The sequence below is a fragment of the Rhamphochromis longiceps genome, linkage group LG15, assembly GCF_057381845.1.
Source record: "Rhamphochromis longiceps isolate RC_006_pf linkage group LG15, R_longiceps_female_GT1.1, whole genome shotgun sequence".
In the NCBI taxonomy this organism is placed as follows: Eukaryota; Metazoa; Chordata; class Actinopteri; order Cichliformes; family Cichlidae; genus Rhamphochromis; species Rhamphochromis longiceps.
The window spans coordinates 18,077,861-18,340,285 of NC_140571.1; the positions used below are offsets into that span (position 1 = coordinate 18,077,861).

The window sequence follows — 262,425 nt, forward strand, 5'->3', positions numbered from 1 at the left end:
AACTTAAAGAAGTCCAGACGCTTTTCTTTGCAAGCTCCTTTGACTACGATGACCTGGATGACTGAGAACCTTCACAGACATATGTACATGTATTTGTATTTGTAATGACACAATACAACTTGTAACTGCTAGCATTTACCCCAGAACTGCCATCTTCTGAATTTCTGCAGCACTTGCCCTTGCCCTCATCTGTGTGGTCTGCGAAGGACCTGGATCGATTGATCCAATAACCTCGCCAGCCTCCCCGCCGTCCTGTCATCACTCATGCTCGCACCACACCAATAGAATCTTGTCTCCTGCTCTGGGCCGATCTCTTCTCTGCCAATGGGAGACTGGCGTGATCGTCCAGGCCACATAAGGATGTGAATGTTTCATGAGTAATGTTATGGTGTGTGGTGTGGGTGGGACAACTTTTTTCCTCCTCGTTCCCATGGGTAGCCCCAGCTGGTGCTAATGGGACCTTCCTTTGTCAGAAAAGCCAGATCAGCTTACAGTTTCGTAGGAGTGATGGTGTTATAGCGGGAGAAGGGAAGTCAGCTGATTATGTTTACGGCTATATTAATATATAGATGACTGTATCATTTTAGGAAGGGTTTGGCTGGTCTTAGGATAATTACATCCTGTAAAAGAGATCTGGTGGACATGAGTAACCGATATCAGAATGTGGTGTTTAATTTCTGCAGAAATACTGTCTGCAGTTCTTGCTGCTTTTATGACTCAGCATTTATTGCTTTGTGCTCTAAACAAACAATTTGTTTGAGCATGGCCGTGCTCCTCCTGCTCTGTATGAGGTCCTTTAAGGGGGGCTATCATGCTTTCTATCTCCATATTTTTACCCTTGGACTCTAGTGGAGTATCTCTGGATAATTCACAGTTCAAAATAATCCATATTTAATTTATACAGTTAGGGCTTGGTACAGTTTATTCTCTGTATGAAATAAGTTGTTTTCTCTGGTCACGTGTAACATATGCATGCACCATCAAGCTAGATCACACTTTATTAAGTACACCTTGCAAATCTAGGCTTGGACCACAATATGGTTTGAGCAATGTCTTTATACGTGATGGCATGAAGGTGCTGAAAACATTCCTTAGAGATTTTGGCTCATATTAACATGATAGCATCACACAGTTTCTGCGTATTTGTCAGCTGCACATTCGTGATGTGAATCTCTCGTTCCACTACACCCCAAAGATGCTCTATTAGATTGAGATCTGGTGGCTGTGGAAGCCTTCACCAATCTGAAAGTGACTGCAGTTCGAGTACAATGAACCTAAACTGGTCCAAGAAACCAGTTTGAGACTATTTTAACTTTGTGACCTTATCCTGATGGAAGGAGCCATCAGAAGATTGGTAGACTGTGATCCCAAAATTAAAGAACGTGGTCAGCAACATTACCAAGATGGGCTGTAACATTAAACAATGCTCAATATCCTCCAGTCCATTAAACCACCCCCACAACCAAGCTGAACTGTTTATAAGGCAGGATAGATCCATGCTCACATGCTATTTATGCCAACTTCTGACCCTACCATCCGAGTGTCACTGTCAATGTCATTATGGTGAGCCCATGTGAATTTTGGCCTTAATTTCCTATTCTTAGCTGATATGAGTGACAACTAGTGTGGTTCTTTGCTGCTGTAGCCAATCCACTTCAAGGTTGGCTGTGTTGTGCTTTTCTGCATGTGTTTGTATGTATGTCTCAACAAGGCATTTTCTCCCAGAGAACTGTCTCTCACTGGATATGTTCTCTTTTTGGAACAAACTAGAGATGGTTTTGTGGGAAAATCTTTGCAGTTTCTGAAATACTCAGATCAGCCCTTCTGGTGAAAACAGCTACGCCATGTTCAAAGTCATCTTTCTTCTCCATTCTGTCCAGTGTATATATGACAGAAAACACAATTTGGTTTAGAAGAACTTGACTAGCCTTCTCAGAGGCCTAACCAAGACCCCATCCAAAAGCTGGGAAGCTGTCATTGAGCTAAAGATTTATTAATTCTCTTCGTCTTTGGACAGTGATTGAGAACAAATCCGTGCAACTAGGTTCCAATATCTTGTGGAAAATCCGAAGCTTAAAGAGTGGAGGTTATTATTAAAGCATGCATATGTTGTGTAGCTCTTACTGTTATGCTTTTTTCACGTGTTATATTGACGGAATCTTGGATTGACTCAAAGTCATAAGAGTCCCAGCTAAGAACTGGGAGATCAGTGACGGCATCACACATGCTGTAAAAAATTTAGCCATGTGGCATTTGTCACTCCACTTACATGCACTTACTTGTAGCTTTGTTCTAGCTGGGAAAAGGTTAGGTTAACAGGAAACTAATATTCTGATTAAGTCTGTTATGTATATAGTCCAGCATTCTGAATCACAAATTTGCCATTAGAGAGCTTTTACAATATGCTCTGTAAAACGTTATTTGCTTGACCTACATTTAATCTGTTTCTGCTTTTAATGCCAACATCAATTTTTTAAGTCTAATCTGGAAGCATACCAATATTTATTTATTGCTGTTGCTTGGTACAAGGAAGTAGGAGTGTGATGCCAAGTTGCTTTTGTGACTGTCGGCATCAATTCCCCCCACATACCCCAGACTGCATCAGGAAACTGACACCAGATTCCAAAAGTAGCTCTCCACAACAGCCAAGGACATTTCAGTGCTGCATTTGTAAACACGTAGTACTACTACAGACAGCTCAAAATGGCTGAAAGGATTCACAAGGGACATAAATAGCTAAATATTAAAGGTCACGACTGCTTTTCTTCATTAATTCAGAGGAGGTTGTACACTTTTATAGACACATACTCCCTCTGCACACACAGGCAGACTAAGTCTGAGATGGTATTTTTTTCTGTTTGCTCTGCTCGCTGTAGCTGCTCTGTACATCTGTTGACGTGGGTCTTTGGGACCATCTGACTGTAGAGGCAGCTGGGTGACAGGATTTAAGGCTAAGCCCCTCGTCCCTTTAAACACACATACACACATAAGGTCTACTCACACATACACACGCTGAACGTGGCCCTTATTGGACATCAAGCTGGCGCGTGCTGGTGGACAGCGGGGCTGCAGCTGGCACTGTGGGTTGTTTAAGGCAGGGAAACAAGCAACAGTGTACTGACTGAGTCTGTGTATGTGTGCTGGGGGAGTGGTGTGTTTACTGGCACTGCAGGTCTCTTTTGGCGCTGCAGAAACCCCGACACGTACCCTCTGCACCAGAAGGCGGGGAGGGCACAGTCTTGGCAGAGAGGAGGAGATGGCTGGGGCTGCAGGAGTGCAACAGAGATCCATAACAGCTTTTCTGGGACAGCTGTTCGATGTGTGTGTGTGTGTGTGTGTGTGTGTGTGTGTGTGTGTGTGTGTGTGTGTGTGTGTGTGTGTGTGTGTGTGTGTGTGAATGCCATGCATCTAAATAAACAAAGATTAAGATGAAAATTAAATGATTTGTGGCTAAACCTAGCATTTACACTGAGACAAATAGATAATGCAACATAGACAGAGGTTTAATCACTGAAATTTAAACTGATTCTTAATTATAACTATTTCTAATATTGATCAGTCTGATGATCATTATTTCAAATTCATAAATATATAAAATTTTCACATTAAAGGTAACAGGAAACAGGATTTTATGGAGTAATTTGTTTTTGTTTTGTTTTTAAGCAGTGATAATAAAAATTTCTCAATTTTGATTGATTCAAATTCTATTTATTGACTAATAGTTTTAGCTCTAAACAACACTGAGAGGTAGATTAGCTGCCTATCCTCAAAAACAATGTTAGTTGTCCTCTGGGGATTGTGTGCGTACATAGATATTTAAATGTAAATCATTCTTCTTCACAACCATGGAAGCAATTCAAAACAAACATGCTGGATTTTGCGGGGTCAAAGGAAAGGTCAAGAGGCCAAAAGAGGATAAACAAACTGTGAATTTTAATCTACTTCCCTACCACAGTCAGCAGCCACTCTTGTACATGCATGCTCATGCAGTAGCTTGATGCCAGTGCATGCACAGCACTTGTTGGTCAAATTGATACCTCTGGTTTAAACGTGTTCTTTAGCAACTGGTGGTGAAAAACAAAGTGCATACATTACATGATTATGAAGATGGAAACACTTATGGTCAGGGCTGTGCTTTTTTGAGATTTTGCAATATTTGCCTCCACATATTCCATGCGTGTCTGTTTGTACATGCTCAAATGACAGTGTGCAGTGTAACCTTACACTCTGCGCAGTGATACGCAAGGTCAATTTGCCCCTCTCCCAGCCCAAGAGACACCAGGGAGTGTAAAACACCCTCAGGAGCTACTCATAAGCAAATTGCAATAATGTAAAGTGCAACGAAACTCAAAGGTAACTGGCATAACACACAGTGAAGCACTATAGGGATGTTTTTACTGTTGTGGTCACAAGTTTACCTACACTCATCATGGGCAGAATTGTCACGATAACTTTTAGTGGCTCTGCACTGATACAAGTTTGAATTTATTTAGGATTTTCTCCAATTCAGTCAAAAGTATACATGTAGGCTACAATTTAAACTTACCAGAAATGGAAGGAAATTTGTTTTTGGTCGATTGTTTATGTTATTCATTTATATAAAATGTATTTGTGGGCTGAGTATATGGCATCGGGGTCTGATCTAGTTCAGTCAAATGTGGTATACTTGACACCAACTGACCACTGTAGCAGGGTCCTTGCTCACAGGTGCTGCACTAATCAGGCACCTGCTTGTCCTTACCTGGGCTACTAGAATCTCAAAACAACATCCAATAGCAAGCTAAGCTTTTGGGCAACGGCAGAAAAGATTTGGCAAGTTTTTAATGGGCACAGCCCACATACTAAACTTGGCTGTTTTCCTTTAGAGATGTAGCACTATTTAAGGAGAAATAAACAGGCTTTCCAGTCATATAAGAATAACTGCCAAGAAGGATTTTACAACAAAGAAATAATCAATCAAACACAAATTTCCTTACTTTTTGCTAGGTTTTAAAACCATTTGATGAATAACTAACTGAAGTGATGCGATTATGCAGTATTTAGCACGGTTGCCTAACAGCATCAAGGTTCTGGGTTTGAACTAATCTGTGTAGAGGTTTTTACACTAGAAGTATTTGCTTGTCTGCCTTCACACGCATATGAACTTGAGTGAAATCCCATTCTTAATCCATGGCTTTAATATGATGTCGGCCCACCCTTTTCAGCTACAAGAGCTTCAACTCCTCTGTGAAGGCTTTCTGTGGGGTTTCGCAGTGCATTTGTGAGGTTAGACACTAGGAGAAGGCTTGGCTCACAGTCTCCACTCTAGTCCATCCCAGTAGTGTCCTCTCGGGGTGAGGTCAGAACTCTGTTCAGGTCAGTCAAGTTCTTCTACACCAAACTCCCTCATCCATGTCTTTATGTACCTTTCTTTTTGCACTGGAGGGCAGTCATATTGGGCCATAGACAAACTGTTCCCATGAAACTAGGACCATGAAATGATCCAAAATGTCTTGGTATGATGACAAAAGAAAAAAGAAGTGATTTCTCACTTCAAAGAATACGTCTCCACTGCTCTGGAGTCTAGTGGTGAAGGGCTTTTCATCGATGCATCCAACGCTTTGCATTGTGCATTGTGTGATGTATGGCATGGATGCAGCTGCTTGGCCATGGAAACCCATTCCATGAACCTCTCTACGCACTGCTGATCTGAAGGCTAAATTAAGTTTGGAGGTCTATCGGGATTGACACTGCAGAAGGTTGGCAACCTCTGTGCACTATGTGCCCCATATCCACTAGAGCTGGGCGATATGAGATTTTTTCATATCACGATATGTTTTTTTCATTTCAGGCGATAACGATATCTATCACGATATAAGCCAAATAACTATATTTGTAAGATTTAAATGTGCCGTTGCTCACAAGTAAAATGTGAAATAATCAGCAGCTTGTTTTGATTTAAATATTTATTTCCCATAATAAGTTCAACAGGGTAGATGTACTTAAGGAACATGAGACTTTTTCAGATAAATAAAGGCAAATATTGCAAACTACACAAAAGGCAGCCGCTAAAGCGTTTAAGTTTCAAAATAGAACAAATGAAACAGACTAAATTGTCAATTCCACTTAGAAAGAAAATATTAATTCTAAAAATAAATCTTAGTTTGTTTTACAGAAGAACAGACAAAACTGACTAACTTTTGTCAATATCAAATAAACTGAGAACTAAAAGGAAATTCTCAATCTCTCCTTGTTGTATAGCTGAGCTTTTCAAACAGTTTTAACAGTTACTTTAGTCTGACAAAAGCCGAATAACGAATTAGCGCTTCCAGTCAGAGACTGAGGCTACGTCCACACGTATACGGGTATTTTTGAAAACGGAGATTTTCCGTTTTCGTTTTGAAAAATAATCCCGTCCACACATAAAGGCAGAAATGAAGGAAAACGCTGCTATGAACATGCCAAAGCAGCAGGTGGCGCTAGATTCCTAACCGTGCAGAAATGTTGGCCAATCAGAAGTCTAGAAGCCTCGGTGGGAAAAAGTAAACAAAGCTGGGGCATAGAAGCAGAACCGAGTCGTATGTGTGGAGGGACAGTAACTGTGTGTATATGTAAGCATTTAAACACTGCAGAGAGTAGAATTAACAGTAACAGTATTGTAGAAATTCATTTCACCGAAACAATAACGTGGCGCACAGTGTGACGCATGCACCAGTTTATTGTATTTCCAGACTTGCTTTCGGCACAATTTACAGTGCACGCTACTCTGTTTTTTGTCAGACTTGAAATAGCCGAAATACCTTCACACTACGGAACTTCTATGGCTCTTCTGTTCGACAATCTCTCCGGCGTTGGAACCATTATCTGTTTTCTCTTCGGTCACGCTCGGTTGATTTTTCTAGTCGGCACGCTTCCCAAACAAACACACGGCTTGGCACTTGTGCTGTACGTAACAAGTCACGCGACATGACGCTGGGGCTGTGATTGGTTCGGCTCTGCGCTACTTAATTTGGATTGGCTGACCTTTTTTGGGGGGGGGGGACAAGAGCGGAGAGGTCTATCGCGATAGCTTAATTTCTCTATCGAGTAAAAGTTATATCGCGATACATATCGTTATCGTTCTATCGCCCAGCTCTAATATCCACTGATTTTTAATAGTTGCTGTCATTCCCAGTTGTTTCCACTATGTTACAATACCACTAACAGTTGACAGTGGAAGCAAAATAAATTCACAACTGGACAACTGGATACACGAGAGGCATCCTATCATGGCTCTTGAGAGCGACCAATTCTTTCACAATTGTTTGTAGAAGCAGTCTGCATGCCAAGTGTATTGATTTTATACAACTGTGGCTATCAAAATGATTGGAACACCTGAATGCTATGATTTGCATAGGTGAGTGAATACTTTTGCCAAAATAGTATGTGTTCTCCCTGTGTGTGAATGGGTCCTCAATGGGTAATCCAGTTTCCTCCCACAACCTCAAGAATTACATGTTAGGTTAGTCAGTGATTGAGTGTGTGTGTTGTGTGTGTAATTATTTTTCATGCGGTATTGGTCTTGTGAATCATACAACCTCATTTTACAATGCTGTTCTATTTTATCTTGTAACTTCAACACAAAATTGACCAAATTATCTGCCAACAATTTCATTCACAAGATTGCCCTCAAGTAAATAAATCTAGAAATAACTGTTCAAGGCCAACCTAGGCAATGTTAGCTCAATTGAAATGAAATATTTCCCCATTCCTTTACAACCTTAGCATTAAAACACTGATTTCACTTTACATAGTAATTTTGTAATTTTATAATACTACATAATTTATCGTAGATATATATCTCTACAGAACATAAACTTATACTTTGGAATTCTAGTACACTTTTTTCACATGCTTTAAGTGTGATGTTGAGCAAAAGAGTTTTATTTGTGGTGGATTTGAACCTTAATATTACCTGCTGATATTGCTGTAACATATACACTCTTCATTAGCTAACTTTAGCTAGTAGCCTAATAGTACCCGTAGCTTGCAGCTAGAACAGCTTGTAGTGATGGGATTTCCGGCTCTTTTTAGAGATCCGGCTCTTTCGGTTCAGCTCACTAAAAAGAGCCGGCTCTTTCGGCTCCGAACCGGCTCTTCAGGTTGTTTTGTTGCTTTAATTAATTTATTATTAACAATAATATAAAATTATGCACAAAAGGAATTACTAACGTAAAAACAAGTGGTTTTATTTATATATGTTTATATATAAATATATGCGGTGGCCCCTAGAGACAAAACACGTAAACTCCAAAACACATTTCTAGCATGAACTGAACTTCCAAAGCAGAGCTACTAGATCACTTAAATTACACAATTGAAAGCATGTGTGTATTGTTTGTGTATTTATACACAGGCACTCATATATATATTCAAATAATTTTAAAAAAAGTTCATTTACCTGTTATTACCACACACCAAATCCGGTCATTGGTACTTGCTGGCTTGTGTAGCCACAAGATAACAAAGGCTCAACACTGCGCCCAGCATCCTGGAGCACTTCTGTTGTTCTTTTGTACGTGTTTTGAGTTTTTATGTGCTTCTGAGTTTTTATATGCTTCTGAGTTTTTACGTGCTTCGGAGTTTGTACGTGTTTTTACGTGTTTTGGAGTTTGTACGTGTTTTTACGTGTTTTGGAGTTTGTACATGCTTCAGAGTTCGTACGTGATTTGAAGTTTGTATGTGCTTTGTCTCTAGGGGCCACCGTAAATATACTTTTATTTATTCACTCCACATAAAATGTAATAAATAAATCATCTAATACAAAAATCAACTATTCACATTTCAAGTTTTAACTATTTACATTTTCAGCTTTTTCCTTTCACAAATTTAAAGTGAAAAGAACACAAAACACTGCAAACCACAACACAATTAAATATAAATTATAATATGAAAACTAAAAGAACATGCATATTCTCTGTCATATGGACCTGCATGAATAAACTTTCTCAATCCTTTATCATCTGCAACCGAAAATAGTTGTGGATGATTACTATACCTTTCTAATGTTGTTGTCCCTGCCTCTCTTTCTCTCTCTCTGGCTCTGTTCCTGTGCTACTGAGTGTAACTACCGCCCCTCCCCCCTCTGCCCAGCGTAAAGCACAAGGCTCGCGTGCAGAGTGAAGCGGAAAAAAAGTGCGAGAGAGAGGCTGAGAGAAAGAAAAAAAAAAAAAAAAACCACGTGACGGCTCGCGATAAGGAGCCGGCTCGCGTCGTTCACGTCAAAGAGCCGGCTCTAAGAGCCATTTCGTTCGCGAACGACCCATCACTAACAGCTTGGAGCTTGCTGTTAAATATTTATGACTCATTTTAAAGTAAACTATTCTGCCAAAGATTACTTCAGACTTTGTGTTGAAATGTCAGCCACCAGAGCTTTATATCACTGGCTGTAAGTATAAGCTGCTTGTCCTAACGTGCATATTACAAGTTGAGATTTCACTGTTGAGAAGTTCACTCCTGTTTCTTGGCTCAGTTCATGTAAGCTAACACTGACTATTCCTCTGCTTTAGTCTTGGTTTCTACCTGTGGGCAGTAATTCAATGACTTATTACCTTTAGGGGTTTATTTTATATGTTATTTTATTATTCTTTCATGGTGCTGATTTATGTTCCTCATAAAATATGAACTGTGAACATAATTAGACATAAGAGGATTTTTTATGCTCTTCAAATTACACTGCATTACTACCATTCTGCACCAGCTTATGTCATCTACAGTATTATGCAAATATCTTGAGCGACCCCTCATTTCTTTAACTTTTGCTAGGAAAACTGGAAATAGGTACAGAGATTTATTGAAACGTAAAAACACACACGAAAATACAGTATAAATACTTTGTATATTTCTAATAGGCTTGAAAGTCAGTATTTGGTTTGACCACTTTTTCTATTTTTATTTTATTGGTTAGCATTCAATTCTCTCAATGAATAAAGAAGAAAGATTTACCACAAAGGAAGAAAGTAAGGCTAATCAAAAAGGTACTGGCTGAAGCACATGCTTATTATGCCAACTTTTATCCATCAGCACAGCTTGAACTCTCTTAGGAAAGCTTTTTTGTCATTTCTTTAAGCAGTCTTCAGAAATAGTTCTCCAGGCTTCTTGAAGGACATTCAAAGCTCCTCTTTGGATGTTGATTGCCTTTTTTTCATATTCTCTGTCAAGATGATCCCACTCTGCTTCAATAACATTGTAGTCCAGGCTCTGTGGAAGACAATGCATGGTTGATTTACGCTTGAATGATTCATAGGTCAGTGTTAATGTCCCAAAAAACCCTTTGAAAGGCCTACAAGAGTGGGCTATTTCTAATAAAGAATGAGTTAATAAGGGTTTCACTGACATCCATGTGAAGGTAAGTAGGAGTGTTTCTGTTTAGATTTTTGTGATGGAAAAACACATTTTTAAAAAGGAAACGACCCATTGTGAGGCTTTGCTGATCTTTTCATTTTGACACTCCTATATGACTCAGTCTTGACGCAAATGGTTTAGAGTGAATAATGAAATAATGAATGCGTGACTGTGTAATATCACACATTCCATGTTTGGTTTGGGCATGTCATGGAAATATGCTGCCTTGAGCCATGGCAAGTATAGATGAGCCAGACTGTGTGTTTTAGACATAATGCAGGGAGGAAAGTGGCCACCTTAATCATGCTCAGACTAACTTAGTGAGGACCCCTGATTCACATCTCAGTCACAAAACAGGGGGCGTGAAAAAAATGGTTTACAGCTGCAAATTTCTCCACATTGCAATGATATGTTGCACCTCTTAATACGTGAGTAAACAGCTCAGCTGAAGCATGTAGAGGCTTGGTTTTCTGTTAAAGGAATTTTTTGGGTTAAGGTAATATTTCCTACACGCCCTTAAAACTGTCTGACAGTGTACGGTCATTTTCATTGTAAATCATGCCCTGGATATACGTTATCAGCGACGATGTCTACATTGTGGCTGATAACATTGATAGGTGATATTAATCATCCAACACTGAGCCATTCAGGTTTTTTCTTCCTAAGTAGGTGAAAAAAAGGAAAAGAAAGTAAGCATAATTGATCCATGCACAGTACAAGACAGAGAGATGAGTCTTAACTATCTTACTTGACATAAATCAGTGCCCTTTCTTTCCATTTGTGACTATTCTATAAATAAAATGTGTGTTGTGAGTAAATTGAAAAGGAAAATAAGGCCATTTATCTGACAGATAAATTGAGTCATGGAACAGGACATGATCCCAAAGACACAAATATACAGTGACATATTAGGTATGCTTTGATATGAACAGAACACAAAAGCAGGAAAATTGCTTAGGTTAACTGAGAAATTGTCTTGCAGAGCTTGATTATTTTGAATACTCCCAGCACTGTTTGCATTAGAAGAAGCAGGTGGTGCACTTTAGCTAAACAGATGGATATGCATAGTCCTCAGCTTAGCTTTCTAACTAGTTATGAAATGCATTACTGGGAAGTTAATTTAAATGTACATATACTGTATAGCTCCTTAAGGTCTTGTGTCCATCATCTATTCTTGGATGGATCTGTGGTGTCCAAAGGAGGCACTACAAAGTATTATCAGGGTCAATACCCTTTTTGTACCAGCCTTTTCATTGAGGCATTGAGAGCAAATAAAAACGGAAAAAAACTGCTCTGTGCCCAATTCTGGCTGATTTTTATGCTGATTGATTTTATGCTACAGTTACATTTATACAGTTATACAGTTTAAGATTTTCCTCACACACAATTTTAAAAATAACGTGTATGGAACTCAAGCAACTTCCGGCTTTCAAGACTCATTAATGTTGAAACGGGTCTCCTTCATATGTCCTGTGTTTGTGGAAGAGATCCTTTCCACAAGAAAAGAAAATCAATTAATCAGAAACTGAAGTGATCCTTTAATCAATTCTCTCAACTTGACACTTGACAGGTGTGACCTTAGAAAGCTGATTAGAGGTCAACTCCATCAATTCAATTACAAAGAGTAAATGAAAGGATAATTGAAAGTTACCATGCGAGACCTATATAAAAGAAATTGATTGAGTTTAAGCCAGTGATCCCCTTTACTCATTAAAAACCTTTGGAAAGTTCTATAAATTGTATTTGGCTGCAACTATTGTCATTATTTCACTTAGATAAGCATGAATAAACAATAATTGCTCCTTTTCTTTAAATAGGCTGCCCACAGTGAAGGCATATTTAAGTGAGATTGGAAAGAAATACAGCGAGGCTAGTAAAACTCTTAGCTGAGGTTGTATAAGGTCATACTAGGGTTTGTCATTGGCACTGAGCGATAAGAGTACAGCTGCTATTAGCGAGTAGATGGATGTGCAGCTTGGCAATAAGCCAGATGTGACAGCTGACTGAATAAGGAAGGCCTTTTATCCTGTAGAGGAACATGTGCAGATACTGCAACTGCTTCTTTATACACTCGTTTCTCTAGTTGATTTCACATCACTTTTGCTTGTTGTTAGAGTAAAACACATCACACTAGTTTTGATGACCATTTGGTATTCAGAGATGGTGATATTATAAGAGTTCAGGCAAATTCAACCCAGATATTTTCAAGTTCTAATAACTCATTTGAATTTTCCATGTCCACTTTTTGGAGAGCTCAACCAGTTACTATTTTTATTTTTACTTTTCAGTTAATCCGTTTCATTTTTTAAAGGCAGTAATCATGTAAGAAATTTCCACTGTGTTGCTTTTAAATGTCTAAAATGATTGTATTACTCACTGCAGGAAACGGCAAGTGACAAATAAAGACTTCATATTCATTCATTCATTCATTCAAATAATGATTTCAGGTGGAAATGTCAGCTTGTTAGGCTTAAGGTAATGTGAGATAAATCAACAGGGAGTGTTTCGAATACATTATTTGGGTTTTTTTTCTCATACCATTCAATTATAGATCTAAACCTCCCCCTTAATCCAGTTTACTGTAACACAAATTTCTGAAATCCTAAGCAAGCTAAGTGATCAGGCGACCTTTCTATAATTATGATTACCACAGCAAACTTAAGTGAATTATCCAGTCACTCACTGTTCCCCCCATCCTCTCCCATCTGTCTGACCAACTTCCTGTTCCCATCTACTCAGAAAGTCCAGACACTGCAGAAGAAAAAAACGCTTGTTTTATGTGACATTAAAGGCAGCCAGCCTTGTTACAGCTTTGCTGTGCGTGTGCTACCTTGTTTGATAGGGAAATTGGATCTAGACTTGAGAGGAGAGTATAATGCAGTTAAAGGCGTCATGAAAAGCCAGCTGTAACAGGATTTCATCCTCTGTGGACCTTCAACTGACTGCTGCCATGAGGCAAGTCATTAGGAAATATCTGCTTGTGTGCATGTGTGTGTGTGTGTGTGTTTGTGCATCTTTGCTGATACTGTATGTAGGTAGTTATACTTTATTTGGGGCCTCAATTGGTCGATTTGTTGCACATGCACATTTGCTGCATGCCAGAACTAGTGCTACGAAGAAACAGATTCAGCAAAAAGCAGATCCTAAGGCTTATAGGTACAAAGGGAAATACAATTCAGTTGATGCACACTAGTGAGCTCCAACATTAAAGCCAGTGACAAGTGAAGTGAGTAACATTGATTATCCCGTTACCATTGTTACTTACCAAGTGAACATTCAGTCGCAACCATGAGGTTCTGAGCAGATTTGACAAAGACAAATCTAGTAATCTTGATAGATAATGACTGGGTCAGAGTTTCTCTAAAATAGCAGGATCTTGGGTGCCCAAAGTTCATTGATGCCAGTGGTGTTCAGAGCCCTGTACAACTCTATTGTACCCAGGGTATCTCAATTCATTTATCCTAACACTGGCAATCAGGCGGTCACACTAATGGTAAATGGCCTGTATTTGTATAGTACTTTACTAGTCCCTAAGGACCCCAAAGCGCTTTACACGTTCAGTCATCCACCCATTCACCCATTGGTGATGGCAAGCTACATTGTAGCCACAGCTGCCCTGGGGCGCACTGACAGAGGCAAGGCTGCCGGACACTGGCGCCACCGGGCCCTCTGACCACCACCAGTAGGAAAAGGGTGAAGTATCTTGCCCAAGGACACAACGACCGAGACTGTCCGAGCTGGGGCTTGAACCGGCAACCTTCCGATTACAAGATGAACTGTCAACTCTCACGATTGCTAAGCTGGTTATCAGCTCACCAAGTTAACTCAGGGTTTCCTTATCTAGAGGTAGTGTTAGCAGATTCTGACCAGTCACAAACATGGGTAAGTCAGCTGGTAGTAGAGCAACTGATTTTTCAAAGGATGATAAAACAATAGTATTGGAAAGAGGCTACATATATAATACAAACTTAAAACAATACACAACAAATCAATGTTGTGAGAGGGAACTCACACTCAAGGGATGAATGAATGGGTGCATTTTGGTCAGGAAGTTTGAAAAAGTGATACTACATTAATAAAGTTTAAATGCGGGAAGAAAAGCAAATTAACAGATTTATCAAGTCGCAATAATTTCATTAAGACACAGGAGACACAGATGGATTATGAGTGGTCTTCAATTAAACCGATCTTTCAAAGACAGTTTTAGTTTTGATTCTCCAGCTTTGGTGGTGTTTAACAGTCAATTAAAAAAAAAAGTTTTTTATTTAACCAGAAAGTCTCATTAAGATCAAATCTCTTTAACAAGGGAGACCTGCCCAAGGCACCAGCCATACAGACTCAAATTGTCTCAAAGGTTTTACAAATACACCATAAAGTACAAAATCAACAGCATAGTATACAGCATACAAACACCCATAGAACATCATCCGCTTGACTCCTTCATTGTGTTTCTTATATTGCTTTTAACTTCACCAATAGATATAGGTGTGTTTTATCTTAAGTATGTAAATTATTATTCTTGGTTTAAGATGCGTTGTGAGAAAATGCTGTTTTGTTTCTCAGAGGTCTTTTAATTTTAATATTAGACAAAGATAAAACAAGTAAAGAGAAATCGCAGTTTTTAAATTATTTAATTTATCAAGGAAAATGATCTAATCAAATGTACCTAGCCCTTGGTGAAATTTGTAAATGTACAAGAAAACTAAGAAATCAGTAAGCAGACAAACACCTTATTTCGCACTCCCAGAGCACTTTGAGTGCGCTGGGGGATTAGAAAATCATTATTTAAGAATAAATCCATTTCCCATTACCATTTTCACATCACTCTACCCAAGAACAGGAATTGTTTTAGTTGACAGAAACAGATATGAAATCATCGCCTACTTAATTCTCTAGAAAAAGCATCACCATTCCTGGAAGATCCTTTGGGCTTCTGTGTGCAGCACAGCATATACGATTAAAATGTTACAAAGTATAAGTGCCACAGACTGAAAGGCTCTTTCTCCCTTGGTCTTCCTGCAATCTTGCAAAAGGAACAACTAATACATTTTGAGCCCGCAAACAAAGAATGCTAGCAGTCTATAAGAAAAAGTTAATAAATAGTGTGAAGCTAGTTGTTTAGAGCTCTCTATATAAGTATTGAAATTTTGAAATGAAGGGAGTGAAAGATAGGGGTGATGTGAGGTTGCTTGCTTGAACGTGTAAGGAGTCTGGGTCCAGCATTTTGTATTGCCTGAAGCCGTGAAAGACATGATTTATCTAAGCTGGTGAATAGGGCATTACAATAACAGGAGTGCGATGATATCTATGCATGCATATGTTTTTCCAGTTCAGTAATGGAAAATAAACTTTCGAAATGTTCCTCAAGTGAATAAAACGAGAATATGAGATAGATTTTGCATGTGAAGGCCAGAGAAGGATCAAATATTATCCCAGTGAACAGTGGACTTTGCAAAAGGAAACAATCACTTCATTCTTGAACGTATTTCAGGAGGAGCTTTAATCACGGCCTCTTGTTGGAGTTTGAAACAAGGAGAGCCACTTGGAGCTCCACTCACTTATCTGGGATGAACTGTCAACTCTGATGGACAGTCCATACAGCTGATGAGGTTTAAAGACATATACAGCTGAATGTCATCAGCACAGAAATGATAGAAAATGCCAGAAAAGATCAAAAATGCTGGATAAAGAAAGGATGTTAAAGAAAAAGAATAAATGGCCTACAATTGACCCTTGCAGGTTAAAGAAACAGTGTTAGGGGAGAATTTGACAGAAAAAGTCTTTTCAAAAAATAGGTGCAACACCAGCCTATTGCTGAGCCAGAGATAACAGCTAAAACCTTAAGCGTGTTAAGTAAAATATTATGGTTAAGGTCAATGAGGTCAAGCAATATGAGTACAGAAATATACACTGCATCAGTCATCATGATGATGTGGAGGAGTAGCAGCTCTACTCTGAGCCCATGCCTGAGTTCCTCACCCTCTCTCTAAAGGAGAGGCCAGCTAAAGCTAATCTTGTTCTTTCGGTCACTATCCAGAGCTCGTGATTATATTTTATTGTGCTTTCAATTATTTTGTTGTACAGCATTCTGTGACTTTACGTGTGTGAAAAGTGATCTATAAATACACGTTACTTACTTGGGTTTGCAGCACAAGTTGCCATGGTATTGTAACCCAGGAAGAAGTGAGCTGCCATCTTAGTACAACAAAAACAGGATAACTCTGAACTTGGTGTACACATGACTGAAAGTCTTAATGTTGGGTGTGAAAAGCGGCAGAAGGGTCTGTAAAAGGAGAGCCATGCTCACCCCTGCCCACTATTGAAAGAGCCTAATGTGAACGTCAGAACTGAACAATAGGAGAAGGTGGTCTGGTTTCATCCTGGTTTAGTTCTGTTGTGCGTGTGAATTCTCATCCCCAGGTGAATAAGGTGCCCTTTGAAGTTAGTGCCTTGTCACGAGATAAAGGTTGACATTAAGAGGTTGGTGGAGGAGGTTGTTGGCCAAGACACCAGCGATTGTGTTTGCAGGCTTTGCATTTTGTTTTGCTTGGTTTTCATTTGCTGATTCGTCTTGTTTGCACTTGCTTTTTTACTTTTGCTTTTACTTTGCTGCTCACAGCAAATGCATTCCTTGATGGGGTTCACCTCTTCAAGCAGGATGCGCTCTTCCACCCTGCAAAAATGTGTAGAAAAATGCTTTACAGAGAGTTCAAGTTGTTGATCTGACTTTCAAATTCCCCAGATATCAGACGCGATAATCTGTGGAATGTGGTAGAAAAAGAGGTGTGATCCATGGAACCTGCAGTAAAAGGGCAGATGAGATGGAAAAGATATCAGAATTTAGTTGGTAAGTGATACAGATCATATCATATAATGATAGATTGACAGATAAGTAGAGATAAATTTTTCCATTTGTTTTATTCTAGCAGCTGTCACCTAAACATGTTTTGTTGTGCTAAAGGGAGTGTTTTTATGTGCCAAGGTGACTGTACATATTTCGTTCAGTGGAGAACAATTTTAATAGCTTCTTGCCAAGGTCACTGCCTTCGTTGTGCTACACTATGTGTGGAATGAGCGAAGGCCTTTGGTTGCAGTGCCTTCAGCAGACTCCAGAGAGTCGCGTTCATTGTGTGGCAGCCGTGGGGGAACAAAGACATTTCCGCTGGAGGAACTTTGGGTTCCTGTCGATAAGGAGGGCAGTGTTGTGAGCATGGACTGTTTATATGCTTGTGTACAGTGGGGATCTATGTAGCACCACAGACTTGCACTTTCCAGACAACAAGTGGTGACTTTATAAATAGTCAACCTTGAAGAAACATCAAAGTGGGAGGGAGAAAATTCTTCCCGATGATCAAGATTTGTCGCCCCAAAGAGGTTCATGTGTATGCTGGAGTTGGAGTTCAGACAGAAGTGTATTTTAAAACACAGCCTGAAGTTAAATTTGACTTCCAAACCAGCTGAAACTAGCCATTGTTCAGAAATATCAGTGTGGTGTTCCTTCCCCATTTAGTCAGCTGACTTTAGAAAACACGTGTAAAATAGTTCGATGTATGAGGGGGCAACCAGGAGCACTATCGATAACCATAGAAAATGACCTTCTGGATTTGGCCTTTAACCATGTCGTCCATGTCTGTGAGCCAACCCTGACATTGGGTAAAAACTCTAACCCCAGGGTAAGTGATTTGATTCGGTTATTCACAGATCCAGTCTTGCAAGAGTGCATTCCATTTGTATTTCCCCATTAGAAGTTATGCATTCAGCCCTGAGTTAAAGCTTTCTGATGAAAGACAGAACGTTGTCATTCATCCAAACACACTTAGGATTACTCATAAGGTGTTAAAAAAGGTGTGTTATGGAAAGATACCTTTAAACCTGAGGTAATTTGTTGCCCTCCACAGGCAGCTTCCTGCACAGTTTTCAAACCAAAGACCTTCTTCCTTCTTTTAAATTTCTCTCTCAAAAGTCCCATAAATATCTTTATAAATAGCTCTATGTTATTGATTTTTTTTTTAAAGTGTGTTTTAGATCATTAACAATCAATTTGAGGTCTGTATTTATCTTAAAACGAGTTATCTCAGCCTGAGATTTAATCTATTTATTTATGTTTATCCTTGAAATAGTTCCTCTTTATCTGTAATTGACCGGAAAAGCAGAAAAATCATGAATGATTCAGCTACCAGAAGGAGATAAAATGTATAACATGTTTTAGGTGGTTTTAAGAAATCAGACCTGGGAAACCTGAAGTGTCAAATGAAGAGTGAGAAATCCAGTGATTGTGTACATTTTCCTTAAACTATGGAATCATTATTTTTGCTTCCCTGTAGTTTTGTTCATATGTCGATGAAAAAAAAGGCTTTTACCATTTAATAGCTTCCATTTTTTAGTGCATGCATGTGTGTATGCATGACAGCATTATCTCTTGATCCTCATTCTGCTCAGACCACTGTGTTGTTGGAGCTCTGTGTAAGTCTTCTGATGGCATTTACACACACTGTCTCCTTCCTTTCCTGCTTACTTATCAGCAGCTAATTGCCACCAATAATGTCAAGGAGAAAATGTTACATCTGAACTTTTCATTCACTTATCCTGGTGTTGAGCTGCCGGCTTTGATGTCCCATATTCCCACGGTGGGACTTTCCAAACTGCAGAATTCAGGATGGGACTTTTTCATTTACCCTTTGCTATCAGCAGCTTCACAAGCAAAGTACTGGGATGCCTGATAATTGTTTGTTTAGATCAGTGATTAAGGCTTGAATAGCTTTGCTTAACCATCTGGTATACATGTGAAACACTCAAGCGATGTAGTAGGTCTGGGCACACATAAATGCTCTCTTTGATCTCTTAGGAATTATTTGGTGGTCTCTGTATTTTCTATGTTTGACAATGTAGATGTGTTCAGTGACACTTAATGTTTCTCCCGTCAGATTTCTGAGTTTTGCAGCAGTTTTTCTTTATTTATAGTCGTTTTATTGAAGATTAGCAGTCAGTGGTAAATCTAACCAGCTATTGCCAGTAATTAATAACATTTATTAATAACTTTTTAAAATTGACATTTCTGAAAAGTGAAGCCAATGCCATATTTTGCTGGAGTGCTAACCTTATTAGCCATTGCTAGCAAGTTTAATTAGCAAACTGTATTCATTAACTTTGCATGTGCAGTACACCTAAATTCCAAAATAATAAAATATGAGAATTTCACTTACCAAAACTGAATAATTATGTATTGGATGGACCATAATTGCATTAAAAATGCTCCCCTCCAACTACTTTTAGTTACTCCACTTAGCAGCCATGTCCCTAACTGTTAGGGACAACCTAATTAGTTGTCCCTAACAACTAATGTCTTGAGGTTATATTAAACTCCGCAATAATACCCTACAATAATACACGCAGTTATTATGAAGGGAGGAACTACTGAGGCTTTGCATACATGTGACCACTAACCACATGACATTAATTTGTCGGCCATTGTGGACATGCAACAACCATGATAACAATGTGAGGGTGAACAAGGCTCCAGTCTCTCAGGCCACAGAAAAAATATTAGACCTGCTTTTTCTGTGGGAATAAAAATGAAGCAACATGAGTGTGACAGATTCAAAATGTATCCTCAATCTTCTGCTGTAATCCAAATATTAGTAAACCATATTTCGCTTTCTCTATATGAGGTTTTCATTGTAGTTTTTTGTTTGTTCACATATGTATACATATTAGCATAAAGACTTAAGGATGACATAGATATTAGATTTTCCCTTAAAAAAAGTAGAATGAAAGAAAAATGGATAAAGAGTATTTAGCTGCTGTTTTCACTTTGTTACTTGGCTGTTCTAATGGTCCTTGGTCACTGCATTGAAGCTCAATAAGAAGGGTGTGAAGGGAAATGGACAGGACTTCAGTGACACCAGAGCCACATCTGACACCTGATAAGGAGCTCGAGTGCAGCATGGACACCGGCAGGCGTGGAGCCAAAGACACTCCATGGCGGCACATTCATGATGAGCGCTGAGAGTGCTGAGAGGTGAGAGGCATGTGGGGGAAAGACTGTTGATCTTCACAATAGACTTATCAGAGGTTTGTGTCAAACTTGTGTGAACGATTTTGTCATTAAATTCATTCTGTTAAAAATGTAAGATTGATTGACTGCACTAATGTCTCTCTAAATAATGCACTTTAATAAATATTTAACAGTAATCACTGAAGAAAGCTTGGTTAAATATAAATAAACACAAGTAAAATTGCACCAAGCATGTTACTTAGTGCTTAGACTGCGGTTGCATCCTCCGTAAATCCTGCGCTGATGGTTTTACAGTGTTACCAGTACTCCTCCTTCGGTGGTTGTTTTGACCTGTGCTTATTGATTTTCTCCACAGAGAGAGTCAATGCAGAGATGAGCACTACTGCTGCAGCAAAGAGGGTCAGTAAGTTTACCGGCAAAGGAGGGAGGGAAGGATTTCTGCTTCACACAGAGGAGAAATGAAAGTAAAGATAAAACAAGAAGCAAGGGATATCTCCCAGAGGGAGCAGGTTTATTTCAAAACAGTCCCCTGCTATAACTTCTTACAATATATTAGAAGTTTGCTGTTGAATGTGATGAAGAAATGAATGTAATCACATCTGCGAGTTTAAGCATCTTGCTTTGTAATGTTATTTGTAAAATTGTGAAAATGTTGTAGGGGAAGCATCTTGGAATTGTCTTGTTTCGAGGTAAAAAATTCTTACATGCAGTGGGTTATTTTTTGTCATTTAAAGCAAAAAGATCAATGAGGGAAGGCTGAAAAACAGAAGGATTAATCACAGCCAGCATATGACAGTAAGCAGTACTTTTAGCCTGGTTAACCTATTTAACTTGCAAGACTGTGTACAGTAATACACTTGATCAAGTGTGTGAGTAGGCAAGTAAGTAGGTTTTTCTCTCTGAATAGTTTATATATTTAATGGGAATGTCATTTTCTATTGTTTGTTGAGCCTCTGAATACTGATCTATGGATCATTTAGGCATAAAAAAGCACCTAACTTTAGGGATGAACCAACTTAGAGTCAATTAGACACTTTGTTGCAGCCTGTCACAAACACATATGACTTGTTCAGATTTCTTTAGATGATTCTAAAAAAAAATGCAGAGTTTGACAGGCATGAAATAACAGTTTTGCACCAACAAGGTGAGAGCTATTAGACAAAAACTTTGCATGTTGCAGCATTATGTGCAGTGAAATCACACAATGAAACACTGTCATGGATGGATCTCCCTAGAGTCCAGCCCGCAAGATTATTGAAGCAGTGAGGGTTCATTTTAACAGGGAACAGAACAAAAGTCAGTCAACATCTAAAGAAGCCTGGAGAACTATTCCTTAAAGAATTGACAAAAAAGATTCCCTAAGAGACTTCAGGCTGCAGTGAAGAATAAATATTGAATTTCGACCTCATTACAATTGTACAAACTCTGTTTTTCTCTTATATACTGTATTTCCATTTGTTTTTGCACATTCCAATAGACTGCTGCACTTGTTTGCCATTTGAAGGGTGACACAAGACTTTTGTACAGTATATGTTGTTTAAAGGTTTAAAGGTGGAGTAGCTTAACCACACGGTTCTTACTGTAACATAGCACAGTAAAACCATGTGGGAAAATTAGCCTCTACAGCTTAAATACAGTGTAAATATTTGTTTAAGGTGTTGCTACAGGCAAAGTATATATACTGGCTGAAGTGTGCTTAATGTGCAGAGAGAGTGAAGTAGGTATTAGTTTAGCAGTATAAATTTTTCAACTATAGTACACGCACTTTGCGTTTGTTTCCAGTATCCTTACTTATACTGACCTCTACTGTTGGCCTCCAGCTTTTACAGCTTTCACAATTACACATCTGCATTGTGATCCAAAAGAAAGAGCTTCATTACAACTGAATAGAAGCTTCTTTCTTGGGGGTTCAGACTATACGAAAAAAATGTGGGAAGGGTTTAACCAATTAACATCTACCAGGTCAGCGACAAGCAGTGTTTGTATGACTATAGACCAGCTTAATCATTAATATTGTCCCTTTGCTAAAGCACAATGAACTGCCTAATTAATGGAGCGTCCACCATTCTTGGCTGTTACGCTGGTTGACAATAAAAGGCTTTTTGTGGCTCACTAATAAAATCAGTAGCCACAGTGATTTAGTGACACTTTAACACAGTGTAACCGTTATATTCCTGTAATGACCACGGTCACATTAGTGATTCCAGCACCTCCTTAGTAAACTGGTTGTGAGAAACTGGCAGTAACCATGAAATCAGGTGTGGAAGAAGGTTAACTGTTAACCAGAAGCACTGTGAGCCAATCAGCAATAGTTTTAAAATGGTCCCTTCCTTTAGGAACGTGTCTGCTACCTCAAATGTTTTTGTTTCCCTTTTTCATCACAAGTTAAAAAAGAAAAATGGAACAAATTTTTCCTTTTGCTTTCTGTTTCACTTGGTCTATATAAATGGCATCAAAACTATTGCGAAAACAGAATTATGTTCATCTTCATCTTGTTTACTGAGGAGAAGCTAAATTTAATTAGCTTTCCATTAAGTTGTGCACCTGCAGTTTAAGCCTCACAGGGCTGTAAAGTGGACTCAGGCGCACGGAGACGCACACAGCAGGCTGATCTTTGTTCCAAGCAAGTCGTCCCACTGAGTGCAGGTTGTAATCAGAACAGGCAGGTGGTGAAAGCAGCAAATTGGACGGATCAGAGCAGAGGATTTATGCGCTCGCTGGTCAAGGGAAAAATCTGCAGGAGGCAGCTCAGCAGAGGGAAACGAGTTAGTACATTTAGAATATGTGATTATGGACGCTCAGAGTTTGATGTCGTCATGTGCGTCTTTGAAGTTTACACCGCTGGGGTAAAATTATTAGCTGTGGAATAAATTATCTGATTGTGCAGCTCTTTGAATCATTTTTTAAAAGCCAGCTAATTCAATAAGTGAATTTTCATTTTGAATAATACGCCAGCCAAAATGACATATTGTCTTTGAGTTTCTCAGCTGTGAAAATTTACAGCTTTTCTTTTTTTTGTCTTTTTTAAGGGATGTTGGGGGGGGAATGAATACAACAGTTCACATGGTACGTGTTGAGTAATTTCTAGTAATTTTTTTTTGTCTGATAAATTATTCAGTGAGATGTGTAAAAAATAATAATGAACTAATCTAAAATGACAATTCAATACATTCAATAAAAGAACCAATTCATACAGAAATACAGTTAATAGATGCAAAAAGTGTTGGACTGAGGCATCTTGATGCATGCTCAATCATCCAGGTAAGTAAATCACTGAAAACGCTACGTCCAGATGAACAGAATCAAACTTTGGGGATGTTGGACTGAGACATAATTCTTGTCAATGTGTGACTGAAGGAGACACTTTCTGCAAAATAATTTCTCTTTACTTTAGAGGAATTAGAGCCATTTTTGATGGATTTGCAGTTTCATGCCTGGGTTAGGCCTTTTTCTGTTATTTCATGACAAATGAGACAGATAATATCAAAGTGCTTACTATTTTATAGCTTTACACTGTGTGACAATATGAGGCCCAAAGAGATGTCAATGCAAATGAAGGAGGCCATCAGTAGACTAAGAAAACAAAACTCAGAAGGATAGCAGTAATATTTATGGAATGGTGGAATTAGCAGTCTGGTACATTCCCAATAAGAATGAATGTGCTAGCCAGTTCAACAACACCAGAATGCCTAAAAAGATCACAGAAAGCAATGAAATTGCATGATGTCAAAATTATTTCTAACCAAAAAACACTTGAGGAGGGACGGAGGTGCATCACTGTCAGTCTTCAATCAAGAAACACCTTCATGAATGTAAATAAAAGGATTTACAATGACGTGCAAACCTCTGGTAACACCCAGGAACAAGAATGGCACACCGAGCTTGCCAGAAAACACATCTAAAAGAGTCAACATGATTCTGGAAACAAAGTTCTTCTGACAGATGAAATCAAGACTAACTTGTATGGAAATGATGGGAAGAGAATAATATGGAGGAAGAGAGAAATGAGCTGCCAAACTGATCAGACAGCATTTTACGGTGCAAATGGATAATGACCCAAAGCATGCTAAAAAAGCAACCCAGGAGTTTCTCGGGTTTAAAAAATAGGATATAATTCAGTGTCCAAGCCAGTCACTTGACCTCAAACAAATATGTCTGTAATTCCTAAACAGGTTGATTTTATCAACTGTGGTGGTGTACAGGGTCAAAAGTACAAGAAGGGTCTTTGTCAAACAGATAATGGGATAAAAAAAAAAAACAATCAGCAGTCTGCAGAAATTTCTAATCATATGTAAGCACCACAATAAGTTATTAAACTCTTTTGTGTTACTGATTCATAGAGAAAGAAAAATCTTGGCTGAGTATCTTGACAGAATATCTGTGTCAAGTCATGTCAGGCTTTTTTTTATCTAACATGTTTAAAACTGACAGCTGCTGACCAAAGTGCTGAACAGCTAAAAGAATACACTAACACTCATACACAGAGTCATATGTGTGAGATGAATGTTGAGGAAAAATGGAAGGAGAGCAGCAGCAGATGTGAAAAACCAGAGGGGGGAGATTTGGTGGGGTTTACCAGAAAGCTGTCATTTTCATCAGCCTCATTAGTTAATTATAGTGTCAGGAATCCCATTAGAGTTTTTACAGTTCACTGAACTCCTCCCTTTGTATCAACATCTAGTGTGAGCGTGTGTGTCTTGCGAGATAGTATACATAATCCTTTCAAGCAGCTCTTTTTGTTTGGTTTTTCACCTGGTCATTAACTTCCAGCAAGGAGATATTTGAATATTAACTTTTTGGTGAATAAGTGACAGAATAAAAAAAGGCATATTCATCTGTGACTAAAGCCTGCTGAATATCATTCATGTTATTATTAAGAAACTATTTAGTTTACTCTTTCTGCATGCTTTGTTACATTTCAGTGTTTTTTTCAACAATATGTTTATTAATATTTGAGAAATACCAACAACAAAACTGGAAGAAAGCAGTTTTGTAATATATATATAAATTTCTAAAATTATTTTTAAGGTGTTTCTTGCAGTAAATAGGTGTATTAACTCCTTAATGTTTTAGGGGTAAATTAAAAGAAATTGAACTGTGGATAACGGACAGTTACATCTACAACAAGCTCCATAGCCTTTGTAAAAAAGCTTGAAAACTTGAGCCAATGACTCTGTAAAGTGTACTGTTCATTACAGTCTTTTATGCTCTAATAATAAATAATTGAGGTGATCAAAGGATGTCTAAAAACATTAGCAATGCTCCTTTGAACATGGTGTAACACACACAAATGGATCCTTCAAGATCAGTTTAGTCCTTAAAGGCTATGCTTTGCATGTGTGTGAATGTGTCTACAGGGAGTGCAGAATTATTAGGCAAATGAGTATTTTGTCCACATCATCCTCTTCATGCATGTTGTCTTACTCCAAGCTACTACCAATTAATAGAATAGAATAGAATAGAATAGAATAGAATAGAATAGAATTCAACTTTATTGTCATTGCACATGCACAGGTACAGGGCAACGAAATGCAGTTTGCATCCATCCAGAAGTGCTTTAGTGATATAGATATATTACAAATATATATTAGCAATAATATAGATATGTGAGTATATTACAGAAATGGGTCTATTATGGAATGTTATAATGTACACGGTATGAAGTATGTTGTGAATATTCTATAACTATAAGTATGTACAGGCTGTAGTGAGTACAAGCTATGTACAGGATATGAACAGGATATAAATATGAAAAACTATACAGAATATGAAATAAATAACTTTACAGAAATCTGAGATATACAGTTATACAGAAATGGGAACTATGCAAGTTGTAAACAGTTGTAGGGTTAAAAATTATCGTATGTACAGAATGATTATTTACACAGAGCTATACAGTAGTGCAGTTAAGATAAGTGAGATATAATTCTTACAGAGGCTGTATAAAGTGCTAGTGGTTGTGAGTGGTGGTTCAGTCCATGTTATTATTGTGTGTTTGAGGGTACAGTTGTCCACTGTGGGTGTGTGTATGTTCAGTCCATGAGTTTAACGTGGGTCAGATGTCAGGAGGCAGAGTTCAGGAGTCTGACAGCTGTGGGGAAGAAGCTGTTCCGGTACCTGGTGGTCTTAGTCCAGAGGCTCCTGTGGCGCCTCCCAGAGGGCAGGAGGGTGAAGAGTCCATGTGATGGGTGACTGGGGTCTTTGATGATTTTCCCAGCCCTTTTCAGACACTGCTTAGATGTCTTTTATGGCAGGAAGTGGTGCTCCGGTGATGCGCTGGGCAGTTTTCACGACCCTCTGCAACGCCTTCCGGTCCGAGGCAGAGCAGTTCCCGTACCAGACTGTTATACAGTTGGTCAGGATGCTCTCGATGGTGCAGCGATAGAAGTTCACCAGGATGTCTGAGGACAGGTGGTTCTTCCTCAGAGTCCTCAAGAAGAAGAGGCGCTGGTGAGCCTTCTTGACCAGCTTGGAGCAGTTGGTCGTCCAGATGAGATCCTCGGAGATGTGGACTCCCAGGAACTTGAAGCTGCTCACACGCTCCACAGCCGTCCCCTTAATGTAGATGGGTGGATGTGGGTCAGCATTCCTCCTGTAGTCCACGATGAGCTCCTTGGTCTTCTCGGTGTTAAGCAGCAGGTTGTTTGTGTTGCACCACTCAGCCAGACGATCCACCTATTAATCCACCTCCACCTCCAATTAAGCATATTAGGTGATGTGCATCTCTGTAATGAGAAGGGGTGTGGTCTAATGACATCAACACCCTATATCAGGTGTGTATAATTATTAGGCAACGTCCTTTCCTTTGGCAAAATGGGTCAAAAGAAGGACTTGACAGGCTCAGAAAAGTCAAAAATAGTGAGATATCTTGCAGAGGGATGCAGCAGTCTCAAAATTGCAAAGCTTCTGAAGCGTGATCATCGAACAATCAAGCGTTTCATTCAAAATAGTCAACAGGGTCGCAAGAAGCGTGTGGAAAAACCAAGGCGCAAAATAACTGCCCATGAACTGAGAAAAGTCAAGCGTGCAGCTGCCAAGATGCCACTTGCCACCAGTTTGGCCATATTTCAGAGCTGCAACATCACTGGAGTGCCCAAAAGCACAAGGTGTGCAATACTCAGAGACATGGCCAAGGTAAGAAAGGCTGAAAGACGACCACCACTGAACAAGACACACAAGCTGAAACGTCAAGACTGGGCCAAGAAATATCTCAAGACTGGTTTTTCTAAGGTTTTATGGACTGATGAAATGAGAGTGAGTCTTGATGGGCCAGATGGATGGGCCCGTGGCTGGATTGGTAAAGGGCAGAGAGCTCCAGTCCGACTCAGACGCCAGCAAGGTGGAGGTGGAGTACTGGTTTGGGCTGGTATCATCAAAGATGAGCTTGTGGGGCCTTTTCGGGTTGAGGATGGAGTCAAGCTCAACTCCCAGTCCTACTGCCAGTTTCTGGAAGACACCTTCTTCAAGCAGTGGTACAGGAAGAAGTCTGCATCCTTCAAGAAAAACATGATTTTCATGCAGGACAATGCTCCATCACACGCGTCCAAGTACTCCACAGCGTGGCTGGCAAGAAAGGGTATAAAAGAAGAAAAACTAATGACATGGCCACCTTGTTCACCTGATCTGAACCCCATTGAGAACCTGTGGTCCATCATCAAATGTGAGATTTACAAGGAGGGAAAACAGTACACCTCTCTGAACAGTGTCTGGGAGGCTGTGGTTGCTGCTGCACGCAATGTTGATGGTGAACAGATCAAAACACTGACAGAATCCATGGATGTCAGGCTTTTGAGTGTCCTTGCAAAGAAAGGTGGCTATATTGGTCGCTGATTTGTTTTTGTTTTATTTTTGAATGTCAGAAATGTATATTTGTGAATGTGGAGATGTTATATTGGTGTCACTGGTAAAAATAAATAATTGAAATGGGTATATATTTGTTTTTTGTTAAGTTGCCTAATAATTATGCACAGTAATAGTCACCTGCACACACAGATATCCCCCTAAAATAGCTAAAACTAAAAACAAACTAAAAACTACTTCCAAAAACATTCAGCTTTGATTTTAATGAGTTTTTTGGGTTCATTGAGAACATGGTTGTTGTTCAATAATAAAATTATTCCTCAAAAATACAACTTGCCTAATAATTCTGCACTCCCTGTATATCTTCTCTTCAAATCAAGTACATTTAAAGGGCTAGAATAAGCCTGAAAATATTAACAGTAGTTACAGCTTGAAGACATTTCCTGATTTAGCGTACCTCTATAATGATTTTGATTTCACTCAAGGCAGAAACAAGGAAGGAGCTGGATCCATTATGTCAGCGGAAACCAGAGGAGAGGACACAAGATGGGGCAGAGCAAAGGGTGTATCAAACAAAGGTACCAGAAGGCAGAAGGCAAAACCTGTGAGTAAGAAAACACATTACACCCTCCTGTCAAAGGGATAATCTACATTAAAATCAACTTTTCTGGTATGACATTAGCATAGGACTGAAAACTATTCTGCTGATGGACAGAATCTTTAAAATTACTTCAGTTTTCTTGGATGGTACAGCTGGGTATGCCACAGGTTTGGAGTATATAGATATACATATTTACAAATACTAATGTGGAAAAATTTATGTTATTTAACCAGCATTTTATTATAAAATCTTATTGGATAACTCTTAGTGTATGAAACAAAAAATATCCCATGTATCAAACTGAGATGATCCAGACACATTTATTGTTTCTTCAATCACCACAATAGTTTCAGTTTGTGCTAAAATGTCTTAAGAAGCTGCTTTGAATGATAAGTTAGGCTTTTACTGTGTTAAACTTGCATTAGATAAGACAATGTACCACTGAACATAGAAGGGATTACTGCTGAAAATGGGTCTCTGAACACCTCTGTAGATATTCTATTAAAAATCATTCATGATTTGTGATCAGTGTTAATATTAAGCATTTATATGATTATTTTGATAAAATGCTGTGATTCAATCTGAAAGCAAATTTGAGTCTATTCAGAAAACAAGACATTTCTAATTGACCTCAGACTTTTGAGCTGTAGTCTACATTGTAATTATAGTGTATGGTTATTGATTAGAGCAGATGATATGAGACTATCAGCAGAGACTGTTAAAAAGTTATGAGCTGTCTTGATGCAGAGAAAGTGGAGTTTGTCATCCTGGAGCTGCTGCCGAGATTGAATGATGGTCTGCCTCTGTGCTCAAGTTCAGACATAGGCTTTAAGCAACCATGAGCCACTGATAAGTGTGTTAGATTAATAAGCATGTATAAAGTGGACTTGTTAAACAGCTCTGATAGGAGAAAGTCAATGAGCACGCAATAAAGTGGACTTGTTAGGGCCAGTTTATCATCAGCCTCGCTAAAGTTTAACTTCATTTGTATTTAAAGACAGACTTTAAAGAAAATTCTTATTTGAAACTGGTGATAAAATCCAGGTCAGATACAGTTACATACAAACATACAGTACACACTACTGCTCAAAGGTCTGAGGTCAGTTAGAAAAGTCCCTGATTGTAATAGAAAATTGGCTTTAATGTAACATCACATGAAGGTTATCAGTAATGTTTTCACAGCTTTAATCAAATCCTTCATCATCCATAAATTGTGATGGAAAAATGTCTGCAAGTGTGCAGGAGCCCAATTTTAGAGACAATCACTCCTGTGTTATTATGTTAATTGAAGTTTATCAGGTCTGATGACCAATAGATGATATTAGTAGTATAGTATTTTTTTTTTTCAAACTTTAAAACACTGCACTGGTGTATTCCTAATCTGCTGTTTTCTGTGAATGTTAATAAATGGGGCTGTTTAATAACTCATGAAATTGAAGAAACGCCTTGTAAAACACTTGCCTCATCATTTAAACTGTGGTCCAGTGTAAGTGGGTAATCCGACCACTAGAGTGCACTGTTACCCTACTTAAAATCCAGGGTTCTCTCAAGTCGTTCAAATACAGCGCAGAAGGCAAAATGCTGCGGACTAAGCAATTAACCCCATAATTTAAAGGAAGTGAAACAGATTCTTGTTGAAAACTTAAAACAAATGTGTCTTTCAATGACAACATAGAGCTAGAGATTACCCTATTTGGAGACTTTTCAGAAAAATAAACAACATACAGGTGTGTGGTTGAGACAACTCATGTTTACAATGTTTTGTTATAGCGGAAAAATATAGTTTGCATTTGGCGTCCAAGCTCAGGTGGAGCACGTCATCTACTAATCGGAAGGTTGGTGGTTTGGTTACTGGCTGCTGCAGTCTTCAGGCCAAAATAGCCATAGGAAACCCTATTGTTATTGGATGCCTTCATTGGACTGTGATAGAAACACCGAGGCATAGAAAAAAAATTGTTGCAAGTTGTATAAAGGGCTTTGAGTAGAAAAGTGCTATATACATACCAGTCCATTTGTCTTTAATCGACCTCATTTTAAGTTTCATGTTAACTTCGTGCATTTTGTCTGTATATCTCCCTGGAGCCTGCAGATTAACTGCCGTGGCGGAAGGGTTGAAACTGCAGGCAGCGATGCAGGGCAGCAGTGCACGGAGGAGAGTGACTGTAAATGTAAAGTGTGTCCGATGTGGTGCAGCTACATTTGCATGCGATCAATATAAAGTTGTATGTGCATGTGATTAAAAATGAACAAACCATAGAATTGAACTTTAAGGAAAACTGAGGAATATAATGAAATTTAATAGCTGATTCCACAATATTCAGAATGGACTTTTTTGAGAGGACTGGGCATCAGGTCAGTGCCAGCTCTGAGTGATAAACACGCTAACTTGCTGAGAAAAACTCAACATTCATGGCAGGTTTCTTGGCAGTCTTTGACAGACAAGAAGTAAATTCACTCGGGCACACTTCACTTTTAAGAAGTAGTAAAACGTCCTAGTTGGTGGTGGGTGAGTGCACTGGATGGAGCAAAATCATTGGTTTTGTCTGTCTTGGTACATTTCTTTTTTCATGCTGAAGTGCTTTTGAGGTTTTTCATTCTGAGGTTTTTACCGAGCAGGAAGTAGGCGTCTGCATCCAGTCAAGAGGTAGAATAGTTTCTATTCCTCCAGGTGGACTGCTCAACATAAAGATTCTCTACCTTAAAAGTACATTATGTGGTTACAGCCAACTTCCTTGTAAATGTTTCCTTCTTTACACCCCCAGCATACTTAGAGTAACTTTATTATCCACATGCCTTGGCGACCCAGTGGATATAGCTCTGCTTTGGTTTCCATTGCATCTTGATGAACTATCTGGAAGCTGCACACTAACGTTCTGTCTCTGTGTCAGTTCCAGCTTGGTGCCATTTGAGAAATTAAACACTTTTCACTAAATTTGAGAAACTAAAATTATGTAGCTGAAGTTAAATGCTGATTTTGAAAAGCTTATTGCTCCTGCCCTCACTTTTACCTAAAATAGCACAGGATTTCTTGCGGTTTAGGGAGGTGTGCAGATGACAGCACCAGTCTTTTTTTTTTTCTTAACTGAAAATGGGTAGATCTGATTCTAGAGCAGGGACCTTGGATCACTTTCTCACAATCTTTACATATTTTTAAATTTCTAATGTGTAGTTAGTGTATGTTCCTTTTGTGTGTTTTCATTATATTCACATAGAGATATTGTATATAGATACACTAAATATGTATAGAATATATTCTATTTCTGTACATTGTTTTTCCACCGTGACACCAAGTGAAACGACTGCGAGGGCTTGCCCCACCCTATCACGTGACCTATTGGGGATACACGAGGCCCCCTGAGGCCCCCTGAGTGGGTGTTGAAGGGAAGGGTTGTTTACAAACGGACAAATTTAAAGAAATCCACTTACCTTCTTTTTAAAGCTGTTGTAGCTAGCATGACCTGGAACCTTCTGCAGATATTTTGATGATTTAAAATTGGTCACTGGTCATTGTCGAATCTGCAGCTCACAGCTTAGCAGTGATTTAGCTTTTAATTTGTTCAGTTTTGACTCACTGTCACCGCTGCCATTTTAATCTGAATTTCCTATGAGTGCAGTTAAAACGGGAGTTTTTTGATAGAGACCCTCAGCCATAGTGGCACGATGGCACGGTGGTTTGCATCGTTACCTCACAGCAAAAAGGTCTTGAGTTCAATTCAGTCATCAGGCCGGGGTCTTTCTGCGTGGAGTTTGCATGTTCTCCCTGTTTTTGCGTGGGTTCTTTCCAGGTGCTCCAGCTTCCTCTCACACTTCAAAGACATGCAGTTAGTGGGGATAGGTTAATTGGAAACTCTAAATTGCCCATAGTTGTGAATGTGAGTGCGAATGGTTGTCCGTGTCTTTGTGTTAGCCCTGTGACAGACAGGCGACCCGTCCAGGGCTTACCCTGCCTCTAGCCCTAAGACAGCTGGGATAGGCTCCCGCGACCCTGAAAAAAGGATAAGTGGAAGAGAAGGGATATATGGACCCTCAACCATCTGTAGTTATGCTGCTATGGCGTCTCCCCTCTTTTTACTTCCAGTTCATTTTACTAATATCATTAATGTTTGTCTACTCTCTTCTCCTCTTTCTTTTCTCACCACGTGATTACGATGCTGTACTGTTTTTACCTTACAATATAAAATGTCCTAAAATGACTGCTGTGTAAATTAAGTCAGCAGGGATTATTTCACTATAATTAACTCAAAGTCTAATGAAGGTGTAAAGCATGTCTGCACCTTTTTAAATGACAGATGTGTGTCCTATAAGAAGAAGGCTAAAGATTTTATCTATCCTCATCCTCAGAAATCAAGTCCAGATCACTGGCATCTACTTTTTATTGTTTAGGGAGGATAGTGAATATTTCTTGCCTTTGAGTAGAGACAAAATCCTGACATGGTAATTCAAGGTCAGTCTTTAGTCTTGCCAAGAGTCTAAAAGTATCTCACACAATGTTCAGCCTTCCTAGTATAAAGTGCATCATTTTACACTTTGTACTAGTAAAATGATTTCATATAACACAATGTGTTATTGTGTCTGCGTCTAAAGTTGCCGGTCTCCCTTAATCTGTGGAGCAAAACAAGATTACATAAAATCATTTGGAGTCTCAATCTGATCCTGGTTTGCATGATTCATATGCAAAGGGAAACTCACCACATCATTAAATGGCTTTTAACTTTGCTCACAGGGAAACACAATCGCTTGATTTTATGCAATCTTAGGACTGCATAAAATACCTACACGAAATACAAAATACCTTCCTCTCAATCTGATTTGAAGCAAGTAGAGATTGTTGCTTTGAATAAGATGATTTTGGTATTGGATTCTTTTTCATTAGAAATGCAGTAAAGAAAATGGACAAATGTGTTTGCTGATGTACATGGAAGGTAGCCATATTATTACAACTTGCAGTCATAAAAACACAAAAATAACTACAATTTTCGTAATCTTTATTCTTTGAATACAACACCACTTTCCTCGAAATGTAACCTATGGGAATTAAAGCTTAAAAGCATGGTTTTAAGTAATTGTGTGGGCTGTGGGTTCGCTAGCTATTTATTTTTTTAAAACCTGGATGGTTTTAATTGCTTTTCTGAAGAACAGCCTCACTCCCACATCACAACATGTACCGAAAGAGAATGCGAGGCACGGATCTCGCCAGCAATAAATAACCTCTTCAGCCTGTTACAGGAAACCAGCAGCAAAAGAAAAAAAGAACATGAAGCTGACACACACTCGTACGCACACCCACACACTCTGCAACCTTTTCTTTTCTGCCCGTTTTTCCAGTCTTCCTCTGTTATTACTCTCCGTTGTCATTTGTCTTTTTTTTTTGTGTGTGTAATATCACAACGGAAATTTTATCTCCCGAGTCCACTCACACAGCCTGGAACTCGATAGCATCTGTTAACAAAAACCAGTGAACAGCAGCTTTGGTGAAAATGCAGTTATGTGAGGAAGATTTTTGGATGTATCTGTGACAGCTATATAAATGCGTAGTGGTCCATGACAGCACTCAAGTTAAAAAGGAAAATGAGCACTTTCAATGTTGCTTTAATACATTTATTAATATAAAATCCATTTCATTACAGGTCTGAAAACAGCCAGCAGGGGGGACGGACGACTCAAGGCAGGTCCCATTAGGGTTTTGACACACATGTTAAGTTTCTACAGCCAGGAAATAATTTTAAGGCATTCATCAAACTGAGGAGAAAAAGCAGGGGGTGATTTTTGTGCAGAGAAGAAATAATAACCTGCTTTTCCTATTAGTGGGTTTTACTTATTTAATTTCATTTACTCGCTGTTTGGTCAGAAAAAGTAAGAAAACGCAAACATATGTTCAGAGTGTGCAAGTTATTCTTGACTAATGTTGCATCAATTATATTCTGAACCTGGGTAAAATCATTAGGAAGTGCACTTTTTTTAATAACATCACTAAAAAAATTCACTGAGCAGAGACTTCAGATCTTGGTAATACTATATGTTGGAGCTCTTTTTGTCTTCAGACGTGACGTAGTTCTTCATAGCATAGATTCAACAAGGTGCTGGAAACAAGCCTGACAAATTTTTCTTGTGACCGTGGAAGCCACAGTGAACTCATTGTCATGCTCACAAAACCAGTTTGAGGCAAGACGGATTTAATGTTGTTCATGTCAAATTCTGATCCTACCGTTGCAACGAAAATGAAGATGCATTAGACCAGGCGATGTTTTTACGATCTTCTATTGTCCAGTTTTAATGAGATTTGTAGCTTCAGTTGCATTTTCTTAGCTGGTTTCTCTTTTTTTGCACCACTCTACGTAAAACCTGGAGATGACTGCGTGCAGATCAGCAGTTTGTGAAATATTCAAACCAGCCCAACAACAACGTGAAATTGAGTGCATATTAAAAATGTCTTTCCAAGATCTGCTTTTGTAAAGTAATTTGTCCTGTGTGTGTGTGTGTGTGTGTGTGTGTGTGTGTGTGTGTGTGTGTGTGTGTGTGTGTGTGTGTGTGTGTGTGTGTGTGTGTGTGTTTCACTGGAGGCCCTGGTACGGGGTAACAGTGTGTGTGTATGAACATTAACTCTGTTTATTCCTCTCAGAAATAGGCGTCGCTGCCCCAGTCTCCACCTGATTCTCCTCTCCAGCAGTATTTACCTTGGCATCTCCTCCCATACATGAATTGTTAAGCTTTCACTGTGGCAGTTTACAGTACTTATACTGTATATAGTAAAGTGCATTTGTCTTATTTTTGCGTATATTTCTCTTGTTTTGTATATATTTTTCCTGTTTGCTATCTATTCTATTCTATTCTATTCTAACAATCTGAACATGGTATATTATTTTGGCTTATTTGTTACACTATTCTCATAATTCTGTATTTTTCATATTTTTTCCCTACTATATCTCTAATTCACTTTTTCCTCCTGTCCCTTGTGTTCCTTGCTGTAACAAGTGAATTTCCCTAGTGTGAGATTAAACAAATGTGTCCGTGTCTGAAAAAAAAAGGCACATGTGGACATGATCCAGAAACATCGCTGTCTTCTCAAATTCAAATTCAAATTCAAATTTTATTTGTCACACACACACAACCATACACAGTATGACATGGGGGTGAAATGCTTGTAGCTGTACAATGCCCGACCATTAAATGACAGAAGAAAAGTTTTACAATATTTACAATTTACTACAAAAATTTACAAATTAACTTAGGAATTTACAGTAAAGAATGTGCAAATAGCAGAAGAGATTATAAAGATAAGGATTATAAATTATAGGAATTATAGGATTATAGGAAATGTGTGGTGGTGCGTGTGGTGACGTGTGTGAGAGTCCAGTCCTACACCTGGTTCAGGCCCCGAATAGCCATGGGGGAAGAAGCTCCTCTTCATTCTCTCTGTTTTGGCCTTAAGGGAGCGGAAGCGCTTCCCAGACCTCAACAGTGAGAAGAGTCCATTGTTGGGATGGGAGAGGTCCATCATAATCTTCCTAGCTTTGGACTTGCACCGCTTGGTGTAGATGGACAGCAGGTCAGGGAGCTCTGATTGAATGATGCGTTCTGCCGAGCGCACCACCCTTTGCAGATCTCGTCTGTCCTGCTTGGTGCTGTTCCCAAACCAGGTGCAGATGTTTGCCGTCAGGACACTCTCGATGGTGCAGGAGTAGAAGTTCTTGAGCACCTTCAGTGGCAGATGGAAGTCTCTAAGTCTTCTGAGGAAGAAGAGACGCTGACGGGCTTTCTTAACCAGGGTGTTGATGTGACAGGACCATGACAGGTCCTGAGTGATGTGGACACCCAGGTATCGGAAACTGTCCACTCTCTCCACTGGCGTGCCACTGATGATGAGGGGTTTGTAATTCCTCGCCTGCTTTGTAGTGAAGTCCACGATCAGCTCCTTAGTCTTGCTGATGTTTAGGAGGAGGTTATTCTCCTGGCACCAGGTCTCCAGGTTCCTAATCTCCTCCAGGTAGGCCGTCTCGATGTTGTCGGAGATCAGGCCCACAACAGCAGTGTCGTCAGCAAACTTGACAATGGAGGTGGTGTCGGATGTGGCTACACAGTCATAAGTGTACAGTGAGTACAGCAGGGGGCTTAAAACACAGCCCTGAGGCACTCCAGTGCTGAGTGAGATGGAGGGGGAGACTTGTTTTCCTACCCTCACTGATTGGGGTCTGTCTGTGAGGAAGTTGAGGATCCACTGACACAGTGATGAGCTGAGTCCTAGATCCGTCAACTTGGTGAAAAGCTTAGAGGGAATTATTGTGTTGAATGCTGAACTGTAGTCCACGAACAGCATCCTAACATAATTCCCTCTGCCAGTGTCCAGGTGACTCAGGGATGTGTGGAGCAGGTGAGATATGGCATCGTCTGTGGAACGATTAGTCCGGTAAGCAAACTGAAGTGAGTCGATGGTGGGAGGAAGTGAAGAAGTGATGTGATCTCTCATCAGTCTTTCAAAACACTTCATCACAATTGAAGTCAGTGCTACTGGACGGTAGTCATTGTGGCAAGCGGGCTGTTGTTTCTTTGGAACTGTCACGGACCCGGTTCCGGGGACTCGGGGTTCGTGAACAGTGTGGACCTTTATTGTTATTAGTGTATTGGATGTATGTTTGCTGCACTGTGTTCTTGTGTTCAATGCTGGTGTGTGTATGTGTGTGAGGCTGGAGGATGAAGGACAGCCACCTGCAGGCCTGATGGGTGTGGCCCTGCCAGCTGCTGGTCACGCCTAGCTTACCACACACCTGCTTCTGATCAGGATCGTCGGGGGAGCTACTTAACAGAGCGATGGAGCTTCCTCCGGCGCAGGATCGTTGAGTTAGACTCCATGTCAGTGTTTCTAGTGTTGTTAAAGTGTATGCCTGCCGGAGTTGGTGCCATAACGGCTGTGTCTGTGTTTTTCCCCAGGAGGACAGCGGAACACAGGACCGCAAGACACACGGGGTGTGTGAAGACACAGGGGCAGAGAGCACGGGATACCAGCACTTGGGAGAAGACACGTCACGGGAGTCGAGGGAGCACTTTTGGAGATTCAATGTGTGGTGTACAATTACCTCACTGTAAATAAACCCACTGTTCATTCCATTAAGTCCAGCGTTTGGGTCCTATTTCCCCATCTCCCCACGATCTGCCAGCCAGACCGTGACAGAACGATCCTGCCACTATGGACCCAGCGGACTCACCGCGGAAGCGCAGCTCCCGTTTTGACGGGACCCGACTAGTGCTTGGAGGGCCTCCGTGCTGCCGTTCCTCGCTGGCAGCCTACCCGTCGGCCCACTCGTCTGTTTCCTCCCCGCGGACGCCTTGGTCTCGCAGAAAACGCTCCAGCCGGTCCCGGGAGGATTACTACGAGCCTGCCAGCAATCTGCTTACACCTGCACAAGCTTTTTACAAAATGTTAGGAATTATCATCGTGCCACCTGACTCACCCAGCATTTCCACATCACAGCAGGAGCAGCCACTTCAGAATCCGCCCTCGTCACATTCCGCCAGCGACGCTCCCTCTTCAACAGGGAGGCAGCGAACACGCAGCCAGCACTCACAGCTCCAGCAGGAGCCAGGGATTCGGCTCAAACAACCGCCTAGGGTGAGTGACAGAGTCTCCCTTCATTCACCTTTCGTGCCTAGGGATAAACAGACTGTTTCCCCCAAGGCTGTGAATGCCAGCTCCGTGAACCCTAGAGCTCGTGTTTCTCCTGTTTGGGAGGATGACAATGTTAGTTTTGAGAACGAGTTTTTTCCTCCTGGTTCAAGAGACTGTGCTCCTGATGTTCCTTCGGACCCAGGAGTTAGGACCGTTTCGTCTAGAACTGTTTATTCTGGGGCTATGTTTATACAGCCAGCTGCCCAGCCTGTAGCCGTAGCACAGCCGGCTGCCCAGCCTGTAGCCGTAGCACAGCCGGCTGCCCAGCCTGTAGCCGTAGCACAGCCGGCTGCCCAGCCTGTAGCCGTAGCACAGCCGGCTGCCCAGCCTGTAGCCGTAGCACAGCCAGCTGCCCAGCCTGTAGCCGTAGCACAGCCAGTCCAGTCAGCCTCTCGTCTTCATCCTCAGTTGGAGGCTGATATGCCTGCTGGAACTACCCTGCCATTATGTCACCCGCCTGTTGTTTCTACATCGCTGTCCAGTCTACCACGAGTAGCTGCCGCACCATTATCACCTCCGCCCTTTGCAGCTACTTCTCCACCAGCGTCCCATCAGACTGCAGCGACCGCAGAACTCTCGACTTCACCATCCACATCACCCGCTCGACCGTCATCTTCGCCACCTGCAGCTTCCGCATCGCCATCTTCACCTCCGGATCAACGACCATCTATACCCGCGTCACAGCCGGAGGAGCAGCTCAGCGAGCAGGGGCAGCTCTGCGAGCCGGAGGAGCTCAGCATGCCCGAGCAGGAGCTCAGCGAGCAGGAGGAGCCCGCGTCGCCAGAGCCGGAGCAGCTCAGCGAGCCGGAGGAGCTCAGCGAGCCGGAGGAGCTCAGCGAGCCGGAGGAGCCCGCGTCGCCAGCTGTGGAGCTCAGCATGCCCGAGCAGGAGCAGCTCAGCGAGCCGGAGGAGCACTGTGAGCCGGAGGAGCTCAGCGGGCTAATGCTGGAGGAGCTCAGCGAGCTATTGCCGGAGGAGCTCGGCGAGCCGGAGGAGCACTGTGAGCTGGAGCAGCCCAGCGGGCTAATGCTGGAGGAGCTCAGCGAGCTATTGCCGGAGGAGCTCGGCGAGCTATTGCCGGAGGAGCTCGGCGAGCCGGAGGAGCACTGTGAGCCGGAGCAGCCCAGCGGGCTAATGCTGGAGGAGCTCAGCGAGCTATTGCCGGAGGAGCTCGGCGAGCCGGAGGAGCACTGTGAGCCGGAGCAGCCCAGCGAGCTAATGCCGGAGGAGCTCGGCGAGCCGGAGGAGCACTGTGAGCCGGAGCAGCCCAGCGAGCCACCCACTGAGAAGCCCGCACCGCTGCTGGCGGACCTCAACCGGCGTTGCCAGCAGAGGAGCTCAGCGAGCTTGGTGAGCCCGCGCTGCCACCGGAGGAGCTCGGAGGTCCGGAGGGATCCGCTGAGCCAGAGCTGGAGGTCTGCGTGCCGGAGGGGCCGCCACGTCCTGCAGCCCGGCCGCCACGTCCTGCAGCCCGGCCGCCACGTCGGGAATCGTGGGTGGTGCTGAGGCGGGAGCAGCAACGCCGCCGCCACCGGACCCGTGGCCGCCCGCCGGAGCAGCAACGCCGCCGCCACCGGACCCGTGGCCGCCCGCCGGAGCTGCAACGCCGCCACCACCGGATCCGTGGCAGGCCGCCTGAAGCGTTCCGCTTCCATCATGGGGTTGGAGGTAGGCCGCCCGAACTGTTTTCCCACCACTGCCTGACCCGTAGCGGGTTTTGCCTGCTTGCGGTCCACTGGGTCGGCCGCAAGAACTGTTGTTCCCACCATGGCAGTGGTTGGACATTTGAACTGGGGTTTTGGGGCCCTCCGTCCTGGACCCCCCGCCACCCGCCCTGGGTTGGTTGTTCTGTGGTTTTGTTTTGGGGTCGTCGGGAGTCGACCCTTAGAGGGGGGGTACTGTCACGGACCCGGTTCCGGGGACTCGGGGTTCGTGAACAGTGTGGACCTTTATTGTTATTAGTGTATTGGATGTATGTTTGCTGCACTGTGTTCTTGTGTTCAATGCTGGTGTGTGTATGTGTGTGAGGCTGGAGGATGAAGGACAGCCACCTGCAGGCCTGATGGGTGTGGCCCTGCCAGCTGCTGGTCACGCCTAGCTTACCACACACCTGCTTCTGATCAGGATCGTCGGGGGAGCTACTTAACAGAGCGATGGAGCTTCCTCCGGCGCAGGATCGTTGAGTTAGACTCCATGTCAGTGTTTCTAGTGTTGTTAAAGTGTATGCCTGCCGGAGTTGGTGCCATAACGGCTGTGTCTGTGTTTTTCCCCAGGAGGACAGCGGAACACAGGACCGCAAGACACACGGGGTGTGTGAAGACACAGGGGCAGAGAGCACGGGATACCAGCACTTGGGAGAAGACACGTCACGGGAGTCGAGGGAGCACTTTTGGAGATTCAATGTGTGGTGTACAATTACCTCACTGTAAATAAACCCACTGTTCATTCCATTAAGTCCAGCGTTTGGGTCCTATTTCCCCATCTCCCCACGATCTGCCAGCCAGACCGTGACAGGAACAGGGACAATAATGGACCGTTTGAAGCACGTGGGAACCACAGCTTGGGCCAGGGAGAGGTTGAAGATCTCCGTGAACACCGGTGCTAGTTGATCAGCGCAGGCTCTAAGGACCCGGCCAGGGATTGCATCTGGTCCTGCTGCCTTCCTGGTGTTCACCCTCCTGAAGGTGTTCCTCACGGCATGCTCTGTGATGACGAATGCATTTTCTTCACTGGTGCACTCCGAGCGCGCACAGCCGTTTGTTGTTTTAATTGCTGCGGCGTCGAAGCGAGCATAAAACGTGTTCAGCTCATCAGCCAGTGAAGCATCTGCATTCATCATTGAAGAAGCTGGTCGTTTATAGTCCGTTATAGTCCGCAGTCCTTTCCACAGGCTCCTAGAGTCGCACTGTCGTAGCTGTGACTCTAGTTTTTCCCCGTAGCTCCGCTTTGCCTTTCGGACCGCGCTGCGCACGTTGTAGGACGCAGCCTTGTATAGGTCCATATTACCGGAGACGAGCCCTTCATTGTAGGCAGCGGTGCATGATCTCAGAGCGTCGCGGATGTTTTTATCCACCCACGGCTTCTGGTTGGGAAACGTTCGGATGATAGTTCTTTCTGCTGTGTCGTCCGCTAGTTTCCCGATAAATCCCACAACCGCTTCCGTAAACATGTTGATGTCATCAGAGCTGCGCCGAAACATGTCCCAGTCTGCGTCATCCAGTGCGTCCTGCAGCGCGGCCACCGATTGGTCCGTCCAGCGAGCGACCTCCCTCCTGATTGGTGGTTGCTGCTTTAGCCTTTGTTTGTAAGCAGGTATGAGGAAGATGGCGGAATGGTCCGATTTTCCAAATGCCGGCAGGGGCTGAGCCTTGTAACAGTTCTTGAACGGGGTGTAGCAGTGGTCTAATGTCCTCGTGCCCCGGGTGGGGCAGTTGATGTGCTGGTGAAGGTTGTGAAATGTCCGTTTGAGATTCACTCTGTTAAAATCTCCCATAACAATGAGTGCGGCATCTCGGTGAAGTGTTTGTTGATGTGTGAGAGCCTCATGTAGCTCACATAAGGCAGTGTCCGAGTCCGCGTGAGGCGGAATGTAAACAGTGCAGGCAATGACCGCAGTGAATTCCCGAGGGAGATAGAAAGGGCGACACTTAACGATCAAAAGCTCCAGATTGGGCGAGCAAGAGCGTGTGAGTGGGGAGATGTTTGTGCTGTCGAACCATCTGTTGTACACCATCAAACACACTCCACCACCTCTTTTCTTCCCCGACTCCATTGTCCTGTCCATGCGGTAAACCGAAAAGAACCCCGTCGGCTGCACGGCGTGGTCTGGTATTGCTGGGTTCAGCCAAGTCTCGGTGAAGCAGAGGAGGTTGCAGTCCCGAATGTCTCTCTGGAACTTGATTCTGGCTCTGAGGTCATCAAGCTTGTTCTCGATGGATTGAACATTGGCTAGCAGGATACTGGGCATGGGTGCGCGGTGTGCGCGAGCCCGTAGCCTGTTCCTGATGCCGGCTCTTTTACCTCGAGGCCGTCGCTTAGGGTCGCGTCCTTTGTTCTCTCTCAGGATCTCCTTTGGCCAGGTTGGGTCCGGAGTTAAACATGGTGAAATGTTCGTGTACTGCAGACCAATAGAAACCAAAGTGTCTCTACTGTAGCGGATTTGTGTGTTTTGCATGATGCCCATGCAAGATTATCGCAGATATAGCAAAAAGTGACGAAAAACTGCAAAAAGTGGAGAAGTTAGGGCAGAGCATCCAGCACGGCAGCCGACCTCACCGGCGCCATTTTGTACTTCTGAGCTAAAGCTTATTTAGAAGGGACTAGAGAAAGTGGAAAACTATTTTCTGGTGAGACAAATTAAATTTTAAATTCTTTTTGGAAAACATTAATGCCACATTATCTGGATGTGAAAAAGAATCAAGCACCTAAGCATGCAGACTGCTTCTACAAACTTTTGTGAAAGATGTCTCACATTCTCGTTTGAAGGCAAATAAGCAGTGTTGGGACCAGAGATGGGCAGTAACGCGTTACTTAAAGTAATCGGATTACAGTAACGCGTTACTTGTAATGCGTTACTGTAATCCGATTACTCGTTACTTGAAAAAAGTAAAGTAAGGGATTACTATTGCAAAAACGGTAATTAGATTACCTTTACTTTCCCGTAGGAACGCTGCGTTACTGCGTTACTAAAACCGTGATTTTTTGCGAGAATGTCTCATGTAAGCAAGTGCTATGTTCGTGACAACAGCTGTGCGCAGATCAACAGTGGATCATATATCGAGTACGGGAGAGAGTATGAGCGTGCAGCGTTTAAAGCGTGGAAGTACTGACCTTACTTTAAGTTTGATTCCATAAAACGTGACAAATACATTAGCGTCCATTAGCATTGTGCGTGGGAAGAAAACTTCTTTTTACAGTGAAAAAAAAACCCCTAAACTTCCAAGCAAGCTCCGAGTGCGCTACCACGTAATGGGAAATTCACAGAGAAACTGCCGTATCCTTCCACTGACCGCTGCGGCACACCTGCACCAGGGTAAACCTCCGCCTACTCTACTCCTGCTTTACAGGTGAAAATAGAGCAAAAGGACCGCTAGTCTTTGACTTTATTTATTTTCTGCTGTGTTTTACTTGCATCTATTTGAAAGAGTGAGTGTAAACACACACAAAAAAAATTTATGTGCTGGAATGTGCAGAAAATAGGTTTAAATATTAAACAAATTTCTTCCAGTCAGTGAATGTTGCATATAATTTAATTTTTGCTTGATGCATAAAGTTAAAAGATTAAAACTAATAAAACAAGTTTTAAAAAGGGACTTTTCCATTTGATTACATTTTGTATGATGGATTATGTAGAAAAAGTAGAATTGGGCTGAAAGATCTATCGCTTTATCACCTATTCAGGGTGTAAATCGTGTTTTTAAAAAGTAACTAAGTAACTAAGTAATTAATTACTTTTGAAAATAAGTAATCAGTAAAGTAACGGGATTACTTTTGGGGAAGTAATCAGTAATTAGTTACTGATTACTTTTTTCAGGTAACTTGACCAACACTGGTTGGGACTAACGCGTTATTAAGTAACGCGTTACAGTATCTACGTTATTATTGTGGTAACGAGCACGGTAACTAGTTATTATGCCAAAATCAGGAACGCGTTACTCGTTACTGGGATTTAAATAGGCTCGTTATTCGTTACTTCGTGTGGTGGCTATCGCGGAGCTTCCACAGATTCAATAACATTAGCAAGTGGTGGAAGCCAGCAGGTGGGTGAAGGAAAAGAGAGGCAGGAGGAGGAGAGACCCGAAGCGGCCGCCGGTCCGAGTGTCAGGTGAACTGAACTTCAGGTAAGAAGTTATGACCTGCAGTCTGAGTCAGATATAAACCAAGTTTAGGTGGTGTTTATTTTCGTTATGCTGACTTTTTCGTACTGCGTGCTAGCTAGCATGACGGAGTTTCTATACAGCTGGGTGGGTGCTATGAAGTTAATGATGTTGAACTTTATTTTGTTCATACGGTTAATTATTAGAGTTGCCAACCGTCCCGTAAAAAACAGAATCGTCTGGTATTCAGAGAAAATATTACGCGTTTCGTATTGAGGTGAAAAGGAACATTTTGTCCCGGACTTCAGCTACAATGAAAAAGACACAAAGCTGGAGTTATTCTGTGTTTACGCTGCACAGCTGCCTCTTCTTCTCTCATTCTCTCCTCTCCTGTTTCTACTTCAATCATAAAACTGATCAGTGATCAGCTGATCGGCTTCTCTCTCTTGTTTATTTATCGCCCACTTTGCGCCAGAAAGAGGAAACCAGCGGATGTCGCTCTAAACAACAGCAGCACGTTTAAGCTGATGTTAGAATTTATTTAATATTAATTTCTAGTATCAGCTGATGTTTGCTGGAGCCACAGCTGTAAAGCTGCTGGTCATGATGTCGGTTTGGATATGTGGTGAGAGGGAAACATGAAGATGAAACCAGGAGATGTCCTTACTGAATCATCAGAGCTGAACAGGTGATGGAGAAACAGGTTTACCTTTTAGGTCACATGAATGAGTTGAAGGGAAGTTATGAACTGTTTCTGAGAGACAAATAACACCAGGAGCCTTTTTTACGTAGCTGACAGCTGCCAACTGAGTACAATCGAAAGCACCACGACTGCAGTTTTTGTGTTTTTGCGGCGGTCAACGACGGTCCAGGCGTGGGATTTCTCTCATGGAAATGTGCACATTATTTTCTTCCTTTCTATTGGTAGGTGGCACAGTGCACTTGTGGCAAGTGAGCAAGCTAGAAGACTGGCAAACTTGCTGGGTATCCAGTTACGGAAGCAACACATTAACAAGAGAATTCTGAGTAAAACCAAAGTTACTTTCCCTAGTAACTAGTTACTCTGAAAGTAACGAGTAACTTGAAGTAACTGAGTTACTTTTGATAGAAGTAACTAGTAATGTAACTAAGTTACTAATTTAAAGTAACTTACCCAACACTGCATATAAGTGAATAATTTTGACAATATAGTGTATTTCAGCAAGACAATGCTAAACCACATACTGCAGCTACAGTATTACAACTGCATGTGCTGAACTGATCTGCCTCCAGTCCAGGCCTTCCACCAGCTGAAAAACTTATGATGTTTACAGATTGTTCAAAGAAAAGAGGCTGCTACACACTGGTAAACACAGTGACCCTATCCTAACTTTTTCGAGATGTCACTGATTTCAAAGCAGCACTTTTCCTCCTTTAAATGCACCATTGTAAGTAAAATACCAATTTATGAGATCTGGAAATCATTGCATTCTGTTTTTACATTTCATGCAGCGTCACAATTTAATGAGGGGGATTTTGGGTTTGTATATTCAGTGGCTGGTTCACACAGTTGCTTGGCAAGTGAAAGGTCACTCGATTTCAGCTGGAGACTCAGTTCCCTTTGGGGTTGTGACAGGAAAAGTCCCTGGTGTAAAACTCCCAAAAAACATGCAGAATTCCCTTGTAACAAAGGAGTAACGGAAAGTGGCAGTATAGGGATCGATTATTCATGAATTCACTGAAGGAATGAATTATTGTTGTTCTTTTGGCATTTCAAAGAACAGACCACCAGGCTGTATGTTTTATCATCCAGACTTTCCCTCCTTAGTTTCTGTAATGACTTGTGCAGACAGTCCCTTCTTTCAGTCTCCATAATCACCATCATCAATCATCATCAATCTGATGTATTGTGTTGTGCAAATCTTCCTGCAATTAATTCAGCCTCCAGATTACACATTGTAATGCAACAAATATTATTTGGTCATTAAGCACAATAATTCTAATCAAAACAATGTAAAACAATGGTTAAAAAATGTCCTGCTATTTGATTAAGTCAGCTGAATAGACAGCAAACAAGACAGAGAATGTAAATGGAATAAAGCAAAACAGATTTGAAAAAGTGTAGATGTACTTATAAAGATGATTAAAGTTCCCCTGATATATTTGAGGTAAAAAGTGTGATCAGTGTCTCTCAGTGACAAGAACAGTGAGAGAGATCCCGGCTCAAGTTTCAACCAGTAATAACAGACCTTTATTTTAGAAAATTGAAGATATTATAAAATAAATCAACCAATATCCATCCGTGCCTTCTTCAGTGTTGTAAACCCTAAAGGCTATTTTTTGTCATCATTTGGTCATAATCTTTCCTTTTTCTTTTTTGCTGATACCCAGTGTGTGAAGCCAGCTGCCAGAAATGCCCAGCAGTGCACTCAGTGTCACCTCATGTGCCAGGTTGCCACAATAAGAGCAACAACTTCCCACTCTCACTTCTATAAAGCTGCCAGCATGTGATACATGCCCTGTCCCATGGCTTCAGAGGTCAACGTGAACCTCTAACCTTGACAAGACCCTGCCAGCCTGGAGGTCGGGCAGTTTTGATTCCTTGTTTTGGTGTTAAACATCTGGGAATATGTTGATTGACTTTTTTATTTTATGAAGCATTTTATTTATTTATTTTTAAACTCAACATTGAGATGCTGTCAGGCCTTTAATGTTTAGTTTACAGAGAGGTCTTTAATTACATGTAGGGGCATGTGACCCTAGTACATCTTTGGAAGCTGCAGTGTCATGTACAAGCTAGTTTTATAAGTTTATGTAACATCTTAGCCATAAACAGACCCAGGGGCCAGCTGTGAACTAGAGGGCAGATCTTTGGGGTTGTGAGTTTTGAAGGCAGCATAACCCTGTGTGTTCCTCTTACTGATGCATCCATCTCTCCCAGGGCAGAGTGGACTTCTCCTTTCTCTGTGCCAGCTGTTTCCGGACAAAAATGCAATCTTAAAAAACAAAGAAAAAACTGTCCTCCCACCATTATTTTACACATGAACATGCTATTTAAACACAGTCTTAGAACTCACACACAAATATTCATATTATTAATTAAAAGAGAATTTAAAAAAGAATCAGTTTCTCATTTAAAGTAGAAATAACTGCCAGAATCTAATATAGGAATAATACAAATAAGCATGCAAATGTTATATGAACAACTCCTCTTTGACTTTCCCGTTTAAAAGATTTTGATTTTCTCTGTCATCTCATTTAAACAACCCGATGCAAGCAATAGCATAACTAAGCAATAGGCCCAAGGCTGGGCAGCAGCTGTGGTTAAAACAAGTGTTGAATGAATGGTAAATACCAAGTAAACGTCTCTTTTGTTCCACCCAGCCACTCTCACCTCCTACTTCTGCAGATTTTCTGGCTCCGTAAAAACATCACATCATCCAAAGTCCTCGTTACTTGTCGGGAGATAGTAGGACCGATGGTTGAACTACAGTTTGCGTAGTCGACTGCATATTTGTGTAATAAAGACATTCACACAGTTCTGTTAACCTTTAAACTCCAAGTTTAGGCTGAGAAAAAAAGGCATTGTTTTTATTTTTCATATTGTTGCTTCTTTACTGTAAATTAAGCCTATTTGATTAAAAAAAAATCTTATTCATGACCGTTTTGCCTCTTTTTAAAAATTAATTTGAAGGTTTGGTCTCAGGGCTATTCTGGATTGTTGGCACACTTGGAAAAATATGTCTCTGTATTGTTTTTAACTTATTCATCCAAGTAAAATTAAATTTGCATATGCTTACTATGTAAATGGTCATATACATAAATATTAGGGTTGTTTTAATTTTTTTGGTCAATGCAAGGCTTGTAAAAGAACTGAGGGACTTTTTTCTGGAATGTAAATGTTTTATGTTTTGCTTTGTATTTTTTTAACTAGCTTTATGCTTTCAAAGTGGATTTTTTCAGCATTTGTTTTTTTCTTAAAAGACACTCCGTTGACTTGGGAACTAATGCTATATTCTGGTATGGCTCATCCATTGTATTCCTTTGCTTTTGCCTTTGATGTTCTCTTAAAAGTGCTTCCTCAGGATTCGAGGATGCTGGTTGTTATATCTTTATGATACAAAGGGTACTTGCTGCAAGTGGTTAAGGACACTTGACCCCTAGACTTCTTGGATCAGTGAAGTAGCTCATTCAGATTCATGTTTGTCACTTGGGTTGCACATCTGTGTGTCTCGCTTTCTCTCTCACTCCTTCTCTTTGGATTTGCTTGGACATGTATGACTTTATTTCATGGTTTACTTACACAGAACATGTCCACCAGTGGGCAGATTGCTGATAAACTGCACATACAATATTTGTATTCTTAAATAAAATGTAGTTTTCATATAAATTATGTCTCCACAGTTTGTTCTTAGCCGTGAAAAATTCTTATACTCCGTGTCAGGTTTGGAGTTGGTAGCTCTGTATATGGAGATATCTGTGTTCGATGGACAACTGTTTTGGTACTGGAAGCTTTCTGGTTTACTTTTGCAGTCAGACTGTGCTCCAAGTAGAATTGACCCATGATGTTTGAGCAAACTTTCAGCATGTGTAAACAGCCAAAATGGAAGTCCCGAAAAAACTGCCCACTGCGCCCAGAATCTATTCAGTTTACCAACTAATTGATTTCCAGATGAAATAGTCTCAGACCGTGCAGAAAAAAAGTTAGTCATGTGCCTTTAGTGGTAACTGAGGGTTAAAAGCTCAATTTTGAGGGCAAATTGCTCCTTCAGATCCCAATGAACCAAATTACGTCGTCTTGCACAATTTGCACCTTGTAACCCACGGTGCACTCAGATTTGGTCAGACTGTAAAGACTAGTCCATTACCTGGTAATGTCAAATGAGCTTCTGAACCACTGATAGAGTGCACAGCCACAAAATGTAATTACCAAAATTGGATTTTGAGAGGTGCGAAATGGGCGCATCATAATTCTGAATGATTATCCCGGCAGGTGTGGTGGTGGTCGATGACTGAGAAAAGGTTTTATTTTTTTTTAACCTTCAGAGAAAATTGCAAGAGTGATAATGCTCTTTTAGAAACACATACTCTGCCCCTCAGATTTTTGGAAGAGCACGTGCAGATGGAGGAACGAAAAAAGTATTTCAGGTACAAGAACTGCATTTTTATAATCGTAGCAGAGCGCCTTTTTGCTTTTCTTACGTCATTTTTTCTGTATTGCCTGATCACTAGAACTGATGAACTTACTGGAACCATACTATGAAGAGTTTTAGGTACCTTTACACGGCTATCCAACCTTTGCTTTATCTCCATACAGGCATTGTAATGTCATGGACACAGTAGCGGTTTTAGATACGGGCGACACGGGCGGTTGCCCGGGGCGGCATCGTGGTGGGGGGCGGCATCACGGGCCTCGGCAAAAAGAAAATGCTCGTACTCATGCTGCCCCGACGTCAGCCAGCGCATACTGGGAATGGTACAGGCACCGATCGGTTTTCTATCGCCCATTTGCTGGGAGTAAGGGCGCCCTCCATTTGCGAGGTGCGCCTGCTGCTTGCGGAACAGGGAGGAGAGGGCGGGGCAGCGGGGGATTCTCTGGCTGGCTGGAGCAGCATCTAATAATCAACTCGCAAAATAAAACAAAATAAAAACAAACCAACAAAAACGAAAACACCAGACTAGGGCTGCCACGATTAGTCGACTAGTCACGATTACGTCGACTATCAAAATCGTCGACGACTGATTTAACAGTCAACGCGTCGCTTGAAGCTTTGTAAGATCACAAAAGACGCAGGAATAAGTAGTAGGATTTAAGAGTGTAATAACGGACTGAAACAGAAGATGGCAGCACTGCATATACAAGGATGCCAGCTGCCGTTAAACCCCGAAGTAGCTCTGTCCCAGAATTCATAGCGCAGCCCAGCTCAGTTTCCAACAATGGCGACAGCCAGTTAGTTTTAATATTACTCTTATTATTCTTTCTGGGTCACAAAATAAACGTTTAACATATTTTCAGGCGAGAATGTAGCGGTGTAAACCTCAAATATCTGCTCAGTTTATCAGGACACCACATATTTTCAAAAGCGCTCCGACGTTTTCGGCGACGTCTGTTACCCACTAGCTCGATAGCTAGTCGGAGGCTAGGCTCACTAGAGCCGTGAGAACACCGGACTCCCGGCAAATTGTTTTCAAACCCACCACTGTCTTTCGCTACTCAGGTTAAACATATAAGTCACTTAGATAACTTACAAATGTTATTGTTTGGCTTTTTTTTAGTATTTTATTTGTTCCTGAGTAAATCGGTTTGGCTGAGATTAAAGTTACAGTTTTTACACAGCTGAATAAATGTCAAGCAGACAACTGATTATCAGAAGTGTGAGATGCTCGAGAATATACTCCGGTGTCCCGTTATATTTTAGATAGCAAGGAGTTTATTAAACTTTACATCCAATGGATGCATGATCTGATTAGTCGACTAATCGCAAAAATAATCGGTGACTAGTCGACCATCAAAATAATCGTTTGTGGCAGCCCTACACCAGACATTATAATACAGACTTATAATTTGCACCAATGTTTTTTCGAAATTCTGTACACGAAAAGTGAGCGCGAGAGCCCTCGGTGCGCCTGCTCGCTGCTAAAGTCAAAGTAAACTTTGTCATCTCCGCTACATACAGTCCAGTATATAGAGAGACGAGACGACGAGGCTCCAGTTACAGCAGTGCAAGTAAACAAACAATATATATAAGAAGAGTAAGAAAATAAATTACACTTTAGGACTCGGGGTAAAGGGATCAATAACAATTTAAAATTTACAGTTTGATGATTTAAGGGGAGGGGGGCCTGCTTCTTCCAAATAGAGCACATTTCATTTATAATGTTGTAAATCCAAGCCCATTATGTATTCATGATTTGAATCCTGGGTTGTGTGAAATCTCAGAAATGCACCCTAGACAAAGTGAATCTGTGAACTAAGGTGTAGGTGTGTTAGATTAAGTTGTGGCGATCCTCGAGTTGGGGGATTTGTGTTCATACTGGAGTGCAAAATTAAAACCAATGGAAGATGGACAAGAAAAGTTCAAAGCCATCAGGTCCTCAGTTTAGAAAAAAGAGAAAAGAAGAGGAAGAGAAACGAGCAAAAGATACAGGTAAGCAGATGTGTCATTGGATAATGGCAGGTCATCCTGAAACAATCAGAATCAGAATACTTTATTAATCCCTAAGGAAATTATGTGGGTTACAGTTGCTCCAAGAAGAAATGGTAAAAAAAAAAAATAGCAACAGTAACAGACTAAACTCCAAACAATACATTATGTTACAGATTTTAATATTAATTAGTCATTGTCAATTGTTGATTTGTCAGTGAGCCCTGATCTTAACATCTCTGCGTTGGCCCGTCACTGCAAGAAGAGGCAAAAGAAATTGAGACATAAATCCACAGAAGAACTGGCAAGTTCCCTGCGATCCTGGAACAGCCTATTTCCCAAATACCTCGAAAATCTGCACGAAAGTGTACAGAGAGGAACTCGCACTCTTGTGCTGGTAAAACAAAAACTAAGATCTTTTCTGAAAGCCACTTGTGCTTTTGCAGCCATTGCAGGCTACTCTTACATTAACAGAATAAGTGGGATGGTAGATGCAGTAAACTATAGTTGTCTGTTTGTTATTGATATCCTGAGTAACTGGAAGTAAATTGTGGAGTTTGGACAACAAATGATCATTTATAACCTTTACACCAATAGAGCCAACTAATGTACAGTCATCTGAAAAAGAAAACTCTCACCATCCTGTGCCAACTAACTACACCCTTACTACTTTCATATGTAATAGGAGGTTAATTTGTAGCCAGGTGCTGCTAATAAAAAGCTCTCGATTAACTGATCAGCAAGTGCAAACACCTCTATAAAAGCCAAAGTTTGGGCAATTTTTTGGTCTCAACCATTCAGGCCTCAGTTACCATGTTAAATGTTGAAGTTCAGAATAGTTCAACTAGACTGAGGACTGAACAAAAATGGCTTGTTTGGAAGAGTTGCCAGAGAAAGCCTGTTCTTTCTAAAAATAACATGGCGGCATGGCTCATGTTTGCAAAGCTGAATCTGAATATATCACAAGACTTCTGGAGCAATGCCCTTTAGTTAAGTGAGACCAAAGTAGTTATGCTTTGCCATAATTCAAATGCAGCATGTCATTAAAAGCACCTCATGCTAACTGCCACAGACAGTAGCGGAGGGGTGACGATTTGGGCTTGCTTCGTAGCCACCATGAAGTCCTCCACATACCAAATACCTCAAGGTTCCTGATACAAATCAGAAAAGTCATACAGAAAGCAATTACATCAAGTTGTTGCTGCTAATGTTGGTAATAAAAGCTATTAAATCAGCGGGTTAAAAAGACGTTTTCATTGAGTCTGTGCTGTCCTGTGAAAAAAAGTCCTGCAAAACCTATTTATTACAACAATAGCTGCCATTTGAAAACAAATACCAACATTTATTAGGAAAAAGCATTTCTTATACTCCCAGTCGTTATACACAAGATTTGAAAAAAAGCCCAACTACTAAATAATACTTTCTAAAAATATAAAATTGCTCAGGAGGTCAAGAGATATATGAAAAAACAAACCTGAAGGTTAAGAAAAATCCACACAAAGCCAGACAAATATCCTACAACGTGTAATGTTCAGTACACATAAACAAATATTACATTTCTCAATGTAAAATATTATACCTCAGATTTAGTTAATATTCTGTCATTCATTTGACTTCATTTTATGGGAATATTTCTATTGTCTTATCCACTAACGCCAACTAAATCTTTTGCTACTGCATGATTTCTCTTGAAACAATGAATTGTGCACAGCATTGTTTGTTTTCTTTCTTTCACCCCTGGCTGCAGATTCATAAGCAGTTTCCTTTCTGAACTGTCTAATGGTCTAATGAGCTCAGAACTAACTGCACTGAGAGTGCAGGCATCTAACACAGAACTAGCTGAGAAGTGTGTGAGCCCAAATATGCTCTGATAATTCTAGACAACGGGGAGTAGCAATTTTAATACATAAAAATGTTAATTTTACAGTACTCGATACAGTTATAGATCCAGAGGGTAGATTTCTAATTATTAAACTATCAATATTGAACAAAAAACTATGTATTGTTAGTATATATGGTCCAAATGTTGATGAACCCTCATTCTTCCACGGTTTTTTTAGTGCACTCTCTGAACACCTTGATTGCACACTCATTCTTGGCGGTGACCTCAACCTTGGACTAAATGAAGAAATGGATAGGCTCAACACAACAGGAACTCAGCGTAATTGGCAGTCCACAAATATAATCAAACAGTATATGAACGACTTTGGTCTTTGCGATGCATGGCGCTCTCTTCACCCCACCAGTAAGGAATATACTTTTTTCTCGCATGTTCATCACTCTTACTCTCGTCTGGATTATTTTTTGGTCAGCAGCTCACTGCTGTGTGACATTTCAGACACTGAGATTCATCCTATAGCTGTCAGCGATCATGCTCCTGTATCTTTAACACTAATGCACAAGAATAATACTACGCCAAGTAAAAACTGGAGATTTAATATATCACTACTTATAGATGAAGACTTTATTAAATACTTTAAAAAGGAATGGACTTCATATTTAGACTTTAATGACACTCCCGGAATATCTGCTTCTGTTCTATGGGAAGCAGGGAAAGCTGTGATGAGAGGTAAAATAATTTCTTTCTCATCACACAAAAAGAAAGAAGAAAACAAAAATATTTAGGAATTAGAAAAAAACATCAAATCACTAGAAGAAGCCTACGCGTCCCACCAAGATCAGGAAACATTGAACAAAATATGCAAAACAAAACTAGAATTAAATGAAACTATTAATAAAAAAAACACAATTCCTTATACAAAGACTTCGCTTGCAGAATTTTGAACACAGTAACAAATCAGGTCGATTTCTAGCTAACCAGCTAAAAATAAATAAAGAAAAAATAACTATATGTGCTGCTAAAGATTTATCGGGGAACACAATATATGATCCTGGAAGAATAAACAACATTTTTAGGGATTTCTATGAAACTTTATACTCACCACAAATAAACCCATCTAAAAATGAAATTGATCTGTTTCTTGACAACGTAACTCTTCCAAAATTACTAGACAGTCAAGCAATGGAACTGGATTCGCCACTGACGCCAAGTGAACTCCAGGAAGCCCTGATAAGTATGCCCAATAATAAGGCTCCAGGTCCAGACGGCTTCCCTGCAGAATTCTACAAAGAATTCTGGACAATTTTGGCACCAGTATTCCACGGCATGTTGCAGGAAATCGAGGAAAAGGGCAGACTACCACCAAATATGAATTCTGCCAACATTAGTCTCCTGCTAAAACCAGGCAAAGACCCTTTATTTCCCTCAAGCTATCGTCCAATTTCTCTTTTAAATGTAGACATTAAAATAAACTGCAAAGCTCTCTCAAAGAGATTAGAGAAAATGACCCCCCTCTTAATTCATCCTGACCAAACTGGTTTCATAAAAGGTCGGCACTCCTCAACAAACACTCGTAGATTACTTAATTTAATAGACTACTCATACGATAAAAACATCGAAACCATAATATTATCTCTAGATGCAGAAAAAGCATTTGACAGAGTTAATTGGAAATTTTTATTCGCAACTTTACACAAATTTGGTTTTGGAAACTCTTTCATAAACTGGATAAGAATATTATACAATTCCCCAACGGCTCGTATCAGAACAAATGACCAGACATCCTCCAGCTTCTGTCTCCTGAGGGGCACCAGACAGGGATGCCCACTCTCCCCTTCACTTTTTGCAATTTTTATCGAACCTCTAGCAGCAGCATTTAGACAGGCTACAACAATTAAGGGCATAAAATGTAAGAACATAGAACATAAAATCAGTCTCTATGCGGATGATGTGTTGCTTTTTCTGCAAAACACACAAACCAACCTCTCTGAGGTAATTACTTTAATAAACTGGTTTTCAAGAGTTTCAGATTATTCAATTAACTGGCCAAAATCTACAGTTCTCCCCATTAACTGCTCCTTCCATAATTCTTCCTCTGCCCCACTGCAATCCGGAAATATTAAATATTTAGGTATTAATGTCTCTCCTAAGCTTTCAGACTTAACTAAACTAAACCACATCCCACTTCTAAAGAAAGTAGAAGGCGATCTGACTAGATGGAAATCTTTACCCATATCACTCATGGGAAGGGTCGCCACTATAAAAATGATGATCTTGCCAAAAATAAATTACTTATTTTTGATGATCCCTAACAAACCATCACAAGATTGGTTCAGATCTCTGGATTCATATATTTCCAAATTCCTTTGGAAAGATAAACCCCCGCGTATTAGCTTAAAAACGCTACAAAGAACCAAGGATAGAGGAGGATTAGATCTGCCTAATTTTCACCAATACTTCTTAGCCAACAGGCTTCAGTTCATCTCAGAATGGTTAAAACATACCTTCTTAGTTGAGCCCTGGCTAGATGTTGAACAGGCACTATGCAAGGATCTAGAGATTTCAGACCTACCATTTATTAGCTCAAACATCAAAAGACATGAATGCTTTAAAAGTATCAACATCAGCTTTTCTCTAACAGCATGGTGGGAGTTTCTAAAAATAACGGAGTCTTCATTAATCCCATGCAAACGTACACCTATCTGGAATAACCCTGACATATTACAAAACAATAATATGATTAATTTCCCAGAATGGAGTTGTAAAGGAATTAAATACTTAGAACATATATTAGAGGGAACAGAATTTATTCCATTTGACAGACTAGTTGAACAATATGGGATCAACAAGACAAGGTTTTTAGAATATCAACAAATTAAATCCATAGTAAAAAAGAAATTTAACCTCAGTCAAGTTGAATTACAAACACCACTAAGTGCGGCACATTTTCTTACTCTTAAATCCCCCAAATTATTATCTAAAATATACAGAACACTTTCTAAATTAGATGAATCAATATCCCTTCCTACTGCAAAGTGGGAAGCAGATTTATCAGTCAACCTAGACCAAAACTTCTGGTCTCAGATTTGCTTAAAAACTTTTAAATTAATTAAAAATCCCAGTCTGCAATTAATACAATACAAAATACTTCATAGAGTGCACTATACAGGTCATCGGATGTTCAAGATGGGCTTTACATCTTCCAACAACTGCTCACACTGTCAAGGCAATACACCAGACAATTACATCCACGCTCTTTGGTTCTGTCCACCAGTGCAAAAGTTTTGGCGCGAGATATGTGAAGACTTATCAAAGTGTCTGAAATGTAACATTCCAACTTCCCCCTTAGTGTGTCTACTGGGCAGCTTAGATAATGTCACTTCAGAAAAGAATATAGCCCATATGATCTTCACTGCCCTATGCATAGCCAAGAAAACAGTCCTCATGAACTGGAAAAATAAAAATAATCTTAATTCTAACCAATATAGAAATTATCTATTAGATTACATTAGTCTTGACACAGCCTCTGCCACCACATCAGATCAATTGCTCTGGGCTCCTTTTATCAGCTCCATCACCTAGTGGGGGTGGGGGGTCATAGTTTGGTCCCGCCTTCACTGTTGTGATTGGTGAGGGGGTAGGGACAGGCTTAGGGCGTCGGGGGATTCCCCGGAGGCATCTTCCTTGGGGGGCTCAACCCGGGGTAGCGGTCACGTCCGGTTGGGGGCTCTGTTGGCTCTCAGGTGACTGTTTCCTCGCGGCTGCGTGCAGCGGGGCTAGGGGAGGGTCTGTGCTGACGGGCGTGGGTTACTGACCTGGTAGCCTGGCTGCCCCTGGGTGGGTCCGGGATGGGCGTGAGGTTCTGGGGGCGCTCCGTCTCTGGGCTGGGGCCCGGGCCGGGCCTCGGGGGCTTGGGTCCTGGTTGGTGTGTTGCCGGGGTTGTGGGCGGGTGGGTGCATGGGGGCCCGGCCCTGGAGCAGGGTGCCGCCGGTGCGTCGAGCCGCCTGGGGGGCTCTTCAACTGGTGGGGGGGATGGTCACATCTTGCAGGAGCTTTCTTCTCTTCAGGAACTCTCTGCAGGAGGGGGAGATACAGGAGAGGTGGAGGAAGATCTCAGCCTGGGCGTTTACCGTCTTATGTAGTCTGGAAGATGTGTGGATGGTGGGGTGGGTGCAGTTTTCTCTGTGGTGGGGTTGGGTGGACTATCCAGGGCTCTGTGGAGCCGGAGGGCGCTACTGCACTGGGCCCCGGTCTGATGGGCCTGGGCCCCCCTTCCCTGGTGGGTCGCGAAGGGTGGGAGTGCCTACTGGGGTCAGCGGGGGAGCTGGCCCCAGGGAGGGGTTACCTGCCCCTCCCTTCCTTCCCTCCCCATCTCCAGCTGCCTCCCTCTTCCCGCTCCTCCACAACCACCCACACATGCAGGGCCTTGGAGTGGGGGTATGTCACCAGGGTGCAGAGGAGGCTACCCCCCCCCCCCCTGTCCCCTTCTGGCTGCCTCTGCCTCAATTTTATCCCACAACTTAGACATTCACATTATTCACACTCTCATTACACATACATATAGGATCTTGGGGGTGGGCACAATCACGGAGTCCAAATTACCATCAGGGTGTATACCTCACCCCTGACGTCGTTGCCCACCTCTCAATTTTAAATACACTTAGTCATTGAGGGCTAGCAGGAGGGACTATGCGCTTACCTGCTGCTCCTTGGCAGGTAGCTCCATGCCCTCCTGGGTTTTAATTGCACCTTAGAACACATATGCATCAACATTACAATGAGCGGGTGGAGGGAGGTTTGGAGTCTTCTCCCACCCCCATTCTCTGCGGCCTGCTGGAGCGGGAGGGCTAGTAGGAGGAGTTGGCCGTCCGACTGCGGTCTGGGGTGTGGGGCCTCCCTGCTGCTGCGGAGTCGGGGTGGTCTGCCTCTCCCCACCGCAGGGAAAAGGGTAACACCACCTGGGTCTGGGTGCAATTCCCCCCTCCAGGGGCAAGGGTACCTAGACCCGGTTTGTAGAGTACGCTTGGGGAGTGTGATTGTGTGTACAGCGTCTCTTTATGTCTGTCTCCACGTTGGTTGAGTGTGGAGTGAGTGCATATGAGAGTATGAGGGTGGGAATGGATGTTTGTGTCTGTGTGTGCCTGTATGTCTGTGTCTATATGTCAGGTTGGGTATCAGACGCCACCTCTCTGGGGACACCTCAGGCCCTCCAAGGTTTGGAGGCCTATCTCCACCCACCACCACTTCCCCTGCCGGTGGCGGACTCCCTCAGGTGTCGGTGTGTTGGTGGTTCTTTGTGTCTGGGGGTGGGCGTCCGGGTACACACCGGCTCACTTCTTGGCGGCCGCTTGTCGGGGCCTGGGGCCTGGGGCTCGCTCGGGCCCCTTTGGAGGTGGGGTGCCCCCGGCCTCTCGGCCTGGGGCTCGGTCACTCAGGCACAGCTGGGGGCCGGCGGAGCTCACGGGCGCGTCACTGCAACTCCCCCTGACTTCTGCTCCGCGGCTGCTGGGCGAGCCCTCATCTGGGACTCTCCTCAGCTCTTACTGGAACAGTGGCACGGCTGCCCCTCTGTTGGTCTTCCATGGTCTCTTGTGTTCTGGGGGCCTCTGGATGTCTGGAGTTTTGATCTCCTCCATACCCGCTTCACACCCTGGAGGACGGGGCTGTGACCCCCCCACACTCCCTAGCAGATCATTACATGGAGAAACCTTTGGAATGCAAGCATGCTGATCCACACAGGTATGCACACATGGGTATTCACAGACACGGACTAAAGCTTTCTTGGCTGCTGCCTCAAAGCACACTGTGCGCTGTCTATCTTGCGTGCTGCACAATATCGTTTATTATTTAGTAAATATTGATATCTATGACTAGCTAGTTTATTGTGATGGTGCCTTGTTTTCTCTATTATTATGTTACTCTTTGTTGTTTGCTGTCTCCTCTGTTTGTTTTTTTTGTTTGTTTTTTTTTTTTTCTCCATACAGGTGACCCAGGAGTTCTTTTTTTTTTTCTCTCTCTTCCCCCCCCTCCTCACCGTCTCTTCTCCCCTTTGGTTTTCTTTCTTTCTCTCCCCCTCTTTCTCTCATTCATTCCCCCTGTCCTATTTATTAAAAAAAAAAAAAAAAAAAAAAAGACAAAGGATGAACTGAAGCTCTGCCATCACGTAATGTCGCATACTGCTGTTTCTGATGTCATTTAGAAAAAAAACAAACAAAAAACAAACAAAAAAAACAAAAACAAAAACAAAAAACAAATATGCTCTGATGGATAACACATGCACTGACACTAGTCAGTGTTGCAGGGGAACAACACCATAAACAGGCACTTAATGAATGAAGAATTAATGCGTGTCTCCCATTTCTCCTCAGAGCTGACCTAAAGTAGATAACAGCCTCTGGCAGGAATAGTCTCAGTAGATCAGAATGCAGCACAGCTAAAAGACATAAAGACTTTTTTTTTCAGCTGCAACAAATTTAAGCTTTCAGGAACTGAATATAACATGAGAGAAATGTTGGGAATTAACAAGCAATCTGTGAATAATTACATTTAATTAGATCCAGAAAGAATTTAAGGTTGCAATCAGTTACAATATGATCCCAGTATAAATATAAATCTATCTATCTGTGTGTGTATAAAAATAAAAGCATAAAACCCTATACAATATGTTAGCTCTGTGCCTATACTGATAAAAACCCACAAACATATATTTTTTAAGAATCTTAAGATATTTTTTAATTTAGTTTTTGTAGATTTAGTTTTTGGTTTAAGCTCTACTGCATGGTTAAAACTGGATTTAAAACCAGTTACATTCACTTTCACTGGTTGATGGTAAAAACAATAACCACTTAAGGTGTGGTTTATTTTGACGTCTGTGTGTGTTTCCCTGGGCAGTGCCAAGTTTACGCCATAAAATTAAAAACTAAAGGAAATGGGATTTCCTTCATAATAAAAGCATTAAAGTCTTTAAAAATAATATTCTTTATAAAGGTGATCCGGAAAAAATAAAAGTAGCAGCTAATGGCCAGATTGATCAATATACTGTTTTTCTATCATTTTTGCACTCCGTCTATAAAATATGAGACGTGCAAGTATTTTTAAAGTTTTTGCTACTGCTTTATTGTTGAACACTGTTCAAGCAGCACAAAACTGTAAACGTGTCAGTCGTGCAGTGTTAAATACTAGAGTCAATAAAAATGTACATAAATATATAATTCACTGAAGTTAAGAAGGCAAATGTGGGAAAATTAACATTTATTCTTTTTATATGATTGATTCCAAATCTTCAACCTGTATAATTAGTGTGTCTGTATTTATTAGGTTACAAAGAGTCAAATGCGAGACTACCATTCAGCCAGGTGTCTCTTACATTGTCCAGTACAAACGTGTTCTTTGCTTCAGCTTTTATTCAATTGTTACTCGGTCACCCAAATGGCACATTGCTTCAGGGCTGAAAATAAAGTCACTTTCAGTATTTCAGTACTCTTTCTTTTTGTATTGCTCATTCATGGTGGACCTTGAGAACCATTCATATAGCAGTGACACTATTCAAAACCAAATGTTTGGACTCATTATATGCAATGGGAGAATAAAGCAATTAGAGACATACTGCAGTGTAACCGAGTGCACAACAATTCTAACCAAACAAACAGCAAACTTGACATTTCTTTTCATATCAAAAGACATCCAGCAGTTATTAACTACTACTGTGTGAATGTGTGTGTGAATGGGTGGATGACTGGATATGTAAAGCGCTTTGGGGTCCTTAGGGACTAGTAAAAGCGCTATATAAATACAGGCCATTTACCATTTTACCATTTACTACAAATATATAATAAGTCATTTTCCACAGTTTGTTTTTCAGTTTTTACTTCATAGTGGTTATCTCTTTTATTTTGAAGGCGCCAGCCGGAACTTCCGCACCTAACTCGCTGTCGCTTGCAGTCATTTCCCTAAACGCTGCTGGTCGTTAGCCTCTGAGCTGAAAGCCGCGGTTCATATCAGCGCAACAGGGCTGTCTGTGAACTCGGAGCTTGGACTTTAAGCGGTTCGTGACAGCCCTATTTAATACTTGACTTTACACTTTTACCCACGCATGACGCCACGAGGGGACTCGGTGGGGTCGGCCTGAAAACTTTCCCCTGCCATTGGTGTTTCTGAAGGAACAGGTAATACTATTTTTCACGCGTTTACATACGTTTTGAAGCAGAGGACGCTCACAGACTCCCCGCTGTCCCTCAGATTTATTGTTGCGGGGTCAAATATCAATGCAACAAGGCCCGCACCTGTAGTAGAAAGCGCATGAAATACAGATAACATAGATAACAGGTGGTCAGAATAAACTCCAGCAAGAAATCACTACATAGGCTTTTAAGGACTTTAGCTGACCAGTGTATTTTAAAAATAACCATTCATAGATCTTAACTGGATGTAATCGATCTTTGAAAAGCTTCTTTAAAAGTTTAAGGTCGTATGGATATGATTTAACTGCAAGGAGGCTATTAATACGCAAACTATCTTACTAGTTCCTTTATCGTTTAAGGTCTGTTAGCCTTCAGTGTATTCTTGGATCATTAGGGCTGTAGGGTCTCTCGTTTCTGTATTTTGAGTGCACTTTTGTGGAGAATCAGTGTTTTCCATTTCAACAAGTCTAATGTGAACACAAGGCCACTTCAAAAAGCACTTATCACTGTGTAAACAAGAGGCTGCTATCGGCCAGCTGTCTGCTCTGCTAGGGTCAAGCTCACAGGAAGAATTTCCTTTCCTTTGTGCATATCATACAAGATATGTAGTTATTTCCAGGGTCGTCTATTTAAACAGTTAGCTCTGGTGCTAATAGGTCAGTTATACTTATCTGGTCCATGGCACAGCAGGTAAGAAGTGAAGCTTAAGATTGTGTGATCTTATTTTTACAGATGATTTGGTGTCATTTTTCTTCCCTTAAGCTTTTTTAAAATTCATTTATTTTAGCTTTGGTCTGGCAAATATAACAAGCTTTTATCCCTCTTTTAATTTTGACAGCTGAATAGCTTTACTTTGACTCCAGCCTGGGTGAGGAAAATGAGGAAATTTTACTTCAGCACACAATTTCAGATAATATGATAATAAGTGCAGTCATTAGTTGTGGCCCTGACTTGTCTCAAGATGTAGACTATTAAATATTAGCAATTAAATTAATATGAGGCCAGTGTGCACTGACTCGACCTAGAGAGAAGTGGTGTTTTATTATCGACTTTTTGAGTTACAGAAGTTGTTCAGGGGAGGTGATCAGAGCTCTCCTCTCACACTTTGTGAGACTTTTCTTTGAAGAAACAACACTTATTTGCAATGATGATCACTTCTACGGCAGGGATTAACATGCCAGATTTATATAAGTAGAGATCTGTGACCACAGGAACAACTCTAGTCTTGTTTGTCCTTCGATTCTACTTGTTGTTATTCTGTTTCTGTCATGATTGATTGTGCATCCTGTATCACCTGTAGCCATGATTTAAATGTCTCTGAGGTACTCCATGTTCCTTGTGTCTGAATAGAGCTATACAAACAAATGTGACTGTTTTTGCTGTTTAGCATGAGGGAAGCGTTAGTTAAAATTAAGGATGCATCAGTTGTGAATTCCTGGGTGGAATACTGATGTTTAAAACAGCAATTTGATAGATAACTGAAGCAGAACAATACCTTTTTTTCCTGTCTATTTTTCCCTTGAATATTAACGTTTTGTGCCAGGAAAACAAATCAGCATAAACAGAGAAGTACTGACCACTAACACAGGTAGATGACGTCTTATTTGTGGAAATGCTTATTTCAGTCAGTAATGCTATTATCTGCTCATACAATTGTCTTAATGCCTAATAATTAGAGAACAGATTAGTATTTCCTATTTCCATTTCATTACGGACCCTAAAATGCCAATAGGAAATAACAATACAGCTAATACCGACTATTACAGTGCAGTTCCTTCAAATTAGTTGAAGGAAATAACTACAGCCACTCGGGAAATGTATCACTTATTACTTCTATTGGAACAGATCTTCAGGTATATTTCTACTTTTTTGTTGTTGATCTATCTGGAATTGTCAGGCAGGTGAAGTTAGTACTGCTTTTGTCTTGGCTTACACTAAATTCAGAAGTCTCCCTTTGTATCTATTAAATCCATCTTGAATAATTGCTGATTATGTTGTACAAATAAGCCTGGAAGATTCAAATGTATTGCATTCTGGATCAATTTAAAGTGTACAGGGAGACTAAGTAATTGAGTTAATTAATGTTTAACTGAGCAAGTGGTGCAAAGAAGCCTCAAATTATGCATTCTAATTGTTGCCGACTGAAGTGTTTAATTTTCTTCTGAAAGGTATTTGCATATCGTCTGAGACAGAACACTTCCCTGGTGCATTTCAGTGAAATATTTTGCACGTTCTCTGGCACTATCCTACACCAACATCCCCACGTATTTGCCGTGTGCAGTAAGGCAGGACTGTTTTTGCAAAGGCCATTTTTTCCTGATTTTTTAGGAAGGCTGTAAGGTTTTAGGATAAGGGAACGACACGGCCTTGAGATTTTGTTTATTCTGACAAATAATTGGGAACAGATAGTGTTGTTGCTAGTTTAGATTGATTTGACTTTTTTAACGCACGTGTATTTCTATGAGGATTTATAACTATGTAATCTTGAGTCATGTGGGGAAAAAGTACACCTTCTGTGTGTAACTGTAACGTTTTATGTGCAAGAATATAATAAAAATAATCTCGTCCTCAGCAAAAGACGGATAAATCCGTCTCAGCTGTACAACAACACATGACATACTACACAGTGTCTTTTTTTTATGATACAAAAATTAAGCCAGAATACAAGTAGTAAGTAGCAGCCAGATGCACTTGATTCAAATGCCCGGGATTACCTGATCAACAAGCAGGGCAGGCGTAAGCACCTCCTATAAAAGCAAAACTTTTGGCAGTTTGCTGGTCTGGATTTTTCAGGTGTGCATTAGAACAACGCCAAACAGGAAAGACAACAGCCATGAGCCTGAAGAAACAACTGTTGCTGCCCATCAATCTGGAAAGGGTTACTCTAGATGTCAGATAGCATGCTAAATGTCAAAATTCATGACTGAACACGATGAAAAGATTGAACAGGTATGGCCTGCCAGTAAATATTGACAGGAAAAAGCCTCTTACCTTTCTGAATAACAGCACAACTTAGGTTTGCTAAGTTGCATCTGAACAAACCACAATACTTGTAGAGAAAGTGGAGATGTTTTTCGCTATAATTCACTGCACCACGGTTGGAGAAAACGAAACACGGCATGTAACCAGAAAATCCTCGTACCAGTCTCAAGTATGGTATTGGATGGGAGATGATTTGGGCTTGAAAGAAGGTATGCTTTCTTTTCCACATGATGCATAGTCTCTGAGGTTTCTGTCTGTATAATCCACCACACGACATCATTTTTGGTGAGATATCCTTAGCTCTCCTAATGCACTGCAAATGAAAAATATTTATATTCTTTAAATTAATCTTTTATTTATCAAGGCGAAAGAGAGACCTGACCAAGAGGGCCAGCATTCACACTTTAATTGTTTTTGTTGTAAAAATAGAGAAAAGAAGTAGAATAAGTTCCAAACTAGTCAAGATTAGTAGTGCAGCGGTAACCGCTTCCTCGGTCACTCACTATGGGTGCTGTGGAATTATTTGGTTAAGATGCCTTTAGATTAAAACAACATCCATTGCTTAATAAATACTTGCTTCAGTTGGACACAAGTGCTTTTCTCTGACATTTAGAGGACTAAAGCAAACAGCACCCCATCAAATTGGTTTTTAAACCCACAAAGACATGAAAGTGAGGTTTTAGAGATGGCCATAAATCTGCTTCATCATTCAACAAAGATCTTTAAAATTTGAAACCCTTTGTTTTCACGATGCAACAGGTTTTTGTCCTGGCGTCACTGTCACTTTGTAACAGAATTAGCTGGAGATGCAGAAATGGTAATAAGAATCCTTTAGTAAGATTTCCCAACTGCTTGACTTGAAATTTAAAGCCTTATAACCATGTGAGCCGATAGTAGGGGCAGCAAGATGTGCAGGGAGCTTTTCTCCCACAATAAGTTGCCAACTTCTAGAGAGTGTAACAGTGAGGAAGTCTGAAGGCAAGGTCAAAGCTTCAAAGGAAACAAAAACTCTTCCACATCTGCTTTTAGCCAGGATTGGTAATTAAAGAAGAAAAACCTTGCCGCAATCTCTTTTAATGTGACTCATCTGTTTTGGGAGGAACATTCACCATCTACAGACACAAGGTCACAAGAATCACTGTGAGACTAGTTGAAGAAGACAACTAGTCCTCCTTCTCCTGCTCTGTTCTTCTTTAATGCTTTCACCAGCACACATTCCTCAAATTACAGGTAATCAGATGCCGACTCGTTATTGATTTATAGGTTTTTGTGATCCATTGATCTACTTTTAATCATATATCATTCCCCAAGTATTAAGGAGAAACCGATGAGCTGGCAACCAGTGCATTTAAACCTCAGAAATTGGCTCATAGGCTTTGATTTTCAGTCATTCAGGAAAGGAAAGGATTATAAACCCATAGAAGAATCAATTATCTGTCATCAGCTAAGGAGTGGATCATTTATCAAACCAGATATGTTTATAAAAAACCATTCAGTTCGTTGTGTGTCGAGGCTAATTTGGGAGCAAGTGTTTGCCTTAGTTATTGTAAAAATCTCCAAATATACTCAAAGTACATGTGGCACATTTTTGCATTTAGTATAGGGCTGCTCGATTATGGCAAAAATGATAAGCACGATTATTTTCACTGAAATTGAGATCTCGATTATTTGACGATATTTATTTAACCCTTTAAGACCTACTATAGAACCAAGTCCGCCAGAGCTTATATTATTTTTTTACATGTTGTAGTGCCATTTGTGGGAGCATTTCAAGTTGCTATACAACTGTTATAGCCCATATTTTAATAATATGTATGCATTAAGTCCATAGTAACTACATTAATTGCAAAAAAGTGCAATAAACTACAAAAAAATTGAAAATCGTTTTTGGTTTTTTTACATATATTTCTACTTGGAGAAATTTAAGAGGTTTATCCCTCAAAACTTTAAATACAAAAAAGTTGCAAAAAATAGTTTACAACAACAGGAAATTTATTTTGAGTGTCTTCATAGTTTTATTTTGGCGATACAGCAATTTTTATATACTGCAGGAAAAACGAAAAAACAATCCTATGATGCAAATTTGCAAAGAAAACAGCAGGTGCATCAAAATAAAATATTTCCAGCAGTGCAATTTGAGTTCTAAGCATCCCAGAAACTATTCAGAAAAGTCAAACATGACCAGTATAGGCTTTTAAGGCCTACAAGTAAAAAAAACTACATTTCCGCAAAAATGACGTCACTTCCGGTTTCGGCCAGGAAATGGCGGACATGCGATAGTTCGCGCTGACCTCTTTTTCACTGTGGGAAGTGTTACGAACAACTGATCGGATCGGCAAAGCGTGTTTCTGGTTTTGTGTTTTGCTGTTTTGTTCCTGCAAGCGCTTTTTATGCAATTTTTGCAAAGCTATATGTTGAAGGACCTAGGACAAGCTGATGGCATAAGATGTAAGTACAACTCCTCCGGTTTCATATGCAAAACAAATTATTGCGCTAGCTTACACGGTTCAGGTTCTACAGGGATTTAAAAATAGTTACGCAAAACGGAGCGTGCTGCTCTGACCGGCTTTAAAGGGTTAACAATGACTTTAAAAAATAATATAAAATAGTGTGCAACACCACTGAAGTTTTTTTTACCTCTCTTTTCAACCAACGGCAGTCACTCTCCTCTCCAAATAACTTCTGCTTAGCTTTCCGAGCTTCCCTCGGGTCCTCTTAATCAGCGGTCTCCAACCTTTTTTTGCGCCACGGACCGGTTTATGCCCGACAATATTTTCACAGACCGGCCTTTAAGGTGTCGCGGATAAATGAGGGAGGGGCTAATAATCGGCTCAGTCATTTTTAATGATCGTTGAAAGCCCAGATCGTAATCGTGATTAAAATTCGATTAATTGAGCAGCCCTAATTTAGTATTTATGAAAATGCAAATTGGTTTTAAGGCAAATTCACCTTCGAATCCGTTGCAGTAACTGATGTTTTTTGGACACTCAAGGGCAGCGAAAACAAGCTGTGGGAACAACAAATATACTGATATGTTCTGTTAAACAGTTGCTTATTTACACGTTCTCTGCAGAAGGAAAAAGTTTAGCATTTATTTGAGCAACATGATTTTATCTTTTGTCTGTTTTTGTTGTTTAGTTTCGCTTTTGGTCTTTGCTCTATTCATCATACATTGTAATTTATCTGTTTGTTTGGAGCCAACTGAACAGATGCCTCAAAATCCACTCGGAGCAAGTACTGAGCTGAATCACTTGGGATTGCAAAATCTAGTCCTATTAAGTAATCTTCCTGTTTTAAAAAATAGAATAGAATAGAATAGAATAGAATTCAACTTTATTGTCATTGCACATGTCACAGGTACAAGGCAACGAAATGCAGTTTGCATCTATCCAGAAGTGCTTTAGCCACGATATAGATATATTACAATATATATTAGCAATAATATAGATATGTGAGTATATTACAGAAATAGGTCTATTATGGTATGTTATAGTCCTCTCACCACTACTGTTCTCCCTCTACACTAACGACTGCACCTCCAAGAACTCGGCTGTCAAACTCCTAAAGTTTGCAGATGACACCACTGTCATTGGCCTCATTCAAGATGGTGATGAGTCTGCATACCGGCAGGAAGTTGAGCGGCTGGTACTCTGGTGCAGTCAGCACAATCTGGAGCTGAACACTCTTAAGTCTGTAGAGATGACAGTGGACTTCAGGAGACATCCCTCAACTCTGCTCCCCCTCACCATATCAGACAGCCCTGTGTCAACTGTGAAGACCTTCAAGTTCCTGGGTACAACCATCTCCCAGGACCTGAAGTGGGAGACCAACATCAACTCCATCCTCAAAAAGACCCAGCAGAGGATGTACTTCCTGAGACAACTGGGGAAGTACAGTCTTCCACAGGAGCTGCTGATCCAGTTCTACACTGCGGTCATTGAGTCTGTCCTGTGCTCCTCCATCACAGTCTGGTATGGAGCAGCCACTAAACAGGACAGGAGCAGACTGCAGCGGACTGTACGGGCAGCAGAAAGGATCATCGGCACCCCCCTGCCCTCCATCCAGGATCTGTACCTCTCAAGAACCAGGAAACAGGCAGGGAAAATCATCACAGACCCCTCACTCCCTGCACACAGACTTTTTGATCTGCTGCCCTCTGGCAGACGGTACAGAAGCCTGCAGACCAGGACCACCCGACACAGGAACAGTTTCTTTCCCCTCGCCATCTCCCTTCTTAACAGTTGACCTGTCACACTGCTCCCACTGCCAGACTGCAACTGCACCTTATGTACATTTTGTAGTATTCATTCCACCTCATTCATTTCTGTATTTTATGTATATAAGTTTAGATTCGTTATTTATAGTTGGTTTACACAGCTTTGTGTATGTATGTGTAATGTGTGTATATATAGACACGTGTGTGTGTGTGTGTGTGTGTGTGTGTGTGTGTGTGTGTGTGTGTGTGTGTGTGTGTGTGTGATTTACATTGCTGTGCTTGAGAGCCACCATCTACCGGAACCAAATTCCCTGTATGTGTCTGCACATATACTTGGCCAATAAACACGATTCTGATTCTGATTATAGGGCTGGGCTATATCATACCGTTCACGGTAATACCGGTGTAATTTTGGGCAAAGATAGGAAAATGAAATATCGCGATAGAATATGGGTAAAACGCGCATGCGCAGTGCCTATGTTTACATAAGCGCATGGCGGCGACGCAGAATGAGAAGAGCGAAACTGGATCGTTGAATGAAACGGATGAACCAGAACTGGTTTGTAAAAATGCTACAACTTCAGTGGTGTGGAACTGGTTTAGCTTTCGTCCGTCAGATACACAACAAAGCACTATTTCTGGTAGAGCATGCTAGCGGGCCGTCGTTATTACCGTGTTTTTTTGGAAAATACGGCACACTTAAAATCAATCCTTTGATTTTTCTGAAAATCGACAGTGCCCCTTATAATCCTGCGTGCCTTATGTATGAATTCTGGTTGTGTTTACTGACCTCGAAACGATTTTATGTCGTACACGGCGCTCGAAAATCTGTCAAATGTTTTAGTATGACTTTGCTAAGCTATGAACCCGCACCGATTGATGGATTGTCGGAGCATTACGGCTATCGTAGGCAGGAGCCTCGCGGAGTGATACGTACTGTGCTTCAACATAATATTACCGTGTTGTGTGTGTATAACCTCTTTTTAAGTTTTGTGGATGTTATACATGGTTATGCTGAGGATATGTCGGCCAGTTTCCACTGGAAATGCCTTTTGGTTAAACTATCAGCAAGGAATTTGCATTTGCACTGTTACATTTTTATATAACTTTAATGCACATAAAAACAGCTGCTTGTTTAAGTGAAAATACATTGCTGGTTTTTTTGCACAAATAAAGTTGTGGAGTTGTAAAGTATTTTGTCTAGTGTCAATTATATCGTTATCGCAAATTTTTAAATGTATATCGTGATAAATATTTTTGGTCATATCGCCCTGCTCTAGTATGTTATAATGTACACGGTATGAAGTATGTTATGAATATGCTATAACTATAAGTATGTACAGACTATGAACAGGATATAAATATAAAAAACTATACAGAAATATGAGATATGCAGGTTATAAACAGTTGTTGAATTAAAATTTATTGCATTGTACAGAATGATTATTTACACAGAACTATAAAGTAGTGCAGTTAAGATAAGTGAGATATGTGGATAATTTCTACAGAGGCTATATAAAGTGTTAGTGGTTGTGAGTGGTGGTTCAGTCCATGTTGTTATTATTGTGTGTATGAGGGTACAGTTGTCCATTTTGTGTGTGTGTGTGTGTGGGTGTAGGTGGTTGTGGGTGTAGGTGGTTGTGGGTGTGGGTGTGTGTATGTCCAGTCCATGTGTTTAATGTGAGTCAGGTGTCAGGAGGCAGAGTTCAGGAGTCTGACAGCTGTGGGGAAGAAGCTGTTCCAGTACCTGGTGGTCTTAGTCCGGAGGCTCCTGTAGCGCCTCCCAGAGGGCAGGAGGGTGAAGAGTCCATGTGATGGGTGACTGGGGTCTTTGGTGATTTTTCCCAGCCCTTTAAAGACACCGCTTCCTGTAGATGCGTTGGGCAGTTTTCACAACCCTCTGCAACGCCTTCCGGTCCGAGGCAGAGCAGTTCCCGTACCAGACTGTTATACAGTTGGTCAGGATGCTCTCGATGGTGCAGCGATAGAAGTTCACCAGGATGTCTGAGGACAGATGGTTCTTCCTCAGAGTCCTCAAGAAGAAGAGGCACTGGTGAGCCTTCTTGACCAGCTTGGAGCAGTTGGTCGTCCAGATGAGATCCTCGGAGATGTGGACTCCCAGGAACTTGAAGCTGCTCACACGCTCCACAGCCGTCCCCTTAATGTAGATGGGTGGATGTGGGTCAGCATTCCTCCTGTAGTCCACGATGAGCTCCTTGGTCTTCTCGGTGTTAAGCAGCAGGTTGTTTGTGTCGCACCACTCAGCCAGACGATCCACCTCCTCCCTGTACCTCATCGTTGTCGTTGATGAGGCCAATCACCGTGGTGTTGTTGTTGTTGTTGTCCTGGTGTGAGAGGACAGAGTGCAGTGCGATGGAGACTGCATCCTCTGTGCTCCTGTTCTGGCAGTATGCGAATCGGTGGGGGTCCAGAGTGTGTGTGTGGGGGGGGCAGGATTTGAAGTGTTATGTACCTAAAGGCTAAAAGACCCCTGTATTTATAACAAATGTTGGCTTTTCAAACAAGAAAATAAAAAATTCAGATGAACCATTAAACAGGTGCTAAACCATATCAGAGCAAACCAGAGCCATCCCCAGTCGGCTTCTTCCATACCTCATAAAACATCCTCGGACTTTGACTTTGAAATAAAAGAATTTTATCCACTCAGTAAAGTTATGTACTGTGTGAATTTTACCTGCTATTTAGGTCAAAAGAGAAAAAATAGTTGCACATTCACATAAAAAAATGAGGCAGGAAGAACTGAGTGAACAACAGCTCAAACACCGCAGGACTCCAATTTATCGCACGCTGAAAGCTTTAAATTTTGAGCACAACTGTTTCACAAGAGAATAACACACTACTCTGTGCATTATTGTCTGAAACCGAGAACTTTTCCACAGTAAAAATTTCTAATGCTGATGATTATTCAATTAATCAACAGAAACTGGAAACAGTTTTTACGATCCTTTCTTTTAGTGAGTTTTTAAAATCAGAAATCCAGGTTTGAGCTTTATAAATGTGAGGATTTTATGTTTTTTGTACCACATAACTAGGTACATAACCCGTCTTTAGATGTTTTCCCACTTGTTTATAGTCATCAAAATAATAGATTATCTTGAAAATAATTTTAACAAATCAAACCAAAATTGGATGAATCTCTCAACTGCTGGGTGTTTTTCATGTAAATTGTTCATCCTTCAGTGGCCTGTAATGTGTCTACATGTCTTTAGGGCATCATCGGAAAAGTTTGTTTGCAAAACTTCCACAGTAGAGGTCATAACTCTCATGCTTCGTAATAAATCCTTGAGGTCACTGATGAAAATATTATTTTGTGTTTCCCTGCCTTCATTTTTCATTATGTTTTCACAGCTGTAAGAACGGCATTTGCAGGCATGGTTGAATTTCATGTTATAAAAAGGAGAATTCACCTTGGTTTCTTTCAAACTGTCCCAAATAATTAATTGGCACTTATGACAGTTGAAGCTCTGAGTCCATTTACTGCCGTTTCTTTAGCAGTGCTCATTTTACTTGTAGCAGAAGCCTCCAACTACTCCTACGGGTTATCGAGTTTGTTACTCTTCTCTGATATTTACTGAGATTAATTCAGGCGTTTTTCTTGGATAAGTAATGACTTACAGGTGTGGGCTTTATGCCACAAAGGTAGAGACACTGTGTACCAGCGACTGAAGACAGACTCCTGCCATTCAGGAATGATTAACTGCTGGATTTGATTCATCAGATGTGGTAAGAGTAAACCAACGTGTCCTTGGGCTGCACTGTGGTGCGTTACTGTGCACTCGCACTGCATTTATTGATCTTTCAGGTGTTTCTGTCCACAGGGCATCATAAATCACAATTTCTTTTTCCTCTCACCATTTTTGGTAGATACTGCAGGTGTTTTGAAGAAGCAAGTGAAATTGTAGCGTCTACTGATCGTTAGAGCTGACATTTTTATATTTTTTCATCGTTCTGATGGTCACTGTAGTGGCTATATTAATTTCTTAAAGTTCTTTCTTTCTCTTATATGTAATATAACCACACTACTGACGGACAAGCGCCTGTTTTTATGCGTTGTCGTTAGTAACAGCGACGATAACACCTTCGTGTGTGGCTTGTTTATGTTCCACATACACCTTTCACAATAAAGCTCAAGATCCTGTTGAGACTTTTCAAAATAAACTGAATCACGTGAAAGAGCAGATTATTTACAGATGAGAAGTAAAAAATAAACCTTAGACTCAAACGTTAGAACAGGCTTTCCCCGCAGCACGCCGTGTAATAAATACAAAGAAAACGGCGGCCTTTACAACTTGTGTCTATAAATGTATAGTTTCATGCATCGGTTAAAACACTCGACTCCGGGTAAAGGACGCGCAGCTGGAAACACTTCACGCAAGTCGAGCTGCCCGAGATTCACAGAATTTACAGACAATGTTACATTTTTGTGATTTATATCGTTATCGGACGATAGAATTCTTATATCGGGATATGAGATTTTGGTCATATCGCACAGCCCTATAAACCACTACACTGTGCAAAAGTAAGCTTCCGCTGAAGAGTGTGTGGGCTCACTCCTAGAGATGGGGCGAGGGGCTCAGACAGTTAGAAGGGTTCAATTTTGCACCAGTTCCAGTGATTCAGGAATTTCACTAGAATTCCTCCTATGTGCATGCCATGTGCAGTGTTTGGAGAAATCTATACACCCTGTAGCTTCTCTTTGTGGAGTGGGAGTGGTAGGCTTAGCTGGGACTACTGCTCCCACTCTTTTCGTTCTTTTTGATTCTACTTTTTTCCTTTTTTTCTGTAAACTGATTGTACTCAGATATTATCAGGGGAGCTAAGTATGAAGTTTTACCAAAGTTTAAAAGAAGAGATTGTAAATGAAATATATTTATTTCATCTACAATCGCAGGTCATGCCGTGTATTTCAATATATCAACCTGTCCCTTCTTCTTTCTTGTCCAGGTGGAAAGTTCTGCTGCTTTTACTGATGAAAAACCCATGGCAGGACTGAGAAGGAATAGTGAACATCCCTCCTACCCTGTCTTACACTCCTCTCCTGTAAACCTCCATCTTCTGGACTGTTTCACGAGGATATTCAGTTATGCCGAGCAGAAAGCAAAGTAAAATCCATTTCTCAGCTTTGACCATGTGAGCTCTGAGGTAGCTCTCTTAGCTCTGTTGTTTTTTGGCGACTCTTTCCAGTTGCCGGTAATGTAGTAATTCAAGTGATATTAGAAGCGTTTGGTGTCATGATGGCCGCTGCCTCCTCGCCTGAGAAGCTGCTGCAGCTCGAGGAGATCGACTCCAGCCGAGCTGGTAGCTGCATTCTCTCCCCGATCCTCGGCTCCTCTTCTCCTGGTCTGTCCCATGAAACAAGCCAGCCCATCTGTATCCGCTCACCATATACCGACCTCGGCCATGACTTCACCACCATACCTTTTTACAGTCCAACTATCTTCAGCTACGGTGGTCCGAGCATTTCTGAATGCTCCTCTGTCCATCAGTCTCTGAGCGCCTCTTTATTTTACAGCCGTGTGGGGACGCCCATTACGCTGCACTGCCCCCAGGGTCGATCCCAGCAAGGCCAGTCAGCCCAGACTCCGTGGGACAGTGTTATAACAACCAGGTAGGACTGGGCGCAACACCTTGACTACGCTGTGCTCTTTAATCAGTAGTTGGCCAGCTAATGATTATTCAATTAGTACTTAACCTGTTATTTATTGAACAGCTGTTTTTAGTAACCTTTTTCTCCAGTTTTTTCTTTTTCAACTAAAGCTACAGCAAGCTAAAAATAATCATCTGTAATCACATTACTGATTCAGTGATTTATTACTGTGTATTACTTTTAATCAACTGTTTTGCATACTTAATCTACATGTTTTTGTCTTGGGAAGAAATCATGACTCAAAACTGTCTGTTAGCAAGAGTGTGAGGAGGCGCTCCCAGGAGAGCGAGGAGAGCATGGCGTCTTCAGGTGGGAAGGCAGACCTCCACTACTGTGCTGTGTGTCATGACTATGCTTCAGGCTACCACTATGGAGTCTGGTCGTGTGAGGGGTGTAAGGCCTTCTTCAAGAGGAGCATCCAAGGTGAGACAAAACATACATACGGTTCGAACAATTGCTTGAAATCTTTGAAAATACTTGAATTTTAATACACTTTTCAAGGTTTGAAAAGTGCTTGAATTTCAAATGTGGTGCTTAAAAGTGCTTGAAACTGTATTTCATTCACAACAAATAACTGTCTGACCGAATGGTTTTCTTATCAGATAGAGAAATAAAATGAGTCGCAAAGTTGAAAAGCTAATTTTCTCAGTTGGATGCCTGTTTATTTAAGGGAGATGAATATTACATTCTAATTGTACCTAATTACGGAGCCCCGCAGGGGACATGGGAGAAAAAAAAATTAGGGAGAAAAAAAAAATTAAGACGGACTTTTGCGAGATCTCGCAAAACAAACTCGGGATCTCGCAAAACTTTTGCGAGATCTCGCAAAACAAACTCGGGATCTCGCAAAAGTTGAATTCGAACAATAGCGGCAGCTACTTAGTTGTAATATTACTCTTTCTGGGTCACAAAATACACTTTTAAGATATTTTGAGGCGTGAATGTAGTTGTGTAAACGTCAGATACCTGCTCGGTTTACAAGACATCACATATTTGCAAAAGTGCTCCGACGTTTTTGGAGATCTGACACCCACTAGCTCGAAGCTAACGGGAGGTCGAGACCTACTACAGCTGGGAGGAACACCGCTTTCCCGGCACATCGTGCCTCGACCTCCCGGTCGGCTTCGAGCTGGCGGCCTCCGAAGAATGCGGCTAAAACTTTTGCGAGATCCCGAGTTTGTTTTGCGAGATCTCGCAAAAGTCCGTCTTAATTTTATTTTATTTTCTCCCTAATTTTTTTCTCTCCCATGTCCCCTGCGGGGCTCCGTACCTAATGATATCACAGATGATAAATTAAATAAATAGATTTTAAGTAGATGCTTGTGCATTCTGAAAGTTGAACTGAGTATGTCATCTGTTTAAAGCCTCTCCCAGTCAGTGCTGCTCTCCATGCCTGTCTCGTACATGGTGTTATTAGCACAAACACTTTAAAGGTGATAATTCATGACTTTAACAATAATTCAGACAGCAATGTTATTAAACAACTTACAGTTGGTTTTATTGGGAATTAACTTTTAACCTGTTAGGCCCCCAGGGGCTTTCTGCTTGAAAATGAAATGACCAAAATAAATGGAGTATTTCTCTGCAATTACAAAGTCTGTGTAAACAATCTTGGTATGAAAATAAAGCTAACACTTGTGAGACGTCATCAGAGGTGTAAATATTACTGCAGATTGATTGGTAGAGCAGATGTTCATGCACTACTTAAAACTGTGTCACTGTTGCAAAGTCCTGATTGCTTCTCTCAAATCTAAAGATGTGCAACTTTGCTCTTGTTGGTTGGTGTTTCACACCACTTCTGTTTTATTTTGTACTTTATCTAAGTGTCTTTTTTGTGCTTTTCTGCGCTTTTCTTCACCAGTTTCATATTAATGTCGACGTAACTCCTTTGCGCGTACCCATCCAAATGTTATGTTTATGCCTTGCTGACTTATTAGTAAAGAATAAACTAATAAGTCCTCTAGGATATAACCTTACACCCTAGATCTTGGTGGATTTTGGATGCTCCTGTTTTAATAGTTGGTAGCGCTGACACTGAGTCACTACAGCGCACTTTCTGTGCAGTATTAGCAAGTCTGCGCAGAGCTCCACACGCGTAAATGATCTGATGTCCTCCTGCTGACCTTTGTCTGATGGCTTTGACTCATCCCTGCTGGACCTCGTGGCTCAGTTAGTGGATGTTTTGTGGATAGTGGTCACTATAATTCCCATCTTTATATCTATTATATTAGTACTAGTTCTGCTCTTTTATTCCCATGCTTAATAAAGTTGATAATATTCCACGTTTAAGTACAAATTTGTGACATCCACACTGTTCTCACACAGGCCACAAAACAGCTGGACAAAGAGCAGTTTCCCTGACTTTCATGTGTTTTGTGATGGTTTTATCTACCCATCCAAAACATCATTTCCCCAAACAGCCTTCTTTGGCTCATAGCTGTGTCCTACATGGTATAATTGCTCCCATCTCTATTTGGGGGAGACACGCTGGAGCTATTATCACTTCAGTACCAAATCCACACTTTAAGCTTAAATTTCAAAACTTACATTAACTACTGATTTTATCTACTGTTCTGATTTTATCTGTTTTGATTTTATATACTGTTTTGTTTGTTTGTTTGTTTGTTTGTTAATTAGTTAGTTAGTTTATTTGCTTGTTTTAATCAATTTTAAATCATGCTTTTTATTTGTTCTTGTTTCTAATGTCTCTGTAAAGCACTTTGAATCACCTTGTTGTTGAATTGTGCTATACAAATAAACTTGCCTTGCCTTGCCTTGCCTTGCCTTGCCTTGCCTTGCCTACGAAGCTTTTCTGGTTGTCACCTGGAGGATTCTACTGATGCTTATCAGGGAAAACTTTGTGCACTTAAACGTCCAGTTTCCCAGAGCTTTTTATACTCGCTGCCTGACAGATTGCCTAGTCAGAGGCTTGCCTGGAACAAATCCACATTCTGTGGTGTCAAGTCATTAACTTCCCATTATAATCAAAATTTATTTCATAATGATAATTTGAAGCTAAAACTTGTATGTTGTCAATTTAAGCTTTATTTTACAGGTGTTATGACATAATCTTGTATTACACAACACTTTGAGCTTTTGAACAAATATATTCAAAACTAGACCATTTAACCATTGCTATACATTAAGGCAAACCAGTATGCGTATATCATGCTAAACTGAATTTAGATGGTAATTTTGGATCACAGTTGACATTTTTCTGAAAATACCACTGTTCAAACAATATGTCTGCCTATGCAAATTAAGTCTTTGAGCAAAATGGCCAGGGTACGGAGAGAGGACTTGAACTGACCACAAAGGACTGCTTGTCATCAATGATTTTTGCTGGAAGCTGCACAAGCTGGAAATTCTCAGTCTGCCTGTCTGTTGTGCAGGGATGCAACTTTGCATTGTATTTTTCTTCATACAACTCATTTTTCATTTTTTCTATCCAACTTTTTATTTTTGTCTCAATGTCTGTCTCTTTGTGTCTTTTTGTTTTAGGACACAATGACTATATCTGCCCGGCAACCAATCAGTGCACTATTGACAAGAACCGCCGCAAGAGCTGCCAGGCATGTCGCCTTCGCAAATGCTATGAAGTTGGCATGACCAAATGTGGTTAGTATGATTATATGTATACATTGTTTCATATTTCTGAAATATGGCTGGGTGGCTGTAGCTCAGGTGGCAGAGCAGGTCAGCCACTAATCAGAAGGTCGGTGGTTCGATCCCAGGCTGCCTCCTGGCTGCATGCCAAATATCCTTGGGCAAGATACTAACCCCATGTTTGCCTACTGGTGGTGGTCAGAGGGCCACCAGTGGCGCCAGTGTCCGGCAGCCTCGCGTCTGTCAGTGCGCCCCAGGGCAGCTGTGGCTACAACGTAGCTTGCCATTACCAGTGTGTGAATGCGTGTGAGAATGGGTGGATGACTGAATGTAGTGTGAAGCGCTTTGGGGTCCTTAGGGACTGAGTAAAGCGCTATACAAATGCAGGCCATTTACCATTTAGTTCTGATAGAAGTTTTTGCATTTTGTTTTTCTGAATCCAGCCAACAGTAACTTGATGTTCTGATTATTACCTAAATAACTTGGTCATCTGATGATGTTTGGTTTATTTTATCTAAAATTTGAATGATGTGATTACTAATTATACAGTATTGATATTATACATATGCTTGAATATATTTTTCTAATGTTCTTGTTAGGGGTGCAACGATATTCGTATCGATATTGAACCGTTCGATACAGTGCTTTCGGTTCCGTACGCATATGTATCGAACAATACAACATTTGTAATTTATTTTATCAACTTTCCTTCTGACGATGCTGTCTGTGTTGAGCGCTCAGTGAATCTGTGTTCGACTACTCCGCCTGGGCTGCACTGTCGAGCGCAGATCCACTGAGCGCTCAACACAGACAGCATAGTCAGGAGGAAGAGCGCAGGGCAAGCTAGCGAGACAGAAGTTAAGCTCTCCTTGCAAGATGGACCTCCCCCACCCTCATTCAGATCTGGCGTTTGGAATTATTTTGGTTTTCATGTGAGGTATGACCCTGAAGGTAAGCGAGTCATGGACTAAAGTAAAACAGTATGTTGGATGTGCCATGCAATGCTCAATTACATTGGTGTAAACTAGTGTGTTAGCGCAGTTAGCTCGTTAACGTGTTGGCCGTCTAGCCCCATGCACGGGGCGATCGGCGGTAGCTCGTTAACGGAGATTTGCCGTGTTGTGGCGTTAAGGTCATTTCAACGAGATTAACCTGAAAGCACTAGTGGGAACACAACGAATATGACTGCACATTTACGCCGACATCATCCTAGTGCAAAGACAAAAACAACAAGCATGCTACTAACTTTAGCCGAGTCATTTAGACAGCTGTTAGCACATGATTCTCCTTATGCTGCTGAGAATATAGCCCAGAAGAAGCGGATAGTATAGCTTTTATTTTGGAAAGAGACATTTCTCTGTAATAAACTCTCTTTTCCAAAGATGAGTGATTCCTCAATCAGATACAGGGCTTGCAAAATCGCTAGCCCGACGTCCCGGAGCTAGCGATCTTTCCAGTCGGGCTACAAAAATCTCTGCCCTGCCCGTCGGGCTATTGTAGGAAAAATATATGTCAATGCTTTTGCATTCTTTCAGAAATGTAGCTGGGTAATTATGTCATTGGCATCGGTGAGCCACTGTCAATATGTGACATATTGAAATCGCGTTTGAATTTGCGCTTGTTTTTTTGCTTTCACTTTGCAATGACAGCACTGATCTGTGAGTGATGATAATTTGTGCACCAATTCCTCTGACATCGTCTTATTAATCGTTAGCTTACTATGCAAACATGACAAGTGAAATCTCCCGCAGCAAGCTTAAACATGTGAGAGGTTGATCGCGCAGAGAATCGCTGAGCTTATGTGAGTCCGTGTGTAAAAGTAGCAGGATATATATTTTAGTTCTGCTGAGCCAAATAAGACAGGTCGGGGTGAAGAAGTGACAGCCAAAGAAAAGCTTACCACAAAACGGAGAAGTTATGACAAATGAGACTGTAAGGCAAAAAGAAAGTGCAGCTTTATGGTTTCATGGACAAAAGAATTTCTGTGGCTGCAATATGACGAGCTAAATAACCAGGGCTGCACATAAGTGGTCCGCAGGTGCGCATTCGCTGTCAAAATAAAAAACACGTACAAGGGTTAGGGTTAAATTTAAAAACTGTACTTTTGAGTTAAAATATATATTTATAATTTTAATAAATGACAAATTAAAAAGGCATGAACATTTTTTTGTATCGAAAAAATATCGAACCGTGACACCAAAGTATCGAACCGAACCGAACCGTGAATTTTGTGTATCGTTGCACCCCTAGTTCTTGTTTACTTGTAAGATCAGTTAATTTCTATTTTTTCTGTAGAATCGTACAACAACATGACAGAACTATGTTTCATTATAGGCAAGAGCAAGAACAATATATGTTTTAATATTCCATAATGTTTTAGTATTTGTTTGCCTATTAATTCACATTTCATTAAAGAAGTCTTCATTCCTGCATTTGATCTGCTCTTGTAGTGTTTTGGTTAAAACGTGAAGTTTTAATTATGGGTATCACTGCAATGATGCAGGGATATCTGGATAGAAATAAAGTTTAATCCAAATGTTGTTCTTTAATATGGTTCCAGCGCTTTTACTTTAGTTTTTTTTCTACATATGAGAAATGTGATCTGGCTCTAAAAGCCACCACTGGCTCTATTAATCATTTCCACACAAAACAAATCTTTTCAACATCTGTTTGCAGTAAATAGGATTCCCATACTCTAAATTTGGATTTCAGTTTATTCCGACATTTTGTTTTCCAAGTAGGAACTACATGGTGCCAGATCTTGTAGCCTGTTCAGTGATTTCTGTCTGTAACTGATGGACTTGCTACTTGCCATTTTTGCTTTACCCTTCTTAACCCCCCAAAATTGCAATCTTATATAGAAAACAACAGCAAAATTTAACAGATATGGACAGTCTGGAACATGGGTTAAAATTGGCTATAATTTAATGCCTGCCTTGTTACTCACAGGTATTCGAAAGGAGCGTGGAAACTACAGGAATTCGCAGGCAAGGCGGCTAACCCGTCAATCCTCACAGTACATAACAGCTGAACCAAAGGGCATAACTGGACCAGCTGAAGGTTCATTAAATGAGCCGGAAAAACCTGCACTGACCCCAGAGCAGCTAATTGAGCGGATATTGGAGGCGGAGCCGCCAGATATCTACCTCATGAAGGACGCGAAGAGGCCGCTGACCGAAGCAAGCATCATGATGTTGCTCACCAACCTGGCAGATAAAGAGCTGGTTCACATGATTAGCTGGGCCAAGAAGATTCCAGGTGTTTGTTTTTGTGATATTTCAAAAAAAAAATTAGATGAATTTATATAATTAAAAATTTTTTTTTATCTTCTTCAGGTTATTCAGGTCAACAAAAATTCTAAATGAATGTGGAGAATCAGACCTTCCATTTTCATTGGTCAATCAGAAGAAAATGTATGTGCAGTGTCCCCATTCAAATCTAATAAAACAAAACGGGTCCAAAAATAGGGTTCAAATATCACTTTACCAGCAGATTTTCTCCGACTGTGCATGTGCAAAGTTACATAGCAATGTGGCAATACCACTTAATTAATGGTTCGAGCCAGAGTGCTGACACAAATAAGTGTTTCGCCAATAGAGCAATTCATGTCATGAATAAATAAAGTGTAGTATACACTGATGAAGAAAATATACACTTCTTTTTGTAATTTTTAGGCAACATCAATGTGATTGATTGTGAGTCTCCTATTCAACCAAATCCCAAAGATGTTCTGTTGGTTTAAGATCTGGTGACTGAGGAGGCCATATGAGTACAGTGAGGTCATCGTCATGATCAAGAAACCAGTTTGAGCTTTGTGATGGTGTGTTTGCCTGCTGCAAGCAGCCATGAGATGACGTTGTAGTTAGTACATTATAGTTTCAGTTATGAAGGAATATAAATGGTCAGCCACAAGACTTGGGTAGGTGGTGGCATTTAAACAGGGCTCAGTTGGTACTAAGAAGCCCAAACTTGTACCATTACACCAACCTGAACCTTTGATAGAAGGCAGCATGGATCTGTACGTTCTTGTTGTTTACACCAAATTCTGGCTCTAGCATCTAAAGTTTTGACCAGGAAAAGTTTTTCCAGTCTTTTCTTGTCCGTTATCTTGTGTGAACTTTAATCTTGGCCTCGTGTTTTTAGCTGACAAGAGTGGAACACAGTGAGCTGCTGTAGTCCATCTGCTTCAGAGACATATTGCGGATTCAGAGATGCTCTTTTACATATCTTGATTGTAACATGTGTGATTTTAACAGTTGCTGCTGACTTCTTTTCAGATCACAATGTATTTTCTCTCTTTCAGACTATTTAGACTAGACTAGTGTGGCACCAACAACCATGCCATGTTCAATCACGTACATAACCTTTTTTTCCCCATTCTGATTTTTGGTTTGAACTCTCGCATGTTGACTTCTATACTTTCTTAAAAGCACTGAGTTGCTTCCATTTGAAAGCTGATAAGAGTCAATATTTGCACTTGACAAAAGAGCTGGTGAGTATATAGCACAACACACACAGTAACAAAGTTGCCATCATTAATCGTTAGTTCTCATTTACAACATTTTGATTAGTTGAATCTTGTATTAGATGAAAGCTTTTCTATATAACAGCTGTTATTATGTCTAGTTTTCATGTTTGCTTGAGTTGAGAAATGCAATTGGTTTGAGATTATACAAAGAGTCTTTCTACAACATCAGTAAAAATTACTTTAATGATAACAGATCTAGGTATTTTATTCTTCTCGCTGAGCAGTTCACTGTCTCAAGACAGCGAATGATGTGTTTGTGGCTTGGCACAGTCATTTGTGTCTGCTTTATTTAGCGTTTGAGCCTGTAAAACACAGCAGCAGTGATGGAACTGGAGTGTGGCAGTGAGCTGTGAAATAACAATGTATCACAAAGGGTGGATTTCTGTAGCCTTGTTAATGAATTCTGACTGCTTGTGGTGAATTTAACAAATTTAAGCCTGAAAAAGTGAAATAAATCATTATAGCAAAGAACCATTTAATTTCAAGCGTGAATTTCAAAGTGAATTGTCTGAATGCTCATTGTTGTCGTAGCCTGAGTCAGCAGCACAGGCCATACAAGTCTGTGGCACTGAGCAGTTTATTGGGAATGCGTGTTCATATGTATGCATAAATGATCATATTGAACGTGAGAGTAGCAGTACAATAATCTTTGTGTAATTTTGATTCTGACATGATTGTCGGTGCAAGTCGATTTAGTTTACTTGGCGTTTTGCAAAAAGTAATTTAAAGAGTGACAGATCTTGTCAAAGCTCACAGAAAGCTTACGGTAACTTCACACCATCAGAAGACAACTTTCCTTCGCTAGGTGATCACATCGGTGGTCACCCAGTGGGAGGGAACCTCCATCTATCCATCCATTTTCTACCTCTTATCTGAGGCAGGGTCGCAGGGGCAGCAGCCTAAGCAGATGAGCCCTGACCTTCCTCCCTGGCCACCTCCTCCAGCGTTTTCTGGGGGAACACAAAGGCAGCACTCCCAGGCCAGTTGAGAGATCTAATTTCTTCAGCGTATCCCAGGTCCAGGCATGTCCCACTTTCTCCTGGTGGGACATGCCTGGAACGCCTCAACCAGGAGGAACCCAGGAAGTGTCCTTGTCAGATGCCTGAAACACCTCCGCTGGCTCCTTTTGATGTGGAGGAGTAGCAACTCTACTCTGAGCCCCTCCTGGATCGGTAATTAGTGACAAAGGGCAGCCCTGGCAGGCCCTGGCACTGTTTGTCCATCGGGAAAAACTCCAGTGTACAGGCAACAAGCCGAGGGGATACTAAGATACCGACCCCAACCCACCGCCTTTCAGCAAGGGCTACTCCAGACTGAGACACAGTCAAGGCCTGTCTCGGGGACACTGGTTCCTGTTTTTTTGGGTCTTTTTCATTTATCTAACTCTTAGTAAATTGTGAGGTGCCTCGTAATCAGTACTTGTTATTATGTTTTTTAACCTGTTTGCTGAGACGGTGCCGTGTTTTTGTTTTACCTTGTTGGTTCGTTAATCAGTATCAAGTCTCACATTGCTCTTAATGGCACTGCCTGTAAAAAGGTGGTCTTTTTAGGGGTTTTGCTTGTTTTAGGTTTTATTTTATTGTTTTTTATTTATTTATTTATTTTTTGGTTTGGATATTTTTAGGTCAGCATTCTGTTTTTGCATTTACGGACAATGAGATGGAAAAAATTGCTTCCAACCAAGTTGTTTACCTCCTGTTTCTCTTCATGCTGCTGCCTAGTTGCTCATTAGACTCGTTATTCAGGTTTCTGTGATATGCTTCATCTGCTCACAGCTATGTACTTTATGATTACATCCTTTTCTCAGGGTTTGTGGAGCTTAGTCTCGTAGACCAGGTCCATCTGTTGGAGTCCTGCTGGCTGGAGGTGTTGATGATTGGACTGATGTGGAGGTCAGTGGACCATCCAGGAAAACTCATCTTCTGCCCTGACCTCAGCCTGAGCAGGTACCACCTCCTAAACCTTGTTTCACTCGCCTGATTAGAAGCACTTGCTTCTAAAAAGAGTTATTGGTGGTTCCCAGTGTACTTACACACAATATCTTATGATAATACACCAAACCTCTGTATGTTTGTTTCTGTGTCTGTCAACTCCTCCTAGACCATCAGGGCTTGAGCAACCAAATCTGGCTCCTAAAGGTTCTTAGCTACATCGCATATTACGATGGCATCATGTTGCCTGGCAACCACCTAGCAATAGGCTACAACAACCCATTTTTAGCATTTAAGAACCTAAAACACCTATTCTGGGTTTTTTTTTGGTGATCTTTTCTGCCAGCTGAGAGAGATCACTAATGTTACTCTCCTTCCTCTTGTGTAAAGTGCTTCAGAGTTAAAACAGCAGATCATCTTTTACTTCTTGGTGGGAGTTACATCTGTGTTATGTCTGGCTAATTTGTGGAGGTAAAAATCAAGAGTGTGATGCAATTAAATAACATTTTTGTCTTTTTAGAGAAGAAGGAAACTGCGTCCAGGGCTTTGTGGAGATCTTTGACATGCTGATAGCTGCCACAACCAGGGTGAGAGAGCTCAGGCTGCACAGGGAGGAGTACGTCTGCCTCAAGGTCATGATCCTCCTCAACTCCAGTGAGTGAGCATGTTTGTGTGGGCGGACATGAGGTCCACTCTCAGTGTCATGTGCTTAATGTGCATGTGCGTAAGTGAGACTGAGACTGTTTGTTTGTCTCCAGAACATGAACCCACAATGGGGTGTTAGATTGGTATCTCAGCATGTAATCTTGTGAGCCTACACATGGTAAGTATGTCCATAAACCAAATAACTAGCAGTGAAGACTGCTAGTTATTTGAAACTACACAGTGTTCCCTGTGTAGTTTCAAATAACACTGTGTAGTTTCAGTCTGTGCTATGAGGACTCAGAGGTTCTGCTAAAGTAGCTGGAGTAGCAGGTGGTACATAAGTGAAGATGAACACGGTCAAGGCCTCTCTGGTGAGATCATTAATGTTTTCTTTTTAATTGCCTCCACAAGCGAAGTCAGACTTTTGTCTGACTTTGCCGACTACAGAGCTGTTTCACCTTCAGCCCCAGAATATAAAAATCAAATGTTATTAAAAGTTTGTTTTTATTAAATCAGAGCTGACTAAAATGGCCAAGACTACAGAATATGGTTTAGATTCAAGTAAGAGCATTTACTGTCACATAGAAGAAAACCACATGATTCCTTGTGGGACCTAGTCACCCTAAATACATTTAAGATGATCAGATCCCAACAAACTAAATGTGAGGCATGGTGTGTTTTTGTGTAAGAAGTACTCTTAAAGTGTCTTTGAAATGGATCTATCTAGCATTCTTGGACTTGGACACTTAGCAAAAAGCACACTCATGCAATATGAGAATGTAATCAGTGTGAAAGTGTGATTTTTATTTATTTTTATTTGTTTAGGGCACTCAAGCCTCACGTTAGCTGGGATAATGTTAGCCTTTAACCAGCTGCTGTTGTTTAGCTGGCTTGTTGTCAGGATGGATGCATGTCTAATCTGTTGACTGTAAGTAATTGTGACAATATCGGGAATAAAAGAGCATGTTTATGCACGTTTTTGTGTTTTAGCACCCTGACTTTAGTTCAGGAGATGAGGCTTGAGGTGAGTAGGAAGAGGATTAGGTGACAGAGGAGAGAGAGCAGTGATGGAGGAGGAGACATGATAAGAACAAAATGATGAAAAATGTATTTAAATGTTTAGTGTTCACATATAGTTTAAAAAGAACTTTGTGACCTTTAAAATGAACTTATAATGCATGCTATGTATGTGTCCACTCATTCATTTTATTTGTTTTTTTTTGGGGGGGGGTTGGTAGTTGTGCATCCGCACAAGAGCACGCTGCTTTTGGAGCTCAACATTTGTTTTGTAAAAGGAATGAGTAGGTGTTTGCAAACTATATTAAAGGCATTATGTTACGTTGTTATTAAGAAGTTCAACGTCTGGCATAGTTTAAAAGGAAAAAAAGGAGTTTACTTGATTAGTCAGTGGTTTGGGAGAGCAACCAGTTAAACCACCCACCCCACCACTAAGAAACACCTGTGGGTACTGTCGCGTTTTTTGTATGCAGTAAAACTAAGGTGTGTCATCCAGATCTTTGCACTGTACACTCAGAATACACACACACACACACACACACACACACACACACACACACACACACACACACACACACACACACACACACAGAGAAAATGATCAACAAATGCATGGAGTTGAAGATCATACTACTTTATTTAGTTAATTTAAAGCCAGTCCCTTTGACATCTGCTAATTCAATAGCATGAAAGCCCCAGACCAGAGCCCCTGTGTTACTTACTAACTCTCAAACAGTGGAAAACCCCATGGTGATGTTTTGTGAATAATCTTTTTGTAGCAGTGGAAAAAACTAAAACCAAAGTAGCTCAGAATGTTCCAAAAACAGATTTAAAGTTCTGCTGCCAGAGATAAAAAGCAGAGAGATTCTAACCAAGCAAATGTTTAGACGAGATTTTAATGACCCTCAAAATGAAAACTACTCCTTAAAGACGGAGACAGGGCAGTCCAGTGTGTACAGACAAGGCACCATCTGTGAGACACTGTTCTGTACTCTGCAAACTGTATGTTCGATGCTTTGGCAGGATGTTTCTAAATGTTTGAGCATGTCAGCCCTTTTCAAACTGTATTTGCAAGCACAACAAGTGTTTCTTTAGTGTTGAACAAAACACGGGGATTTTTCAGACTTCTGCTACCAGAAAGTTTCACAGTAGGAAAAGGGCTGCAAAATCAAATCAGTTTTTTTTCCCCTGGCTCATAATGCACCTCTGGGCGCAGACTACATGCGTAAGCACCTTTTGATCCGTTTATAGTTGAAGCAAAGAGTCGATGTTACCTTACCAGAAGTCTTTTGCTTCTGTCCTTTGTATTTTATGCCAAAGTAAATAAAAAAAAAAACACTTGAAAAAATATTTGTATTTATAACACCTGGTTACAATCCTTTGACGGAAGGCCAGTGGTTATTTTCGGGGGTGTTAAATCTTTTGTATGCATTTTAAATAAATTGTGGATAAATTCCATTTAGCTGGTTCAGTCTGATGTTACCGGTGGTGTTGCACACGCTGGTTCTCTGGGTCATCTGTCCTTTTCCTGCTGTGACCGAATCAAGATGTCTGCATGAAAAATCCAGTTATGTTTTTGCACAGTTTACAAAGGATAATGCACTTCAAAATGTTTTATTTACTTTAGCTTCCAACATTAAACTCCTATATTGATATCTGTAATATAGTCTTTACTGTGTAGACACACTTAAAGTGTATTTCTTCCCATTTGCTTTCCAGACATGTGCCTCAGTTCCTCAGACGGCAGCGAGGACCAGCAGAGCCGGTCCAAGCTGCTGCGCCTCCTGGACGCTGTGACAGAAGCTCTGGTGTTGGCCATCAGCAAAACCGGTCTCACCTTCCAGCAGCAGTACACCCGCCTGGCTCACCTGCTCATGCTGCTTTCACATATTCGTCATGTCAGGTAACAGGACCCAACATCATGCTATTAAAACCTGGATATTTTTAAAAAAGGGAGACAGATCTGTAAATGAATTTATTTTACAGCTCAGATTTATTCAAAGCCCTGCAGTGTTATGAAACACATTCATCTGACCAGATTGTTCCCATCAAAAGTCATTACGTTAACCTCTCGCCCAACTTTGTTTTCAATGTGCAGTAACAAAGGCATGGACCACCTCCACTGCATGAAAGTGAAGAACATAGTGCCTCTCTACGACCTGTTGCTGGAGATGTTGGATGCCCACATCATGCACAGCTCTCGTCTGCCTCCTCAGCAGGAGGAAGATCAGAGTGAGGCTCCTGCCCGGCTGCACAGCTCTGCAAGCGGACCTTCAAATACCTGGATTCCCAGTAGCGCTAGAGCTGGAGGTGAACCCCAGTAGTCAGATCAGAATTCCGATGCGAAAGAATTTTCACTGCTTTGCACAAAACTAGTTCACGGGAATGATGAGTATCTTCGTAGGAACGAGAGCTGGATTCTCTGATCTGTCACTGGTGAATCTTTGACACGCTGTGCACAGTTTCTGGTGAACTTTCAATATCTTCAAAGTTAACCGCATGGAGCACAGATCACGCTTTCAGGATTCTTTGCTTTTCCACTATATTGGCAAAAGACTAAAGCGAAACAGGAACAAACTGTCAAACCTGGTCACTCAGCTGTACTCAGATATGTGACAGGACCATTAAATCAGTCAGTCGACCAATGAAAACCCATGCAGAAAAACAGATCACAACTGATTTGATCACACCTCCCAATGACAGTATGTCTTTTTAAACTGATTAATCAGAGCCTGTACAGTTTGCTGGAACAAGCAGCTTATGTGTAACTGATTCCCAAAAACAAGCACCTGCAGAAAACTCACACTTTAACTCTGAGTTAAAGAAATCTTATACTGTGAAACTTACAGTGCTCACTGGCGTGTTTTCTTCAACAAATCTCAGTTTGTGTTTCGACTTTGTGTGTGTAGATGTTTTAATGCTTAAGTGGCTTTTCTATACACATGGACTTTAATGTCGAGGCTGCAACAAAAGACTGTTGTTACTGATTATTGCTGATTACTTAATCAGTTTATTGTTGGGTCTATGCACTAAAACACTTATGATTTCCCCACAGACCAGGGCCACGGCTTCATCTGCTAAGTTTTGTCCATCCCACAGTTGCAAATGAAAATTTATTTAGTCGATGAATTTCAAAAATCCATTGATTTTTATTCTTATATTTATTTTGAAGATGGAGATGCATGAATAATAATAAAAATGCTGTTTGTACCCATGTTTAGACAACCCAAGGAATTATGACACATACATAAGATAATACTTTATATCCTCGTGTAAGGGATTCAAATTTCATCAAGACTGCAGTATATCATCACCTTATAACACAAAGATAGTTAAACTTCTGGGATATCAATCTGTCCACTTAAGAAGCATAAGCCATTGTGAACATCATCCACTTGCTTTGGTGCAACCAGTTGCGCTGTCTGTGCAACGATGCAACCCCCCCAACATGAACTGGTTTGGCATGTGGTGGCCTTAGACCACTTCTCTCTCCTTATGCCTCCTTACAGATCTTTCTCTGGTGTGACTTTTTTCACTTGTGTCACTGCTAGTGTTAGACTGCCTGCTGCACAGGCAGTCTAACTCCTCCAGGATGGCACATTCATACTCGCTGTTACAAGAAGGTTTGCCGTGTCTCCAGGAGGATGAATACTAGGAGACGGGCAATTACCCAAGGGGAGCTGGACAGGACAGTAAAAGGGGTATCAATGCAGCAGCTGAACTGATATCGTCTTCTTATTATTGTGAGGAAGAACAGGAGGAGCCCTATAAAATGACCTCCACTGGACTATTCGAGAGCATGTTCCTGGCCAAACTGTCAGATGGTTGATAACGCTCATGCCACCGCCTGCAAAACCATTCCCTTCTTGCAGGGGTTGCCATTTACACCAAAGCAGGTGAAATAGATTGATGATGGATTCTGCTTCCTGACTGAACAGATTGATGTCCCTGAAGTTTACCTGACTATCTCTGATATTGTGATTATTGAGCGTTACCCTCATTTATTTTTTGAGTAGTGTATATGATCATTAAAGGCAGTATTTGCACAAAGCAGTTACTTTGTTAGCATCTCATGTATTTGTTGAATCGCTCACAGAGTTGTTTCATCTGGGTTAAAATTAACGAGAGAACTCCAGCTAAGAAGGTGATTTCTAGCAGAACTTAAGCTAATTGGCAGTGAATGTGGCAACTCTGATTTTCTTCTTTAGCTTAAAAAACAGACATGAAAACAATTCCTCAACTGAATGCTGATTTTTTTTTTGTTTTGTTTTTTTGTTTTTGTTAAATACAGTTATTTGAAAAAGAAAAATATCAAGCTGTGTTGAGCTGGTGCCTTCACTTGCTCTCAATGTCTGTGCTTTATTGTCAAAGATGCCTTACTGTTGCTCTTATGCCAACGTAGCACTTCAAAAAAAATTTCTATTTTTGTAGTTTTGAACTTGCTACAGTTGCTCTTTGTGACATGATGCAGCTTCAACAATCAGGATCACAGCAAGGTTCATCAAACAGAGGCCTCTGGACCCTCTGGACTCTGGTCTTTCTGTACAGCCTGTGCTTTTACTCTCATCAGCCTTTGTCACCAAACTGTTTAAGCACTGCACAGATACTTCTTGTTCAATTCTGGGGAAAATGTTTGATGAATGTATAAATCAGTAAAACAATACGAAAGAGGAGCCTTTGTCTTATTTGTTATTTATCAAACGCCGTGTTTTGCCAGCTTGCAAATGATCAGCAGAAGTAAATGTTAATGACTATTTAATTTTGAACACTATCTTTAGTCTAGACTACAAAATTATTTTTTGATAAAACAGAGATACTATAACTACCGGTAGGTAAATTTTAATTTGGAAATTTTTAAAAAAGTATATATAAAATTCACAAACTCGAGAAAGAAAAGCACCAATTCATTTTCTTTAGCCAAAAATGATTGGTGATTTTGGGGCAAACAAAACGAATCCTATACAAAGGGTAGTGTAAGTCACAGAAAACAGATGCCGGTGCCACTCGGATGGAGCGGGTCATGTGTAGCACAGTGTTCTCTGAACCAAATAAAATCTTTTAAAAGAAGGTCCCTCGAGTAGACTTTCCAGAACTTCCAGTCCTAATCTCTAACTGCGATTAACATTGATGTTATCCCTGAGGGTTTTGTTAGTGCAGCAGAGTACTGTGGGCTTGGCTTGATAAATGAAAACGGGTCCTTTTCAGGGACCCCTCTTTAAATCCAGCATCTGATCAGCACTGCTTGAACACTGGCAGAGGCCTCAGATGTAGGATGTAGAAGTAAGAACATGGCAGAGAATGCGCCCAATGATGAAAATAGCAAATAGAACAAAAATGAGTGAAGTGGCCGTCTAAGATGCTGGGTTTTTTTTTTGGGTTTTTTTTTTAAACAGCCATGTATTACTTCTGCCAAGTATGTTTTCTTTTAGATAGGATTTGCAAGTGTGCACGCGGTTTGAATGAATTCTAATAAAACTTTGACCTCAGCTGATGGCCTGCCTCTGGCTCCTTGTTTGCAGCTTCTCATCCTCATTACAAAAGTACATTTTGTGACATAAACACACATATGCTCACACCTACAGTAGACAACACAACAAGATTGTTAGTTTGTGTATCCATGTTCGTTCATTTGGTTTTTCTTACAGCTTTGGTAGTTGAAGACACTGTTGTGTTCTTCCACTTGTGCTCTGTCCACTCTATTCTTATCTTATTATCCATTTTCTCCTTTTCCTGTACTCTTTCTGCTTGTTAGCTTGGCACTGCCATAGCACACATGCACTGGGAACACAAACAAGAGGAGCCTATAGAGTCTATAGAGATTTTTAGAAAAGCAAATATGTTTGGCACAAAGGTGCATTCAGGTTCTGATTTAGATTGCAAAAAGCTGACAGACAAGATGCTCTTATAAAAAAAAACAAAAAAAAAACTTGTGTAGTTTTTCTGTAGTGTTTCTAGCCAAGGTTTGGCATTTCCCCTGTTTGGTAGCATGGATACCTCAAAAAAATAAAATAAAATAAAGGATAAGCCAGTTTGTTTAAATCAGTCAACATTTACTAGAGGAACAAAAAAATGATTATAAATCCACCTTTCAAGTTATAAATAAGCATTATATTATTGCTTTATGTACATAAACATCATGCTGAATCTACAGTGTTTCAACAGTGCAAGGAGGCGTGGAAATGTCCACTCACAATCTAGTCAAGACAAAATCACATCTAAAAAACTCAGTATACAAGAATGTGTTTTTTCTTTTTTTTTTAAAAAAAGACTTTCAGCTGGCTTTTTATCAAATACATTCAAATTTAATCAGCGCTGTTCTGCAGAGTTCAGTCGAGCAGGCAGGAAAACATTAAATGAAATGTGAAGAGTTCATGAAGTAAATGAAATATAAACATGCAAATCTTAAAAACACAAGAGTTCAGTGTCTGGCTGGATTAAAAAATAAACAAAAAAAACAGTTTAGTCGGTGAAAAATCAAACTGTATGTAAATGATGGCTGTAGCCACCCTATTGCTTACTTTTTCTTGGTGTTTTGAAGTGGAGGATGATGAATCGTCATATGGTAGCCACTTGTCAGTGACACTGCCCTAATCTGTACTTTAGTTGGGCCTTTCTGTACACAATGAGCATCATGTTCTATTAAAAAAGTGAAAACAAAATGAAAACAAATGAAACTCATCAGAAAAGTGTTTACTGAGATCGCCACTCAATAAGACGTAGGGTCGTTTTCTCATGCACTTCTATATAACCTGACTTTTTTTTGCCACCATTAGAAACGATTCAGGTTTAAGGCACTTGTGCACTTGCTTCACTTTTCAGACTGAGTTTGAAAATCCACTGTGGCTTCGTCATCTGTCGAATGAATCATTATTCATAATACGTAGCTTTTCTTTTTTTTAATGCTGTGATTTACGTGTTCTTACCTAATTAATAGGATAATTACTGTACCTCACTAGAAATAGATTCGGTGACTCGTCCCTCATCTGATGATAATCCTTGTGTTGGAGGATGGTCGGTGGTCTCCGAGTGGCAAAAGTGATTGATTTCCTGAATGATGTTAAAACCTGGGGGTTTTTTTTTGGCATGGTGAGTTTTTTCTTGATGGAAAGACAAAAGAGCTGCTGGCAAATCTTTACAGTTTTCAGTCTTCGGGAAACTGAACATGACAGCATGGTGACATACGTTCATCCGTTTCCTTTAGAAAGTTTCTATTATCGCATGAATATTACAATCAAGTGGGCGGTGGGCCGTTGGTGTAATGCAACATGGGGTAGAAGGACCGGGCGAAGTTATTGGTAAGGGTGCAGCTGGAGTCACTTTCCGACATTGGAATCAGGCAGGGCAGGAGCAGGAGGAGCAGCAGCAGGAGCTGAAGAGGGAAGGCGGCACGCAGGGCCCGGTAGAAGAAGGATCGAGGGGGAGACGATTCCCGCTTCTCTCTGCAAAACACATCATATTTAGTGCAAGAAGACATGAAATACAAACAACGTTATCTGCGCTGCTACTTACCTTTGAGTGGAGGAGCCTTTCTTTGAATTTCCAGCCTCCTGAGAAACACTTTGACACTGGGCGGCTGTAGCAGATTCACAGTCCTGAGGTAAATAAATCGTCTACGTTAATATGCTGTAAAAAAAACATTCATGACAGCTCTTGGATGTGCAGAAAGAAAATATTTTGAGCTTTTACCAGACGTTGCCGCAGGTTGCTGAGGTCGCTGTCCACCTGCTTCAGGAGCAGCTTCAGCTTGCTCCCCGTCACGTGGAGTTTCTCCCGGGCCTCGTTGCTCTCCTCTGTGCCGTCTTCAGGCTGGAGCTGAGACCACAGAGTCTGAAGGGAGGCCTGATGAGCCTGCCTGTCCTGCAGCTCCTTTTGCAGAGCCTGCAGACCACAACCAACAAAAATAGTAACTATTTCTAGCATCAAGCTGAATAAATGACTGGATAAAACTTTTTGACTTCACATGCTCAGTGTAAACACAGTGTCAGCAGCAGATCTGTGAGGACAGTACTTTTTTTCAATTTGTTGGGTAACCAAACATGCCTCTCTGCTTACAGTGAGGGTGTTGCTGTGCTGTTGCAGCGCTGTGAGAGTCGTGTCTGGGTGGCCGATGTCCACTGCGTAGCGTCTGCTCTCTGCGTGAGCGAGCCACAGCAGCAAAGAGTGGAGGCTTTCATGAAAGTCCTGTATGGGAAAAAGTTAAAGGTCATTTGTTACAGTGAAGCAGTTCAGCTGAAACCTCAGCTCATGTCATTTTTGACATTTTAATTTCTACTTACATCAACTAGATTTTTTTCCCTTCCAAATTATGGTAGGAAAAAAACATTTTTGCCATCTGCTTTTCAAAAATAGTTTTCCTCTTTAACCTCCTAAGACCCGAACTCTTCCATGGCATGCATTTTTAATTTCTCTTTGATACTTGGGCTGATTGGGGCCCGATGAATGTAAAAACAAAGAATTACCAGATTTTTGTTTACCTCATTTTTGTTTTTAAGAAAAATAAGAGCAGTAGATAGAACAGTAGCAGTATAATGTCCTCGTAAGTGGATATCAGGCCCTTGTAGAGCAAAATTGAGTATTTTGGTCTAAACAACCCAAAATGTGATGTCCACATATGTGGACACCAGGTCCTAGGAGGTTAATACTTTGCACACTGTATGCTTTACATGCACCAACTTCACCAAGACCTCACCAGCCACTATATTAGGTACAACTTATTATTAACGCAAGAATCTAATGAGCCAATCACATGGCAGCAAGACAACCTGCTAAATTTCAAAGAGGGCATCAGAAAGGGGAAGAATGGTGATGTTGCATGGTTGTCGGTGCCAGACAGGCTGGTTTCTTGAGTCTTGAAACCTCAGTCTTGTTGCTGACCATGTTCACTTATTTATGCTTTCAGCAATAACCCAGCATGCCACAAAGCTCAGATTATCTCAGTCTGCTTTTGTGAACATGTCAATGAGTTAACTGTACAAAACTGACCTCATTTATGTCATGATGAATCAGGGCGGTTCTGGAGGCAAAAGAGGGTCCAACCCAGTGCTAACAAGCTGTAACTAATGAAGTGGCCAGTGACTTTATTTGCACCAGCATTTGCATGAAAGTCATTACACAATTATCACTGCATAATTCACAATAACACTTAATACTTAATTAAGATAATACTTAATCTTAATTAAGTATTATTTATTAAAATTGGGAAATAATAATGTTATCAATAAAATTCAAGTTGAAAATAGTTTTGTCACTTTTTTCTTGTCACTTGTCAAAGATTCTGCAACTTCACAAAAATCAGTTACTTGTGAAAGCTTGTTTGAACAGTGAACATTCATCAAAGTGTTAATACTGCTGTTATCCTTAAGTTTAGAAAGGTTTTAAGATGTGAATAAAATATTTTTCAAGTCTTAAAACAAGTCTCGAGTTTTTTTTAATAGTCTGTTGTGGTATTTCCTCTTACCTGGCACTGCATGAGCTTCTTCCTCAGGCTGAGGTCCCACTGCTGGAGGCCAGTACACGCTCTGCTCCAGTCTCTGTTCATACTCGTCAGTCTCTCCTGTGCTTCTGGAGCTTCCTCACTTTGCAGGTTGACTGACAGCATGATAGACTTGTAGTGAGTAAACACTTTCTGCATCTCCTGCAAAAAAAAAAAAAAAAAAGCAATCATCCATTTTTTTATTTTTGCTTTTTTTAATGATCAAAACAAATTCCTCTTTTTTATGTTTAGTATTAAATCTTACCTTTAGTTCTTTAGCTCTGGCCTCCATCTCCTCAATACAGGCTGCTGGGTCAGGCTCCTGAAGGCGGTCCAGCTCCGGGATCACATTTTTTAACCAGGAAGTAATGTTGTCGAGATCACACCTGAGCTGCTGAGGCTCCTCAGAGCTGTCACGCTCACTGCATCTGGACCGTGCCTTGAGCAACTCCCAGCGTTCAATCACACCTAAGAGTACACGAACATCTTTGAATGTAAACATATGCTGAAGATGCTCAAGCTCACAGAAATAAACAGCAGCAAAGGGGCCAGTTAACAGAGGAAACAGAGGCCAAACTTGCATTGCTTTTTTCTGGATGCACGTCTGGGTTTAAAATGCTTTCACTGGCTAAACTGCTGCAATGTTTATAATTGTTTCCTGCCAAAGCTCTGCAGTCTAAGCTAATGTTCGTGCACTGATATTAAAGCACTAAACACCACTCAGTGACTCTTGTCCAACCCCTCCCTCTTTTTTTAAACTACTTTCAAGCATTTCTTCAAGTTAGAGACTTTATAAAAAAGATTGATGTAGCTGAAAAGGAAAGCTGATGTGGAAGTGCAAAAGAAGTACTATTTCTAATAGCCAGTAGGGGGCAACCTATTCAGTTTCAAAATGAAGCAATAGTATTCCGTGAGAAAATGAACCTTCTGCTCACTTGATTTATGCGCTAATGCTTCTGTGTTTGGTTTATGATGTCACTATTTTGGTCTTACTGAAGACAGTACCAAGCTTATTTATAAATTATGGACACCTCTGGATAAAATAGCAGAAGAAGCAGCATACAATACAGGGCATGGCTCTAGTCCAATTGCTTACTGATGCTGCGTCTACACAGAAAGTGATTGACAATGAAGTGATGACTCGACACCACAGAGCATTTAGTGATATTTGGCAACTTCAAGTGACTAGAAGCAGAAAAATACACGGCAAGTATTGAAGCGACAAGAAATGAGACCACAAGATACTGCTGACTCACTTAAGAAATGGTAGTAAACACACTGCTCAAAAAAATTTGAGTAACCCTTTTTAATGAGAAAATAGTATCAAGTCAATTAAACTTCTGTGATACTGATCAGTTTCCGCTGCTTCGGTGTTAATGAAATTACCCTCAGTTGCACTGAAGGGGCAACAATGAGGCAACCTTCAAAAACAGGAGTGGTTTTACAGCTGGAAGCCACTGACATTTTTCCTTCCTCAACTTTTCTGACTGTTTTTTCACTAGTTTTGCACTACTGGTAACATGAAGTGATACCTGGACCCTACACAGGTTACACAGGTAGCTTAACTCCTCCGGGATGGTACAACAATATGTAGTTAGCACAGCCCAGAATGAGCCCTCAGCCATCAAAGAGTGCTAATAATATTATTTAAAAAACAAAAAACAAAAACGCAAACCTGCTTTTGAAAACAGTGTGATGTCACGGTTACTATGGCCTACTATATCCATCATTTACATACAGTTTATAGTTTACCTGATGTTGCTGATTTTTGCAAAGCGTTCAGCATCTTTGAGGCTCACCTGACTGTTTGTCTGAGGCACTCAGTCCCATGAGACCGAACTCCTCCGGCTGCTCCACGTCATCCAGGATCAGCGACACTCTGTTGATGCTCTCTATGCTCCTGCTGCACTCAGACATGAGACTCAGCTGGAAACAAAACAAACACACTTTAAGTTATTACATCTGGAGGAGCACACGGTCTGCATATTTTGTCTCAAATGCATTCCCAAGAGTGAGCTATTATTAGTTTAACTACTAGAGAGAAGTTTTTGAAGCGTACATATCCCGGCTTTAGAGGGGTACTGGTCAGAGTGGGTGTGGCCTCAGTGTGTCCCTCTGTATCAGACTCAGTTTCTCTGTCTCCCAGTGCCTGCCATCTCGGAGAGTCTTGTACAGCCACCGACCTGCTTGATGCTGAGATGCAAAAATAATAAAAAATGAGTCTTTGTCAGTATTTTCCAGTAATGTTACATTTAGATATACTGTATTCTCAATATTATTATAATATTTTTTATTATCTTTTACCTATTTTGACATATTTTTCAGTGTTGGATGTTCACAGTTTTAGATGCTCATTTGCAAATATGCACACACAAAAATGCTCAGGTCTTTCTCAGACTTCTCTTTGGAATAAAAAAAGTGGAAACATGCTATTTTAATGGAACTGCAGAATAAAAAAAAGGGAGCTGGAAATAAGCATTAGGTCTCCTTTTAACTGCAGGACACCAGCTTTCTGCTAAGAAACCATTTGGTCTTAACTTTCCTTTGTGGGAGTTTTTGGATTGATTCACTGTAAGATCTGCATCTGGCATTTACTACTGTCTCTTTAGCTGATGTGTCTGGTGTGATCAAGCAAACATTCGAGGTTCAACTACAGTGAATCAGATGTATTCAGATCTACTAAATTAAGTACATCTGGAACGTAACTCGAGCAAAAACAAACAAATAACCCTGCAAACAACAAATCAAAGATCTGCATGGTGGTGTTTACTCAGTGCTTATTTCACATGTTTGAGCGGTAAAAAGAGGGATTACAGCACAAAGAGCCAAGTAGGCAAGGCCACAACTGGAAAACACCTGCATAGACTGGTAGGAATTGTTATTTATCAAAGGAAATTGATAAATAACAATAATGTTATGGATGACACAGCACAACATTTTCCTACCTCCTAGTGTTACATGCACTGTAAAGTTCTAGAAACTAGTGGAGGACAGTGAGGTGGGCAAATGTGAGTGTGTTGGAGAATTGCAATATAAAAAAAAGACAAAGATAAAAGAGGATGTTGGAAGAGGATGAAAGGATGAAATGAAAGAGGCTGAAATTAACACAACAAAGTTTGGACCGCTGAAAGTAAGATGTAAAAGAGAAAAAGGGAAGACATAAATTCAGATAACGATAAAAAATCTCCTGAAGAAAAAAATAAACCCATTAAAAGTGCAAAAAATATTAAGACCTCAAATAAATCAATCATAAGCAGACCAGGACTTTGAAGTGTAGAGACTTTGGGCATTTATATTACAAATATACAAGAAAAGGACACTCGAGGTGTTTTTTCCTTAAACCAGTAAAGTATCCAAGTGGAAGAGACAGCACAACAAGCATTTGGATGCCAAGTGATACATGAGCAGCAGGAAGCTATTCTCTGGAAATATTTCGGCATGAAGAGCAGAGCGGTGAGTGCTGAAGATGCTCTTGAGCCTACCCAGTGACGAGGCGAGCGGGGCCTCTGAGGCTTCGATAAATTCCTCCAGGGTCTCAGTCAACTCCACCTCTGCGAGGAGAGAGGGGTCAGACTAGAAATCTCTTTAAAACAAGACATCCTTTCTTCCAGAATCCAAACTAAAAACTGAAAAATGAGAGGAAAAGGCTCAAACTTGTCCAAGTCTTTTGGTCTTTTGGATTTCTTTCTTTGTCTGCTTGCCTCCTTTTTTGCAACATTGAACATTGGTCTGCTTTTTAGGGCTCCGATGGATGATGCTGTGGATCGTTTGTCTCCATGCTTATGACTGAGCTGTGGTTTATGAGTCAGTTGTTTTTTGGTAGTGAATAACATTCATTTTCAGCTGGTGTGAAAACTAAACAACCAAACAAAGAAAACTTTACATCTCAGCAACCTGACATTTTTATAATAATACTGATTACTGATTTTTAACTCACAGCCTAAACTACCGAGTTTGAACTGTCAAGGCAGAAATGTACATGTTTATCCTCTCTAATTTATTCAGGACATCTGCAGATTTTCCCTGTTTTTAAAAAATGTGCGCTGGGCTTTCGTCTTTGTCTTCATTGGCAGTTAGTCAAGCAAGTTTCACACAGTGACTCATCACAAAAACGATGCAAGTTAAATGCTGAGTTGCTCTCAGTCTCTAGAACTTGACTTGGCTCTTTGTGATTATGCAGAATGACAGCAGGAGTTACTTGTTAGTTGTATGTTTTGTACCTCTTATTAACTCCCTTTTTAACTTTTATTTTACAGGTCTGGGCTGACCCAGGATGTCTGTCAGCACGACTCTTTGGGGTTAAATTGTTAGAAATAACACTGTTATTTATCTACTACTTATTTATTTTGGTGCTTTGGTATAAATGGGGTTGTCTTTATCTGTGATCAGAGCAGCTGCCTCCCAGTGGCCAATATTGGAGCCTGTGGTGGGCCAGTTCTGCCCCCCGGGCCTTATGTTTGACACCCTTGGAGGCAGACTTTAAAGATACCTGACAGCGCACTGAAGTAAGCTCCCTCTTCCTCGTTCTCTTCCTCTTCCTCATCATCCTCATGTGATGATGACCCTCCTACGTCTACGGTGTGGTCCCACTCCAAAGCCAGTGAATCCGGTGTCTCCCGCCCTGAACGCACCAGGGGTGAGGACAGCAGGAGAGTGGGTGTGGCTGGAAGGCTTCCAAAGCTACGCCCAAGCCATGGTCGGCCAATCAGCTCCAAGCTTGATTCCAGGGAAAAGGTGGTAGAGGGGATCTCTGGTTCTTCTGTGATCTAGGACAGAGAAACCAAGCCAAGTGTGAATGATACATACCTGTCCTTACACTGGTAACACACACCAAGTCCTTGTTAGTTTTAGAACTGCCTCTCACATGTTATGCATAATTTGAAAAAATTGCATAGAATCAAGCAATAAACACGTGTGTATGGATCGGTGCCAAAAACTACGAACATATCTGGAAAATATTCTGCTGGATATTTAAAATAGGTTTAAAAACATGGAACAAAAAACTGCATGCATGTATAAAAGTCATACAAAGGAAAATCTATAAAATGATAAGGGATATTTTTTTATTTATAATATGTTAGACATTTTGTTATATCTGCTTGAATTAGACTGGAATCTGAAAAATGTGTGCGCCTAGGCTTACAGGGGGTTGGCTGAGGCGCTGATGGAAGCGGACCAGTCTCCTGAAAACTTCCTGGCAGTAGGAGTGCAGCTCCTCCAGCTCCTCCTCTATCTTCGCCGCATCCTGCGGTGAGCTCTTCTGGATCAGGCCCTCTCCAAACACAATCAGTCCATCAATGCGCTCAGTGTTCAGGGTGATCTCTTTCTGGAAACTCTGCAGGAAGACGAAGGGATAAATGAGTGGACAGAGATTGAGCCTTTAAACCCAAAGGAACAAAACGCAGCTTCTGATAATATCTGTAAAAGCATTCAACAAATAATTCTTTCCAAAATATTGCCATAGCTAAAGCCAAGACCTTAAGCATCTTAACATGCAATTCTTATAATCACTAGGAGACATGGTTTTGTGTGTGTACAGTACATGAGCTGTGCCTCACATTGAGCTGCCGTATCTTCTGATGGACATCGCTCTCTGAAAAGTGCTCAACGTTGGTGAGCTGCAGATCGAGGTTGGTCAGCCACACCAGCAAACTTTCCCTGGTCCCTTCAAATTCCTCCTTCTGACTGGTGAAATACTGTGAGAGAAGAAAGCAAAGCAGTTCATTACATCCTCTAGTGAAAGCTTGACATTAATGCCAACTTGTCAATTTAAAATAATAAGCCGGAGATTTACAGTAAAATGTGCAACACAAGACAATTTCAGCTTTTATAAAAACAACTGGAAACATTTGACTTTTAAAACGAGGAGAAATCACATGGCGTCAGAATTAAATGTATTTATGACATTTATTAAGAGAAACAGCCCGTTTCATAGATCAACACATTAGCAGGGGGCCTTTTTACAGCTTTACTGATTACACAATTATTATTTCAAACTGTTCTGAACAATGCTGCAACCGAGCAGTCGCGTTACTATAATTTCAGTAAGGACGCACAAACGAATTTGCCTATTAATTAAATGTCAAACAAAGAAAGTAACATTGCCTGCGTGCATCATGTTGTGATTTTGAAATTAGAATAAAACAAAAATACACTCAATGAGTCAGTGGCCTTTATGTGAATCTGACAAACACCAGCTCCATATTAGGACCAAAAATTTAACTAAAACTGAAAATGTACTCTGAAAACTGACTGAAATTAAAATAAATTGAAAAGAAATCTAAAATGAGATTTCAAAAATAAAAGTTTCTGTACCTTGAGCCTGCGGAGGATGGCGGCCACTCTTCGGTGCAGTGTATCCCACCGCCGGTTGCCTTCATGGACCATTGCTTTGAGCTGGCTGGCTCGGTCGGTGCGGTTTTCCCTGGCCAGCCGGCGGTACTGATTGTTGACCAGCTCCAGCTGGGTCAGTCGCTCATGAACCTGCCTTTGGAAACCCTGAAGAAGAGAGAGGAAGCATGGACAATTCAGTGTCTTTATTTCCTCAGTGTGAAGAATTGAAACATCCTCGATTTCTTTATTATATTTTTCTAAGAAAATGAAAAACATTTATCTAAGATTTATTGAAACATGTGCAAACATCAATGGAAATACAATATATAGGGCAAAGACAGAGTTTATATTCTTTTAATGACCTTGAAATTCAATATTTGGGACCACCTTTACTTTTATATAGCCTGAACTATTCTTGCAGTGTCTCAAGGACAATCTATGACTGATAGGGTTCTATTATGTGTTCTATCCAAGTCTACTTTTACTGCATTGGCAGCTCATGCTCACGACGATTTGAACTGATACACTTAAAATTTGGATTCATCACTCCATCAAATGCGTTGCCACGGTTTTTCACTCCAGTTCTTGTGTAATTTGGCATACCTCAGCCTTTTCTCCTTGTCTACCTTCCTTAATAATAGCTTTTTGGTTAAAGACACAATTTAAAATTGGTACTTTGTTTTGCATAAACACAACACTGGTTCATCCCTTGAGTTGCAACGTCCGACTTCAAACTGATAAAGATTACTGATGATCAAACAGAAACAAATCTTCATCAAGCTAACCTCACAACAACTGACCTCAAACTTCTTGAGCTCCTCTTTGGCGACAGCAAAAAGGACATCAGCTGAGTTGGGGTTGGCAGCGGTTCGCTCAGCCATCTTGAGCCAATCCTCAAATCGGGAGTAGTCATTGAGAAACTTACACCAGAGTGTCCACGTCTCCTCAATCCTGCGAGCAGACATCGTGATGGAATATTTGTTTCTGTAATGTTCAGACTCTGCGTACGTCTAAAGCATTAACCTAAAACTTTTAATCAACATGAATTATTATTTAGAAAAGAATCTGTGTCGTGACATCAGTTGAACAGTAACCTAAAGAAGACCCCGTGTTAAAAATCATGAGCTTCAAATCGACATTTGGGTCCAGTTTGTTTAATATTTTGTCATATTTCATTTATTATATTTGTGACAGTACAGAAAATTACAGTAACAGACATAGAAGTTTAAACATCAGTATGTTCTTTAGCTCCTACAGTACCTGAGCTTTCGATTCAGAGCCATAGCACAGATGGTCCTCCAGCGCTGGTCCAGGCTGCGGCTGGTCTCCTGCAAGGAGTCGCTCTCCGCCTCAGTGCCACCAGTAGCATCTTCATCCCGCAGCAACACATCGCACAGACTGAGCACGGATGCTACGCCCTCCGTGTGCTTCTCAATGTCCCTCTGCAGCTCCTGGACAGACATAAGGACAGGTATCACATTGGTCCATACTGTGCTACAAACCTCATTTATTAAACATCAGTCCACAGACAGAGGACAGTGAGGCACTGCATGTGACCACCTCTCCCCAAATTAAACAAAGGACAGATATGAATTATTAATCATAAACAGACAAAGAGTTGCAAGGAGTGAAAAAGAACCTTTAAAACAAACAAAAAAGAGAGAAAAAGGGTTTACAAAAAAAAGGGAAAAAATTAAAAATGTCAAATTGCTTGTTTGACATTAATAATAATAATAATGTCATAAGGTGTTGTGAAGTCCACCTGCTGCTCTGCCAGCCTCCTTTGGATCTCCTGTTCGTGACAGACGCTGTAGGTGATGGGTCTCGACAGCTCGGCCTCGATGCGAGAAAGCCATGAGCGGAGGTTACTCATGTTTTTATCCAACTGCTGGATCGTCACCAGAGTTTCCTTCAGCTTCTTCACCCTGAAAGGACACAACCACATCAATGTAAAAAAAAAAAAAAGATAAAAAATCTCTTTGAACGCCTTCATTTGATATTAACAAATAACAATCTGGGGGTTTCAACCCTTATTAAGGTTTAAAATTAAGTGATGAAACTGCTGAACAATCACCTGAGTTTAAAAAACAAAAACCAATAGAAATAAAATTGAATAAAAAGATGGGAATACAAAAAAGTACAGAAGACCACAGAGAATAGTGAAAGAAAAAAAGGATATGAACGAGAAAATAAGGGTAAAGAAAACTAGTGAATGAGAGAAAGACGGAGAAAAAATGATATATAATACAATAAACCTTACAGTAAACAAACTAATTACAAAATTAAAAAAAAATGTGAATAATTAACCTCCTAGGACCTGGCGTATGTGGACATCACGTTTTGGGTTATTTAGACCAAAATACTCAATTTTGCTCTACAAGGGCCTGATATCCACTTACGAGGACATTATACTGCCACTGTTCTATCAAAATTTTAAACGAATATTCTCACATGTGGCTCTCATTTTTCTTAGAAACAAAAATTAGGTTAAAAAAAAAAAATCTGGTAATTCTTTGTTTTTACATTCATCGGGTCCCAATCAGCCCAAATATCAAAGAGAAATTAAAAATGCATGCCGTGGAAGAGTTCGGGTCTTAGAGGGTTAAAGTAATCAAAGTACTAAACTGATGATTGCTAACCCTTTAAAGCTAAGTGTATCATAGTTATTAAGAGTTTTTGAGACTTCTACATCATCAGGACTATTTTTCCCCAAAAATCTTAAATAAATTGCACAATACATTTTAGGAAATAAAATACATTTAAAAATGCCTGATGTAGCAAATATGATAGAAACTAAAATTCATATATGCACATTTATATTTATTTGTTTATTTATAAATTTCATCAGGAGTTTCAACATTCCCATTGCGAATTTCTAGACTTTTTCTGGCAATTATTTTATAGTCCTGCTTTTCAAGGGTTAAGCATTAACAGTGTAAAGAAGGAAGGAAGCAAAGAAGGAAGGAATGAAGAAGAAAAAGAAGGAGTTCACTAGCCTTCAACCTTCTCAGGTATCCTTACTAGAACTTCTAAAGTAACCATGGCAACTAACACCCGTATGAAAGAACACACCCACACACACACACCCACACACACACACACACACACACACACACACACACACACACACACATAGAGCGCCACAGTGACTGGTGTCATAGCAACGTATGGAACAATAAAAGCTCTCTTCTGAGCATTAAAAGCCTGAAGTGTGCCCCATTTGGGAGTTTGAGTTAATTTACCCATTTGATCCTTCCTCCTCTGCTGACGAGGTCCAGCAGAGCCTGTCAAGGGTGAGAGTGGAGACGCTCTCCACCGAAATAATAAGCACTAAAAAACCAGCTGCAAGTGTGATTGTCTGCCTCAAGAATGTATGAAAGGGTCCCAACAGATAACGGAGAAGTGAGAATGTAAACGAGCGGCATATTTTGAAAACCTAGTTAAGAAAAAGTTGGGATGCTGTGTCAAACCCAAATTGTATTCACAACAGACCGTAGAAAACATCCTAAATATTGAAATAAAACATTTTAACATTTGAGGAGAGAATGTTATGGCAGCAACAGGCCTCAAAAAAGTTGGGAAGTGGCCAACAAAAGGCTGGAAATGTAAGTGGAGCCAAAAAGAAGAAGAAAAAACACCTGGAGGAAAATTTTGTTACTAATTAGTTAAATTGCTGACAGATCAGTAACACGATTAGGTAAAAAAAGAGCAGAGGTTCACTAAAATTATCAGGTTTGCAAATCAATGAATTCATTTTTATTTACATTTTACAAACTGTCTCTTTTTTAAAAAACAGTTTTTTTTAAGTATTTGGAAATACATCAAAGTAGTAGTAGAAATGAAAGTGACCTACAAATGGTTCATAGAAACCCATTGTAGGTGGTTGCTAGATAATATGATGTTGTCATTGGACATGGGTGAGGACCTTCATTAGTACTTCTATGCCAAGTTTGTTTGGTCAATTAATAAAGGAGTAAGAGGAATACATGGATATTATTGGGCCAACCAACGTAACGTTTAAGGCAAATATAAAATAACTTTATATTTTCTCTAGTTTATCTAAAGGTTAATGAATCAGTATGAGCAAGCCCTATAATCAAAATAATATTTTCAATGCTAAAATATAATTAGTCATGTCAAATTTACTGTTTTATTAAAAAGCACATTATTAAATAGACACACTTACTGAATGGATTAAAATGGAAAATTAAAAAGAAAAAGAAAAAACCCAAACTCAAACATTTTCCCAGCTTCAGTCAAAACATTAATGTATATTTTGATCGTTTATATGAGAAACTACTGTGGCTTAATACAGTCAGTATAAATTCTGTTCAGAAACACATTCTTCCACTTTGCAGATGCAACCAACTCGGTCCACTAACCAGTCTCTTTCTCCCATTCACTCCTTCTGCACCTCTGACAGGCTAACAAAGGCCAGCAGCTTCACGCCGAGGCCAAACAAAGAAACAAAACCCGGTCAGAGGCACTCGCTCAGGAAAAGGACACGAAGAGAATGGATAGAGAAAATGAAGCAGAAAGGAGCTGGAGGATAAGAGAGGATGCATGGCTATAAAGTACAGCTGACCACAGGAGGGCTCAAAGTTAGCCAGACACTGACCTCCAAAAGGCATCTACTGTTCTTACAGTACTTGTTTAATCCAGTATGATGTTTTTAGATAATTATTCCCTGAACTAAAGATTTAGCTACAAACACGACTATTTAAATCATGCCTACTAGCTATTGAAAATAAAACATAGATAAGGAGCATGAATGCTCCTCATTCGTGCAGAATTTTCACTTCTACAATTTACATACAGAAGTGTATAAAGAAACCTCATAGTTTCACACTTTATTTCTATTAGAAGCATCTAAATTAATTTAGGCTCCAGGACTTTGCTCGGTTAAGTTCACTAGCACACGTTGGCTGACTGTTCTGGGGTTAAAAAGTGCATGCCATGTTTCTAGCAGAGGCAGACAGTTAAAAAAACAGAGATAGTGTAGTTCATCTATTGGCAGACTACAGGATGGCAGAGAAACTCTTCTCCATCAAGAATTCTTGGCTCCCATCTTGTCTACATGTGGTCAAGCCAGCTTAAATCTGCTCACTGGGTCTTTTGAGAGGGCCTCAATTTGAAAATCAGCAATTAATACATACCGACATATGCCTCCCTCCCACCCACCCACCTTCAATAGTTATCCCAGTGACAGGCTACGGGGTGGGGGTGGGGTGGGGGGGTTCAGAGTGGACATATGCTCCCGTCTGAGGCTAGGCGCAGCCAATTTTTTTCATGATAGAGGTGGAGGGGCTAAACAGCAGTGCAAAAAGAGGAGTCTGTATCTCCTGCTCTTCCACAGGACTGTCCATCTGTTTTTAAGGGGTCAGGGGGGGCAGTAACAGTTTACAAACACAGAGGCTTAACCTCTGCAGTCTGAACATTGGAGGCCATGTATTCCTGACAGCTGCAGAGCATAGCTAACGCAGCAGCAGGTGGATGGATACCCAGAAGAGCTGCTGTTTAATTACAGCCTTTTTGGTCCTTAATTATGCCTTTTACTGCTGAGCAGGTTTGATGTGAAAAGTGCTCGGTGGGGGGATAATGATGTGAATTGCTGGTTCTGTACACAATAAACCTGAATCTTCTATAAACCATTGGCCACATGCACAAATACACACTTCATCTTTTATTCTTACCATAACTTTACCTTTAGTCTTTGAAAGGTGCTTCCTGAATGGGGAGCCACACTGTATATACACAATTTGCTTTCTTAAGTGCCTTTTGCAAAGTGTTTAACTGGCATAAATAAACACTTTTGTTAGCAGGTCACACCATGCAGCTTCTGTGGCGGCTGTGGTTGCTCTCACCTGGCTTCGATTTGGTGGAAGAGGTTGTGCCAGCGCTGGTTGACTTCCTGCAGCGACTCGTGGACCTGTGCCTGCTTGGCCTCGTCGCTGGCTAAGAGCAGCTGCTCTCCCAGCTGTTTCAGGTGGCTTTTATTCTCACTAAACAAGTTAATTTCCTCCATACAGTCCTGTAAGGAAACATGAAACGATGCTGATATATGAACATTATATCCTTTGTGAACATTTAGTCCTTAAAACAGCAAGTAACCTTGGAAAACCTGGAAACTATTCCAGTGGTTCTCAAACCACATCAAAACTCATGATTAACGATACAGGGCAATTAGCCAAATGTTGTCTGTTTTTTCTTCATCAGGAAAAAGTTCACACCTAATCAAGTTTTAGTGCAAAGCCATAAAATGGATGAGTTATAGTCATTCAACCTGCCCATTTCCATTCCCTTAAGCACTGGGTTTTTTACCAGAAAGTATTTTCTTTAGCTACTATCTTAATAAAAAGTACTGACAAGGGGCTCCAATTTTCTCCGGTCATCTACAAGCAAAAAAACACAACCTCTAAAATAACTGAAATCATACTTCATCTTGAGACAGGAAGGACAACTGTTGTGAAAAAACAAAAGGCCTATAGATCATCAATTCTAGGCCACCATCTGTTATAAACACAGCACATGTAGTTCATATATGGACTTAAAATAGAGCTTATATGAATGCCTTAGTTCATGAACTAGTTGTTGGAACACACACTTCCTCAAAGTAATGTCAAAATAATACCCATAAACAATCCCTTTGTTGATTGAGGTGATTATTGTCTGTGAAACTCTAGTGTTGGGCAACGCCTCGTACCTTCTTTAGTTTCTCCACCATTTCTTTGATGCTCAGCTCTCCCCGGTGGCACACTTTGTGCTCCATCTGAGTCAGCCAATCACAGAACTCCTTGTTTTTGTCATTGAAGATGGTCCACGCATTGAGACGATCTGCGATTTCCTGCTTGCGCGATGACACCTAAGAAGAGTCAAAGCAATAAAAGTGGTGTTTAAGCAGTGCTATAAGTTAAAGATTACAAGTGTGAACTACCTATTCTCAGATAATCACCATGCTATGTTTGCACATTGGGTATACTGCTACAATATATAAAGCCCCGCTAAAATAATTCACTCTAATAAATCTTCAGTGCTGGCAGTTACAAAGTGCTATGGTGCAGAGCACATCTACTGGTTCTCTAACTAAAACTTTCCAAGATCTTTTACAATGTTTTGTTACAATTAACAAGCAGATCATGGAGAGAAAAATCATCTATAGTTGTAAACGTGGTACTTTCGTTGGCAAATTTACTGTCGACTTGCAGGAAACAACAAAAAGAGTGGTGACGAACCTCTTTATGACTGTCAGTCCAGTCTGAAACAGGGTTAATTGTTTTGACTCCCCTTGGTATGCATCCAAGAAACAGTCTGACCCAAATATAGTGCACAAAAAAGCATTTGTGTGGTTGAACTTGGTGCAACTGGGTGTATAACTGATGAAATTTGTAGGGCACTTCAAAAGCCCCAAAGCATAAAAATGTGTGATTACATGGTATTAAAGATTAAAACGTGGCAAAAATGTTCTCTTGCTACAGTTAAATAGCATTTCATCAGTAATCAACTGAATTGAGAAAAATCCCCAGGAGAGTCTTGATATTTGATGAAATTAACAAGGTCCATTTACCTAATGACAGCTTAATACCATGAAAACACCCCATTTCATTGCTGCGGGGGGTGATAATCTTTTTGAAGCTAAAGGGCTTAGCATGCCCATGGGGCATGTTACATCAGCCATAGTTTATTGCTCAGTGACACTTTTATTTTAAAATGAGCCCCGCTTTGGTTTTAATGAACTGGCATCGGAATGGAGGAGAATTTAGGGTGCATTGTGAGCCGCGGTCACCCTGTGAGGACTTAGTGCTTCCCTGGAACAATAGATCCAGTCCCTTGAATCCCCCTTAGCCCAGCCGAGCCATCTGCTCATCAGACCCATTCCGGTGGCTTCCCCCACCTACCACCTGTTAACTATGCAGAGGAAACTGCAGTGGCTCAGATCCACGCCCCCCGGCCAAGTCAGGGATGAATACGGATTAAAAATGTTTGGTGTGATCTATCAGCTGAAACTAACAAAAATTCGTTTTAAGACTACTGTCTAGACTTTTCTATATCAAACTAACAAAAACGATTCAGTACAAAAATCACACACACCTAACTGTGAGTGAGTGGTCTTTACTGGAAGAAATCAGATGGCTTTCAGGCAATTACATGATGGTATTGTGCAAAGTTAAGGTTAACTACTTCAGTTTGCATACAGAAAACAAGAGTACTACACACACAATGCATTCCTGGCTGCTGTTGCTATAACCGTGAAACCCAGTAACTCCTGCCAAGACAGGGGCAGGTGGACTATAATTGGGGACTCTATTAGCATGAGCATAAATTAAACCATAATCCCTGACAAAAATGTATAGAGCTTGTCATAACTGTGTGTTTCTCAAGAAAAAGAGTGATTTTGTGCCTAAGCCGAAAGACTTAGTCGCAGGAATTTGAGCCTGTGTGTATACAGCGGAGCTACTTTCTGCAATAATGTAGTTACAGAATTAACCCCCTGTTGTTTTAGACAGCTTCATGTGACTGCTCGTGGTAGCCTGACTTTTTCAAGCTCTCACTTTAAAAAGACTTCTCTTTACTTGGCTGATACGAGCAGAACAAGCTCTGCTGGATACAATCTAAAAACAACCTGTGAGATTCACCAAACTACAGAGGAAATATTAACAAACAAGTCATTTGGCTTGCAGGGAGGCAAATTGCTGAAAAGGAGACAGATGCAGTTTTCCCTCCATGAACCTGCGCATGCTGGCTCTTTTCTCACACAAATGAGTGTAAGTGTCTGTGTGTGTTTGTGTGCGTGTCTCTGTGTGTGGTGTAAGGCTTTGTGCTGCTGGTCACCGCCAAAACACAGCTGGTAGCAACTTTTCCCTCCTTCTCTCCCCAACCTCTCTTTCTCTCTCTTACCTGTTTCATCTGCAGTCCCTAAGACACACAGTCCCCCCGCTCTCTGTTTACATATAAACTTCTCTGTCAGTTCTCACCTTCATACACAGCTCTTCCCACTGACTGTGGAGTTGCTCCAGCTGCTTCTCCAGCAGAGCCGAGTCACTGGCCGTGACATACTGGGACAGGTCCGTCTTCATGTTGGCCAGTTCCTTCAATCCGATGGCCAAATGCTGCAGAGAGAGCTCAGTCTCCTGCATAACACACACAAGCATGCACACTTGAGCACCCGGTCAGATAGCCATGTACAAGTTGTGTGTGAACACGCTTCTCTCTTTTCGCTCTGACCGTCCAGATTAAAAGGATGTGGACGGGACAGGGGGAGGGTAGAAGGGGTAGAAAGGGGGAGGGGAGTGAAAGCATGGGGATATTAAATAAAGGAGGGGTGGGGGTAAACTCAGGGGTTCTCTGGTGGGATGGGGGTAGCTACTGATGAAATTGAAGTGTTCAGAAACTGGCTAGTTTTCAGACCAGTCCAGAAAACTGCAAATGATTTATTGGGATTTAAATGATAGGTTACTGTCATATAGGTGCCAATGGCATACATAGAGAGATGTCAAATTTTCAGTGTCACAGCAATGACAAAACAGTTTCTGTTCTTCTGTTCCTTTTTAGTAAGTATATTATTTCAGTAAATTACACAATGTCCACTGCTGGCAACCCTCAGTACCTGTTTTTCTGCAGCATGTGGATCTGATTCTGAGAATTAATTTGCAGAGAATGAGGTCCTACTCTGTTAAGACAAAGAGTTTTTCAAAGACTGTTTCCGAAGCAGAGAAGGTGACTGTCCTTGGCGAAAGAAGCCGCAGTACTAAAATGTGAAAACCCTATTATCAGGAATGCAAGTGAAACCCTTGATAGTCCTTGATATATTAAAGCACAAATTTAAATGTATTTTCATGCATTAAAATCTAAATTGAATCTAAACAGAGTTAATCTTCTCTGCACTGACAGAACCAAAGGCCATATTTCTACATATTTGATCTTGATACACTTGTAAATTACAGACTGTGTGTTTTCTAGATAATTTAATGCTTTGGAAAAGTAGCAAACATCCACATGTATTATATATGGAGTTGCATTACTGTTGAAACTTTGTGAAGGCTGATTGCAATAAAACTATAATAAAGCTTAAAAGCTCTTTAACTGCTTTGATGAATAGAGGTAGATTTCATTTGCACAACTGAGTACAAAAGGTTCTATTATGTCTGGAAATCATACAGCATAGCAGCTCATTTTATTATCAAAAATTGCCTTCATTTCTTAAACAGTATGTTATGAAATGTATTTTCACTCCACTGTTAGAAAAGTGGAGCTCTGAAATACCCGCAGCAGTTTTCTACAATTTATATCCCTCTACTTTTCATACATTCACAAACACATGAAAACACATCCTTTACAATATTATATTAAATCACCTGGATAAGAGCGGAGTCCTCCGGTCTTTCACACGTCTGTTGTTTCATCTTTAACTCGTGCATTTCAGACACGATGTTGCTGATTCCATCCTGACACCGAGACCACATCTAGACAAGCAGTGTGACACAGAGCGGTCAGAGATCTCTGGAGTGTGCTTGAAAACACATCAATAAAATGCCTCAGAGAAGACAGGGACAGCTTTAACATGTTAAATTATCAGACACCAAATGTGCCTTCCAAAAATAAATTTAATGAACCTCATAAAAGGAAAAAACTCAGAATGTCATCAGTGTTCTTAGTTTTTTAACAGTCAAGCTTTCAGATGCTGTGATAAATCCTGAGTGAAAATTTTTTTTTTAAATGTTACAAAACCATAGCTCTTTGGGTCCTTAAAAATGTAATATATTATTCTGTATGATGTCTGCAGTAGTCAATTCTGTTTTTCTATCAATCTATGTGTGATCTGACCTTTAAAACGCTGTTCAGAGGGATTTCCCTTGTCCGGGTTGGATCCTGTTGAGCTTAAAGGGGTTAACACAACTTTGCCTGACCTCTCTCTGGTCACGAAACCAGTCAGATGTCATAATTAACACAGCTCACCCAACACAAATGTTAGGGTCTGAATATTCTAATAGTCAGAGAGCAAGCACGCTTAGCAGGACTTGACGAAAAATAATGAAAGGGTGTGCTCATGTATCTGTATTTTTAAAGGTATTTTTAAAGGTATTACTTGTAATATAAGATTAGGGTGGTATTTTGTTCGATGTCTGGTCTGTCTAGGTCTTACAGTAAAGCACTGAAGGAATGAAAGGGGCAGACACTGGCAACCAGCTGTCTCTGGATGTGGATCATGGAGAGATTTGAGTCGCTCTTTGATCCCTCTTGGCAGGAGCTCAGTGCCAGGGCAACACACCAGCCTGAGTGTGTGTGCGTGTGTGTATGTATGGGTTGGTTGGGATCAGGTCCTAGATATGGGTCATGCAAAGCAGACACCTCCTACTCCTTTGTTAGTGCACAGACACACTCTTTTTCTTGATTTTCCTGAAGGTGCAGTTTTCTAAATACCCAAAACATATCAGGCAGTGATATAAATGCAGTTTTAAGGTAAAACCTAATATGCTGTCTCTTGATTAAGCTGGAGAGTGGATGGTAAATGTTTATCTTGCCTTTTATATGTGTAGATTTTCTTTCTCACCTACATCTTTCCATGTTATGCAAAATATTTCCTTTGGTGTTGGAGCCTTGATACAACAGTTGAGGCAATACTTGTTCTATTTTAGAGAGCTACAAGTGTATGTTAGGAGTGTGGTAATAAAACGCACTCATTTTTGTTGTTTGTTATTTATTTTTTTAAATTTTACTTCCTGATACTTTCATTTGATCCTTTGGGTTAGGCTTGATTAGTTTAAATCAAATACAGCAGTTCATGCTGTATTAACATGTTGGGTATGATGTGTTGGGTGCCACAATCCAGTATATCAAGCTCAGCCACCAAAGGACACCTTGTGCATAAAACTGGCGAATGTCTTTGACAGAACAGCGAGAAATGATCCAAGTGAATGAGAACGACTTGCTCTGTCAGCGGCTATAAATCTGTGGGTTGGGCCCTCCTGGTGAGGCTATGGAGTAAAACTAAGCTGAATGAATATGATTCATGCAGTGAAAACCAATGGGAAGGAGTTTGCTGTGCTGACCTTTATTTCACCAAAGTTCAACTTATTCTTTATTGTTAATGATTGATAAAAACCTTTCACGCGGGTGGGCTTTTTTTTGTTAAAAGTGACACATGAATCTGTCTCCTGCAGTTCCCTGATGGTAGTGAATTCCCAGGAAATTATGGCAAATTGACCTCTATGTTTTCTGAATTTTCAGCTTTGGGTTTCTTGGGTCTTTCTGAACTGTATAAAGTCTTTTGACTATTAATCAAAACAGTGAGATTCGGATATGGATTTTACTCGTACACTTTTAAATAACTGATGATTCAGATATAGCATAAAAATGCTAAAAATTAAACACAGGCATGTTACCTCAACAGTGGTGTAAAGCATGTCTCTTCTTTCCCTCAGTAGTGATGTGGTTCGTTGCCAGGCTTCATCTATGGCCTGAAACTCTGACTGCAGTCGACTGTAACACTCTGAGTCCTTCATTGTTTCACACAGATGTTTTCCAGCCTTCAGTGTCTGGGTGTACACAGTGGAGTGCTGATCCAGAGACTCTGTGATACACTTTGAAAAAATGTGGGGAGAAATAGTCTTTAGGGTGAAACTTTTGAGTAAAAACATTAAAAACCTAAAACGTTAAGTTAATATAACTGATCTCCCTTTCAAAGCCCTCTTCTCATGCATCTCTGGGACTTCAGCTGCTCTAGATTGAAGTCCCTTTCTGTCCCCTTTTCCTTCGTTCCTCTCTTCCACAGCATGGCTGTCACGTCTGCTGTGACCCCCAACTGGTCACAGAAGACGGCCGCCCCTCCCTGAGCCTAGTTTTGTTGGAGGTTTCTTCCTGTTAAAAGATCATTTTTTTCTTCCCACTGTTGCCAAAGTGCTTGCTTACAGGGGGTCATTTGATTGTTGGGGTTTTCTCTGTATCATTGCAGGGTCTTTACTTTACAATACAAAGCGCCTTGAGGCAACTATATAAAATAACACTGAGGTTAACTGAATTGAATTGTCTCTGTTGATTCTGGTTTTGAACACATAGACAAATGAGCTAAGCCTGGTGAGTACGGCTGGTTCATCAGCAAAGATTGTGTTGGTTTAGGCAAACAACAACAACTTTTGCATGCTGTCACACAATGGTATGGATTGCCATTCAGACATGTCTTTTGCTGATGTACTCCCGCAGCCATAGGAGGAATTTCTAGTGCACAATCTCGTAAAAAATAACAATGAGCGTGCTCCTGGTAACACGCATGCCCTGATTCAGTGTCTGTGGGTTTGAGAACTGTGAAATCTTCATGAACGTAGCAAATCTCCCCACATTTTTATGGGTGGATTACTTAAACTTCATGGTCAGACTTTATATAGAAAAAAACAAAAAAATTTTCTCACTGCATTGTAAAATACATTTTTATACTGACCTGGTAATCATCGACACAGTTCTGCAGCTGATCCACTGCACAGAGAAAGCGTCCAGTTGGGGGCAGCAAAGAGTCAGCGTCCCTCAACAACTTCCACAGATGTTTCAAACCATTCTTGTAGATTCTCCATTGGTGCAGCTGTTCCTTTGTTAAGGTCCGGCTTTGACCAGCCAGAGCCACGGAGCTGAACCAGCCATTCTTTAAACTGACCACTTGTGCCGTGAGCTCAGATCTGTACAAACCAACAAAATACAATTTCAGTTTTTGTGTGTCATTGGGTCCAAAACAATTAGGGCTGGGTATCGTCACTGATTTCTAGAATCGATTCAATTCCGATTCACAAGGTCCCAAATCGATTCGATCCACGATTCGATTTAATTCGATTCGATTCGATTTAAATCTGGGAAATTTTGACAGTCAGAAGTATAATTCAGATCAGAACATTTACATATTTTTGTATCTATAAAAAGGAAGCTGACACTCGCAAGACTTTATCCAAGGTGTGAGCATCACAGCAGATGCCTTTGTGTCAAAGTAGCTGAAGATAAAACACAGAAAAACATGAAGGTGATTTTCCTGGCCTGGGATTTTATAAAAATATTCTGCAGTACATCAAAAACGAAAGAAAACCATTAATTAATGAACATTACCTCTGACGTTACAGCGGTTTTATTAGACACACGGCTAAGCATTTTGCATTTTGAATAATATTAAAAAGTTTAAATTTGTTCAGTATTGAACAGCAGAAATGAGGTTTTCTTTTCGGAAGAATGTAAAAGGGAAAAAAACAGCGGCCGACAGCGCTGTAAGCAACAGTAGACTTGTGCATAACAAGCAAGCGAATAATGAAGAAAGCGAAACTGTTCGAGAGAGAGAGAGAGGGTGGGAGGGAGAGAGGGGGAGGGAGAGAGGGAGAGAGAGAGAGAGAGCTGCGCATCGCAATGGAAGCAAAACAGTAAAAGAGTGAATTCATGACGATGTTTATGTGAAGCGTTTGGATCTTCTTTTGCTGCTGGTTCGGTCAATATTGTTTGGAGAGAGATCAAACTAACAGCTTTAGAATCAGCGCATAAAGGGCGTGAACACAAAGCGCGGACCCGGATCAGCGAGCTGTCGGCTTTCAGCCCCGACTGTGAGAAAGGCGACATCTAACTGATTCTGATCCGCGGGTCGCGCTGTGTGTTTAAGTCTATGTGCAGAATCCCTGTACCTGCTCTCATTTACTGTTTGGTGGTTCTTGAAATTTTGTGAGATGTCACCAGAGATTCTGGCATTTCGGACAAAATAAATTTATATTAAAAAATCGATTCAGGATTTTAATGAATCGATTTTACGTTATCCAAGCCAGAATCGATTTTAATCGATGAATCGATTATAAAAACCCACCCCTAAAAACAATCACCAAAAAGTAAAACCACATAAACAAATAAAATAAAATGGAGGCGATAAAAACTGTGTTACAGTGTGTCCACATACATACACACATAAAAACAAAAAGCATAAAATTTTACAACTAATGCAGCATAAGGACATCTCTGTCACAGCTGATTTATCTGCAATCTATAAATTACCAACTGCAAAATAAGTGGGATCTTAAAAATGTCTTCCAGCTGTGAGCAGCGGTTCCAGCAGCGAGGGAAAATTCCCTCTGGGTTCTTTCAAAATTCTGAAACCGTTCCAAGCTTCTCAAAGAATTCAAAGATGGATTCAAGGACATCGAGGAAAAATACAGCAGTTGTCTGCCATGCACACACACACACAGTAATTTATTTTCAGTCAGTTTAAGACCTCAAAACAACCACCTCTCATTAGTCAAATCACCACCCCCATTTGTCTTTTGCAATGGATCCTTGCAGCTGTATTATTTCCCACACAAATCAAAAGGGTATGCACTCTACAAATATTTTCTTTTATGATTATACTTTGACCATTTAATGTCTCATGTATTTAAAGAAAATTCTACTGATACATTTGTTATTTTATTACACTAGCAACAACAAATAAGCATTTTATGTAAAATAATTATATGCAAAGTATTTACTTCTAAGCCTTTTCTTGACTTATCCATCATTTACCTTTTCTCTCCTGTTTCTTTTTCCATGGATTTGATTGCATCACAGAGAAGATGCTGCAGAAGCTGATGTCCAACAATTATGTCAGCCTGAAGTCTCTGTGGGAGCAGAAAAGAGGGCACAATGTGATTCTTACATCACTCTTTATCTTTTTTTAAATAGACACTGTTTATGATTAAACATTTCAAAAGTGTAATAAAATTGTAATTACATTTCTTGCAGCATTACAGCTTTTCTTCAAAATAACATGAAAATTGCTCCAGTGCTGCAATGCTCTCAGTCTCAGCGATAAATGAAATTACTGGGTCGAGGAGGTCATTAGTTTGGCTTCAAAGTGAATTATCAAATTTTTCAAATAGTTACTTATAGGAGGTATAAAGATGATTATCAACTTTGCTGATTAAAATGAGCTAATAGAGCAGTTTTTACATAGTTTTTATAACTAAAAATGAATAAAACATATTCTACCTGATGGACAATCAGCATCTCTTGAAGGCTTGGATAACTCGGGTTTTTTCTGCACACTGCTTCCTGCTCCAGTTTCTCCTTGATCTGTGTCAATCTTCCACTCTTTTCCTGAAAACTCAGGGAACACTGGCACTCATCCTGCAGTTCTCTAGGAAATAAATGTAACATACATCAACATGCAAAGCTTTCTTTTACTACAGCGCAGAAAAAGAACACTCAGTGCATCCATTGTCTCCAGAAAATGACACAATAAGTTATTCCTCAGAAGAATTTGGCAATAGACAACAACACTACAAAAAACACCCCCACCTTCAGTTATGAGGCTTTATGTATCAGGACACAATAAAAATAATCTGGTCCATTGCAGAAATTAAAATTAAGTAACTATAAGCTCAAATTAATATATAACATATATAACATATATAACATATAACATATATGGCATACACCATATATTACTCATTTAACAAAAATGTAATGAATTGCTGCATTAGTGCTTCCCAACAGACGCGGTGTAATATCTCTTGTTGTTCCTCAGAATCAGAATCTTTTATTGCCATTGTAGCAATCAAACACTGAACAACGAAACTGACGTGCAATTCTTACTTTCACAGTCAAAATAAAAATTAAGTAATTTTAATTTTATTTATTTTTAAAAGTGAGTTAAAATTGATAAAAGATAAAAGAGATTGTATTTAGCTAACCTTTACCCTGATAAGAATTATATTTACTGTGTTATAATATGTAAAACCTAAGAATAGAGGGTACACTTTCTGTTTATGATGATTGAACACTGCTATGTGATACATAAATATCTGAATTTGCCTGAAAAACTGTTAAATGTGCAGACAGCTACACATAGATTACTATCTTTGCTTTCTCGTGAATTGAACTTCCTCACCTGTCTGATGAACGAGTCATGACTTTGACCCACTCCCTGATAAGTACGTGCAGTCTCTCTGACTCCTGTTTGTTAAGATTCACGTGGCCACTCATGTCTCTGATGTCCAGCAATGATGGAAACAGACCACAGAGCTCCTGGAGTACCTGCTGCAAACCCAGGTATATTTGAAACAACTGTAGTTTAAGAGCATTTGTTAATAAAGTGTACAGGGATGTAGACAATAGTGAGTCCGACGAACCTTTACAGAGTCTGTGTTATCTTTGCCGGCCTTTAGTTTCTGCTGTAAGTCCTGCATCTGCTTTTTGAACACCTCCAGTTGGGCGTGAAATAGTTTACGTTGCTCTAAATCCTCCTGCACATTCAAAGAAATGTAACTGAGTATATATAACAGTTTGAGTTTGAGAAAGTGTCCCTCTGCACTCAGTGTGACAATAATAAATTCTCATACGGTGGGAAGCTAGACTGAAAGAAAACTGCACAGGTAAAATATTTCACATAACTTCCCTCACCTCAACACTCCTCTTTTTCTCTGCAATTGCCTTGTTTAGCAACAGGATGCCACGCGACAGCAGTCTGGTTTCTGATCTTATTAAATTTGCAGGTAGTGGTTCTAGCTGGCCAATAAGAGGCTTGGATGCTGCTAAGACATCTCCCATGATGCTTTGCAGCTCTTCAGCAGCACCCTGCAACTTCTGGATAAAAGAACAAAAAACACAAAATTCTGATTTTTCATATTCATATATATCCATGTAGTGTGTTTAATTTTAAGCAGCAGCTTTAACAGAAAAACTTTTTAACCTTTCAAATTGTTTTCATCTAATTTATTTGAGGATTTTTTTTTAAATAAAGCAGAAGATCAGAGCTTCTTTTTCTAACAAAATACACTTTTCTGTGTATTTTGAAGAAGAAAAACCCCAATATTAATAGCACCGCAAAAGCTTTTTGTTAAAAAAAAAAAAGAAAAAGAAAGAATTTCCAAATTAAACACGTAATACTGCATCAGAATTACGCACGAAGAGGGGACATCAGATGTATGAAACCTGAACAGACCACATTGGATATTTCTGCCAGTAAATGCATGCTGCCTGTTCAGTTCCAAGAATAGAGGATCAGTCATTGAGAAAAACATTTAATTAAATTGTGTATGTAATTCGTGTACTCTCTAAACCAATGCCAGGTACAGGATGAGTCAAAGGGGGAATTTGATGGCTCTAAATACTGAGAATGGCAGATATGAAAAATAAGATCTATTAAATCCTAATAAGCTTATTTGCTTGCTCAAGATAACCTTTAATAATCCCAGAAATAGTTTCAATTCAACCACTTAAATTTATTCATGCTTTCAGATATTTGATCTACTCAGTCTTAAGCTACTTTAAAACCTTATGAAACAAATCCAATAACTTGAATTTTTTTATTATTATGATATAAATCACATTGTGGATAACAGTGGGTTTACTGCTAGAACTTCACACACGCATACTGAAGCATTACATAAGCGTATGAGGCAGCTGATTTCTGCTAACAACCTGTTCTGTATAGACAGTCTAGTAACAGCCCTAAACTCACCTTTACTGAGCCATCTATGGCTTGAGTGTTGTGTCCAGCTGAAAGTGATGACCTTGATAGCTCCTCCCACTCATGCTGCAGGTGTTTCTGCTGTGCAGAGCAGCTACAAGAGAGACGAGTGTATTCCTGCCAGACCAAAAGCGTCTCTTCTGTCTTTATGTTTTCCTCCTTTATCTCCTGCACCGTGTTCTGCCACCTGAGAAGGATGCAATGCTTGATTACTTTGCGGCTGTATAGCGCTAACATGCACAAAGTAAGACCATAGTTGCCTGATTTAGTTGACGATGTGTGCAACTGTAACATGTTTAGTTGTTAATTGAAATATTGCTGCGTGCACTGCAACGCAGGCCTCTGACCGTTTTTGTTCTCCTTCCACTTCATCACGTAGTGCCTGTGCCGCTCCATGATGGAGAGACCCTACAAGACTCTGACAGGATTTGTTCACAGCTGCCCAAAGTGCTTCTCCTTTTCCAGCCTCCTCCTGGAGTTGCTGTGGGACATAAAACACATTTCTTTTATATTCCTTCTTACTCTAAACTAAAGCTTAGAGACTGAAAAGCACTGACGGCTTGACATCTGTGAGTGCCTACATCTATTCTAAATCTGTCACAACTAGAATGAGGGGCTTTTAACTTCATACAGCTACAGCTGGTTGGTCAAAAACATTGTTTTTCTAAACTGTTGCTTTAACACTGGCAAATATATAAGGCTTTCAGGAACTGACATGTCAAACTAATTAATATGATAATTGTTAGAATGAAATACAACATGTGATTATTTTTCTTGTAGCTTTGTATGCACACAGTTGGATATAAAGGTTCACCAACAAGGCTTACCAGGAGGAAGTCCACGTATCCCTCTGCCTGCTTCAGCAAGAAGAGAGGAGCTTGTTGATGCTGAAAGGCACAGCGCACCCTGGTGGTGTGCAGAGTCACATCCCTCAGATCTCTGTGGAAACAACTCCACTTTTCCACAACCTGTTGAAGCGCAGGTCTCAGAGCTTTCATCTAGAAAGGCCGCCAGAAACAAGACCATTTATAAAGATAATTTATACTGTAGCTCAGTTCATCTGACATTTGGAATGATTTTTTGAGTACTCCATGCATTCTGTGCAGTTATTGAGCAACTTGTAAGACATATGACTCCACTAAGCACCATGTTTGGCATATGGTGCTGATCAGGGTGAGTTTATCAGAGCTTTGTTTGCTACGTCTGGAAAAAGGGACAGAAAAAAGAATAAACCAAGTGAAAGAGTGGAAGGACATAAAGCCAAAACAATAAACTTGAAAACACTTTGCAGAGGGAAAATGCAAAACTGAGTGATGAGTCACTGTGGGTCTATCATGATAAGTGACCCCTTTGTGTATGGAAGTGTTACTCAAGCATAAAGCAATAACTTTACATGTTGTCCAAGGTGTTTCAGGCCGAAATACTTCTCATCATCTGCTCAGGACAGGATTTACAGCTTATAAAGCTTGTGTTTTAATATGCTGTAATCTAGCACTGAATTATAGTAAGACTGACTTTTACCTCTTGACTAAGATCCCGGCAAGCATGACTGATGCCCTCTGCCTCATTAGAAAAGGCAACATCACATGGGCGCTCCTGTTCCCTTTTATCGTACACATGTGTGGTTTTTAACTCTTGTAGAGCTGCAGCCACTTCCTTCACTCTACCCTCAAGAGCCTGACAAAAAAAAACACATTCTCAGATCAGACCAGAGTGGAGGGGATGATACTCTACAAAAGGCCCTCATCTCTTTGCTCCTGTTACTTTACCTCCCACTCCAGCAGAGCCTTATGAGCCAGAGTTTGGCTGGTGGGCTGTTTCCACTGATTCAGCTGCTTCTTCTGCTGCTCTATCCAGCCGTGGAGACACTGCAAACGCCTCTCCCTTTCTGCACAAGTGCGATGGATCTGCTCAGCGCCACAAATCTGATGAGAGAAAGCCAAACGGTGGATGAATCATGACAAGCAAAAAAGTCATGAAAAGTTATGTCTTTATAGCCGAGTTCGTGTTAAAAAATGTATTTTCTTGTTCCTGTTGCTGTAAAGTAATATAGATTTATGGCCTCTTTGGGGTTCCAGTGCCGATATAAATCACTGATGCAGCACACTATGAACTCACACACATATTTTTTACATAATAGCCTTTTATCAATGTCCAACTTGAAAAATCTGTTTGCATCAATAAAAATATGATAGATGGATAAACATAGAGGTTACAGTTGCATCAGATTAGTAGTAATATGCCTGTTTTATTAGTTGCTGAGATAGAGACCTGACTTTCTAGCTCTCTCTGAAAGTGCAGCCACTGCAGCCTGGAGGCACCGAGTTCCTCTGCGAACGTTGTACGCTCAGAGCGGACTGCCTGGATGTCTGCCATCTGAGGCCTGGGCTGACACAGGAAATGAAGGAGGAGCTGCCCATTGGTCACAGCAGCTTTGAATGCCTAAAAAAACAACATAAAAAATGAATAAAACTACGCAAACCGAACCAAAAACCATGCTAGATTCTCCCCTGCTTGAATAGACCAACAAATCTGATTTAATGTAGATGCCTCTGTTGTGCCACTTTTTTTAACTTACATTTTTCATACCTTTCAGTCTTTGAAGAATTAAATCAGTACTGTTTTAGTGGTTTAAATTATAGTGCTTTTACTGCAGGATGTGATTCATAGATGTCACTGACATAACAGCAGAAAGAATAAGAGCCATATCGAGGAGAGAACAGTGAAATGCACCCTTTCAAGGAAAAAGCAACGTATAAATTTCAGATGCTCGCTTGTTGATTGTCAAACAAATTGATGGATGGGTTGCGTCAATTCAAAGTAAAGACTGGCACTGAAATAACCTTTCAAATATAACCAATTGAAATAGATGCAGAGGAAAAAGTGAAAACAGAGGTGGTTTAAGTACCTGGAAATTCTGCAGGATTTCAGTGACCTGAGCTGCACTGCTGGCCTTGAGGACTTTTTCTTTCTCCTGGTTCATGCAGTTCTTCATCTGTTTGAGCCAGTCCTCCAGATCAGAGAGAAGCTCCATCGATGGCTGTGCTGCCAGGAGACACTAAAAGGGGAAAAGATAATAAAGAAAGCAGGGAGGTTCACTTTACATGACATATATTCCTAACTTTAGTTAGTTTTTTTAGATTACTTCATATGATTTATCTAACAATGTAATTATATTTTTAAACATCTGCTCCATTACTATCTGACCTTTGTGCACATCCGCATTATTAAATCTTTTTTATCTTCTCTGTGATTGCCAAATTTTTAAACATCAGAATGATTATGAAGCCAAATATCTGGTTCCACTCTCTGGTGATAAATGCTCAGGAGAAATTGAATCGTGGCTGTCTTCTAGATTCATGGTCCTCCCTATCCTCACTCACCCTCATATAGATTTCAGCAGGGTTTAAGGTTGCACTCCCCTAACTGGAGAGGAGTTTTCAGTGCCCAATTATTTTTGAAAACCAACAGTACTTCAATAAATTGGAAACTGGGCCACTATAGAAACCACTAGAAAGGGGCTATTCATCTAACATTCATCTAACAGTTAGGGTCTTTTGAAAACATTCTGCACCTGTTGCAGCTGGTCTTGGGTTTTTGACATGTCAGAGGTCAGCTGGTTCCAGCTGTTCTCTAGTTGGGTAAGCTGAGTTCTCAGTCCAGGGCAGTCAGCCTCCCTCAGCTGGAGGAGCTGAGCAGCATCCTTGGATGCCGAGGTCTTCAGTACAGACATACGTTCCACTTCCATGGAGAAATCCTGGGGACATGTTGAGGTTAACTAATATTAGAAAACAAATCAATATTGTCCAGCAGCCAGTTTAGACCCATATGTCCATCCATTACAAATTTGTGTTAATTTATTTGGACTTTTTGTAGGTGGTGTTTGCCCTTTCTAACTAAAGCTGGGGACAGGATTAAATATTATGTCATGTAAGGAAGCAAATTTTTATTAATTTCTTCATGATCATGTCATAGAATGCAATAAAGGGTTAGGGTTATGGTATCTGCTTATATCAACCTCGTATACCAAAGATTGTAGCGTTCTGTAACATTTTACAAATGCATTTTACGAAGTGCTTGAAAAAGACTTAAACCACAGGAACGATGAGGAATCATTTAATTAAAAAGCAAACTAGTAAGAAAAAGACAGATGTTAGGATGTTAGGGGCAGACTGCAGCGATTCTTTAACTAGGCTGTTATTAATCTTCTTTAGGTCAAAGGCTATTTGATGAGAACACAGAAAAGCCTTACCAGCAGCTTGATGAGATTACTTTGAACACACTCCTGACTCAGGTCAGAGAGATTTACCAGACCTGACAAAGTCTTCAGGTGTTTGTTGGCACCAGCCAGCCATTCACTCACCAAGTCAAAGTTGGAGTGGAATCTGTGGGGAGGATGGAAAAGCACATAGCTCAACCAGTGGGGCAGAACATGACTGTACCTTCATACAGAGTGAGGTAAGGACTTGGGCTTGGATCCACAAGTGATAAATAGGGCTTGTAAATGAGTGGGGTTTTTTTTCTGATGTCTGGGCTGTAGAATACATTCAATGAGAATATAAGGAACTTTCTGTACAACAGATTGTCGAATTGTTGCTGTAGGAACTCATATAGTAATTCTTTGCCTATGTCTGTTTTTCATTTGGCACGTTTTGTGTGGTCTGTGCTTCACTTTTTACTGACTAAGAGCCCAGGCAACATTTCTGAGCATAATTTAAAAAAAAAAACCTAACAACATGAATCCACTAAATGTTCTGTTCAGTCTGTGGAAAGAACATAAGTCACTCAGATATGGATTTCAGGATGCTCCTATAAAGTATGCTACAAAGTTATTTGTTTATATATTCCAGATCATTTTTGCAGGTTGCTAGTTAAAGTGCTGTTAATATTCTTATTAAAAATTGCCATGGCAACTTTTGTGAATCCACTGACAAACATTTGACTAACAGTAATTAGTAGGGATGGGTATCGTTTAGGTTTTATCCGATACCGGTGCCAAATCGGTACTTTTGAAACGGTGCCGTTGCTCAAACGGTGCTCAAACCGGTGCTTAAAGGATGGAGAACACAAAATTGGTCCAAAAACCTCTCATGTTCAGCTGGTTTTTTGTAAAAAGATAACAATGTTAGCCTTTTCTGCAGCTATGGGGCATATATGGTATCACTCTTGGCTGGAAGCAGTGCTTAAACAATGGAAAAAACACAAACTTTATCCAAAAACCTCTCATGTTTAACTGTTTTCCACTTTTTCTTTGGTCATTTTAGCCTTTTTGGCCAGGGTGAAGGGAGTATCTGCCATCAAACAAGAGGACAGCCGCATGTAACTACAACGGCGTTTGCTAGTTCACCTTACTGCATTAATGTAATAATGTGGTTAGCCTACTCAACGTAAATTACACACGAACATTAAGCTACTCACGCAGAGAAGAACGGCTGCTGCTGCATCATCATCCTCATCATTTCTGCTACACTGGCAGGGCTAGGGGCCAGGACTCTCCTCTTCGGGGTTTTTGGGGGATATTGCTAACTCCGGGTCAGATAACAGGCAACCCACACACAGTAGATGCGCTCGGTGTGAGGTCTCGCAGCAAGCTATCATACGGCGCATTTCTCGGCTTAAAAAAAAACGCTATGCGTCGCCAGGTGTTTCATCGGATTTGAGGTGTTACCTCCTTTGACAGTATCACAGTATCAGCTTAAAGCACTTGTTGCAGGCTGCTGAGTTTGCATATTTTGCTGTGAAGTACAGCCAGACTTTTGACCGCTTCGCCTTGGGCTATCCTCAGAAACGTAAAATGATTGGCTAGAAGTGTGTCACAGCTCAGGAAAAAAAAGCACCGAAATAAAGCACCGAAATGTGCCATCATAGCACCGGACACCGGTACCCATCCCTAGTAATTAGTGGTTAACTTCACAATCAAATGATGGAACAATGAATCACTGTGGAAAGACCAAAGAAACACACACAATACCTATACTCTAAACATTTCACACAAGGCCATCAGGTTATACCAGGCTTCATTGTACTTTAGCTTACACACAAATCAATAGAAGACTAAAGACAGCTGGTTGTGAGGCACTTTTTCACATAGTAAAACTGAAAGGTTGTGAAAGAACATCTTGTTAGGGAGGTCTAAGTTCTTTTTAACAACCTTTTAAAAAGCTCATGCTGGGTAGAAAGAGACTTTTGGCAGATATTTGAACAAAGAACAAATGAAGAAAAAAAAATCAGCAACATTTTTCATTCTGTGCAGGCAACAGTTTAAACTTTAGCCAGTAGATAATAAAGATCCCAGTGAGCCTGGATCACCTGATTTGGCTGTCCTGGATGTCTCTGCAGCGCTGAATCTCTTTCTCTGTTCGCCTGTAGGCATTCCTCCAACGCAGCTCCAGAGCGCCGACTGTCTGATGGGTTGATGCAGCAAGCAGGGGCTCTGCCTGCAGCACCTTACCCTGATCCAGAATTGCTCCTAAAGTGGCTTTGTTGTCATCCAGCTGGACCAGTGTTTGCTAAGTGGCAAGGAGACTTATCAGTGCTTATGCTTAGAATATCTGGAAACTCGATCTAATGCTCAAAGAGACACTTTAAAAGTCTGACGTGCAAAAATGATACGTGAAAGAGGTAGAGGACAGAAAATCAACAAGTTAATAGCAGATGCAAAAAAAATCATCTCTCATTCTCAGTGCCAATAAAGCAAAATACCACCTAAGCCTTCACTATGGTTGCAGCTCTCTTTATTTCACAGTTCACTCTTTATTACTGTCACTGTTAGCTTCTATTTTCCCATTTTCCCACCAGTATTTTAGCACCATTCGTTCCTTTGTCCTAAATTGACTCAAGTACCTTGGCTCCTCACTCTGTGTCACATACACACATTACTCATTACGATGTGACTGCAGTGAAGAAAAGAGCTCTCACAAATCCTAAAGAAGCTCATTATTCGGTTTCTGTTTAATTTATTGGGGGATGTATTTTCATCACAGTGATTTCAAGTCATGACGCACAGAGGCAGCTGATGGTACAAAACTATCACTTTAGTAATTAGTCTGTGGTGAAATATGCAGTACCAAATGAGATATAAAATCCTAAATAGATTGATGGTTGCTGTCAGCTTTTAGTTTAAATTAATTCTGAGTGTAAACTGGAGAGTCCTGTCCTACTGCTGCCTGTTCATGAAACAATACAACTTGACATAATGTTCAACTAAGATGAGATAAGATAAGATAAGATAAGAAGTACTTTATTTATCCCGAGTGAAATTCTTTTGTCATACACATGCTCAATGCAGCAAGAGAGACAGAGAAGCAGAGGAATACGATATACAATATGTACAAGTATATAGTAATATACAGTAGGATAGTGCAAAATATAATATCAAATAACTGTAACAAGTAACAATATAACTATATCCTGAAAAATAAATAGCTTAGCTATCAGTGCAGGTGATTCTAAAAGTGACATAATATTGTGCAATCTTTTGTACTAACCATCTAACCAACTAACCATCTTTGTAGTTTATTGAGGGGCTTTCTGGAAAATACAGGAGACTAGAGCCCAGGATTCTTATTAAAAGAAGCACTTTCTTCTCTTTCTGTCTTTAAAACATTATAAAAAAGAAACCTTTTATGTTAACGTGAACTGATTTCTGTACGAATAATGAAAATAAACCTATCACACTAAAATGAGAAAACTAGCTCCTAGTGACAAACAAACAGATTAAGCTAAGGAGAAAGAAAAAAAGTAACAAAACAACTCTGACTTAGAGAAGTGAGAACAAATTATGTAAAGTGTGACAGGATGTACCTGGCAGGCATCTAGTCTGTGCTGCACTAACTCCTCCTCATCATCATCTCCCTCAGGCTCCCATCTGCTGATGAAGGCTTCAGACTCATCCAGCACTCTCCCCAATCGACCACAATTATCCTCCCAACGGGTCCATTCCTAGAGCAGAGCCAAATATAAATCCAAACCCCTACTTTGAAATTGAATCTATGAATGCATGTTTTTCCAGGAAAAATGAAACAAAAGTGCACATTTGTGAATGTATAAATTCATATGGCCTTCAGCAAATATGGGCTACAAACCTGAAGTCTCCTTTGAGAAGCCATTTCCTGTTCCAGAGCCTGTTGCTGCAGTGATTTGGCCCTGGCTTCCAGGTGTACCCGTTCATTCTCTTGACACTTGAGTGCTTCTGGCTCATGTTGGGATAGATACTGAACAAAAGCCATCTGGGACCTGAGGACCTGCAGAAGCTTCTATATCACCAAGAGACGAGCAAAGCGATGATCAATTAAATAAATGTGGCAACAAACTGGATGTGATTGAGGTCTAAATACTCGGGTGTCTAATGATTAATTAGTGGAGGTTGTGCTTGCAACATGGGGCTCTTTAAAAACCAGGAGTTTGCTTCATACTCTTGAAGTAATGTACCAAACTTAAATCTGCTCTTTGTCTGTGTTTTGAAGAACTTCCTGAAAGTGAGATACCTTGTGTGTGCAGAGAACAGCTTGAAGTTTGCTGCAGCTGTGAACCTGGCTCATCTTTCTCTCTCTTATGCATTCTTCACCCAGTTCCAGGAGCCGAGTTATCCCCTGAAGCAAGGACCTAGAACTGTGTTGCATCTTGGCCTTTTCCCCTGGACTTTCCCTCAGATGTCTGGCCAGCACACACTGCAGAGATACAGATGAGCAGCAGAATTTAAGAAGAATACCACTAACTTTTAAAATACAGATCCTACATCAGTAGCAACTACTAAGTCAGTGAAATGTAATCAGTTAACTATGGCATCCATATAAACTCAGTAAGCACTAATATGTCTGAATAATTGTCAGCAAACTCATTTGTCTGATATCATAACAACTGCCTGTAATGGATGCTTTTCTGTTATATTACTAGCATTTTAATTAGGCCTTCTCTAGTATTGTAACACTAGTGCTATTAATCATGCACACATACGCAGCAAAGCTGTGCAGCAGTGGTTACCTCCAAACTGGGACCATCCTTTAGATTTGGAAAGCCTTGACTCTGCCCAAGTTCAAACTCGTCCAGAAGACACAGCTGATTGGTGGAGATCTCCTATTGAAAGACACAAATAATATGTTAGCTTAAGTGCTGGAAGAAGTACTGAGGTTCTTCACCAACTCAAAATGACTGCATCACATACTTTACATGCAAACAGCTTGACGCTCGAAGTTTGCTATTACTAATGAATGCTTGGTGTGTAAAATCTAAGCCTGTATGGTGGAAATTAATCAAATTACAAGAATAAAGCACCACAAAATAGAAACTACCTCAGAAACTATATGATGATTATAGTACTTAGAGTAGGAGTGATTTTACTGACATTTAAAAATACTTATACTAATATTCTGAATATTAAGTTACACTGCATAGCTTACTAAAACATGTCAAAGCCCAGCAGTTTTAGTGACACAGTTTCTGCACAACCACAGACATGTAAAACATGTACTATTCACAGAGTCTGTTGTTTCTGAGTGCTACTGTAGAATTTGGGTTTTGCTGCAAGTAAAAATTGCATATTTGATCTAGTCCTGGGAAAGGATGGGAAAGGGGTCGACAGTGAGCTCTAATTTATTTCAAACCTTGCAAGGGTCCTTAAGGCCTGGATCTTCAATAAGCTGATTGTGGGAGGAGGTCAAGACCAGCTGAGCTGTATGAAGACAATCCTGAAGGCAGGTCAAACAGCTGTAAGCATCTGGTTCTTCCTTTGAAAGTTGAGGCCTGGTTTCTGACACTACTTTACTCATCAGTTCAGAGAGGGTCCCCAGCTCAGCTGATATACACTGCACACAAAAACACAAAAAAGGACAAACCGAAAGTAAAAATTCAACCCTGACATTCAATTTTACAGAGAGACAAAAAAAGATATAATAGTAATGGATAGATTCATTGGCCACTGCAACATCTATTCAAATGCTCCGGAAAGCAAATATCAAATCAGTTCACTCTTTATTACTGTCACCATTAGCTTCTATTTTCCCATTTTCCCACCAGTATTTTAGCACCATTCGTTCCTTTATCCCAGATTGACTCAAGTACCTTGGCTCCTCACTCTGTGTCACATACACACATTACTCCATCAGAAATGGGAAGAATGTGGCATGGTTGCGGTGGCAGACAGGCTGATCTAAAAATTTCAGAAACCGCTAATCTACTGGGTTTTTCCCACACAACCATCTTTAGGGTGTTACGAACTTGTATGTCCATGTGTTTGTTTGTGCAGGTGTTGTGTTTTTTCTATGTTAATTAACTGTGCCAGGGCCCTGTTCCGATTGGTGCGTGGATATACTGCCCCGGCGTGAGTGGATCCAGCTGGAGGACCCGCCCATTAAAAGGAGGCTGGAGTGCTACAGCGGGAGAGGTCCTCGCGTTTCTCCTCATCACCCAGCAGTAGTCCTGTGGTAGCCGCTGGCTGCAGTATACGCTTGACAGTTGTGGAAGTGGAGTGGGTAGGGGTGAGCTGCCGTTTCTTTTGATCACCCGTTTTCTCCTGTTTTGAGTTAGTTAAGGAGGTTAGACTCTGTCTTTATTTTTGACTTTGTTTTTGGTAAGGTCAGGGGTGCGGGATTTGTGTAGGTTTGTTTTGTTTATTGTTTTGGCCTTGGCTCACCCTGAAGTGTTGACACTCCCGTTTTGGTTCTCTTTATTCACATTGTAAATAAATCACCTCATATCTAACGGATTTGTTTCGTGTAACTGCTTGGGTCTTGGGGGGGAAGCGAGTGCCTCGCTCATGTTATGGCCTGGCCCTAGACGGGTCGTAACAAGGGTTTAAAGAGAACAGTCAGGAAAAAAAGAAAATATCCAGTGAACAGCAGTTCTGTGGATGAAAATGCCTTGTTGATGCAAGACATCAGAGGAGAATGGCTAGACTGCTTTAATAGATAGGAAAGCAACAGTAGCTCGCATAACCACTTGTTACACACAAAGTATGCAGATTTTGTTGCTGACCATGTCCATCCCTTTATGACTGCAATATACCTATCTATGATGGTAGATACCAGCAGGATAACGTGCCATGCGGCAAAGCTCAAATCATCTCAGACTAGTTTCTTGAACATGACTATGAGTTCGCTGCCCTCAAATGTCACAGTCATTAGCTCTGAATCCATGTGGGATCATACATTGTGGATGTGAAGTACGTGTGTAGCAGCTATGTGAGTAGATATGTGAAGAATAAAGGCAGCTCTGATGGCAAAAGGGAACTAACTGAACAGTCACCTCGTGCTGCAGCAGCCTCAGCTGAGGTTCATCTTCAACCGTGCCACCACAAGTCAACAGAAGGTCAGTCAAAGAATCGAGGCAGAGGAGGACCTGCTGTATAGCCTCGTAAAACTCCTCTTTCACACCTGGATGAGAACCATCAGTGGAGCTCACCTGGGAAAAAGCACAATCATCAGTTTAACTTACCACAGTTTTTTAAAGGTCAGATTCTCTGAATATTTTGGCTCATTCTTCTTAATTTGGTGATGTTTACTATTTACTACTATGCTATTCCTACATCCCAACCTGTTGATACTAATGTATAAACAGAGTTAGTAGATCTTATATTCCGTACCGAGATGAAAAACTGGACAAATTGTGTCTAGCATGTTATCTGATTGGATTTTGACTTGAATGACATGAAAAACTTTAAATATTTTCTATGAAAAGAACTGTCCTTAAAAATGGTGTTTTATGATTATAAAGAAAAAGCTGCCAGGAAATAGCCAGTCAAGCCTTTTGGTAATTGCTTATTTTGTAGCCCTATTTAAAAAAAATCCATCTTTGTGCCTTCATGTGCTTGAAGTACTTTTCAGAAATACATCTGATTATTTCATTGAGCCTCAGTCCTCCATGTTAGTCAGTTATTTGTGAGAGAGCGTACTACCTGTGTATCTAGATCAATATACTTTCAGCAGGAACGCACTTAAAAAGTCTCTTTCTATTATACATACTATTTTTCTTAGCATAGTGATGGCCTCCTGTGTGTGCTGAAGAGCTGCACAAGTAGATCCAATTGACCTCGACGCCTCATCTGGAACCTAAACACAAAGAGAAAACTGAACTTAAGGTTTAACAGCAGGTGAAGGAAAAAGACAGAATGCAACAAGGGTGTAACTGAGCAGGGGCAGGAGTTACATCCCCTGCTTCATCCTTTCATATTCAGTAATATCGGATCCATAATTTTGCTTCCAGTAAAACAAAATCGGGTCTTTTAGCAGCAGAGGGAACGCTCATAATGATATTCTTTTGCTCATTGTGGGTCCTTTTTCATTGTGGAAGACAAGCAGCTTCACAGATATGAAAACAAAATGAGCTTTGGCACGGAGGACAGGATGAAAGGATTGGCGAACCTTGTAACCTGGTTGCTCTGGTAACAGATGTAATGGCTATGTTGGTGACATCCACATTTTAGAAATAATTTTACTTCTATCACCTCACACCTCATGTACATCATGCAGTCTGACTGAATACTACAGATTCAAGCACTGAATGGTTATTTTCCTGTTTTCTTACCTTTTGTCTGTTCTCTGCATCTTCTCTGTTCTGGCTTTGATGGTTCTCCTTAACTTTTTTCAAAGTGGTAATTTTTTCAGTAATCTGGGAATGAAGGTGACTCCACCTTTGGCGCTTGGGGTTAACATTTTCATGTCCAGGCAAACTAGGGACCACAAAAAGTTTATGAGCCTTTGATATGCTGTGTAAAGAGGAGGTCCAAAACTAAAATACTACAACTGGAATTTTTACCTGATCGGCTCAACAGAAAACTGCTGGGATCCTCCCAAAAAACAACTGGTGCTGACTTCAGTTTGCTCCCTCAGTCTATCAAAAACATCCTGTTAAAACAAACAAAAAAGTTATTAATCTGGTAGTTTAAATACTAATTCTGCAAACTTAGTTTGTTTGCCTGTCTATTTGTAAGCAGTCTAGTGTCCACCGTTTTCAAGAGATCCTTTCAAATGTTGTGTGTTGGTCAAGGTCACACCAAATGTAAAAGTAAAAACTTTTTATTATCCACAATTTTTTATAGAAAGTCTCGAAACTTCACAACAATGGATCTTGGGGGACATGAGTTAGCGCCCAATGTCAAAGTTGACTTTGAGTTATTACTCCAAGTAAGATATATATGTATATTTATTGTTAAATTAAATGTCCATGAAACCATTTACTTAGGCTTAAATAACTTTGATCAACATCTCTTTGAATCTTCAGACAATTACCAGATCTGAATTGGGAGCTGTGGACAGCGACAGCTTCTCCTCCTCTATCAGCTCATCTGATGCTCTTCCAGCAGCAAATGGAGTTATCGGTCTTGAAGGAATCAGCCTTGTATCTTCTGCTCCAGCTGCTGCCTGAGGGGTGTTTGTGCGAGGGTCAGCATCAAAGGCTTTGTGTTTCGGTAAATCATGCTGGTGCACAGCAGCAGCTTTAAGCTGGCCTTTTGCTGCAGGGACGGCTGCAGTGTTTAGTGACTGAGCGGTCACAGATTCAGGAGTAAGTGCTACGTCAAAATCAGCTTTAGCGTCAGGTGTTATTATTCCAGCCTCAGCTTGTTTGGCTTCAAAGTTGATATCTAACTCAGGCTTTTCTGCACATTCAGAAGACTGATGAAGCATACCCTCCAGGACCTGAAAGACAAATGAAAGATGATACTAGAAATAACTACAACTTATGGTAGGTATATTAAGATTAGTTTAAAAAAATCTTATGAAAATGTTTATAAAAAAGAGCATATTATTGGAAGAAAAGACAATAAATACTCTTATATATCCAATATGAAACTGATTATTTACCTTCATATGTGACGGTGGCTTATGTTCTCCCATATCCTCCCTTTGCACTTCTGAAAGCTTGAGCGTGTCCTCAGGGTCCTAACATATTGGTTGTATGAATATACAAATGCAAACCAAATCCTTGCACAAACACATATAAATTACTCATGCTATTCTCATCCTGGGTGTGTGTATGAAAGGAAAGGTTTCTGAGGAGCAGCTGCTTCTGACAGCGACAGAGTGGGGTTATCAGCAAACACAATGACCTGCCTCACACAGCTCATTAAGAGCATGCAAAAATCTTCTGGTTTCTTCCACAGCACAGGAAAAAGATAAAGTATTAGTGCTAGAAATTGTGAACAGAATTACATCGAGGGGTCATTCCATGTCAGTTCACCAAATACCTACCACCTGATCATCTCAGATTCACCTGAAAATTTTTCAGGGAAAAGATATACTTTTTAATAGGAATTCTGCAAAATTTCAGGTCCCTGCTGTCATTATTTCTTTTGTCAAAATGAAGCAATTGAAAGAGAGATGGTGGGAGTGTTTTTAGATGTTTTTTAGCATCATCTCTGAGGGTCCATCTTAAAATTCTATTATGTAGAAAACTGCTTGAGCTACATCCTTCAATTTATTCAGGCTAAAAGAATCTGGCAGTATGGCTCGCAGGAGTGGAGCTCAGGTTTATATACTGTAGAAGGATGGATGCCTGAAATCACTATTTAGATGAATGATCTCTGACAACAGATGTGGAGACCTGTGGAAACCACAATTTAATATACAACACATATAATATCCTTTAAAAGAGTCCAAATCAAAGCCAATGTTTTCACTGATACTGATGCATGAATATGAGAAAAGAAACATTAGCATCCACTGTCAGTGTAATATTCCAGTTAATGTTTTTAGAAAGAACATGTTTCTCTTTTGTGACGATGTTCTCTCTCAATATGAGTTTTTGTAATACTCATATTTATGTACACCAGGCAAAGACTGTTTGATGTTTTACCCTGACAGCTGAGCAAGAAAAAAGTATCTGCACTGGGTGCCACTGCAATACATTCACTCACTAGCCAGTTAATTAGACACACCACTCCAACAGCTCTTTAACACAAATATCTAATCAGATAGTCACTTGGCAGAAACTTAATGAATATGAGCATGTAAATGTGATTAAGATGACCTCAAACTAGATATCAGAATATGGGAGAAAGTAGCTACACCCTTAATGATCCATATTCATACAGTCATAGAATCTTATAATTGCTTTAAAAAATTTGGACCAAGCTCAAGTAGTTTTCTTATCTTCATCCCTTGAACTAATTTCTTTTCAGAGAACTAAGTACAGCAAGGATGTGGATGTTATATAAAAAGAAATTAAGAATCATTATGTAATTTTTTTCAGGAAAATCTTTGATGGTCACTAATTTGATGAGATGATATGATGGATTGACCACAAGGAACAAATAAAGAAGGAATAATTAGAGTAGAGGAAGCCCAAGACATTCAGAGTTTCATTCCAAAGGACCTAAAATCCTGTGCATTTTTAGAAAATATTTGCTAAGTCTTACACATTCTGCTGCTGTGGGTGTGTTACTTGAAATTCTGTCAGTGAGCTTAAATAATGAATGTGAAATTGTGGAATGAAACCAAAAAGACAGAGGTACCCAGAGACATGCTCTCATGTGATGTAATTACATCTGATTTACCTCTGGAATACTGCTTGTTAGTGTGTCAGAGGATGACGAGTGACAACTCTCGTCATCCTCATCTTCCTCTTCCTCTGAGTTAGACACCTCAAAAGCCCCCTGCTTTCAGTGATAAGGGTGGATATATGATCAAATTTGTGATTTAAAGGAAAACTGGAAGAAAACACTGCTTTTCTATCGACTCTCATCACTCTTCTTTATCTAACAACAATATCAGTAAATATTGAAGTTAAAGTTTTTATTAGCAGCAGTCACCATTTCATTACTCCTGCACTTTCATTCTATTTTTTGAGTTTTATCTGCAATTTTACAAATATAATTTTCTTTTTGGATAAGGTTAGACCTCTTTAATTTAATCTCAAAACACAGTTATACAGCTTTTTAATACCGTAGTACAATAGTGAAATTCCCCCCTAAAACAAAGATTTTTGGACTTCCTTGAGCCTGATGAACAACTCAGTATAATTATTTTATAGAGCTGTTGTAAGATCTAGCTTTTTTCATTTGAGGGAATTAGCCAAAATAAAGCCTATCTTATCGAAACAGCATTTTGAGACAGTAATCCATGCCTTTGTTACTTCTAGGCTGGATTATTGTAACGCACTTTATTTTGGGGTTAGTGATGCGTCCATTAGGCGCCTGCAGGTTGTGCAAAATGCTGCAGCACGTCTTTTAACTGGAACAAAAAAGTCTGAGCACATTACCCCAATTTTAATTTCACTCCACGGGCTACCTGTACATTTTAGGATTGTTTTTAAAATTCTCTTATTTGCGTTTAAATCTCTCGGAGCTACTACAACCATATACACCTGCCCGTTCCCTTAGGTCCACCAATCAGCAGCTCCTTAAGGTACCGAAAACTAAGTATAAATTTAAAGGTGATCGTGCTTTTGCTGTAGTTGCTCCAAAGTTGTGGAATGATCTACCCTTGCATGTTAGGCAGGCCTCTTCTCTTTCTGAATTTAAAAGTCTTCTTAAAACATATTTAGTCGCTGAAGCCTTTGGCATTGATTAGAGGGGTTGACTCAATTTGTTTTAACATGTTTCAATTTATTTTAGTTGTTAGTTATTTATTTTATTTTAACTTATCTCATTTTAATTTTCTTTACTTATGCTATTAGCATGTACAGCACTTTGTGAACTCTGGTTTTATGTTAAAGTGCTTTATAAATAAAGGTGGTATGGTATTTTTTTCTCACACAGGATTCTAACAGCAAGGTTCATCTAATCCCAGATAATAGAGTGAAGCGAGTGAATGGGGGATAGTCACTGCACTTGAATGATTCACCAGTTCTACCGGGTTTCTGAGCTCAAAGAACACTTTTAAATTTTGGCAATAAGAAGAAATCTTCTACATTGTGATTTGTTTTTCCTCTCCCAAAACAATTTGATCAAAAGCTGCTGAGAACTGCAAGCACAAAATGATTAGAAGAAGGTTTACTTCAATCACGACAGCAAAGAGCAAAGACCACACAAGTGTTATTTGATTTGTTTAGCTGGTTTAGTTATTTAGCTAAATGTTACCTGGACTAGATGTGTGTCCAGCTGTTGCATTTGTCCAGGAGTATGAGAGCCTGTTGTGATTGCAAGAATCGCACTTGTTTCTTCCTCTTCTCTGATCTTGTTCTAGGTTAGTCAAAGAGATGAGAACATTTAAGAAAGAATGGAAGCGGTGACAGAGGCTCATAAAAAAACAAATCCACTGTGTTGAAACAAGGATCCAGTTGGCGACAAGAATGAGTGTTGCTTCATACAGTAGTGCAACATTAAAGTATATCAGCAAAGTAAGGACAGCATCATAAGCACCTTTTGTTGGACCATTTTTTTCTTTTATAGCAGAACAAAATCTTTATTTTTGCCTGTGTGCTAGGATTCAGACATGCTGTACCTCGAGCAGAGAGGCTTGTTGCTGTGTGAGATGTTCCAGCTCCTCGAGTGACTGCAGGAGCAGCCTGGCTTTGGAGTAGACTTGAAGTCCTTCTTCTGCTCTTTGTGGGATGTGAAGCTCTCCTTTGCATTTTTCTAGATCTTCTAACATCCTCTGCATTGAGCACAAATTATCTTGGATCACCTGAAACACGTGTAAACTGTTAGTTTGACATTTTCCCCCATATATATGAGAGAGATAGCAGATAGGTTTAAGCATTCATCTATGCCACTGCCACTTCTTTACATTTACAAACATTTGTAGCTTAAACTGCTTTATATTTCACTGTATACATATTTACATGTTTCTAGTAAAGATTGAAAGAAATGCGCTGCATTTGTTTCTAAACTTCTTATTGAGAAATCTTCTGGTTGTCCTACGTGTTTTTATAACCACAGATCAATTTATACTCCAGTAGGTCTATTTTGTCTTCAAAAATCATCAAAGTGGACAAACTGCTTTTATTAACTGTGCTTCATACAAATGAACCAAGATGGTAAAATCAGACACACCCTTTAAATGAGTTGATCCAGGAACACTGAGCAGTGTAAATACAAGTGTTTTAATTACACCGATGTCATCTTTTATGTTGTATTTCATTCAATTTATTTCCTTGTAAATTGCTCTCAGTGCCATTCAGTTTAGTAATAACAGTAATATTACTATTATTATACCGGTACTACTGCGACCACACTAAACTATTTAAAAAATAAATAAATCACTATCTAATTGCATTGCTGTACCTGTCTGTTGTGCAAATGTTCTGTCAGGGACATATTGGAGTCGTCCATGGAGGATAAAATTGTTCTGATTTTCAGCACATTTTTCTCCACAGTCTTAAGTTCAGCTTCCATGTCCTCCACCACCTGAAATGAAAATTGTCTTAGACATTTAGCTTTGTATGAACACTGTTGTATATGCCCACCATTATAACTAATGTTTATGACACTTTCTGCTGTCTGTACTGTAAATGCTTGCAATCTTCAAAAATCCAGCTACAATGCAAGTACAGAAATTCCACTCAATGTGCCCCAAACTGGAACACTTGATATCGCTAACAACCCAAAAGTCTGAAGTGTTAACATTCTTACTACAACAGCCTGCAAAAGCTGCTCCAGTGGCTCGAGGATGCTGCCTTGCATTTTGAGGACTTGTTGGTCGTTTTGCTCCAGCCTCTCCTCCTGGGCACTGATGTCACACACCGCAGAGATTTCACCCAGCACCAACCTGAAATCCTGCAGGTTCCCCCTGATCATCTCAGAGTCATCCAGGACCAGCTGTAGATCAGAAATTTAAATCTCATTTAAATTTAACAAGAAACATTTGTTAAAGGGAACCCCTTAGGTTTGTTTTTTAGATCAAAATGTTTATTCTTGGACTCTACTCGGGTAGCTTTGCATGAGTCACAGTTCAAAAATGATCTTTATTATCCTAAACTTCACCTTGGTACAGTACCTCAGTTTATCCAATGTCAAAGTCAAATTAAAGTTGTTTCCCACACCTTTAACATAATAAACATAGTAGATTGTATAGTTTTCTGATTTACTTTACTTACTTTACTTTTATTTGATTTTAATATTATGTTGATATTTTATGACTTGTATATGCTGTTTCATTGCCATTGTGAGGCAATTTGTAAAGTTAATTTTGAAATATATAAGAAATATATACTATATTATTATACTATTATAGTACTTATACTACACTATAATATTGTTTGTGACCATGGAATGGCAATGCATTTTAATACAGGCCTAAATACAGAGGTTTACTGGAGGATACAATCTATGGATACATGTAGGAAAAAATGAAACTATAAAGACATGAAGATTACATAAAACAGATATAAACAAAAGAATTAAGTTAGCGTGCTTCTTCACTGACCTGCAGGGACTTTGCATGATTGTGGAGGCTTTTTGCTGTTGTGAATGAGCAGGGAGCACTGAGCCATGACTGGGCCTCACCTAACCAGCGGGTGGCGCTGTGCAGAATATCTTCTAACTCCTGAAGACACTTTGGGATCTAACATAAAAGACGATATATGGAAAATGAAGCATTCAGTCAAATGGAGTGGTAAGCTAAAATAAATTAAGCATATGTAGCCTACAAATGATTTGTATTTAATATATTTATATTGGTGAGCAGCAATAGTAGGGGCACTAGACCTTGCTGAGAAAGGTTGTACGCTGCTCAACCATCTGTGCTGCATCTTGGTAGAGCTGCTGGGGTTGTGTGAGCTGGTCAATAAGAAGCTGGGCTTGATCCGGCTGCTCTTCTGCAAGATCCTGCACCTCGCTCTCCAGGAGCATCAAGCTGCTGTGCCAGGCATCCAGCTCATCCCACACATGCTGAAGAACAAGACGGTAATGTGGATTAGCATTAGTTCTTAGGAATTTGTAGCTGTTTCATTTGGCTTGAATAAAATTGACAAACAGCTTGTGGAGGTCACTCAAAGTGGCTGGAAGTTGAAGAAAATCTGACTTTATCTTAGTCAGCTATACAACTTGTAACTTTTCAAATGAGATCTGAAGTTAAATAGTTACTCAAATTATAGCATACTTTATAAGTAAAGATAATAATGATAATAAGTAAAGAGCTGTGAATTCAAAGTTGAATTTCACAGTAAAAGACTGGTTCATCAGGTTCATTGCAACAACAAAACTCCCAAACGCAAACTAAACAACATGTATGCTGTGCAGTACAGTGAGGTGTGCCTGTAACTTTATATAGGAGAAACCAAAACAGCTACTGCACAAATATATGGCACAACACAGAAGAGGCACTTCAAAAAGACAAGACTCAGCTCTACAACTACACTTAATGGGTAAAGGTCACACTTTCGAGGATCCCAAAGACAGATAGTTTGAAAGAGGAGTAAAGGAACGACTATCACTGAACAGAGATGCAATGCAATCCTTAGATCCCTTCCCAGATGCTTCCCCACCCACTCACAACAGGTCACAAAAAAAGGTAGGGGAAGGTCTCACAGTGGTAATGATCCACATTTTTGTGAGTGAGAGGTGATGCATCTTTATAAATTTAAAGAAGTCTGGTTGGCTTTTTTTCAGACTGCTACTACTGATCTGGATGACTGAGAACCTACAAAAATACTATAAATGAAAGTGAGCGAGATCACTTTCTCTTCTTTCTTTGCCTCTGCACTAATTTGAATAATTTCAGCTGAGAAGCTTTTGCATAATCTCACTGACAGATGGACACACAAACAGTCAGCACTGAAAATACAGAAAGTTTAAAAAGTTGTTAACAAGACATAATTAAACAGTGGGTTTATTTATTTTTCATACGTGGACACACAAGCAAACAGAAAACAAGGAATACACACACCTTCAGGACATTCTGAGCTTCACTGACTGTTGGACTTCTCTGCTCCAGTAATGCTTTCACCTTCTCCATGCCAGAACCCAACTCCAGCACTCTGCTAGCCAGCTTCTTAACGAGGCTGTTCTCTATGAGCTGTGTGACACATACACAAACACATTTGCACCAACGGACTTTAGCTTAAGATCATTTATCTGTCAGTAACAGATCTCAACAGTTTGAAATCAATTTTCTTGTCACCTTCTCTTCTGCTCTCTGCAGAGACATCTGGAGATCCTGTATTTGCTTGCCTATATCCACAGGAACCTCTGTGTATCGGCTCTGCACACTGTCTGTGATGCACTTAAGCTTGGTCTTCTGGGAAGACAACTCCTTTCTAAGCTCCTGTCAGTGTGGAAAGGACAAAAAATACAGGAATCAGACAGAGACTGGGAGTGTGGGTCAGACATTTAATACTCTACTCCCTCTACTCTACTGCACCCCTGATTTTTTACAAATGAGAGGACCTGGACAGAAGAGTACCTAAAAAAAACAGTTTAAATTGTGTAATTTGCAACTTGACTGTTATATAGCTTGAATTTCTCACTATAATGTGAACAACTTCAAATCTAACACTCATAAGAAAGTAATATTTCATCATTTATGAATAATGACAATAATAAAGTTGGACATGTTAAACACTTAAAGATGATTACTTGTTATTACATGCATATAAGAAGCCATATTATTGTTGTTTTTTAATATCTCTCTCTATAAAATCTCAAATACCAAGTTTCAAACATTAAAAGACGAAGCCCACCTGTCTTTCGCTTGGATTCAAACATGCTTCCAGTGCCGGAAGAATGAGAAACACGTGTTTCTGAATCTGTCCCATCTCTTCTTGAACTTGTCGTCTTTCTCTCTCCTCGGCCTGGGCTGCAGCTACAACCAGCAGGTTTCGTTCTTTTAAGCTGTGGGCAAAAAAGTATCTTCTCAGCATACTCGACATAAATAAATAATCACTTTCTAAATGTATATTAAAGAAGTCCCACCTCCTGACATTATCTTGGATCTTCACCAGCTTTTTGCCAATAGGCCCTGGGGAACTTGATAAGCTCAGGGCGTGCTCCAGTCGATGCTCCAGGGAGGCCAGGTCCTGCTGCTCCTGCTCCAAACCTGTCTGAAGGATCTCAGCCAGGGCGAGAAGCTCCTGTGGATCCTCTCCAGTGAAGTTCACAGTGGTGGGGTCTCGAACCTCCGCCTGAAGTCTGGCTAAAAAGCTGCAGCACTGCTCCATCTAAGAAAATCAAATTGAAGCATCAATATCTATGGATCACGTCTCTGTCTTTTTAATCAGAAAACAGTAAAAGTCATTTCACATACTAAGTTCTGGTTAGTGAAAAGCAAAAGTTTCAAAAGAGGTAAAAAATATTAATTCAGTTTTAATTTGCCATTTATTTGTTTTTTTTTTTAATGTACGAAAGGCTTTATTGAGATTTAAACTTACGCTTGCAGTAATGTCTTTCCACTCCTCTCCTCTCTGCTCTATGCGTACCATCAGGAGGCCAACATCACGAAGTAAGGACAACCAGTGCCTCCAGAGGGCACCAACCTCACCATCCTTTCCAACCCCACAACCCTGCATTGGACAAACAGCTCTCAGGTCGTCTATCCTCCCAGCAAGACCGTGAAGATCTTCCATCAGAAGCTTGAAAATGTAATGAAAGTTAAAATTTAAAATCATGAAAGTCAAACAGATAATGAAATATTTTAAGTAGCCAAAGTCAGCTAGACTAGCACTGTCTTTCTTAAAGCATTTTTGCAAGCATGGCTAAACAGTTAACAATTCTATGCTGTCAAAGTGATTAAATGCCAGGTTCAAACAGATACAATACGTAGAGATAATGACATAAAGCTGACTCTAACCTACCTGAGCTCTTCTTTGTTGGGCAACACATTTGTCATATGATGTCACATGTTCTGCAGCACATTCTGAAAGCCTTTCCTCAAACTGTGAAAGATGTTGACAAATGTCTTTGTGGCACTTTTGGTGACTTTGCTGTCTCAATTCACACCTATGAGAACAAGAAATGTGAAGAAAATACATAAGACGCAAAGGTACAGAGATTTACATTTAGAAATTGAGAACAGCCAAGTACCTTTGCAAGGTCTCAAGCCTGAGCTGCGCCTGGGCCTCCAGTATGGCGCTTCCAACCATTAGCTGGCTGAGGATGTTGATGTGGAGCTGCTCGGTCTTTGGGAAGGAAAGGCAGGGTTCACGAGGTACCCGTTCAACAAGGTGGCAAATATGAGCGTGAAAACCTTTTTCAAGAGTTTCTAAAGCCTCTTGGGTCTGTCTTTGTTCCTCAGCACAATCCAAAAACCCTCCAGTAGCTGACAAGAATGTTGCCTCAGCATTGTGTAGGAAGCCTATTGCTCCTTGAGCAGCCCAGTGATAATCTTTCAAGGAATCTCTAGCTTGTGATAGCATGACCTGTTGAACAGATGTTACACAATAAAGAAGAGTTTTTGAAAACACCCAAACATGAACCCAAAATATGAACTATATATGAAATATCTAAATAATTTAAGCTTACCATCTGCGAGTGACATTCTTGCATGACTGAATCTCGAAGTGAATATAGTTCCTTGTAGTTCCTCAGGTCAGTTTTTTCTTTCTGTCCCAGATTTTCCAAAACTCGCATCCCAGACTCCATACTTCGCCAAATGACCCAGTATCGTTGTAGTGCAATATCTATGGCTGTTTCTTCTGGACTGACTGGTTCAGTTCCTTCCAGCTCGACTCTTGTGCTTTCTAAGAGTTCTATATAAGCAGGAAGCTCTGAGTCAAACTGTAAACCTAGCAGGAGCTGAGCTTCTAGGTTTTTGATATCATCTGTGCCAAGAGTCTCCCAAGACTCCAAAGTATCAACTATATGATGAATCCTTTCCCTCTCTAAATGAAGAACAGATGGGTGCAACTCCTGAGCTATAACCTCCAGTTGATCTGTTGCTTCTTGACTTTGTGTTTTGACTAAAGGAATCTCAACGAGGACTGTTTGGCATAGTTTAAACCTCTCATCCACACCGAGTGCTTTGTTTTTGGCATTCTGGATTTGCTCTTTGACAATATCTTTAGATTCCTCCATTTGTGTCTTTAGGTGCAGAAACTTTTCTTGTTCAAAGGCACTTATGCTAAGAGCTTTGAACTGGTCTTCCAGTTCCCCGATAAAACACAGAACAGAGCTTCGCTTGGGCTCCAGGCAATGCTGAAGCTCCTGGATTTGACATTGATGCTCCATTAGCATGTGTTTCCATTGTGCAATCACTGAAAGGGTTTCTTGGGTCAAAGGGATCTTCAGCTGCTCTAGATCAGCAGAAATTTGCTTTAAACTAGCCTGAATGGAAGATAACTCTTCATCTGAAGTAGTGCACTCATGAATCAGCTCCTTTAATTCCCAGCTGGTGGCTTTCTCATGAGCTAGCAATCCATCTAATTCTGTCCAAAGGCCTGAAAGTCTGTTGACAAGATAGCGGCTCTCTGCTGGACTCAACCCTATGGCTATTTTCCTGCAACTTTCTGACATCACTTCCACCAGTTCTAGCTGGCTCTCTATATCCACTGTGGCTAATTCATGACTTTTCAGGTCGTTCTCTAGCTTTTTGAGGTCCACTTTTGAAATATTCTCAATGTGAGCGCAGGGGTTTCTTTTAGCATGCGTTTCTGCTAACCAGGCATCCATGCTAGCAAGCTCGCATAACAGTTTCTCTCTCTGTTTAAGATCTTTTTCCATGGTGTCAAGAACAAGATCCAAACTGTCAGCAATAGCTTCATAAAGGTCTTCTACTGTCCTCAACACTTGGTCACTTTCTTCATTTTCCATATTAGAGGCCAAGTCTTTCATCTCGTCAACTTGTACTCTCATCTTGGACTGTCTAGATAAAATATCAGCCTGAAATTTCCTCATTTCGACAATCTGAATACGAGCCTCCTCTGGGAAAAGAGCTAACTTTTTCCCAATAGAGATATGATTTTCTGCCTGCTTAGCCCATACAATCAAGTCTCGTAGCTGTTTGTTGATCTTAGTTGGAGAACTGTCACCACAGCTAAGTGTGACAGAATCAAGTTTCTTTTTGGTGACCCCGAGCAAGGAAGCCAATTCCTGAAGACTATGCTCGATTTCATCTTTCTCCTTCTGACCTAGAGAAAAATTGTTGAGAGCATCTGACTGGGACTGTAAATGTATGTAAAGCTGGTTATATAGTTTTAGGTCTGTGGTCAGACAAACACATCCCAAGGCACTTTTGCTGTTAAGGTTTTGACAGTCGGATTTCTGGAGAGCTTCGAGTTTGGCTTTTAGCTGTTCGGCTTCTTTCAAAAGAAGGGAGGATTGACGGGTGGAGTTGGAGGCATGCCGCATAGCTCTTTTGATACTTCCTTTTAGAAGCCGCCATTCTTCCTGAACATTTCCAAGCTGACCAAGAAGAGCACCTGAACTTTCAGTGTCACTCAAGTGCACTGACAACTGTCTACTTAAGCGTAGCAAACCTTCCATCATAGCTTTCTTGTGTTCCATTGTTTGCAGGAGCACATGAAGCTTTTCAGCCTGTAGTGCACTGCTTCCCAAAGAGTGTCTAACGAAATCCAGAACAAAAAAACAACAATTAGTTAACAGTATCAAATGCCAAGTGCACAAAATCCAGCTCACAAGTTTACTCACAAGCTTGTTTTTTCCTCCTCAGCGGCTATAACCTCCAGAAAAGCTCTGGTGAGCTTCATCTGCTTGTGGTACTGTTTGACCTGCTCCAGTTGTGCTGCTTTGACCTGCACTGTGGCAGAAGCATCTAGCAGTGCTGCGCTCCATTGGCCTGCAGCACTGTTTAAGGCACTTGGTTCACAAGCCTTAGAGGCACCTGAGTTTTTTAAAGTAGCAACTTGTTCCTGCACAGTGCGCTGGTACTCCTGCAGTACACAGATGAGACATTTATAGATATTTGTGCATTTTTTAATTTTAACAAATCTGCATATTCTTGCAAGAAAGACGTAAATACAACTAGAGTGTATACCTTTGCTTCCTCCAGTTGTTTGGTCATAGCTATGACACTGAGTTGGGCTGGTTGATATCGACATGCGAGAATCTTTTGAACAGTTCGTACCAACTGAATCTGTTGTTCACCAGGAGAAGACTTCAGATACCAGTTTAAATCTATATGTGGTGTTCTCTAAAAAAAAAAGAGCAATACAAGAGTTAGACACAAAAAATATTATGTTACAGAAAGTAATGTAAGTGAAAAAATAATATAAAATAGCTACATTTAAGTAATCCAGAATTGTTTACCACATTATACAGCTGGGAAAAATGGACTGAAGAATTATGTTTAAAAAAACATGTACTGAAAGGACATAGCTGTAATAACAGATAGGGCAGTGAAACCAAGAAAACCAAGAAACTGTGTATATATTGTAAAGACAGCAAATACAAACATTCAATATAAATTATCATAGCGATCTAGTTTAGTCTGGTTGGTTTACACTGTTATAACATTTATAACTTTTACCAGGGATCTTTGTGATTAATTATCATTGTCAATTTATAAACTATTTCAGCTTTCCGTGAACAAACACTCAAACTAGGATGATGGAAGCTAAAAAAAAATCCAACAGCTGTATATTGTGTGCAATTAGACTTCCTAACTACAAACAGGAAATCATTGTATCTCATAGATACTTCCTGTCAGTAGCATCAAGGGAACCCACAGGCATCAATCAAAACACTGCCTTTCTTATCTGCTCACTGTCCCATGCACTTGCTATTTTTAGACACATGCATCTGTACTGAAAATCACACAGAAAAAGTAAAAAATATATAGATGCATGTTATATTTCCATGCTATCTTGCTATGTATTATTTGCTAATGCAGATTTATGAGATTTATGACATAAATATAAACAGTAAAGCTCACTTAACTTTAATTCCCTCAGTCCGAATGTTTTGTTCTGACTTTTACAAGTAACATTTATTAAATGTTCAGCACAGCAAGCCTACAGTAATGCAGTATATTATTATAATTAAAACTGGTTGATACTCACATTTATTATGTTACTTCTTTCCACCACATTCTGGATATCAGAAAAAATATCCTGCATGGTGTGCTTTTCTTTTCCAGAGTTTGCCGGTCCACCTGGTGTCTCTTTAGAACCCAGATCAGCTGGTGAACCCGGGGCCGTCCTCTCAGGCTCCATGCTCTCTGGGATCTGACGCTGAAGACACAGAAGACAGGGGTGGTGTCACATTTTAGCTTTCTTCTTCCCACATGTTTGTCTGTGCATAATGACAGAACTTCCTGTTCTCTCCCTGCTCCACCAGTGCTAAATATTATTACGTTTGACGGTAGCCCGGCGAGTCGGTACAGTTAACACAAGAATGTGCCTGAGAAATAAGCAGTCTGCCCTGGGGGACAAGGGCTCCTTTTATGCTCTCCTGCTAACTTCTTTTAGGAAATAAATGATTTGTTATAGCTTGCCTAGACAAGAAAACAAACACTAAAACAAGGCATGGGATGCTAGGTTACAAACAGGGAGGTGCTTTTTTAAAATATCTTGGACATGACTAAGGTGTATACCACCAGGAGGGTGGAGCTGAACGATGATATGAAAACATCCTGCACGTTTTATGTTTCTAGCACAATACAAAAGATAATTTTTTACACTCAAACACAAGCTTGCCTGAATGGCAAAATGTTATAATAACATTAATGTTCTTCAATGAAATGGTGCACAACCGGCAATGAGTGGTTGTAAATGTTTTGTGTATGACTTTATCAGTCTCTTGCATCATTTCAGAGGAATTCTACTCCACTCTCCTTTACAGCACTGCCTCAATTTCATTGAGGTTTCCATCCATTCATTTCTGCACAGTTCTCTTTAGGTCTTTTTGTTGTAGATTGGCTGCTGTGCTTGGGATCACTGTCCCGTTGCATAGGGCAGTTGTGGCCAAGCTTTAGCTGTTAGGCAGATGGCCTCATATTTGGCTCTAGAATACTTTTATTTACCAAAGATTTCACAGTTGAGTGAAAGAATGCAAGGTGCCCGGGTCCTTTGGCCCAAATCATCAGCCCTCCAATGTTGTGCTTGACAAATGATATGAGTTATTTGACAAATAACTGGTATGTGGTGCTTTGCATTATAGCCAAACATCTTTTGGTCTCATTAATCCAAAGGACATTGTTCCAGAAGTCTTGTGGTTTGTTCACATGCAGCTTTATAAACTTAAACTTTATAAACTCCTGGCATCATTTCCAAACAGGCCATACTTGTTTAGTCGTTTTTCTAATGTTATGTGATGAAATGTAACATGGTAAATAGACTGGTTCTTATGTAGCGCTTTTCTATTCTACCTGAGCACTTTACACAACATGTCTCATTCACACAAGCACTTTTTTCTATGCTTAAGTCTCTGCCTGATATTTAAACTCCAACGAATGCATCAGAGAACAACCTGGATTTAGTGTCTTGCCCTAGGATGTTAGCCATGCAAACTGGAGAAGTCAGGGATTAATCCACCAACTGTTAAGTAAGTATTAAGTATTACATGGTGTGACCTTTGATTGAATTTGCTGGTCCACTCTTGAGAAGTTGTTGCTACAGTTGCTACAGTACATTGTGTTAACACACACCTGAATGCTCCAGATGAGCAAAGTGCCCAAAACTTCTGCTTTTATAGCAGAGGTCACACTTGCTGGTGACCAGTTAATCAAGTGCATCCAATTATAAATAAACAACGTGGCTTTTATTTGTCCTTTTAATTTATGTGAAAACATTACGTGTGTGCTGAGTTTTCACAGAATTGCAGTCCTGTGAAAGTTATGACAAGGTCAGATGGTCAATGTGCTTGTGTAATGATCTGGGAACTTTGTAACTGACTGTTCTATTAAAAATGCTTTAATTATGCCGATAATGAAAACATCGAGTTGTCTTAAAAATATGATTCCAAGCCTGGTGTCAGTTTCATTTACACCTTTTTTCATCCTCTTGTCTGTCGTATCTAATGTCTTATCTTCTTTTGGAGCTGCTGCAAGCAGGGCACAGGCATGCAGCTGATATCACAAGAAAATCCCAAAAATCTTGTGGAGGCTTGCAAATGTGTGTACTTGCATGCTGCATAACTTTAGTTTGTGTAAAACACAGTGACAGCCAGTTTATTCGTTTCACTGTGAATTTCCCATAAAGAAGTTTGAAGGGATTTGAGCAAAATGGTGGCATTTGAATGGAAAGTGTGAAAAGAAAAAATGTATTTAAAGAACACAAATTCCCACTAAATTTAGGACAAACTTTTTTGATAACTTCACAGTTGCAAAATGTCAGAAACACAGCTTCTCTCTCCCACACACATATTCTCTAGCGTTAAGGTAACATAGGGAAATAACAATGGTTGTTAAATGTCAAACAAGCTTCATGTAATTTTAGAAAAAAGGTACAGATGAATCACCTAGAAAGTTTGGGTTATTCATCATCAGGAAGTTCAAATGCAAATTAACACTTTTTATGGAAAGTTCCAGAGACTGTCAGCTTACAGATCACAGCATTAAGCAGCTCTGAATTTATTTACAGGTATTTACAGTCACTGACGCCTTCTAACTGCAAACAGGGGGAGTTCCAGTCTTTCCAGCCACCTGCTGGTTTACCACCTGCTATGCCAGAATTACAGCATCTAACCAAATTACCACTGATGATGATAAGTGAAAAAAAAATTAGAAAAACATAATGGCTTTTAATGCCTGTCTGTTAGAATATATATATATATATATATATATATGTATATATATATATATATATATATATATATATATATATATATATATATATATATATATATATATATATATATATATATATATATATATATATATATGTCGATTGCCTAGCTTCTTAGACATATTAAGTCTGGAAAGAGCAGAACTGTGAGGAAAAATCCAGTCAGTAAAATTTTCAAATGGCACCTACCTGTTCCTGTGTTACTCCCATGTCCTCTAGTGCTGCAGGCAACTTCCCCTCATTTTTGTCTTTTGGAAGCGAAGCAATGTCTCGTTTTACTGGCAATTCTGAAACTTTACATTCTGTGCTTTCAAATTCATTTGCTTCCTCTGTGTTTTCTCCCTTTGGCACCTCCTCATATGCTGCTTCTGTGTTACATACAGTGGTATCAGGTGTCACTTGTTTCTTGCCAGAAGCAAATATATGTGTGCCATTTAAGGCCTCCCCACTTTCCACAGAATCATCCACTGTGCTCTCTGTTTGCTCCCCAGAGTCACAGAAATCTGTTGTCTCCTCTAATTTGACATCTGGAAATGTTGTTTCTGCTGTCTGTGCACCAGCATGCTGACATTCAGCAACAGCGCAACATGATTTAGAGGATTTCGACACCTTGTTAAGCTTTAAACCATGGGTTTTGTGGTTTTCTCTGCATGGTAATTTGGCACTTGAACAGTTTGCTTCTTCCAAAACTGTATTCACTAACACCGAGGGGTTTGATTCAGGACTTGTACAAGAGTTTGGGAAGATAACCTCATCTGATCCAGCACTAATTAATGTGGTAAAGTGCCCTGACTTATTCTGAGGAAATGCTCTGCTGGAAACCTCTGCAGGCCTAGCATTAGAAAACTGTGTTTCCTGTGAATATCCGAGTAAATCAGGGCTGTTGGCTTTTTCACGTTTCTGCGTGTCGAATGGCTGCGGCTCAATGTCTAACACTATGGTAAATACCTTTGCTGGGCTACTTTTGACACATTTAGAGAAATTCTCCTTTTCTTGCACATCGGCGGCTGCCTCACAAGTCTCTGATTGTGCTTCAAATGTGCACTGTTGCAATCCTTTGTCTGATTCCTGACTGTTTGACGTCATAAAGACTTCAGTTTTCATCTCTGGGAATCCTGTACCTGAATATTGTGTGTTTTTTTCATCCGAGAACCTCGCTTCCTGGGAGCATAAACCAGAATTGTCCCTTTGCTGTATGTCCTGTGGGTCCATATCCAATACAACAGTGAACACGACACCATCGTCCTTACAGTGTTTTCCCTGAGCATTTGTATTTGCCTTGAATGTCTCCAATTGTGGTTCTAGATGATTAGACACAGTATGTTCAGAGGCAGTAGTGGGGAAGTTGTCTGGCTTTGTTGGTGGTAATTCTATCAAGGATGTGACACAGTGTGCTGAATCGATTGCTTTAGTGTTGTCTGCACCTACAGCTGAGAATTCTGAGACAGCGGTGAAGGTGGTGTCACTCTGCAATGGTGTGTTTTCTTCCTGAGCTATTAAGCTTTTGTTAAGCGTAGGATGTGAGTCTGGCACTAATGCCCCTCTGTCATTTCCAGAAAGTGCCCTGAGTGCACGATTATCTTTTAACCCAAGATAAGACTTCAAGTGTAATTCTTGTGGTGTTAAGTGGCGAGATTCTAGCTGGGTCTTTAAAACATTGGGAGTTTCTGAACATGTGGCTAAGGCATCATCTTCAGTTTTTACCACGGCTGCTTGTTCTTGTTTTGTGGCATCGGCTTCCACATTTGAACCTCCTGATACTTCTGTATGAAGTTTGGTGCCTTTGGTTTGACTTTTGTTGTCATTCTGATTAGTTTCAGAGTTTTCCTGGCTGTGTGGTGCACAAGAGAAAGGCGAAGCTGTAAGACCCACTGCTGTAGTTTTATCACTTGATGCCAAATGAGGTGCTCCACTTTCATTTCTTAGACTGTCTTGTTCACTTCTGCTTGGCAAATCTTTGTTTTCCAGTTGCACATTGCCATGAACGCGAATGACCTTTGAAATAAACAATATTAAAAACAATAGTAATGTTATGGCCATAAATTCACCAAACTGTACATTTCTATGACAAGGGAGACACTCACCAGGTGTTTAGATTGGGTTTCAAGTGCAGACTGGCTTTCAGTGAGTGCACCTGAAGCATTTTTCTCCAATTCCTGTGCCACATTTGTTCCCAGGCAATTAAGTAGAAAATCTTGCTCTGAGAGTACATTATAAAGTGCTTGTTGAAGCTGCAAACCTTCATCCAGAGCTCCCTGTGACAGCACAGACAGATACACAAGCTAAAAAAAAAGAAGGGTAAAACAGAAACCACGCACTGCAAAAACATCTGGTTTAATCAAGATTCGTATCTTATCTAACTGTAAACTCTTATTGATCCCGATTGTTTTGGTTTGAGGTCACAGTGTGCCTTTTAAGACTGCTTAACCTCACCACGGGAGATCTCACTCACTGTAATTTTGCTTCTGTGTCAACAACAAGCGACAAGTCAAGGTGTTTTTTCCACCTGAATTACTTTTGTATTTCCCAATATGCTTATCCCCTAATCCATATGACAGAAGATGTACTGATCCGGTTCAGTTATAATACACTATCATTTAAGGAGACACTTTACTGATGCTAGAGAAACGAAAGATGACATGAAATATCAATTATGACAGGTGCACTGTAAATACACAGCAGGGAGAATACAGCAGCTTCAATACAGTGGTCAAACAGCCCAACCATGTCCTGTTATATTACAGCTGTAATAAAGTGTCGGTATTGTGGGGAGATATTGCAGGGAGATTTGCTGAGATGGAGAGTGCAGACAAACTGTTCGTTTAGACAAACATAACATTTATACAGAAATATTCAAGTGTTTTTCACATTCTTCACCATGCATGACTCTCTGAATACAAGAGGGTGCATATGTGGCAAAGAAGGCGTGTTAACACATATAGGTTCTATACATATACATTTTTGACCAAGGTGATGGTCAACACTGATGTTAGATGAGAAGCCCTGGCTTGCCGTCTCTGCTCTAATTCATCGCAAACGTGTTCTATCGGGTTGAAGCCATGATTCTGTACAGGCCAGTTCTTCCATGTCAGACTTGCTCATCCATGTCTTTATGGACCATGTAGACATGTTGGAACAGGAAGGGCCCATCCCCAAACTGTTCCTACAAGGTTAGGAGCATTAAATTGCCCAAAATATCTTGGTATTCCTAAGTAGTAAGAGTTCCTTTCATTGGAACTAAGAAGCCGAGCCCAACTTCTGAAAAACAACTCCACACCACAATCCTCCGTCCACCAATCACTCTCTCCATGTCTCCACTGCTCTAGAGCCCAGTTGCGGCATGCTTTACACCACTGCATCTGACCCTTTACATTGTGCTTGGTGATGTAAGGCTGATGTAAGGATGTTCTTGAGCTAATCCAAAGGCCACATGAAGTTTAAAGGTCTTTAGGATTGACCCTGCAGAAAGCTAGCGATCTCTGCGCACTATGCAGCATCTGCTAATTTCGTTCGAGGATATTACGTGTCCTACTACTTTGTGGATGAGTTGCTGTCATTCCCAATCACTTCATCTTTGTTACACCATGAACAGATAACTGGAATATTTAGTATTGTGGAAATTTCAAGACTATACATGTTGCATTCTGTCACAGTACCATGCTGAAATTCACTGAGCTCCTGAGAGCAAACCATTCTTTTACAAATGTTTGTAGAAGCAATCCGCATGCCTTGGTGCTTGATTTTATATACCTTTAGAAGTGAATGGAACACCTGAATTCAATGATTTGGATGGGTGAGTGAATACTTTTGGCTACTCACTCAGGCATTCATTTGCAGATTTTAAAAAACAAAAGGCAGACAACAAAAGGTTTACCTGTGCATATGAACCAAAGCTTACATTTGTTTTGAAACTTTTGTTTATTAATTAATTAATTTATTTATTTATTTATTCCATGTATCAGAAAAAAATACTGAACACGCTGAGCTTTACCTGGCTATGCGTTGATGGTTCAGCTTGTACTCTTTGGCACCACTCTTGCATCTGGTTGGTGAGCTCTCTCACTCTGTTTGCAGTGTTTTCTGCAAAATCCTGCTTCTTTTGCAAAAAAACAGACCTGAGGCTGGAGCGAGACCACAAGCAGTGAATGAGCCGTACAGTATTTAGAACGAGTGCATTTTCAAAATAACCCTCATATTCCCTCACATATTCAGAGGATATGTAAACCCTCATATATCTTCACTGCAACAATACTGATGATGAACTAAGTCATGTTCACCATCAACCCAAGTTACGTTCTGCTTCAAATAGTGCAAGTTTCGCACAAGTCTTTTCTTGTTATCTGTTGGTAGGCCACTTTAATTGTTTTCTTGATACTAAATTAATATTTTCATCTTCATTTTACTTTGAGAGCAGTCTTAAAATCCCCAGAAATTTCTAAAAGTCAAAGTTAACAAATCATTTCTCACAATTAGCACTGCATATTCAGTTGATAAGATGAATAAATACAGGAATGATTAATTATTCCATTTTAGAATGAAGTAAAGCACCTGCCAAGGTCTTCAGAAATGGCACTGACAGTCAAAATGATATCTGCAGGAAGGGCTTCCTGTGTGCTGGTCGACTCTCTGGCCCTCTGCAGGTCTTCAGCTCTTGCTGCCAGCTCTGTCAGGCTGCTATCACAGCTCTGAGAGACACACAAGTCCTTCTGTTTAAATATTGTGAGCTGTCTTTTTCCAATTTTTATTTTTCAGATATATATCAACATTTTGAAGTATATGTTCATGTTACCTGTATCATACACCACTGTTGTTTCAGCTGGCTGATATCAGGCAAAGCTTCATGGGTATTGGAAAGATTGCAGACACCTTCAGCCAGGTCTTTAAGAGCTGTCTGCACATACAAGGCTTCTTTTTTAACTCGCTGAATGCTTTCATCACTGTTCACTTGAAGCTGTGCCAGAGTCTCTCTGATTTTACTCTCTAGTGCCCTCTTGTGGTTTTGAAGGTTGCTGACTTGTTGGGTGAGACTTATTTGGGCCTCAGCTGCTAAACTAACTGTGATGGAGTCCTTGAGAGTTACAAGCTGAAGAAGATCTTTTTCAGTGCCAGTTACTTCTTGTAGCAAAACCTAAAAACAGTGACAAAAAAACCCCAAAAACAGTGACTATAGGAGAAACCCCTGATAGATGATTACATTTTTGCATATCCAACATTTCTTCAGTGTAAATTATTTTTTAATATTGTTAAACAATGATTTTTTTTTAATGTAAGAGCTTGTACACAGCTCATCTGGTCTGTTTACTTAATGCATCTCACCTCCAGAGCTGCTATGTCAGTGTTTGTTCCTGCTGAGTTTTCTTTCTGGCCTTGACAGGCTGATATCCTTTCCTGTAGGGACATCAATTTGTGGCAACAGCGCTGCAGCAAGTGGCCAAATTGTTCCTCGTTACTCGCACCTTCCTCAAGGCGGGAACACACTCCCTGTGGATGATAGAGGTAAAACAAGCCACACTCAGAAGGCTTACACACAAATAGACTGAAACACAACCCATTAACTGACCACACGTCATGCTCCAAAAGTGTTCATATCACATTATGATAAAGTGGATGAAACACAACCTGCTGCTGTATGTATTGTGACTTTAATGCCAGAGTCCTGGCCCAAAGGAAATGAGCAACCCCTGGTAACACTGTCTATCACACAAGGAAAATAAGAAATGAATGAATGATGCTAATGTACATTTAATTTATCCCTATCATGTTATATTATACTACAAGAGCATAGAATTTAAAAAAGAAAAAATAAGTAAACAAATAAAACTCTTTACTCTGAACTCTGAGAAATAAAGTTAGGTCCATAATTCGCTGCACAAAGACAGTTCTTGTAGGTGATTTTTAATCAAACAGCCAAGATTTTATTCAGACTTTCAGCTGTAGCAGCAGACGTAATATCTGAAATACATTCAAAATATTGACTTTCAGTTTTATAGCTTTCTTTTCTTTCATCTTCAAAGAGATGTCAGCACGAGTGAAGGAGGTCATTATTATGCAGAAAAACCAAAATAAACCTATTAGAGAGACAGCAAAAACTGTAGAAGCTGGTAAATTCTTAAAAAGAATGAATGCACTGACCAGCTCAGCCACACCAAAAGTCCTGAAACACCACGTAAGAAAACTCAAGTACATGATGACAGAATTACTGTCAACATCTTCAAATCAAGTCAACAACACAATCAAGAAGAAAGACATATCATTGTCAACCAGTAAAACCTGCCTGCATGAATGGAAATGCAGAGGGTTTACAGCAAAGGGCAAAGGACTGGTTACACTGAAGAACATCAATAGTAGGAAGACCAGATTAGACTTTGCCAGAAATCATCTAAAAGAGACAGAACAGTCCTGAAAACAATTTTTTTTGGACAGATGAATGCAAGATTAAGTTGTACCAGAGTGACACAAAGAGGAAAGTATGGAGGAGAGAAACAGCTCGTGATCTGAAGCATACCACATTATCTCTGGTCTGATGGTGAAGGGGGCGTTATAGCATGGGCTGGCAGTGGAACCAGGGCACTAGTGTTTATTGATGATGTGACTGATGATAGAAGCATTAGGATGGATTGTGAACTGTACATGAGTATACTCTCTGCTCAGATTCAGACAAATGCTGCAAAACTGATCAGACACAGTTTCACAGCGCAAATTGACAATGATCCAAAGCATACAGCAAAAGCAACAAAAGAGTTTCTCAAGGGCAAGGAATTGGATATTCTTCAATGGCCAAGTCAGCCACCAGATAAGACAGAAGGCAGAAAGACCCACAAACAAGCAACAGCTGAGAGTGGCAGCAGTAAACAGGAAGAGCATTTTATTGGAGGAAACAGCATTTGGTGAGTTCTAGACTTCAGGCGCTTCTGTTTGCTTTTCTAATTATTCTTCAGCCTCTAACACATAGAGCACTGTATATAAAATTGGCTGCAAATCCCAAATAATATGATTTTCCCCCCTGAACTTTTGGTTTTAAAGTGGAAACTCATTGATTGTTTTTATGATTTTTTTTTTAATTTAAACTCCACTGCAGTGGCAAAACTACAAACACTGTGACAAAAAATTTATCTTGTGATCTTACCACATCGTTACCACCTAACAATGTGCAAATAGTGTTAGCTCAGAGACATTGTTGAATAGACATCAGTTAACTATTATAAGTGTAATTTTACCTTTAGTTCTGCCATCAGTGCTGACCAGTGGGTGTAAAGCAGATCCCAGGAAGAATCTTTCCAGATGCTGTCTCTGGTTTGCTCAATCAGCTCATTTCTCCTCTTAGACAGGCTGCTAAGCATTAACTGCAAGGATTCAGTTTCCTCCTGCAGTTGAAGGGCAAGACGGCATCCTTGTTTACGCTCAGCTGTGCCAGGACAGGGAAATAAAGTGGGAAGCTGATCTTTTTGGCGCTGCAGCACTTCCACTTTGTGGCAAAGCTCCCTCCTTTGGTCCAGGTAAAAACAAGTGACCTCTGGATCAGCTTTTAGAGCGCTTAAGAACAATAAGAACAAGAGATTAGAACCATTTCTGACTAAAACTGGACCATGAAAATTATTTAGTTAAATCCCAGGATTTATAGCTGTTATTATGTAATGTGTAATAATTTTACTGCTTAGTTTCATTAGATATTAGATTCAGGAAAGGTCCACCTGTTTTAAACGGACTGAGTCTATTATGGTGCTTTTCTACTCTCCCTCAGCACTCGAAGCACTTTATACAACATGCCACATGACCCTTTCACACAAGCACTTTCTTCTATGCTTTTAGGTGCTTTCTAGGTAACATTCATACGCATTTATATTCTAATAGATGCATCAGAGAGCAACTTGGGGTTAGCATCTTTCCCAAGGATATTTGGCATGCAGATTGGAGGATCGAACCACCAACCTTCTGATCAGTAGATGACCCGCTCTACCTCACTCACCTGTAATACGGTTCAACTGACTGCAAAGTCTCCCGCCACTTCTCCTCTGCTCTCTGAACAGTGTCCTGAACTTCCCTCTTCAGGTCATCTTCATTCAACACCCTGTGGCACAGACCATCTCCAGTAACTCTGAGCTCTTCCAGGCGAGCCTCCCCCTCTAACTCGGCACTCAACACTGCCTGCAATGGATTTTGTAGGGTTTACAAGTCAGTATATAACCTTAGTAAAACAAAAAAGCAGTTATAAAAAATCTCCAGGATTCTGCCTGTATGACAGATACTGTCAGCTTTGAGACACACATATAGATTCCAGAAAGTTCCCTGAATCTAACATCAGCTCTGCACAGCAAATGTACACTCCTTAGTTTTGAACAAGTTGGAACAAATGTAGAGAAAAAGAAAGCACCTACATCACGCCCTCATGTGACATTACACACAACTGTAGGCACACCCACGTCACAATCACTTATATGAGAGTAAGAAGATTTGTTGTTCAATATTCCACAAGCAATCAAGCCTTTCTGTCACCTCTCCACACAGGTACTTAGCACATGCATGTATGTATGATACAGAGCATACTTTCTTATAAAATGCGCTAAATAAAATCTGTGATCTAAATGACATAGTGAAACTGAGTATCTTAGTATGTGCAGGCAACATTTTCTTACTTGAGCACAGTGAAGTTTTTGCTCTAATGGAGTCTGAATCCAGGGGCTTTCAGCAAGTGGAGAGTCTACAGCTTGTCTCAGATCACTGATCCATGATTGTGTGGACTTGAATAAAGCCTGAAACACCTCGATTTCCTCCCTCAGAGAGGAATGCGTCTCCTTACAGTCACCTTGTATTTTAATGTGTGAGTTGTTGTATCGTTCCAACAGTTTTTTACTGTTCTCCACCACCGCCAGCTGCTGAAGGTTGCTTCTTTGTAAAGATGACACAAGCTGACTGAGGAGCTCTGTCCTCACCCTGCAGAGAAATCAAAGCTGTAAATGCTAATAATGGGGTCAAATCTAATGTTTCCATGCTAGAGTCAAAGCACACTGAAGTGGTAGATACTACTGTGTGGACTTCTGTGTGTGATATTAAGCTGATAAAAAATAAAAGTGATAGTAGTTCATCAGCATTACATCATTGCATTTTTTAAATTAAAAAATTTACTCCAGCTCGAATATAAAATATATGTAAAACAAGTGCTTTTTATCTACAATATAACAGACCTTTGCGTAATTAAAACACACATGGAGTAAAGAATGAGTCACCTGACAAAACAATACACAGTTTCCAAGATTCCTGACACTTTGGTGAGCATTAGTCAAAATCACAGCACTGAACACTTGCATGTTTTTTTTAGGTTTGTTTGTCTTTAATGTCACTCTGCTATTCTCACGTTTTCACATTTCTGCCTGATATGTAGCACTGGCAGCACTGTCACTTTCCATCCTTCAAAAGTCTAAAGTAAACACATCAGCCTCCATATCTTTATTTGTAATCAGGAACCTCCAACATATTAAAATATGTGTGAATTTAAAATACATTGGAATACTTCAACAATAATATCAATACTGCTCATATGTATTGTTGTAAATAAAAAAATAAAACAGTCAGGTAAATGTTTAAAGCATATTTTCAATTATACTGCAAAGTATACATATACTATATGTTATCAGGCAGTATATACGGGCCATGAACACATACAAGTTGTTGCAAATCTACATTGAGAGTGACACACCTTCAGGAGAAAGGTTTACCTTTGTTGAAGCGCTTCTTCTTCCAGAAGACTTTGATCCTCTTCCTTTGCTGTTTTTTCCTCAGCAGCATGAAGCCACTGCTCCAGATGGTCCCTCTCTATTTGCAGCCTGAAACACACAAACAGCATAAATACGTCCCATGTGCATACCACAAACACATTAATTTGCTCAATGCTCAATGCTATACGTTCAAACGACATTACAGTGAAAAAATGGTTCTGCCACATAATTCATGACTGACTCAGGAAACCAGACGAACCTGTTTTGATGTCTTTCTTCTCTTTGGTTTAAGCACTGTGACTCTGTAAGACTTTTTCTGCTTACAGCTGTTTTACGTACAGAGTAAGAGCAAATTTGACTGGATGGTAAGTTTCAAGGATGACTCTGATGAGCGATTAATTTTTTTTGTTTTGTTTCTAAATCCCCCAAAAGATCGAACCTTAGTAATAATAGGAAAACAAACTGAGGCCAAATGATGATCATTTTATCTTCTGGTCTGAGACGTAGGTCATTGTTGGCATAATAACAGCAATAAAAAACTTCCTCTGGAAATTTTCAGGCACAAGGATTGAAAAGCAGCCAATGTCTAAAGTAAAACTTTGAAAGTCTTGAAAAGTGACTCAAGATTATTGCACAACACTGCACAAGCATGCACTGTTTTCAAAATGTTTGGCACAACAATATTACTCTTAAACAAACTTCCTAATATAATTTATTTCCTGTTTTCTTTATGACAATTCCATCCATCCATTCGCTTCCGCTTATCCTTTTCAGGATCGCGGGGGGCGCTGGAGCCTATCCCAGCTGTCATAGGGCGAGAGGCAGGGTACACCCTGGACAGGTCGCCAGTCTGTTGCAGGGCCAACACACAGGGACAGACAACCATTCGCACATTCACACCTAGTGACAATTTGGATTATCCAATTAACCTATCCCCACAAGCTGCATGTCTTTGGACGGTGGGAGGAAGCCGGAGTACCCAGAGGGAACTCCGGCAAACACGGGGAGAACATGCAAACTTCACACAGAAAGACCCCGGCCTGATGTTGGAATTGAACTCAGGACCTTCTTGCTGTGCGGCAACAGTGCTAACCACCGTGCCACCGTGCTGCCCTATGACAATTCCATGATGACAAATTGTCAAGTCACCAAGCACGTGTTAGACAAAAATTCCTGCCCAGCAGCTCTCTTAAGTTTGCTTACATGCCACATTAATGAGTGGAGGCTTCAATTTCCTTTTCATTGTAGATGCATGTATCTGTACACATTACACAACACAGATGCACCGCAACACTGTTCTGTATGTGATGTCTATTACCTGTCCAGATCACGCATATTCCTCTCAGTCTGTTCTTCTACTTCAGAGAAGAGCTGATGGGTCTTTCTGACTTTTTCCTGTAGCTGGATCCCTTCCACGGATAGACTCTGTAAGCTATCTGGACCTGTAATAGAGGCCAAGACATGCACGTCCTCCAACAAGCTCTCTGCCTGCTCATCCTGGGACTGGAGCTGCTGACACAACTCCTGCAACAGATAAAAGACAATGCTAATTTGATATTATCTTGTATCTATTGGTGTGTTTTATGTGTTTTCATTATTTCATATGTCTTATTTAAGCCCTTACCTTAAGTTTTGCAAGCACGTCTGCAACATCAGGACCACAAAGAGTAAGGAGGGAGTTTTCAATCTTCTGCAGGGAGTTGAAACACTCTTCCATCCTCCCAGTGATTTGCCCTTTAGTAATCACCATCTGCTTGTAAACATCCTCAGCTTCAGAAACGAGCTCCTTCAACTGCTCTATCTTCTTCCTCATCTGGGTTCCTACCACCTTGACAAATCAAAATGAATCAGAACTGATGAGCAAAAAACCCTTTGTAATAGTGAAAATGACTAAACAACTGAAAATGTAATCTAGATTCAAGCAGGAAATAAGTTCACAATTTCAAACAAAACTTGGGACATATTTCATTCAAAGTAGATCATATGAAAACATAGAAAACACATCAAATGTTTAACTCTTTCCTGCCTGGATGCCTACTGGGGGGTAACCCTTGTTTCTCTTTTTGAAACTGAGAGTTTTCTGTCATATTTCAGGCCTGCCTCCGCAGTAAAGAGACTGGGTGTGCATCAGAGATTAGTGAGGGTTACCTCTGTCTATACAACGTTCTAAGGCTACGCTTGGAAAAATCAGGTCTTATTCTAATGGTCATCAAACCACATCTGAAAAAAAGTTGTGACAGGGCCATGTTCACCATTGTGTAGGATCCCCTCTTCTTTAACTTTTCCAACCTTCTTTTGCCCCATCACAACTTATTTTTAGATGTGTTCCTTATTTAAACATTTGATGTGTTTTCTTTGTGTGAAAAAAGATAAGGTGTTGCATTTTGTCTACATTTTACACAGTCAAATATTTCTGGAAGTGAAACAAAAAACCAAAGCTACTGTGTTTGTCTTTATTTCTGTCTAAATAAAGAAAATAACACCAGAGGAACAATGCCTACCTGAAGCTCCGGAGGGGACTCTGCGCTCTGAAGCAGTGTCTGAATCTCAGTGGCTCTACGGTGGAAATGCTGTATACTTTCCTCTTGAAGCACAATCTCATTCTGGTAACAGTGCGAGTGAGGTAAACATCATTATAGTTTAACTTTGAGATCATAACATAACTGAATGATACACAAGAGCTCCGTTTTACCTGTAGTGTCTTGATGTCATCCTCACACTGAAAGGACGGGCACTGAGCAAACACAGCTACTTTATCGCTGGTCCAGCGCTCCACTTCTGACCCCTGCTGAAGGACCCCGTCCCACAGAGTCAAGGCTAGATGTAGGTTTTCAAGGCAGGACTCTGTTCTTTCTGATAACTGCAAATAAGTTAAATATCAGCAAAGTTAACAACCTAGACCTACAATAATATGCATCTTTATCTATCTCATTTAAGATCAGCAACATTCGAAAATAATAGGAAATAATAGGAAATTGGGTGTAGTCAGGTTAATGTATATTATTACAAAAACCTATTATTTCAATTACAATGTCAAATAATCAAGCACAAAGGTTAAACAAGCGCTTTTGTGTTTTGCTGTAGCTTTGCTATTTTTTATCTTGTTAGAAACAGCTGCCCTCTCGTTTCTGAAAAGCGATCATTTTGCACCAGGTTCTGCCTCTTAGTATCCTCTTTTCCCTTAGATTGCTTTTACAGTTACATCCTCACATCACCAGCTCTTCTTGGAGAATGCAACAGATTGAATGTGATATCACTGGAGTTAAAAAATAACTTTCATATCACAAAAAGAATAAGTCAAACCTCCAAAGTTATGGAAAATAAATCTTTTTAAAACAAAACATGCAAAAAAAAAAAGACAAAACTAATTTTTTTTAAAAGACAAAGTTAACAGTGTAAAGTGGATAAGCTTACATCCAGCCAGTGATCCATGACAGCATCAGCTTCGCTCTCAAATGGGATGCATGTGCATTCTGGTATCTGCCGTAGGTGAGTGTGAAGCTGTCTGCAGACACTGCGGACCTCCTCTATACCATCTCCAAGGCTGTTCAGCTCTGCTTTTGTTTCCTGGACCTTTAAAACCACAGACACACAAAAATATGGATTATGCCTAAATGATAAGTTTTCAGCACAAAGAGAAAAGTCAATGCTGTGATATCTTTGTGTTCATTAGTCAAGCTTAACAGTGTGACTTACCTTAGTGTGTAGTCTCTGCAGTTTTTCTTTCCCCATGTAGGAGGTTTTTTCACTCACAGCGCTTTCTGCTCGCTGCAGTGTCGCGCTCAGCTTACCACGAATGCTCTGAAACCTCTTCAGCAGCTCTGTTAGGACACCACACTGCTCCAGTCTGTATGTGACCCATAACACAACACAGAAAAGCTCAGCAGAGTAACACAACTACGAAAGAGCTGCAGAAACAATCAAAGTTACAAACGTTAATAACCACACACTACGCTGGATTTTACTTTTGAGTTACAGCCTTTGTTGCCTCCTCCCAGAGATCCTCCACCTCTCTGTTTTGACTCTCATCAGGGATTTCTGACCGTGACGATGCACCTCGTACGTACTGCACTTCAGAGAGGAGGTCAGCGAGGTGACTTTCCAACTCTGTCAAGGTACGTGTCCTGCAGATAACAAAACAGGATATGGAGAGAAGAAGCTACTGACATTCTGAAAGAATTTAGGAGTTATTATTGTATGGAGCCTCCAGCTACTTATAGAAATAGCAAAAGCTGACCTTTGTATAAAAGTTAGTCAATATTAATCTGCCCATTAGTGTACCATAAAATCTGATATTATTATAACTTAGAGATTATTGGAAACCTTTGGGATGATGCGTTTGTTTTGATGAGTGTTTAGATGTTTTTCTGGTAGTGTGGATCATGTTGGATATTTTTGATACGCCACTTAAATTAAAGAAAATAAAAGTACGTTGTTGTACCAGCTCGGTGTTGTACCTGTGTTGCAGAGCAGGCAGAGTGGGCTCCTGCAGGCTCAGCTCCTCAGCTGCCTTCTTTGTCTCCCTCAGTGTTGCTAACAGGTTTGCTCTCCTCCGAACCAAATTCTCCATTTTTTCTCCGTCTTTCTTAACCTGGGTGGTTCTTCCCATTTGTCTCTGGTCTTTAGTTTCTAGGAGATCTTCTCGAGGTCTCCATGCTTGAGTCTTGTGCTCTTCCTCCACTTGAGTCTCTCCTTCCAGCTTACGCCTTTTGGCCTCCAAACCTGACTCCTCATCTGGCTCACTTGAAGTGGGATCTTCTTGCATGTCCTGTTGCTGTAGGGAAGCATTACCAGACTTTGTCTGACATGTCTCCACAGTTTTAGATTTCTCGTCGTCCTGTATGTTCCGTTTTTCTGGGAGAATTATAGCTTTTGCTCCCCATTTTTCCATCTCCACAACATGTACTGTGATGCATTTCACCACATCCTGACATGTTGCAAGTGCACCATCCATGGTCAGACTAATCCCCACTGCCTTTAAATTACTGTCCACAGAATCAGATTGCTCAGTAGCAGCCTGCAACCTCTGCATTGTTGCATCCAATGAAGGTTTCTCCTGCTCCCAGTCTGCCTCATGTTTCTGCTTGCTCAGGTCTTGGTTTGCCAGCACAGTTTGGATCTCAGTCTTGACTTCTCTCACTGTGGTCAGGAAGCGATCCAGAGCACAAACAGCTGACTGAACTTTCTCCAGTTGCTGTCTGAGCTGCTTGAAATGATGGATGCTACTGTGGAGGCCCCTGCAGAGGGATGAGGCGGATGTGGCTTCTGGCCCCTGACTTTCCTCTTTGGTGCTTTTTTCTGTTAGCATCCTCATTCCAGCCTGCAGCCTGTTGTCCATCTCCTATTCAAGAGACCAGGGATTCAAAATAATATTATACTCTTCATATCATAAGCACTAATTGTTTGAGCACATGGTTTTAAACCTATACCTTTAAATCATGTAATATTGTTGAATCAGCCAAAGTCAGAGAAGAGATATCCACAGGCTGTCCGGTTATCTGGTTAAGTTGTTGTGTGATCAGCGTCTTCTGGTCATCTGCAGACTTCATCAGGTCAGCAATGTTCTCCAGAGATGCCATTCTGACCCAAACACAAAGCAGAAGCAAAACTGAAAAATTTTGCCCTTTGTGAAATAGTCCAAGGAATTTGTGATAGTGGTTGTGGTACTAGGTAGTATAGCCACTGTGTTTGCACTAACTTGCCATTAGGGCTACCTTAACTCATTCACTGCCAGCCATTTTCAAATGGCTGTCAGTGAAACACAACAAGACTTGCACCACATTTTTGTCTCACTGCGCAATCCCTTACGTGCGCAAACCCTGCACCTCCTTGCAGGTCTACTTTTACTGCTGGTGGGCTTCAGTTCAACTTACGTTGACTGCCATTGGCGTCTATAGACGTCAATGGCAGTCAACGTAAGTTTTTCAATTGACGTCTATAGACGTCAATGGCAGTGAATGAGTTAAGAACGTTGTGTCAAACATGCTAATACTGCTGTAAATCTGTTAGCATTTAACAGTCTTTCAACAAGAACGCTGTAAACACTGAACAAACTAAACTAAATGGAGCAACTTATCACTAACTGCATACTTCCACAAACAAACCATATGTCCCACAGACCATATGTCAGTTCATGCAGCCTAGTAGAGTGCATGCACATATAAACACATGCATATAATATCTGTTTTCATGTAGTAGTCGCTTTATATCTCTTTAGCTTCAACATTAACACCCGATTTCTGCATATGCTCTGTGTTGTTACTGTAAAATAAACTTAAAGTAAGTCTTTAAATGGGCAAGAAAGTAGCTACTTTAATTTAAAATTGTCTAATATTTGCAAGGAAAGCACTAACTGTATGAAACGCACATTAAAATTGCTAATTTTTTTATTTAAGAGGGTAGCTGCACCTGGTCTGTAGGCACACTTGTTGTTCTCTCCACTGCTGATTCAGATACCCCTGCTCTCGTTCCACTTCACTCCAACCCTCCTCCCTGGTCATCGGCTGGGCAAACTGGGAAAACTGGGTATACTGGAGCTCAACATCAAACCAAAGTGCTTCTGTCTCTTTTTTCAAGGTCTGTTGAGGTGAAACATGTTTATGAAACAATCACAGCAATAATATTTTAAGCCAAAAGTTAGAGCTTACAAATAAATTCATGCTTAACAATTGTAAAAACATTCTAGTATGTAGAAGACCACAGTTAAGACATAATAATGAACACATATGTAAGAGTAGGACTTTAAAATGAGAATTCTGGTAAAAGTAAGTGCTCAAACTTGCCTGTAGATGCTTCTTTTGGTTCTGCAGGGCAAGGATAGAGACTGGATCTGGGATAAATGACTCCAAAAGTAGCTTGTTCTCCTGAAGCTGAGATTTAAATGCTGAGCAGAGCTTTCTATAACTTGAGAGAGATTTACACATTGTTTCATTACTAAAATTTCTGAGACTGACTGGGAAGTAAATATGATGCAAAATCAGTGACGTCTAGTAAATCTTACTAGCATATTAGTATTTTACAAGCTGTCAGTTCTAAAAACAACACCAATGTGTAATAAAGTGGGATAGTGACGCATACCTCTCCTGCACTTCCTGTTCAGAGGGATGTTCTTTTTGAGATGGAGCAGCTGGCTCTGGGATGATGGTCCACTGTGCTTCCTGCTTGGTCTCCACCGTGTTGCTCCTAACAACTGCCTGCGAGGTGAGAGAGTTGCATAGTAACAGTCCAGTAAAGAAAAGAGGAAAAGATGGAGCAGTGAGCCTATCCAATTACCAAGGATTAGCACTCTGCAGCCGGTGCTTTTCCTTGTCCAGCCAATAAAACTGCTGAATTGGTTTCTGGCTAGGAAGGTTTCTTTAAATGAACAAAGTAAATGACATTTAATAGAGTTATTAATGTTTTACCTCTGTAGTCTGCTGCATTTTTTATGAACTGTCAGATATTCAAATATTAATGTCTGCAAGCTCTTCCAGAATGAAACTGTTCATTTATAGTGCCTACTGTAATTTAGAGCAATTTTGTGACTGTAAAATATAATTTTGTAATCTAGGTTCATAGTCCTGGAGCTGGGATTGGTATACAATAGATTTTCTAATACAGTACTATTAGCTGCATAAACATTTTGTCACTATGAAATATAGCATTATATACAAAGATTCTCTTTCTTGGTGTTTTCAAATTATGAAAAATCATGGAGAAAAGAATACACCAGCTGAGTCTGAGTCATGGTGGCACACTGCTAGCACTGTCCACATTCAAAAACACTGGACACCACATCACAGTTTCTTCTTAGTCAGAGTCTGGACAAAACACAGAATGACTGAAATACCCATCCATCCTTTTTCTCTTGCTGTTCTGGATCATGTTCATGTACTATGGCTTTTTCTCTAATTCTTTGTATAACAGAGTCCCAAATTTGGGAGGTTTGTGGTTGTAAATCGTGTAGAATATTAGAATTAGTTATAAAATCGCAATTTAAAGCTAGCGGCTGATCAAATAAAAGGAGATAGTCATCATTTAAAATACAGTCTTGCTATTGCTATGACAAAAGATATCTGTACACAAAAAGTAGTCATAGATTTGCAGTGTTGTTTCATTCCTGCTGTCTAATCCATAGACCCACCACCAAGTCTGGCCAATTTTCACATCTTTCAGTTCAGATTCCACTCTGATTAGCATCCTAAACAAAACTTTTGAATAAATATTTTAATAACAAATCTAATTTTCTTGCAATTCAACATTTATCTTTGTGTTCCTAGATTTAATTTTTGAATTTAAATATCTTGACTTGATTGCATAAAAAAACAATAACTCCATATTACTAGTTTTATTCTCAGAGCTCACAAAGTACCAAAACATAGAATTGAGAAACTGAAGAAAAACAAAATTGAAGCAGATCAGTGATGTAATCTGAGCATACCTGTGCATGAGTTTGGATTTGCTGACTGCTCTCTGCGTAGTGCAGTAGACGGGCTTTCAGCAGCTGCTCTTTGGCTCGAAGTGAAGGCTTTGGATTTTGTTCTGACCTGCCGTCTCTGTTTTTTGTCAGGTGGACCTCACTCTCTGTTGGGACTTCCTGAACTTTCAGTTTGAGGATATCACCATGAGGCTGCACTGACACAACATGAGAAACGGGCGCGAGGTCTTCATGTGGGCTGTCATCGCTTTGTTTCTGTGGGAGATTGTTGCTCGGCTGTGTGTTGGCCGACACGTCAGTCGCGCTCAGTGGGGCGTCTCCCCCAGGCTGCCGTCCCCTGCTGAGATAAGAAATGTTTATCGGGGGGATGTCAGGGGCAGCCAGTTCGAACCGCTCATTCAAACAGACATCTGATTAAGATTAATAGACCGGAAGGATTACAGAGTGACAATTGTAAATAAGAAACGGTCTTCTTCAAGTAAATCGCTTTGAATTCAAGTCACAATTCTAATAACTTGAAAAATGATTTAAGGGTAAGTTCAAACGCAACAAGATTCTAATCAAGTTCTGTCTAATTTAGGCAAATAGAGTTTTCACAATCTAAATTAGACCTTCTTCCTGCAATTTTAACTTCCTTTTGAGTCTGAGCTTCCTTTGTGAAACCCAGAGGAATTTCATCAGTGTTGCCCGTGTCTAACTTTCAGCAAACTTACAAAGAAAACTACCAAGCCGATAGGCATGAACATTGTTGGAGAAATGGCGCCACTTTCTTTGAAACTGCAAAATAGGGCCTCGCCTTTGTAGTTTTCAAATCAAACAGAGCATCAAACTGAAAATTATTTCTAGATGTAGGAAATAAAAGTCTGACAATAATGATTAAAACAGTTTCCATTAAAGAAAAAGGCAAATCTAACAAAAGGTCACATTGAAGAACATTTCTGATTTCTGTTTCTTTCTTAACGTTAGCGTTTTCAGACCTGTTAGCTGGGACTGCAGCATCCCTTGGTTGTGTTTCCTCTACTTCATCTGACTCGCTCAGCTGGTCTGTAGCGAGGCAGGAGGATTTCTTTGGCGTCAGTGTTTCGCACAGCTCTCTGAGGGATTCAACACGTTCCTCAATAGATGCGGCTCCCTCAGTGACAGCCTGGGAGAAATATGAGCTCCTGAGAAGCTGAAGGCAAATCTTTCTTTCTACAGTAATTTGACCATCTGCCAGGCAGATACAAACACAGCACAGTCCCATGTTAATACTATGTTAGAGACAAGTACCTGCTGCTGCTGCAAAGAATCATCGTCAGTCTGGTCAGTGTGGACAGTGTTAGTATGCGTTTCACACTGCACGACAGAAAATGACTGCTTCCCTTCTCTGATCTTTGACCACAAGATCGGAATAAAAGCAGCCATTTCTCTGCGTGCATCCTGTGCATGACAAAAGCAAGCAGAAAAAATTTTAACCAAAGTTTTTAGGAAAAAAATAGAATATATCAAATTTATCAGATTAATTTGTGAAGACGCTCACACACAAAAAGATTCTTGAAAAGTCCAAAACAAATCCTGTATGACTGGATCGTATTTGACCTATTATTACATGTTATTTTCCACTATATAAAAACATTCACTGTTTTATGCCTATGACCAAAAAGCAAACCAAAAGAATATCACAGAATGACTTCATTATAACTGAGATGTAGTCTGTTTCTTTTAACACTAGAATAAATATAATCCCCTTTTAGGTAGTGATACTGATTATAATGCAAAGTAAGAAAGATCTACATGTGCTTGTGAATGATTTAGGTATTTGGTTCAGGTCTTTACATTAGATTTAACTCTGAATAAAAATGACTGGATCAGTCAGTCAATTACAGACTATGTGTGCAGTTCCTGTCATACCTCCCACTGATTTCTCACTGAGTCAGAGAGGAGCATCAAGTCCTGGAGCTGGGATCCAGAGCAGAAAGCCCCAAAACCTTCCACTGCACAAAGGAACTCTTCGAGCATGGCAGGCTGCAGAATTTTTAAAGCTTTCTGCACAGAAAGACATATAGCTGTAAAGAGATGCACAAACGATACTGGTAGCAACACAAATCAAAATACCAGAGACCTTGAAAGAAAGTGTTTGAATTATGAATATTCAGGCACGTTTCAAGGCCTTGGTGTTTCAGCACTGAAAGCATCTAAATTATATTAAAGCCTCTGTTTTAAACATTTAATAAGCAACAATTGGGTGGATTTCTGCCTTTAAACTCACCTTGAAATGTTGTCAAAGTAATAAGCCGAGAAAATAATAAGCAAATCAGCTGTGTGATCACTAGTAATTCAATTACATTTGTTGATTTGAGTCAAAAAACTGAAGTGACAGTTGAAAACATCTGTTAAAGATAGTGACGGCCTTCTTAATTTGTTCTGTGATGTTTGGTAGCGTACCTGTTTCTTCTTGGCTTCCGACTCTGAAATCTCTTTGCCACCAAATAACTTCATCGCTTGCTGGATGCGTCCCTGCAGACGAAACCGGGCCTTCTCCAGCCTGCTTCTCGCCATTGACTGGGCTTTTGAATGGACTTCCCTGTGGACCATAACTGGTGGTTGTGGAGGTTTACTGCTCTGTATAGAGCTCGGTCCTGTGTTCTTGTGCTTGGTTTGAAATTGGCAAGGTAAACTTCCTCCATATTTAGCGGGAACTGGACTCTCTGAAAACTTTCCCTTAATAGAAGTTTGAGTCGTAGCAGGTAGCGGCTGATCATTTTCACTGAAACTTGAAGCTAGGGGATGTGATTTAGAAAATGACTGTGGCTGGATCAAAAGCTCAGATTCAGCTTCTTTTGCAGATTGAAGAAAATGAGATTGAATATAAGTTACAGGTGGGTAACTGGTGACTATTTTGGGTGTAATAATATCTTTTTCATCATGTAATTTTCCCTGGAGATCTCTTGTCCTTTGTTGAGGAGTGGAAGCTGAAAGCTGATTTGAGTGCTGAGATTGGAGCATGATGTTCCCAATGTTCTCTACATGTTTGCTTCTGGCCACAACTAATAACCCAATCTCAGGCTGTTTCTTTGTCCGAAAGATTGTTTCAATGGCTGGTTGATTCTTAGGAAATTCACCAACTTCCTGCTTATACCCAAGAGAACTAAACATCCCCAGAATGTCCTAAAAAATGCAAAGCATACAAATGAATAAAAGGGACTATTATGGGACTGAAAAAAAGTTATTACATCTATTGTTTTACTTTACCTGGCAGTAGGAGACTGCTTCTGTGACCCTGTCCTTCAGGCTAGAGGTGCTGAGGTGCTGCAGAGGAGAGGTTTTCTGTAGTATTGCAACAAGGCCTTGAAGATCCTGTTCCTCGGTTTTAACCTGGTTTGCCAGCTGGAAGCCTCGAGAGATTAGCCCCTGGAAGTGTTAAAGTGTGTATTGAATTTAACAGTTTCATATATGCTTTATATTTTCCCTCTCTAACAAAACGCCTAATTAGAAACAACATGAAGCTTTGGTTTGCTGACTTTTGCTGTAGGCTCCATTGTAGGGTGTCCTCTGTGACTTTTTTCCTTTAGGTGATTGTAACAGTCCATCGCATCAGTGCTCCAACGATCCAGCTCAGCCAGACCACCTTCCAGCCTGGATGCAGCCTGCTGCAGCTCCCCACAGGCCCCCTCTGCTTCAACAAGCATCTACAGTACAAATAAACAGTCAGACTGTTCTTTGTTTGCTATAATTCAACATAGGAGAACTGGACTCTAGTAAATTTGCACAATGTTTGCCTGTGCGCTGATTTAATATTCTAGGAATATTAAAGAGAATTTCCCTGCATCTCAGTGAGCATCCTACCTGTGGGAGAGTTTTCTGGATCTTTTCAAAGTAGCTTGTTTGAAAGTCGGGAGAAGAGCTAAGAGATGACACGTTCACTTCTGCCATCTTTTTACTCAGTAACTGAAATATTATAAAGTATGAGACAGTAGCTCAAATAACAAAAAGATTTGTTTGTTTATTTATTATTTACTGATCAATTCAGCCTTTTGAAATTTTACTAACCTGTAATTTCTGTCTGATAGCCTTTAGTGGCACTGAGGCCACCTCAAGTGGCTGTCTGAGGAGCAGGCTGGCCTCCTGGGTCATTGAATGCACCATTTGAAGACATGATGCACCACTACAGGGCTCTGATAATACCTCCTAAAAGACAAAATCTTTATGTCTAACACGCTCCTTTATTTTTAATGTCTCCTTATGTCAAATACAAAATAACAAACAGAACTAGACCTGCATAAAAGACATATTGTTAATAGATGAATACTTACAAACATAGCCTTCTTCATGTATTCAGCCCACTGAATGTTGACTTTGCTCAACTGTTCGACCAGACTGAGACTGACTGACGTTTCCGTCACTTCTATGAGATAGTTCCCTGCCTCATTTAATTGAGCTTGACGTGAAGTCCACTCACTAACATCCTACAGTATCCAAGTATTTTAAAAAGCAAAGAAAAACCAGCAACAATGAGGATATTTTGAAATCATTTTTTTAAATGATGATGATAGGAGAAGAAAGGAGATTTTTAAGTTACACAACAGTTACTACAGGACAAACAGGGTAAAGTTACCTGTGTTGCAGCTGGGGACTGAATTCGTTTCTCCTGCGCCAGCCACGCCTGTAGAGAAGCAAGGTTTTTGTTGTACGTCTCCCATGCACACAAAACTCTCTCCATGGTACCCCTAGTAGCAGTCACAGCCTGTTTGACCATTTCAACTTCACTCTCTGCTTCCTTCACCTGACGAGTAACAAGCTGGAAATTTTCGCCTGGGGTGTGAAAAGTGTGTGAAAGTCAAATCTCGTCTTAAAAAAACCCCTAATTACTTGATTACATTTCTATTGAGTTCATGACAATATGATTTTATGTTTACTCCATACTTAGCGCTGCTTTGCTGGTATAAACATTCGCCTTCTCCTTCAGGGTGTGCAGAGCGCTTGTCAGAGTGAAAAGCAGGTCTTGATGCTCAATTGTTTCCTAGAAAACAAATCACAGAAAATAATAATTTTTTGTTTCCTTTTTGTCTTTCAGGAAGAATTTGATCCCAAATGACTCACTGGATATATCCTATTTAAATTGTAAGGGCCTGGCCTTGAAGTAACATGTAATAGAATATATGCCATTCACTGTTAGTCATCATTGGAATTAGTAATAGAAGCTTTTACATATTACTCTCTCAGATATACACTCACATGCCAGTCCTGCAGAAGAACATGTGTGGTCTCCTGAGACCTGTAGGGTGTTTTCCAGGACTGGACCTTGGCACCGATCTGGCTCAGGAGGTCCAGGATGGTGTGACGGGACTCCTGGTATTCCAGCTTGATCCCTCGATACTTGGTTGAGACCCGAATGCTGGTTAAACTGTTTGAAAATTAAGATGCAAACAAACTGCTTTTTTCTTTTCAAACACAAGACTTGGAGATTTGTGCCTTTAAACCTGCATATAGTGATAAAAAAAATCATAATACATTCAATAATTATAGGATTTTAACAATTGGGTCACATACCGTTTTCTTATCTCATCAAACTTTTCAAGGGGGACCACTATGTTCCCCGAGTCGTCCATGTTGTGATAAGTCTCAAGAATATTGACATAATGGCCCATTTCTTTATTTATATTCTGAAAAGTGAAAAAACACAGTAAACAAGATTTTTAAGCTTTAATCTGAATAATGTTGCTCTTCAGAGTTTCAGGACACTGTTATCAAGTTTTGTCACAAGATCACATTTTCTTTCTTTGTATGTAGCTTCAACACAAATGAACCTTTAGGCTATCCTGCTGAGCTCTTGCTTCTTTAGCGGCATCTGAATGGTCTTTCACTTTCCCTGCGTCTTCTGCAAGCCCTGCCTCTGCACGCTGCAGCCATGCAACAACAGAGTCCAGAGGAGGAGGAAGACTCAGGTCCAAGTCTGCTTTACACCTCTGCAGCTGCAGAACGACACACATATACAAACAACTTGATATGAGCAATCTGCTTCACTAAAACGAGCAGTTTTCTATACTGACGACTTTCCGTAAATATTAAAATAATGTGGCGTTATTGTTACGTGACTCTTCACTGTTCCTGTTAATGCTACAGTGTAAAATCACTGACAGTTGTTGTTTGATGGAAAGAGATGCTATACCATGAGTGAGTTCATGTGCGGGGTTATTGACCCCGTGAAGCATAATGTAGTACAGCAAAACTGTTCAATAAAAAGCCCCTTTCTGCTTGGGGTAGAACAGCAGGCTCAACCTCTGTTGTAAAGATTCCTCAGCTCACCACAATATTTTAAAATAATGTCCCCACAAATGTCCCCAACAGCTTAACAAAAAAATACCAAGGTTAAAAACTAAAACCCTGAATGTAACCTTGCTTCTTAGGTTACATGCAAAAATACATTTCCTGACCTCTTCCTCCAGTTGATCCCACGCTGTCCTGAGAAAACACTGCTGCTGACTCAGCTCAGGGCGGCGTCTTAGGGCAGCCAGGAGGGTCATCACTGGTCTCCGTTGCTCAGTGAAAGAGCCAGCGAGGCTCTGAAGCACCTGATAAATCAAACATGATAACTCCTTAACCTTACAACCTACACACACTGAACATGTAATTTAATCCTTAATACTGCATTACCTGATATTTTTCAGCATAACTTGAGTTCTCTGCAGCCTTCCATGTATCTGACAGTTCCTGATAGGCTTGTTCCAGCCAGCATGTCACTTGCTGTGCTCGTTCACTTGGAGAAACCTAAATTTTCATAACCAAAGCTGTCAGTAACGACCATTGCAGTGTTAGAATAAGTTGTCAGGGCCACGCGATCAAGCAGTTCATGCCATTACACGAGACTTAGACAGTTATGAACATTAATAAGTACCATTATTTAATAGAGAAAAGAAAGACTTCCGTAACAAAAGTGACAGAGTGTTAAAGGATTCATTGTGTACCTCGTGTACTGGTGAGACAGCAATTGCTGGAGTAAAGTGTGCAGGCAGAGTCTCAGGTGAGCAAAAGGAGGGCTGGGCCAAAGGAAACAGCTATAGCACCACCACCAGATCAAACCATGAAAAACAGTATTGAAAGGAGGAGGACAGAAAGATGGTTGACCACCCTTACATTCATGAAGGTTCTTGTAGCAGACCAAAAGACAGCAGGATGTGCTGAAAAAATGAGAAATGTGATCTCATCGCTAACCTGGAGGTGGTCATCAGGTGCTGGCATGTCGCTGGAGTATTGCAGAAATTGGGCCACATAGGTCATGATAGACTTTTCATCAGGACTGCTAACATCAACATCTGAGGTGAAAGGCAATGAGAACAATTTGATTCAAAATTCTCCCATTAGTTTGCTTTTGTTTTCTTTTTTGTATAATACTCAAGTTTTCAAGTTTGCCTATTGCAGAATCAAAGCTTAGTTTGGGGGGGGGGGGGTTGTTTTGTTTTTTTTAATCAATCTAAACCTTTTGGAGTCATTCCTGAGAAAAGGTCATCATATTATCCAGAATTACAACAAATATCACTGTGAAATGCCCCCTAACATTTTATCAGACTCACCCTGAGGTTCCAGCAGGCGGGGTATATGCAGCTCTTGCTCAGCAAGGTGAAATGCTTCTTCCAGGTTCTCCTGGTTGCTTCTGGATTGGACCAGTGAGAGATCAACCAACTGAGGCCTGAGAGAAGACAGGATGGCCAGGAAGACCTCTCCACTTCTCCAGCTTGACTTAAAGTCCTTCACATTAACAGAGCAATGAACTCTAGAAAGAGGAAGACAAGGTCCACAACCTTTAGATGACTAACGCATTGATCACTTAGATGGATCGCACTGAGAAGATTAAAAAATGACAAAAAAGAATATTATTAATCATTAAAAACTCAAGATACCAGTGTAAAAAAAATGGTTACAGCATAAACATTGTAAATATTAAAATTTATACAATATAAAGAAAAACCCTCACTTTTTGCATTGGTCCCTGACCCACATGAGCAGGGCCTTCTTGGCAGATACACGGAAACGTCTGTGGAGCGGTGATGTCCGACCTGCGGGGACTGGACTAGCTGGAACAGGGCTGCCGGACCAGGAGTCCAGGCTGGAGAGAGAGTCGAGGGAGGAATGACGCGAGCTAAAGGAGAGCGCACTGGCCAGCTCCTCAATCTAAAACAAACAGAGATGGTAAACATATTGTGCATTAACTGATCAATACCTTCATAAAGTTAAACTTAGAATCAGTGCAAGGATTTTTAAACAACTGTGATAAATCTTAACATGTTTTGTTAAGATGTCCTGCCATTAGTATCTGAGTAATGCTTCATTCCACTGTACTCACGTGACAGTGGAGTATGACGGTCCATACGAGGCCTAGGATGATGGACGGCCGCCCATCTATGATATCTGGGATGTTAATGTTCACCAGTTTGACCTGAAGCACACCGAACAACAGCGGCAAAAGCATTAAACACACTACAGACACACATATATTATATTGTAATGTTTTTCAGTGTGCAAACGTACATTTTTTTTCTTGAGAAATTTTAATGCCGTCTCAATATTGGCCCTCTGCTGGAAAACCCCACGACCTTTTTGTCTTTTCTATAATGACAGTGGCAGACAATTCTCAATATCAGTTATGCCATTTTATCTTCCCAATAGTTGTCTTCACATAAGGAGAAAATTAGAATTTATTCATTTCACTGATGTTAAAACTCACCATCATCTGGCCACTCATCACCTCCAGCAGGTCGAGCAGCTTTGACCCATCTCTGAGATCACAAAATAGGTCTGACACAAATGAGGGCGGGCTTCCCTGTAGCAATGCACAAAATATAGTTTTACTGATTTTATCTGCACAATGTAGCAAAGTAAACAAGCAGGTGTGTTTGTATAAAAGCTATTTCCTGTTTTTAGAACCACAGAAATACGCAGTGAGTTTAAGCTGACAGTGACACCTAAAGTTGAATTACGTATATTATTTTATATAATTTTGCAATTATAATAAAATCTTTGATCTAAACAACTCTTGGTCACACTGGGTGTTAAACTGAATGATAATTATAGAAAAGAGAATTTTTTTAGTGCTTCCATGTGTCAAAGAAGCTGATGAAAATATCATTTCTGACCTTAACTGACATCAAGTGCAGCAGGAAGCACAAAGGTTAATAGAAGTTGTCTTCTTCATTGGGCAATGTCCAAAGTGTGTATGCCACTTTTTATTGCACAGTAACTTGAAAATTTACATGCTACACACAAAATATACAGCACGAACCAAGCTGATCCACATTTTAATGTTTTGAAGCTGCAATGCGTTTATATAAAAGCATTTTCTTGTTCACAGTGGCAAACACTGACCTCTACGTATAAAGGAAGTACCTCGGGTTTGCTAGTTTTGATTTCGGCTTGGAGCACAGTCATGTGGACATGAGCTGCCTCGGTTCATGTTACATGTTGTTCAGCTCTACTGAGCACTATTTATACCCCAGACTGGTGTCAGCAGCTCAAGGTCTCTTTCCCATGAGATCCATGAGTTGCTTCCCTGCTCTCACCAGTGAGTCAGCATGTTACGCTCTCCAGCTAACATGCAGCTAACCTTTCAACCACAGCATGAAGTCATGTTAATCTGTATTGCTGATAAAGCATCTGCAACATTTACTTTTTGACTGTTTATGTCGCATAAAAAAGTGCATTGAGGACAAGCAATGCAATTTGCTGTTTTCTTTGTACATGTATTATGCAGATGGCATGCCTAGAAGTATATATACCATTTTCACCAATTTCCTAACTACTATAGTCTTTAAACATCCATATTCCCAACCAAACTGTTAATAAAGCACCAGGAATTACTTTAAAAGCAAGGATTTGTCAGTTATTTGGCACTACCTCAAGCATAAAATATCTCAAATTTGAATTTACAGCTGCATAGTCTTCCTGCAGTTTGCCATTCCCTTTGCTAAACAAATAAATATAGTTAAATTCATTGTGCACCTTACACAGATATAACACCTTAACATACCTTAGCAAGTTGAGCATTTATCCAGTTGGTGAATGTCCTTTTCTGAATCTGTTCATGCTCCACTGTTAGGGAAATATAGATAGAAATTGTTGATAGAATGTATAGATTTCTTTGATTAGAACAGTACTTAAGTATTAGACACTAAAAAGAGATACTGTTATGCTAAAGAGAAATGAAAACACAGTCAAGCTGGCTGATTTATGCAAAAGCTTCACTCAAACGCAGCAAAAGCCTCAAAAGTGTCTAGTTCTGTTCTTGTCTCTAGGTCTGTGTGAGCCATCAGTTTTAACACCTAATGCACTAAATGCACAATATCAACAAATACATTACGGCGTATTCCCCAAAGCACCATTATTATTATTCCTTTACTGTCCATATCAGGATCATGCTGATGTAACGTCCATAACAAAGCTGTAGTTTATAACTGCAAAGGGACCTTTGTTGTGAGTTACAATCACGAGGAGGTCATAAACTACTCACCGACATCAGAAAAAGAGAAACATTTTTGACCCTCCATTCTTATAATGAATAATTAACAAACCCATGAATAATGATTTTAGGTGTCCACAACATAAAGCTTCTGCCTTGGCCACCGGATAATCCTGGTGTCAAAAGCTTCTTCTTTAAGCTAAAGACATGCTAAATGCTAGGATCTCCCTAACAGATGGGACAGCTTCCAAGTCACAGTCATAGATACTGGGGCATGCGCACACACACACGCAGAGCAAATATACACACAGGAACATTCACAGTAACAACAAATGCCCAGACTGACACATGTACGCACACACAGAGTGAGATATTTTGGATCAAATGATGCTTGATGCGCACAAGAACACATCCTAAACTCCCACTGCCAAACCTTTGCACTTTTTACTGTAAATAACATCAGACTGCTTTCCTACAGTAATCAGAAAATGAAGAAAAGCATGAAATTATCAGGGAGTAGTTGCCTGTTTCCATCTCAAGTCTAACCACAATAAGTTACATAACAGTCAACGAGACCCGAAAGCAAGCTGTTGACAGTAGCCTTAAGGAAATATAATATATTGATATTTTGTCTGACAGAAACAAAAAAGCCCACAGACACTTGTTTTGGACTCGTTTCCTGGTATCAATTTTGACCAAGAATCTGAGCAACTAATGCTTCTGTTTGTTTAAGAGCTTGCCAAAACAGGCCACTCCCGAGCATTTGAAACACTGAACTCCACCCACCTCACCTGGCATTGGCGGCATAAAGGCGTCACCACATTAACGCCTGAAGCCCTCATTGGATTTTTTTCCTTTTTTAAATCCCTGGATTTAGTTGGTTACAGCTCTGGAACTCTAAGGCCTAAATGAACCACCTTGGACTCTACAGAAAGCGAAACTTGCGAGAATTTTAAAATACAGTAATTCCCCTGTATGTAATTTTCTTATCACAAGACAACAGTGAGGTTTTCACTTTCACCAAATCAAAACTTCCTGTTCTCAGTTCATTTTTGAGTAGGCATTAGCTAAATATGCTTTTCCAGGTCAAATCACAGTGATTGAGGCAAATGTTTACAAGTGATTCTGAGTTTAAGGCGTGGGCATATGAGCAGCACTGATTACATCACAACTAATTTGGTATAATATGCGGTTTACACATGTAGAAACTTGAGGTTTCCATTGCACATACATAGGAAATGGGAGAAATCTTGTATCCAGTAGTTAAACTTCGAATCTGAAAACAATACTTGCTTATTTATAGATGTTTTGATCAGATTAATGAATGGAGTCATATTAGTTTTTTCTTCAACTGAGACACAATTACAAAGACTAAGCGATCCTGACGTAGACCCTGATGAAGAGTCTTGTTTTTCAATTGTTGCCAGTCTACTCATAGAATAACTTTAACTACAATTTTACTTGAAAACAGAACTGGTTTCTGCAGTTATACCCCTTGTGGGATCAGCTATCAAGGCCATGCAACCTTTGGTAAATGATGTGTAAGATTTTGGTGATATTTTTAGTATCAATGCTGAGTGACTCTATGATGTACTATTTGCCATGATGCTCACACACTGCTTATATGCGTGTTTTGGTACATAGCTGATATCAAATATTCCTAGATGCAAATAAATGGAGACAAAACAGATAAGAAAAAAAGCATAGTGTTTCTTCCTTTTTAAAATGGGCATGAGTCACATACACATAATTTATTTGGGAAATTAAAACAGAGTCAATAATAATTGGAGTTCTCTTGATAAAAGGTGAAGTTTAATGCAGACTTGATGGTGTGGATCAAATGAAGCCGAGCAGATAGATTGCTTTTATTGAAAGGTTATTTGTCATGAATCTTCAAAGTAAAAGACTAAGACGCAACAAAGTGCCAAACCCTCCTTTTAACTGCAGATTATCTTCTGAACTGGGGTAGTGAAAGTGCTGTGGTCTGCATGTGTTTTATTATACAGCTTAAAAAAAAATACGCCTACACTAGAAAAACGTGAGCACAACATTAAACACTTTCTAAGCACGATTCAGTCTTCGGGCTGGAGTTGTGCTTTTCACACTTTCACTTTCATTACACTACCAGTTCTGTAGTTTAGAACTGGAATGCTAACTTCACAAGTAACTGTGATGGAAAATAAAGTGAAGCAGAATTTTTTTATCTATGCAATTTTGTAATGTTTCTCCAAAATTATTGGTCTTTAATGAGTAGCTGATCTCAGAGAGTTGCTCACCACCACAGTGACTCCCTGCGACAGCACATCACATGTCACAACATTTATGTAAGTGCAAAAATAGCCTGACCTTGGAGAAGCATGTGCACATTGTCGATGTCCAGTGGAATCCCTCCATCGCCTTCTTCTGCTTCACCTGAAGCCATGCAGTCTCCGCAGCAGAGCCCAGAATTGACTTCAGGAAAGTCTAGGAGAAAAATATTAGTAAATCATCTGCTCGGGGGGAAGACCGCAACACTGAGGTTTTTCTTCTAAAACATTTTTCTACTCACTGGTTAGTCATGTTAGGAACACACCTATCCACACCCTTGCTTTTCTGCAGGCAGACAGGCTCAGGCACACACTCTCTGAGCTGAAAAAAGTAAAAACTCTGGCGTCCATAATGAGCTACCAACACACTGCCATAGTGTGGACATACAAAAATAGATGACCTGGTCACAAATCTTTAACATACCTGTAAGCAGGGCTGTAGTCACTGCAGACAGCTACTGCAGGGCATGGCAGTGAAGAACCCAGATGAGAGTTAAGAGTGTACAATAAATCTCCTCAGCTGTGTCCTTTGAATATGGCAAAACAGTGTTGAGTGTCTTCAAATAGGATATGGCCTTTAGTGCTCATAAATGAAACAAGGTGCTTTGCTTGTTGGTGGGAGAGAACAGCAAAGAGTGGAAAGTCCCGCCCTGTCTGGCTGTATAAGCAAATCATTTACGCAGACTCTCAGACAAACCCAGCAGCCTTTGGCTACAAAACAATCAAACACTGTAAAATCGTAAGGTGAGCTTCTTTAGTGTTCAGCTCTATTTATTAAAGCAAATAATTGTATTTCAGGAATCAAAAGTGCTTCTACTTAAATATTTTTTATAGGACAGCTGGGAATCACTAGGAAAGTAGTGTCATTCCAACAGTGAGCAGTGAATAATCCTTCTCATCAGGTTTCATATTGAGTGTAAAACACATGGATGACCGGGAGAAGCACAGTTACAAAATTTCTGACCTGAAAAGAATAATCACCATATCGTGAGCTAAAATGTCTCATTGCTTGTTATTTACTTGTCTCACCTAAAGAGAAGGTAGGAGTTTTGAATGGGAGAACATGATACACAATGCCATTTTTACCCTTGAGAGAGGTGCCAGTGTTTTATTTGTTATTTCACTATGGTGAGCAGTGGAAAGTCTTTGTGCCCCGGCAGCTGCACCCTTACCTCAAATTCCCACCTGTTATGGCTGTGGCAGAAAAAGGTAATGTTTGAAAGCGGAGCAGGCTTTAAGGTTTATCTGCTATTCTTTAGCTAAACGCAGACAAGGTACACTTTGAGAGTTAAAATTTAAAGTTAGGAAGTTAGTCTTCCAGCTCAGTACGCTGACTTTTAACACTTATAAGTTGCTGTCTACTTAAACCCATGGGTTGTCAAGAACTCAAACGCAAAGAAACCGAGCCAACTGTTAGCATTTGATCTTATCTTAAAACATACTTCTGGCTTACCAAGCAATAATCAACTGATTATGAATATTCAATTCAGTTCAATTCCATTCTGTTTTATTTAGACAGCACCAAATCACAACAATAGTCGCCTCAAGGCACTTTATAATGTAAGGTAGACCCTACAATAATACATACAGAGAAACACCCAACAATCATATGATCCCCTATGAGCAAGTACTTTGGCGACAGTGGGAAGGAAAAACTCCCTTTTAACAGGAAGAAACCTGCGGCAGAACCAGGCTCGGGGAGGGGCAGCCATCTGCTGCGACCAGTTGGGCTGAGAGAAGGAAGACAGGATAAAAGGCGTGCTGTGGAAGAAAGCTAGAGATTAATAACAAGTATGATTCAGTGCAGAGAGGTCTAATTACACATAGTGAGTGAGAAAGGTGACTGAAGAGGAAATAGTGAATGCAAGAAATAGTCAATATGAGGCTAGACTTGCAATTGCAATGCAAAAAGTACACTTTGCAGTCCATACCACTTATTTTAAATATTTAGTTACACATTACTGCAGACCTTAAAAAGATAAATCTACTAGAAAAAATATACAATAACATATAGATAAACTATTACTATAGATACTGTATAACTAGATATATATATATTATAGATCTTTTACACGTCACAGTCTACCTGAGTATCAATGCTGACCATGTCCACCCCTTTATGATCACAGTGTACCCATGGCTGCTTTCAGCAGGAAAATGCACCGTGTCACAAAGCTTAGTTTGTCTCAAACTGGTCCCTCCATTCGGTGGCACTACGGAGCAAAAACGTACCGGAAGTACTACGCTGTTGAAAGTAGAAGAAGCTTTCCCCCACGACTTTGACGTTTAGCAGCAGCGCTGTCTTGACCTTCCTTCTGCAGCGTGACAAACTAAAATGTAAGGGTGGATTTCATTTTTATTTAGCAAGGTTACTTTAACGATAACATAACAACACTCAGTGCATCACGATAGGTATTTAAAATAAAGCTGGATGACTAACTGTGGACATGTATGCTGCCTTTCCAGGTGTTTCTTGCTAGCTAGCGTCTTGCTAAGGCTAGTTGGCGTTCTTTGTAGTTCTACAGAAAAGATGCTAATCTGTCCGTCACGGGCCGTTTTATTGAATGAAATAGTTAGCTTCTCGCGCTAAGCTGTTATTTATTTACGTGTAAACTTTCTCTTTTTTCTCGTATTAGCGACATGTATGTATTTATTATTACACGTAACGGGTAACTAAAAGCTTGCTAGCAGGCAGGTCGGTATCAGCAGGGACATTAACCCAACAAGTCAGTTAATCAGTAGTATAATAAAGTTTAGAAAAATGTTTCTTTAACGCATCTTTTCTTTGGTGGCCATAGTCATCAGATAGACCTCCGTGTTGAGGGTCAAGGTGTCACTCTGTGCGAATTAATTTCTGATTAACTGGCTTCTGAGAGTTAGCTATAGTCGAAATTGGTGCTGACTGAATGTTAGTTTAGTGTTCATGCAGCTTCGGGTTAGATATTCAGATTATGCAAGGTGGGTTTTTTTTGTTTGTTTGTTTGTTTGTTTGTTTTTGTTTTTTGAGGATTTTAACAGAGGACCTGTAATTTCATACTTTGCTGCTGCTTCCTCCTTCAGATGGCTGGACGTGCGTTTGCAAGCTGGTGGTCCCTGATGAGCCCTTACTACACTAAGGCATACCAAGAGATGTGGGCTGGTGTTGGCATCATGACATACCTGTACTACAAAGTTTCCTATGGGGGTGAGTTCAAAACTTCATTATTATTATTATTTATAACATTATATTAGATGTCATCTACTAGAAGTGCAGATAAAATATGACATGCAAACTTAAAATGACCCTTTGAACCTGTATTGTAACTGCCTTTTTTTTTTTTTTTAGTAAACAGACTGATTGAAACAACCTGTTAGGCATCAGTCTGCAGTTTCTATGCCAAAATCTTCAAATTAATATTCGCTTTTGTGTGATTTGTGAGGTGCTTTCATACAGTCTCTTAATTGCAATTTGTATTTTACTGCTATGTGAATGCTTTGGTCCTTTATTGAAAAGCTGTTAGTAAAAAATCATTAAAGTATTACTGACAATCTAGATGGGTTGTTTCATTGTATTTGTTAAACAAATCTTTTTGGTTTTCTGTCATCTCAGGCAAGAAGAAGGCTGTGAAGGACAGTAAGTACTAACTTATTTTACCAATACTATAATTCAAGTTCAAGAAATGTGACTTTAAGTGTGGTGACATAAGTTTGTCTGCAGTGCTGGGAGCTATACCAAATCGCCACTGAGCTTTGTAAGCACTATGTGGCATTTATTTTTATTCAGTAATGCTTAACAAGAATATTAAATGTATTGGCTATTTTAATTGCCAGATTATCTTGATATTTCCATCTTAAGACGCATAATACAACATAAAATATACCATGACAGTCTCTAAAAATCTTTGTGACAAAGATGAGTTATGGTAAATGGCCTGTATTTGTATAGCGTATTTGTATAAGGACCCCAAAGCGCTTTACACATCCACACATTCACACACACATTCACACACTGGTGATGGCAAGCTACGTTGTAGCCACAGCCACCCTGGGGCGCACTGACAGAGGCGAGGCTGCTGGACACTGGCGCCACCGGGCCCTCTGACCACCACCAGTAGGCAACGGGTGAAGTGTCTTGCCCAAGGACACAACAACCAAGACTGTCCAAGCCGGGGCTCGAACCGGCAACCTTCCAATTACAAGGCGAACTCACAACTCTTGAGCCACGATCGCCAACCCATTGTTAAATTCATTAAAATGAATATTCCCATTCACAGGCCACCATACATATATTTAAAATGAAGCTGTAAATTAGTTAATCTGGTTAGTTTGTGAAAAGCACACAATGACAGCTTTAACCAAGAACATCTGTACCATAAAGTGGTGCAAAAACGCAGATTCAGACTTACTCAGAATGAGCTGTATATAAGAAAATGGCTTAAAGTTGCTGTTAGTGACCACTGTCATATTTAGAATAGAGGAAATATTTGTGAATGTGTAAATGTAATGAAAAATCTGATTTAGACTTGATCTGAGATTGAGTGGTAGAGCAATGAACATGATCTGTACCACTCTGGAAAAAGTCAAGTTATTCTGTTAGATGGTGCGCTGTTGCATGTGTTTACCTCCAGATGTCACTAGCGGGTTACTTGGACAATCTTGTTATTTCTTGGTGATATTTGTTGCTGCAATATATTGACTGTAATCTCATCTTGCATGGTTGGACAGGACTTACTGACTTTTACTGATTAAACATTTTCCTCTCTTTATTTTTTTTCCCCCAGAGCCCCACCATTGAGCTTTCCACCATGCAGACCAACCCTCCACCTGTTGTGAAATAATACCCCCCAATCCAGAGGCTCAGCTTCATATTAGAATTTTTGTTAATATGGAACAAATAAAGTTGTTTTCCTCAACTTTGGTTAATTTGGCTTTCTCTCTCTCTCTCTCTCTCTCTCTCTCTCTCTCTCTCTCTCTCTCTCTCTCTCTCTTTTCATAAAGCAACAGCACGAGATTTTCTTTTTCCTGTGGTGACCGTAGACACACAAAGACTAACCAAAATAAGATCACAATCAAGAGAAGGGTATATAAATGATCCTTAAGCTCTTCTCTGAACAAAACCATGAGAAGACTTAAGTGTCTGCACTGTTTTTAAATAAAAAGGCCTCTTGATGATTACATTGAGGTCAATACATTCTTAAAAGTATACAAGTGGGACTAGTTTATTCACATTGTTGTTGATGCTTTGTAATACAAATATTGCAAGTCCACCAACTATATTGAGCTTGCATTGCTTTATGGTTAGACTCTAAATTCAAAATGAACTATGAACTGTCACATCCCAATTAAGGTTTTACATTATTTAGTCAGGCTTGTACTGTTTTGGACAGTTGTATCCTTTTGCACTTTAGTGTTTCCTTTTGGAAGGAGGAGGGGAAAAGCTGGGAATAAGTGAGCTATTTATAGCCAGTGAATCGCAGTTTGGGTTTGCATTTTAACTAACTGAATTGGGAATAAGTTGCAGCACTACTATATTTGGCAATGAGTGGGTGTTAAGAGTGGTCAGTCATTCTTGGAAACCAGGAATCTCGGTTTTTGATGTGCTGAGGTCACTTGATAAAGCTAAGAACTTACAATTGTATATCCAGCATTGGTTACATTATTCTTGTGAAGTCCACACTCATCTGTTCAGCTGCACAGTGAATTGTAGCATCATGACTGATGTGTTGACAAAAAATCAATAGGAAATAAATAGGTTTGTGTGTACAGTTATGTTCAGTGAACTGAATGAGTTGACTGGAGTCCTGCCTCGGGCCACAAATTAAGTGCTGTGTGAGGAAGTGTGGCGTCTTTTTGGCTGGTGATGAAATTAATGCATACAGCTGTTTAAAAAAAGTTATGAACGTTATGATCATTTTGGAGGTTTGTGCTGCAGTTAACATACAAGCAAACTCTAGGAGACTATTACAGCAATACTGAAGCCCACAGCCTTGATGATGGCAGTACTTACTGCAGTGCTGCTGAATTAGACTATATTGTTTTAAGACAGATGTGCCCAACGAGATGCCAAGGGAGTGTATATCATTACAGTAAATGACAGGCTGTGGATGAGGTCTATCTGTGGCCAAAGGCTTTTGGGTATTGAAAATGAATCTGCAGCTGACGAAAACCAGACCTAATGCTTGCCAAAGGTCCCTGCTTCTAACATCATGTACCACCTACACGGTTTAACCTCAGCGGACAAAGTGATGTAATAAATAAAGTGGAAAAACACGAGTTACAAACCAGGACAGTCAGAGTGGACATCGGCGCATTTCACCTCCTTTCTGATCATTTTGAGTCCTACTACTAGTTTGACTGGGTTTCGGATTCACTTGTATATGAGGGTGGTGGTGGACAAACAGTGGCTGATAGAGGGGGAGAATGAACGAGAGAGGGCTCGCGCTCCCTCCCTCCCCCTCTCTCCTCTCGAGCGCACCGACTGTGACTCCGCTCCCTCTCTCCTACATTCAAACATGGCGAAACTCTTTGCCATTATACCACCACCGTCACCCTCACCTTTCTCCAGTCCATCGCTGTCATCACCACCAACGCCATCACCATCTTCGCCACCATCGTCACCGTTATCTCCGGTAGCGTGATGACCCGCGAGGATGGAGAAGTTGTCGGCGAGCCTGTCGGAGATCACTTGGAGCCCGTTGGCGCTGCCGCTGGACGCGGTGGTCAGCAAGTTCCGTCTGCCCACTCTGGTCCGCCTGGCCCACGGTAAGAGACATAAACCTGCTTCACTGGGTGATTTTACCTCCGACACGACCATAAGAAACTTTTTACACTTTTTTTGTTGTTGAATTCTTTTGCCAACTGTTGTTAGTTAACGCTGAGGCTCCTTATCACTACAATTATCGTAACCGTGACGCTAGTGAAGAAAAATGATGACGAGTAATGAAGAAAAGGGTGAAAATATAAATAAAGTGTGTTTGTGGGAAGCTTTAGAGTATAACGTTCGGTGGGGTTTAAAACAAGTGTCCAAATTTAATGGAGAACGTGTGAAGTGCTTTAATGGCATCAAGGTCGGCAGAAAAAAATACCTTTTCCGGTTTTAACTTTCAAAATAAATGTTCACATTCGTCAGCGCGTTTAGTAAGAGGGAAAACTTGAAATGCAAAAAACTGTAAGCAGCTAACTTGAGCAAAACCAACAAATCTATGAGCACAACGAATTGAATTACTCTTTAATTTAGGCAGATGTTTTGTATAGATGAGTGCAATAGAGCAGATTAAAATAAATGAATTTAAAAGAAAAACATTGGCTTTTAAATAAAAACAGTATAAATAAAAAAATGTGTTTTACTGGTCTGCTAATATTAAAATGCGATTACAGTAAACTTCTCTAAACTTAAGGCACTACAGATTAGTAGAGGATATATTACATGCTCAACATACGCTTTCATTTACATGTCCAGTATATTATATCTTTGTTACGTTGCTCATGTCTATGTCACAAAAATAAATAAATAAGTACATACATCAATGGTAATACGGGATTAAGAGTTAATAGGTTTTATTGTTGATCCCAGTCGCCAGTGCCAGGTTCTTGCTCTTACTTTGAAACCAATCTGATGGTGTTTCCGTTAATATTTTAGTTCAGACTGGCCACCTTGATACACCCGCTGTACCCGTGCCGCACTAGTTCACTGACACGGGCAAGACGCGTTTTAACGTTAGTGTCAAGTTTTCTATTAATTTCTCATGTTTTTCGTTGCCAGCGTGATCCTTCACGTTCACCTTCACCAGATTCGGTGTCTTTAATTTGGAAACGGGCGACGGGTGTCGTGGCCAAAGTTGTTCCAGTCTCAGCGAGGCCTGGAAAGCAACAAAGTATCTGTTGTGCTGTTGAAGTGCTGCTCAATTCTATTCATATGCAAATGCTGTAATCTGTCGGCGAATGTAGTGAATACTAACGAGAAGCAACTCTGGAGAAGAAAAAACCCCTCCAAGTTTCCCCGCTGCACAAAAGCGCGCACCCGAAGCCGTGTCACAGTCCCGGAAAAATTACGCACCTTACTCCCGGCAGCGCGCCTGAACATCGCATAGAGAGACCTCCCGTAGGTGTTTATTAACTGCACTGTAGTTACCCCACTCGTGATGCCTCCTTTTTTGTATATCCAGCCAGCCCAGATGGTAGTTAATTATTTACAGCAGGGCATGATGACAGCTCCGTTTCAGGGCAGCGTCAACAAACAACTACAGTGTTTATCCATATGGTGTGTGTGTGTGTGTGTGTGTGTGTGTGTGTGTGTGTGTGTGTGTGTGTGTGTGTGTGTGTGTGTTTTCTCCGGCAAGAGTGGGTAAAGATGTAATTGAGTGTGATGGGCTGCAATATGAACGCTGCAGACTGCAAATTAAATAGCCACCCAACTGACTGCATTGAGGCTACACAAGGAAAGTTTTCAACCTGTCTGACTCCCTTAGAATATATCAGAGTGGTTAGTAGTGGAAGTGTTTGTGGGGTTTGTCTCAGAACCTAGAAAAAAATAAATGAGTATAACACTTCTCCTAAATTGAAAGGAAACTTCAAAAAGGCATTTATCACAGACCCTTTCAAAGCTCCCTCCCAACTAAAGAAATACCTAGGTGCAAAAATCAAAGTTTAAAACAAAACAGTGGCCCAAACATTGAGGTTTTGAACAGGGAGAAATGTTAAGATAACAGAGAATTACTACATCCTCAGGCAAGAGCGATATAAGACATACTAACATCACAGTTTAGTACGAAGCATTGAATTGGAATGAGCAAAACTTCCTGAAGAAAGCTAACATTGTTTCAGTAGATAATGTGCTTTATTTCTTCCAAGTATCCTTTTCTGTGTTTATAGTCAGCCATCTATCAACATGATTGTTTGACTCAAAGGCTTGGGAGTAACATTGTGTTGCGTGATTGAATTGTACTGCTGTGCTATCAGCAGAAATCAATGCCACTGTGCTACACAGCTCTTGTGAAAGCCGGACTGCCCTGTTTGTGTGTTTGTGTATGGGGGCTGTGTAATTGTAGGTTGCCAGTTGCATAGCAGGGTCCTGATGAGTAGGTTAGCGGGGGGTGATCCATCACTGATTGTGGTAATTATGTGTGCTTTTTACGAGGGTGTTTTAATGTTTTCCACTGCTGAGTTGCTAAGTGTGACCTTAGAATTGAGAAACCTGAGACTTGCACACTATTTGCCTATTCCTTTCTGAGTGTGTGTTTGTTTGCTGCAGGTGAATGTGTGGAGGGTCTGTCAGAGGACGATGTGGTGCTCTTACACTCCTGCCGTCAGTGGACCACAGTGACGGCCCACAGCTTAGAGGAGGGTCACTATGTAATTGGTCCCAAAATTGACATCCCTCTGCAGTATCAGGGTGAGCATGCATCTGCACATACACTTTGCTTTTATACATCAGCGGGGAGAAAACCTTTGTCCTAAATATATAGATTTTCCCTAAAATGTTCATTTGCTGCAGGAGTAAAAAACAGGTCAAGAATTTCTACAGGATTCTTTTTCTCTGAAAGCATCTACAAACAAAATAGCTGTGGATCAATAAGCTGAAAGTTCAATATGTTATTTTCTTTGTGTTGTTCCTTCAAATCTTATAATACCATTTAATTAAAGTGTTAAGATTTAATTAAGCTTAATATACAGTACTGTGCAAAAGTCTTGAGTCTCGAGTCCTATTTTAACTTTCTTCTCATCTTTTAAAGTTGTCTTGAGCAGTAGTTCTTCAGGCTGTCTGAAGATTTTTCAAAGCTTTTCTTTGGAAATTGGCTGTTTTTCACTCATTGTCAGTCTCTTCCTTGTAGCTGGCTATTTCCTGAGAATTCTTTTGATTGTTAAGCCACTTAACACTGACCTATGAATCATTCAAAGATCAAAAGGCACCTCAACTCCACGAATGGACCAGTGTTGTGTCTACACATAACAGACAACTTAGCAAAGAACCAAAGCAGCCTGTCACCAAAATGCATTATTTGTTACAGTTTCTTCAGTTATATCTATGCAAAATTCTACAGATAACACATTTTGAGAGATATAAAATAGCAATTTTGCACTAAAAAGGTTATTTTCAAAGTACTGCTAGCTGAAAATTTGGCATATCACAGCATGGTGTGTACAGGCAAGAAAAATTATAGCAGATGAACCACACCTGAAAGTCATGTCCATGAGAAATAGGAAACAAATCTAGCAAACACCTGACTTGGGACCTGAGATGTGCATCTGCACAGTCTACTGTTTGCTGAGGCCTCATCAGAAATGGTCTCAATGGAAGGGTGGCGGTCAAGAAGCCATTCTTAGAAGGGAAACAGGGAGAAAAGGTTAAGAAAAGAACTGGACTAAAAATCAGTGGCAACAGATCTTATGGAGTGACGAATCCAAACTTGTGGAGAGTGGAGGAGGTCAGGAGCAAGCAACAAAGATTGTCTAGAACCATCTGTAAAACATGATGTCTCTGTCCTGGTTTTGGGCTGCATTTCAGTCCGTGTTGTTCAGCATCTTGTCAAAATTGACGGAATCATGAATGCAGAAAAGCACAATCAGATTTTGAGCCACCGTGCAATACCATCTGCAAAGCATCCGATTGGCAACAGCTTCATTTTTCAGCATGATAGTATTTACAAACACATTATTGCCAACCAAGTAAAAACATACCTGTATTTAAAAAAAAAGACCAGTGTCTCAAGACTTTTGCGCAATACTCACTATGACTGCATCCTGTGTTTGACACAACACAGTTTGCCAGCATGCTCTAGGGATAAATTGTGCAGCTGTATTTCTACTTAAGAACAGCTTCAAGCACAGTGCTCAGTAGTTTTTTTCCTACATCTATCAAGAAATAAAAAAGTTTCACATAATTGTCATAAACGAACTGAATTTATATTAATAACGACCCTCCCCAACTCCTCCCTCCAGGGTTGATTGGAAACTTCCCTTCTTTGTGTGTTATGTCAGTAAAAACCACTCCTTATTAATGTGAGGTAATTCATAATTAATAATAGAATTGCTGATGCTCCAGTTCATTCAGGAGAGTTCACACTCTTGTTCAAGAAAATGAAAACACCTTGAAACACACAAACCTTCCCCTGACCCTGTTAGTACCAGTAGAAATGTTAGCGGACATCCTACACTTTCCAATCTATTCCAGTAATTCTGTCAGTTTTCTGCTAAGTAATAAAAAAATAACACAATAATCTGGAGCCATTAATTTAACTTTTATTCTTCAAATCTATCAGAGTACCTCTAAACGAATTACAAACTAAAATAATCAGTTATTTAATTTATACTGGGTCTTGGTGTAGTCAAGCTATTCTTAGCTCCTCCCCATTTCAAAACAACTTTTATCTGATTGGTTGTCCCTCACAAACAGAATGTTTAAAAGAGAGATGTGCGGGGGTCATCTTTTGACATTCAGAGCCTTGTGCCTGAGGTGGCCATATTATGGACATCCACGCACTCTGATATTATACAGATCCAAAAGTTGAAATACTCTAAACAAGTTTACTTAAACCAGAGATTTCGTCCCTCATTATGCAGTATAAAACTTTTCCTATCCTTAATATGATCATCTGCCATTGTAACAGACAGGGAATGAATAAAAGCATAATAGAATCTCTTTGCGGAGGAGTTGCGTACTTTAAACTCTTAATGTACAGATGAGCACATCTTCTACTACCACCTTCATTCACACATTCACTCGTGTACCATGTGACCTTGTCTGACTCCAGTTGTCCACTGACTCGCGTCTTCCTGCTGAATGAGTCTAGCCAGCATGACCTCACCGGAGCTCATCCCCACCATCCCATTGTTCCGACTCTCAACCCAGTCACATTATTCTCAGTGTAACTGGATCTTAATGCCTTCTCTCCATTGCTTCCTCCACTGATGGAGTGCTGATGTCACCTCACGCTACAACATTTGGCTGGGAGGGGGGAGTATGTTGAGATCATTCAGCATTTCATATCTGAAACACGTGACAGCTAGTATTTCCCAGAGATTAGAAACACAGAAAGTAATAAAATAGCAAATATATATATATTACCAAGTAGAATAAAGAATGCCCAATAAAGGTAACAACGATTCACTAGTTTGTTCAGTTTCTTTGTTTTTTAAACTTATTTTATTGGTTTAGTGTTGAGATTGGATTGAAAGCTATAAATTATAATACGCACAATAAAGGCAAGCTTTTGTTTTATTCTTATATTCATGAATGCTTATTAAAGATGGTGAAATATTTTAATTAATAAGGTCAGCTTAAGTCCTGTGAGCCAAAGAGCTCCGGCTTCAGACTCAGCTCAGGCTTTTTCTTTTCACTCTTGGCTCTGCATGATGTCATGGAGAGGGGATATCCTTCCTATAGTCATAACTAAGGAGGTGCAAGGCTCATTAAAGGATAAATGGGAATTACTTTGGACTGACTGTTTAAAGCTGCTCTAGTAAACTCCTAGATGTATAAATAAATAAATCTATGCAGAGTCGGAGATATGCAGATTTTTTTCAACTTAATGGCATTGTTCATTAGCATTGGTTATTTTTTCCAACGTTTCTGTTTATATCCGTTTTAATGTAGAACTTTTGGGGTGTTATCAGTATAAACAGGAAAGATCTGTATAGCCTCTTGTAAGCTCAAAAAGTGGTTAATATTAATGCCTAATTTCAGGATCTGGGAGAGTGAGTTGTTCTTTTATGTTCTCACTCCCAGCGGGTAACGGCCCTCAATTAATTGCTTGAATAATCAGAAGACAGTCTTTTATATGACTTGACTTTCACATTGTAGTCTTAGGCAGAGCTCTGACAAAAATCAACACACAACAAACAGACTGTATTGTCTGCTTCTCCCAGCCAGCTGTGACCCCCTATTTTTCTCTTTTCCTCTTGCAAGAATTGCACAAAGTAATGTTGCCCCTCTCTCTTCTTCACTACACTAAACACAGCAACAATGGACAAACTCAACCAAAGGTCCCTTGCTTACATTCAGTGGGTTTAGAGCCCTTGTTGTGGCCAGTCAGCTCATCCGTGCAGTTCAAACATAAAAGTTCTGGCCACGGAGAAAAGCTGATTAAAACATGCTGTGTGCTTCCAAGATTTAATTAAAAAGGAGTATCTGTCCAGCTTTAAAGATAGAAGGCTGCAGCTCCATAATTCTTTTAGTGACCTATTCTGGCTGTAATCCTTGACTTTACTTGTGTTGTTTTGTTTGTTTGTTTGCAATAAATATAGTTGTTTCTTATTTGTGTCTAATCAGTTTGCAATCGTGAAAAAGTGTGTTCGTAATCAAAGAGTGGTTTTTTATGTGATGAAATCAAATAGGAGACCCTGAAGCAAATCATCAGCCTGACATCCTCTTTACTTAATGATGCATTCCAACAGATCCGAAAAAGACGCATTTACATGAACGCATCCTTTTAGCACTACTTTTGTGTCCCTTTAAATATGTTAGATGAGTTGCTTTGGAATCACAGGCCATCGTCTGTGATGAGCTAATGTCTGTGTGATGACTTCATACAGGAAGTCTAAATAAGCGTAGGATGAGTGCAATATAGGTTTCCCCGTGGGGATGGACAACAGGATGCCTCCCTCCTTCTTCTCCTCCCTGCTTGTCTGCATCCTCGTCTACCCATCACTGAGAGGCTGGGATGACAGAGGACAGAAAAGCTGAATGATCACTTATCATGAATGGGATTAAGGGAAGCAACTGAGGCTGCAACCACCCTTGTAAGGTGGACCCAGTGGCCAAAAGCCTTATGTGGAAGCCTTTACAAATACCAGCCTGCTTTATCATATAGCAAGAGCAGCTTTTTAATATGACGTCACATCTGTGTTCTGTTGCCTATCAGCGACATTTGGAATCTCACTTTTGACTAAATATACATTTCCAGAATTGAGCAGGGCTTTGTTTAGGTTGGTGGTAAACCTTGTTTTATTTCCAACTCCTACTCTTTGAGGGGGTGGTGGGTTGTGTTGAAAAGTGGGATTTTGCTGGTATTGTTAGGTGGGTGGAAGCTCCTTATCCTAGGGGCTCATTTTGAATTGGAAAGTGGGGGGTGGAAGAAAAAGAGAATGAGAGAGCTTCTGGCGTAGATGATGGTGGAGTTTGGTATTCTACTCTGTCTACCAGACAAAAAAACCCAAAAAACCCCCAAAAAAACTTCTCTTGTTCATTCAAACTCTGACTCTGTGAAAAGAAGGAGGATCCTCGAAAGGATGTAGTCGTTCCATTGCAGTCTGATAAACTGGCCAACAGGAGCAAAGCATTTAAAATGTCCTTTGAACAATGTCGGTTTGGTTTACGGGCTGTTAAATGACTCTTTTCAATGTTGAAAAGAGGCAAAAAGGCAAAAAAAAAATATTTACAGCTTCAACAGCACAAAACTTAAGTTCAGGAGGGTGAAAGATTTACAGACGAGGGGATGAGCAAGGGACAGAAAGAGTCAAAGAGAGAGAGGGATGAGTTTGTGTGTGTGCGTGACAGTGTATGTGTAAGTGTCTCCATGGTGATGTGTCTCTGCTCTGCGTGAGAATGGGGGTCCTTTATTCGTTACTGTGGCAACCCAGTCGGCTGTCGATTGGGAAAGAGCTGGTGCCAGGTCATAGGTCACCGAGGTGTCTTTATATTCCTCTGCTGCAGATGTGTGTGCTTTTATAGTGAAACTATAAGCAGCCGAAAAGGAACTTTTCACCCGCTCTTTTTCCCCGCCTCTGGCTTTTTCCTAACTCGCTCTCCCCTTCCACTCTTCTCTTCCTACCTCTTTTCACTGTTTCTCTTCTCCCATCTCTCAACATAATCTTCTTCTGTCCTCTCTCTCATTTCCTTTGCCACTCTTCACCCCTTTCTTTCCTCCTGTATCACACCGATCTTCTCTATAGGCAAATTCAAGTTGCTGGATGAAGACCGGGACGTCAGGGATCCAGTCCAGTATTTCTCTAGTGTGGAGGAGGTTGCTGGTGCCTTTCCAGACCGAGTTTTTGTCATGGAGACGATCACTTTCAGTGTCAAAGTAAGGCACGCCTATAATGAATTTCCACTTCAGCTTTGCCCTATTTACCACCACAGCAAAAACGTGTTTGAAAGAAAGCGAACAGACACTGAATAGACAATAAAGACAGCTTTAATGAAATCTAAACAGCATTAAGATTTGGTCAAAACTGAAAGGTGAAAAGCCTTCTTCTAAGGTGTTTGAAAAGTGAAGGGACACTCTTCCTTCTCAACATTTCTGCAACCTCCTCAGACTGTGCACTTGAAGTGGATGCTTGAAGTGTGGCTGTCTGATCACAGTCATTTCATATCTAAATATGTTATAACAAATGAAAAAACAAAGGCAAGGATGTTTGTATTACTGAAACAAAAACTAGGTGTAAAACATGAAATGGTGGGTGAAATCTAGTTGCATTGAAGTTTTCCATAATAGCCTCAAAAGAGGACTTTTCACTTTTGTTTAACCAAATTTAGATATAGACTTCTTTTTTCGAGGCCATGATTGGCTGACGAGAATTTGGTCCAAAAAAAAAGGTCCATGGATGGGGAGTGGCTTTTAACTACAGGTAGTTAACTAACCACAACAGTACTTTTATAGTAATTAATCCCTGAGTCATGCAATATCTTATACACATATACATCCATGTCTGTGTTGCAGGTTGTTTCAGGGGAATTTAGTGAAGACAGTGAGCCCTACAGTTTCACTCTGCAGGCTGGAGATGAGCTGTCGCTCATGGGGAAAGCAGAGCTTCTCTGTGCCACTCCCTCAAAGGAAAAGACGGGACTGAGCGCGCTTCTTAGACGACTAGGAAAGACTCCCAGAAGTAAGTCAGGCTGAACTATTGAGCTGTAAAGTTATGAAGCGCCGTTTCAGTTGTAGAACATGCACACGAGAACGAGGAAAACAAAAACACTGGCAGAACTGAAGGTTGCTGAAGTTCATTCCTTTTTTTTTTTTTGAAGAATACCAGTCAGCCGCAACATTTAAGCCTCCTGCCTAATATTGTTTAGGTGTCCTTCATGCCGCAAAAGACAGCTTTGACCTGTCGCAGCATGGACACAGGTTCCCTGGGGCTGTTCGTTGGCAGAAGATCTTATGGGTCCTGTGGATTGCAGGGTAGGGCCTTGATGAGTCCTGCGGATTGGGAGTCCAGACCCGGCAGTGAACACATTGGACTCTTTGTGTGGTCCTAGAGCCATTCTCGAGCATTTTTTACAGCGTGGCTGGGCACATTGTCCTGCTAGTGGAGGTCACTTGTGTTGAAGATATCCTGTTGCTATTGGTGGGTGGGAGGGGGTGGTATTTGGCGCATGTGAAAATAACTTTCAGAACCCAGAGTTTCCCAGCAGAACATTGCGCTGTAACAAGAAGATCAAAGGTATTCACTTCACATTGAAATCTGTGGATTTGTGGTTCAAACATAGACATTTTTGAAAAAGTTAAAATTGTATTATTGTTGTGTTAGGACTGATCCACCCGTGAACTCCTAAATATCTTCTTTGTCTCTTCAGGTAAAACGCCCTGCCTGGTCTGCATGAACCATCGCACCAATCAAAGTGTCAGTTTGCCCTTTGGCTGCCGTGGACGCTTCTGCACACGCTCTCCACTGGAGCAAGGCATGCTGGGGGGGGAGCACACGGTGCGCAGCATCATCGAGAGAGTCCGCCTCCCCGTCAACGTGTCTGTGCCGTCGAGGCCGCCACGAAACCCCTACGACCGTCACGCAGTACGAGAGGGCCACCGCTACAAGCTGCTCAACATAGTCAGCAAGACGGTGGTGCTCTGCATGGTTCTCCGCCATCAGGAAGTCTCCCCCTCCCACTTTTTGTTGCTGCGTTGCATGCCCCGGTTTAATGTGGCCGAGGCCTCCGTGCACAAAGCAGCATTGGAGAGCCTTCTTCTGCGACATGCATTTGACCCAGATGCCTACTCTCGTGCTGTTAGAGAAACTCGGCCAGAATTGGAGTGTATGACTGAGGAGTGTGTGAGCCCACGGCGCTCTCGCGTGTGCGTGTCGAGCCAGGACTCATTGGCACCGGCACTGCAGCGTCTCTCAATGTGCGGGTATGTTGGTGGAGTCTCAGACAGCGTATCTCAGCGCTGCAGGGACTCCCTTGGAGAGCGGCTAGGGGAGGGGCCAGGTGAGGAGAGGGAGTATGTGACTCCTGAATGGACTGAGGGTGAAATGAGGACCGCTGAGGAAATCCCTTATGAGGAACTCTGGACCAATCAAAATGCAGAGGGCTTAGGAAAGGAGCCAAACCTCATATCCTTCCATTCATCTTCCTCACTGGATGGTTCTCTTGGTACCGTGGTGACAAGAGTGTCTACCCCGCCACCTGTACCTCCAAAATCTGATGCTGTGAGTTGCAGTCCTTGCCTCCCATCCATCTTCTCGTTCTTCAGTCTGTCATCCTTCTTATCTGTCCACAGTAGCATCCGGCTGTTAAAAGTCAGGATGGCTGCCTTGAATTATTCATACACAACAGCTCTTAAACCCCACTGATACACTCAACGCAAATACAAGCGCACACTGACTGTAATGCACACTGACTGGAAATGCTGCAATACACCACCCTTACTCTTATAGCACATACAGATATACATAGATAGATAGAGATACATAAGCTGGTCAGCCTCAACATAAAAACCACGTACACAGTGTTGTGTAAGCCTATTTGTGCTGCCAAAATGGCTCTAACCTGTTTCTCCATAGACATGGGATCCCTTAAGATGTCCTAGAACAAAGGTAGTGGATCCTCTGGGAATGTTCTGGCACATTACACAGCTCAGATTGGGATCTGTCATGTCTGGATAACCAGTCAGTGTCTTTGTATTTTTTCCATGTTCTCGAGGAGTTTTTGCAGTGTTTCGGGGAGGATTGTTCTTTTAGGAGAAACCACTATCATCAGTTCCACATTGCCATGGGAGCTGTTATTGACCTGGGTTGGTCGTACGTGTCTACTTATCTCCATCAATGTAAGGACCCAGGATTTCCAAGCAGAACTAGAGAGAATCAGTGCTGTCGTTCACTTCACTCATTAGTGGTTTTTAGGTTGTGGCTGATTATTTCTAATGAATTGAACCGAAAGCTAAAGCTATTAAGACTGCTGAAGCTTTTTAATGTGATTGCTATAAATCAGCACTACAACTCCTAGGAGAAATTTCTTAAACATATAGAGCATTTCAGTTTTTTAATATTATAAGGATTACTTGGATTATGGATTATTGTGTGAATTAACTTGCTGAGACCAGAAGAAAAAAATCTGTCTGAAAATAACCAAAGGAAATTAATTTCCACAGACTTGATTGGCATGGTTGTTTTAGTTTGCTCTTTTTAATATCATATGCAGCAAGGTCCTAACTTCAATAGCAGAGTGGTTATTCAGCAGCTAAGCCCTAGTCTTTCCTAAGCTAGCATGTGTCATTGATTTTCTCTCTTTAAATAACATAGAAATTCAAAGATGTGTGACTAACACATTACCTTTACTGTAAATGGACTGATCATGCGTCCATGCATAGTCACGCCTTCAAGTTCCCATTTGGAGCCAGGAAATCTCCCATTAAAGTCTCATTGACTGGCTCCATCAGAGTTCCCAGGGTTTGGCTTGACATTGAGTTACAGAAAAGTCTGAGAAGGTCATACCTAGGAATTTTTTTTCTTCAGAAAATAAGCATTGCAGGTGATATATTGTTAGCTTTCTTTGTACATTTTTGTGAATTTGTGGTATTTTTTACTTTTGCTTTTGGTGAGACCAAATAACTGTTGTTCTACTGATTACAAATGAATTAATCACCTCTACTGTTTTCGCCTAAATGCTGCTGTACAGCAAAAATGCAGACTTGCCTTAAAATATTCCTTTTGTAGCGCATAATGAAATTTATAACGTGCATTACATGATGTATAATGAAATTTACTAGATTAATTTTAACACTCAAACTGGTGCAAGTCAGGCTTTATGTAGACTATAAAGGTTCTTTTTTAATATGGTAATGCATTTTCTGTACAGCTCTAGTGTTGACCTTAAAGCTGGGGGTCGACCAGCACTTCCATGAATTAAAACATCTCTTTTTTCTTGTCTTTTTAAAGAGGAAATGGTGTCCTATTGAAAACGATGTTGTTTTACCTAGTGAGCTGTTTCACATTTCTAAGAGTCTTCCCAGGCAATGGTGTCCATGTGTAACTGTGTATGTTGTTTGTAAAGCGCACATTTTCATGCTTTTGTTTTGTTTAACTTTTTTTCCCTTTTAAAGTGAGGGCAGCGGAACAGAAAGGTTTGTGTGGGTGTTGACGTCTCCTCTGCAACTGGATTATACCCTGTCACACATAGCGTTCTCCTGATATTTAGCCTGCCAAGACACTGTGTGTGTGTGTGTGTGTGTGTGTGTGTGTGTGTCTAGATGCTGCTACTGTGTGTAAGGACTTTGTTTGAGTTGTAAAGGTCACAAAGTTTGACATTTACTATGTGTTGCACGCACACACTTGCACAAAGCCTCCTGAGAAGTCTATTTTTAAGATTAACCTTTTTTTATTTGGCTGTTGTGTGTGTTATTGTTATGCTTATGTTTCTGTGTGTGTGGTTTGTGCTTGCAGGTGAGAGAGGAGTGTCGCTATTTGATCGCCCCTCCAGTTCCCCCTCGTTGCTCCAAAGGAGGCTCCATCTCCAGTCCAGCTCCCAGCCCTCCTGTTCCACCTCGCTTCCCCAAAACGTCCACCTCCCCGAGACCAAACATCTCCTTTTACTCCTCTGGACTACAGGACAGGTACAGTATAAAACACGTAATGTGTAAATCCTTATTTTGACATACTGGTATCATTTTAGAGAGGATTGAAAGCCTTTTCTGGTTTCACTGCTTGACATGATTGATTACACGAAAAGGGAGAGAATGAAGTTCCTCGAGTTCCAAACTACTGCAAGAGTCCAAATACTGTAGCTTCAAACAGAGCTACTGCAATGGCTGTTTCCAAATAAATTGCAATGAAAAATGTCCAAAAGATATGGATGTAGACACCCATTAGTTTGTAGACTTCTATTTTCAAGTCTCAAGTTTAGATTGTTTTTTCCTTAGTGCAACCCACCTGACGAGCAATAATATTTGTCTGATAAGTCACCAACATGCGGGGAAGTCTTTTTTTTTTTGGCTGCATTTTTCAGCTCTGAAAGGTTACTGCTTACAGATTTCCCGTTCTTGCCCTTTAAAGAAGATTATAAGGTATATGGAAAGAAAGTATGGGAAGGTTATCTAATCTGAACTGACAGAAGCACAGAAAGCAATGCCATTTTACAATATGAAGCTCCATATTGATTGTTTGCTTGTTCTATAAATAGACGATATATGGAATGATACATTTTTTATGAATTGACAGCAAGCTAAGGAGAATTTTTCAGCAGGTAGCTGCTGGAACTTGAAATATGGTCATTTAAATACCTTTGTAAATATGATATGTAGCTGATATGTAACATTTCCATTTTCTCTGTCTTGTCCCAGTTGCTCCCCCTCCCCCGATGCCTCCCTCTACTGTTACCCGTGCTCTTGGGGTGACTGCTCTGCCCCTAATCCTACTAGTCCTGAGCCTGTCTCTGGCATCCCTACAGACAACACAGCCAATCCTCAGCCTGCACAAGCCACCTGGGCAGAGCCATGGGTGGATTCCTTCACTTCCTCTGGACTTCGACTCAGACCGCCACCCCCACAGAGTCGATTTGCTCCCTTTGGGGCGTTGAACCCCTTCAACCGCCAGTCCCCTTGTCCCTCGCCTGAGCCTGCTCCCAATTCCACAACAGATTCTTCCAGAGGCGCGGAGGGTGGTGGGACATCAACAGGAGTCCCTGAGGGGTTGTCCCCGCTCCCTGACCCTACCTGGCGACCTCCCGCTGACCTGTCTGCTCTGTCATTGGAGGAAGTCTCAGCTTGCCTGCGGTTTATTGGCCTATCAGAGGCAGCGGTGTCCGTGTTCCAAAGGGAGCGAATCGATGGCAGCTTGCTGGTGCAGCTGACTGAAGATATCTTGTCACATGACTTCCACCTGAGCCGACTCCATGTGACCAAGATCACACAATTCATACAGGGCTGGAGGCCCAAAATCTAATATACACACTGTCCTGAGAATGTGCCTGTTGGCTGCTGAGCCTCCCTGAATGTGCCTTCCACTGTGACCAACTGGCTGCTGAGCCCAATGAATGAAACTGAAGGAAACAACGCCACACTGTGGTCAAACTGTAGAATTGACACTTGACTGGCTCTAATGCTCAAAGTCAGACTGACATGTTTCCTGTCTGAATCACAGTCTGGCACTACTTTACTAACAAATGGCTACAACAGAGAGCTCCAGGATAAAAGTGCCCTCTTTGGAACTTAAAGTCTGATTTAAACAATGTGTGGCGTTCACACCGTTCAACTTAGAATTTGATATGCAGGGGAAATTTCTATCATTTTACTTTAAATGAGATTTGATGAATGAACAGAATTTCAGCACTTTTTAGACACTTTATTTAGTCATCAATAGGTGTTAAATTAATTTCAAGACAAGGTAATTTAAGGAATTGTAACATTTTGACCCTATACAGGTCATTTAGACATCCTTCTTTATTCACTGAGTTTCAGTGGAATGTAATTGGCACAGATAAAGTGGGAGGTTGTTGTAAATTAAAACTACCTTCAAAAGAACAATGAGGAAAATATGAAAAATATCAGACCTCTGAGCAGTCATTGACAAAATTACTGAGGTTTTGGACTGATTTTTTTTTGGTACAGGTCAGTCTATGCTTCGGGAGGGATGATATTTTTATTAACAGTCCCTTTAAAGGTAACAATGAGTGTTATAGTAAAACTCAGAAATGGAGTTGTAAGAGTACCTCAGATTTCTCATCCACATAGATTGATCAAAGTCCTACAATATCAGGAATTGTCACCACTCAGTTTCCTTGGAAAGCTAATATTTCTGCCACTACCTTTGCTGCCTTTTTCACCCACTGTTTTAGATCCATCTGTGAGTGCTTTGTTTCTGTTATAATCTCTTGTAACATCTGTAGATGACCTAAAATAAAGACAGAAAAGCAACAGCGAGAGAGACAGGGGAGAATTCTTCATTGAACTTGCTCCACCTGGCCGAGCATGAGGTTATCAGCACAAACCTCATCTTCAGATAGCAGACATTAGAAACTGATAATGAATGTAGTCGAATTTTGTAATAAGTTAACACAGCTACTCTTTGCTTTTCTACATAGCATAAAAAAGCCCAAGTTATTAAGTCTTGGACAGAACAGCTGTGAAGTTTGTTCAATGAATTAAAAAGAAACTCACATAAAAATGTATAATAAATAAACAAAAAAAAATTCTACCTAAAATCACTGAGTCAGAAAAATGATAATAAGCACAACACTTCAGTTTCTCTTCTTAGAGCATTAAAAATGAGATGTTTTTACTAGAGATGGACCGATCCGATATTACGTATCGGTATTGGTCCGATACTGACCTAAATTACTGGATCGGATATCGGAGAAAAATAAAAAATGTAATCCGATCCATTAAATATCACGAAAGCACCTCACAAAACTTGCAACACGCCGTAACTCACCTCAGAACGTTAGCACGTCGGAGCAGTATGCATCACGTGATAGAGCGGCTGTGGCATGCGGGACCTGTCGGTGGTCTGGATAGCATTTGGAGCTTCGCTAGCAACCCGGCATTTCATCTCCGACAAAGTTATCCCCGAGAGAAGTAAAGCAAGTGTGTAAGTCCATCTCTGAATGTTTGTAAAGCATTCCTGCGTTAAGCTTAACAAGCGACTGCCTCTCCGGCTGCTACTTCAATCATGAAACTGCTTAACGATCAGCTGATCGGCTTTTCTGTCCCGAGTCTGTCTCTCTGGTTTGTTTTTGGCCCACTTTGCACCAGAAAGAGGAAACCAGCGGCTGAACAACAGCAGCACGTTTAAGCTTGATCAGCTGTTGTTAGAATGTATTTAATATTACTTTCTACTCGAGGATCTTTTTCTACGTAGCTGACGCTGGTAACTGTGCAGGGGCGGATCTAGCAAAGTTTAGCCAGGGGGGCCGATAGGGCATGAACAGGGAAAAGGGGGCACAAAGACATACTTTTCTTTCTTATTCTCATTTAAGAGGTCTCGCTTTTAATTATTTAATATTTATTTGAATCTTACACCCAAAGTTTTAATCTGATGTAAAATGTATAGAAGTCCATTACTGTATATAGTGACTATTAAGTCTAATATATATACCCTAGTAAGCTATAGTACTTTTTCCTTTGGGAAGGTACCATCTGTGCAGTCTGCAATTTTGTTGAAGAAAGATGTTGAATCTATTTAATATTTCTTGAAAAATAATTGATTTCCGTGCATTTTTTTTTTCACACTGCATCAAATTAAGGTTGATTACGTCGATTAAGCATCATGAGGTGGAGCGTGAGGGGTGGTTCCCTATTTTTTATTTATTTATTTTTGTTGTTGCTGGGAGTTGGAACCCTGTTAGTTAGGTTGCTTAATATTTATGCTAAGTACTCTTTAAAATACCAGAATAGGGAGGATGGTGTAGGCTTAAGTTTATTAGATTGATCAGTATTGCTGAACTATGAAATATTTTTTTTTTGCATACAGGTATAACAGAATAGCTTTAGTGTAGTTGTTTTAAACTTGAGTATGAACTTATACAAAATGCAGCAAGATATTTAAAAAACAGTTTTGTTGATTAAAAAAAACACTATATCGAATTCATATCGGTATCGGCAGATATCCAAATTTATGATATCGGTATCGGTATCGGACATAAAAAAGTGGTATCGTGCCATCTCTAGTTTTTACACCTTGGTATTCAGAAGTATTAATTCTTTGTAGCATAGATTCAACAAGGTGCTGGAAAATTTGGCTTACATTGACATGATTTGTTGACTACACATCTGTGATGTGAATCTCCTTTTTCACCACATGCCAAAAATGCCATCTGAGTACAGCAAACTCATTGGTGTGTTCAAAAACCACAGTTTGAAGTTTTTATCCTGTTGGAATTAGCCATCAGATTAATACACTGTGCCCATAAAGGCATAGACATGGTCAGCAATGTTGCTATTAAGGTTATCCCCTACACCATTACACCACCAGCAGGAGCCTGAGAAGTTGTTATGAGCCAGGATAGATTCATGCTTTCATGTTTATGCAAAGTCTGACCCTGCCATCTGAATGTCACAGCAGAAATTGAGATTCAGGCAGAGTTTTTTCAGTCTTTTGTTATCCAATTTTGGTGAGCCCATATAAACTGTAGAGTTTCATTTTAGCTGACACCTACTGCTGTAGCCCATCTGCTTAAATGTTCGACTTGTTGTGCGTTCAGGGGTTTTCTTCTGTGTACTTTGGTTGTAATGAGTTGTTACATGAGTTATTGTTGGTTTCCTGTCAGCTTGAAGCATTCTGGTTGTTCTCGGACCTCTGGCACCAAACAAGGCAACTGCTGCTTAGTAGATATTTTCCCTTTAAAAAAAACAACACTACTCTGTAAATCCTAGAGATGGTTGTGTGGCAAAAATCCCAATAGATCAGTTTCTGAAATACCCAAACCAGCCCATCTGGCACCAACAATCATGCCACATTTAGAGTCACTTTAATCATCTTCCTTCCATATTCTGATGCTCAATTTAAAGTTCAGGAGGTCATCTTTGCTATGTTTACATGCATAAATACACTAAGTTGCTGTCATGTGGTTGACTAGATATTTGTGTTACTGAGCCGTTGAACAAATCTGCTAATGTACAAATCTGCTGAGAGAGGGGCAGATGCCCCCCGGCCCCAAACTAGATCTCTGCTCTTACCTGTGTGTTCTATTTGAGGGGTGTATCCTGAGGACAGTATTGTAATATAACTGGCTACACTGAGGGCAATCACAAAGCAAGATCATCCAAATGATCCAAATAACTGACAATGCAATTTATGTTGTTGTGAATCACTACCTGTAATTTTTTTTACTATTATCCCCAGATTTGATGGGTTTCAGCCAGGGCAAAAGCTGAAGTAAAGTTTCACTCTGATCTACTACACTCATGTAATACTGATCTACTCTGCAATCTTGTAACTACAAAGCCACTGAAGAAATAAAGGAGAGATCAAAAAAATAAACCGAATGACACCTGATGTTTTAATGCAACCTTCACTTTTTATTTTGGTTGTTGGGAGTTTGAGTTAACACTGGTGCCAGATAGAATCCAGATAGCTGCAACATCTGGGCTTCATTTGGTCATGTTGCGGGCCAAAATGGGTTATGGCTAATTTAGCATAGGTCAGGGGAGGTTGGACACATTACCACAATTTGTATAAAAAAATATAAATAAATTAAAAGAAAGAAAACACCCCAAAAAGATGAAAAGAAAAAGTTTGGTGGTCACACCCACTTGAGCCATAACACATAATACATGAAAGTATCACTTTCTGATTATATAAATGATGTAAGCGGAAATCTGTAAAGCTGGTAGATAGTTATAATAGACCATTTGGTCTCCTAGAAATGTTGTTTATAGTTATACAATTATTTTTTAATAGCAGCTTAGTTTCATAAATGAGCTGTTACCTTATTCTGAAATCTTTCCTTGGATTATTTTAGGTTGATTCCTTTAGTTTGATCTTAGAAGACATATTTGCTGCTCTAACAGTTCAGACATACCAAAGGGGGGACTACTAGTCCCTCTCTCAAAACGCTAAGTTGTTTTTAGTATTGAAGCAGGGAGGGGGATGATTGGTAAAACCTTTTGCTGGGGTCTTTGGTGTGGTCTAGTAGAAGCTGGCAGGGTGTAAACTGGTTTCCATAAACATCCTCAAAACGTTTCATGAGGCTCACAAGGCGCTCTGCACCAAATGTGTCAACAAATCTGAACGGACCTGATAAATGTAGGAATAACAAAAGGTCGATTAGCACCAACACAATCGATAACCATCAGTTTACTAATATAAATATCTAGTTCAAAAGTATACAAATGTTGGAGACATACCACCGTGCATGGGAGGAAACCCATATCCAAACACTGCTCCAATGTCTCCTTCTAGAGGGCTTTGTATTATTCCCTCCTGGAGACACATTAACGACTCGTTTATGCAGCGAGACAGCAGCCGGTACTGCATGTCGTATTCTGAAGAACTGCAGCAAACACATAACTTCAGAGAGACAGATCAGAACAGGGCAATTAGTAGATCAGACGAGAGGCTGTTTTCTTACATTGCAGAGGGAGCAGTCACTTGATGGTTCTTGAGAATTTCTTCTACTTCAGGATTCACACTCTTAGTCTTTCCATAGAGAAAGAATCCTTTTCCAGATTTACAACCTATAATTTAAAAATAAAGCATTAGAATCGTGTTTGTGTGAATGGTAAGCTGATCCTCAAACGTGTTCCTCAGTCTTAGAAACCTGTGCCCTTACAGGGTTAGATTTTAGAAATCAGGTAGCAAGATAAATCCATTTTTGATTATATTAAAGTCACCATTTTAGGGTAACAGTTCCTGTTATAGAAAAATTCATCTCAATGATATTCTTAACCCTTAATATTTAAACTAAGTCTGCCCTAAGACAGCTGGGATAGGCTCCAGCCCAAGAAGTCATAAATTGGAACACACTTCAGCATCATCTCCTTAGCTAAGGCAGAACACAAACATCACTTTTATCAGCAGTTAACAAATGTGTCCATTGTAACCTCTCTTTCTTCTTAGGAGTTCATGGTAGAGTCCATTTGACTTTTCTGAATGTAAAACTGATGTAGGTAGACGATGTCTGACTTTACATTTGACCACTCAAAATGCAATTCATTTAAAAAAATTTAATGTCTTTGATATGCTGCTTTAAGGTGGTGATGAGTCTCAAAGCGAAGTCAGAGAACAGAATGAAAATCCATAAAAGAATCAAATCAAATAGTAAAAATCAGTAATATCACTAATGCAATCGGAATCGCTAAATTCTCATCAATTCCAATACTTAGGCATGAGTGCGTGACAAATTAGTAGTGAGTGATAATGCCCCTATTTTAATGTGAAATGTTTTAACCTTTGAGGCCTTTTTCCAACATGGTCTTGACAATCTCCAGGCTTCCTCCTTCATAACGGGAACCGAAGGCTTTGCACAGCATCTAAATCCAACAATAAACACAGAATACAAAATCCCATCTGTCCCAAAAATCTAAATCAACAAAGTAAGTGAAAGATTACCTCTGAAATATGTAATCCTATGTCAACACCGACTTCATCAGTGACTGCGAAAGGTCCGACATTAAAACCAAAGCTTGTTGCCAGGAAATCGCTTTTTGTTGCGGTCACACCTTCCTGTGGAACAAAATGTGGGTTATTTTAAAGCAAATGTAAAAAGATAAAAATAAATGCTTTAAATAATTACTGGGACCTGATGCTCAACCATTTCTTTAGCAGGGAAAAATTGGCAACACTATTATTTCTCCAAGTCTTTGATTACCTGAAGAAGTCTCAGAGACTCCATAAGCAAGCAACCCATGCAGCGCGTGGTGTAAAAGCCCGGACCATCCTGTAGTTCAGTGGGTTTCGAGGCAGAAAGAGAGCAACACAAGATGGAGACATGCACCAAGATATAATAGAACAACGAGCAAAATGACTAAGATGAAAATAAGATTCACATAGGCTGAAATACTGACTGAAGAACACTTTCAGAGTTGCCATCACCTTGACAGTGACGACAATCTTTCCCTGTTTCAGGGCCACGCTGACAGCAGCAGCCAGCGTGTCCTTAGATGTCTTATCTGTGGTGACAATCTCCACCAGTTGCATCTTGTCCACTGGGGAGAAATAGTGTATGCCAATCACCTGCACAGGCACATATGCAAATTGGTCAAACATCACACAGGAAATAAAGATTCTTAATAATATGTTGAGAAGCCATTATTTTAAAGCCACGATAATAATCACCAAGAAAGTCAAGTGAAAATTAAGGTAGAACTCAACTGTGCAAGCATGAATCAACATTACATTTTTTTTAAATTACTGTAACACTGAAGATATGTTGAAAGTAAAAGTTTGGAGCATTTCTGACTTTTTCAGGGCGTTTGCTGGCAGCAGCGATGTCTCTGACGGGTAGAGCTGAGGTGTTGGTCGCAAATATGCAGTGTGGTGGGGTAACCTGGGCGGGAGGGGGAAGAGTACATTTCCTTATAACTTTAGCTATCTGGACATTATTCTGGAAAGTAGCAGTAGCAGCCAAGATAGCCATAGTCAGCTAGTGAATTCACATTCCACATGCCAGTGATTACTTAGTAATGCAAATAAGTCTTAGACAGAAAATAACTGTTAAACAGCTAATATAGCTATGCTAGAATAATAATGACATAATACTACCTGCATGCAACCAAAAGCTTCTCAAAAATGATTGAAACTCCAAACAAGAAAAGGAAAGCCTCATCTACATCAATCCCACTAAGTTCTTTAACAGTTACTTTGGGTTGGCCTGAGAATTTTCTCAAGTTAAAACCTAAATTAAGGCGAGATTTCTCCAAACAGGTTAGTTCTGCACCAGTTCTTGCTCAAAGTAATTTAGAAGTTCTTAGATGCCCATTTATTGTAATACATTTTCAATGCCAATTTAACCACCTCTAACTAAAACAGTTAAAGACAGAGTAGTTCAAGCAAAACTGCACTCACTGCCTCCACCTCCTTGAGGACTTTATGTTTAATGTTGAGGTCTTCAAACACAGCCTCTATCACCATGTCAGCAGACTCAAAACCAGAGTAATCCGTCTGAATCGACAGATTAGACATAATGGCGTCACGCTCAAATGATATCATGGCTTTCTTCTTCACCCTGGTGTCGAAACTGAAGATCAAGAACATTTTGAGGAGAAAAAAAAAAAAAACCCCCGAACAAACAAAAATACTTCAAACTGTAAAGCCACTTTTATTTTTCAATAAATAAAATAAATAAATAAATAAATAGTATAGAATGCGTTTATATTACCTTTTATAAACCTTTTCATATCCTTTGCTGATGGCATCCTCTGTGGTGTCCTTTAGGATGCTGGTGAGGCCTTTATCTACAGATACCTGTGCTATACCTGCTCCCATTAGCCCTGCACCCAGAATGGCCAGCTTTCTGTTGCAAACATTTTGTACAGGTGTCTTACTACTATCGCTGAGGCAACTGTATATAGACAGCAAATGTATATGGCAACATAAATCACCCCTGTTTACAGTTCTTACTTTACTTCCTTTTCTGGGGGACCAAATCGGTTCTTCTTACACAACAAACGACCATTGTGAAGTCCAATCAAAGCTTTGGATTCAGAAGTCATCACCAACTTACCAAAGCTCTATGAAGGGTTAAAAGCAACAAGAATTTAACAAATACAATTAGTCTCTTTAACAACAACAAATCCAAAAACTTGATTATAGAGTCATCAATGAAACCCACAAGCCTAAACTGTTAAGCAGCCCATTCTCATTCCCGGGACATCAATTAATGCCATTTTGTCAAAGCTCTTGGCATGACTCGTTTAGGCCTAAGGTGTTCATTGGTGATGGGGCTTTATGCACATACTTATGGCATTAGTGAGAGGAGTCTGTCACTCCACATTCATCATTTGATGAATGAGGAAGGTTCCTGTTGTAACCCAAACTCTGCTCTTTTCCCAACACTAACTACAGAGTGAAAAAACAAAACAGAAAAAACACCCAGCAAAACACAAAAGGTCACAATGGTCAAAATGCAGCACATGTATGACATCTACCAAAAGGCCAGGAGGATTTTTTTTAAAAATCCATCTGACTGAGAAAAAAAAAAAAAATTCTGTTAGTCCAACTCACCTGAGCTTCAGCCAAATAACCTGCGTTACTGCCGTGCTCTATGCCAGTTTTAACACACTGCACATTAAAATAAGACAGCATGAGACACTCAGCAGCAACATCATGCGCTAATGTGTTTATCTTCACCCATAAGTGTACTCTTTACCTCAATAATCTGGAACGGAGCAGGGTAGAGGTTTTTAGTTTGTTTCTGGACTCTTTTAGTGACAGTGCTGTAGATGATCTTCGTCACTGGACCCAGGCCCGTGACTGCGTCCCACAGCTCTGCACACACACGTTTACAGTGACAGGTTTTCATTTTTTGTTGTGTAAATGTGTACAGCTGGTATTTGCCAATTAGAAGATACCATAGACAGTTTATCAGTTAAAATTTTAAATGATAAAACTGAAATTTGACAACCTCCTTGAATTCTCAATGGTGTGTTTTGACACCTTAATGTAAAATCAATAAAGACGTGGTTTGACAACCACTAAAATGGGCTGCAGGTTTTTCTAAGGGAACTAGTAAGGCAGCGTACTCGCCATTAAGGGTACATGGGAGGTTATCACTACATTCTGATGCACACCCATTCATTTTGTTCAGGCCTGAAATATGACAGAAACCTCTGAAGACTCTGCCATTGCCGGTCCCAAGCCCGGATGAGAAAGGAGGAGGGCTGGGCGTGGGGCTAGCAACCCCACCCTGTAAAAACTCCAATTGCTACGGAAACAGCAAGTGAATCTCAGTATCGACTGAATCAGGGAGTTCAACTCGAATTGAGAAACCGCTTCCAGCTCCTTGCTGCGGAAGGAAATAACAACAAAAATCCAGATACTCTCTGGGATGAGCTAAAAGAGGCTGTGGTCGGTGCAGCAGAATCGAAGATTGGTCGCCGACGGGGCGGCTTTAAGGAGCGCTGGATCTCCGACCGTTCATGGGAACTTATAGATCAACGTCGCTTGGCAAAGTCAGTTCGGGACCAGGTGGCCTTTGACCCACATGCTTCTGCAGACCAGCGTGAGAGGGCCATGGCCACCTACCAAGACCTTGCCCGACAGGTCAAACGCAGCTGCCGGCGTGACAAGCGTGAATGGATCGAAGCTAAAGGCATCGAAGCCCAAGAAGCAGCCGATCGGAACGATACCCGAACCTTATATCGCATTGTACGAGATCTAACTGGGGCTCGTGGTGGCCGCGGTGTTCCAATCCGAGACAAAAATGGACGTGTCCTTCTTACTGCAGCTGAACAAGAACAACGATGGGTCGAACACTTCCGCGATACTCTGAACCAACCTGAGCCACCCCAACGGTTCGAGGCCGAAAACCTGGCACCTTCCATGGATCTTCTTCCTGTCGATATCGGACAAATCAGCATCACTGAAGTCAAGACAGCGATCCGACTCCTCAAGAGTGGAAAGGCCGCAGGCCTGGACGAAATCCTCGCCGAAATGCTGAAGTATGGTGGACCCCATCTTGAAGCCGCCCTTACAAGACTCCTAAACGCCTGCTGGTCAACATCACATGTACCCGATGATTGGACAAAAGGCACCATTATCAAACTTCCAAAAAAAGGTGATTTGGGTGACTGTAACAACTGGCGGGGCATCACGTTGCTGTCGGTACCCAGGAAAGTGTTTTGCCTCGCTCTTTTCACGCTGTGAACGAACGATTGCGAGAAGAGCAGGCTGGGTTTCGGAGTGGCCGGTCATGCGTCGAGCAAATCTTCACCCTCCGCATGATCATTGAACAAACATTGGAATACCAAAAGAAGATTTCTATTAATTTCATTGACTTCGAGAAGGCTTTTGACAGCGTCTACCGGCCGACTCTATGGGCTATCCTACGCCACTATGGAGTCCCTCAGCAGTTTGTAGATGCCTTTCGTTGTCTCTACTCCAACTCCCGTTGCTGCGTCCGGACGGATGACGGCTGCACAGCCTTCTTCAAGATCAATACTGGCGTCCGACAAGGATGCGTGCTATCCCCTTTCCTCTTCCTGTTGGTAATTGACTTCATCATGCGACGATCAGTTGACCAAGCTGGCATCGGTGTGCCCTGGCACGAAGCGTGTAATCTCACTGACTTGGACTTCGCAGATGACATCGCCCTGCTGGGCTCGACTCAGGAAGACCTCCAAAAGTTGACCGCGGCCCTGCAGAGGGAGGCAACGAAAGTTGGATTAAGAATCAGTGCCAAAAAAACCAAGGTACTCCGAGTTGGCTATGCACGTGCCCGCATTCCTGTCATGATCAACCAACAACGTGCTGAAGAGGTGGAGAATTTTACATATCTTGGCAGCATCATCTCGAATGACGGGGTCTCTGATCGGGATGTCGACGCCAGAGTAGGGAAGGCAGTTGGTGTCCTGCGACGTCTCCAACCTATTTGGAACTCGACCTCCCTGAATGTAAGGGTCAAGATCAGACTACTGAACTCTATAGTCTTCCCTACTGCACGTTACGCTAGTGAAACCTGGCACTCAACAAGTGCAATTATTCAACACCTGAACGTGCTTCAACAACGTGGCTTGCGGCGAATCCTGAGAATTTCCTACCGGGACCGAATAACAAATGAGGAGGTCCTACGAAGAGCAGGCACCCGCCCATTAGCCGATGTTGTTGCAGAAAGGCGCTTTCGCTTTGCGGGACATATTTTACGCCTACCCCCTCATCGCCGAGCTAAGATTGCCATGACATGGCGTCCACGCACTGGCAAGCGAAAGCAAGGCCGACCAAAGATCACATGGCGTCGAACATTTATGGACGATCTGAGAACTGTCGACATTGCCTGGGACGAAGCTGAAGCAGTCGCTGCTGACCGACATCGATGGAGATCACTAGCTGCCCGATGCGCCGCTCGGCGTAGGAGGAACTAAGTACTAAGTAAATACCTCTGAAGAGGGAAAGAATTAATCACCGGTTTGAAATGTGTTAGTAATTTTTTTTTTTTTGTTTGAAGAGACCAAAGACATTTTTTATACTACCTGTGGGCATTTTTTTCCCTGCTGTATGGCCGAACATTTTGAAATTTAGTCTTTGGGAATTGACTTTCTTTTGGAGTCGGCCTCAAGTGGCCATTCAAGAAACTGCAGTTGGTGGCCCCAACCGCTGGGACTGAAAAAACAAGCCAGTTGCAAATGATTTCATGGAACAAATCCTTGGCGGTATAAAGACAACTGGGCTGAACACGAGTTCACTCACTCAGTCTAAATCTTTTTTCCCTAGTAAGGGGAATCTTTTTGTTGGCCAAGTCATTGGCAACACCCACTGCAACTTCCTCAAGGTATTCCATCGTTCGTTCCTCTGGAGACTTCAGACCAGGACCTGAAATATAAATATAAAAGAAGCACAGAGAAAAATGAAACATGTCACTAATTGAAGGCTCAGTCTTGAGCTGCTAAAAAGTTTAATTCCCCACCACCCTCTCCCTTAAGATTACAACAGAAAAACGGTACATTCATTGAAGAAATGCCACATGTATAACATACCCAGAGGGTCCACAAGCTGGTCCACTAGACCCATCTTCTTGGCTTCGTCTGCTGTGATGTTCTTGCCTGACAGCAGCATATCAAAAGCTCCCAGGAGACCCACCTAAACATGTGCAACAAGCAGAATTGAAGACAGTGAGCTGGTATTGGCCCAAGTGAGAGTCTTGACCTTATTATACTCCTGTGTACTGCAGTAGCCACTAGCACAAGACTGCAGCAATGCTTTCAAGACTTTCACTGAGGAACTGATTAATATGAGTGTGTGCATTTATACCATTTTAGGTAGTCTCTGAGTGCCACCTGCTCCCGGCAGCAGTCCCAACATGACCTCCGGAGTCCCCAGGACTGTTTCTTTACTCTTCGTGGCAATTCTGTAGTGGCAGGCTGTTGCAAGCTACAGAAAAGTTACAAAACTGAGAGTTACTGCCCATTTTTTAAGCCAAATTGGCATTTTGACACAAACTGTTGTACCTCAAGGCCTCGACTCACGCATGAGCCATGGATAGCGGCGACAATGGGGACACGAGACTGCTCAATTCTCCTAAACAACTTCTGAGCTTCCTCACAGAGACTGGCGACCTCCTCACTAGTTGTACAGGACTGAAAGCATACTGAGAGCAAAGAAAAGAAAAAAAATCAAGATAAATTACTCACTTTTCAATTAAGCATATTAAATTTGATCCATTTGACTTTTTTCGTAAAATACGTCCTGGTTTATTTGCACTTTTACACTTACAAAACAAACAAAACAAAAAGCAACACAGAATACACCACACACATCAGAGACTGTGAAAGCCCTCAAAAGCCTACTTGCTATCTGCTCCAGCAAGGAAACAGCCGGGTTTGCCTGAAATGAGGACAACACTTTTTGAAGATCTATAAAGCCAGATGTCTCCCAACACGTCAGCCAACTCATGCAACTGCAGAGACTGTTTGTTCACCTACACACACAAAACAACAAAATTATGTCATTTCAAGAGTGAAACATGTAGTCAGAACCGTTACAAACTTAATCTCTCTCTAAGACGTGTACTGTTTCATATCCACAAACAGACGCACACACCTTCGATGCTGGGTCATTGAATCGTATAACAGCCACATCGTCCTTGTACTCGAAGCTGATATGTTTATGAGCTAAAAAAGAGAAAACAGCAATTAAAGAATGAGATAGATTACAATAATATTTTTTTGTATAAGCAGATATTTTACTCAAAAAAAAAGTGAGAATTTTGTAACGCTTAAGTTTCTTTTTTTTTTATAAAACTTTACTTCCCTTTACAACTTTTAATCTGTTTTATTAGATTTAGGCAATTCCATGCATACAGTTTCATGTTCTTAAGCACTGAATTTAAACTTTATTTTGAAGTATTATCTAAATTAACTGCCCAAATAATTACTGAGAGACACTTTGATATGACCTCTGAGGAATGGGACTTGCTTGTAGAAAGACTTTGGTTTAACACTCCAGCCTTGTTTTGCTTGTACTGTGCATGCATATGCTAATGAAACAGAATGGAGCAACATTGTTACCAATAGTTTCACATTATTCTCGTAAACTATAATGAGCAGTAACAAGTCAAGCTATAACAAGATAGGAAAGAAAGTACAATGCAGATTTTAAAGATAAATGTTTGCAGAACAGCTGTGCAAAAACCTGTTTTGCTAATGTTTAACAAGAACTAAAGTATGCAAACAGTTCATCTAAATGAGTCAACACTATATGAATATTACTTTTGTTTAAGATAGCACATGGATGTTGGGGGAACACAGACCACACTAAATTAATACAGCTGAACCTTTACTAAAGAATCGTTGGTTCTTTAGTAAACCACCGATTTGTGATGGATGTGAGTGTACTCTTGGGTATTTGGTGCACCGATCATCATCAAAACCCTCTTTACCTGCCAAATGTGATGATACAGAGAAAATCCATCTGGCATGACCTAAGAGCAGAAAGAGGCAATAAGAATTTTGAGTGCTCCTGAATAAAAAGGAGAGGCCCTTGACTTTCCTCTAGGACAAGTTTCCCCTAACATAAGGAAAAGAACAAGTTAATACAATTCTGCTAAAGTTAGTCGTGACTGAGCAGAAAGACAGAAATTAAGACAGTAACTTAGTATTGCAGCCCTGTATGCTGTTATCACCAAAAAACTAAAAACTCTAACATTAAACCTTTTACTACAACAGACAGTAAACACAGGCGTTACTAACGTCAGTGCAGAAGATCTAATTATATGCCAGCTTTTAATAATTAATGTAATTAAAAATGTTTTACCCACAGTTCCATTTGAAAAATATCTCCCTTTACAACGTTTTTTTTAAACCACTTGAGTAATTTTTCAAGAAAAAAAAAGCAAATTCTGAGTTATTATATTTTCAGTTATCCACTAACAGCTTGAGGTCAAATGCTACCATCGAGTACAAATTCGACAAAGAGTAAATTAAAACGACAAAAATTAAATTAAAGTACCTTCAACAACAACAACAAAAGATGAGTGATTTTAAATATACCTGACAATAAAGGGTGTTTGCCTGTTGCAAACTTGGAGAAAACACCTGCTGCACGAGTGACTGCCATTTCCACCTGAAGCGTTAGTAAAGCGTCAACCGCAACATACATACAAGTGCAATCAACAAAATCTATTACGATGACTGACCGGTGAGGGCGCAAGAGTACCGTTTAATATAGGCCGCCGGTGGGGCTTGAAAAGTGTCTTAGTTTAAAAGATTAATATTTCAAGTCATTATTTTTTAGTTTTAGAGAAGGACCTAGTTGTGATGCAGGTTATAATGAATGTGAACAGCAGTGTAATTTAGTAATATTAATGTGTGCTTTATTGTTTTGCTTCAGGCACACCGTTGGTCGGCTTAGTCACTGGGTGGGTCCTTTAAAGCAGTTTTTGTAGTCCTGGTGGGTCTGGCCGGTCATTAGACAGGGAAGCAGTGTGCTGGGATATAAACCATAAAAACAGGTGAGCTTAAACGTATCTGGTGAGGTTAGAAAGTTAAAAGCTGTTATACGGGTTCTGCAAACTGATTTTTTTCATCTCAAACACAGCGGCAGGAATTTTTGCTGATTAAATTTTAGCTCACAAGTAGCTAGCTAGTTGAGCTAGTCTTGCATGCAGCTTCCAGCTAAATCGCTGTTTTTATTTTAGATTTCGTCGATACTATAAGGTTATATTTTGTTGCTTTATTTGGACTTATATAATTTGTCGATACGCAGTCAGTATTAGTCTTGTGATTCTGCACATAGGGCTCTGTCATTCTCCAGGAGAGAAATCTAGGTGAAGGGTCAAAGCTAGGGTAGAGGGGGTTGGGCAGGGTGACCGTTGTTGTATGACAAATTAAAGGAAAGTAGTAAACTCCTGAGCCCCAAAATTAGTGGAAGTGGTGGTTCTTATGTGCTATAAGGTGCATTTATTAGTTTAGTTTTTTTTTTTTTTGGCATAGTTTGGATCGACTTATGCTCTGAGAAGGAACAGTGACCGAAATCAAGAGGTCATGAGTTCTGACTGATCACCTTTATTCACCTACCTTTTCAGGATGACAGTGCCCCTATCCATAGAGTTTCCGGGGGTAACTGAATGTTTTCATAATTGTGAAAATGATCAGCAGTGCTCTCTGCCAAATATATTTTGGAAGAATGTGTGCATCCTTTCCTATAACCTTCCACAGATTAGCAGAGTCAAAGTCTAGGCACATTGAAACGGTTTTGGTGATGCTTGGTGATTCAGTAATTTTTCAGTTTTATTCATTGAACCACATAATAAAATATAAAAATCCCTGTATACTGAAAAAAGATAAAAAATAAGAATTGATAGGAGCAAATTCTAAAGAGGTGTTGTTTAAGATATATGGCAAAGTGATTTTAGTCAAACAAAACCAGGACTCAGACATGAAAGTAGAACGGAGTATGATCTGAGAGGTTGTGGTTGTGTAACACTCCTGCCCATGCAATAAGGCTACAATATAATAGTAATAAATATATCCTCCATGGATTGTGTGGTTTCAGGAATATATATATTTTTTAAGTCGTTGTGAATTCACACAAAAAAAGTAAGGAATTCTAAGAAAAACACAAAGAAGTCCTAAAATATCCAAGTTAATTTAAAATGTTTTGAATCTGAAATGTTAAACATTTCCATAAACTTTGCAGTAACATTTCTTGCCACAGAGAACAGAATGGCTTCCATGTTGATGAACCCAATTCGGAGCTGCTCAGTCAGCTCTTCCTGGGCAGTGCGATTTGGTAAGTTGTCATTTGTTCCCATAACAGTTTAATATATTTCAAATATCCATAAGTAATTAAGGAAATACATGACTAAGAGTCAGAAATTAAAGATGCAGTACAGCTGCTTCCAGTTCAATATTAGCATTTAAAATCTGGTACTTTTAGGTTTATAATGATAATTTCTTTATTTTTCTTTGTCTAAGGTGCACGATCTCTCAGTACAACAGCCCAGCTTCAGTCTCAAGGTAAGTTTTTTACTATAATGATAATTTTTATCCAGATTATGGCTATGTGTATTATAGATTTTTTTTGAAAGCAGAATGGTAACCAAAGCCTTTAATCGCTGATTTATTTGCCTGGACATAATATGTATAAACCTACTTCCCCTAGCAGATGCTGAGATGCCCTTGCTGTAAGTCTTATTTTTAATTATTTTCTTTCAGTTCAAACAAAGAGCAAGAAGACGCTGGCTCGACCTGGTGTAAAGAACATAGTGCTGGTGGAAGGAGTTCGAACCCCTTTCCTGTTGTCTGGAACCACGTATGTCTCGGCTCTTTTCTTTGTGTTCTCACTTTACGTTTATTGTATTGTGCTACACGGAGTACTGAACACTTAAAAAACAGTCAAGAACATTTTGTAGTGGAAAATAATTTGTGGCTTAAACAAAAGAAAAAACTTTTTGGTTGGTCTCTACAGGTATGCTGACCTAATGCCACATGACCTGGCCAGAGCAGCTCTGCAGTAAGTCTATGGTTGCATTGTTTTTCTGATGACTGTCTGTTGAGACCAGCAAAGTCAATGTCAAATGTTTATCTGCAAATTAAATAATAGTTTGCAGATCCAGTTTTGAACTTGTTCTAACTGAATCAGAGGTTTAAATGGGTAAATGCTTGCAGGGTTTTTTTGCTCCACAAAGAAACCCTGCAAAAATAATTGTATATTTGGACACTTTTTAGACAAGGCTACCATGATTTGAATGAATGATTTTTAAAAACTACTTTTCATTTATATGTTGTACTGTGTCACTCTGAACTGCTGATGATCTGTTAAAATATCTCTTAGACTCTTCTAGTCATTATGAAGCAGTAAACATTGTAAGCTTTAAAAGTAATGTGAGGGCAAAGTGCAATGGAGCTGAATGAAGTATATCAGTTTACACTAGAAAGAGATGAAGGAAGGCCAGAACAATGATCTGACAGATCATTGTACAAGGTCTTTATGAACAAATATTTATGTTTGTCCCTCGTTAGCAAAAAAAATAAAATTACTCATTCTGTGTGTTTGTTTATATCTTCTTCTTTTTTTTTCTTTTATATAGGGGCCTGCTAAAACGGACAGGTATACCAAAAGATGCTGTAGACTACATCATATATGGAACAGTCATTCAAGAGGTTAAAACCAGCAACGTAGCAAGAGAGGTATGCACACATAAGCACTCTCCCATACACATATCACATATTGTAAATGTTAACTTTAACTTTGTTATTGCGTACTAAAATATAATTGTGGTGCATTTATTATCTGTAAATGCATAATACAATTATATTTGTGTATAATGTGGCTCTATGTTTACTTTGATTTCAGGCAGCACTGGGTGCAGGCTTCTCTGACAAAATCCCAGCTCACACAGTCACCATGGCCTGCATCTCCTCCAACCAGGCAATGACCTCAAGTATGTCCGGAAAAGAAGCCTCTTCACTGAGACTCTGTATAATTTGTTCTAAATATCATTATTATTATTATTATTATTATTGATATTCAGTGTAGTCCTGCATTGCAGTTGCAAAACAGTTGTGTACACTGCAACAGTGATAAACTGCTATATGCGCTTTTTAGTTGTTTACAGCTCCTATGGGCAAGGAGCAAGATGAATAAAATTTAATCCTAAATGAAAAAAGGGCATCCGGTCTTAATGTTTAAGCATCAAAATAAACTGTCATACACCAACATTTGGCAGGTTGGAGGTGAAGTCTGTAAAAATGACAGGGGGAGTAGTATACTGATCAGATGTGTCCTCTTGTGTTAAACCAAATCACATTCATTATATTAGGAAAAGTAGGTAAAGCCTATGGATCTTGACCTATTTTCATGCAATTCTTTGATTTTACTTTCGGTTTTTAATGGTTGTTTTAATCTTTAGTCTTCATCTTCTTTATCCATCTCTCCAGGCGTTGGTCTGATTGCTGCCGGTCAGTGTGATGCTGTTGTAGCAGGCGGAGTGGAATTCATGTCAGACGTTCCCATTCGTCACAGCCGTAAGATGAGGAAAACCATGTTGTCCCTAAACAAGGCAAAGACACTCGGCCAGAGGCTCAGTCTGATTGGCAGCATCCGGCTTGCACACCTCTCCCCGGAGGTATATATGATTTAACAACTTTCAGTTTTAGTTGATTTCAGAGTGGCTTACTTCTGTTCACACCATATAGTATTTAACCCTCAAATTGTCCGTTGTGCCGTACTAGCTTCCTGCTGTTGCGGAGTTCTCCACAGCAGAAACAATGGGCCACAGTGCTGATCGTCTGGCTGCTGCATTTGGGGTCTCCAGAGTGGAGCAGGATGAGTTTGCACTGCGATCACACACACTGGCTAAAAAAGCCCAGGACGAAGGGCTGCTGCAGGATGTCATCTCCTTTAAAGTGCCAGGTAAACCCAGCTTTACTGTAGATTATGTTATACATTGACTCATTTAGAATATATAAAGACTTCATATTGGCTTTGAGAAATTTTGAATTATACATTTTGATTTTTTGTTATGTTTTTTGCATGATATGGACTAATTCTATCTGAAATAAATATAATTAATAATTAGCAGAAGCTAAAATAATCTGACTGCGCTTGGACATCTATCACTTTTGAAAAAATCGCTTTCAGTCAATTTGGAAAGTAGAGTTAGGGTTCAAATTGAAAATATTAGTTATTATCGAACAAAATATAAGAGGAATGGGCTAGACTTTAGGCTTTCCTCTTTTAAAAAAAAAAAAAAAAATGTTTACAATAGAGTGGCATTCATGTCTCCTCAGGTCGTGATATTGTGTCAAAGGACAACGGCATACGGCCATCATCCATGGATCAAATGGCCAAACTAAAGCCTGCCTTCGTTAAACCTCATGGAACAGTCACTGCTGCGAACTCTTCTTTCCTGGTAAAGACACAGAAACGGCGCTAATTGTTTCTTTTGTGTATCTGGGTTAAAGATATGTTTGGTTTTGACAAAATCTTATTCTTTATTAGGAAATAACTTAAAAATCTTTAATCAGGTGCACCCACACTTTATTCAGGAAATTCATTAAAAAACAATCATTACATATACTTTGTGTGAATGAAGCAGCTTCTTCTGCAAGTTCCTCATCCTGTGGTTGAACACCAATTCCACCATCCTAGCAGCTGGCGATAGTAGTCCTTATGCTCTGCAGACTCTTTCATCTCAGTTGAGCAAACACCTGAACCAGTTCTCCACTTGGTGCAAGTTCTGATTAGAGTGGTCCGCCAGCTCACATTGGACCCTCAGATCATAAAGGGGACTAACATCACCAGCTGCAGTCCATCATGGTGGAGAAACTCTGGAGACTGCCACAAAAGACCTAACTGCACAGATGATGAGGATGAGCAGGCACAGCTCTCATTGGTTAGCAGTCATCAAACTTCAAAATAAAAGCGAAGGGATTGTCCAACTCTGTCATTTTGTCTGATAAAAAATGGGGAACAAAATAGATTTTTTTTAAGTTTCCTATACTTGACTTAGGTTGCCCAAAGTCAATATTATATATATGGGAAACCCTTTTATCCTAAACCCTCTTGTTCACTTGTGTCACCATGCTCAAACTAGTTCTTCCAAATTTTCAGTTTTGGAAACTGTTCTTGGATCATGAAGTTGAGATTCTTGTTTGTGTGTCCTCAGACCGATGGTGCCTCTGCTGTGCTTGTCATGTCTGAAGAGAAAGCTTTGGCTATGGGTTACAAGCCTAAAGCCTACCTCAGGTATCTAAACCCTGTCTTCTTGGTAGATTAACAATAACTTCTATAATAATGCTAGATTGCACAATATGCTTATTTAAATATTTTATCCTGGCAGAGACTTTGTCTATGTGTCTCAGGACCCCAAAGATCAGCTGCTTTTGGGGTGAGTTACTACTTCTTACTCAGTAGATTTGATTAGATGGTGGTTTCTTAATTGTCTTGAGGACTATTAAAAAAAAGAAGACTTATTCTACCTCCATGCTTTCTCTGTTTGATTATTTTAGGCCAACGTACGCTACACCTAAAGTCCTGGAACGTGCCGGCTTGTCCATGAGTGATATTGACGTCTTTGAGTTTCACGAGGCATTCGCAGTAAGTTATTACAATATATTTCAGGGGGGGAAAAGTATGTGAGTCTATGTGATCCATCAATATTCTGTCCGTCTCCACCAACATTTTTGTGTTTGCCTCTAATCGAGTTTCAGCATGTTGTCATGTACAGTATAAATGTTGTCCACATGCAGGAGTAAAATTTGACATGTCTGCTTCATACTCAACACAGTTGGATCAATACATATCAATTTCCAGGCTGGTTTCCATGGTAACTCGGTGGATATATATTTGTGTGTGTTTTTCAGGGTCAGATCATGGCAAATTTGAAGGCTATGGACTCGGATTGGTTTGCTCAGACGTACATGGGCAGGAAATCGAAGGTAAAGATGGCCGTTGGTCATCTGTTTGCTTTTTCTCAAAAACTAGATCCATGCAGCTCACCTTGATGCTTGCAGCACACTGCAAAACATGAACAGCCACAAAGAATTGAATATGCTTGGATAACAATTATTTTTACACAATCGCATCAAGTATTGTAATGCCTTTCTCACTTTAACTGGGGTCATATAAAAGTTCATCTGAAAGCAGGGAGCTGCCTGATGATTTAGCTTCTTGGGAAAACTGCCAGTGTTATAAGGCTTCTGATCAAGCTGTCATAGACCGATTATTAAGTTATGGGCTTCTCTTACCTAGCTTGGTTAGCGCACTGCATCCAAAGTTAGCAATCTTAATACAGCCTTGAAACATTTTAAAAGGGGAGCTGAAACGACCACTGAAGGAGCTGGAGTTTTTGGCACTGTGGCCCTTCCTTTATTTTATAGCCCCAAAGATTGCAGATTGGTGGATATGTGGATAATGTCTGGGCCTTCATTTTTTGTTAACAGCATCAACAATTTTTTCTGTTGAGGTCAAGTGGACATCCTCAGCTGAAATCCATTCACCTGAGCTGATGTCCTGTTGAGTTTTCACTGGTGTTTACATCACTCATGACCTGATGGTCGCTGTGTGTGCAGGTTGGGACTCCTGCCATGGAGAAGTTCAATCTGTGGGGCGGTTCTCTGTCTTTGGGTCACCCATTCGGTGCCACTGGCTGCAGACTGGCAACCACAGTAGCAAACAGACTGAAGAAGGAGGGAGGACAGTATGGGCTCATAGCAGCCTGTGCTGCTGGAGGACAGGTAACACACTCTGATTTTACATTTTGAAATTCAAAACTCCCAAAGTGATAAGATTTGTTGTGACTGAGAGATTAACATTTAATAGACCTCAGAGTAATATATTTGTATTAAGACTAACATAGTCGCTATTTTGTAGTGTAATTTCTTCTTTTCTTGTCTATTCCAGGGTCATGCCATGGTGATCGAGGCTTACCCCCAGTAACACAGTTAAAAACCATTGGACAGACAACTACACATACATTCTCTCTCTCACTCACACACACACACACACACGTACACACACATCGATAAAAGAGAGTGTACATATGGCCACCACTTTGCCTGTATGGGAGAACAGTCAGATACAGTATGAGTGTCTCTGAAGGATCTCTTGTAAATGTAACTTTGCTTAGGGGCTTTTGAATTTAAGCAGATTGTCGATGAGGAATGTTTTTTTTGTTTTGTTTTGTGGACTCGAGCAGTGTCTCGAGAGCATTATCAGCGAGTCCAACATAACATAACAAAGTTTTAGCTCTAAGAAGAGCAACAGTGAGCCTAATGTAATGTTTCTAATACGCTGTAATAATTTTTTTTCTCACTGACTGTTGGAATTAAACGGTGTGTTAATTACACTGGGACTCATTTCTGTTGTTCCTGCTTAACTTTTGTACTAAATGCATCTGATTTTGGCTAGCGGTAAGAAACAAGTTGTAACTAGTAATAGAATAGAAAACTGTGGATCTGATCAATTTCTAATGGCCAGCAGCTGGCAAATCCTCTGGTTGTTTTTCATAGTTTCAGGTTGAATTTAATCAAACAGGAAGTCCATTAAAGGTCAGAGAGGATGATTGTCCAGAGATACTGGCATTTTTATAATGTGTGTGGTGAGAAAGGATGATGCTAAAAGTGCATTTTTGTTTAAACACAAATATAGCTTATGTGTTCTGAGCATTAAGGCTGGGAGCGCAATGCTCAGGATGGGAAAGTGACTGAAAAATGTCATTTTCATTGTATAAGCATTTAATATTTTGTAACAAGAATGTATGTATCACAGAATGTATCAGTTTTGAAGAAACAGTTGAGTTGAACTCTGCAATATAGGTACAGATGCAAACAGAAAATGAAACAGTCTATCTTTTAATCATGTAGAATTTCATATATTAACAACATTGGTCTTTGTTCCTAACATTTTGTCTCCCTTCTTGGTGAGATTTGCATTTTTTCTGCTGATAGAAGGCCTCGATGCACGGACAACAACTTCAAGCAATGTGTTGATGATCTATGTTTTATTCAGCAGGGACTGAAACTGTTGTGAGGAGGGGAAAAAGATCAATGTATAGAAAGCTTTGTGCTGCAGATAACAGAATTTGGGTAGAGGGGGTGCAGAGTCTACTCTTAAAGTCTTAACAGCTTCCTAAATTTGCATTGCCAAATTTCTTTCTTTTCTTTTCTTTTTTTTTTATTTATTTGCATTTGCATCCCGGCCTTGTTCCAAGATGTGTCAGCAGTAGACTGTCTTCGGATGCAGCTGCACTTAATTGATGGTGAATAATGCTGTCTGCTTCTGACGAGACGACTGATGTTAATGAGGAGCTAAAGAGGGATTGCTCAGGCTTCCTGGTGATTTAAAACAACATGAATATGGAAAATTGGGAATGTGACTGGCAGGTGACTTAAAAAGTTCAGGTTGCAGTGGTATCATCCTGATATTCGGATGTTCAAATTGTGGGGAAAAGCTGAACTTTTATTGTTTGTCTAATTGACAGCGGGATGGGTAAATGTATAACAACACATTGCCTCGTTTCTGCCTTGTGTGTGTGTGTGTGTGTGTGTGTGTGTGTGTGTGTGTGTGTGTGTGTGTGTGTGTGTGTGTGTGTGTGTGTGTGTGTGTGCGATCCCCTCAGCGCTCACCGGGGACTGTGCTCAATACACACACCTCTCAGGTTGGGGGCTTGTTAACATAACTTCAGTCAGACATTTCCGTTTAAAATGTATTTAAAGATTTAATTCTTCCAGTTTAAGGAATCCTTGACTCTGAGCGGGAGGAGCTGATTAATGCAGCCGAGCCTGTCACAAGGGCTACAGGCAGAGGGAATAAAACCAATGTTTTATTGCCAAGGCAAAACGGAGCTCAAATGTAAATAGCAGGGAGATAGACAGAGAGGGGTTTTGTGTTTATAGAGCTTCAAAACCGCCTCAACCCTGCGAGACACCGGAGACACGCAGACACTCACCGATATAGCGGGCCGCCTCCCTGCCACAGCAGGGCTTTGATCAGACGGAACCTTTTATGGAGAATGACTGGCGAATGCACCCGCTGCTGTCACTACAAATCTACCTCACGGAGCGCGCGGGGAAGCGGGGAGGGTGTGTGTGGGGATGGATGGATGGAGGGTGCGGGGAGAAAGGGGGGAGTCGGCGTGTTCGCGCGGTGCAGGGAGGGGAGGGAGCCGGGGAGAGATCGGGAGTTGCAGCGGTGTCTTTCATCTCGTCCTAGCCGGCTCACACGCGGGGCGGCACCTGCTGAAAGCTGCGCTTGACTCACCTGCTCCCGTGCGCTCAGTGTGTGCGCGTGCACGCGTGTTGTGAAACAAGTGTCAGAGCGCTGTACTGTAGCACTGCACCGGGGAAGAAAGCAGTGATTGTGGCACAGAAGACGACCGAAGCCACTAAATATTAATATAATATATGTATTTGTGTTTAATGCTAAATATATAATGCTTTTTTTGTAAGTCATCGGCATAGAAGCTTGCGGTTAATTTTAAACTACATGGTTGAATTTAAAGTTATACATTTACAAAAAGCAAAACTACTCACCGCAGCCACTGTTGTTATGACACTACCTACTACAGATAGACGGATTGATCCAAATATCGATCTTATCGCAAATTCATCAACACTAACGCTTAATATCGATACTTTGTTTCCAGCTTCAAAGTTCAGTATGTAGCCCTTTTTAAAATATTTTTTTATTTTCTTTTTGGAAATAAAAAAATATTGCTGCCTGTCAGCCAGTATCTTAAAAAAGTATTAAATATTGGTGAACGTGTGTACTTAAACATATTCTGTATATAAACGTTAAACGCAGCTTCGCCAATGGGAGGTGCTTTAAACCTGCGCTGAGTGTAATGGGCAGCAGGGGGCGACTCCCCTGGATGCAAAAAGACGTGGATATATCAGACATTTTGTTTCCAAGACAAGTCTTAAAGAAAAGCCAAGATTTCAAAACATACTTTTGTTATAATTTTTATTTATTTATATAAGTGTTATATAGTAGTTTGCCCCCACCACTTTATAAGAAGTCATTCCAACAAGCTGTCTTACTGCCCCTGGTTCAGATCCACCATTGATAAGTCTTTTTTTTTTTTTTTCAGAAATGATGTCTGATTTATAAGTGCTTCCTTAGTTTGTTTGGTACTTGTAATTGATGATCATTTGCAGCTACAGTGGGCTCGTGTTTGGGGAAGTGTTATATCCACTCACGGCAGAAAGGCCTTGACATCCCCCCACAAACCTAAACAAGCAAAACAGGAGGGTATCACAATCCCGCAATCACTGCCAATTAAAAAACATTAAAATGTAATGTCAAGATTTATATGAGAAAGTTATTACCGCTGTCATACAACTAATGTGAAATCATTTGCATTAAGTAACCTGTCCAAAGACAGATTTAACAGAGCATTCAAATCAATGCGTCTAAACCTCATAAATTAAAGTGTGGATTTGGGTTTTTATTGTGTGTGTTTTTTGTACAAATGTGTCACACGATACACATCAAGCATAAAACAATTAAATATGAAACAATTGGCCCATGAGTACAAACAACTATTATTAAAAACGCGTGTTATCCACTAATTAGACTGAAACCACCATTGTCATTTTTTTCTTTTTGCTCAGCTAGCAGATGAGCTAAACAACAACAACAACCTTATTCATGATGAAAGCAGGACACCAACTGCTGGTAAATAGTAAGCATAACAACTCATAGTTGACCTCTTCAGATTAATCTGTTCTCGTTCACAATCATCTGATAAGAAGTTAAAATAGTCATGCTGACAACATGCAGTGAGCATAAGAAAATTATTTGACTGGGCGTTTTAAGCATAAAGCCATAGCTTCAAATTATTATTACCATTATTTTATTTATTTATTTATTTATTTGGTCAGCTCGTGTTTCTAGTTTTTTTTTTTTTTTTTTTTTTTTTGCCTGACGTCTTAAACGATCTGTCAGTTATTTTGTGAGCTGATTTTGATAATGATAATATTCCCATTCAGATCTTTGCCAAGTTTAAATTTTTTAGATAATTGGAGCCCAAGTGTGTCTTTGGACTGTGGGAGGAAACCGGTGTACCCAGAAAAAACCCCACAGAGAGTCCCCAACCTGAAAGTGACTTGAACCTCAGATCTTCTCGCTGTGAGGCAACAGTGCTAACCACTGCACATAATAGAGTTAAGGTGATATTTATAATGATTACATGGTGTAATGTCAGAATGACTTAAACACAGAGTGGGGCAGAAAACTTCGGGCCTCCTGGCTACATCTAAACAACAACTCTCAGAGTGTAAACATGCTCCAGGGGCCCTGTCTGGCTCTGAGTGCCATTAAATCAGGATCTACCTCTCCTTCACCTCGCCAAGATTTGGGGTGTAATAATATCTGACCTTTCATAAGATGTACATTATTTTCTAATCTCTTCAGTGATCTCTTGCCTCTATTTCACTACTAGCCAGAATATATTTCCTAATGCACAATATATTTGAAGACAAGAACAAAAATGAGTTTCTTTTATGACTAATGATTAAATTGCATCTGTGTGTGTGTCCTCATAGTATGTTGGTTTGACCATAATTATGATCAGCAACATCTTGATCAGAGTTTTAGCGTGAAGTCATGGTTTAAAATTACAGTAGAGCCAAGTCTCATGGCAAATTACGAAGCATGAAAGAAATACCACCTCTTTATTTGTGTACATGGACACAAAAAATATTTCATCACAGAAGTCAGAGCGACTCTGGAGGGACGTTTCACCCATTCAACTTATTGAAAAGAGATGTGAAGCAAGTGGTAAACATTGTATTTTAACCTAAAGCATGATGTTTTACTAAACCTAATTGAATAGTTTTATTTCAAAAAACCTAACCAAACATCAAACTACAACACAAAACTGAAAATGACATTAAAAATCTCAAAACTAAGGACAAAAAGAAAACAGAAAAAACATTTTATATTAGAATTCTCCTCTCTTGCAGATTTAAACAAAGACTTTGAAGCACAACGTGTTCATGTACATATGTTTTTATATGAACAAGAGTATTTCACAGACTGCTGTGAGACTGTTGCACTGTAATTTTCCAAGAAATAAATGTATGTCAATGCAATATCCTCTCCAGTGATAGAAATGTTCTGGGCAGGTGGATGAAATGAAGCCCAGTTGGTTAGTCTGTTAGTTAGAAACCCTGTAGACAAGTCATAATAATAATAATAATAATAATAATAATAATACAATATTTGCAGCTGTCCATAAACTCATTATTGTTGACTCTGTATTGCAGTCATGAAACATTTAAAGAGAAAGACTTTGTTTGTATGTTACACTATTTAGTTGCCCCTTTGAACGCAAGAGGAGAACAATTGTAACATTAAGCCAGACTAGCACAATAATAAATTGAGTTTCTGAAATTGCTAACCCCGCTGCATAACTACACAATTAGCATGTAGCCTTTATTAATGTAATTCAAAGTTGTAGTGTTATGTGTAGTGAGTAGCGTTTCCTCCATACGGAATATTTGTTTGCTGTTTCAAAGAATTATGAAGTGCTGAACATTACTGTACACGGACAAGACAATGACTGTTTGCAGCAATGTGTGAGAATTCAACCCTTAGTTCTGCAATGTTTCATTTTATTCACCACATTGATCAAAAACCTCCTGACACGTTCACTTGCCAAGACACAAAATCTCGCAAGTCACACCAACCAAGCGGATCCTAATTCTCACTTTGATGGAAAATGTAAGCCTGGCACCTTTATCTCCATCTTCAACGGATTCTGCAGTGTTTGATTTAATAACACCCTGAGACATTAAACAGAGTACAGTTGCAGCTAAACCCACTGAACTGAGGTAAACCAGTGATGCTGATCTGATCAGGGGCCCGTTGTGCTTAAAAACATTGTATCTTTGCGGATTCTGGTGGGAACTTCCATCTTCAGCAACCCGCACCCTCATATACACAATCTCACACTCAAATACATCTCGACGTCTGTCGGTTGTACACCAGCTGTACACAGGTGGATGGTAGAGGCTGTGTGTGGAGCAAGTGGATTATGAGGAACGGTAATTGGATGTCCAGAGAAGCTGCCCATACGCATCTGTATGTGTGTGTGTGCGTGTGCTCTGTCTGGAGTTCATCATGTTCTCATAACGGTCAGTTAGGGTTGTCCGCCAGGCTCGATCTCCTGTCGGGATTGTAAATGTTATTGATCAGACGCATGCACCGCATCCACAACGAGAGCTGAGACACTGTTTTCACTGTCTCTCTCTCTCTCTCTCTCTCTCTCTCTCTCTCTCTCTCTCACACACACACACACACACAGGCGTACAACTCATTAGAAGCCGTACACACTCATAGACATATCCTCATTAACACTCCCTAGTCACACACACTAAACATCCATACACATCTAGTTGGCAGACAGCACACACACACTCGTGCACACACAGACTGGTTTTGTTGAGTGAGATGAGGAAGAGTTATGGATGGGGGCACAAAATGTGGACATGAATGGTGTGTGTGCAGCATGTCAGCCTGTGTGAGTGTGCATGGTCATGTGTGTCTGTATCGCGAGCATGACATTTGTGTTAGTCTATGGCTATGCGCAGCAGTGTGCTTCCGAATGTGTGTGTGTCTGAGTGTGTGTGTGTGTGTGTGTGGGGTGCATGTCGGAGTCTGTCAGCCCCAGCATCTCGTGTCAGGGCGAGAGGCAAGACATTAACAACTTCTGTCATTCTGCTGACAAAATGGTGGCAGAAGATTTCCCATGGTGCCCTGATGACTGCTGGCGTTTGTCAACAAGCCCTGTCACCGCCGCGATGAGGGGAGGGTGAGGTGGTGGGGAGAAACGGGGTAGAGGGAGTGGGGGAGGGTTAGTGACAGGCCCCGGACCCGTTCCCATGAGCACCGGGGAAAGAGAGGTTTTGTGTGTCTGTGTGCGAATGTGTATATGTGTGTATATGACTGTGAGAGTGTGTGTATGTGTTTGTGTAAAGGGAGGAGGGAAAGTTGGGAGGCAGGAGGGAGGGAAGGGCTGTCTCTCAGCAGCTTTCATACATAGACCATGAAAAAAACCAAAATGAGCTGTCACTGCAATTCCCAGGATGCCTTGCTGTTTAGCATAGCAGTAACAGCAGCAGCAGCATGAACATTGTGTGTGTGGGCCGGTAAGCTGATAAGCTATCTCTCTCTCTCACACACACACACACACACACACACACACACACACACACACACACACACACACACACACACACACACACACACACACACACACACGGATAATTAAGCAGAGCAGAAGCTCCCCCTGACGCGAGGCAGAGCTCATCTGCATTTTGGCCTCCGGCACGCAGTTAGGAGCAACGCCTGATGGAGGGAGAGAGAGAGGGCAACCGAGGGAAGGAGAGAAGGATGGTGGGAGGCAGGTAGAGGGAGAGAGTGAGGGAAAGAGAGGGTGAGAGCAAGAGGGAGAACCAGGGTAAGGAGCCAATTAGCCAGCTGGATGGATGAGTGACTGACAGCGCTCTTGACACACTGCTATCTGGGCTTTTCTGTTGCGCACACACACAGACACACACGCACGCAAACACCTTTCTCCCCATCTCTCCTTCCTTCTTTCCATCCATCTCTCTCGTCTCAGCCTGCTCCTCTCTCTATATCTGTTCATGCTGTGTGGGTGTCTCTTGTTTTTACCTGCATCCCGTGCTCTGCACAGAGCTCACGGTCCAATCACATCCCCCTGCCGCGCTCCGATGTCCAATGACCTTGCCCAATGAGCGCACCCACAGTGCTGCGGGTCCCGCCTCTTAGGTGTTGAACTCAAAAGGGGGTCAAAGGCCATCACTCCCACCGTTCTGCAGACATAAACTGAGAGCTGAAGTCGTGACATTGCACCTCACGGCAATCTCTAATTTATTTATTTTTAAATAAATCTTTGTAGATCTTTATGATCAAATGAAATATGTTCTTGGGGATTATGTTCTATAGTCTTCAACAAATTACCCTTTGTAAAAGTTATCATAACAAACTTAATCCTAGTCATTTTAACAAGGATAAATAATGATTAATTCATCTGGAAACAAAAATCTACAGCTTACAACAAGAATCTACAAACACAACAACCCAGCTACTTAGAAAATCCCAACATGGCTTCACACATGTCGATAGAACATGACAAAGCTTTCTTCAGATTTTCTTTTTGATGTCTGACAACTTCCACAGACTATTCCTCCTTGTCCTACAGACATACATGAACTACACGCAACCCCTAGACTCACTCGTGGACTTTTCTTTTGAGTCTGTTTAGCTTGTTTGTGGGATTTAATGAAAGTGACGTAAACAAATGAAAAAACAACAACAACAACAAATACTGAATAAACACTGATATGTAATGGATGCTCTTGTCTCACCTTGCGCTAAATCGAGTTTGACATTACAGAAATAGCGATGACGCTGCTGATTTTCCTCTTTGAGTTTTTTTTGCCAGTTGAGCTATTTTGGACTCACACCTTTTTGGAGCTGCTGTATGAACCTCATTGTAGGTTCAGTTTACGTTTTTTCATGCCAGCAGTGCAATGTGTTGTTCAAGATGTTTCCAGTCATCACGGGGTGTGTAGATTGCTACTCATCCTCCTTTAAATCTTGAATGAATGGGACTGGTGGTTTAGGCTAATTTGATTAGGCAGAAATGTAAACACTGTAACTAGACTGAACATACGGAAATATAATTAATAAAATCTCTGTATTGCTCAAAAACTCATTTCCAGTCAGTACTGCAGAAAATGGTGGCAGGAAGGTGTTGACGTGACAGATTGCTGACCATGCACTAATCAAAGTTCTCTGAGAAAGTTTTTGCAGTTTTATGAAGAATCCCATTTTGAGTTTGTGCAAACTGTAATGCAAAACTACCGTACCAGAACACAAACTGGTAGAAATAATGCAATTTACCAAAAGTTACCAGAAATCTGGTAGATAAGATAGCCATACACGTAGTGACATCACCACTGGTTTATGGAGTACAATTTTATATCCTTGAGTTTGGCCATCACCATCATGTGCAAGGAGTCGATCCAACTGGACAGACACGACTCATGCATATGGCAGTGAGACCCTAAAGAATGCCAGTCATTATTATCTATTATTACTCTATCAGTATGATCAATAATAATAATAATAACTGCACTAATTACTCTTTGAATTTAGCAATTAAGTACATGAACTCAGTTTAACCTCACAGCTGAGGTCGGAAATGATTGGTTTATTACAGAATATGGGTTGTGTTTGGCATCTGGGCTTCAAGCCCATATAACTCCCCGCAAATATGCAGGCCAGTCTCGTAGCAAAACATGAAAGCAATCATGCTGATGGGCACTCATCTATTATGGTGCAGAGGAAGTGGGCATCTGCTGTACTTCAAGCCAAACCATGATCATTTTCAAAATCTACTCAAGCCCATTTTAGTCCCTTAACCCATCCCAGTTGTTTTTCACCAAGCCACATATAGTTAACTAATAGCATATTTAAAAAATGTACAAATGAAGTCAGAAGTCTGTGACGCACGCAGTAAGAAGTGAAATGATTCACTCCACCACCGGTCCTTATGACTTCCTTTCAATTGCTTTTTAAAGTGGAACATTCATTTTGTGTACGTGGAAGAATCTGTACAATTGAGCGGAGACTGATCAAAGTCATTTTCAGGGACATGACAACAATGCTGAAAAGTTGTGTCCACAAATCTAAATCTGTAGATTAAAGATTTTTGCACAAATTGGCATGAGACTGCGATCAAATATGATACACAGAAATTTAAGAAGTGGTGAGTAATCATCCCTCTAGAGGTTACAGGTGGATTCTGGGGAGGTGAAGGGATTGAAACAGCAGGCAGCGATTCTGTTTGGCAGCAGCGCTGACATGAGAGTGATGGGGAAATTCAACAGCTTAAATAAAGCATTACATTGAGAGGGTGTATTTTGCATATAATGAGAGGAGTGAAGTGTGTATGACATGGTGCAGCTTGAGTTGCTTGCTTGAGTATGAAGGCTTCCTACTATTAAGAAAATGTTAGGTGATTGAAAACTTGTGTAATTTGTGTAATAGACATTCATGTGTAAAACATGATCAGCTTCCAGGTCAGAAAAATGTACCTGTTAAGGAAGGCCACCAGATGGTGATAGCTATGGTTGCAAAAAGGTGCAAAAATGTATTCCACTACAGATTACAGAATAAATGCCCCAAAATGTATTTTGTAACATATTCCATTACGTTACTCAATGAGAGTAATGTATTCTGAATACTTTGGATTACTTAATATGAGTTGACATGGGCCGCAAGATTGAGACACAGGCATTAGAGCCTCTAATTTAGAGCCTCTTGATGCGTGTTTTGTTTGGGTTTCCACCGGCGTGGAAACTAAAAATAGAGCATGTGAAGCAGGAAAATACTGCTGTGTAATCCATTTATTTCAGCAAAGTAACTGTATTCTGAATACCACCTTTTTAAACGGTAACTTTAACGGAATACAGTTACTCATATTTTGTATTTTAAATACGTAACGGCGGTACATGTATTCCGTTACTCCCCAACACTGACTGTGTGTGGATGCAAGAGCAGGACCACTTGTCATTGTGCCCAGCGCTAACGCGTTAAAGAGCTAACCGCGCTAAAGTGTTGACGCCCTGCAGCCCCACGCACGGGGCGATCCGCGCTAACTCGCTAACGGAGATTTGCCATGTTAATGCGGTTATGGCATTAATGTCATTTTAACGAGATTAACGCTGACAGCACTAATATATACATATGTTAACCCCTCGGCCCATAGATCCTCTGGGTTGTAGCACTGTCTCTACTTTTCAAAGTAATTCAATTTTATTTATACAGCGCCAAATCTCAACAACAGTTGCCTCGAGGCGCTTTATATTGTAAGGTAGACCCTACAATAATACATACAGAGAAAAACCCCACAATCATATGACCCCCTGTAAGCAAGCACTTTGGCGACAGTGGGAAGGAAAAACTCCCTTTTAACAGGAAGCAACCTCCAGGAGAACCAGGCTCAGGGAGGGGCGGCCACCTGTTGGGGAGAGAGATGTGGTCACCCACTCGAAGCATTGAACTAAACGGGCACCGAAAAAACCTCATGTTTAGGGTGAATCCAGACTGTAATATACCTCCATCTTTTATGTACAGTTTATGGCTTAGCGTTAGACCTCATTGGGCACTAAACAAACTATTACCGTGAACTTTAGGCTGTACCATCTGTGAGAAGTTAAAATTACAAATCCCTTTGCTGAACCTTTCAGCGGCACTTCCCTTTGAGGTTTCACTGACTATGTAATTTGTCGCTCTATATATGCTGAATGTAAAACTTTGTAAAAAATGTAAAACAACGCTCTAGTTATTCTCCAGTTCAGTCTTTGAATCCAGTTGGGTTCAGCTTATTCCCATTTTGGACCATTTTGATTACATTTTGTTAAAAACTAAGCATATAGAAGCAGTTTGTAAGGTCAGTTAATATAAAACAACTGTTAGTCAGTATCAGTTTAGGTGAATTAAATCAGTTCTGTTTAAGGTCTTTAACAGATTAACTTATTAATTTACACCACGAAAATCTATTAAACCAGGCATCCACCTATGTATGCCACCTCATGTTGAAATTTGGTTAAATATGATAAAGCCTGTTAGAACCAACTATAAACCTGTACATACCATACATAGCACAGAATACAAGCGGTGAAAAAAGCTGGTACATCCACACATTAACAGGGACTTGTATCAAAAGTGGACTTGTTCCTCACTAGAGAAGTTCACAAGAATCTCCCCACACCACCTAGAAAAATTTGATCCAATATTTAACCATTATTATTATTATTATTATTATTATTATTATTATTATAAACAATTTTCTGTTTGGGCCTGTATCAACTCCTTTTGTTAACGCAAATTGATATTTAGACTAAAGACAATGTTTTTAAGGATGCAGATGGAAATATTTCTTTATTATTATTATTATTATTATTATTATTATTATTATTATTATTATTATTATTATTATTATTATTATTATTATCCTGCCAGATCTGAACTCTTTCAGAACTTGCGGTATCAAATGGGCTTTTAAACATAGCCCCAAGAGTCTGAAAATTGGTTTGTAAGGCCTGTCCTGCTGGTCCAGATGCTAAAAAAATGAAAAAGAGTGAAAAAGAGGAAGAATCCTACTGTAAATAATTTCTTCTTTGAAACATTGAACAGTGCTACTTTTTATGGTTTCTATTATTTGTACATACGATCTAAACAAGGGTACGACATTCAACACAAGGGAATTACGTGCTATATTTATTTTTTAAAATGCTTTTGTGTCATCAGCGCACGGCTTTATGTTAAAGTAAGACATAGTTGGGCTATATATACTGGAAATTGAAGCTTGCCACCGTTTCCCAGTATCACTGTCTTGTTTTATGTCTAAGCACAGTGAATTATTTTCTGCATTCTTTCACGTACGTATTTACACTGGCTTTGGTGGTGCAGTGTAGTCATTTCTCAGAGGGAGTCTGTTAGAAAACCTGACACCAAAGTTCCACCAGCAAAGTGGTTTTCTTCTTTTTTCTTATGTGTGCTGTGATCAAACATACTATCTTCATGCTGCTTCCTCCCATCATTGCATGTGAAAGTACACAGTGTGCACTTCTAGAAGGATTTCTCCCCTCTCTAGTCATTTTACTGACTTTCTTTGGGAAAAAAAAAAACTAAAGAAGCGCTGGCAGTGTACAATGACGTGCAGCAAAGGAGAGAACTTGTGTTTCCATTGAAACCAGAGGAATTAAAAGCTAACCATTAGTGATGCATGAATTCCACACAGTGCTCTGCAATTTTGTGGGGGAACACATTATACCTTCTAGCATATTATTAAGATGTACTCAGCTGTAATATTACAGAAAGCTACGTCAGATTTGAAAATTCATCTATCAGAATTTGTATAAGGGCACAAATGCAAATAAAGGGTAAGCTGTTTTTCAACTGTACTGTTTTTACTCTATATGTTCTCCTTGTCGCGTCATTAAAAACTGAAGTTGCCACTCCTGATTTTCTCTAAGGTTAGGATATTTACACAGTGACTAACTCTAAGAGACGCTCTAACATAAATCTGAACTCTTAACAGTGTTATAATGACAGTGTGACAACATATCTTAATAATTAATGGTGGAATTAAAGCTATTGCACAACAGCTGGCTCCTCGCTCTTGTTCTGCTACACTGATAGCCAACATGACACCTGTTCTGGTGCTCTTTAAGTCATCATGCATAAAGGAAAAGGCTGATAAGAAATGAGTAAAAGTGACACCTTATATGAAACGAATAGTAAAAAACAGGAACCAGATATAAAAGTCAAATTTCCAAAAATAGAAATACAGCATCACTAAACACGCATGCAAAGAAAGACACTTATTTGTAATTTAATAATTAAGACCTGTTCTAAGACCTCAGGCAGAGGTCTGTTTATTCTGATCCAAATATTAATGGGAGAAACATTTGCTTTTCCTTTTTTAGGAACACAAACTCTGAGATACAGTTTCACCATCTGTCCGCTTTTGCCGGTCACAAGAGTCTACAAGTGAAAATCAATGACGAGATAAAGGAATAAATTCAAAGACTATCTGAAGGAATGAAGGAGCGTCAGATACCTTAGGCATTGCAAACTGATGTGAAAATGCTGTGGCTGCAAATGAAGCCAGTCATTAATTTCCTGGGTATATCATAACAGTAAAAGTGAATGGAGAAGAAATGTAACTGTCATAATCTCCTTTATGATTTGTAAACCTAAAACTTAGGGTGACTGCACTGGTTGCACAAGAGGTCACTTGATTCATTACCTCATGCAACATGGTATTATTGTATTATACTGTAAAAATGTACAGTAGCATGGTTTTATATGTTTTTACTCAAGGACTGACTGGATTATTATGTTACTCTAGAACATTTCATTTTATTTTTTCAGTTTACTACCAATCATAATGGTCATTTTGTAAATTAGGGCACCATTCGGAGTGAAATAGATAATAAACCAGGATATGGCTGTTCAGTCAGAGTCACCCCTTGTTCATAAAAAGTCTGTTTTTTATTACCTGACTCACAGCACCTGCGTATCCCATTAGTGTGGTTTTTTTATGCAGGTTTGAACACAGTAATTACATTCGGGTGTCCTTCAGTTCTTCTTAAGCTCCTAAGACTAAAAAGTTATTGAAAAGTTTATGAAAGTTTGATAATGATGCTTGGCACTGTCATATTCGCTCCAACTATTTACTTTCTGCACTTCTTTCTTAATCAAGATCTGTGAGCTGCTTTTTTATACTTAGTCAATATAACTTTTTTAGGTCCTGTAGTTCACAGCAGCGCTGGACTATTCTTTAAATTATCCAGTGGAGTTTTCTGGGAGAATAAAAATGTCCAACACCTGACTGGACCTTAAACAGTCTTTACCCTGTCAGCTCTTCAGTACAAGTTCTATATAATGCCCAACTGTCCCTTGTCAAAAATAGCGCAAAGTGAGCTTCATGTGTCCTGACTCCTTACTCAGAAAACACTCTAAGATAAACAGTGTTTTCTGTAGTGAGAAACATGTCTTACTCACACAGTGCACAAATGTGATTCTCAGATTTTCACAGGCTCACAACAACTGACTGGAAAAACTAACATAATTTTAAAAATAAGGATTGTTTTTGATGTTTGCATGAAAATACTTTACAGTCTATGACTACCTGAAGTCTCGAAGCCACATCACCAAAGGCTGTTTGCACACTTGAGATGTTCTGCGAAGGCTTTACTGCAGCTGCCTTCAGTTGCTGCTTGTTTTTGGGTCTTTCTTCCTTTGGTTTTGTGATGGGGAAAGAAGATGCGTGTGCTTCAGATGATGAGTTGTTTCTCTTCGTTTCCATTCTTCCCATCATTCTGGAACAAGTTACTCTTGATTTGATCTGTCTGCATTTTTTGTAGAAACACCTCTTCTGGTCTTCTAGTTCATGAGTGTAACCAGTGGTTTTAAACTTGCTTTAAACCCTTCACATTTGCTTTCATTAAGGCAAAAATGATACACCTGCCTTCTCGAGAGTGTTCCTCACTTTGTTAGGTGTTTAAAGGTCGTTTTTCTTATCCATGGAAATAATTCTGTCATCATTGACTTTAGTTGAATCTACTTCAGATATCACGTCTGTGTTATTTCTCTTGAAATAACAGAGGAACAGACATCATGTGATCTTGTCAGTTAATTTTCCAATGCATTTTGAACTTCTGGATTTAAATTCCAGCGTGGTGGTCTAAGGCAAAAACCCCAAATATACTCTGAGTTACTGTAAACAATGAAACTTTTCTATTATAAAAGCCAAATTTAGGGTTGAGAAAATGACTTGATCATATCAAAATGAGCCACAGATGGCATTAAACACCTGTTGATCATCACACAAAAACTGACCTTAAAGTGTAAAAGTGGTAGGAGACTTCCTTTGATTTTATCTTCTTGTCATTTTAAATACAACTCATTGCACAAATTGCACACATAGGGCCAAATGTTGTGTTTGAATGTGTGATGAGAGGCATTTTGCTGAACATTTGCTCAAACTAAAGTGAGGAGACGTTTCACCTCAGCGTTACAATTCCAGTCAAGCAGTGACAGGCGCAGACAACAGGAGAGGATATGAGTCTGTTTCTGTAAACTGTATGCAAATTTGTAACCAGAAGACACCAAAACACAGTGAGTAGCAGATGTAGGATACGTGTGGGTGGAAGTGAACATTTGGAAAAGGGATGTATCGCCGGTGGTTGACAGGAACGCAGTTGGTGGGGCTGGAACAGGAGGCCTCATGACAAGCTGCAGTTGCTTCCTGTTGGCCCACGGAAAGATGCCCGAGGAGCAAGAGGGGGAAGACGGAGGGTGGAGAAAACTGGTGGAAGAGTCACAGCTGGAGCAAGCGAGCAGACACATGTGCTTGACAGTGAATAGAAGAGAGAGCAAGAGAGGAAAATTAGTGTTGGAAAAGGAATTGAAAAGTAAATTAATCCTAATTAATACATAGACTTCTTCAGCTGTGAAGAGGTAATCTGCACAGAAAGTCTGAATATTGATTTAAAGAGTGCTGTGGTGTGACTATACAGGGATATATAAAAGTTGGCATGAGCTTATAATATTTTATTTAAAAAGAACCAACATATTTGATTAAAAGATATATTTTAAACAGGAACAATTTCTATTAAACAATAACGCGATGAAGTAATAAAACATGAACTATGTTATTATGAGGTCATATAATCACAGCGACATTCACCTCAAGGCACTTTATATCGTAAAGTAAAGACACTACAAAATAATAACAAAATAACAAGCTGAAATTTTTTTGCTCATTTGTATCATTCAGTGTACTATATGCACATGTGATTCAGTAAAGTCTTGCACTGTTTTAAAGAGAAGTGCAGATAAGCAAGGTCACCCAGAGTGCCCACCAATTATCTGCTGCATTCATTTTTGACAAAAATGAGAAACTGTCCAAAGCAAAGAAATTGAAACTTTGAAAAGTGACTGTGCTACAGTGGAAATGATCTCTTAAGAATCCTGTTGTGACGTGTAAATGCCAAGAAGGTGTCTCTTTATTATAATTCTTGAAAGGCCTAAAGGTGCAAAAGAAAGACATATTGTAAATAAAACCTACAGCTGTGGTGACTTTTTTTCTTTTTCTAAAATACGGAAACAAATGTAACACAAGCGCTTTAGTGTTCATGCATTATAGTGTTGTTTGGCGTTTAGGTATTTTCCCACTAAATCCTTAAATTAACCCTAAAAAAACTGATTGGTGTTGTCTGTCACTCTTTTTATTAGTTTTTATTAGCTTTTTCCCCAATGTTAAAAAATAATTTTGAAGCACTTCAAGCTCAATACTTCTAAGACATCATTTAAATATTTCTTTGTTTAACAAAACTCACCAGTCATTAGGTTCAAATACATTTACTGATTTCTTATTTTCTAAAATGAATGTTTGTGTTTGGACGATATGAAATTTGTTTCCCCCCTTTTTGGCTCTTCTGCATTTAATTTACAGGATCTTGTACTTACAGTACACACTATGCGTCCTAATTCTTACAGGTGACCAGAAGATTGTGTAATCTTAATGTAGAAAAAGAATAGATACTCCTTACTACTTATTTTCACAATCTAAAAGGTAATTAAAATATTTAGTGGAACCAGCCATTTGAACAAAAGGTAGAAACTACTGAAATGTTCTATATTTTCCAATACTTTCAGGGAAGTTGAAAAAACAAAATAATACTAATGGGAAGTAAAAACAAAATCACACACAAATCTTTTTGCGCCGATCCTACAATGACAATAACTCCCACATTGCAGTTTTTATACATCAAACCACTGACCAACATTTCCTTTTGTCACAATTATGTGTACTCTGCTTCTGTGCAGACGAGTAGCGTTCAACTGGTTCAGAGAAGTATGACGAGGACTGGAAGACACCGGGAGGAATGAGCGAGCGATGGACAAGTGATGAAGGTGGAGAAGAGGAGGAGGTGAGGGTGAGCTGAGTAGAGAGGCGGTGGTGTGTGTCTTATACGAAGGGATGGAGGGAGTAAATCCTTTTCTTCATCATTACCTCGTCTCTGCCAGTGCCCTCACCTTAATTAGTCTCAGAGCAGCTCGCCTGGCCAGAACTCTGCCTCATCACTCCATCCATCCCTCTACCCCCTTTAAAACCCTGCGCCACCATCCCTCCTCCCGCCTCATCCCTTTCACCTCCATGTCTTTCTTCCTATGCTCTCTCTATTTCCTCCAGCGATTTCCACACTTCCTCTGTCTCTCGTGCGTTGTGCTTCATCTTTGTCTCTGTGGAAATTGACTGAAATACCAAACCCCTAACCCCACAATATCAACAGCTGTGCATCTACACACACATGCAACACAAAGAGCTTAATGTTGGTAAATACCGCAGACACACATGCACGCACGTGCATGCACGTGCACGCACACACACTGAGACATACGTGGCTGCTCCAGGCTTGGCAGCTATAAATACAGAGGATTGCAAAGAGGAGGAAACTCGGTTAAAAAGTTAAGTGGGGAAAAAAGCGGCGCTGTGAGATTGACACCCCGACGTCTCAGCTCTCTAGAGGCTAAATTAGGAGATCCACAGCTCCACACACACATACACACACATCTGTGTGCACCCACTGACAGACAAGCACACCTTGAGTGAATGTACATTCACACAAACTCATAGTTTTGCAAAGTGCATGCAGTTGTGTGTATGTTTTGTGTGAGTGTCCCTGTCACGTCAGTCTCCATGGGCCTATCCAATGTCCATGTTTTGCTCTCACCAGCTGAATGCTGATGGCCACTGGGACATTAAAATGGTGGGAGATGCGGCACATGGCATACACAGCACTATGTGCCGTTTTCTTATCTATTACTCTGTTATACTGTATATTTAAGGGATCTACCATTATAATCACAATGCATGACCTATAAATAAACTATATTGCACAGTGAGCTGAGCTACACATCACAATATATATTTGGGCTTGTTGTATTTTGGTATTGCATTCAAATATTTGCACCTTTCTTGGGAAAATGTGCAAAAATGTCTATGTTCACACACTAGTTTCACAGCTTTCATGCTTCCTGTTTATGTCTGAAACAGGAAAAAATGGATTCCTGTCTGCAGAAGCAAATGCTTTGAGAGCGTGAACACGCAAATAAAAATCCCCAAACTCATGCGACAGGAACATAAAAACGTCAGGAAAATAAAGGTGGAGACAAACAAGTGGCACAAACAAGAATACACAGGTAGCCACTTTGCTGTATCTTTCCCAAGCCCTTTAAACCACAGAGATTTTCTCCTCTTTACTGGATTGCAGACAGGCGTATTTTTCCATACATACAGTAAACAAGTGCTGATCAGGCAAACAAGAAAGAAGAAAACGCAAACCACACGACCGTTTTGCTGTACAATTTTCCTTTAAAAATCTAGTTTTTTTTCTAACAGTATGTTTGAAACTTTTCTTATCTTATTTCTATATTCACAGTGTGAATATAGAAATAGGTGTGTTTTTGTTCCGTGTTTAAAGTTGTGTTTGCCTAACATCTATGCAATAACGCAGGTCACTTGCTTCCTGAACTCTTTTAATGTACATGCTATTAAAGTAGCTGTAAGTTGAACAGCAGATATATTTAAATCAAACTAGTTAAGCAACAGAACTTATTTTAGTCGATGACCTTCAGTGCGTCATTTCAGCAGTTGTATAGCTCCTCTCGCATTTGACGCACAAAGAGTATAAATTAAACCGAGGTAAAGCTGAGTGGAGCCTCGTATGCCTCTCACAAGAGTGCATGAGTTTAAATGTCACTGCCAAGATGTAGCCAACACAGTTTTAAAATAATAATGCTCTGATCCAATCTCTATGTTACAAGGACTTATAGCTTCCCCCTGCAGGGGGTGCTGTTGACATGAAAGTCGCTGCATTTGTGACCTCTGATACTGTTGCTGAAGCAGTATTTCAGCATGGCCTTCAGCTTCATCCACTAGATGGCATTCAGGCTCTTCACAGACTGAAGCAGCTTCTCTGTTTGTCTGTCTCCTTTGGATTCTGGGTTAAATTTGTCAGATGTAGCTGTGGCCTCAGTTTATACAAACCTCAGACGGGTCCACCTTAAGGTTTCAGTCTCGGGAAGTAAATTTTGATTGTTCAGCATTGCAAGTCGTGGTCTGACACACTCAGCTGTGGGTTGCAGAAAGGAAGGTCTAATTAGGACAAAATTAAACAAGTAGTGTGAAGAATATTTGTGGTTTTGTGCACGATTGTGTTTGTGATGCCCTACAATCAAAACAACACAGAGCAAATAATGTGCCTGCTATATAAGCAAGAAGTCGCAAAAGCTATTTTAACTTGCAGTCACTAATAGCATTACAAATATCAAGTACACAGCATCATCAACTAGAATTTCAAGCAATGGAATTGAAAGGAACTTGGACTACAGTTTAAAAGAAGACAAAGGTCAATAATGAAGAGTAAAAATAAAATGACAGAATGAAAAACAAACAGCAATAGAAAATTAAAAAACACACAAAAATACACACATGCAGTCACACTACATATGACGAAGAAACACTAACAACGGTACATTTCTTTAAAGCACCTAAATACACTGGTAGACTGCAGACAGTAAAATGGATTTTGTTATTTATAAGCATCAAAGGATGGGTTAAATCTGTTATTGTCTATGGCTGGGAGAGGACACTGCAGCTTTGTATTGGAGTATGCTATTTAAATGGGGTGCCCACACACACACACACACACACACACACACACACACACACACACACACACACACACACACACACACACTTACACAGTCACACACACACACGTACATGCGCATGCATTTGCACACACTCATGCAGAAAGAGACAGAAACTATTCAGCCCATTCTTGCGTAAATCACTTGGCCTCAGGGCTCTCTTAACCCTTTCTCTGTGCGAGTGAGTGTGTGGTTGTGTGGCGGTGTGCGGGTGTGACTTAGATGTCCCTTTGAAAAGAGTAATGCCGGTGGACAGTCTTACTCTGCTGTGATGATGCTGAATGTGAGCATCTACTGAATGTGCATTAAATTCTAATGCACCATTAGAACTATTAAGGCAAAAGATCAGAGGAAACTTGGTGCACCATGATAACACTGAAGATCTAATATTTTTGTAAAGGTTTTAACAGTTCATATGTATTTAGCCAAGAAAAGAAAAATATATTTCTAATTTAAAATAATATTAAAACTCATCTCAGAAGAAAGGTTAATAAATGTTCATTTTGTACTTATGCTAAAACATTTTTTATATTAAACTATAACTATAAGTACACCGAGATGCTTTCAACTTAAACTCATCAACTTTATTCTCTTTTCTTCTCGGCTTGACAGACGCTTTTTCTGAAGCAAATTACAAACTCAAAGGATCCAGAACAAAATGTCAAAAGGAGTTGGATTTATAAAATCGGCTAACAGCTAAAAGCAAACTTTGTAAAGTTTTAAGAATAAAAAGTTTAATCTCACTGATGTTAAATATATAGATAAATAAAGAATATTTTTTAGGTGACAGCGTGTAAGTCTCATCCTCGTGTTACTGTCTTCCTCTGAACTACTGCAAACCTTTATGAAATAAACATTCTTTAAATATCCCCATACACTCTCCGGATAAATGTCAGAGTGTTTTTTATTTGTTTTTTTATTTTAGGTTTGGTTGTATTTAACAGCTGTCTGATACACATTCTATTATCTGCCGCAACTCTTCTTGAAAACATTCACCTGTAACGGCGTTCTGCATTTCGGTTTTCACGATTGCGTTTAATGTTAGAGAAATTTTCCTATATCAATCCTCCTTTCACACGAATTGAAATTAGTTTGTTGGACTTCATTCACTCTGCTGTGTTTGACAGCAATTCCATTCGTGCCATTCTTTTGTGCAAAGCAGCTCTTTGGGAAACACTCTAACGGTATTGTAATTGCTCTTTGTGACTTATAAAATTACCTTTAACTTACTTTTTTATACAGAAAAAAATCTCATTTACTTCTGACTTTGTCTTTAGAAACTGGCTCGTTTTGACAGCATGCAGTTCAGATTCTCGCTGGCTTTATCATCATTTTTCCCATCATTTGTACAACTTTATTTAGATTTTTTAAACATTTTTTTTTACATTCTATAAAGTACAATATCTTATTTTGATGTGACCTTATATTTGTGACCTTTGCTCCTGTGGTTTGTTGCAATATTTAGATTGTTTGCGATGACTATGAAGTTAAATGTACTTTTATGAGTTTTTAAAAAAGTTATCCTGCTTAAAAAACAGCATTAAACTTTAAGAATGTAAAATATTACCAACATTATTTTGAATGCCGACATTTAGTAGTTTAACGAGGATTACAAAGTTTCTTTGTCCTTTCATTTCACGTGAACTGAGACTAGTCAGGATCTGGTGGAGTGATTAATAACACTGATTGATGCTGCAGGTTTGTGTGTAGGAGGAAAAACAGAATCTACATTGACCCAGAAGGCATGGAGTCAGATAGGATCTGTTGGCTGTTTCACAGCAAGAGATCTTATATAAAGGCAAGAAAATCATGCTGGTATTGGCATTACCTAGACACACACACACACACACTGGCACAGACTTCACTACCAGCAACTTGTCTCTGGCTTGCTGAACCCCCGTAAAGCCACCTATTAGCAGCTTCAGTTAAAATGGCATTTCATCAGGCAGCTGACAAGTGAATTATCCCTCCCTTTTTCCTCCCTATTTCCCTGCCTTTTTCTCTCTCCCTCGCTACCTCTCTCTCTCTCTCTCTCCCTCTGTCTGTCTGCCTCGGTCTCCCACTCTCCCCCCGGCTCAGTGACAGTAGCCTTAGGCCTGAGATAAAGAGGAGGCGCGGCGCTCGGCGCTCTCACACACACTCGGCAGAACTGAAGTGACATCCTGTCAAAACAATAGTTTACTACAACAGGAACTTGTGTGTTCTGTCAGACACAGGCTGAACTTCAACTTTGGGACATATAGATTCCTCTTTCATATTGATCTCCCCCCACTTTGGGTGTGCGCACATGTGTTTGAGTATTTGTATGTGTGTTTGTGAACGTGTGTTCCATTTGGGCCAGTCTCTTTGGATCCCAGCCCAGAATCAGAGAGTGTATGTGTAGATAAAAACTCAGAGGACAGTTTAGATACTGTTCATCATACAAGCGTCTGTAGTGCTCCGGGGAGGAATTGCCATCGTTGACAAATCTCCTCCAGAGCTCAACTGCACTGGCGAAGATTTCTCTGCTATTTCCTGTCTCACTTTTAAAAATATGACTTTCCATTCCTGTATTATACCCAGTAGTGTAGCTGTATGCAGGGGAGTGGAAAAGAGTAGTGGTTCCCAAACCCTTTTCAGCTTATCTAACTTCTTAACCTCTTGTCAAATATGAGATTAGTGACCCTAAAGTATTCAACATCTCACAGCAAAAGAAAAAAAAACATAGTTGGGCAAATAAACACTGTAAAAGTAATGTGTGGAACAAATGCATTTTGTTTTGTAAACCAAATATGTTTTGTCTCTCTTCTTTTTTGCTCTAATGAGGGCCTTTGTGACCAAACGCTTAGATAATAAAACTGAAGATTTTTTAACATTTTTTTTACCACCTCATAGCATTCTTTGTTTGTAGTAATGCGCAGCAGTTTGAAAAAGTTTGTCTTTATTCCTGCATGTTAATCATCTTGCAGCCCTTCAGGTTTGTCTTGTGAACTCATGGCAGATACCAGCCCTCAGGTTGGAAGTGCCTCGACTAGAGTAAAGTCACATTATCTCCACAAACAACCGATCTCCTCTTTCTTTCCTTTCTCCTGACAATCATTTTTAACTCACTGATTTTACCTAATAATATCTTCCATTAAGGAAAGATTAAAAAACATGATATAAATGCCTTGAAGCAACTTTTTACAGGATGGAGTTCCTAAGGTTATTTCTTTCACTGATAGGTCATCTGCAGCCTTCCCCTGTGAAACTTTTCAGAAAGTTGCCTGTGTGTCCCATAAATCCAGACAGATCTGGTTGTAGCCACTAGGGGCTGCTGTAGAACGGGGTGCAGATTAGCGGAAGCACTCTGGTAAACAGACCTCAGCCTTTTTGAGACAGGAAAATAGGACAAAAAGAGAATGACCCCTTGATGGTCCACAGCCAAAAGTACATTTAGATGTTAATTAGGGGTAATAAAAAAGCCTTTATTTATTCTATATTTCAGCCTATAGTTTCAAAGAAAAGATTTTCTGGTGTTATACTTGCTAGGTCCTTTTCCCGCTGCTACTACTGCTGCTTAGGACCAGATGTATCTGACTATGTTACAGTGTTAACATATCAGCTTGTGTCCCTCAAATCCAAGGCCAGTACCTGTCATGTTAAATTCCACATTTCTCATTTTCCAGTCTCTCTCAGAACACGTATATCAACTTCACCTATACAGGAACGCAGCCTAGAAACCTCAGCTAACTGCAGCCGTGATAAGGATGTCTATTACTCGAAACGTTCAGGGCTGACAGTTCCACCTCTTCCTAGCTCTTTCTAATCAAAGGAGGTATTTGGAGGCCAAAAATGGAGGTGGACTGATGGGTTAAATCGAAGCTGACGATGGCATTCGGCTGTTTTGTGGGCCAAACCGTGCATCTTCCACAACAATAGGAGGTAGAAGGTGTGTTTGTTGGTTTGTATGTGGAGCTCTGTGCAATTCAGAGTGTATGAGTGCACAACGGTCAGATGGCAAAACCACACACAAAAACGAACACAAAGAAAGGCCCCCACACATGGACAGACAGGAACAGACAGAGAGACGGACACATGGATCCATATATAATATATTCGTGTGTGTGTGTGTGTGTGTGTGTGCGTGCGTGCAGGCACAAATATATGATGTGTGTGTGTGTGTGTGTGTGTGAGTGGGGTGTGTTATGTGTGTTACATGTGTGCACGATACCTGGCCAGCAGTGGTAACAGGCTCTGAGGCCTTTAATGGGATTTAGCCTGAGGCTGTTTTATTAAGATGTCGGCTTTCCCTGCTGCCTCTGCAGCTGACACCATTCCCCACTGATACCCCCCCTCCCCACCCCACCGCACACCAGCCTCCAAGCTGCACTCCCCTCCCCCTCCCCCCTTGCATCACACCCAGCCTTCACCCCACGCAAATCCCCTCAACCGTCACCCCCGCCGTCCCCCCTTCCCACCGGCCTGACGCCCCCTCTTCCACACTATTCTACACCCTATAATGACCCCGCTATCACCAAATACCCCGGCTCACCTCCCCTCCCTCCCCTATTCCTCACCCCATCCCTGTGTTCTCCGGGTTACTGCATATTTCATTAATTTTATTTTTGATGCGGGAGCTAATTATCATTAATCGTCATGAAAATATCCTATGCAGGAAAAAATCTATCTATCTATCTATCTATCTATCTATCTATCTATCTATCTATCTATCTATCTATCTATCTATCTATCTATCTATCTATCTATCTATCTATCTATCTATCTATCTATATATATATATATATATATCATAGATAGACAGAAAAATCCTTCCCACATTTTTTCTCTGAGCTGCTCTGAAACTTCAATTTATTTATTTACTTGTTGGCGTCTTCATACGCTGACATGATGTAATAGAAAGTGAGAGAAAACTCTTGTCAGGATCTACAAGGGGTCAACAACCAAGTGAGACCCACAGGCAAATCGAAAAGCGATGGAGTCGACTTTTCAAACAAGCCCGGGAGTCTCTTTTCTCTAATCCTCTGTCAGTGAGATACACCTGAGCGGCAGGTTGATGATTTGACTCGGATAGCACTCATAGATTCACAAATCTGCAGTTTCCCAGACTGATGCGGTTACAATTTGATAATTTTCCCAGCAAGCAGCTTGAGCTCCATACTGTAGTTTTGGCCCCGGCATTGCATAATTAGGCTGCATAGGAAAGAAAGAGCCTCCTCGCTGCTGTGTGTGACAGGTGGCGTTTCATCACAGGGCAGTTTTGAGGGCGTCTTTGAGTTTACACGTAGGCAGCAGGGTTCAAATAAAAGTCACGAAAAAAAGGAGAAGTTTGTGCTTTGACTTGTTACCATCAAACTTTATATGCTTTAAACCTTTTTATGCTGGGCTTCCATTGTAATAACTTGCCTTCTTCTGTGGAAGCATTGCGCAATGTATGAAAACAGATGGTGTACACATGTGCATCAGGTAAATGTGGTGTCGAAATGTAGCAGAATTCCCCCTGGTTAGTGTTTTATGATCACGTACTTTATTACTGCATCATTTTTTCCCCTAGTGTCTTTATTATGTAAAACAACAAAACTCATATTGTCAAATGAAATATTCCCATTTCTCATGCTGTTCCAGCATGGACAACAAACAACACAACAAAAACAGGGCAAAGCTTAGTCTGCTCTAGTGCTGATTATTGCTTTTACGCTTTGCTTTCATGGGGGAAGAATTAACAGTAATTTATCATATCACACTGACCGGGTGGGTGGATGTACATCATCAGCATGTAGGATCGAAATAAGTACAGCTTACAACATGATATGTAGCAGTTTTTTCTCGTAACCAAACAAGGAGCCGACACCAATACATTGATTACATCACTAACCTGATGCTGAAGTATCTTTATATCTGTTTGACCAGACGACCAGAATTGTTTTCATTAATGGACATAAAATCATTGTAAGCCTCGAAGTGTCATACAGAAATCAATTTTAAAAAATGTTGTGCAGCTTAACAATCATTTCATGCACAATGTTTACATCGAATTGAAGAAGTATGAAGATGGAAGACATACCATTTTTCTCAAGTTGGTACTTTTGGCATAACGAGAGTGGAACGGTTACAGAAATATGCTGAAGTGAGGAAATTATTAGCATTTTAATCAGTTCAGCTGACTGACAGAAAATGACTAATCATTAGATTTATTGACAAAGAATTAAGTTTTTCTTTAAAAACCTGCAAAAAAACGAGTGAGTGTTTGGTGATAACTTTATAGATGAATTATGTATTACTGTGATTTATCAAAGCAAAAACAAAAAATGTTCAGTTCTCCTTACCTCTGAAGTATCGAGGTCTGCTCTGTTGTTGTAACTATTGAACGTTTAGGTTTTAGACTGTGGATGTCTTAAAGTTGTCTTAAAGTTCTTTCCAATGCAAAATTTGAAATAAATTTAAAAAATAAAATAATCAAAAATGTAGCTAACCTATTTTTTCTTTTTACCATCGTCTCTTGTAAGGCTCCATAACTCCATAACAGACATACATCCCATTTGATATGTTTTAGTTAACCTGGCAACAAAAAGGCTCCTAAACATCAAATCAAGGTGACAAGAAAAGGCTTGAAAAATGTGTAATTCTTACACTGATTTGTGTTCACTGTCTAATTTCCATGGTTTCATCCTCCTAACAACATTTCTTCTGCTCTTACACTTCCTCTGGAAACACTTAGCCCCGATTCTTACCCTTTAACGGAGCCGATAGCAGTGAATGTGTTTTGCGCTGGACCTCTAGGCATTTCCCCTGACTGCTACCCCCAAGGTGCTTACTTCCTGTGCCCTATACCCTGTAGCTCCCACCCTAAGGTCCCACCCCCTGCAGGCACTGGTGCAATTCTAAGAAGATCAGTGGCAAAGACGAGTTTTGGCTTTGTAGTCACTGCTTGTAGCTGGTCTAGTGTCTGCACAGCTAATAGGTGCTAATATTTTGGCTATTGATGAATGTCATAATTATGGTGACTTTATATTGTAGAATTCCACCAGCTCCTCGTGTGTGCTCCTGCCAAAGCAATTCTTTATCTGAGTGGATGCTAGCTTGGAGGGAGTTTTAATGCATGCAGAAGTACACTGAGTGTGTGTTTTGTAGCTCTACGTGCCTATTAGTGTTTGTCTATGTTTATGTGTATGTGTGTGTGTGTGTGTGTGTGTGTTTTCCTCTGGCCGGTCTTGAGTGCTTTTGCTATTTTTCCCTGGCAGGCTGTTCTGATTGGCTGGCCCTGGGGAAGGGAGATATCATGTTTAGCCCCAAACCAACATGCATCCCTCATCCACCATCTACTGCCGCCACAATTGAGAGTTTGTGTGTGTGTGTGTGTGTGAGAAAGAAAGCAAGAGAAAGAGAATGTCAGAGGGAGGTCTGTGCGTTCAGGCGATCACACACTCTGCTCTTTCTGCTAAAGTGCTTCTCGTCTCCTTGGCGAAGGCTGATGAGGTATGACATCACAGCACTTTGTTTTATCTTTAAAAGATGAGCAGGGAGCCCTTCACTTCCCCTTAATGAGGCTGAGGTGCCCACAGAATATATGGAAGGTGTGCGTGTACAGTATGTGTGTATTCATGCCCGCTCGCATCCTTGCTTCTCCTTATTTCTTTGCATGCAAGCAATGTGCATAGGTGTGGGTGCGCTTCTAGTTTTCTGCACACTCTCGCTAACACCCATTTTACCCGTAACCCCTGGCATTTCCTGTCCTGAAGCCATGTGTCAGACCTCATTGGCTACCGCATCAATAACACTGCACTCACTCAGCTCCCAACACCACGTCTTACTGGCATCACATCACGTACCACCAATTTGACCGCTCGTCTCTTTCTTTTCATTTCTGCAGCCGAGGTGATTGGGGTTGATTCGGGTTTTGTTTACACGTCTGCCCCAGGTCTTGATTCACGAGAGCACAGCGCTGCACTGTAGTGCACATGTGGAGAACTTTTCCAATGAATTACGGTTAAAATGTTACTCATTGTCTTGGATTAGCCAGTACTTATGGAAATATGTTTTAAAGAACACCTGAGGAAGACCATCTGTGGTGAAAACATTGTCGGTCGTGTCAACAGTGAATGAAACCAGCTTTATTTTTTTGTCATTCTTCATGCACATTAAAATGATAATAATGTAACAAAATATTTCCTAATGAATGAGAATAGGTTTTAATACAATTTTCCTCTTCCCTTAGAATCATACTGTTCATGCATTCATATTTGCTTTCGATTTGTCTTCCATTATAAAATAAACAAGGAGCAGGTGGTCGTGTGCAGCAGGATGATGGGGGCCTGTGTTTGTCTTGTTAAGGAAATAATTTAAAAATGTGCCTGTGGCTTTAATAATAATAGCATGCTTCAGCATATGCTCCTGAAATATTGCTGTATACTCATGCAGTCCCTACTGTTTAGGCCATGGAACTGGAGTGTGCTTCAGTGAAAGTGGATTAAGAGAACATGAAGACTTAGATTATGCTGACACACACAGAACTGAAATAGTCACATAAACTTATTATAAGATTTGATTCTTAGTGTGTGTTCTGGGTACAAAGAATGATATATCATAGCTGCTGGAGAGAGGAAGAAGCTTCTTTGCGTGTATTTGTGCCGTAAATTATCCTCACCCTGGATTCTGTTCTGCCGTTTCTTTAATATGTAAACACTCACCTGTTGGCACTGATTTAATGTCTTAAACTCACCTTATAACCATACTTGTGGAAACATTGTTATGAGGATTTAATCCAAAATGCTTTAAATAATTTCTTATTCCAGGGAAAGACAAGAGTGCATGACAAATAGAAATATGTTCTTAGCTGGCAGAGATGTGTGGTCCAAACATGTCTTGCCCCTAATCCTCATGGGAAGCTGGTGCACGCTGGTTTCCCTGATGTGTGTGCCATGTTGCCAGACGTAGCAGTAGCTGGCTAACACGGCTGTGTGTGCGATTAACCAGCGCTAGCCGTCATTAGCCTCTGTGCACCAACGCAGCAGCAGACTGCAATTAACCCGCTAATCCGGCTAATCCGGCTAATCCACTAATGGAGCTAATCTGATAGAGTGTAGCGAGGCTTTTCAGTGGGCTTTCTCTGGGAACACACACACACGTATGCGTGCACACAGCGACACAGATTCTCTCTCTTCAGCTTTCAAACACATTTACACACAAGCAGCCGTTTCAAACACAGTCACAGTCGGTCTAGGTTAAATCCAGTGTGTCCACTGCCAGTGAATTAGAGGGGCAGATCCATCTCACAGACATCTCACCCACAGCCATTAGTCAGAGGGGATGCTGCTGGAGAGAAAGAAAAGCCTCAAGTCACTGTAATTTGACTTGGTTTTAGGTTATTTAGACACAAGCCATCACCTCATTGTGATATCTTTAATGTTACTAAGCCAGGGGATACCGTGTTTTAGTGCAGCTGAGACGGGTTTAACACTGCTGATGCTGTGACTGAAAGTACTCTAAAGTGCTGTTTCATTTCATTTTGAGATGTGCACTGGAAAAATACATCTACATTTCTACTTTTCAATTAATTAAAAAAAAAAAAAGGCTAACAGAAAAGAATAATCAAGGGGTTTCCCTTGAGGGATGCCCTTCCCCCTCTGGGCAAATCACTGCCCACATCACTGTTTTTGACCTGCAAATGTGGCGCCCTCTTTGGGCTTTTGAAAGTTAGTAATGACAGGTGTCACTTTGTCTTTCTGTTCTTCTTTTTCTTCTTTTTTCAGGTGAAAACAGATTGGTTAAATTCTGCTTTTTACACATTGGCAGCAAAATAACAACATAACTAAATGTAGTCCTGTAGTACAAATATGCTTGGATAAAAGTACACATAGCTTACAGTACAAATGCAAATAACTGTACTTTGTTTGAGTGATATTGAAAGTTCTGTGGGGAAAAATAAAAAAGTGCAGCTGGATGTGGCTGATGAAGCACTCTGAGTGATGACTAACACCTGGAAAATCTAAGTGTACTCCATTTCCAATTTAAAACATTGTTTACATTCCATGTCTCATCATCACCATGTGAACATGCACAAAATAGTCTTTGTCTAGACCTTGCGTAAACATGTGGATTGTATTTTTTTCATTAAAAATATCTTTTATATCTTTATATCTTTCTCTGTCCTTAATCTCTCCAATTTTCTCAAGCGTCTGTGGAGCATTCTACAATTAATTCCTCTATATCTGGTTGGGCAATTAATTTTTCCCAAGATGTCACATAGGAAACTGGGACTATTGTGGACATTAATGGTTGAGGCACTCCACAACAGTCCCACTTCTTTATGTGGCCTCTTCAAAAAATGAATTATCCACCCCTGTTCTTTATGGACACAAGTGTATAAAATCAAACACCTAGTTATACAGTCTGCCTTTACAAAAAATTGCTAAAGAATGGGTTGTTCAATTGCACCCAAAGCAGAGTCTGTGCGTGAATCAGAAATGATTTAATAAGAAGAGTAGAAGATGCTAAGATTTTCGTAGGGGAGCGACCAGGATGACCAAGATTAGAAATGAATATATCAAAGGCAAATGATGAAAATTACAGAAAAGACTCATGGATGTAGTGAAGGAGGACATGCTGAAGGTTGGTGTGACAGTGAAGGACGCTAGGTATTGGGTGAAATGAAGGAACATGAGACACTGTGTCAACTCATAAAGGCAGCAGCTGAAGCAGCTTATCTGGATAGTGTCCATGTAGACACATGGAAGGTCACATGACTGGTCAGGTGCTTTTAGGCATTGTTAACATTGGAATAAATTGGAATTAGATGCTTTACGGTCTTGCTGTGCTACACTCGGGCCTGCTTCAGCAGGTTCGTTTATATCATGAGTGAGAAAATGTTGGTTCTTCATGTAGAACATCACATATTAAGGTGTTTGTGTTACGATGCTGGAAGTACACGACTGATGATGCGCCTTGAGGCGACTGTTATTGTGATTTGGCGCTATATAAATAAAATTGAATTGAATGCAAACACGTGTGTTGGATGAACGCAAGTATTTAATTCTTTCTGTGGTTACACCAAGTTTACCAAGGCCTTCAACATATTATTCGAGACACACCACTGATAATCTCCTTATTTGATATTCATGGGTTCTGTTGCAAAACTATATAAGTACATAGCATGCTTGAATCTCATTTTGAAAAAATAACAAAGACCGGAAAAACAGTAGTAACTGATAAAAGGAGGGAAGGAGATGCCCAGTTAAAGCACACAGAGGAACCCCTCTCCCCTCCCAGAACCATTCAGAGCAATAGATTATCCAGAGCAGGTTGTTATCCAGCAAAGTTTAATAAGAAAGCTCCCCTTTTTATTATCTCTTTTCTATAAATGAATTGCTGATGTGTAAAAAAAGAAATAGAAACATTCCTTTGTACATAATTGCTAATATAACATTATTTGCAAAATCTGGTAAAGATATTTTCTGTTACTGTTTAACGCTGTCATTAAAATTAAGGGCAACGCATTATCACTCAGATTTAAATCTGCCCTTGCGTCTGTGATGCACACAGAAAAAATTGTTAAAAAAAAGAGAGTCCTTCTGATGTAACACTATAAAAACCAGAAACCCTGATTAAAATAATAGCTTCTCTTAAGGCTGAAAAGCTATTGCATAGCATAGATTTGTTCTTCATTCCTCTGAATTACCTGGAGTTCTCTTTCACCCACAGAAAACATCAGACAACTCTCCAACATCTGCAACTAAACCATTATAGCTACAAAGATGCTTTCACTTAACAAGGCTTCCCATTATTGCTACTATGTTTTTTTTCTTTACTGAGCCTTTGGCAGCACCTATTATTGTGGAAACATTTTAGGTATCTCTTCTGTTGGTCCAAATCTGATTACTACCTACAGAACAGTGTCAACTTCTACCAATAAATGGTCTAAATTGGAGATTTCTGTAATGTGAGACGACAGACTGACGGTTGATAGAGAGCCGAAAACATACTGAAGATGTTTTGCTATTTTTATGGAAATTGATTCACAACTCAGCAGCACAGATGTGGCCAAAAGTTTACATATGCCCATGATGAATGCCATGATAATTTGGGGCTTTTAATGATTTACCCCATATTATGAATGTGTTTAATTGTTTAAAAAAAAGAAGTTATTTCATAAATATGGTATGATAATAATAATTAACCCTGGTTTCACTATGATGGTCCAGCGAATGTCAGCAAACATGAAAAACTCCTACAAAGAGTCACCGAGGACATGATGTTATCAGGAGGTAAACGGGAGGCTGAATAATCCATGAAGGGGTGACATCTTTTTTTTTTCTTTCATCTTTTTAAATTAATTCTCAGCGGAGTGGTGGCAAATCACATGTGAACTCTTTTCTCTCTTTATCAGCCAAAAAAGATGGTGGGAAATGCTGGCTTCTTAAAACCTGGAAAGCTAAAGGGCAAAAAGGGCAAAGTCTATTCTTTTTTTGTAATATCATTGAGCTTTTTTTGGTTTACACTTTTCTTATCCCCCCCCCCCCCCCCCCTTTTTTTTTTTTTTACCCTTTTCTTTTTTGTCTTCACCTTCATATCTGTTTTCATTCCTTCTTTCCTCTTGTCTCTCTTTCCTCGGGTCTAATTGTGGTGCTGTAACTTTGGAGCTGTTAAAGTAGCCAAGAGACATGTTAAAAAGCTGGTTGAAGGAAGATGGAGGTCGCTTGTCTGTCTCTCTAGCTTCAAACACTGACCTTGGCTACTAATGATGCTAACTGGGCTAATGACAGCTCAATGTGCGTGTGTCTGTGTGAAAGCAAAAGAGAGACAGCGCCAGTGAGCAAGCAAGATGTGTGTGTGTGAGGGGAGCATGTGAAAGTATCATAATCAGAACCGCTAACGCTAATGAGCTAGCTCTTTGAAGAGAACCGCCCGGCGAGGGCTCCACTCCTGCCAACTCATTAGCTGACCTGAGGAGTGCCTGATTAGAATGCTTTTGATAAAAATTTCAAGGATTTTCCCCCCCAAAAAAAGGAAAAAGAAAAAAAGGAAAAACTTAAAAATTTTGTGAAGTGAGATAAATATTGCACTAGTCTCTTGTTTTTTTTCACAGGGCGTGGGGGGTTGCAGTTGATAGGGAAAGTGGGAGGTCATTTACTAAGAAGACTTCAAAGAGCCCTTGGAAGAGTGCTGGATGAGATTGATTTGCTGTTTTTATTGGCGATGAAATGTACAAATATGTTTAATGGGAGGAGAGAGCGGGTGAATGTTTCCTTTCACTCTTCAAACGCCCACGCGTCATTTCTCTCTCCCTCTCAAACACACACGCACAAATGCACACGCTCACTGATGAGTGCATATGCACACCTTTCTGTCTGTGTCGAAGTCAACAGCTCCTTTGCTGTGGTGTTAGAGGGGCACTGACATGGGTAAATTAGCTTTCAGGAGAAAGTGAACGGGGCAGGTTGCTATGCGCAACACTTCTTTAAAGCTCAGAGACAAACTACACACGCTCTGTGCGCTGATGCAGTCACATCACCTCTCATTTCACAGCGTGAGGGAAGAGTCTGGATCAAAGTGAGAAGATGCCAGGCCTTCATGCAAGGGGAGGGAAATTATCTACAGCACAACGCAGTGACAGTAAAGCCTTTGGTATATTGACCAAAGGAATCTGTTTCAATCTTCTTGTATCATTCACTTTGCATTACATGCGTAGAGCAGTTTTTTTTGTAATCCTAAGTGCCTGTTGACTCACCTACAGTAAAACTGTGAGATGTCTGCATGTAGTTTAGGTGGTTGGATTGAGGTTTAAAGAATTTTGAATGACTAATATGTTCCCTGTATTAATCTTTACTGTCTACTGGGAACTACTTATGTTTAGGCCTCAGTCACAAACAACAGGCATCTGTGGCAATCTGCTTGCAACCAAAGCAGTCGCAACCAGTTTCACCAACAGCAAACAATCTCTAGCAACAACTCACTAACTGGCTTAGGTTGGCAGCGGCCACTTAAACCTCCCTAGTTTGCAAAAATAAATGGCACAAATTCATCCAGCAAAATTATGTGACTGGTGAACAGCAGCATTACAAATAGTGAGTCCGAAAATTATTTTTAATGCAAGAAATATTTGCATGGACTTTACAACATCCGCCTGCCTCCTGCATGAGACTTGTAGTCCTTTAAATGCTCCCCTGTGCTGTTTCACGTCAGGTTCAAGTTCATGTCAGATGTTAGGAACAAATCAAATCAAGGGACTTTATCTCTGTAAACATTTTAACGGTTCAAATGCTCAGAAAAAAGAATCCAAATTTATTGAAACTGGAGTAGATTCACTTAATAAAGTTGCTTTAACCTTGAGTATTAGAGCCCCAAACAAAATAAATGGACGCAATAAACATATTCACTATGTTGCACCATCTGGTTTATATAACCCTGCTCTGAAAAATCAAACTCTCTCCTTCTCAGCATCTTATTTTACCACAAAGAAAAGTAGCTGCTGCCAGTTGCAGCCATTGCACAACCTCAAAGTATCCCACAGGTCTGCAAGTTATGAAGCGATCATACACAATTTCCAATTAAATTTATTTTAAAGACTTCAAAAAGAAAGTTCTGCTTCTATCCAGTTTGACAGATCAAAAGCTGCCTGCATCTGTCCAAAACTGTTTAGGAAAAAATGATACTGCGGTTGATCCTGTAAATATAGACGCTTGGTATCAAAAATAACAAAGAGTACAATGCAGAGCTGGAATTATTATGGCTTTAATATCTTTGCCTGTATGTTTAGGGCTGCATGGTTTTAAACAGATTAGTACTGGTGTCGTTATTTTTGTTTTAGAAAAGAATTTCTGTATTCTGCAGATAAATCTTTCTCAAGATGTACAGTGGAATCTGTTTTTAACCTGAATACATTTTTGCCTCATTAATGATCAACATAATCATTTCCTGTCCAAAGTTTTAGTTTGACTCCGGGTAGAAACCGAGACTTACTTTCAAAGAACTTCTACTAAGAAGCTAAGATGCAGTGATTTGAAGTGTTTCCATCTGAGTGTCTGTGTGTGCGTGTTACACGTCCACGTGGTTTTCTGTCCGTCTATGTGTGTGCATGTGTTTCTTTTTTGGGGCGCGCATGTATGTGTGTTTGAGTTGCAGTAGTTTAGGCAGGCAGAGAGCTGGATCTCTCATAGTGAATTTGGACAGACTGGAGTCTGAGAGGCAGTTCAAAGACCACAGGCCCACAGGCAACAACCAACACTGAGACCACTGCGTGCATGTCTGTGTGTGCGCACGCGTGTGTGTAATGGATAGAGTGTGTTTAGTCTGTGTGCATGTTTTTGTCCTGACATGTGTGTTTGATTTTCTTGTATTTCTGTGAGCGTGTGTGGTTTTGCCTAGAAGGTGCATATCCTGATGCCCTTTTATTTTGAAATCTTTTCACTCCATATCCTCACACGGACATGCACGGCACAAACGTATAGCGTTGCATTAGCATCGGCACGGCGTTTGCTGAAAACACTCCTAACAGCTGTACTGGGCTCTGACCCTGCTGTAAGTTATGCACGAACACTGGCACCAAAGAAACAGCAAATAATTAATTATAAAAATACTTCCTGCTAATTGTTGGGCTGTAATTAATGAGCTAACCTTTGGAGAGTGGGAGAGGAAGGTGGAGAGGGAAATTATTCATGTCGCGTTTGCATATATGAATATGCAAAAGATAATTATCCCCTCCGAGGAGGGACAAAAAAATGGCCCAATGTCTCTATCTGAAGCTCTCTTACCAACATGCATTCACACACACACTACTTTGTCTCTTTACCCCCTTACCAGCTCTATTTGCTTTCTTTCTGTCTGTCACTCTCTATCTCTTTTTCTTTATCTTCTCTACATGATGGAGTCTGATGGTGGGTGGCTCTAAGCAATGCACAATATTAAATAGATGAGTCTTTTACTTTTTGTGAATGTGACGAATGAGGATATAACCTCTGGCTAATTCCTATTGGAAACGGCTCTGTTTTGTCAAGACTTCATCCCGAAAGTGATGCGGAGGCTGACATCTGTTACACACTGACACACAGGTCAGTGTCACAGTGTTTAGTGTGTCTTTGATAAACAGTTTTTGCTCTAAAGTTGTTGGTTAAAAAGCCACGTGAGATTTTAAAAAATAAACTTTGGAATTTTATTGAAAGCAGCAAGTTTTAAAACAGTTGCTCTGTTGTTAGGTTTGTTCTCTGACATACAAAAATGTTATAAGTTAATATTTGATCATTTTCTTTGGAGCAATTTATTGATCAGCCATACAGACAGCTGAACAAGTAAAGGCCAAATCATATCTTACTTAGGTGCTGGTTCAACACATTGTGCCAGAACAATGTCAAGTCAGTGAAACGTCACAATGAGGGTTTAATTCCAATCTTTTGAAATTTATTCCCACAGGTGTTTAGTTGGGTTGAAATCTGGTGATTATAAAAATCATAGCAAGTGATTTCAATCCTGTTTATCTTCATCAAAAGATTCCATGACCTCCTGGCCCATGGACAGGGTCATCGTTGTCTTGTAAGGGACCTCTCGCATCAATTCGTTTGCACTGATCCATTCCTCTAAGTCAGGGGTGGGCAATTAATTTTCCAAAGGGGTCATATGAAGAACCGGAATTGTTGTGAAGCCCTCCACAAAAGTCCTAATTTCTCACATGTAAAAATTAATTGACCAGCCCCATTCTAAGTGGACAAGTGGACCCAAGCATTGCTCTGCAATTTGACAAATAACTTTACTGAAAGGGTGGCTTTAAGAATTTTCTGACCATGAAGTAAAACAAGAAGGAAATATTATGGGTTGAAACAGAGAAATTTCAGCAATGTCACAAATCCAGAACATGTTAAGAAAAAGTTAAGAAAAATGTACACAAATGTATATGTTTGCTAAACCTAATCTAACTCATCATCATTCCGACATTATGGCCATGCACTTATTTATGTGTAATAACATAGTTCAAAATTAGAGACCGCATCAGTCACATTTTGTATGTCTAAACATTTCCTACTTTTCTTCTATTTTTAAGTCATTTCAAACCACACAAACTGGCTGAGATTAGGAGTAGACACATCAAGGAATTTGCCATGTTTTTTTTTTTTTATAATAACACATGTCTATATCTATATCTATATGTATTCTATCGGAAAACAGGTGATGCACTCAGGGGTGTACATGCATGTTGGAGGCCCAAAGGGAAATAAATTACAAGTATTTGTTAAATATTAGCAATGTGTAAATCTGCTGGAATTGCAGGGCTACATAAGGTACCATTGCACCTTCTATAAGTCCCTGAAATATCATTATTATCATTATTGTTATATTGTATTATCTGTTTTTGGCCAGACCTCCCCCCCCACCCCCACCCCCACCCCCCATGTGTCTTGTATGCATTTTGTCTGGAGTGTATGTGCCTAAACATCTGTGTTGTTGCTGCTTGCCTGTTACTTTTCTCCAGGCTGGAGTTTCCATTATGAATTCTGATCACAGTCTAACTGACCTCTCCCCGTGTGTATGTCAGACGACGGACTGTGCATATCATATCCATTGCCCACATTGATTCTTTAGGTTCGATGAGGAGAATAGTAGCTAATTGAATAGATGAATAATATATTTCTGAATAATAAATGAATGTTTTGTTCTGGTGCCTCTCAGCAAGAGAAAGAAATTACCTCTCAGGTGGGATGAGCTGGGTTGTGTGGTGTGTGTGTGAAATCTAATTAGCTTCAATACATTACCATACAGAATCGATACGGTACCATGTGATCAATGCTATTGATGAGCAGCAGACCATCGGACACAGAATTTATCGATTTCTGCAGGTACTCAGATTATTATTGTCTAAGGACTCACACACACAAACATACACACACACACAGACAGAACAGACCGCACTGACCTGCAGCTACTGTGGGGGTTTGCATGAAGTACAAAGTTGGCATATTCAGATGAAAGCTCTCATGCCTTTGGGCATGCTAACCGATCTGAACAAGTGCATATGGTCCTCAGGATGCCTTCATCTCCTATACCGCTCTGTTCTTCTTCTTCTCCGTCTGTGGTGCTGCCACCAAACCACAGACTCCGCCCATCCGCTGCCAGCCGCTCATCAATAAGACATAGACCTGCATACCTCACTGACCACAGTTCATAGCCTCTCCATGCATGCACATTTCACACACATACACACACACGAGCAGTCATTGTTATGGAGTTGCCTGTCCCAGGTGGGGATGATTAAGTT

General features: G+C 40.2%; 6 protein-coding genes and 1 pseudogene across 11 annotated transcripts; 5 read left to right on the forward strand and 2 right to left on the reverse strand.

Annotated features, from left to right (window-relative positions):
- Positions 1-37,959: 37,959 nt before the first annotated feature.
- On the forward strand, positions 37,960-40,512 carry LOC146652511 (uncharacterized; annotated as a pseudogene).
- A 20,670-nt stretch (positions 40,513-61,182) lies between these two features.
- On the forward strand, positions 61,183-91,439 carry esr2a (estrogen receptor 2a). Of its 2 annotated transcripts, none has more exons than XM_085383027.1 (9): positions 61,183-61,384; positions 73,563-74,226; positions 74,495-74,688; positions 77,767-77,883; positions 80,821-81,129; positions 84,207-84,345; positions 84,851-84,984; positions 87,712-87,895; positions 88,091-91,439. In XM_085383027.1, exons 2-9 carry the CDS (start codon positions 73,850-73,852, stop codon positions 88,314-88,316), a joined length of 1,680 nt encoding a protein of 559 aa, XP_085239153.1. In that variant the 5' UTR covers positions 61,183-61,384; positions 73,563-73,849; the 3' UTR covers positions 88,317-91,439. The 2 variants fall into 2 exon arrangements, with proteins under 2 accessions (XP_085239153.1, XP_085239154.1); XM_085383028.1 differs by having other exon boundaries at positions 61,184-61,384; positions 74,522-74,688.
- Positions 91,440-92,877: 1,438 nt separating this feature from the next.
- On the reverse strand, positions 92,878-181,229 carry syne2a (spectrin repeat containing, nuclear envelope 2a). Its single transcript, XM_085383119.1, has 115 exons — positions 181,087-181,229; positions 180,703-180,819; positions 177,928-177,989; positions 176,629-176,724; positions 176,433-176,510; positions 176,248-176,340; positions 175,879-176,075; positions 175,478-175,677; positions 175,119-175,219; positions 174,872-174,961; positions 174,561-174,674; positions 174,341-174,478; positions 173,714-173,878; positions 173,457-173,569; positions 173,142-173,310; positions 172,830-172,926; positions 172,522-172,718; positions 172,220-172,372; positions 171,957-172,094; positions 171,753-171,854; positions 171,428-171,595; positions 171,159-171,317; positions 170,352-171,074; positions 169,818-169,952; positions 169,197-169,346; positions 168,905-169,071; positions 167,931-168,267; positions 166,589-166,704; positions 166,294-166,414; positions 165,920-166,089; positions 164,941-165,091; positions 163,969-164,852; positions 163,477-163,635; positions 163,208-163,358; positions 162,926-163,084; positions 162,204-162,371; positions 162,013-162,114; positions 161,136-161,339; positions 160,830-161,035; positions 159,512-159,619; positions 158,432-158,729; positions 157,765-157,943; positions 157,016-157,331; positions 155,115-155,279; positions 154,588-154,926; positions 154,347-154,483; positions 153,790-153,919; positions 151,883-152,053; positions 149,988-151,793; positions 147,075-147,245; positions 146,051-146,206; positions 145,705-145,946; positions 143,581-145,618; positions 143,143-143,477; positions 142,914-143,058; positions 142,491-142,691; positions 142,036-142,280; positions 141,804-141,954; positions 141,245-141,388; positions 141,011-141,139; positions 139,831-140,013; positions 139,550-139,687; positions 138,757-138,942; positions 138,409-138,531; positions 137,627-137,809; positions 137,263-137,364; positions 135,739-135,840; positions 134,048-134,125; positions 133,475-133,882; positions 133,002-133,090; positions 132,771-132,915; positions 132,209-132,295; positions 131,493-131,648; positions 129,854-130,054; positions 129,234-129,326; positions 128,738-128,920; positions 128,336-128,506; positions 128,055-128,192; positions 126,561-126,760; positions 124,504-124,636; positions 123,826-124,008; positions 123,160-123,309; positions 122,523-122,693; positions 122,021-122,176; positions 121,773-121,928; positions 121,079-121,249; positions 120,599-120,732; positions 120,243-120,438; positions 119,183-119,365; positions 118,912-119,025; positions 118,671-118,819; positions 117,770-117,917; positions 117,305-117,399; positions 115,230-115,461; positions 114,178-114,375; positions 112,150-112,257; positions 110,770-110,925; positions 108,501-108,659; positions 107,662-107,828; positions 103,560-103,722; positions 103,058-103,248; positions 102,598-102,748; positions 101,780-101,962; positions 101,023-101,160; positions 100,608-100,799; positions 99,954-100,230; positions 98,947-99,015; positions 97,524-97,657; positions 97,264-97,390; positions 95,730-95,932; positions 95,450-95,626; positions 94,045-94,173; positions 93,679-93,870; positions 93,502-93,584; positions 92,878-93,431 (listed from the first exon to the last, which is right to left on the reverse strand). The coding sequence occupies exons 2-115, from the start codon at positions 180,776-180,778 to the stop codon at positions 93,224-93,226; spliced, it is 23,157 nt and encodes a 7,718-aa protein (XP_085239245.1). The 5' UTR covers positions 180,779-180,819; positions 181,087-181,229; the 3' UTR covers positions 92,878-93,223.
- A 1,628-nt stretch (positions 181,230-182,857) lies between these two features.
- On the forward strand, positions 182,858-185,554 carry atp5mj (ATP synthase membrane subunit j). Its single transcript, XM_085381618.1, has 4 exons — positions 182,858-182,999; positions 183,723-183,846; positions 184,252-184,275; positions 185,423-185,554. Exons 2-4 carry the CDS (start codon positions 183,723-183,725, stop codon positions 185,434-185,436), a joined length of 162 nt encoding a protein of 53 aa, XP_085237744.1. The 5' UTR covers positions 182,858-182,999; the 3' UTR covers positions 185,437-185,554.
- A 142-nt stretch (positions 185,555-185,696) lies between these two features.
- garem2 (GRB2 associated regulator of MAPK1 subtype 2) lies at positions 185,697-203,475 on the forward strand. 4 transcript variants are annotated; one of them, XM_085381616.1, is made up of 9 exons: positions 185,697-187,403; positions 189,892-190,032; positions 195,531-195,661; positions 196,298-196,463; positions 197,152-198,002; positions 198,357-198,389; positions 198,499-198,619; positions 200,235-200,404; positions 201,131-201,330. In XM_085381616.1, the coding sequence occupies exons 1-9, from the start codon at positions 187,292-187,294 to the stop codon at positions 201,182-201,184; spliced, it is 1,779 nt and encodes a 592-aa protein (XP_085237742.1). In that variant the 5' UTR covers positions 185,697-187,291; the 3' UTR covers positions 201,185-201,330. The 4 variants fall into 4 exon arrangements, with proteins under 4 accessions (XP_085237742.1, XP_085237743.1, XP_085237741.1 ...); XM_085381617.1 differs by lacking the exon at positions 198,357-198,389; XM_085381614.1 differs by lacking the exons at positions 198,357-198,389; positions 198,499-198,619 and having other exon boundaries at positions 186,515-187,403; positions 201,131-203,474.
- A 2,800-nt stretch (positions 203,476-206,275) lies between these two features.
- hadhaa (hydroxyacyl-CoA dehydrogenase trifunctional multienzyme complex subunit alpha a) lies at positions 206,276-214,256 on the reverse strand. Its single transcript, XM_085382049.1, has 16 exons — positions 214,191-214,256; positions 213,917-214,019; positions 213,630-213,752; positions 210,595-210,713; positions 210,450-210,506; positions 209,847-209,956; positions 209,605-209,739; positions 209,292-209,463; positions 208,687-208,773; positions 208,320-208,460; positions 208,096-208,164; positions 207,837-207,950; positions 207,676-207,757; positions 206,857-206,962; positions 206,633-206,778; positions 206,276-206,522 (listed from the first exon to the last, which is right to left on the reverse strand). The coding sequence occupies exons 1-16, from the start codon at positions 214,239-214,241 to the stop codon at positions 206,353-206,355; spliced, it is 1,785 nt and encodes a 594-aa protein (XP_085238175.1). The 5' UTR covers positions 214,242-214,256; the 3' UTR covers positions 206,276-206,352.
- A 2,518-nt stretch (positions 214,257-216,774) lies between these two features.
- On the forward strand, positions 216,775-224,229 carry hadhb (hydroxyacyl-CoA dehydrogenase trifunctional multienzyme complex subunit beta). 2 transcript variants are annotated; one of them, XM_085382267.1, is made up of 16 exons: positions 216,775-216,888; positions 218,094-218,168; positions 218,354-218,395; positions 218,594-218,690; positions 218,847-218,891; positions 219,469-219,568; positions 219,735-219,822; positions 220,319-220,506; positions 220,613-220,793; positions 221,171-221,292; positions 222,049-222,128; positions 222,223-222,270; positions 222,392-222,479; positions 222,746-222,820; positions 223,454-223,618; positions 223,785-224,229. In XM_085382267.1, the coding sequence occupies exons 2-16, from the start codon at positions 218,102-218,104 to the stop codon at positions 223,818-223,820; spliced, it is 1,422 nt and encodes a 473-aa protein (XP_085238393.1). In that variant the 5' UTR covers positions 216,775-216,888; positions 218,094-218,101; the 3' UTR covers positions 223,821-224,229. The 2 variants fall into 2 exon arrangements, with proteins under 2 accessions (XP_085238393.1, XP_085238394.1); XM_085382268.1 differs by having other exon boundaries at positions 216,821-216,888; positions 218,076-218,168.
- Positions 224,230-262,425: the final 38,196 nt, after the last annotated feature.

What these genes read in the sequence shown, in the direction of transcription:
- esr2a (XM_085383027.1), top strand. Translation starts at nt 73,850, where the DNA reads ATGATGGCCGCTGCCTCCTCGCCTGAGAAGCTGCTGCAGCTCGAGGAG. An exon ending in GACAGTGTTATAACAACCAG is followed by an intron (nt 74,227 to 74,494) that starts GTAGGACTGGGC and finishes TGTCTTGGGAAG; the next exon opens with AAATCATGACTCAAAACTGT. An exon ending in CCTGACCTCAGCCTGAGCAG is followed by an intron (nt 84,346 to 84,850) that starts GTACCACCTCCT and finishes TTGTCTTTTTAG; the next exon opens with AGAAGAAGGAAACTGCGTCC.
- syne2a (XM_085383119.1), bottom strand. Translation starts at nt 180,778, where the DNA reads ATGGCTTCAGGTGAAGCAGAAGAAGGCGATGGAGGGATTCCACTGGAC. An exon ending in TCACTATGCTAAGAAAAATA is followed by an intron (nt 131,649 to 132,208) that starts GTATGTATAATA and finishes GCTTTTTCCCAG; the next exon opens with GTGAGCTCCACTGATGGTTC. An exon ending in ATGACTCGTTCATCAGACAG is followed by an intron (nt 117,918 to 118,670) that starts GTGAGGAAGTTC and finishes TTTATTTCCTAG; the next exon opens with AGAACTGCAGGATGAGTGCC.
- atp5mj (XM_085381618.1), top strand. Translation starts at nt 183,723, where the DNA reads ATGGCTGGACGTGCGTTTGCAAGCTGGTGGTCCCTGATGAGCCCTTAC. An exon ending in CTACAAAGTTTCCTATGGGG is followed by an intron (nt 183,847 to 184,251) that starts GTGAGTTCAAAA and finishes CTGTCATCTCAG; the next exon opens with GCAAGAAGAAGGCTGTGAAG.
- garem2 (XM_085381614.1), top strand. Translation starts at nt 187,292, where the DNA reads ATGGAGAAGTTGTCGGCGAGCCTGTCGGAGATCACTTGGAGCCCGTTG. An exon ending in TCTGGTCCGCCTGGCCCACG is followed by an intron (nt 187,404 to 189,891) that starts GTAAGAGACATA and finishes TGTTTGCTGCAG; the next exon opens with GTGAATGTGTGGAGGGTCTG. An exon ending in TACCTCCAAAATCTGATGCT is followed by an intron (nt 198,003 to 200,234) that starts GTGAGTTGCAGT and finishes TTGTGCTTGCAG; the next exon opens with GTGAGAGAGGAGTGTCGCTA.
- hadhaa (XM_085382049.1), bottom strand. Translation starts at nt 214,241, where the DNA reads ATGTTGGGACTGCTGCCGGGAGCAGGTGGCACTCAGAGACTACCTAAA. An exon ending in TATGAAAAGGTTTATAAAAG is followed by an intron (nt 209,464 to 209,604) that starts GTAATATAAACG and finishes CTTGATCTTCAG; the next exon opens with TTTCGACACCAGGGTGAAGA. An exon ending in AGTCTCTGAGACTTCTTCAG is followed by an intron (nt 207,951 to 208,095) that starts GTAATCAAAGAC and finishes TTTGTTCCACAG; the next exon opens with GAAGGTGTGACCGCAACAAA.
- hadhb (XM_085382267.1), top strand. Translation starts at nt 218,102, where the DNA reads ATGGCTTCCATGTTGATGAACCCAATTCGGAGCTGCTCAGTCAGCTCT. An exon ending in CTGCGAACTCTTCTTTCCTG is followed by an intron (nt 221,293 to 222,048) that starts GTAAAGACACAG and finishes GTGTGTCCTCAG; the next exon opens with ACCGATGGTGCCTCTGCTGT. An exon ending in AAAGATCAGCTGCTTTTGGG is followed by an intron (nt 222,271 to 222,391) that starts GTGAGTTACTAC and finishes TGATTATTTTAG; the next exon opens with GCCAACGTACGCTACACCTA.